The sequence below is a fragment of the Vicugna pacos genome, chromosome 2 (genome assembly GCF_048564905.1).
Source record: "Vicugna pacos chromosome 2, VicPac4, whole genome shotgun sequence".
Taxonomy (NCBI): Eukaryota; Metazoa; Chordata; class Mammalia; order Artiodactyla; family Camelidae; genus Vicugna; species Vicugna pacos.
In genome coordinates this window covers 35628990-35917347 of record NC_132988.1, presented here as the reverse complement: position 1 = coordinate 35917347, position 288358 = coordinate 35628990, and the positions used below count along the sequence as shown (strand labels likewise).

Below are 288358 nucleotides of genomic sequence, written 5' to 3'. Positions count from 1 at the left end.
AAGCAGAAAAACATATTAAGACTACTTTGGTGAGCTGAGAGTGTAAAAGTAACTCTTTATGGAGTGATACAGAAAGGAATTTTCTTTTTACAGACTATATGGGAAGTGGAGAGGATCAGGTTGCATATTAGGAGAAAATTTCTGAATGTGTAGCTTCCACATTTTATTAGCATTACTTCACCTGCCACACGTGGCAATAAACAATCTTTGAATATATAGATAATATGGATGTAGCATAATTTACTTGGTCATTCCTCTATTGGTAGGCACTAAGGTTTTTTTTTTTCTCTTGTTTTTGTGTTATTGTTTCTATTGATAAACACTAGTACACATCCTTTTAAATATTTTATTAAGTATATTTAAAGAATGTCTTTAGGTAATTTTTTTTCTTTGAAAACTCCTTTGTTGCTACTGGAGATAGAAAGGAACATTTCATAATGATAAAACGGCCAATCACAAAGACAAAAATCCTAAATTTGCTTGTATGTAACAGCGTAGTCTTAGCACATGAGCAAAAGCTGGCTGATGTAAAAGAGGAAGTAGACAAACACAGAACTGTAGTGGAAGATTTTAATATACCTCTCTCGTAACTGATAATCTAAACATGAGACCATGGATGTGAATTAAGGAAGAAATTTTGGTGCAAGATTAGTGAGTGATACGAAAAAATGTTCCACCTGTTTGTGCAGCTTATCTGTGCTTTCTGGATGTGCTCTAAACCGGTCTTGGGTTTACTCCTTCCATTTTATTATGAATTGTTTCTGGGAATGCCCAACCTGTGACTTGGGGGATGTGACAGTGCTCAGCTCGCGATAGACAGTTTTGGCCACGTGGTCACTGGATAGTATGGCACTCGGTCTCTCCTAGGACCCAGTAGCATGCCTGGAGCTACATTTTGATGGTAAATAAATAGTTCTTTGCTGCAGATGACGTGGGCTTGCTCCAGCAACTCTTTAATTGCAATTTGCCAACAGCTTCACATGACATCTTTATCTCACATAGATACTTCTAGTACTGGGGGATTTTATGGGGCCTACGATCTAGGTGATAGACTCTCTCATACTGCAACCTAGACTATTGTATCTTCTAGGTTGTATGATCCAAGTGACCAATCTGCTTGTCTGTAGCGTAGACAGGCTGCGGAGCCCCTTCTTGTCCTGGGGCCTCACTCAAACAGCTTACCATTTTGCCGGTAAGTGGGTCAAAACAGTATTCACTAGAAGAGACTATCATGCTTCCCAGACCCGAAGAGGTTCACCAAGTATCGTAGCTCTTCGTTAGTGGCAGGAGGCTCAAGGTACAAAAACCCATAAAGTACTTTGTAAGCTACGTCCCCAAATTTCCAGAACTTAAAAATCCCTAAAACCTTCCCCAATGTAGCAGCCTCTAAGTCATTTTAAGTTTTCTCTCTTATTTCTCATCCTCTGGAGCACATGTGATTACGGAAGCAGAGTCCTTGACATTTTGTGTTTTTTTTGCTTATCAGATCTAAGTAACATAGTGTGATAAATATAGTGGACCAATATGTTCTGCTGTGAACTCTCCAGATTGTTTATGTTCCTTTGGACTACATGGTGAAGTAACAGGCAAATTAACATAATCTTGGTTAAAACAGTGGAAAGTATCCTGCTGTCTTTCTCATGTGAATGTAAACTGTTGCTGATTCTCCTTTCAAGCGGTCACTGAAAACAATGCATTTGCTTGCCGCATAGTGTATGTGATGTACCGGAGGCTATGACAATCTGCTCTAGCAAAGGTACCACATCCCGCGCAGCAGCAGCACTTGGAGATGACCTAAGTCTGTGCCAGCCCACTGTCATTCATTATGATCCATCTCGATTCTGCAGGGGTCTGACTGGTGAATTAAATGGGAATATATATGATGGGTATCTATGCTGCGTCATTTAAATCTTTGAGAGTGGCACTGATCTTTGATGTTCACCCTGGGAAGCAATATTGTTATTTGATTTATTCTCTTGGCTACTAGGGTGGAGTGGAGGGGTCTCAAAAGCTTCCATAGGCTTTTCTTACTATGATGGATCTTATGCTACAAGTCAAGGAACCAATATAAGGACCCGGCATTTCTGTATTGCAAAATGAAATTCCCTTGGGTATTTTTTTAATTGAAGTATAATTTTCATACAATGAATTCATCCTTTTAAAGTATACAATTCAGTAAACTTTGGCAAATGTATAAAGTCAAGTAACTATGACCAGAATCAAGAAATGAAACATTTCTATCATCAAAAAAAGTCTCTCATGCCTCTTGTATTCAATTGCCTAAACTTAGCTAGTCCCTAGCAACCACTTGCTTATTTTCTATCCCTTTGGTTTTCTCTTTTCTGGCATTTCTTATAAATGGAATCATAGGGTATATGTTCTTTTTGGCGTGGCTTCTTTCACCCAGCATATTTTGAAATTGATTCTTGTTGTTGCATGTATTAATAGTTCATTTCTTTTTCTTGCTGAGTTATAGTCAATTGGACAGCTTTACTACAGTTTGTTTACTCATTCGCTAGTTGATAAACATTTGGGTTGTTTCCGGTTTTTGGTTATTTTGAGTTAAGCTGTTGTGAACATTTATTTATGCGGAAGTCTTTTTTTGATGGAATTCATTTTATCATTTCTTCCTTTTAAGTTCCCTCCTTTCAGTGTCCCTCTTTACCTTGCATAATCCTGGGTATAAACAGTTTCTTCTATGGGGAAACCAGATGGAGTAAAATGAGTGACAGCCTAGGGCAGAGGGAAAAAGGGGGAACGAGCAGATCCGTGGGTGGAGGATGAAGGGGTTTAAGAGACTCAGGACTGTGAAGTCAGGGAAAAGAGAAAGAAAGGCCATAACCAGGGCTCCTTTGGCAAATCCAAGGTGAGCTCTTGGTGGACTTCATAAACCGTGCACACCATCATCAGGACTTGGCGTCCAAACTGGACTCAGAGTTCCTTTTGCTCATGGTAGGAGTTTCTCAGTAATGGATTAGACCAGATTTATCTTCCAAAGTTTTATAACAGAGCAAAAGAATTGTATATTTCTAAAGAACAAAAGAAAGTGTATTTTAACTATTTTGTTTCTGAAACAGCATTAATGCAATGGAAACCAAAAAAAAAAAAAAAAAAAGAAAAGAGCTTTCACAGGCTGTCTAAAAATTTTACAATACATTTTAAAACTATTATCTAATATATAAATGTTTTAGATTGAGTTCTGCAATGTTTAAGAATTTTTTTAAACTTTAATAATTTAATGGTCAGTAATAGTGTTGATTTATCCGTTTTTTTTATTGTCAGATTTGGAGCATGTGTACATAAAATTGAAAAAGAATCATATGGATATTTGCTGATTAAATGAGGATAATCAAAATCAGTGAATCCGATTCGTTTTTAATGGTTTAATGATGTAATGATAATCATCATTTTGCTGCAGGGTAGTTCGGCACAACAAGAGGACGACATATGTAAATAACCCGTGATGAGTCCAATTTGACACAAACCAAGTCATCAGTTTTCCTCTCTTGACTTTGTTAATTTCTGGTTGTCATAATGACATTTTTTCCTAATACCACAGACTGTTTCATTTTTTTAAATCCATGCTTACATGAACACACATATAAAATTAAACGTCTGTATCTTGAGATCCCAATGGCCTGAGTTCTCTGGTTCCCAAGCCTGAAAGCTTTACAGGTGAAATTCCCTGAGAACTCTTGTGCTTCTCTTCCTTTCGAGTACCTGGCTGGAAGAACAAGGGCTGGAAAACTGGAGGCAGAAGAAACACTTTGGCCATGAGGCTGTGACAACCGGACTTCGGGAGTCGTAGATATTGAAGGGGAAGCAACAGGGCACCATGAGGGTGGCCGCTGGACCCATGACACTTGGGAGGAACAGGAAAAGACTGAAGGGAGGGGTTCAGTTTGAGGGAGAATTAGATATGAACATGGGTGGGAAACTCTTATTTTTCCAACCCAGCTTTCTTGGGGGTCAGTCTTAAGCACAGTAAAATTTCACAGGCTTGGCATTGATTCTCTCTCCCATCCATTAACTACACCTAAATGCCCTTTCACATGACAAAACATCTTTCATCCCTCTCATGAAAAATTTGTAAAAAGTTTAAAAATAGTAATATTTGATATAGTTAGATTGGCCTTAATTTATTATGGTCAACTTATAAATGAGGAGCTCAGAAACATTCTTCTTTTGAGTAGAGAAACCAGTTATAAAATAGGCACAAGTGAAAAGTTGGACTGGGTTGAGGGCGAGTCTCATGAAGGAAAAGGGGACAGAAAGAGGGGGCCAGGGGCATGAAGAGCTGCAATAATGCTCCAGAACTTGGGGAGCTGTGGAGTACCAGGTGCTTTACTGCTCTTGTCTCATGTTGCTCCAGCCACAATTCCGTGATGTAGAGGAGGTAACATCCTAGTTTTGAAAGAGAGGCTTCAGAAGGTTAAGGGACATGCCAGTCATCACAGCAATGGCAACTTGGTAGGACTCTAAGAAGCTGAGACCCCAGCACCTGCCTCTAAATCTCACCCATCTGTTATTTCACTGCTTCTCTATCTACTTCAACTTTATGATAATTAGCTAGACCTCATTAGCAAAAGACTGCATCACCAAGCTTCAATGGTGCACTAAAAATTACATTATAGTGTTCCACTATTAAACTTATGAAAGAAAAAAGATATCATTGCTATTCTTCTCATCCAATTTAGCAATAAGTAAAAAGACACAACGTTGACTGCGTGAGGGGAAACTGCTAGGCAAGGACATTTATTTCTGTACAAGATTTTATTTTGAATCCACTTTTATAATCTACAAGGATGGTATACTAATTTTCCAAAATTGTGTTTCATGTATAATGTCATATTTTTATGAAAAATGACAAAATTTCCTTCTTTTCATCACTCGAAGAATAAAGAACAAATCTTTGACCTTTGCTCAAATACTTTTCTCTTCAGATAAAGCTATGAATGGCATCCATTATAAAGAAATTGTTATAATTAATGCCCATTGCCTAAAGCAGAATTCTCAGAAAGTTCAGAATTGAAGAGCGCAAGATGGCGTTTGAGATGGTTTTTCTCCTCGGGTTGTTCACACAACTTGACTTCAATGTTGCCATCACTGAACGCTTCTCCTTTGGTCTCCTCAACTGAGTTCTCTTTCCGGGGAAACTTTGCTTTCTTTTGCATCATAGTGATTCCTGAATTTCCATGCCTTCGCACTGGAGAGAAGGTTTCCTTCACTAAGCAATAGCAAGCTGCAGATAAAAAATTCTTTTTGAAGTTTTCATTCATAAAGGCGTAAACAATAGGATTACAGATGGAATTGGAAAACCCAATTATCTGCACTATCGCAAAAATCATCTTGATGGTGACATCGTCATACTCCTTTTCAAAATTGCCTGTAATAAAATGCAATATTTTAGAACGCATATTTGTTTTAATGACCATAAAATAATGTTTCTGTTTATCTTCTATCTTTACCAAACATGCACACTTTTACAAGTGGTTATAAGTGTGAAAAATTCTCCAGACCATTTTGGAGTGAGCCATCTGATGTCTGAAGAAAAACACCTTTGTGATGAGTCTTCACTCTTAGACAGTCTAGGATTACATGCACAGCCCAGTGCCCAGCACATATTAGAGGATTTATTGCATTTCAACTTGATTTCAAGCTTCATGTCATCTGGAAGCAGCAGTTACCCTTCAAATATCCACTGGGTTATAGAAACACAATCACCTGAGAACCATGTTAAGTCTCAGATTATCGGAGAGAATACATTAAGGGTCTAGCTGAAATCCTGGGTTTTATTAAATTCATGTGGTTCAAGTGAGGGTTCTAAATAGAGAGCACTTACAGGATGTCACACCTCTCCCAAATGGCTTAGGGAAAACAGAAAGCCTAGCGTGAGAGAAGAATTTCTTTAATTTCTTTGTGTTTTTGTAAAATAGCTTTGCTTTATTTTTTGTAATTATTAAAGCTTTGGTCATATGCATCCGTAATTCCCTACTGCATAACGATCTGGGAATCTTGAAGACACGAACGAAACCTATTCAATGTCTGATATTTGATTACCCAAGTGAATGGCAACAAATATTAATGATTCACTGCCTGTTCTAACAGGAAACAAACTAGAATTTCCATCAAATGAGAATGACAAGCACTCACTGTATTCAATCATCATGTGAACCACATGGAAAGGTGCCCAGCACACAGCAAAGAGAGCCACCACGGTCACCATCATAACAACAGCTCGCTTCTTCTTCCTGGACCCACAAGGATACACTGTGTTGGTTAACTTCTCCTTGGCAGATGGGTCAAGTTGAAAGCAAAGCTATTAAATACAGTTTGAGACTTCTCAATGATAATTTTTCAAATATTAATGAAGCTCACAATAGGTTCATTGTGAGTGGTCTCTCATCTTCTCCCATTGCTGTTACTTTCATTCCTGTATTTTTCATATTATGAACATCCGTAAGATATATGCTTATTACAAGTCTAGGACTATGCTAGATGCTTGGCATGGACCATGTCATTAGTCTTCCCAACAAGCCATTTGACAGACGCAGAAACTGGGGCACAGAGAAGGTCAAGTGACTCACAAAGTCAGATGGCTAGAAGAGGATTTAAACTAGAAAGCCTAGTTTGTATTTAAACTTCAGCAGTCTAACTTCATATGTTAGAAAAATATGGGAAGCCCTCAGGATAGAATTAAAATGAAATCCTCCAGTATATAGTTAATTCCTATGATTAACCAGGGATCCAAACTAGTTTTCTCCATTAGTCCTGTAATAGAGATTAATGTCTGCAAGAGACCCATTTCCAAGTTTATAGTCATACTTGTTATTTATTATCTCTACATGGTAGTCCATGGTAGTTCCGAGGAAGAGAGAGCACTAAATCAGCAAGAAGTCCCAAGTGCTGAAGAGTCCAGCACCCTGCACATTGAGAGAGGAGCGCTTTATGTAAACTGGGCACTAGAGGTCGCCGCACACCTGAAGAAATGGTGAATTTCATCAAACCACTAGAACTCCTTGCAAGATTTTGTTTCTTTTTAATAGCCATTCAGTGTAGATGATAAAATAAACCAGAAAGCCCACAGATATCATAGAAGTAAATTTTAGGTTTTTTAAATTGCGTTTAAAAATTTCTATTAATCAATATGATCAGAAAATAAAGCCTTAGATTTATATATATATATACACATACATATATATAATAATAATAATTTAAAATAAATAACATACTCTCTCATTTCCAAAGGAGTTTCCTACATATCATCTCATGTTTTTTAGTACCATCCTTGGGTGGGAGGAAGTAAGGATGGATATTATTTTGCTTCCTGGTCTACATGAGAAAGCAGGGGACATGGGAGGAAGTAAGTAAGCAGATTTATCGACATCACATAGCTGGTGAGTGGAAGAGAAAGGAGAGCTCCACAGCAATTCCTACCATGTTGTATTGACAAAGAGGTGAAAATACGGCAATTTTTAAAATTCCAAATAAGTTTTTATTTGCAACAGTGGCTTCCCTTTTGATTTAGGAACTGGTGACCTTGCTCTTTCTTCCTGCCATACATAAAATCTCAAAAGTTCAAAGTCAGCCCAAGTGCTAAGCATGAATTACAAGTGATGCTTCCACTGCATTACTCAGAAATTCTGACATTGCAAGCAACTGTCCCTTCCAGCACAACTAATTAAAAATATTTTAAACAGAGGTGAACATTTCATTAAACGGACCTGGCTATTTTTGACATTTCTTTTCCATGAATAGTTCGGAGCACTGAGCCATCCCCTACTCTTTTCTTTATCCAAAGTTCATAACCGATCTTACTGTACAGGATGAGCATCACCATAAGAGGCAGGAGGAAGAGGATGACAAGGATGAAGGTGGTGTAGATTTTCTGGTGCACAGGGCTGGCCCACTCTTCCAAGCAGCAGACGTGTTCTTTTTCATATAAGAAGTCATACTTAATCTTCAAAATAAGTGTAATTCAGTTAGAAGAGCCAGAGTTTGCAGCAAAAGAACCCAAAGCAGCCAAGTGGTATTACAATGCAGCATTTTTCAGACCCTCACATATTTACCATGTGTACATATTTCAGACGAGATAATATTTTGATTTTCTTTTGTTGTGAAGTATGGTTTTTCCACATCACTGCTTAAATTCTTAAGTTTCATATTTTCCATTTTAAATGGAATGGAGGTCCATAGCCTCTTGTTCTTTTTTGTTTTTTTTATCTTTCTCAGCTTTTTACAGGATGGTTGGTAGTCATAAGTTTTCAACTGCATGAAAAAACACTACAATGACCAAAGTATGTACGTATGAAAAAAAAATTTTGTACTGCGTGCCAGTTACATTAATGTACAATGTTACATTAATTGTACTAATGTACAATAATGTTACATTATTTTGCTCCCTCAACTGTTGAAGAGACAAATTTTGACAAGACATCAGACTTCTTCCAACTGAGTAAGTACTGATGGTTTGTATTTGGTTACTGCTATTTCAGATTGCAACAATCATACTACTTTCAAAGATTTTAGAGAGGCAGCTGGTAGCTTTTAGATTTGGAGATGAATAAGAAATTGGGATTCAAACTATCACCATTCTATAAATATTCAGATCCAATCACAAGCCTCTGAGACATATATTTTACAGAAAGGCAATTTCTATTTACTAATACTATTTCTTACAGACTGATCTGATGAGTTTTTAAAATTATTGATAACAATATGAATAGTAATAAAAATGTGAATAAGAGACAAACTAAACACTTACAGTATATTCAAAAGTTTATCTCGATAATAGGAATTAAAGTTAGAGAATTTATCAAAACTGTTATCATCTGAGTCACTTTGCAGCTTTCCTGCTGAAGAATACTTAAAAACCTTCAGACATATTTCTGCCTCCATTCCCAGCAAATTTTATCACTAACCTTCACAGAAGATTGAGGGAATGAGGGAATGAGGGAAAAGAAGATTTCTGGTACATTCACCAAAAGTGTGAAAATTCAAGTTCAGTCCAGGTGTTATTTTTCAAATACAACTAGGAATGAAAAAACTTATTGAATAATAATTTTATGATCCAGACTCCCTGGAAAGAGGATGTGAAGGTGAAACTCATTCTGACTCCATGTAGGCAGAGCCCATAAGGGCCAACAAAGATGTGGGCACGGTTCTGACACGTCCTCCAGCACAAGCTAGACTGACAGTCTCCAAGCAGGTATACAATGGGGACAAGCAAAGAACCTTCTGAGGGCACACTCAGATTGGTTCATGGGAATCAATTTCAGATCTTCTATTTCCAAACATACACTTCTTGAAAATTCCACTGCCTAAAAGGATGCCTGAGGTTGAAGTGTCATGCTGGGTCTACATTTTCAGTTCCTCTTTCATAATCACTTTTTGTTCAATTTTCACACCTTATGTCTCTCATCTCATTATGGGGCACCAAGGAAAGAGAAGGTTCAAACTACTGAGGTCAGTGAAACCACTGATCGAGGTGCCATTAATCCATGAAGAGGCTTTATGCTTTTCCCTGTATTAAATGTATTTCTATTCAGGGTAAAGGTTGGCATTAGAACAAAGGTGTTTTGACAGGTAATGAGATGTTGTGAATTCGCATTTTCCATACAGTGAAGGGGTAGAAGTGATGACGGCTTTAACTTAGCCACCTCATTGCTTCCATCCCCTGAAAGTCATCGAATGCTTCCCTCCTGAGAGAGAGCCCAGCAAGAGCGAAGCATAGAGAACATCGGTGGAAATGGTGGAGTCGGTGGCGCTTCACGCTGTGCGTGCTCGCACCCCCAATCATAGAATTTAGGAGCGAGAAGGTAGCAGTGGGAATGCATATTAATACACTTATTTAATCCGTGAAATGAAATCATACTTTTTCTGGACAGGAAGAAAATCTGATTTGGCTGATCTGTCTGCCAGAGAGGGCTGGCTTTGCCAATTAGATTATATGCATTTTCTATAAACTGAATGAGTTAAATAAAATATATTCAGGGCAGATGATAAAATAATTTTATTTAAAAAATGGACAAGTCTCCTTGTGTTCTATGGGCCAGAAATGGACCCCACAAGGGGAATTGCGTGGGGTCACTTATGAAAGGGCTCCATTGGTATGGATTTCCTGCTAAGGGTAAAGGCAGCCTCAGAAAGGGGCAGGCCACGGGCCGTTGTGTGTGGCAGCTGAAAGGTCTTTGTGAGCAGCCGGCTAGAGAAGGGAGTAGCAGTCAGAAGCTTCAGTGGTGTTACTGTGAGAAACCCTAGAAGGAAAGACTGAATCATGGGGAACAGTCATGTGCAGAGGGCATCACTACCAGAGGACGGCTGCCCTTTCTCTCCCCCTCCTCTCCTCCCCAGCTCCCAGGGAGCCAGAGGCAGCCAACTGAATGGGGGGAGAAAGAGAACTCAAGGTTAAGGAAACCGAAGAAGAGAATCATATCCCTTCTCCATATTTTAGGATTCTAGCCGAAAAATGGCTCACACTGGGGGAAGAAAGATGTTTTAAATTGATTGAGAATGTGGACTCTCATGATTGATTGTGCCACTGGATTGCACATTTTGATAAAAGAATTAATGCTGTTCCATGACTCGTCTTGTCACTGTTCTTGTGGCCAAAAGTGACCAGAAGAATTTTATTATCTGACTGACTGGAAGAGGCATAGGGCCCACTCAAAGTTTCATCCAGGGCACTTCAGCAGAGGACTGGGAAGTCGTCAGATTGCGTTCTTACAGGTGGCAAGAGACAGACCTCTGCTCTTACCTGTGGAGCCCAGCTTATTCAGTGTATGAGTTGCACTAAACTCAAATCAAGCTGCTTTCTAAACATACCCTTGCCTGAGAGCTTGTCTGATATCCTTGCTGGTGGGCACCGAGCGCCCAGGAAAGCTTCACATTTGCCTACGTCAATTTAAAAAGGTACAAAAGACATGTAGTTTTAAAAATCACCTTAGAGGGTAAGACTACTGTCTGTGCTGGACCTCCCATGCACGAGGCGCTTAACTGTGCTTCAGTGGAGACAGTGGGTCACCAAAACCAACACAGTGCTTCCTTCACTGCGAATCACCGCTGGAGGCTGATGAAGGGGAGAGTGGGATGGGATGATACGCTTACATGTTTCACTTCAAATTTCAATTTGTCAATGACTAGCAGGCAGGTGAGAAAGGGCTCATGAAGGCAAATCAACTAAGTAGATAGTTGGTTACGAAATTATGTGACTTCAAAGAAAACTCTACGGCAACCATCGAACTTTTAAAACATAACAAGGCACTGAAGAACACTAGGAAAGGCATGTTCAGCTAGCGGGGAAAGGTAGAAAGTGGCCCTGGAACATTCCATTTTAAGCATTAATGTCTTAGCAACATAAGCTCAAGGAAGAGCTAGGTAAAGCAGAAAAAAAAATCTTAAAGCAAGTTATTTATTCCACTTGAAAAACCTCCAGTGAAATAATTGAGATCATAGAAACTGGCTGCAATGCTCTTGCAGGAGAGAGAATAGCTATAATTAAGCTGAGGGGAGAGCATTTCAAGAGTATGATTACCAGTCCCAGTCCCGAATCTACCTCAAGTCGCTGCACGTGCCACATGGGCGAACCCACGATGACTGCCACCAGCCAGACCACACCTGTAAAAACGTTAAAAATAGTCAGACTGCAACTCAGCAAAGCAAAGTACACATGTGCTCAGTTCTCTAACCATAAAGACCCCTTATATTCATCACTCACTCCACCCTGGAGCTCTGCAGTGGTCTCCTTACATGTTCTCACTTCCACTCTTTCACCACCCTTAAAAGTGCTGCTGGAATAGTCTTCCTGAAGTCGGTTTTAAATGTGTAAAACATGCCTAAAGGATAAAACCCAAATCCCTTAAAATGGTCCCCGAGGTTCTCTGCAGTCCCACATGCCTCCCTGTCTCCGCTGACATTTCTGTTCCCATTCTTCACACCTGAGTCCTGCACTGAGGAATTTACAGAGCTGGCTTCAGGTCCCACTTCCCAGAATGCATTGTGCTGCTCCATGTCTCGATGCTGTCACTCTGGACTGGCACCCTACTCCCCTCTCTATCTGGGGACTCATTTTCTAGGACTTGACTTACAAGTCACCTTCTCTTGGAAACCTTTGACGGCTACCACCATTTCCAGATAGAACTAACCACTAATTCCCTGTTGTCTCTATGTGCCCCGCAGAGCGGCACCCTTGTTGCCCTACTGCTTTCTAACAACTTCCTTTGAGCAAGGGCAATGCTGTTTACTTACTTACTTATTTAATTTCTCCAAATAAACTCCCAAGGGAAATTCCTGGCCCTCAGTAGGTGCTGCTCAAGTATCTACTGTTTGTTGAATGGAAGAATAACTTAAACATGATATAAGCACCTTCTATAATTTCTTCTTAAAATTGAAAGTACATTTATCATCAGTATAATTATATGAACATCATATTCTTATTTACAAAACAAACACTTGTAACATCAGAAACCAGGGCACTTTTTCCAAATGATTTGTCCTCCATAAGAGTTAGTTGAGGGAACTGCTTTAATGATATGTCCTCAACAAAGAACAAAAGAATCTCATTGGACTAGGACAAGGCCAGAACCAAGAGCTCCAACGTTGATTTTTGTCTCCATGTAATTTTTTTTTTTTTGTCTCTTGGTTGATTTCCAGTTCCATACTGTTGTGGTCAGAAAAGATGCTTGAAGTAATTTCTATCTCTGAAATTTATTGAGGCTTGTTTTGTGCCCTAGTATGTGGTTTAGCCGGTGCACACACCAGCAGGTGCACATCTCAGGGTGCGTAGTGCAGTGCTGTGGCAGTTCTCTGTGCTGGTCCCTCGCTTCCCTGCCTGGTAGCACACCAGCTCTGCACACTCCTCTTGAACAAACTCCAGGCCACTCCAGCTCCCTATCTGCCCTGCAGACCTCTCAGGGGGTGAAGGAGGTTCCCAGGACAAGGGAACTTTTCCTCTTTCACAGCTTGCTTCCGGGGCACAGGTCTCATCCCTACTCCTTTTTTCCCCTCTCCTTTCACTCTACTTGGTTATGTGGGATCTTTCTTGCCAGTTTGGTTGGATAGGATACCTCCTGCCAGCTTTTAGTTGGCATTCTGTGAGAACTGCTCCACATGTAGGTGTATTTTTGTGGGGGGAGGTGAGCTCCACGTTCTTCTACTCCACCATCTTGATCTCCTCCCCAACACTGATTTAAAACAAAAATTTCCCAGCTCAAGCTCTGCTTGTTCATTCTATACTGAGTGAAATCCTTAAGAAAACACTGTATTGCCTTGAGTTTCAAGGAACTGAGGCCCACTTAATCCATAATTGATGTTTGTTATAAAGAAACATAAGAACTGACACCACCTATAGAAGGTCATTATGAATCAATGATTCAAGATAGTTGTAAGGCTTACAAATCAATGTCTCTGTCCCTGCCCCTCTCTCTCTCCTCATTGCTACACACATCTATTCTTTTCTAGTCCAGTCATTATTTTATTATGTTACCTTATGTTCAATCATTTTTCCAATATTTAGTAGAAGTTCTGGAGAAATTGAGTCTAGCTGGCTTGGCTCATTGCCAATGTTCTTGAATCCACTTTCCGCTCAGGGACAGAAGGGCTAGGGTTCTATGAACATATGAACATAACTGGTAGAATCTGTGAGCACATCTGGGCAAGAGTGTCTAGCATATCTCTGCTGGCTGGGGCCTGGGAGCCAGCAAGTCTCAGCTAGAAGGAGGTACTGGGCATGATAGACACTGGTTCCCAGTGTAACAGGGAGAGGGAGCTGTCGCACGACACCGTAGGAAAGCCTCTAAGGGAGATGACGCTGCTTGATTTAAAAGCCTTTCTGTCTCCTACGACATTTTTGAGGAGGCACTCCTTTAGCTGCCTGTTACCAACTTTGCTTTCGGTTGCTGAAATTCCCTCTCCTTCTCTTTCCTTTTTGAATAACTCCCCTCCTCCATGTATTCCTTCTCTAACTCTCTTTTCCACACCCACATGCTGTTTTCAGATGTTCTGATGGTGGAAGGATGTCAATTATTAAAAGCCAAGAAGTCTTTGAATTCTTTGTAGGAAGGATGTGACATAAATTTGAAAACAATTGAAGCCAGTGATTTTTTTCCGTATTGGTTTAGCTATTTAAAATGAGTTCGGTGTTGCAAAGCCTTCAGGAGTTCTTTCTGTAATTCTACCGCCCCATGCTAGCTAAATTTTTACAGTAGAAACAACTGTTTAATCACTTCTCTCAAGTGAGATATTAGTAAAAAATTGCTCTCTTTGATTATTGCATTAGTTGCTCCTAAACTTCTGGTTATTAAGCTGTAATACATTCAAATCACGGAGAAGCACTTTAGGGTTTCAAATGGCTTGACTACAATCATCAGAGAAATTCCTCAGTTTTCCTGTGCTAGGCTTTAGGACATTGCTTTAGGTTTACATTCATCAGGAGGCACGTGCTCATCATGACTTGCTGACTCGGGAATGGTTACAGCAAGCTGAGGCTTCAGGAATGCCTGAAGCAAAATAAGGGCAGGGACGGAATTTGTCATTGTCAGGCACCTCCAGCACTCAGCGCCCAGCGTTCGCATGAGCCCTGCGGCCGTCTACTGTTGCGCGCACACCACCGGGGCCACCTCTAGGCAGCACCCCTGTTCTCCATTTTCCTAAAGACAACTTTCCTGGCCTCTGTCAAAATCTACCTGCCTCCGCAAGGGCGCCTTGGCTCAGAGGCTCTAACCTCAGGATGACAGAGCACTAACCTAATGGATGTTAATACGGCAGTGCCACCGATCGATTATCTTAGATCAGGTGAGAGTATAGCTTAAGTGGTTATAACGTAACTCAAAAAGTAAATCTGAGCAGAGAGATTTTCAGTGCTGGGGTAGGCCTGAAGGTGGGGGGGGGTGGCAGAAAATGTGAACTGAAACCCTGAAATTACACTCCAATGTCTACAAGATAGATGAGCGCTTACTCCACTGGTTTATGAATCACTTTGACGAAATTCTCTTTGTTCTGTAGTGAAGAATGGCATTAACTACTGCCACCGGCATGCCCTCACCTAGCATTGTGAAAGCCCTTCGGTTGGTGTATTGCCACTTCATTTTAAAAGGATGTACAAGTCCCTGGTGTCTTTCCACAGCAATGCAGGTCATTGTGAGTATTTCTGTCACAATAGCAGTGGACTGGACAAACGGCACCATCTTGCAAATGAAGGCACCTGCAGCAAGGAAACAGGACAAGTTATATGGCAAAAAGAATGAAAAGCTTTACCTGTGTCTTTGTAATTATCACAGTTAATTAATTCTGAGCCTCTGTTCAAAAGTATTACGACTATAATTACATTATAGATACAAAATAATTGAGAAAGGTTGCATTGACTAGTATTTTCTTTCCCTAAGTGGATTCCAAGTTTCTAAATTATGTGCAAATATGTATAACAGGACAATGAGAGGACAAGTAAGTATCTGGCCATTGATAATAGGCAGAAAAAAAACCAATGTTACCCTTGCTTGAGAAAAAACAAAGTCTTGGGGTCTAAACCACAGAGTAGTCTTTGATTCTTTCTTCCCTTTTGGTTTCTTGTCAAATCATAACAAAGGAATAATTGCCACCAAAGACACACAGATTTCTTCTTTTATCTTTTATTCTCCTTGACTTCCTGTCCAGATAAGACCATTACCCTCTTAAATGATTTCACTTTCTCTAATGAAAGGTACCAAACTGGAGGCCCCTGGGCCAGATTTGGCCTGCAACCATGCTTTGTTTGATTGACATAATTTAAAAAAAATTCAAATGCATTGCCCATATTTTAAAATGTTTCTGCTCTCTGTCTGGTCCCTTTACCATTAGTATATGTGAGCCTGGGTCTGACATCTCTGCTCTTGAACCCATTCTTCTCAACATTGCCAAATTAATTATTCTGAACTAGAAGAAAATACTATGCACAGAGAATATAAAAAGTTGGCAGAGACCGAAGTCCAAGCTCTCACTCAAAGCAGTAATCCTCTTTTCACCTCTTCTCCCAAATGTTCTGCCCAGCTTTGCTTAAATACCCACCGAGGAGGCTTCCTTGCTGGTACAATCCCTCCTCAGCCCTCACATGGCTTTTCCCTCTGCTTACAATATCCTTTCCCAGGAGAACATCCTCACACTCTTCACTGAAGTCTATGCTCATTTGTCACCTTCTCAATGCGGCTGCCCGACCAGAGCAATCCTAGTGTAACTGCAGCCTGTCCCATTCCCGTCCCACCGTCTCTCATTCCTCACCTCTCTTATTCTACTCTCTTTTCATGACTCTTTCACATCCCAACATGCCATAAAATTTACTGATTTGTTTGTTTCATTGTTTATTGAAAGTTTCCCTACCCCTACTAGAATGTAAACACTCCAAGAGCATGGATTTTTGTCTGTTTTCTCATTGATGTCTTCCAAGAGTTTAGAATGGAACACAGAAGGCTCTCAGCCGACATTCATTGAATATAACAGGATGAGTGACTAGGAGGCTCTTAACCCTGTAAGGGTGACTCCATTCAACTTTGGAGAGGATCTCATTGGAAAAAAGTACTTTTCAATAATTCTACCCACATCTAATTTTTCTTTCTGAGAGTTTTATAACTAACCGTCTTTTCCAAATAGTCCCTCTTTATATATTTAAAAGAAGCTTTCATGTCACTCTTATCTTTTCTAGTTGCTCCAGCTATTCCTCATTTGATACGCTTTTCAGATCTTTCAACCCCCCGGACACTTTCCACTAGACTTTCTACAGTTTGTGACTGTGTGGTCCAGAGGGGAATCCACCGTGCTCAGGATGTGGTCTGGCTAAGGCAGAAACTGTAAGGCATCCTGCCACCCCAAACCCAAATGCTCTCTTCTGTCAGTGTAACTGAAATTTACATTAGTTTTTTATGCTAGAATTTTCAAGTGGTTGGTTTCTGTTGAACTTGAAATCAACCTGAAATAAATTGGGTTCATTTAACAGAAAATGTCTATTAACTGAAGATTTCCTTACTTCCCATCCTGCGACTTAGGTGGGGGGAAATCACTTAGATATTGCTCGAGATACTTCCATTCTAGTCCTTCTTGGAAGCTCCAAACAGCAACCTGAGAGCCCATCCCACACACTCCCAACCTCTGTTTCACTTCCTCAAATTCTAACCCTCTTCAAAGTTAAGGCTTTCCTTTCCAGCGAGGTAGTTTTGATACTAAGTGCAGGAATTTACTTTCAGTACTAAAATACTTCACTGCTTGAACACTGGTCATTCTGTGAATGAATTGCTTACCTCGAATCTTATTCTGGATGTGATACTTGAATAAATGAATATGTGAATAAATTATTCATCTGGATATTTCTCCTATTCCTGTTTTTAAAAAAAATGCTTAGAATTTCTTTGATTCTTTCAGCCAAATTGTTTATAAAAATCCAAAAGTTGGACAGGCCAAAGTTAAAGGAACACCAGAAGAAACTTCCCATGAAATGGACATGGATTCATCATCAACATATTTTAGGTGTAACTACCCAAACAAAAGTTATTGCTGCAGTGCTCACTGTAGTGTTATTGTAGAGCTCTCCATCCTAAATCTATTCATCTTGTCCATCACAGTAGCGTGGAGGGCTGGTCACCTGATTCCCTGCTATCAGAATACACTCTGGCCTTGATGCACTAATCTATTAGTTAGCCACTCTGAACTTCAATTTCAGTATTTGCAAAAAGGGATTAATAATACCCACCTGTCGTAAGACCAATGTGGGTACTTCAGAAAATGACATACGCATCCAGTACAGGCTATGTCCTTTAATAAATGGTAGCCTGATTAAATGAATTGAGGTGAATTCACTACACTTGGAGCTGATAGATTTTTTTTGTGACTAAACTGCCCATTAAAGGACGTCCAGTTCCAGAACCTTATTTCCCAGATAAAGATACTGCAACTCAAAGGAGTTCAGTGATATGCTTGTGTCCACACAGCTGCTGAGTGACAGAATGAGGGCCTGAACCAAGTCGTCTGACTCCAGTCCCCACTATGTCACCCTACTTTATTCATGCACATGGCAGTTTTCTTGTCTACATGCTCGTAAATCAACTGTTTAATAATCCACTTGAGAATTTTGCACCAAGTGTAGTTCTATAACCTGTCATCTTACCCTTTTTATGAATCTAGACAGCATTTGCCCAACTCATTACTTCTGACATTTCTTCAATGAACTTTCTAAGAAATTACTGACAGTGTTTTCTTGATCACATCTTCCAGTTTCTTCAGTGCTGTGGCAAGTAATTTATCTAGGCTGAAGCTTTGAGTTCTTTTAGAAACAAATACATGCTCTTTTGCTATCTAATCACTTATATTGGATCTTTATTTTCATCCTAAAAATCTTTGCTTTGCCCTTTTTCATTTGAAGATTGCTTTCCAAGGTCTAAAATACTGAAGCAAATTAGGCTTTGAAGAGCTTTGTTTTTTCTCTACCCGTCATTAAATTTCTATCACTGATCTTCCCCGTCTTTTTCAGCTCCTTATTCTGGTAATCTCTCTGACTCCTTAGTCAGCTTGCTCAACAGTTTAGCCTTCCCAAGATGAACGGAAGAGGTCTCAGTTATTTTGCAAGAATGTGTCCTTTGTGATATTTCTTCTCATAAATGGCAATTTCAAGCTGGGATAATCCTAAAATTCCCCATATAGCGCACTGTTTTCTTGGGATGTCCTTCCCTTTTTTCCTTCTGGGATTATCTGATTTTAATGTAACAGTTGCGTTCCTGAGAGCCTGCCTGGAATGACTATTTCTTATATTTCAATTGTCCAACATCTATCTTCATTTCCTAAGAGTGACACAGTTTCCTCTGGCACATGAACTCTCCGCTGTGCAGGCAGGTTAGGTACGAGGCCCTATTAAGGAAGACAAGACAGAAACAAGATGGATATTCACCAAGACTCTATCAGCTCCAAAGGTGTCAAAGTTAGCTCAATTCTTTTAATCTGTTGAAAGAGTGCAATGAAGAGGGAAGGGAGGTGTGAGGTGGTGCAGTCCCGTGTTCACCAGATCGTCAGCATTAACAGACAACTGCTTAGTGACTGCTGCTGACCTCTAAGCACCCTTGGTCCCTGCCTACTGCAGGCCCATTCCACCAGCTTCACACTGGTCCCGGGAGCTTCCAGCATCCTTCCAGGACATCCCCTTCTATTAAGCTACTCAGCTATCTATTGTTGCTTGTAACCATGTACATTTATTTGAACACTTCTCTTTTACTACTTTTTCTCTGAAAGGCATGTTTCCTAAAATGTAGGATACTCTCTGGCCAACTTTACTTCTGTGTCTATTGTAAGTTCTGAGAAAACACAGTCCAAATCCTATACTACAGTTTGCCTCCCTATTGTTACTGCTTCCATTTCTGCTATGTCGTCCCCTTGCATAGAAAATTACAATAATTCTCCTTTGCCTACTAGATTAAGAACAAATGCTTTGGTTAAGTATTTATTGCCTTATATTTCCAACCTTAACTTATTTATACAACTTTATTTTCCAGTACAGAGTATCTTTGCGCTAGACATGAATGGTGTCCACCCCCCTATCTACCCACACCTGTCCTCACCTCCCACCATACTCAGTGCAAGTCTCAATGATTTACATAGAAATGAGACCTCATTATTTCTAAAAGTGATGCTTAGAAATTTAAATAATTTAGCCAGTATTTTTTTCCACCCTAGCATAATAGTGACTTTAAAAAGGATCCATCAACAGGTGCCTGGATAAAGAAGTTGTGGTGTATTTATACAATGGAATACTACTCAGCTATAAAAAAGAATAAAATAATGCCATTTGCAGCAACATAGATGGACCTGAAGATCATCATTCTAAATGAAGTAAGCCAGAAAGATAAAGGAAAATTACCATATATCATATCATATGGTATCATATTACCATATGATATCATATGTGGAATCTAAAAGAAATAAAAAAGAGGATAAACAAATAGACTCACAAACATAGTAAACAGTCTTATGGCCACCAGGGGAAAGGGGGTGGGAAGAGATACATTTGGGAGTTTGGGATTTGCAAATGTTAGCCACTATATGTAAAAATAGATTTTAAAAAATAAATTTCTTCTATATAGCACAGGGAACTATATTCAATATATTTAATGAAAACAAATATATGTATGTATATGCATGACTGAGACATTGTGCTGTACACCAGAAATTGATACATTGTAACTGATAATACTTCAATTAAAAAATAAATAGTAAAACATTTTTAAAAGGATCCAAGTGGAAAGGACAGAGTGAAAAGAACAGAGTATTCATACTTAGAAAAGAATAAAAACATTCTTTTATTAATTTAGAAAATGATATAATGAGTTATAATTGCATGAAATTATCTAATGATATTCAAGCATTCTATGAAGAATTTGTTCCATGGCTGGCAATAAACAATGTACTAGCTAGACATTTGCAGTTTTAAAGGAAAATTTACTTTTATACAACCACTATTTGAAACAATGGTCTAACATACTATAAAATAATCTGGCATATAATCATCTTTATTTCCTATACCAAAAAAAACAAGCCACATTCAAACAATTGATGTGTCCTGCCCCAACATGGCCTGTAGGTCTCTAGTTTTTTCCCAGCATGTTTCTTTAGCATCTGCTAATGAGCAAGTTAACCAAATCCTGAAGCCTACCTCATTTCCCTCAGCCACAACCTACAGTAAGAGAGTGGGAAACAAATTAAATATAGTCAAAGTCAGAATTGTTATATAAACTGTGGCTGAGAGCCACAAATGAACAGAACCATGAATTCCCCCACAGGGAGGTCTTCCCAGAGATGATCCAGGCTGGAGGTTTCCATCAGTGTTCCATGGAGCCCCGTGTTCCTGTAGGGATGCTCTAGGAACCACCAAGAAGGGAGAAGGGGCTCTAAGCTCCACCCCTGCTTCAACTGCAGCAGCTCCACTGTGTCTAGTTTAATTTAATGGGGGTCCAGAATGTGAGTCATCTGCAATTACAAAGGTGAAGTTATAAAACCCAAAGTAGAGTGAAATATCCAGCCAATTGGAGCCATACAGACTGAAGAGGAGAACCATAGTTCCTAAATATTTTTAAACAGATATGTGGCCCATCTCTCCTAGAAGTTCAGCCCTCCTGATGATTACAGCGGACCCTCGAACAACATAAGGGTTAGGGGCACCGTCAAAAATCAGAGTATAGCTTGACATTCGGCCTTCCATATCTGAGGTTCCACGTCTAAGGATTCAATGAACCCTGGGTTGCGTTGAACTGTATGTAGTATTTACTACTGGAAAAACTTGCATATCAGTGGACCCTTGCCGTCCAAATCTGTGTTGTTCAAGAGTCAAATGTAGTCTTACTTAGCATAAGAACTTTACACAGCACTCTAGAATTATCCAGTGACTTATGAACTTTCTGATAATGCTGCATTTGTGTAACAGAAAAGAGAGAAGAACTTCGCCCAGGGAAAGGAAACTCTGGCTGTAGACAAAAGGGAAGGCTACGAGAAGGCAGAAGGAGCCTTAACTCCTGCAGAGTGGAGGGACAGGGACAAGAGTCCTACAGTTGTCAGGTGCCAAGAGGAAGACTCAGGAAAGAGATTGCACTAGGAAGCTGACAGCAGAGGAGGTGAGCCATTTTTTCTCATAATTCTTGTTAGGCAGGAGACAGAAGCTGCCCAGCTCGCTCTGAGGAGGAGGTAGTCCATTTGGGCTGCTCTAACAACATACCACAGATGGGGTGATATCAACCATAGCGATTTATTTCTCACAGTTCTAGAAGTTGGAAGCCCGAGGTCAGAGTACCAGCCTGGTTGGGTGAGGACCTTCTTCTGGGGCGCAGACTTCTTATTGTATCCTCACTTGGAAGAAAAAGCAAGAGAGCTCCATTCATGAGAGCTCCACCCTTCCTGACCTAAGTACCTCCCAAAGGCCCCATCTTTTAATACCGTCACATTGGGCATCAGGATTTCAACCAATAAGTTTGGGGGGTGGGCATAAACACTTAGACCACAGCAAGGCACTTACCCCAAGTGGAACTGAAGAGAAACTAGATGAAATACACACTGCTGGCCCTGTCGAGAGTGCAGGGAAGGGAGTGGGAGCTGCATCTAGCCAGAAGGAGAGATGCTATGATGGGTAACTTTGTATCAACTTGTATGTACCAATTTATGGGCTATGGCCAGTGGAATTTTTGTGTCTAAGTTCATGAGAGATATTGGTCTGCAATTTTCTTTTTGTTGTACTGTCTTTGTCTAATTTATGTCAGAGCAATAAAGCCTCATAAAGTGATTTAGGAAGTGTTCCTTCCTCTTCTACTTTCTGGAAGAGTTTGTGTAAAAGTAGCATAAATTCTTTAAATGTTTGGCAGAATTCTCCAGTTAAACTATCTGGGTTTTTCGGGAGCTTTTTAGTTACAAATTAAATTTCTTTGTATCTTCCTTTAAAAAATCTTTTTAAGCAAAGAATTATGAGGAAATGGTTCAAAAGTAGAAGGGCTGCAATAAAAAGAACGGGTGTCTGCCCACCCCCGCCCACCTGCTGTCCTGCTTCCCAACCCCTGCTTGGTTTTAATTCTTCTGGCAGGTACTTCACATCTCTAAACAAATTGCTTCATATAGCCTTTTCTTGATTTACTGATTTTAGATGATGTATTTTGACTGTCTTCTAGGATATGGGTTTTTAGTTCACTTTTATCACCTCCCACCTCCGCTTCTCTCCCAGCTCTTAATTTTTTTTTGTTTTGTAGTTATAATGCTTTCTTCAATAACTTCTTTGAAATGGTTTTAGGAGATGTTTCCTAAATTCTTACATGTGGTTTCTTCTAGCTTTGACTCATAAAGTAATGTACTTAACTCCCTATTCATTGGTATATCAGCTTCCAACAGTTTATTTTGTCCCCAACTTTGCAAGATGATAATACCCCCCACTTTCTCAACTCACCTTCTTCTCTCCTCTTCCTTCCAATTTCTATCAACTATACCTCTACTTCATCAAAACTGATAGTTTTCATTCTGTTTCATAGCCATGTTAAGACTTTTTGCCTTTGGCCTACATTTTAATTATAAAAGATTAAAGCTATACACAGCTTTTTCATTATTATGGCTATTTAAATATTATAACTACAAAGCCAATATGTTCTAAGTACATTTCTTTCTCCGATTCTATAGTCATGATCCTTGTGAATTTACTTACTGCTCTAAAGCATGTCATATTTTAATGTGTTTTATATCTGGGCCATGACTTTTTTTGTAGAGTATGTTTACTTATTTAATTGTTCCTGGAGTTTTAGGCTGCATTTCTGTTTTCTAGTTTGAAAAAGAAACGTGTACCTTCTCCAGCACAGTGTAGCAGTTTAGAGCGTGAGCTCTGGAATTGGACTGCCTGGGTTTGGAACCTGGGTTAGTGACTAGTTAACTGTGTGACCTAAAGAAAATTATCTTACTTTGCTGTGTCTGGGGTTTTCTTATCTACAAACAATGACGAAATGGCACTTGTCTCATAGGACTCTTAGAGGATTAAGTGAAATAATAAATACAACGTGTTTCGGACAGTGCCTGGCACTATGTGAAAGAGAGTTCATGAGTATTGGCTGCGTTTATTGCTGTCATCATCATCATAATTATCTTCACTATTACACCTCAACTTTTCACATAACATACTCACTACTTGGAGTTCATTCTAGTCATTGTTTTTTTAAGACTTTCTTCTAGAAGACTACTGACTTCCAATTTTGATGACTGCAGTAATTTATGCATGAATGTATGTATTTATGTATGTGTGTATGTATGTATTTTAAGATTGTGCTATAGCTGTCTTGAAATTCATTTGGGATGGATTTCTTCTCCACTGTTCCTTTTATGTCATGGTTTGTTATGTCTTGTATTTCATTCTTATTTTGTATGAATCTTTTTCAAGTAACTTCTTCAAAATAATGAGTTTAAAGTAAGCTTTTTACGTTTTTTGCTTTCTAAAAGTGGCTATAATTTGATTTTAAATTCAATATTATCTTTCTTTTGAATCTTGAAGATCTTACTTTATTGACTTTCAGCATCCACTTTTGGTGCTAATGTATCTATTACTGTCAGATTGATTTTTGCTCCATTATGAGTATCCTGGTTTACCATTTGAGAGCTTTTATTGATCTCTTTGTAATTGGACTTCTGAAATGCTAGGGAGATATGTGTTGAAGCATGTGTCATTTTTCACTCTTTTCTCTTGCATGTGCTTTTTGAATTTGGAAACTTCTGTTTCTTTTATCTCTGTGTTTTCCTTCATTCATTTTTTAATGGAATTCTTACTAATTAGATATTGGAATTCCTGCATGTATCCCTCCATGTTTATATCTTTTGTTTATACATATTTTTTGCTTTATAAATTCTCTTTGTCTATTTGGTCCTCATTATAGAGATTTTCTTGTCTTATCTTCCAGCTCTTATAATTTATATATAAATTCAGCAATCATATTTTCACTTTTAAGAGCTTTACTTTGTTCTCAAAATGTTTCTTTCCAGAGAAGCTCTTGATTTATGAAGTCAGTACCCTCTTAAATCAAGATATCTCCTACTTACCATCAGTAACCCCACTCATGAAAATGAGACATTCTGTACGAAAATGTGCACAGGTAGCTATTTCACCATTATGTAAAATGCCAAATTAAACTCCCAACAGATTTCCTTAACTGTAACTAAAACATAGTAAAAATCACCATTTAGTATGTAAAATGCTTAAAATACTGCTCCTGATTGCAGAAACAGTTAGAATGGTTGCTATCAAATCGTTTGTGTGCATGATGCCCTGTATGCAGCATTGTCATGGTGCATCATGAATATTTTTTTCCAACAAGACATAGCAACCAGCACACAGAAATTAATAAATACATCAGAAAAATTCAGATAAATTTGCAACAAAAACAGGGCAGTTACCTTGGATGACCTGTTACCCCTGAAGAAATGAAGAGACTGGAAACTTGAAGAAAGCTGAAAGGAGAGGAGGGTTGAAGGGTAATTGTTGTCATTGGTTGTGGAAAGTGACGTCATGGGTAAGTTGGGTTGCAAAGGTGCAATTTCAGGCAAACTATAAAACTCAGAAACTGTCAGGTCTGTTTTTTGATTTTTCTAAAATCACTTTTGTGCTTGGGTAAGGACTCCTGAATGAATCTTCAAAGGAATTAGTTGATATTTTTAGGATGAAAAACTGCTGAATAAAGCTTTATTTACTTTCTTCTAGTTTACCAGTCACTCTTTCCATGGTGCTGTAAGAAATATCTGGCAGTAATATTTCCACCAAGTTCAAAGATAATGATTATCATTGTATTTGCAGAGCCCACAAGTCATTTTCAGCAACCAATGTCCATTGGTTTAATTGAATGCTTTCCAGGCTATAACTGTGATTAACTTTTTCAGACTGATATTCTGAACAACTTCAGTACTTTTTAATTTCTCATCATGACATTTAAAGAATTCTCCAACATCTTTTTCATTGCCCTCTTCACAAAACTGGTCTTCTTTTCAAGAGTAGCAACTGCAAAGAACAGCTCAATCGCAGAGAATGTGTACAACGATGTGGTGCTTCTCTTTTTTTATTAAAGTATAGTCAATTTACAATGTTGTGTTAATTTCTGGTGTACAGCATAGTGGTTCAGTTTTTATATAAATAAATATATATATATACACATGATATATGATGCTTCTCTTGATGTAAAATGTTTTATTAAGTTTGGGGACATAAATTTTTCTCACGTAAAATCAGGTAAAAACAGTGTTGTGTTGAATACATTTATTATAGACGTTTAAGACAAGAAAGAACAGGAATTCCATGATGAGAACATCAAATGTGGAGACATTCTTCAGAATATGTCTGTACATATGAAAAGACTACATAGAATTTTTCTAAATTAATCTATAAATCACCCATTTCTTCTAGTTCCATTATCTGTGTGTTTTTCTTATTCTCTTTATTATTCTGCAAATTTCTTCAACTGCCTGACAGTTCTTGATTGTCTTTACATATTTAAGAATGTGGCAACATGAAAGACTTCTGGCTTTGCATGCATGGGCTGAAATTGTCCCCAGAAAGATTTTGATTTAGGATAAGTGGGCCTTCACTAGGGGCCTTACAAATTGCAAAAACCTTGAGATTTTTCCTCGTGGAGTTACACTGATGCTAATTCTGTAGTTCTGCTCAGAGTGCTTCCTTCAATTACTTTATAAAAAGAACTTCTAGGTGTGTATTTGTGCCAGAAAACAAGTTTGCCAAAGTGAAATTATGTCTTCTTCTGGTATTTTTCTTTTTATTTGTGTTATTCTAATAGCTACAAATACTACCTTAGAAGTGTAGCTGAATTGGTTTTTGACTTTCTAAATGGCGCTAATGGCAATAGTTAGACTTTAAAACAACGGAATAAAATCAGCCCAGGTTAAACATTAGGATAATAAAGTAGAAAGCAGAAACAATGTGGTTTCATTATGTTAAAGGCATTAAAATAACTGACTGTCAGATAATAAAGAGAGATTTTTCTTTCTTTCTTTCTTTTTTTTTTGTATACAAGGAAAGAAATGGAGAAGGTCAGGTTAGGTATTAGGAAAAAATTCTTGAATGTAAAGTTATCAGGCAACAAAATGCATTATAAAATGAATTTCCCAAAAATACTTAATAAAATTAAAAAAAAAAATCCTGTAATTTAAGTACTCAGTTGCTCACTAAACATAAAATAACCTCAGGTTAGTATAAATTAGTGCCAAAAATAGCAGGATGGCTAAATAAATTATGATATGTCAACATAATGGAAATTATTAAAACATTAAGTCATCTTTCAATGGATGTTTTAAAATGAAACCAGAAACCAATTGAAATCAAGCACTAAACAAATGATATATACACATATACCCATATACACACATACACTTAAACACTAAGGGGTTTCTATTTTGCTAAAGTATATATTTAAGGGAAAACCAAAATGTAACACACTAAATTCTCATCATAATTTTATCTGGATTCGGAATAGATAATTTTTATTTTCCTCATATATTTATTTGTACCATGTATTAATTATGATCTTTCAGACTCCAAGTAAAAGAAAATTCAGCACAACTGGCTGAAACAGTAAGAGAAATGAATTATTTCACATAAAAGTGATTCCAGCAGTGGGACAACAGGGAGATAAATTCCACAGCTGAATGATTTCTTCATGGATTGGTGTTTTCTCCACTGGGTTAATTCACCCTCCTCTGTGTGGTTTTGCTTTTGTTCTTAGGATGGTCCCCTTGAGTAAATAAGATGACTGCAGTATCTCTAAGCACTGCATCTCAAACAACGTTCAAAAGCCAAAAAAGAAAAGGAAATATGTATACTCTTCTCAGACCATTTATAAAAGTAAGGAAATGCTCAGACCGCATGGCCAAAGTGGCCTGCATGCCCATTTTAAAACTCATCATTGACAAGGAGAATGAAATTTAAAATATTGACCTAAGTTAATAAAATTCAACTCCTAGAACTGAGAAGGGTCCTAAATGTCCCAAAGAACATGTCTACCCAGTACCTTAACATATCAGGTTTCTGTTAGGAAGAAACAGCATCCAACAAGACCTAAATATATAGTTATTCTTTATGCAAAAGGTGATTGTATTAGTTCCCCCATTGCTGCTGTAACAAATTAACGCAACCTCATGGCTTAAAAGAACACATATTTATATCTTACAGTTCTGGAAGTCAGGTGTTTAAAATGGGTCTGCAGGGGTGCATGCCTTCTGAAGGCTTTTGGAAAGAATCTGTCTCCTTGCCTTTTCCACGTTCTACAGACTGCCTACATTCCTTGGCTCAAGACCCTGCATCACTCTGACCTCTGACACAGTTGTCACATATCCTTCTCTGACTCTGATTCTTGACTCCTTTTTGCAAGTACCCTTGTGATTAACTGGGTCCAGCCAGATAATACAGGGTAATCTCCTTATCTCCAGATCCTTAACTTATTCACATCAGCAAAATTCCTTTTGCCACGTGAAGTAACGTAGTCATAGATTGTAAGGATTAGGATGTGGCCATCTTTGAAGGACCACTGTTCTGTCTTATTAACTGAGAATTAACATGACTTAACAAATGCCAGTGACTTATCATAAAAATGTCAATTATCTCCAAAATAACATATAAAAGGAATACGGTACCAATCAAAATTCCAGGGGGACAAACACTCCCAGGTGTTCTTCATGGAAGGAGGGCAGGCATCAAACAATAACCCACAAGTAAACATAATTACAAAGCAGAATTCCAAGAAATTTTGTTTAAATTCAGACAAGGATAAAGGAGGCCAAGTATTTTAAAGACAAAAGTAAAATGTTGGATTAAAGTTGACTGAGAAAATGCCAATATGCATTAACGCAATGGTGGTGAGTAATCCCCAGAATGCTGACTATTGCTTATCATCGGTGTTATAAGGGATATAAGCAGTGGTGTGCTGGTAAATGTTAACAACCAGCTCTCCAGGTTAAAAAGAAAAAGGTTTCTGATTTGTTAATTATTTTTTAATTTCCCTAGTTTAAATGCCCTCACTATGGCCAATTCCAAACTACCAAAATGGTCTCAATGAGTGTGAAGCTCGGAATAGATATACACAGTTGACTCTCATGAGCTGGTACAGACTAGCTCCATCATACCATGAGATGCCTAATTATGTTGAAAAAAAAATAACTACAATGAATGTCAGTTGATACATGTTTTATGGCTTCTTTTTGGGTTTTGTTTTCTCTCTGTTGTCTCTGTATCTCTGAATCACTGTTCCTGAACAGACGACTTGTAAAAGGAAGTTTCTGTGTGATAGGTGACTTCTTGTGATAGCTAATTTTCTGTGTCAGCTTGATGGATCATGCTGTGCCTAGATGTCTGGTTAAACATTATTTCTGGGTATGTCTATGAAGGTGCTTCCAGAGGAGATTAGAATGTGAATTGGTGAACTCAGTAAAGCAGATGGCCCTTCCCAGTGTGGCTGGGTATCACCTAATCTGTTGAGAGGCTGAATAGAACAAAAAAGTAGAGAAAGTTTGAATCTGTTCTCTGCGTGACTACCAAGAAATTGGTCTTCTCCTGCCCTGGAGGTCCCTGGTTCTCAGGCCTTCAGACTCAGACTGAAATCTCCAACGTTGGTTCTCTGGCTCCCAGGTCCTTGAACGACCACCACCAGCTGCAGACAACAGACTGTGGGACTTCTCAGCCAATAGGTTTATCGTTCATCTCTTCCCCTGCTCTGCCCTCACTAACACATGTAGTTCTGTGACATCATGCAAGTCTGTCCCTGCTCTTGCCTGCTCTCTCTCTCTCCTTCTGTCCCTGTCGATGCTTTCTACCCACCGGAAGTGTCCTCGGTCACGACTGAGCCACATTGATGCTGATGTTCAAAGGTAAAGGCTAACTTCCACTCTAGTGACATTTTTTGCTCATTCACCGTGTGCTCAGTACTGTTCTAATAATTATTATTCCATAAATGCATAAAATCTGCAAGGCAGCAACAACATAATGTATGTATGGCTATGACCTACATCTGTGGAAAGAAATGAGATATAAAGCATCTTGCCCAAGGTTGTTCCAATTTCCAATAAATGCTGGAGAAAGCATTCTGGCTTCAGAACCTATGCTCTCAGCCATGGGGAAAAGCAGCCCCCAAACCACAGGTTTCCCATTATTAGTGTGGAGAACAGGCCTTACAAAAGAAATCTATTTAGGGGAGTCAATGGTTTGGAAGTATCTATCCTATTTCTTTTAAATGACTTCACTACTTGCCAAATTAGTACAACTTAATTCTCTACCTGCCTATATAGTTAGACTCTGAAGACAGCTGATGTTCATTCTTTTCCTTCTTTTCTACTCCTCATCTCTACATCTTCCCCATCTCTCTGCTTACTTCCCATTTTGTTCTTCTAAACATTTTCAAATCTTGTTGGGATATTTTTTCAAAAATTTCTTTGAGGAGTGGGACTCCCTTGTTATAATTTAGTAACCTCTGCACTTAACACAGTCCAAAAATATATTATCCATAAAGAGGATGCCAAACCTTTTTTATCCACTCAGCCACTACTTACATCTTTCTGTAGACTCTCATCTAAACAGTTTGCCTTTGTCACAGTCTCATCCACACTCACACATTTCAAGATGGATAAAAATGTACTACTTTATTAGCAATTAACCACAGGTAAGTCAGTTTTCCAATTATCTGTGATCTTTAGAAATTGCATCATCAGTTCCTGCAGTTTAGTAATCCAATTCTGAGACTTGCCTGAAACAAAGTATTGGCACTGTGTATTGCAATAGACTGTAATCATGGCACTGCTGAGTTCTGATGGGTTTAATTTGCTTATGGTCAATTGTACTTGCTCTAACTTGACTCCCTTTACAGTAGGGGTTTTGACCATGACCCACAATAGGAAATATCTTTACATTATATATACACATACACACACATACCTAAAAGATATTTCTTACTGCATGTGTGTGTATGCACAGCCAAAAGTTTTACTGTGTAAATGTGCTTTGAAATTCTCTATTCTACTACATTTCAATTTTTTAAAACTGACTATCCTGACTCACCAAAGGACTTATGACTCTTTAATAGGTTGCAACTCCTAGTTTGAAATTTGCTGCCTCAGAATAGTGGTGCCTCTGCTTCAGATTAAAGTTCAACCCCCCTAACACAGCCCTAGAATGCTCTTCATGATTTCTCTTCCTTTTCTCCCCAACTTCATCTCTCACCACTTCCTCTTTGAATGCTAAACTCCAGGCACACAGTATGACTCACATTTTCCAGGAAAACTGCTGTCTTTCCTCAAAATCTTTACACAATATATATTGTGTACTGTTTACCCTTGTGTCTCAAGTTCAGCATAGTGACTAGGCATTCAGCAAATACTAGTTGAATGAGTAAATGAATGGATAAATCAACAAATGCAAAAAAATCGATCAAAGCCTATCAAATAATGAATACACTTGAATAATAACATCCCTAGATATCACTCTGAAAATCCAGGCATAAGCTAGAGAAAGGAGAAAAAGCATCCAATCACAAAGAGATTTATTAAGGAAAATTGCAATTTCTGAAAACCAGAGTAAAACAGTTTCATGGAAGTTTATTTACACTGAGGAAATTTTTACCCAAAATCAGCTGGATTTTGGTCATCAAGAAATCAGGCAGACAAGTTAAATTGATTGTGTATTAAATTCCACACCCTCCTTGGTATAATGATGGCTGGGAAAAACAAGCTGTAATGGCAGAAGTCCTGGTTACTGTAGTAACTGTCTCTATGGCACAATAGAAAATCAAACAGAAATATGTAGCCTGTCTATTTGCTAATGAAAAGTGTTCAGTGGTGGCTTATTACCACTGGTCAAAATAATCTATCCCCAAATGGAACCCAGCAATCGTGTATTATAGACAGTGGGTCTCAAACTTTCTTGTGAATTTGGACCTCATGGGGAAGTTTGTTAAAATGCAGATTCCAATTCAGTCGGTCTGGAATGGGACTGAGGCTGCCTGTCTAACCAGGTTCCAGGTGAGGCTGACGCTACTGGTCCACGGCCCAGACTCGGTGTAGCAGGAAAAGTGCACAATATGCTGAAGACTGTCTACTTTGCTCCTGGGAAGCATTATTTCCTAACTCGAACATTTTTGTTACCAGTGTAACTGGGCCACAGGTGGGTTCCGTGACCACCTGATCTGATGACTTTCTTGTGCTGGAGGAACCATTTTAGACAAGCAGAAGCGGCCCCTTCCTTTTTCCCTTTCAAATTAGAAGGAACCAGGACTGGTTGTCCCAGAATAAGATATCCTCTGGCTATCAGCGAAGTGGCCAAATTTACTCTCCTCTTTCCACCAGGAACTTCGGTCGTCTGTGATACTAGAACGTGTGGAAAAGGTGTGTAAAAGCCACACAGAACCCAAACAGCTCAGCATACTATTTTGGCTTGTATGTCTCTCACTTAATAACATTTTTCAGTTAGATTTCCTTCAGGTTTTTAATGGAAGAGAATCAAATTCCGTTTGCATACAGTCAGCCTCTCGTCAGTAACATCTGTAAGTCAAGAGTTTCTGACAATAATAGAAGAATGCAGGCGTCTTTGCCCCAGTCCTCTCCCTTTGAAGAAAAATTGTTATATATCTTTTTCCAGGAAGAGAAAAGAAGGGGGACAAATGTATAGAGTTGCTTTCAATAATGAGAAAGTCTTTCTTTGTCATGTTTACTACAAGAAAGACCATTTACAATGAAGTCTGTCAAGGATAAAAACCAAATCCAATTTAGATAACGAACCAAGGTTCATACTTATCTGACATGAAATTTCCACATTTTTATTGAAATAACTTTGCAAATGATCACAGAAAACAGTTATTCCAAAAACCAGAAAATTGCACAGATAAATTTAAAAGAAGAAAATTATTCAATTAACCTCTCTGGAGTCCGTGCAAGCCTAATGTATTTTGCAGCCTCTGGGATTTCCTAATCAGGAAACCCAAAAGGAACCCAAAATCCTGCTTTGTATGCCAATCCTGCCAGCCTAAGGCACAGCCCTCTCTCCCTGTCTGCTGAGGGAGATACATGTGTGGGTCACATGACCCCACCCTTCCCCTTAGTCCTTTGCTGACTGGACCACATCGTGCCCAAAGTTGAAGCCAGTCGGATTCTTCCTCTTTTATCTAAGACTTAGGAAATAAAATAAGAATACAGTGTGAATGAAGCCAGAGGGTATAGAGAAAAGACATGAGTCAGAGTGGGGGCCATAATGGTTATTAGAAAATAGAAAACCTAAAGACAAACAAATATAACAGGATGCAAATTATTAGTATATGAGTTTTCCTAGCTTCTTTCTCCCCTCCACCATCACTCCTTAACTAAGGGAAATGTTTCCTGGATATGTCCCTCTAGGGGCCATTTTATTAACCAGACTGTGTGGAATAAGTTGGGGGCAGTAGATATTAGGATGAGATATTTGTGTGAATAAGTCTGAGATGTAAAGAGAGGGAAAGAGAGAGGAAAGGGGAGCGGGGAGGAAAAGACGAGGAGAGAGAGAAGAACAGGAATAGGGAGAACAGAGAAAAAGAAGATAAGAAAAAAGGGTGCCATGGGTGAAGGAAGGAATTAGACAGAAGAATGTCCACAAGATCACAGGAGCATATGTTCATGATCAAGAGGGACTCTTCTGGGGAGGGATGGGGAGTGCAGAACAAAGGAGCTGAGGGATCCACAGGTCCTGCATTACAGGAGGAGCCATGAGTCAGTGGGACGGCTTTCTAGGAATATTAGCATAGCGACACTGTATCTCCAGTCTGGGGTGTCCTGAAAAGATGCATGAGCAAGGTGAGAAGAGTTTTGTGGGGCATCACTAAGAAAAGACCTGAGTGGAACAGAGAAGGGAGTTTTGAGAAATAATCTTGTGAGAAGTGAGTTGAAACCTTTTCAAATACTTGGAGGCATATAAGTAAAAATTAAAAATTATTTTATGTTAATGTTGGCCACTGGACTACATTTCTTTGAATTTGATACTGTACCTAGCCTGGGCCACTTGGAGCATGAGGGTTTATTTGGGCTACTGAGAGTAAAGCAGAAGGCAGACGATAGCAGAGAGTAAAAAAATCAGATATGTCAAAAAGATTAAACACCAAGGTAGTAAAAAGCAATCAGATTTAAACAGCAGGCCTTTCCACTGCTGGAGAAGAGCAGAGTCACATTCATGGCCGAGCCCTGGAGATTCATGAATTCTTCATGCTGAGTTCCACATGGCTGCTACTTTGAGGCCCACATCAGTTTCCATGAGACCTACATACCTGTCACTGTCCTTAAATTCAAAAGTGATTCCCTTCTCTTTATTACTGCAAAATAGCCTTGCCACAACTCCAATTATTTGCAGTATATCGAATCTTTGCTCTTTGCAACCAAAAAGCAAAAATATTATATACAAAAGATAAATGCAATCTCATTCTTCTCCACATCACAAAAAATAAACACAACTGATTCCTTAAAAGCCTCAGATATCAGTACAATGACAGATAAGATGATATGTATTAATTTATTCAAAAAATATTTAGAAAGACCCTTCTATGTGCTCTTAAGAATGTTTTATTGCTGGGCAACAAACCAGCACCAGATAAACAAGGGAGAAGAAGTCTTTAATCTTATGGAGCTTACATTCTAGTGAAGGACATCAAATATAGGCAAATAAATTCTGTCTTCAAAGTCATAAAATTCAGATGTGTTATTTCCTCAACACTGAAAATTTAATTTGAATAATGTGCTGGCTGTTCTACCAACTATTTTATCATCTTGCAAACACAATGTGAAGATCTGTGTTTTAAACCGAATGGTTCTACTTATAAGTCACGTAAAATTCTCACAGGGTCTACACCTTACCCAGAGTGTTGCTTTAGTTCATTAAGTCCTCACTTACTTTGCTTTAAGCACGAGATCAGTTTTAATTTCTAAGCCTCCATCATTCTGCTCTCAAAAAAAAAGTAAAACTGTTGTTTTAAAATACATTAATGCTGTTTCTCCCTCAGAGTCCACTAAAGAAATCACTGTTCAGATCAGGTTCACAGTGATACTTAGACTAGATCTGGATCTAATAAAATTCCTCCTCCTGAAAATAAATCACTTCTTGTTTGTAGATATTGCAGTAAAGGAAAAAAATTTTAAAGTCAAGCATGCGTTTTCATCTGCAGAACAGCTTGACAGCTACTTCTGTGCCTGAGTCAGTGTAGGCTTCCGTGAATACGAGTGTGTAGTAGGGTCCACGTATTAGTGGACTGGTAGGCAGAGCTACTGAGAGGCAGTTTGCAGGACATTTCTGAGGAACAGATCACGGCAACTTTGTCATTTCAGAAATTTGCTCTCCAGGTTTAAACCAGGTCTGAGGGTCAAACTAAGTAGTCAAACACTGGAGACCAATGGGGCAGAAGAAGGTGATGGGGCTTAATGCACCGCAGAAAAAGAAAGTGTGCCTCTTTCCAGTGTAGCCACTATGTTAAAACCCCAGTGCTGAAGCAGGTGCCTCCAGATGCCGACACCATCAATTCCTATTTATACGGGCTTGGGCAATTTACTTAATGTGATGGATGAGAGACTGTAACAACAACAGCAAAAAAAGGCTACAAATTTCTTCTATTACTGCCTGCAACCCCCAGCCTTTGCAATGTGACTTTGCCACTTCTCTCACCAAGTGGAGGAACCTCTATTTCCCCATTCTTTGAATCTGGGTCCGTGATGTGACTTGCTTTATCATAGAAGTGACATTAATACAACTTCCAATCCTGGGTCTCCAGGGCTTTGAAGCTTCTGCTTTCATTCTCTTGAAATGTGGTGCCTCCGTGTAAAGGAAATCACGTGGCACAGAGATAACCCGTCTCTGCTAAGGTCCTCTAGAACAGTGAGCTTCCATCAAACCACCAGATGAATGTAGTCTCATGAGTGACCACAGATGAGACTAGCAAAAGAACTGCCCAGGTGAGCCCAGCCAAAATTGCTAACCTGCTGATCATGAGCAAGTCAAACAGTGGTCTCTTTAATCTACCAGGTTTTGAGTAGTTTGTTATCAGAATAGATAACTGATACACTAAATCCATCTCTTGGTGCCTCCATTTTCTTCTCTGTAAAATGGGGATAATAATACTGTCCCAGAGAGAGCTCTATATTGAGAGTTTGGTATTCATTTCAATAGTATAATTCCCACTTCTCCACAGTACGGAGTGAGGCTCTAGCACCAGAATTGCCCAGATCCCAGCAAATTTCTGCCAGCAGCATGGGAAAGTCAAAGGACAGCAGTCATGAAACTGAGGTCATTGATTCACAGTGGCCATCACTCTGGTGGTCCAATTAAAGTGCTCTGATGCACATTGTCACACCATGAGCTGGACAGCAAGCAAGTTATGCCCATAAGGTAATTGGCGGCGCATGTTCATAATCAAGGGAGGTTCAGTTTGGGAAGGATGGGGACTGTGGTACAAAGAAGCTGAGGGAACTGAAGGTCCTGCATTACAAGAGGGAGGCACGAGGCAGTGGGACAGCTTTGTATTAACGCTGGCATGGCCACACCGTGCCTGCAGTCCAGACTGGCCTGGAAAGACATAAGAGCTTTGCAAGGAATTACAAAATCTACAATAGCCCTGGCAAATTTTTTACCACTTAATTCTCCTCGAGGGATGTATTATTGCTTCTGAAATAAAAGAAATCAAGCACTCTTTTCATTTTCTGAATGCAAATGATTAGTTTGGATTTTCACAGTTTGCGAATAAAATAAGTATTTTCATCATAATTATTCAAGATTTTTGTAACAAAAATAAACTATCAACGGACATGATTACCTGAGATTGTTTTGTATAAATGAGTATCATATGTATGTGAGATATTACTAATGTACATACAGTCTTTTTTTAACTCAATCACCCTTATTGGCCACACATCTATTCTACACACAAATGTACCTAACATTTAAAAAAAATCTCTTGAGGCAACATTGGTTTATAACATTGTAAGTTTCATGTGTACAATATTATATTTCAATTTCTGTGTACCCTACAGTGTGCTCACCCCTAAAAGCTTAGTTTCCATCCATCACCATAGAGTTGACTCCCTTGACCCATTTTGCCCTCCCTGCTTCTCCTTGGTAACCACTACTCTGTCCTCTGTATCTATGTGTTTGTTTTGGTTTAGTTTGATTTGTTGATTAATACTTCACAGCTGTGAATAACAATCTGTTTCTTTCTGTTGGGTCCCCTCTAAGTGCTAGGTCTTTTCCACATGGGGTCATTCATTCTCACAGCAGCCCTGTAAGGTGGGCATAGGTTTTCCCAAGCTTACAGATGAGGGAATTAGAGCAAAGAGAAATTAAATAATTGTCCCAACACCAAACACAGTGTTTACCAACCTGTAATGTCTGTAGGTATCTCAATTTCACAAGAAGGTTTTTTTTTTGAATAATGTTAATGTTTCTTCATCCGTATATTGAAAGGGGCTTTCAAGTTTTACAGGTGAAAATAGGTAAATATTAGCTGCTTCATACTGAAATCCAATGGGATATCATCAGAACTGGATATGCATGAATATTTTTGTTAAAATATAGTACTAAAATATAGTAAAATATGTAAAACTTCATCTTTCTTGTAGTTTCTGGGGCTGCACTGACCACTTCTTTGCTTCGTCTTCTAATGGGGGCAGATAGAGTGCAAGGAAATGTAGCCTACAATCTATTTAATACAGTAAACGGTAGAACAGAGTTAGAACCAAGACTGTCTGACTTTAAAGTACATGTTCATTTTCACTGTACCAAACAATCTGACTCTTCTATTTCTCCCAGGATATGAGAACATGTTATAAGGAGACTTAATAATCTGCAATCTTTCTGGGATAAAAGGTGATGTATTTCTCAGAAACACAGCCACAGGGAGAACAAATTTAGTTTTGCATAGATAGATACAAGCAATAAACACTTACTTGAGTACTTCAACATCAATCATTAGACATCCATACTTTTAAGATAGGAAAAGAAGCAAGAAGTTCAGCTTCTGCTAAATCCTTTTTAGAGACAGACTCAGAAGGAACTGCCAAGATGGAGTTCCCAGAGCCGGGTCACTGCCCTTTCAATAATTCCTTAGCAGAAGGAGAAGCCATAGCGCCAGCACCAGGAGAAAGCACCTGCATGGTGGCTCAAGGAACTGAAAAGAAGCATGTAATGGCGGTGGGAGCGGCTCAGGGAGATGCCTGCATCCATTCCAGACCAGGAGAGGTCACCAGGGGAGGCTCTTCAAAACTCTGGTTGAGCTTGGTCCTGAAAAACCTAGCCCAGAGCTTATGCTCTGTGGGAGGACATCAAAGAAATCAAAGATGGAAGACGTATGTTTGGGGAGCTTATAGTTCCCATCAGTCAGACTCAGTCCAGTAGCCACAGGCAGGCAACTCTATTAAGCCCGATCGTCTAACTTGCATGCCTTCCTACCTTCAGGAGAACTTCCTGTCGAGTGTCAAGCATTCCCAAACAGCAGTGTGGTGGCTAAGAGGGCACAAGTACTCCTACTGCACAGATTCTGTCAGTAAGGAGACAAGGTAAAAACACAACCAGTAAAACAAGATTAACACGGTGTCAGCTCCCTGGGTCCCTCAGCCCAAAGAAGACACCAAACCTGAATGGCCAGGTGGCCGATGGCATGAGCAATGGGTGCTCTGCAGGGGAGGACCACCACCTCTACCCTAAAGTACAAGCAATTTTACAGACTTACACAAAGGCCTGTAGCTGGGCCCGAAGTGGGGGCACAGTGGGAAGTCCAGTGTTCAAGTAAAATCAAACTAGGAGGATGGATGAGAAGTGGTCAGTCCCCCAGGAGACAGGGACAGAGACTTGCCTCACCATGGCTACCCACCAGGCTTTTCTCCCCCTGCTCCAGGTGTCACCAGGCATTCTGCCAAGACTCAGGTCAGACGGTGGTTAAGCCTTGCCTACCTGCCCTATAGGAAGATGTGCAAGGTTGCCAGGGTGCCGTGGTGGAGCTGTTCCCCTCATCTCCCCATAGCAACTCTACTCAATCCGAGTCATTGAAGTGGGGGTGGCCCAGGCCCTCCCTCTCTGTATTTCCCCACCAGCATGGGTACATGACTGATACTTGAGCAGAGGATTTCATAGCTTGGGCCACAGTGATGGATTCTACGGGTAAGAGAATGATGTTAAGCTGTCTGGAATCCTCCAGAGCATTTTGCAGCTACCAGGAAAGATCCTCTCTCACCTTCTGATATAAGGAGGAAATTTTTCTTTAATTTTTTTGGAAAATTTTTATTGTAAAATGTATATAACATAAAATTTGTAATTTTAAACATTTTAAATATACAATTCACTGGCATTAATTACCTCACAATGTTGTGCAACCATCGCTACTGTTTTCCAAAACATTTTCATCACCCCAAACAGAAGTCTGTACCTATTAAGCAATAACTCTTTATTTCTCTTCCTCTTCAGCCCCCGAATAATGTGTAATCTGCTTTCTAGCTCTATGAATTTGTCTCTTTTAGATAGGCAAACATGAATGGAATCATAAAAGTTATTCTTTTTGTGTCCGGTTTATTTCATTTAGCAGAATGCTTATTATCAGAACTTGGCTGAGCAGTATTTTATTATGTATATATAGCACACTTTGTCTATTCATTCAACTGTGATGGACGTTTGAGTTGAGACAGAGAGTTTTAAAGAAAATGTAAGCTTATAGCTCCAGGGACCATCTTTCACATACCTGACAAAAGACAGCCCAAGAATGAAACCACAATAAAGAAGGAAGTGAAGCTAGGTACAAAGGGAGACTGGCAAAGCCCTGGAGCCATTGTTGGAGGACCTGGATCCAGCTGTGCTTGAAGCTATCTCTAATTCTGAGCTTCACAGTTCCTTGAGACAGAATATTCCTCCATTTCCTTTAGTTAAAGTTGGGCTATTCTACTCACAAGATTCCTAATAAACCAACCACTGATCAAAGAATATGCTGAGCTATGCTACAGAAAAGCAAATTTAAAAAGATTCCTTTTATTTTCCTACATGCACAATGAAATTTTTCAAACTGTCTCATTGTTAAATCCTTTAACTGTAAAATCCTGTGCCTAAACAGAGAAAATCTTTTATATAAATCCCATTGCTGTTACTGCCCAGCTCTGATGTCCCAAGAGAATTTAGTAATTGTCTTGACCCCTGGCATCTTTTCTTCTCAAAGCATGTACATAATTGATTCTAGGGAGGATCACCCCCAGGCTAGCCCCAGGGCACAATTTTTTTTAAAATTTTACTTCCAAAGTGTTGTTGCTGTTGGGCCTCCCTTTCATTCCTTTCTTTTATTTTTTTTAACTTCTCTACTTTAATGAGACTATTATTTTCCCCCAGCTTTCATCATGACTGTTAAAAGATTTTTTAAAAGCCCCGTAATATTGTTGATTTCACATCAGTCTCATCAAATTAAAATTCCCCCTAGGATTCTGAAGTTTCTGAAATGTTATAGAAAAGTGATGTTTTTAACCATGAATCAGATAATAAAACAGACCAGAAGAAGTTCCAGTCTAATCTGCATGCTCTGAAGTCGTCCAAAGAACTGAGATCATTTCACCAAAAAATAAAATTTCAATAACTTCTTTTAATAGCCTATTTCACAATTTATCATCTTAAAATCTCTAAAAACACACCTAAATTAGTCATGCTGAGTGCAGTGAGTGTTCTTTCTTCCCCTCCTATCCTCCCTCTGGTAAGTTGGTCCTTCCTTCAGGGAAAATTCTTTTTCATGCAAAACCTGATCTATTAAAAAGAGAGAAAGGCGTAGTTCTGAGGAAGCTTGGGAGCTTTGCTTAATCCTGTCACACTCACACCAGTCACTATGACTCGGGGTAAAACAGACTGAAAACCTTGTTGTGGGCTGTGCTAGTTTAGAATTAAAGTTCTAGTTTCCAGGTGAGAGAATCATTCTTCCAGTCCTTCTTTGCCTATCTTAGATCCCAACATGTTCATCATTTTTGACTTCTTTCCAAATCCATTTTGAAAGACTCCGAAAAGGTTAAGGGCTTCAGTAAAGATGTAATTGGCTGCACACAATGAAAGAACTGCTTCAGAGTTCCATGTTGGACTCCATTTTATGCAACCTACTTCTGCATTTTCCAATCATTCCAACTCCAGTTGCTATTTAAAAAAAAATATAATAGCTATATTGTGCTGGTACATGTGACAGGCATTGTGCCATTTAAGTACTTTACATACATTATTTCTTTTAATCTTCAGCATTTGAACTACATCAGCGGTTCCCAACCTGGGCTACAAATTATAACCTTTTCTTTTGGGGAACTTTTGAAAATCTGATACCCAGGTATCACTCAGATCAATTAAATCAAAATCTCTAGGGGTAAGGAATCCGGCATCATTTAAAAAACTCCCTATGTGATCCTCTGGGAAGCTGAGAACCACTGGTCTAGGAGGAATTCTCATATGAGCTGATGAGGAAATTAATTTTTACATTTGACCACCCAAGCTAGTAGTCATCAAATGTGTACTTCTCCCACGGACGCTGCCATTACTTAGGGTATTTTTGGAACTCTTTTTTCTGGAAGAGCTTTTACTCAATTTGCCGGCCACCATTAGAAAGTTCTTTTCACTGCCCACAGCAGGATTGCAGGGGGAGCCACGGAGCTCCGCGCACAGCTGGGAAGTCAGTTCTTTCCTCTGGCTGGAACTACACCCACAGCAGGAAGACAGGGGCATAGAGCCCTGCGGGCTCCTAGCAAAGCCATCACTCCACTCCTCCCACAGACATTCCCCATCTCTCCTTATTAATGCTAAGAACCATAAAAGATTAGAATTAGCACTGATTTTCCACTTCCTTCTGGGAGGTCTTCAGAATTAATCCCCCCAAGCCTCAACTTCACATTTCCCTGTCACCACAAGTTCCACTCTCTTAGACCATCCCTTGGCCTTGATCCCCATACAAGCTCATCCCAAGCTGACACAAACTCCCCTCCAACACTTCCACCATGCTTGGACCACTGTGCACTCGGGAACACTGATATCAACAAAATCCTCTGCATTCTCTGTCTTCTCTTTGAATGCTTCCTTCCCCCTCTTGCTCTATGTGAAACTAGCTATTCCACAAGGGTACAGCTTTCTCAACACCTAAAATATCCAGGACACAACGGCAGATACCTAAGAAATGCTGCGTACAAGAATGACTGGTGGTACTATTAATGACAGTTTAGACCTGGGCAGAGGGACAAAATAGGGTGAGAGAGTACTGGAGCTGGTAAGATATCCATGTGTAAATGCCTAGTCTTCAGATCAGGTGAGAGACTATGGTTTACAATAATGATTAGATACTTATTTCAGAATCATCAGCAAAGAAACGAGAGTCCTGACTATAGCCTCAATGCAAAAATGAATATTGAAAGAAAAGACGTATACTAGGCTTTGGCGACACATTCTTAAAAATTAAGGGTAAATGTGAGACCCATTAAAAAGCAGAGCATAAAGAAAGAGACAGAGACATAAAGATAACAAAGATGGAAAAGAGAAGTTTGTGGAAACCTAGAGAAGAGATAAAGAAGAGGTGGTATATTTATACAATGGAATACTACTCAGCCATAAAAACCAACAACATAATGCCATTTGCAGCAACATGGATGTTCCTGGAGAATGTCATTCTAAGTGAAGTAAGTCAGAAAGAGAAAGAAAAATACCATATGAGATCACTCATATGAGGAATCTAAAACAAACAAACGAACTAACAAACAAAGCATAAGTACAAAACAGAAACAGACTCATAGATATAGAATACAAACTTGTGGTTGCCAAGGGAGTGGAGGATGGGAAGGGAAAGACTGGGATTTCAAAATTGTAGAATAAATAAACAAGATTATACTGTATAGCACAGGGAGGGATGTACGGGATCTTGTGGTAGCTCACAGAGAGAAGGGTGTAATGGTGAATGGATGTATGTTCATGTATAGCTGGGGGATTGTGCTTTACACTGGAATTTGACACAAATTGTCAAATGTGATTATAAATCAATAAAAAATGTTAAAAAAAAAAGAAGTTTATGGAAACATAGAGAAGAGAGCAAAGTGTTCTGGACCACTACTCAGAAGTAAAATGTATTACCCTGAATTCAGCTGGAAAAAATAGAACACGTTCAGTCAGTGTATTTGGAGGAAAATGCAAGTATTGTGAAGAAAGAAAGAAAAGGAGACGAAAGAAAGAGACAAAATGAAGAACAGGCTACAGATAAGGAGAGGTAAATTCCACGGCCCCAGACACACAATGGGCAAGTTCCCTGCTAGAGTCCAACCAAGTAGATCAGAGAGTAGAACAGAGACGGAACTTCCAAGGCCTGACTCTTACATGCTATGGCAATACAACTCCATCCTCATATTAGTGATAAAAGAAAAGTCAGAAGCAAATGCTATATATCATTCTTGGGGGAAGCGAATCCCTACTCCTGCTCGCTCTATCCTGGAAGAAGTTTGCAGGGTACTGTGGGAATGAGCCAGTTGGTAGGTCGAAGATAGCCAATATTAGGGTGGTAATGCAGGGTATATGAAGGAGATTGCACATCAGCTTGCCTCAATGATGGGCAACATTTAGATGCTGAGGATCATTTGTATCTCCTTGCGAGTTGCATGTAATTCACGTAAATAAACTAAATATTTATGGATACACTTTGTCTCCCCTGTTGTTCATGGTGCCATCACTATACAAAGAGGAACTCGATGGCTTAGTATGCTGGGTAACAACTATGTGGGGTTTTTTTAAAGGCCTAACTTGTAGCTGCCAATTTCCATGGTGTAAATACTCTTGCCACGAGCAATTTCAAGCCGACAACATAATGTCTCCAAACAGGGAACTGGGCAGAGATGTGCACAATGCACTCTGTAAGTCAGCACACACTAACTTCAGAGAGTCAGATGCAACTAGGCTGGACTGGGGCTGGAACAATTCACTTTAAAAAGCCCTTCAGCCATAAAAAAGAATGAAATATTGGCATTTGCAGCAACATGGATGGACCTAGAGATTATCATACTAAATGAAGTAAGTCATACAGAGAATGAAAAATATTACATGGTATCATTTATATGTGGAATCTAGAAAAAATAATACAAATGAATTTATATACAAAACAGCAAGAGACTCACAGACATAGGAAACAAACTTATGGTTACCAAAGGGGAACGGGATGAGGGAGGGGTAAATTATGAGTATCGAATTAACAGATAGACATCACCAAATAAAAAAAAAAGATAAATAACAGGGATATACAGGGAACACAGGGAACTATATTCAATATCTTATAATAACCTATAATGGAAAATAATCTGAAAAAATATAAATATGTATAACTGAATCACTATGCTGTACACCTGAAATGAATACAATACTGTAAATCCACTGTACTTCAAAAAAACTAAAAAGCCCCTCAGGAGATTCTCCATACAACCAAGTCTGAAAAGTGGTGCTTCTCAGATTTTCATGTGCATGTGAGTCACCTAGAGACCTTATCAAAATGTAGACTCTGACGCAGAAGTCACCTTCTGTCCCTAACAAGAGAAATGAGTGGACTAAAAGAAGATAGAAATCGTCATTTCCAGCTCTACCATTGTCAGAAACACTTTGTAGAGAAGTCACAAACTGGAAGCCCATGATTTGTGGCCAAACCCACAGAGAGGTTTTCTGTCACCCAACTGTATTTTATTTTAAAAATCTGAATTAAATGCCAACATTACAAAAATCAGGATTCCCAGCCTCTCTGGGGAAAAAAACCATAATTAAAGCAACAGCAATGACAACAAAAGAAGATGTGCTAACTCTGGGCACACACCTGGCCTGGCCTGCAGAGATCCCGCCCCCGGGAGGCACCCAGTCGCCCTTCTGCCACTGTCACCTCCTGGTAGTCTTCACTGCTTTGTTTATATTTCTGACCTTACTCCTGAAGGAATTTCAGGGGTGTTCATATCTTAGGTTTTACAGAACTTTTAATACACCTTTTTCTCTCCAGTTGCACTAGTGTCTCATTTCCCCCCACATTCCCCACGTGTAAACTATATATTCTTGAAATGCCTTCCTTACGCAGTGTCCTTGGACTCTATTACCTTCTTTCTTTCCTTCACACTTTATTATTTTTTGGGGGGGAGAAGAGGAGGTAATTAGTTTGATTTATTTTTATTATTTATTATTATTGTTATTATTATTTTAATTATTTTTAAAATTACTATACCCTCCCCCCTTCCTCCACACTTTAGGTTGACCCCCCATTCCTGGAAGGCACTCCATCCTTTGCTGGAACCAGTCTGAATTCATCAAGATCCCCACTTCAGTGAAGCCTTCTTGACTCTTCCACACTCCATAGCAGAGTCCTCTTCTATTGAATCTTAGTTTTGCTCATGGTGGGGTATTTTCTATTTTCTGAGGCCCACAAAGCCAGAAATGGGCTTTTTTTTTTTTTTCATTTTTGTATTCCCAAGGTAGAATGCTTTGCCATATAGGAGATCCTCCAAAGTTTCATATAATAATTGCTCAACACTTAGATTGTAGTCCCTTGAACTCTCTTTTGTTCATTTATCAAGGGAGTTTTGCAATTATTACTCTCTCCTGCAAAGTACAAGTTAATTCTCTTTGCACCACTATCTCTAGTACCCTTGCAAGTTCTCTCCTCTCCTCTGAACTTCAGCTTTGGTGTTGCTTATTCAATTTACAAGAATCTTTATTCTATAAATCTGGTTCGAGATGAACATAGGCTGTCTCCAGTTAAACACTCCTTAAAAGAATTAACACCTTACATTTTCATGGAATGATCAGTTTTTTCAAAGCACTTTTTCTAAAACACTTTATCCTCACACTAACCCTGAAATATACATAAACAATGTATTACCATTTGTCAGCATTTAGAAGTTAAAGTGAGATGTCTACCATTTATTAGGAAAACAGAAAGTTTGAGAAAAATCATGGCAGTGCCCACCAGAGTTCTCAGGAGGGAAGGTCCACCGTGCAGTCTTCCCCAGGCGTTGTTCTCCGATTATAAGTGCTAAAAATTTGCCTCATTCCATTTCCAAGCTTCCAGAATCCTTAATATTTGATTGAAAAACTAAGTCTTGACATGTGGAATTAACCTATATTAATGTCAAAGTAATAATCCAGGTCTTTTGATTCCCAGTATAAAACCCCACTTTGCTGAACTATGTTCATCTTTACAAATGGCATCATAATCAGCCAGCAATACAAACATGCTTCAGAAATCTGCCTTCACAAGCATTTAGAAATTAACTCTGTGGAGTTAGCTGCACTTGGCAACTTCAGAATGTCCAAGTAGAATGATTTCATCAGAGTGCATAAAAAGTTTGTACGTCAACTTATGACTCTGCATTATGTGTCACTTTCAAGCCAATGCTATGTACTCTGATGTTTAGTGCATTTGGGAAATTATTTACATCATAGACGAGATGGGAATCAAAGATTTTAGCATCCTGATCTACTAACAATAAACTTAGTGCAAATTAATGAAAAAAAGCAACACCAGAGAGATAAATTGAAGATCTCAAATTGGTAATGATAGGGTGAAAGAAACACTTGCTGTGAGAATAAAAGTAATTAGCCAAGGGGTGGAAACAGCAGAGCTTGAAGACAAATAATAGTTCATTTCTCTCACATTCCCTCTATATTTCCAGCCACTTTCTAAGAATTTTGATGTGGCCATAAGAATACACCAATCCATAAAAGCACAGGTATAACCAATGCTCCCTCCTCAAGGTACATCTTAAGCACTGGTGCAAATACACTCAATGACTGCTTATGGATTACAAAGACACACTCTAGTTGTGTCTCTTTGGAAGGACTGGATCATTTGGTGAAGTGCAGTGCCAGTTTTTCCCCACACACTGCTCCCAACAATGACTCGGAATGGTTCTCTGCCATTTCTGCTCCCCTTCTAAGGAAGGAAGAGAAATTAATTTCTCCTCCTTTATCAGTCGAGACACATATTTTGTGTTCCTTCTCCCTGTGTGACTCTGTTAATGTATTTTTTAAAAAAAGGACAGTCCAAGATTTTTATTCTGCAAATGCATTATATTTGTTTTAAAGTTTAATATGTGTGTGTATACATATATATATATAAAACTTCAAAATGGGAGAATGTTGGAGCTTTAGTTATTTGAAATATTTTATCTCACTGTTATTTTAAAAAATAGGGGGGAAATCCTGGTAATTATGGAAAGGGGAGCTGAAATAACTGAAGAGTGGTGCGACTTCCCATCTTGTTGCCCTGAACCTCTCCTAAGCATCTCCCTTACTTCCATCTCTAAGCGATAAGGAGAAAAAAGCTGGAACAGAATCAAAGGCAGCAAAAAACTTATCTCCAAAAGTGCGCAGTTGAGAAAGTTCTAAGAAAGGGCACTGGATTCATTTGGCACCAAGAAAAATACAAGAAAATCAAAAGAGTAGGGTGTATGTTGGGGAGTGAGGGGACCTGGAAGGTTGGGGACTTAGGGGAGAAGGAGAGGGCGTGGACTCACCTCCCAGCCAGTTGTCGGAGATGTTCTGGAGTATAGTGACCGGGATGCAGAAGAAGGTGATGAGCAGGTCGCTCAGAGCCAAGGAGCAGATGAAGATGTTGGTGACGGTGCGCATGGCCTTGCTGCGGGTCACCACGTAGACCACTAGCGCATTGCCGAAGAGCGCCAGGGCGAAGATGAGCACGCCGGTGAGCACGAAGGCCAGCTTGGCGCGCCCAGGCAGCTCGGGGGTGTAGACAAGCGGCCGCAGCCCGTACAGCGCGATGAACTGCTCCCGCGTCAGATTGTGGTCCCGTAGCAGCCGGGAGAACTGCTCCGGGGTGATGTTGAGCGACTGCATGCCGCGCGCGCCCTGAGCGCCATCCACTGTCCGGGGCGAAGACTCGGCGCCGCGAGGCGCAGGCTGCCGGGGGACAGGCCGGGCCAGCCTCCGCTCCGGACTCGGGCTCGAGGGGGGTGGGGCTCCCGCTTGCACCTCGGATGTTCGGGAGAAGGAAAGCAGCGCAGGACTCTAATCCACAATCAAGTGGCTGGAAGCCAAAGCGTGGGAGGCTATCCCATTGACCAAAACTGTTCAGGTTCAAAGTTCTCTCGCTCTTCTCTGCGGCCCTCTGAGTGCCGGAGCACCGCAGCCCCGCGCGACGGTCCCCCCGCCTCTGGCTCCCCGGACTTCTGGTGCGAGGACGGCGCACCGGCTCCGGAGCGGCAGAGGGTGGGGCTGGAGCTCGGCAGCGCTCCACTCACTCCCCGCTTCAGTGGCGTGGCCGCCGCCTCCGCATCCTCACGGCGAGGGAACCTCCTCCCGGGCTTCCCATTTTCTGCGCCCCCCCCCCTTTCTCGTGCCCTAAGTCATGCTTACGTGTAACATTGAGTATTGGAGTTTTCCATAGTCACGGTTTCTCTTCCTATGAAATAATGCGGGCCGCAGCTAGCCATGGCAAAACAGGACTTTTTTTTTTCTTGTATTCAAAAAGTAATTACACCACACAGGAAATTGCCCATATAGTACAGAGAGGTCCCATGTATCCTTCACCTGGTTTCTCCCATTGATTACACCTTACTTAACTATAGCACAATATAAAATCACGAGTTGACAGTGGTACAATGAGTGTGTGTAGGTCTGTGTCGTTTTATCCCAAGTGTAGATTGCTCTAACCAGCACCAAAATAAGAGAGAAAACTCTTCTATCACCACGAAGATCTTCCTCGGACTACTGCTTCACAATCACATCCAGCCCCTCCGCCCACCACCTCTAACCCCTGCCAATCATTAATGTATTCTCCAACTCTATGCTTTTGACAGGTCGTATAAACAGAAACATACAGTATATGACCTTTTGATACTGATTTTTTCCCCCCACTCAGCATAACGCCCTTGAGATCCATCCAAATTGTTAGGTGTATCAGTAGTTCTTTCGTATTGCTGAGGACGTACCACAGTTTAACCAGTCACCCACAGTAAGATATTTTGGTTGTTTCCAGTTTGGGGTTATTACAAATAAAGCAGCTACGAAGAAGAACAATGTACAGATTTCAGTGTGGATATGTTTTCATTTCTCTGGGAAATGCCAAGAGATTTGGTTGTTGAGTATATGGTTTGTATATTTAGGCTCTTAAGAAATTGCCAAACTACTTTTCAAAGTGGCTGTACCGTTTTACATTTCCACCGGCAATATATGAGAGATTCAGTTTCTCCACTCCTTGCCAGCACTTGGTATCGTCATTGTGTTTTATTTTAGCTGTTCTACTAAGTGTGTAGTGATATCTCATTGAATCTAAACTTGCATTTCCCTAAAAGCGAATGATGTTGAATATCTTCTGTGCTGTTTGCCATCCCAGTCTCTTCTTGGGTGAAATGTCTTCTTATATGTTTAACCCGTTTTTTAAATGAATTGTCTGGTTTATTTGCTGTTGAGTTTAAGGGTACTTTTTATATCCTTGATGTCAGCCCTTTGTCAATAGTGGTTTGCAAATATCTTCTATTTCCATTTAATGCAATTATTGATATGTTAGGATTCAATTCAGCCATTTTATTTATTTATTTATTTATTTTGTTCCATTATTACTTTCTCTATGCATATGGGTTACATAACTTTTTTTTTTTTTAGCATTTCATTTAGGTTTATCTATGGCGTTTTTGAGTGTATCTCTTTACATAACTATTTTCTATGATTACTGTATGTAGTACATTAAATACACGTAACTCATCACAGTTTGCTGGTGTCAATATTACCAGACTGGGTCAAGTGTAGAAACCTTACCTCCTTTTATGTTCCTTTAACCATCCCAAATATAATTGTCTTAGATATTGCCTCTACATACATTTAAAACCACATTAGTTAGTGTTCCAATTTTAGCTTTAACTGTCATAAATAATTTAGGACACTCAAAAGGAGAAGGAAAATCTATTGTATTTATTCATATTATTACTCTTTCTATTGTTATTTCTTCCTCCTTGATTTTCCAAGATTCTTCTTCCTATCACTTTCTTTATGTTTAGAGGGCATCCTTAACTATTCTTTTAGAATAGGTCTGCTGGCAATAAATTTTCTTTGTTTTTTCTTTATCTGAGAATACTTTGACTTCTCATTCATTCCTGAAGGATATTACTACTGGACATAGAGTTCTGGAATGTCAGGGGTTTTTTGTTGTTGTGTTTTTTGTTTGTTTTGTTTTGTTTTTTCAGCACTTGAAATAGACTTTGCCACTTGCTCTTTTATGCATGGTTTCCAGTGAAATCACTATCATTTAAATTATTTTTCTCTATAGATAAGGTGTAATTTCTCTCTTGCTGTTTTCCAGATTTTTTCATTGTCTTAGTTTTCAGAAGTTCTGTTATGATGTGTCTTGGTGTCGATTTCTTAGGGCTTATTCTATTTGGGGTTTGCTGAGCTTCTTGAACCTGTAAGTTTATGTCTTTCGCCATAAATGGGGGGAATTTTTAGCCACTATTTCTTCATATTCTTTTTCAACCCTGCCCTCTTTCTCCTCTCCTTCTGAGATTTGGATGGCATGAAGGTTAAATCTTTTGTTAAAGTCCCACAAGTCTGAGACTCTATTTGGGTTTTTTTGGGGGGGGGGTAGTATGGAGTGATGAATCTATTTTCTCTGTTGTTCAGATTGGATTATTTCTATATTTCTATCTTAAAATTCACTGATTCTTTTCTCTGCCCCATCCATTCTGCTGTTGATCCCATCCATTGAGTTTTGTATTTTTGTTATTGTATTTTTCAATTCCAAAATTTCTATCTGGTTCTTCTTTATGTCTTCTATTTCTTTGCAAAGATTTTTTTTTTGCTTGTTTACAATGTGTTCATAACTGCTTATTGAAGCACTTTTATGATAACTGCTTTAAAATTATTCTCAGACAATTCTAACATCTCTGCCATCTCAGTGTTTATGTCAATTGATTGTCTTTTTTCATTTAAGTTGACATGTTGCTGGTTATTGATATAGTGAGTGATTTTCTAATAAAACTGGAAATTTGGGATTTTATGAGAATTTGACTTTTTTGTTGACCTCTGATGACAGCTCTTCAGCAGGGGAGTAGAGGATTCCACTGCATTACTGCCAGGTAGGGATAAAAGTCCAGAAATAGAAAAAATTAGCAATTTGCTTTTGGGTACTCACCTGCCCATTTTGTAATAAAACTTTTGTTTTTTAAATTCAAGGTGACTTCTCTAGACACTAAGAAGAAAGTAATGAAATTTCATGGAAAATTATTCTCATTATACTCATCCCTCACCACTACCACCACCACTTCCTTCCAGTCTTCTACATTCAAATAATAATGTAAGTATTATAATGTACACCTACTCCTGTGGACTGACTTGTGCCCCTCACTCCCACAATGTGACCATATTTGAAGATAGGGTCTTTAGGAGGTAATTAAGGTTAAGTGAGGTCATAGTGTTGGGACTCTAATCCAACAGAACTGGTGACCTATTTATAAGAAGAGGGAAAAAAAGAGATCTCTCCATGTGCATGCACCAAGGGAAGGCCACGTAAGCACACAGTGAGTAGGTGATTAGATAAGCCAGGTAAGAATATCCTGGCTTCCAGAAAAGCCAGGAAGAGAGCTCTTGTCAGAAACCAAATCAGCTAAAACTTTGATCTTGGACTTCTAGCCTCCAGAACTGTGAGAAAATGAATCTGTGTCGTGTAAGCCACACACTCTACAATATTTTGTTGTGGCAGCCTGAACAGACTAGGATACCTACGTTTTTCTAACTTTGCCTCAATTCTTTCCTTCATTTTATATGCATCTTGTAGCCATTGTTCTCTATCATTAACTTTCAAGATAACATGAAAACTGAGAAATAAAAAACTCAGAATACAAATATTCAGAAATCTACCTGCTAACCCACACCCGGTGTTGGAAATGCAGGGGTTCTCTAAATCTAACTCCGGCGTCTACCCACATATTACTGCAAACATCCAGGAATGCCGTTGTTGTAATTTTCAAAAACAATGTTGTGCTATTATATTAAAAACATCTAGCATTCCAAAAAAAGCAACGATAAGTGAAGGGTAGCATTATAACTACTGAGAGAAGCCTAAAAAAAGAAGCTGCCCTAATGGTTACAGCACACCTAAACCTCCTTGTAGAATTGACGGCCCACATCTGTAAGCCTGATTCTCTGGGCTGTGGGGTGTAGATCTGGATCACAGGGAGGAATGCTTAAATGGTGCGGGAGACACAGAGATGGAAGACCCACCCTGCCTCTCCCTGGGCCTTAGTATGGGGGTCAAGGAAGGCTAGCAGCACAGATGAAATCTCTGGATTTCTTGAGGCTGGAGTGAGTCTGGTGTCACCATATTCAATTCCCTGTGCTGTGTGGACACGTGTTACTGTGGACAGCAGTGGTGCTGACATGGGTGCCGCAGCCCCAGGGCTATTCCGCACTCTTCACACAGGTGAAAGAGTATTAGAGAATGAGGGAGGTGTGAGAAGGGAAGATTAGCTCCCTCAGTGGCTCCCTGGGATATATTGGAAAGCCCTGTGAAGCCAGAACAGTAGAATTTTATTTGAAATATTACATGATTAATGTTAGGATTTAATTGGAGCTAAATATGAAAAAAAGATGAAATTCACTTTTAAAGTTTGAAACTCTCTCTTTGCTCTTCTTCCCCCGATGATATTGTATAACTTCTCACTTCTACCACTTCTTCATGCCTCTTCAACCCTTGCTCCCCCATCTTCCCAACCCACTCCACCTCACCAGTCTACACCCAATCCCCATCCAACTGAAAATATCCCTACTAAGATAACCCAAGTCCGATCTCACAGGGCACTCTCAGCATTCCTGACCTTCTCCTCCATCTCAACCCCACAAACCCTCAGTAGTCCAGTTCTTCAGATCTCTTTTTATTGCTAGAAAACTGAAAAAGTAAATGACCAGGCACTGTGCTCATCATTGAGTGTGGCAAAGAAACAGACTGAGCCCTTGCCCTTAAAGCATAACTCCTGATGAGCAGAGAACTGGGGCCTGTACACAAAAACATAAAACACAGCTCAGCCTTTGGACGGCTCGTGATCTTGTTCAGGGGTCAGCAAACTACAGCCTGGGCCAAAGATGGTCCACTACTTATTTTTGTACCACCCATGAGCAAAGAATGGTTTTACATTTTCAGATGGTTGAAAAACAATCATAAGGAAAATATATTTCATGATACACGGACTTTGTGTGAAATTCAATTTTCGGTGACTATAAAAATAAAGAAGTTTGGCAAGCAACCATACTCCTTTGTTTACATATGGTCTGTGGCTGTTTTCCTGCTACAATGGCAGAGTTGCATGTTCACAATGGAGACTTCTCAAAGAAGAAAGTACTGTCTGATCCTTTGCAGAAAACGCTTGCCAACCTCTCATCTTGTCGGAGGGGCAGGATGACACAAACATTTCTAGCCCAGAGCAAGGTGGCAAGTGCCACATCCACACACAGAAAAGATATGTTCCGAAAATTCTACCAACGACAGATCCACAAATGCTCCACAGGGAAAGAAGAGTGTGACCCAGGCCTAGAAGGAAGGGTAGAGAGGAAAGAAAGGTCACTTCCTTCATACTGAGGAAACAGCCTCCCCAGGCACTGAGGCAGGAATGAGGATGCTAGACACAGGGCATGCTGGGAGATATAAGGCAGGGAAAGTAGGATTGTCTTCTGATACTTGTTGCCAACATGAATGACTAGAAGGCAGTAGTGAAAGAGGGTCCCTTTTCCAAAAGATGCAAGCTGACCGAGAGAAGGAGAAGCACTGAAAAGCTCTCTAATCTTGAGAATAGGAACATGGGAGAAATCTTTTTAGCTAAATGTAAAAGAAGAGGAGGTACTTTTATGGAAATGTTCTAGAATTCATTTTAGTCAGAGTGTGTAATAGTCAAGTCTTTCTTAGAAAAGATTACAAAATTGTCAGAGATGGGGGATTAACTAGACACAATCTGAAGATACTAGTGATCTAAGAGCCTAGTACTTGGGGAAGGTTTTCTTCACTTTGATGAGAATTTTGTCACTCAGAAGGGAGAAGTTTCTGGTAGAATTGGTATTCTGTTCTTAATTCCAGCCAACGTGTAGAGCGTTAATGGTGAGCTGGGAATGACAGAAAGCTTAAGAAGATTGTCACTGTGAACTCTCAGTGTGAGGTGAGGTGGAACATGCTAGGTGCAGTTAGGTGGTGATTCTAAGCTTCAAGAAACCAAGTTGATGATGTTTAAAAAGGTTCACATGATCTCTTGGACTGAGTTTCTAAAACAGAAACTGGCCAAAGAGGGCTGAGAAGCTCTAAAATTTAAATTCTTACAACACAGTAGCAGAGTATCACAATGAGGAAAAAAAAAAAAAAAAGAAGCAGTCACAGAATATCATAGGATGCATAAAACCAATATTCTGAACTCTCCTGCAGAGCAGAGATTCATTTGACTGTGAGGGATGATATATATGTATATAAATGTACAGATATAAAAACTTCTAAGAATGGGCCTAGAATAAACTAATTTTTGTGAAAAGTGTTTACAGTAAAAAAGAAAAAGAAAGTTGCTCAACATCACTAATCATTAGGCAAATACAAATCAAAATCACAGTGAAATACCATTCATTCCCATTAGGATGTCTACTATTAAAAAAACAAAAACAGAAGATAACAAGTGTTGGTGAGAATGTAAATTAATTGGAACCATTGGGCACTGTTGGTAGGAATGTAAAATTGTACAACCACTATTAAAAAAAGTATGATGATTCCTCAAAAATTAAAAATAGAATGACCATATAACCCAGCAATTCTACTTCTGGGTAAATGTCCAAAGAATTGAAAGCAAGGTCTTGAAGAGCTATTTGTACACCCGTGTTTAGAGCAGCATTATTCACAAAAACAAAAAGGTGGAAACAGCTCAAGTGTCCATTGATGGATAGGTGGATAAACAAAATTGGTATAGACATACCATGGGATATTATTCAGCCTTAAAAAGGAAGGAAATTCTGATGCATGCTACAACAAGGATGAACCTTGAGGACATTCTGCTAAGTGAAATAAGCCAGTCACAAAAAAGACATGCTATATGGTTCACTTATCTGAAGTACCTAGAGTAGTCAATTTCATAGAGCTAGAATGTAGAATGGCTGTTGCCAGGAGTTAGGGGTACAGAGGATGGAGAGCTGCCATTTAACAGGTATAAAGTTTCAGTTTTGCAAGATGTAAAGAATTCTGAAGATTGGTTGCACAACAATGTGAATGTACTATCACTACTGAAATGTACACTTCAAAATGGTTAAAATAGTAAATTTTATGTTATGTATATTTGATCACAGTTTTTAAAAAAGGAAACAATTGCATACATAATATCATTAGAACTATGCTTTATCTGCATTATTTTATTTTATTTTTGCAATAACCATATGAGGCAGGGTTATTATTCTCACTTTATAAATGAAAAAGGAGGGCATAGAGAATATTCTGAAACTTGTTCCAGGTGACACAGCTGCAAACTGGTTGTTAGTTTCTCAAAATTCCAGGTGGTCAGACACTTAAACCTGTGCTCTCCTTATTACAGAGCAAAAAGCTGTAAACTTATTAGGAAAAAACAAAAAGAAGGAGAGGCAGAGGATGGAGCCATGAGGTTGGTAATGAAGAAAGCCAGGCAGGTATCTATACCAGCAAACCTAGATTATAGGAAGCTACAGCCAACTAATCACGATATTTATCTACCAGCTTTCTGACAAGAAGGGAGTTAGGACCAAAAGGAAACTATTCAAAAAAGAAAGGAAGCATAGTGGTATGCCTGGAGAGATCAAGCTTTTTCTGGCTCTGAACTCTGGGAGGAATACACCACATAAATCTTTATATAAGAAACACTGAAGTACATAATGAATGAGGTCTTCAGTAGCGATGGACATTCTGCATGGAACCATTCATAATAGTAAATGATGCAAGCTAATGACGTAATTCAAGTCGTAGTTCTATAAAATGATTTTTGTGGAAAACCAGAATAATAAAATGCAGGTATGCTGCTTTCTGGTGATTTGGCTTGATAGGAGAAAGCTCAGGGAATGTATTGCTATTCATGTCTCATAAATGACCAGCCTTGAATATAAATTGTAGTAGTCAGGCTTTGGACAGGAGCTGTATAGGAAATGGCTCTAAATTGAGATAAATGAGATAATCTCTGCTGTTGATTGAAAAGAGATCCATGTGCTCTGGACACAGCATATTCACCAGTTAGTGGATTTGTTATGAAAGTTAAGGGGCTGAGCTGTGTTGTCCTAGTGTTCAAGTGGGCCCCCTCCCCCGATTCTACACGGAGGTCAGCAACAGACTATGTAGCTGGAATGCATAAGGAGATCTAACTTAATAAACGTGGCTGAAGAACTGCCACTGAAAATTCTTAGGAAATCAGAAGACGAAGCAAAACTGTGTAGATGAGACATAGGTAAATTCTCCATTTCCCCAAGAAGACAAATGGGGATTTAAAACCATAAATTTCAGGCCAGCTCCAGTAAAATTCTAGAGTAACTTAATCCAAGGAGGGGGATTATCAACACTGGTTTTTTTTATTAAGAATAAGTTTTGTCAAAGTACCATTTTTTTTTTAAGTGTTGCTAGACTAACAGCAGAACATGTGATCAGGAAATACCTTGTTCATCCATGAATCTGTCACTCATTACCTGCAGGGCCCAGGTGGCTTTTTTATCCCGTCTAAGCCTCAGTTTCCTTGATTAAAATCTGGGGATTATAATTCCTACTTAAGGGTCCTATTGTGAACAGTAAGCAAAATAATTTATGTCAGTTGTTTAGCACGTTGCGTAACAAAAAGTGATTTATAAACATTAGTTATTGTGACTTTTTTCTGTCAAAATAAAAAAGCAAGCGTAGGTTTAAAACAATGTTAAGACTCCAAACCCTCAGGAAATGTTTTCATTTTCATGAAAATTCTTTCTTTGTCCCTATATGTAGTCACTGAAGTGTAACTTCATTTCAGTCTCCTAAGATTCATTCTTTCAAACACAAATGTCATTTAAGGATTCGACCAATAAAAGAGCACGAGTGATATTGTAGCTGAATGTTAGGGAGGTTTTAAGGTCCTTCTAGGGAACTTTTACATTTAAGTTGTAACCTCCCAAATGTTTAGCTAACATGTCCGCAAGTTAAGCTTTAATAAAACTAAGATTTCACACAATACATTGCTGAAGGAATAAATGAATAATAATATGATTCAATTTAATACATGCAATAATATGTGTGCATAGTAAATGATGAGGTGATAAAAGGTTAACGGTGGTTATTTCTGAGTTGAATAAGTACAGATTTTTTTTAGTTTGTTTTGATTATAAGTATTTTCTATTTTTCCTATTATATATATAAATGGGGAATTTTTTACATTTATGCTATTTTATTTTATTTATTTTTTATTGAAGTATAGTCACCTTACAATGTGTTAATTTCTGGTATACAGCATAGTGATTCAGTTATACATATTTATTCCTTTTCATATTTTTTTTCATTATAGGCTGTTACAAGGTATTGAATATAGTTTCCTGTGCTATACAGTAGGACCTTGCTGCTTATCTATTTTATATATATAGTACTTAGTATCTGCAAATCCCAAACTCCCAATTTATCCCTCCACTGCCCCCTTCCCCCCATTACTACTGTAAGTTTGTTTTCTATGTCTGTGAGTGGAAATATTTTGAATTTTCAAAAGTAGAATGATCAGGAATGTCAAAATCTAAAATTTTTATAATTGGATATGGACATGCTTAGAATGTATTTGTTTAAATTCTCTAGCCAATTGCAATAGAAATCATAGTCTTAAGCCTTAAGAAAAAATTATAAATGTATTTCAGAATATCCATTTATTTATTCATCAAACACACATTATTCCCAAGATATGCCACATGCTATGTTATATATTAGTAATAGAATAATATTAGATACAGTGTAATTCTGAGTGGCAGAGCCTCTTGGCCTTTCTAGAAAAGAACAGAATCCTAAATTTTCCTAAGTCAGAAGTTCTTAGTCTTGGAGGAACATTAGATTCCTCTGGGGAGCCCTTAACAATGCCAATGCCCTGGCCCCACCTGCAGACACTCTAGTTTAATTAGAGGTGATTCAGGTGCCTCTAATATGCAACCACAGCCTGAAGATAGGGTATTGAAACTGACAGATTAGGGATATGAGGATGGATGAAGGGAAGGGGGACCCCCAGGAGGAGGCTGGGCAATGATGGCAGAAGCAGATGAGGGATGCCTAGTGCACGGGAAAGAATGACGCCCAGTGATACCTAAGAAATGACTGTGTACCTGCTTACAGGTGTGCCCTATGTGAATGTGGCTTTTAAATGTTTTACTCAAAAGGACCTGGCCCCTTTAACAAAGGAGAACTCTGTGCCAGCCATTCTGAAACAGGTGGGGAAAACTGCTGGAAGTTTGTGACCTAGTCCCATAAAAACAAAATTCCATGTGCATACAAGTAATCTATCACCAATTCCAGCTTCAGTGGAGAGAAGCCTGCCAAACCTCAGTTCAAATGGGACTCGGAGGTGGGTCAGGCTAGAAAAGGCCAGTAAGTAGAAACACACCAAAACCCCAGGAGCAGAGAAGGTCACTGTTGGGCAAGTCTCAGCAATCCATAGTGAAGCAAAAGACATCCAGGAAGATTGGCGAACGGATTCTAAGACGCCTTGCGATAGGTCTAGGGCCACGAGAGTAGGCTGTGGGTATCGCGAGATCTGGCAGGAGGCGGGCAGTCCAGGCTGGGGCTGATATTACGGGCTTAACCTACAGACCCCAGAGGGACAAAGGGGCCAGTATCTCAGGTTGGGGCCTGCATCAGAGGCTGAAACCTGAAGGTCAGTGTGGAAAACAGAAAAACAGAGATAGTTCTTTGCTACAGCGATGAATGTGATCACCAAAGTAAGGCAACAGCCTATTTGAGTCGGGACCCCCAGCCATCTTGGTTGGCAGCAGCCGCAGTTAAATGGCCACAGCTGCAGGCCCTCCAGGGCCCTGTATCAGCGAGCCCTGAGGCAGAGTGGAAATAGCTCCGAGGAGGACGGAGCAGGCAGAGGTTCCTCCTTCCTGGGCCCTTGGTGGGGGACAGCCCCTCTCTGCCCAGCGCTACACACCAGAGGAAGGTAAGTTCCTCTCCCTGGATCTTGCTGGTCCCTGAGCAGTTTGTTTCTGTGCTGAACGTGGGTGTTAGAAATACTAAAAGACGGTAAATGCGGAATGTTGGGAGGGCAGTTAGCGGGGTAAGAAGGCTTGCAAGACAGGAGAGAGCTACCAGGGAGCATCTTACATGGGGCTGCAAGTGAGAGGAAAAGAGGTGTGTTTGTTGGTTTGTTTTGGGGGGAGAATCACTTATTTATTGAAGAGAATGAGAAATTGTCAATGTCAACAGATGGTTTTAAGCTGAAGTCCCTGGTACACGGTATATGGTTTCATTTCAGTTAAATAAACGTTGGAGAAAGGTTTGTCTGAGAGTAGAACAATAAAAAATAGAATTAGATCAAGCAGTTACTAACAAAAGCTGACCTTTATTTAAGAAGTTTTCTATTATCAATGTATTTCTTTACATAAGCACTTAAAATTGCGCCTCCGATTGCCTACAGCCACCACTGCTACAACTACTCTATTTAAAAACAAACATTTCATATGCAGAATGATGGTTATGAGCCTAACTGTTAGAACAAAAATCAAGATTTTGCCACTTGGAACGTGAGTGACTTTGAACAACTCGCTTATTTCTGTCCCTTATTTCCATCAGCTGTAACATAGAAAAAAAACAGAATCGTAGTGAAGATTAAGTGAGGTTATATTGATGTTTACAGCAGTGCCTGGTACTAGCAGGTTCAGCATAACTAGAATTTGCTATTATAAGTCTAATTAGATATTTCTAAAATCTCCCTGTAAATCAGTAGTTTCCAAGTTCAGCTCCATGTTGGGATCTCCTGGGGAACTTTAAGATGTCTGACACCTGGATCCCATTCCCTGCGCTACTAATGAACTAATTTGGAAACAGCCTGGGCATCAGATAATATAAAAGCTCCCTAGGTGATTCTAATGAATAATCAAGTTTGAGAATCACTAATATAAATAATGACTCCCTTGCTTTAAAATAGTAAAGTTACATGTAATTAAATAGGTCATTTTTATAGTAGATAAGTTTAGTCTATCTACTAATGACAGCTAACCAAACTGCATCTATAAAACCAAAGAAAGAACGAGCTTTGCGACCAAGATTTGGGAGGTGCTTGAGTACATAATGCTTGCTTTATGGATTCTCATACTATGAGAAAGACCATAAAAACCATGCAAACCAATAAATAATTGCCAAATTGATGGAGCAAGGGATCATTTTAGCTGATGCTTTAAGGGAGCCACAAGGGGGAAAGGTCCTCCCTCCTGAGGATGGTGTGTGTACTCATGCAAAGACTGTACTCAGACTCCTATTATTCATGTGAATTTGTTGATGATGAGGGTAACACGATTTCTGATATTCCTATGAATATGTAGCCCACATGCTACTGGTTTAAATAGAGATTCTCCTCCAAGAGCCACTTCTACAAAAATAGTTTTCCAGGAAATGCCAGAGTGTCAGAGAATGGGAAATCAGTTTTTAATCTCAGAGTCTGGGTAACAAGTAGTTCTTTGGCCAAAGGGAGATTAAAGTGTTTGTATCACCCGTGAGCACAGCAGAATCCAATGACTGTAGAGAGATCACAGCCGAAAAATTGTTGCAGACACGAAAGGGTTCAGGTAAGAGGGTTTGGGAGCTGCAGAATTCCTGAGGTTGGTAAGCAAGGCAGGCAGCCAGAATTTTGTGCAGTGTTCTGGAAGGAAGCAACATATTTTCAGAGAAATTGATTGCACGCTGCTTAAAGACCAAATTTGGAACAAGAAATAAAGGCTGAGAAGTTTTCTGGTTTGTGTCAGGAACTCTGAAGGTACTGATGTAAGGGAAGAGTCCTTTGGCCACATTGGTCAAAGGCAATGGTTAGTTTTTGAATGAGGTGATAGCAGTCACCCACACCTCCCGTACAACCTCCTTGTATATCCTGTATATCAGTCAATGTGTTTAATTTCTATCACAGAAGAAATTTACAGTCAGCCTCATTAAGTCCATGCGAGAGGCAATACCGTATAGCATAGTCCAGCATGGCTGATGCAGATGTCCTAGGTTTGAATCCTGGCTCTGCCATTTACCCACTGGGGGAGCATGGGCATTTTCTTCATCTGTAAAATAGAGATCATAAAAGTTACTTTCTCTCAAAAGCTGTTGTGAAGCTTAAAGGAATTTGTATTTGTAAGCCACCTGGAAGAGTGCCTTCACACTGCTATAGAAATACGTCTGACATGAGAAAATCTTCTTTAAGCCTCAAATTAAAAATTCCCTTCTGAATTTGTTATTTGTAGGCATGTTCCTGGGTCAAGTGTCTACCTGATAATTAAAGTCCCAACTCTGGCATTCAGAAATGGGGAAAATACAATAAGCCATGCTTCTTTTAGAAATATGTTTTGCTAGGATTATCTCTACCTGAATGAGGACTGTGTTTTAATAGCTACTTAAAGGATATCTGGATGACAGTCAGGATGCAATTTGAGCGTATTATTTGTCTCTTACTCTTATATCAGGAAAATAGGCTGTGAATAAACTTCCTTGGATTTCTAGAACAGCACATGACATTCATTCATTCATCTTCAAAACTGTGCAGTGTTTGTTTTGGCTGGTTGGTGGGTTTGCTAATTTGCTTGTCTGGTTTTTATGTTTATTGTTCAGCTTTTTTACAATCTGACGAAGGGACATGAAATTGCAGAAGCCTATGCCTTTCGGATTTTCTGGGGTTGGCAATGCTCAGAGCAGAGACAGTTCTTTCAATCATGGGTCTTGGCCAGTGTCTGCTACTGGGAAAAAATGGACACACAGTCCTAAGGGGCCAGTATTTCTATATCATATAGAAGCTGGAATTCACCTGAATCTGTAGCTTGGACTCAAAGGAGTTACCCAGTAACATCCTACTCCCAAAGTGCTCTGGTTAACTGGTGATAAGCTTTATCTTTGATGGGTCAATGACTTTCTCAGCATATTTAGTGGCAAAATACTTTTGCTACCATGTCTTAAAAAATGGCTGAGAATCATCATGGTAGAAGGATGGCTGTAACCAGCTTCTCTGGCTACCCCTGCCTGGAAAAGTAGGAAAGGAACATATGACAGCACCATGCCTTCTGGGTGGCATAAACATTGATACCCTCCCACTTGGGATTTTAATGTGTACAATACAAATGTCATTAAAAATCTGAGTCAACACATCCCAGGATTTCCAGGGACCTTTCCAGAAGAGCATTTGGCGTAGAGCCCCACTACTCCAAACTGCACCCCCACCCCTTTGCTTTTCTCTTTCCAGCTAGACTTGCAGGGTAGGTTTGTGTGAAAACACTTGGAAATTGAAGACTATATCAAATAAAACATCTCCAACTTTTATTTAAAAAAATCACGAGAGTGGAGTGTTGAGTTTGAGCTGTGAATAGATGTGTTGGGGAGCCTTCAAGGTCTCAATGCTGATCAGCCTACTGAGTTTATCCCAAAGTGGACTGAAAAGTTTATGGAATCTGGTCAGTTGGAGGCTGTGCTACGTGGATTGCCTAACCCAGCCCATTACATTTTATTTTTTAGACACAAAATTTCCCTCTTAGGTTATTATCCATCATTTGTTTTCTTGCCTGTGGTGACAGTTAACTGGGGGAAATCCAACAGAAACACGCAACACATTCTTGTTTTGTATTATGCTCTGAGCTCTGCTTCTGAGTCCCAAGCAAACCTTCATCAACCTAAATTGACACATTCCCATTCTTCCTTAGAGGATGGTAAGTTCATTACTAAAATAAGACTGTGGAAAATTTTTGCAGTAGAGCCCGTTTTTATCCTAATTTTATATTTTACTTTTACAAAGCATTTAGTATTATCAAGTGTTAAGTATTTAAAAGTACACTGCAAAATTGTATGGAGTTATTAGTGTCTTGACTTTATGCATCTACATATATTTAAAATACACATCCATTACTTGGAAGTCTTGAAACATGTGTCTTGATTCTCAAAGGGTGTTTTGAAACACAGTCATCAAATGCTGCTCTCATCTTCAGAGTTCACTGATAATTTCTAGCTTCTGTGTGTCTACCACGGGATCCTAGGTACTACTTGATCGTGTTTGGATTGTTTTCACTTACATTGTTATTTTTATCTTCGTGTCGACACTGTAAGGAGGCAGTTTCGGAGGCTATGCCGCTACCTGTTCATGCATAGCTGTTAAGGCTGTAAAGTCCCATTTTCTGGGTTCAAATCTTAGTTGTCATTTACTTGCTATGAAATTTGAGCATATTGTTTTTGACTGTCTCTCTCTTCATCACAAAATGGAGATGTAACAGTATTTACCTCATAGGCTTTTGAATTATTTCATATAAAGTCTTTTTACAGGGCCTGACACATGATAAACAATCAACAAATGTTAGCTATTATTTAAAATTACGGAAACTAAGATCCAGACAGTGACTTACTAGTCTTGTCATGAATTAGTGAAGATTGGTCTTGATACAAAGTGTAAAGTGCCTCTCCCAGTTTCAGCCATCATTATTTGAGTTCCCAAAGTACAAATGCTGGTTTCTTTCTATATTTATGGATGTACTTGGTTTTGTATTTGTGGGGTTTTTTAAAATTGAAGTATAGCTGATGTATATTAGTTGAAGTATGAGTTACAGGTATACAATATAGTGATTCACAATTTTTAAAGGTTATACTTCATTAATAGTTACTATAAAATATTAGATATACTTCCCGTGTTGTACAATTTATCTTTGTGGCTTATGTTATATATAATAGTTTTTATCTCTTGATCCCCTACCCTTCTATTACCCCACCCCCTTCCAGCTCCCCCTGATAACCACTAGTTTATTCTCTACATCTGTGCTTCTGCTCTTTTTTGTTATATTCTCTAGTTTGTTGTATTTTTTAGATTCCACATAAAAGTGATATCATATAGTATTTGTCTTTCTGTCTGATTTATTTCATATAGCATGATACCACATCGCCTTTATCTATTCATCTGTTGATGGACACTTAGGTTTGCTCTATATTTTGGCAATTGTAAATAATGTTGCTGTGAACACTGGGGTGTATGTATCTTTTCAAATTAATGTTTACATTTTTTTTTCAGATATATACGCAGGAATAGAATTGCTGCGTCACATGGTAGTTCTATTTTCAATTTTTTGAGAAACCTCTATGCTGTTTCCCACAGGGGTACACCAATTTACTTTCCCACCAACAGTGTTCCCTTGTTCCTTTTTCTCCACATCCTCGCCAACATTTATTTATGTTCATTTTGATAATAGCCATTCTGACAGATGTGAGGCAATATCTCACTGTGATTTTGACTTGCATTTCCCTGATGATAAATGATGTTTTTTTAAACATTTTTTATTGATTTATAATCATTTTACAATGTTGTGTCAAATTCCAGTGTTCAGCACAATTTTTCAGTCATTCATGGACATATACACACTCATTGTCACATTTTTTTCTCTGAGTTATCATAACATTTTGTGTATATTTCCCTGTGCTATACAGTGTAATCTTGTTTATCTATTCTACAATTTTGAAATCCCGGTCTATCCCTTCCCACCCTCCACCCCCCTGGTAACCACAAGTCTGTATTCTCTGTCTGTGAGTCTATTTCTGTCCTGTATTTATGCTTTGTTTTTGTTTGTTTGTTTGGTTTTTGTTTTTGTTTTTTAGATTCCACATATGAGCAATCTCATATGGTATTTTTCTTTCTCTTTCTGGCTTACTTCACTTAGAATGACATTCTCCAGGAGCATCCATGTTGCTGCAGATGGCATTATGTTGTTGGTTTTTATGGCTGAGTAGTATTCCATTGTATAAATACACCACTTCTTCTTTATCCAGTCACCTGTTGATGGACATTTAGGCTGTTTCCATGTTTTGGCTATTGTAAATAGTGCTGCTATGGACATTGGGGTTCAGGTGTCATCCTGAAGTAGATTTCCTTCTGGATACAAGCCCAGGAGTGGGGTTCCTGGGTCATATAGTAAGTCTATTCCTAGTCTTTTGAGGAATCTCCACACTGTTTTCCATAGTGGCTGCACCAAACTGCATTCCCACCAGCAGTGTAGGAGGGTTCCCCTTTCTCCACAGCCTCTCCAGCATTTGTCATTTGTGGATTTTTGAAAGACGGCCATTCTGACTGGTGTGAGGTGGTACCTCATTGTAGTTTTGATTTGCATTTCTCTGATAATTAGTGATATTGAGCATTTTTTCATGTGCTTTTTGATCATTTGTATGTCTTCCTTAGAGAATTGCTTGTTTAGGTCTTCTGCCCATTTTTGGATTGGGTTGTTTATTTTTTTCTTATTCAGTTATATGAGCTGCTTATATATTCTGGAGATCAAGCCTTTGTCGGTTTCACTTGCAAAAATTTTCTCTTGTTTTACTTATGGTTTCCTTTGCTGTGCAGAAGCTTGTAAGTTTCATTAGGTCCCATTTGTTTATTCTTGCTTTTATTTCTTCCAGGAGAAAATTTTTGAAATGTATGTCAGATAATGTTTTGCCTATGTTTTCCCCTAGGAGGTTTATTGTATCTTGTCTTATGTTTAAGTCTTTAATCCACTTTGAGTTGATTTTTGTATATGGTGTAAGGGAGTGTTCTAGCTTCATTGTTTTACATGCTGCTGTCCAGTTTTCCCAACACCATTTGCTGAAGAGACTGTCTTTATTCCATTGTATACTCTTGCCTCCTTTGTCGAAGATGAGTTGACCAAAAGTTTGTGGGTTCATTTCTGGGCTCTCTATTCTGTTCCATTGGTATATATGTCTGTTTTGGTACCAATACCATGCTGTCTTGATGACTGTAGCTCTATAGTATTTTTCTGAAGTCTGGGAGAGTTATTCCTCAAGCCTCTTTCTTTCTCTTCAGTAATGCTTTGGCAATTCTAGGTCTTTGATGGTTCCATATAAATTTTATTATGATTTGTTCTAGTTCTGTGAAATATGTCCTGGGTAATTGGATAGGGATTGCATGAAATCTGTAGATTGCCTTGGGCAGTGTGATCATTTTAACAATATTGATTCTTCCAATCCAAGAGCATGGAATATCTTTCCATTTTTTAAAGTCTTCTTTAATTTCCTTCATCAATGGTTTATAGTTTCCTGTGTATAATTCTTTCACCTCCTTGGTTAGATTTATTCCCAGATATTTTATTACTTTGGGTGCTATTTTAAAGGGGATTGTTTCTTTACTTTCTTTTTCTGTTGATTCCTCATTAGTGTAAAGAAATGCAACTGATTTTTGAACGTTAATTTTGTAACCTGCTACCTTGCTGAATTCTTCAATCAGCTCTAGTAGCTTTTGTGTGGACCTTTTAGGGTTTTCTATATATAGTAACATGTCATCAGCATATAGTGAGACTTTTACCTCTTCTTTTCCAATTTGGATCCCTTTTATTTCTTGCTCTTGCCTGACTGCTGTGGCTAGGACTTCCAGGACTATGTTGAATAGGAGTGGTGATAGTGGGCATCCTTGTCTTCTCCCAGATTTTAGTGGGAGATAAATGATGTTGAGCATCTTTTTTTGGTCCTTGTTGGCCATCAGTTTATCTTCTTTATTAAAATGTCTGCTTATGTCTTCTGAGCATTTTTGATTGGGTTTTTTTTTTGATGAGTTGTATGAAATATTTATATAATTTGAATATTTACCCCTTATTGATCTTATCATTTGCAAATATTTTCTCCCATTCAGTAGATTTTCTTTTAATTTTATTGATGGTTTCCTTTGCTATGTAAAAGCTTTTTAGTTTAATTGAGTCTCATTTGTTCATTTTTGCTTTTATTCCTTTGCTTTAGGGGATTGATCCAAAAGAAATATTGCTATGATTTATGTCAAAGAGTGTTCTGCCTGTGCTCTCCTCTAGGAGTTTTATGGTTTCTGGTTTTACATATAGGTCTTTAATACATTTTGAGTTTATTTTTGTGTGATATTGGAGAATGTTCTAATTTCATTGATTTACAAGTAGCTGTCCAGATTTCCCCACACCACTTGTTGTAAAGACTGCCTTTTCTCCTTGGTATATTCTTACCTTTTTTCTCATAGATTAATTGACCATAAGTGGATGGGCTTATTTCTGGGCTTTCTATCCTGTTCCACTGATCTATGTGTCTGCTTTTGTGCCAGTACCATACTATTGTGATTACTGTGGCTTTGTAGTATAGTCTGAAGTCATGGAGCGTGATTCCTCCAGCTACGCTTTTCTTTCTCAAGATTGTTTTGGCTATGCAGGGTCTTTTGTGTTTCCATATGGATTAGAATTTTTTTTGTTCCTGTTCTGTGGACAATTCCATTGGTAATTTGAAAAGGATTACATTGAATCTGTGTATTTTTTTTTTGTTCCAATTCTGTGAAACATGGCATCAGTAGCTTGATAGGGATTGCGTTGAATCTGTAGATTGCCTTGGGTATTATGGTCATTTTAACATTATTAATTCTTACCTCCTCTTAACTTTGGCTTTTATTTGTTCCTTTTTCTCTAGTTCCTTTAGATATAAAGTTACATTGTTGATTTAAGATTTTTCTTGTTTCCTGAGGTAAGCTTATATTGCTACAAACTTTCCTCTTTTTTTAAAAAAATTCTTTATTGAATTATAGTCATTTTACAAGGTTGTGTCAAATTCCAACGTACAGCACAATTTTTCAGTTATACATGAACATACATATATTCATTGTCACATTTTTTTTTGCTGTGATCTACCGCAAGATGTTGTATATATTTCCCTGTGCTATACAGTATAATCTTGTTTATCTATTCTGCATATGCCTGTCAGTACCTACAAATTTTGAAATTCCAGTCTGTCTCTTCCCACCCCCCGCCCCCTTGGCAACCACAAGTTTGTATTCTGTGTCTATGAGTCTATTTCTGTTTTGTATTTATGGTCTTTTTTTTTTTTAAGATTCCACATATAAGCGATCTCATATGGTATTTTTATTTCTCTTTCTGGCTTACTTCACTTAGAATGACATTCTCCAGGAGCATCCATGTTGCTGCAAATGGCGTTATGTTCTCATTTTTATGGCTGAATAGTATTCCATTGTATAAATACACCACTTCTCCTTTATCCAGTCATTTGTCGATGAACATTTAGGCTGTTTCCATGTCTTGGCTATTGTAAATAGTGCTGCTATGAACATTGGGGTGCAGGTGTCTTTTTGAAGTAGGGTTCCTTCTGGATATATGCCCAGGAGTGGGATTACTGGGTTATATGGTAAGTCTATTCCTAGTCTTTTGAGGAATCTCCTTACTGTTTTCCACAGTAGAAGCATCAAACTGCATTCCCACCAGCAGTGTAGGAGGGTTCCCTTTTCTCCACAGCCTCTCTAGCATTTGTCATTTGTGAATTTTTGAAAGATGGCCATTCTGACTAGTGTGAGGTGATAGATACCTCACTGTAGTTTTGATTTGCATTTCTCTGATAATTAGTGATATTGAGCACTTTTTCATGTGCCTGTTGATCATTTGTATGTCTTCCTTGGAGGATTGCTTGTTTAGGTCTTTTGCCCATTTTTGGATTGGGTTGTTTATTTTTTTCTTAAGTCGTATGAGCTGCTTATATATTCTGGAGATCAAGCCTTTGTCGGTTTCATTTGCAAAAATTTTCTCCCATTCCATAGGTTGTCTTTGTTTTACTTTTGGTTCTCTTTGTTGTGCAGAAGCTTACAAGTATCATTAGGTCCCATTTGTTTATTCTTGCTTTTATTTCTATTGCTTGGGTAGACTGCTGTAGGAGAACATTTTTGAGAAGTATGTCAGATAATGTTTTGCCTACATTTTCTTCTAGGAGGTTTATTGTATCTTGTTTTATGTTTAAGTCTTTGATCCATTTTGAGTTGATTTTTGTGTATGATGTAAGGGAGTGTTCTAGCCTCATTGCTTTACATTCTGCTGTCCAGTTTTCCCAGCACCATTTGCTGAAGAGACTGTCTATTCCATTGTCAAACTTCCCTCTTAGAAATTATTTTGCTGTGTCCTGTAGGTCTTGGATCATTGTGTTTTCATTTTCATTTGTCTATAGGTATTTTTTAATTTCCTTTTTGATTTCTTCAGTGATCCATTGGTTGGTTAGTAGCATATTGTTTAGCCTCCACATGTTTGTGTTTTATGCAGTTTTATTCTTGTAGTAGATTTCTATTCTCATAGCATTGTGGTGAAAAAAGATGATTGATAAGATTTCAATTTTCTTAAATTTACCAAGGCTTATTTTATGGCCTAGCATGTAATCTGTCCTGGAGAACGTTCCATGTGCACTTGAAAAGAATACATATTTTGCTGCTCTCGGACAGAGGGCTCTCTATATGAATCAATTAAGTCCATTTGACCTGCTATGTCATTTAAGGCTAGTGTTTCCTTATTGATTTTCTGTCTGGATCATCTGTCCAATGGTGTAATACCATTATTGTGTTATTGTCAATTTCTCCATTTATGCCTGTCAAGATTTGCTTTATGTATTTAGGTGCTCTTATGTTGGGTGCATATGCATTTACATTGTAATTCTTCTTGGATTGATCCCTTGATCATTATATAGTGTCTTTCTTTATATCCTGTTACAGTCTTTATTTTAACATCTGTTTTATCTGATATAAGTACTGCTACCCTGGCTTTCTTTTGATTTCCATTTTCATGAAATTCCTTTTTCCGTCTCCTCATTTTCAGTCTGTGTGTGACTTTAGATCTGAAGTGAGTCTCTTGTAGGTAGTATGTATCTGGGCCTTGTTTTTGTATCCACTCACTCACTCTATGTCTTTTGATTGGAGCATTTAGACTATTTACATTTAAGGTAATTACTAATAGATTCTTATTGCCATTTGTTTATTGTTTTGGGGTTGTTTTTGTAGATTTTTTTCCTTCTTTTGATCTCTTCTCTTTTGATTTGATGACTATCTTTGGTGTTATGTTTAGATTTATTTTTCTTCTTGTTATATGTATCCATTGTAGATTTTTGATTTGTGGTAACTATGAGGTTTTTATATAGCTGTATATATATATATATACACATACATACATATATATAATTGATTTAAGTTTCTGATCTCTTTATTTCAAATGCATTTTTACGAACCTTGCATTTGTACTTTCCTCACCTCAAAAATGACTGTTTTTGATACCATGTTTAATATCTAATTGTTCTGTATATCCCTTACTTGCTTTTTGTAGCTACAGATGGTTCTACTACTTTTGTCTTATAATCTTCCAACTAACTGTGTGTGTGGATGATTTACTACCTTTGTTGTATATTTGCCCTTACTGATGACCTTTTTCATTTTATAATTTTAATGCTTGTCTATAAAGCTTTTGATCTCTCTATCAAATGTGAATGAAAGCCTTGCTGGGTAGAAATTCTTGGCTGTAGGTTTTCCCCTTCATTACTTTAAATGTATCATGCCCCTCCCTTCTGGCCTTCAGAGTTTCTGCTGAAAACTTAGTTGATCGCCTTATGGAAGTTTCCTTGTATGTTATTAGTTGCTTTTCCCTTACTGCTTTTAATATTCTCTTTGTCTTTAATTTTTGCCATTTTAATTACAGTGTCTCTTTGTGTGGTCTTCTTTGGGTTCATTCTGTTTGGGACTCTAGTTCCTGGCCCTGAGTGACTGTTTCCGTTTGCAGGTTAGGGAAATTTCCAGCTGTTGGGTTTTCAAATATGTCCTCAGCCCCTTTCTCTCTTCTCCTGGGACCCCTGTACTATGAATATTAGTGTGCTTGATGTTGTTTCAGAATTCTCTCAAGGTATCCTGATTTCTTTTCATTCTTTCTTCTTTTTTCTGTTACTCATCAGTGATTTTCATAATCTGTCTGCCAGCTCATTGATCCATTCCCATGGATCATTTTGTCTACTGTTGATTCCTTCTAGTGTATTTTTCATTTGTTATTCTTTATCTCTGTTTGGTAGTTGTTCTATATTTTCTAACTCTTTGTTGAAAATTTCTAACTTCTCATTCTGTGCACCCATTCTTCTCCTGGGTTCTTGGATCATCTTTACCATCACTACCCTGAACTCTTTTTTTGGGTAGATTGCCTGTCTCCACTTAGTTCTTCTTCTGGGGTTTTATCTTGTTCCTCCTTCTGGAACATGTTCTTCTGTCACCTCATTTTGCCTAAATTGCTACTTATTTTTATGTATTTGGTAGGTTAGTTACACTTTTTGGCCTTGGAGAAATGGCCTTTTGCAGCACACTCCCCTCTGGTCGCCCAAGCTATGTGCTCTAGGGATTTCACCAATGAGGACTGCGTGGCTCTTTCTGTTGTGGTGGCTACGTGGGCATTCTGGTAGGCTTGGTTGGCTCCTAGTCTGGTTGGTTGCCAGGCTTTGCCTTGTGTGGAGGCTACTGGCTGCCGGCTGGGTCACAAGGCAGCTGGCTGCAGAACTTCAGGGGCCCCAGGTCTAGTGCTGTCTCAGAGTCAGGATCCAGAAGACTTCACAGCTGTTTCCCACCCATTAGTGGATGAAGCTATGTCCTGAAGTACTGGCAGGCAGAGCTGTGTCTTGGCATCTAGCTGCAGATCCCAGGAGTCCTAGAGGTAGCATCAGATTGCTACTGGGAGAGGGGGAGTGCTCATTCCTGACATAGTTGAATATGGGGTCCAGGCTGTCCTGAAGCTTTTGTTGGACAGCTAGTGGGGAGGACTGTGACCCAGTTGGTCTCAGGGCAGGGCCTGGCTGCTGGTGGGCAGGCTGGGTCTGCAGGCTGCAGCATTGTGGTTTTCTTGTGTCTGGTGTCTGCCCTCAGTGGGTAAGGCTGATTCAGAGGCTAGAGCTGGCTTCCTAGGAGGTGGTGTTAGGGCCTGGGGGATTGAGGCTAGTGCCTTCCAATGGGTGGGTAGAGCTGTGTCTTGGGCCCTCTTGTAGGTAGGGCTGTGTCCATAGTAGCTGAGGACTTAGGGGGTCTTAAGGCAGTCTGTCTGCTGATGAATGGGGCTATGTGCCCACTTAGTTAGTTGTTTGGCCTGAGGTATCTCAGCACTGGCACCTACAATTTTTTGGTCCAGGGCAGGGCTGGGTCCTGGGACTAGTAAGTTGGAGGATTCCAGAATGACACCCACCAACACCTGTGTCCATGTGGCTGAAGGAGCTCCCATGAATGGCTGTCACCAGTGTTTGTGTGCCCAGGGTGAGCTTCAGTTGCCTTCTGCTTCTCTGGGAGACTCTCCAAGAGCAGCAAATAGGTCTGACCTAGGTTCCTATCAAATTACTGCTTTTGCCATCTGTCTCAGAGCATGTGAGATTTTTTGTGCACCCTTATAAGAGTGAAGTCTCTATTTTCCCCAGTCCTCTGAGACTCCCAAAATTAGGCCCTGTTGTCCTTCAAAGAAATGTTCTAGGGGCTTGTCTTCTTGGTGCAGGATCCCTGGGCTGGGGAGCCCAAAGTGGGGGGTCCCATTTATCACTTCTTTGGGAGAACCCGTGCAATGTAATAATTCTCCAGTTTGTGGGTCACCCACCCAGGAGGATGGGACTTGACTATATTGCAAGTCTACCTCTCCTACCCATCTCATTGTGGTTCCTTCTTTATGTCTTTAGTTGTATAAAATCTTTTCTGGTAGATTCTTTTTCATCATCTTTTTCATTGATGATTGTTCTGCAAATCATTGTGATTTTGGTGTGCTCATGAGAGGAAATGAGCTCAGGGTCTTTCTGTTCTGTCATTTTGACTGATCTCTCCTATATACTTGTTTTTAAAGTTGATTTTTGTACTCACAAAACACAAAGTTAATTTACAGATTTTTAAACACTTTTCTCAGAGTTATGTCTGCAACATATTGTTTAAATTTTAAATTACTGCTTTAAAATTTGTATTCTAAATCTAATTGCTTTATATAAAACTTGACAATTACTACTCTGATGTGGTAATTAAGAAGCAAAGAAAAGCTTTCACTTTGAGCAGTATACTTTTAAATAAAGTTTGAATAATTTTATTACAAACTTATAATCCAATTAAATAAAGAATAAAGAACTCTACCATTCTTCAAGCTTGCCAAATAAGCAAATAGGTCATCCAGCAGACTGAATCAGTTATCTGTCTTAGTGGAGAAAATGGAGTTGAGTGGGTTTAGTTAAGCAGACAAGTCAGAGTCCCCTCATGGTTTTGCCCTCACCAAGATATGTCATTGAATTGTTCTGCGTTCAGGCCAGGAGATCTCCAAGATGATCACAAATTATCAGTAGAAAAATTCAACTTTCTTAATACCTAGTTTGGACAGTCAAGGCATGACGAAGTTGTGTGTGTACACATTCATGCGCATACACATACAACAAAATCACCACACTTTTGACCTCCTTTTTAGTAGAAAGGAGTAACCAGGTGAACAGAGGAAAATGAAAGTATTTAAATTTCTATTATAGTAAAATGTATTCCTGCTATTCCTGTTATTTTCCTAATTTTGTATATTTTCTCAGTGTCTAGTACTTAATCCTTTGCCTTAGAGACCTCCACCCACTAAGAATGCTAATGAGGTCCCTTTGTGGCTGACAGTCTTAAGAACTCTGTAAACACTCTGCTTCCTCTTTCAACTTTCCCTTCTTTCATCTTCTATTTTGAGGTACCCACCTAAACCCTAGTCTTTCATAGTTATCTCAACTACCTGTCTGTTGTCCTGAGGTTCAGAACCACCTGGGCTCATTTTACTAACCAGCACTGGATTCTTGGAGTGGAAAAGGAAGGATCAGATCCTGTGACCTGAACAGGATATGTTCACCAACCTCCTCCTTACCCCTTAACGATCTCTCTGTAGGCAAGGGAAACATCAGATGTATTAAGTTAAACTTATTTGTACTCAGCTGCTGTCTAAACTGGTTTATGGTTGAAATTTATTATCAACAAATAGTACACTTCTAATTTGGGAAGATAATTTTAAGTGACTTTATAAACATGAGAACAATAAAGAGTACATAGAAATTAGAGTGTTTTCAAGTATTTCCAGTGTTTTCTACATTTCTAAGCAGCCTCAGGGAGCCTACTTCTCTTGGCCTTGAAGGGTACCTGAGAGAATCAAAGTCTTTAGAGTTTACTTGCAAATAAACAGTAAAACTTCTGAACCCAGCAAGAATTCCACTTTAGGGTAAGAGGCAGACTTGTGAGACTTTGGTCCAGCAAAGCAGGAACATCTAGTGTCACCTGTTTTCATGTCTTGATCCTGCCAACTTCTTTATAGTTTCATCAGCAGACAGATGCTTTCCTTTCAATTGGATTATAGGGAGCACCTGTGTGAGTTCTTAGGCGCAACATTTCCTGTTTCCTTTTATGGTCTGTCTGGGCTTTAAGTTCCTTTAGTAGAAAATTTCCATAGTCTTATTTTCAAGATGGGAAAAATGATCTCTCAGAACCAGCTAGTCTCCCTGGCAATGAACACTACTAACACAATATATACAGCAATTTGCATGGTCTGGTGAATAAGGTATGGTTTTCCTCTATCAGAACAACCCGATTTCTTTGGTAGGAAACAAAACTTCAGGTCATAAAATTTGCTTCTACCTTGAAAAGTTGTAGCCACTAGATCAGTATGGCAGAAAAAGAAGATCCTGAACTTAACTCCTCCCACAGACACACTGAAACTACAGCTACATAGAGAACAGCTCTCTCTGAGAATAACCTGAAGTCTAGGAGAGCAGATTTTGTTCAACTAAGCATATAAAGGAAAGATTACATCAAGATGGGTAGGAGGGGCAGAGATGTGGTCTAGTCAGAAACCACATTCCAGTGCAACAGCCCACAAGTGGGAGACATGTCACAACAATGGAGAGCCACTTGAGGAGCAAGGAGTCTGAGTCCCATATCAGGATCCCCAATTTGAGGTACCTTCATGGGAAAGTGAGCCTCCATGATGTCTGGTTTTGGAAACCAGTGGGGCTTACATTTGGGAGAGTGGAAGGGCTGTGGGAAACCAAGACTTTGCTCTTAAAATCCTTGTGCACATACTTGCTCTGAGTCTCAGTGCAGAGGCAGAAGCTTGAAAACCGCTAGGTCATGGAGAAAATTCTCTTATTTTAGGGTATGTACTGGAGGGGCAGAGATCTGGTGGAACTTTTTCTGGGGATGGAAGTGGTGGGCACTATTTTTTTATTCTTACTCTTTCAACTAACTGGCCTGGTGCTAGTGGTCCCTGTTTCTGTTACTCTCCATCAGTTTAGCTAATACCATGCATCCTGCCCCAGCATTTTCCTGAAGGCCAGACCTGCTCAATACATGGGCTCTGCTGGGCCCTCCAAAGCAGCTTCAGCCCCACCCACTGGGAAGACTGCCAGAACCAGTACCCCTCCAAAGTAGCTCCCACTGCAGAGAGCCAGTTAATGCATGCAAAACCACCCACAGCAGTCATGGCCAGGCCGCACAGACAGCTGGACTGAGGGTAAGCCCCACCTACCAGGGTGTCTGTAACAATCACCGTTGACTGTGATGGAAAAAACCTAGAAAGCACCCTACACGTCTATCAATAAAGAAATCAAAATACAGGGATACTCTGCAAGCTATTAAAAATAATAAGATAGACTCCTTCGTGTTGAGAACAATGTCAGTGATATAAAGCTATCAAACTCAAATATATGGTATCATGCCAGTTAATGGGGGTAACAAAAGAACAGAGTAGGAGAAGTAGGAAATTCTGGTAGACACCAAATAACTGACAGTGATAAGTCTCAAAGCCTTGGTGTAGACAAAGAGTGTAGGGAATTTTCACTTCCTTTATATTTTTTAATCGAAATATATTTGACACTATGTAAATTTAGGGTGTACAATGTGTTAAGACAATTATATATTGTAATATGATTTTCATTGTGATAATCACCTCTTTCATAATCATTTCTTTTTAATAGTTAGAATAATTAAGTTTTAGTCTCTTACCAAGTTTGCTTATTATAAAATATTGTCTATATTTATGATGCTGTGTATTAGATCTCTAGGACTCATTAACTACTTGTTGCAGGTTTGTACCCTTAAACATCTGTTCTCCCATACCCTGCCCCTGGTAACCACCATTTTACTCTGTTTTTATGACTTTGGCTTTTTTTCTTTTTTACATTTTTTAAATTGAGTAATAGTCATTTTACAATGTTGTGTCAAATTCTAGTGTAGAGCACAATTTTTCAGCTATACATGAACATATATATATATTCATTGTCACATTTTTTTTTGCTATGAGCTACCACAAGATCTTGTATATATTTTCCTGTGCTATACGGTATAATCTTGTTTATCTAGTCTGCATTTTAAAATACCAGTCTGTCCCTTCCCACCCCCCGCCCCCTTGGCAACCACAAGTTTGTTTTCTATGTCTTTGAGTCTGTTTCTGTTTTGTATTTATGTCTGTTTTTTTTTAGATTCCGCATATGAATGATCTCATATGGTATTTTTCTTTCTCTTTCTGGCTTACTTCACCTAGAATGACATTCTCCAGGAGCATCCATGTTGCTGCAAATGGTGTTATGTTGTCAGTTTTTATGGCTGAGTAGTATTCCATTGCATAAATATATCACTTCTTTATCCAGTCATCCGTTGATGGACATTTAGACTGTCTCCATGTCTTGGCTGTTGTAAACAGTGCTGCTATGAACATTGGGGTGCAGGTGTCATTTTGAAGTAGGGTTCCTTCTGGATATAAGCCCAGGAGTGGGATTCCTGGGTCATATGGTAAGTCTATTCCTAGTCTTTTGAGGAATCTCCACACTGTTTTCCACAGTGGCTGCACCAAACTGCATTCCCACCAGCAGTGAGGGAGGGTTCCCTTTTCTCCACAGCCTCTCTAGCATTTGTCATTTGTGGATTTTTGAAAGATGGCCATACTGACTAGTGTGAGGTGATAGATACCTCATTGTAGTTTTGATTTGCATTTCTCTGATAATTAGTGATACTGAGCATTTTTTCATGTGCCTGTTGATCATTTGTATGTCTTCCTTGGAGAGTTGCTTGTTTAGGTCTTTTGCCCATTTTTGGATTGGGTTATTTGGTTGTTTCTTATTAAGTCATATGAGCTACTTATATATTCTGGAGATCAAGCCTTTGTCGGTTTCATTTGCAAAAATTTTCTCCCGTTCCATAGATTGTCTTTTTGTTTTACTTATGGTTTCCTCTGCTGTGCAGAAGCTTGTAAGTTTCATTAGGTCCCATTTGTTTATTCTTGCTTTTATTTCTATTGCTTGAGTAGACTGCTCTAGGAGAACATTTTTGAGATGTATGTCAGATAATGTTTTGCCTATATTTTCTTCTAGGAGGTTTATTGTATCTTGTTTTATGTTTAAGTCTTTGATCCATTTTGAGTTGATTTTTGTGTATGGTGTAAGGGAGTGTTCTAGCTTCATTGCTTTACATACTGCTGTCCAGTTTTCCCAACACCATTTGCGAAAGAGACTGTCTTTATTCCATTGTATATTCTTGCCTCCTTTGTCAAAGGTTAGTTGACTAAAAGTTTCTGGGTTCATTTCTGGTCTCTCTATTCTGTTCCATTGGTCTATATGTCTGTTTTGGTACCAATACCATGCTGTCTTGATGACTGTAGCTCTATAGTATTGTCTGAAGTCTGGGAGAGTTATTCCTCAAGCCTCTTTCTTTCTTTTCAGTAATGCTTTGGCAATTCTAGGTCTTTGATGGTTCCATATAAATTTTATTATGATTTGTTCTAGTTCTGTGAAATATGTCCTGGGTAATTGGATAGGGATTGCATGAAATCTGTAGATTGCCTTGGGCAGTGTGATCATTTTAACAATATTGATTCTTCCAATCCAAGAGCATGGAATATCTTTCCATTTTTTAAAGTCTTCTTTAATTTCCTTCATCAATGGTTTATAGTTTCCTGTGTATAATTCTTTCACCTCCTTGGTTAGATTTATTCCTAGGTATTTTATTACTTTGGGTGCTATTTTAAAGGGTATTGTTTCTTTACTTTCTTTTTCTGTTGATTCCTCATTAGTGTAAAGAAATGCAACTGATTTTTGAACGTTAATTTTGTAACCTGCTACCTTGCTGAATTCTTCAATCAGCTCTAGTAGTCTTTGTGTGGACCTTTTAGGGTTTTCTACATATAGTAACATGTCGTCAGCATATAGTGAGACTTTTACCTCTTCTTTTCCAATTTGGATCCCTTTTATTTCTCTCTCTTGCCTGATTGCTGTGGCTAGTACGTCCAAGACTATGATGAATAAGAGTGGTGATAGTGGGCATCCTTGTCTCGTCCCAGATTTTAGTGGGAAGCTTTTGAGTTTTTCACCATTGAGTACTATGCTGGCAGTAGGTTTGTCATATATAGCTTTTATTATGTTGAAATATGTTCCCTCTATACCCACTTTGGCAAGAGTTTTTATCATAAATGGGTGTTGAATTTTATCAAATGCTCTTTCTGCATCTACTGAGATGATCATGTGGTTTTTGTCCTTTCTCTTGTTGATGTGATGTAGTACATTGATTGATTTGCGTATGTTGAACCGCCCTTGTGTCCCTGGGATGAACCCCACTTGGTCATAATGTATCATTTTTTTTATGTGTTATTGGATTCTATTTGCTAAAATTTTGGTGAGGATTTTGGCATCTATGTTCATCAGTGATACTGGTGTCTAATTCTCTTTTTTAGTAGTGTCTTTGCCTGGTTTTGGTATCAGGGTGATGGTGGCTTCATAGAATGAGTTTGGGAGTATTCCCTCCTTTTCAATCGTCTGGAAGAGTTTGAGAAGGACTGGTATGAGTTCTTCTTTGTAAGTTTGGTAGAATTCCCCGGTGAAGCCGTCCGGTCCTGGGCTTTTATTTGTAGGGAGGTTTTTAATTGCTATTTCTACTTCATTTCTAGTGATCGGTTTGTTCAAGTGGTCAGTTTCTTCTTGATTCAGTCTTGGTGGACAGTATGTTTCCAGAAACTTGTCCATCTCCTCTAGGTTATCCAGTTTGGTTCCATATAGTTTTTCATAATATTCTCGTATGATATTCTGTATTTCTATTTTATTTGTTGTAATTTCTCCATTTTCCTTTCTTATTTTGCTAATTTGTGTTCTCTCTTTTTTCTTCTTTGTGAGTTTTGCCAGAGGTTTGTCGATTTTATTTTTTCAAAAACCAGCTTTTGGTTTGGTTGATTTTTTTCTATGGTCTTGTTAATCTCTATTGTATTTATTTCCTCCCTGATCTTTATAATTTCCTTCCTTCTGCTGCCTTTTGGGGCGTTTTGTTCTTTTTCTAATTCATTCAGGTGGTGGGTTAACTTGTTTATTTGAGATTGTTCTTCTTTTTTGAGGAAGGCCTGTATCGCTATAAACTTCCCTCTTAGCGCTGCCTTTGCTGTGTCCCATAGATTTTGAGTGGTTGTGCTTTCATTGTCATTTGTCTCAAGGTATTTTTTAATTTCAGCTTTGATTTCCTCATTAACCCATTGTTTTTTTAATAACATATTGTTTAATCTCCATGCTTCCCTTTTGTTTTCCTTTGTTTCTCTGTTGTTGATTTCTAGTTTCACGGCATTGTGGTCAGTAAAGATGCTTGAGATAACTTCTATCTTCTTAAAATTGTTGAGGTTTCTTTTGTGCCCAAGTGCATGATCAATCCTGGAAAATGTTGCATGTGCACTGAAAAGAATGTATGTCCTATTTTTTGGGGGTGTAATGCTCTGAAAATATCCAAATCTAATTTTTCTATTGTATTTATAATTTCTCTGTTGCCTTTTCTGTCTGGAAGATCTGTCTAGTGATGTTAATGCAGTGTTAAAATCTCCAACTATGATTGTATTCCCATCAAAATCCCCCTTTATCTCTGTTAGTAATTGTTCTATGTACTTAGGTGCTCATATATTGGGTGGATATGTATTAACGAGTGTGATATCCTCATCTTGAATCACTCCTTTAATCATTATAAAATGTCCCTCTTTATCTTTCTGTATGGCCTTTGTTTTAAAGTCTATTTTGTCTGAAATCAGTACTGCAACACCCGCTTTTTTGGCTTTTCCATTTGCATGGAATATCCTTTTCCATCCTTTCACTCTCAATCTATTTGTGTTCTTCTCCCTAAAGTGGGTCTCTTGTATGCAGCATATTGAAGGTTCTTGCTTTATTATCCAGTCTGCCACTCTGTCTTTTGACTGGAGCATTTAGTCCATTAACATTTACAGTAATTAATAATAGGTGTGTGTTTATTGCCATTTTGAACTTCTCTTTGCAGTTGATTTGGTATTTCCTCTTTGTTCCTTTCTTGTTCCTTTTGTGGTTTGGTAATTTTCCTTTGTATTATCATGGATTTTATTTAATTTTTGTGACTCCCTTGTAAGTTTTTGGCTTGTGGTTACCCTTTTTCATAAATCTATTAGCCCATTACTATAACTGTTTTTATTAAACTGATAGTAACATGATCTCAAACCCATTCTACCAAGAAAAAAAAATTTAAAAAGAAAAAAAGATATATTCTATATTTCCCTGCCTCCCTCTCCCACTCTCAGTGATTTGTGTGTCTTCTTTTATAATTTCGTGTTTATTTTATTTGTAATTCATGAGTTATCACCTTTCCAGTTGTGAGTTTCTCATTTCTGTAGCATCCTGCTGCTTTTCTATTTAGAATAGATCTTTCAGTACTTTTTTAGCATGGGTTTAGTGTTGCTAAACTCCTGCAGCTTTTTCTTGTCTGTGAAATTCCTTATCTCTCCTTCTATCCTAAAGGATAGCCTTGCTGGATAAAGTATCCTAGGCTGCATCTTTTTTTCATTCAGGACTTTGAATATCTTGCCACTCCCTTCTGGCCTGTAGTGTTTGTGTAGAGAAATCAGCTGAGAGCCTTATGGGGGTTCCCTTGTAACTTACTCTTTGCTTTTCTTTTGCTGCCTTTAGAATCATTTCTTTATCCTTGACTCTGGCCATCTTGATTATGATATGTCTTGGTGTGGGTCTATTTGGGTTCTTCCTGTTTGGGACCCTGATATCTGATTCCTTCTTTAAGTTTGGGAAGTTTTCAGTCATGATTTCTTCAAAAACCTTTTCAATCCCCTTTGATCCTTCTTCCCCTTCTGGGACCCCTATTATGCGAAGATTGGCAAGCTTTATATTATCCCATAGGTCTCTTATGCTATTTTCATTATTTTGTATTTGTTTCTCTTGTAGTTCTTCTGATTGGGTGCTTTCTATTGTCCTGTCTTTTAGGTCACTAATTCATTCCTCTGCATTATCTAGTCTACTTTGCACAGCTTTTAGAACATTCCTCATCTCAGTCAGTGAGTTTACCCATTCTACTTGGCTCTTCTTTATAGCTTCAATTTCATTTTTGACATATTTTATATCTCTAAACACTATCTCTTTTAACTCCTTCAGCAATTTGATCACTCCTTTCTTGAAATCCCTCTGTGCCTGTTTAACTTAGTTCTGTCAGTCAAGGGCTGCTCTGTACAGATCCAAGCCTCGGAGGCTCCCCCTCTGTCCTGCTGGCCTCTTGGTTGGAGGGAGGAGACCCACCGAAGGAGTGCTAGTCCTCCTTTGCCACTCCCTCCCCGCAGGACCCATCCCGCTGTGCTTTGCCTTTTCTTCTTTCCTTTTTCCTTCTCTCCTACCAGATTTTTGGCATCTCTATCTTTTGAAGAGGATGATGTTCTGTCAGAGTTCCGCAGGTGCTCTGGTTGTCTGAGTGGGTCTGTGGATGTGAGTCTTGGTGCATTTGTGGGGGAGGGTGAGCTACCAGCATCCTTCTACTCCGCCATCTTGGCCTCTCAGTCACATAATCGATTGTTATAACTTCTTGATGTATTGATCTCTTTGTCATTATATAATGACATTTTTGGTCTCTTCTTACTACTTTTGGCTTTAAGTCCTTCATCTGAAATAAGTATGTCTATCCCTGTAACCATTTTTAATTTCCACTTATCTGAAGTGTTGTTTTTCATCCCTTCACTTTGAGCCTATGTGTATCTTTAGAATTGACTTCTGTAGGCATCATGTAGTTTGGTCTTTCTTTAGTCAGCCATTCTGTGCCTTTTGATTGGTGAATCAACCCAATTACATTTAGAGTGATTATTGACATATGAGTACTTACTACTGCCATCTTATTGTGTTCTTGTATTTGTCTATGTGTCTTGTATTTCCACTGTTTTTTTTCACCTCTGTTTCTGCCTACCTTGTAAATTGATGTTTTTCTATGATGGTATCCTCAGTTTCCTTTTTTCAATGTTTCATGAATCTGTTCTAGATTTTTGCTTTGTGATTCCTGTGAGGCTTACATAAAATATCTCATAGATAAAATAGTCAATTTTATGCTGACAGCTACATCTTTATTTGCTTGTAAAACTCCACCATTTAACTCTTCCCCTTTTATATTTTGATATCACAATTTATCTTTTATTTTGTGTATTTGTTAACAAATTATAGTAGCTATATTTATTTTATTCTCTTTTCCTTTAACCTTTATATTGTAATTAAGCAGCTAGTACAGCATTCTAAAATAGTTACAGTTTTTTAATTCTGTCTGTTTTTCACTTTTACTGAAGTGTTGTGTACTTTTGTATGTTTTCATGGTACTGATTAGTGTCTTTATTTCAGCATGAAAAACTCCTTTCAGCATTTCTTGTAAGTCAGGTGTAGTGGCAGTAAATTCTCTCAGCTTTTGTCTGTCTGGGAAAGCCTTATTGCTTTTTCATATCAGAAGGATAACTTTGCTGGGTAGAGTATTTGGGGCCGGAAAGTTTTACGTTTCAACACTTTGACTGTATCATTTAACTCCCTTATGCTGGCCTGTAGAGTTTCTGCTGAAAATTTGCTGATAGCCTAATAGATATTCCTCTGTACTTTGCTTTCCCAGGTGAGAGAAATTTTTAGATATTATGTATTCAAATATGTTCCCTGCCCCTTTCTCTCTTCTGCTTCTGGGACCCCTTTAACGTGAATGTTTGTATGCTTAATGTCTCAGAGCTTCTCTTAAATTGTTCTTATTTCTTTTTATTCTTTTCTTTTTTTCTGTTCAGCTTCAGCGATTTCCACCTCTCTGTCTTCTGGCTCACTGACCCACTCCTCTGTATTATCTAATCTACTGTTGATATCTTTCAGTATATTTTCATTTTAGTTATTGCATTTTCCATCTCAATTTGGTTCTTTATATTTTCTAGCTCTTTAAAAAATGTAACTTTTCACTCTGTTTTTCCAGTCTTCTCCCAAGTTCTTTGAACATCTTTATGATCATTACCTTGAACTCTTTATTGGGTAGATTGCCTGTCTCCACTTCACTTAGTTCACCTGGAGTTTTATCTTGTTTCTTCATTTGGAGTATATTTCTCTGTTGCCTCATTTTGACTAATTTGCTGTTCTTATTTCTGTATATCTGGTAGGTTGATTATATTTCCCTGGCTTAGAGCAGTGGCCCTTTGTAGGAGACATCTTAGGCGTCCTAGCAACACACAACCCTCTGGTTACCAGAGCTAGTAACTCTAGGTGCTAGGTGCTCTAGTGCTGTCCCCTATTTGGGTTGCATGGGTCCTTCTCTTACAGTGGGCTGACTACTGTGGGCAGTCTGGTAGGTGTGACTGGCCCCTGGTTGTCAGGACCTGCCTGGTGGGGAGGCTGCTGGCCACTGGTGGTGGGGCCAGGTCATGAGGCTGCTTGCTACAGAGCTCTGAGGGTTCTGGGGCTAGTGCTGGCCTACTGATGTGCAGAGGTGGTTTCTTGGGTGGGTAGTTGTGGGGCCAGAGGTCTTGGATCTAGAATCAGTCTGTATGTGCATGGGGCTGGTTCCTGACACTGTGTCTGACACTGCTGGCTGTGGGGCCTGTGGTGTCCCAAAGCTGGTATTGGCTTGCTGGTAAGTGGGGCTGGATCTCAGGGTAGCTGGCTGAGGGATCCAAGGTGTCTGTTGGAGCTAGTGTCCGTCTGCTAGTGGGCAGGTTCAGGGCCCAGAGGGGTGGTCCTGGGGCTAGTGCCTGCCCATTGTTGAGTGAGTGAGGGTCCTGGAGCTAATGTCAGCCCACTGGTGAGTGGAGTTGGATCCTGGGTTCTCTGGCTGCAGAGCCCTGGGGGGTCTCAAAGCTGGGGTCAGCCTTCTGGTAGCAGGGCCAAGGTCTAGAGGGTCCAGGAGCTAGTGTAGACTCACTGGTGTGCAGGGCTGGGTCCTGGACCCTCTGGTGGACAGGGCAATGCCCCAGGGTGATGTGGGCTCAGGGTGGTCTTAGTAGCAGGCCTACTCATAGATAGAGTTGTGTCTCCACCTGGTAGTTGCTTTGCCCAAAGTGTCCCAGTACTGATGCCTACAGTTTGGTGAGTGAGGCCAGATCCCAGTGCTAATAAGCTAGAGGGGAGGATTTCAAAATAACACCAGTGTCTGTGTGGTAGAATGAACTCCCTAAAGTGGCTGCTATTACTATATGTGTCCCCAGGGTGAACTCCAGTTACCTTCTGCCTCTTCAGAAGGCTCTCCCAGACCAGGTGTGTCTGATCCAGGTTCCTTTTAAATTACTGCTTCTGTCCTGGGTCCCAGATCTTATGAGATATTGTGTGTACCCTTTAGTAAGAGTAGAGGCTCTGTTTCCCACAGCACTCTGGGTTTCCTGAATGTGAGTCCAACTGGTCTTCAAAACCAAACCTTCTTGGGGGCTTATTTTTCCAGTGCAGGATCCTGGGCTGTGGAGCCCAGCGTGGGCTCAGATGTCTTCCTCCTTCGGGAGAACCTCTGCAGTTGTGATTATCCCCCCTTTTGTGGGTCACCCATCTGGGGGTATGGGTCTTGACTATACTACGTCTTTGCCCCTCTACCATCTCATTATGGTTCCTTCTTTATATCTTTAGATGTAGGAAATCCTTTCTTCTAGTCTTCCAGTTTTCCTCATAAATAGTTTCTCTGTATATAGCTGTAATTTAGATGTGCCCATGGGAGGAGATGAGCTCAGAGTCCCTACACCACCATCTTGGTCACTCCAAATTCCACCTTGAGATGCTTATGTCCTGACTCCATAAGCTGCCTCAGGCCCAAAAGTTTTACAGCCTTCTTGCTATGCATGGTGCACATCTTTCCTCAAGATTATATTTCAGATTTAGACAGCATGTTTCAACAGCACTGATTCCTGCAGAAGTTTCTATTCATTATCCAGCACAAAGCCCCTCATAGGTTTGAGAAATACCTAATTTCCTGACTTAAATCCTGTATTTACTTAGCTTTACATCTTATGGTTGAAGGACACTTCCTAAGCTTATCTGTGTTATCGGATTCTGTGCTTCTTTAGCAGTGTTTTGGTTATAGCTCAGCTTCTTACTATAGATCTGCCTGCACCTCAGTGGTACTTTGAAGCACTTCTGGAAGCTTTGTGCTCTGATACTCACGCCCAAGAGTCCTTTTTGAGACCAGGATGCACACAGACTGTGTTCCAGTTTAGCCTTATGGTAGCCAGTTCCCTTGCTGTGGAATACAAAGATCTTGGCAATCATCCTTCCAGGACAGTGGGGTCTTGGGTGCCCATTCTCTCACCCTAATTCTATAAATATTCATATTAATGTTTTAAGGACTAAGATATGTAGAATTTTAATTTTTAATTTTGTTTTAGAAATTTTCAACTTGGGATGTGCTTGCTTTTGACCCAAAAGTTGTTTGCATTTTATTTTTATTAGTTAATAATCTTACTGCATTTTGTGATCAAAACCTGTTTGTATCATTTCTGGTTTTTGGAGCTGTAGTATTTTACTATTGCTGCTATCACAAAGTGCTATCATTTTAGCATCTTAAGACAAGACGAATTTATTTTTTCACAGTTCTGTAGGTCAGAAGTCCAGATGGACTTCAAAGCTTTCTCTTCTTCGGGTCTCACAAGGCTGAAATTAAGGTGCTAACTAGCTCTGACTTTTATCAAGAGACTTCGGAAGAGAATCTGCTTCCAGGTTTATTCTGGTTGTAGGCAGAATTCAATTCCATGTGGTTATAGGACTGAGGCCCCTGTTTCCTTGCTGGCTGTAGGAAAAAGACCAGTCTTTGCTCCTAGAGGCTACCCATGTTCCTTAGGCTTTTCATGCAGCTCCTTCCAGCAGTAGCAGGTCATGTTGCTCTCTTGCTTTGAATCTCTCTGACTTCTCTTTCTGCCACATTTCTGACTCCAGCTGGAGAAAGTTCTCTACTTTTAAGGGCTCGTGTGGTTATATTGGGTCCACTTAATAATCCAAGATAGTTTCCCTATGTTAATGTTTATAACCTTAATCACCTCTGCAGATTCCCTTTGCCATGTAATGTAACATGTTTATAGATTCTAGGGAATCAGGCATGGACATCTTTTTGGGAATGGAGGGGCCCGCTATCTACCACAGAAACTTCTCAAGGTTTTTGTTTGTGACCTAAGTGGTACGTGTGCAGTAGAGAAGAAAGCTATATTCTCTATTATTTTTCAGACTTTTACATATAATCATAAGACCTCCTTTATTCATGGTGGTGATCAGAGCTCTTATATCTTTACTTATTGTCTACTTGACCTATCTTGGACTAAGAGTAGTGTTATAATATCTAATTTTTAGGGTATTTCTATTTCTTCATATAGTTCTTGCTTTATGTAGATTGCTTCTGTGTTATATGTGCATAGGTATAGTTATTAAATAACTTAATGTTTTCATTGTAAATCAGAGGCTTCAGGGTTGAAATGAAACCCTTTGTCTCTGTTATTTGTCTCAGTTTTACCCACTTAGATCTGAAGGCTGTAAACCTTGCTTTATTTTTCTTGGCATTTGTCTGATACATTTTCTATCCCTTTACTTTTACTTTTAGCCTTTCTGAATCACTTCAGATTCACATTTTTAACTGTCTCCTATATATGACATAGAGTTGGATTTTATTTGAAGCCAATCTTATTTTTATTTTAATAGGTATATTAAATCCATTTGCATTTATTAATATGACTTATTTATTAATATGACCAATATTTTTATCTACATTTTTCCAGTTATTTCAGGTTATATTTACTATGTGTCTTTTATTAAATGCTGTCTTGTTTATATGAACTTTTTGGTATTTAGGAGGGTATGTATTTTTTCTAGTGATGCTCTTTATCCTAATACTTTTATTTAATTCCCTAGTCCCTCATCTTTTTTTTCTTATACTGAGACATTTAGTCTTTTTTTCCCATTAAAATATTAAAAATTTGATTTTTTATTTACTTATTTATATTGAGTTATAGTCAGTTTACAATGTTGTATCAATTTCCAGTGTAGAGCACAATTTTTCAGTTATACATGAACATATGTATATTCATTGTCCGTTGTCACATTTTTTTCGCTGTGAGCTACTGCAAGATCTTGTATATATTTCCCTGTGCTATACCATATAATCTTGTTTATCTATTCTATATGTGCCTGTCAGTATCTACAAATTTCAAACTCCCAGTCTATCTTAAAGAACATTTTTTAAAGATAATAAATGTAACTTGTATCTATTTATAGGACGATTCATGAGCTAATTACATCTTCTTTTCCTTCTTCCACTTTTCAGTTGTCAAAGCATATATTTATATGCTTTTCTCCTACCTTTGTTTTAGTCTTAATTGTTCACTGTTTTTTATGGAAGTCTCCTTGATCAGCTCTTAAATTTGTCTTCTAATTGATTCCCTAGGAAGGAAATGTGGATAAAATACATCCTTGAATTACTACATGTTTAAAGCTTTTTTTCCTGAATAACCTTGATATAGACTTTGTTTTTCAACAGCAACACTCTAAGCGAAAAATAGTCTTACACCAAACTGATTTCTTTCCTTTCTAAGTAACTTGTTCTATTTGCCTGGGGGCACTAAGTATTCTCCCCTCTTCCACCATTATCTTTAAACTCCAACAGTTTTATTAGAATGTGAGTTAGAATTGAACATCTGTGATCTAATCAATAGTATCAGGTATTTAGTGGAAACATGGGCCCTTCCAACAAGTAGATTTAAGGATATAGGTGTGTGTTAGGGAAGTTTTCATTAAGTATAGTTTTAAATATTCTCTTTAATTGTATTTTCCCCTACATAAGGCCTCAAATTACATATAAAACAGATCTTTCTCTGTATTTTATTTCTATTACTTTCTTCTACCTTTTCACAATTCTCCGCTTCTGTAAACTAATTTATTTTTAATTCCATTTTTATTGGGATATAATTGACATACAGGGCTGTGTAAGTTTAAGGTGTACAGCATAATGGTTTGACTTACATATATTGTGCAAAAATTGCCACAACAAGTTACATCTAATATCTAACATAGATACAAAAAAAAATAATTTCTGTGTAATGAGAACTTTTAGCAACTTTCTATTAGCAACTTTCAAATACACCATACAGCAGTGTTAACTGCAGTCATCATGTTGTATATTACATCTGAGCACTTATTTATCTTATAACTGGAAGTTTGTAACACCTTAGTCAAATTCCCCTACCCCTTACCCCCACCTCTGGTAACCACAAATCTGTAATTCTTTTTTTTTCAGTTTGGTTTTTGTTGCTGTTCTTTTAGATTATACATATAAATTTGGTCATATAGTATTTGTCTTTGACTTATTTCACTTAGAATAATGCCCTCAGGTCCACCCATGTTGTTCCCCAATGGTAGGATTTCCTCATTTTATGGCTGAATGGTACTCAATACATACACCCACACACACACATTTTTATCCTTTCATCTATCCATGGACAATTTAGATTGTTTTCATGTCTCAGTTATTGTGAATAATTCTGTAATAAACATAGGGATATGGATATCTCTTCAACATAGTGATTTTGTTTTCTTCAGATATATACCCAGAAGTGCAAGTGCTGGATCATATGGTAGTTCTAGTTTTAATTTTTTGTTAAAAAATTGTTTTCCATAGTGGTTGCACCAATTTATGTTTCCTCCAACAGTGCAAAAGGGTTCCCTTTTCTCTAACTTCTTTCTTCATTTGTTATCTCTTGTCTTTTTGAGGATGGCCATTCTGACAGGTGTGAGGTAATATCTAATTGTGGTTTTAATTTGCATTCCCCTGATGATTAGTAGTGTTAAGCACCTTTTCATGATACTGGCCGTCTGAATATCTTCTTTGGAAAATGCCTATTCAAGTCCTTTGCTCATTTTTAAAAGGGATTACTTGTTTTTCTACTATTGAGCTTTATTTATTCTTTTTTTTTACATTTTTTATTGATTCATAATCATTTTACAGTGTTGTGTCAAATTCCAGTGTTCAGCACAATTTTTCAGTCATTCATGGACATATACACACTCATTGTCACATTTTTTCTCTGTGATTTATCATAACATTTTGTGTATATTTCCCTGTGCTATACAGTGTAATCTTGTTTATCTATTCTACAATTTTGAAATCCCAGTCTATCCCTTCCCACCCTCTACCCCCCCCCCGGTAACCACAAGTCTGTATTCTCTGTCCATGAGTCTATTTCTGTCCTGTATTTATGCTTTGTTTTTGTTTGTTTTTGTTTTTTAGATTCCACATATGAGCGATCTCATATGGTATTTTTCTTTCTCTTTCTGGCTTACTTCACTTAGAATGACATTCTCTAGGATCATCCATGTTGCTGCAAATGGCATTATGTTGTCGGTTTTTATGGCTGAGTAGTATTCCGTTGTATAAATATACCACTTCTTCTTTATCCAGTCACCTGTTGATGGACATTTAGGCTGTTTCCATGTTTTGGCTATTGTAAATAGTGCTGCTATGAACATTGGGGTGCAGGTGTCATCCTGAAGTAGATTTCCTTCTGGGTACAAGCCCAGGAGTGGGATTCCTGGGTCATATGGTAAGTCTATTCCTAGTCTTTTGAGGAATCTCCACACTGTTTTCCATAGTGGCTGCACCAAACTGCATTCCCACCAGCAGTGTAGGAGGGTTCCCCTTTCTCCACAGCCTCTCCAACATTTGTCATTTTTGGATTTTTGAATGACGGCCATTCTGACTGGTGTGAGGTGATACCTCATTGTAGTTTTGATTTGCATTTCTCTGATAATTAGTGATACTGAACATTTTTCCATGTGCTTTTTGATCATTTGTATGTCTTCCTTGGAGAGTTGCTTGTTTAGGTCTTCTGCCCATTTTTGGATTGGGTTGTTTATTTTTTCCTTATTGAGTCATATGAGCTGCTTATATATTTTGGAGATCAAGCCTTTGTCGGTTTCACTTGCAAAAATTTTCTCCCATTCCATAGGTTTTCTTCTTGTTTTATTTCTGGTTTCCTTTGCTCTGCAGAAGCTTGTAAGTTTCATTAGGTCCCATTTGTTTATTCTTGCTTTTATTTCTTCTAGGAGAAAATTTTTGAAATGTATGTCAGATAATGTTTTGCCTATGTTTTCCTCTAGGAGGTTTATTGTATCTTGTCTTATGTTTAAGTCTTTAATCCATTTTGAGTTGATTTTTGTATATGGTGTAAGGGTGTGTTCTAGCTTCATTGTTTTACATGCTGCTGTCCAGTTTTCCCAACACCATTTGCTGAAGAGACTGTCTTTATTCCATTGTATATTCTTGCCTCCTTTGTCGAAGATGAGTTGACCAAAAGTTTGTGGGTTCATTTCTGGGCTCTCTATTCTGTTCCGTTGGTCTATATGTCTGTTTTGGTACCAATACCATGCTGTCTTGATGACTGTAGCTCTATAGTATTGTCTGAAGTCTGGGAGAGTTATTCCTCCAGCCTCTTTCTTTCTCTTCAGTAATGCTTTAGCAATTCTAGGTCTTTGATGGTTCCATATAAATTTTATTATGATTTGTTCTAGTTCTGTGAAATATGTCCTGGGTAATTGGATAGGGATTGCATTAAATCTGTAGATTGCCTTGGGCAGTGTGACCATTTTAACAATATTGATTCTTCCAATCCAGGAGCATGGAATATCTTTCCATTTTTTAAAGTCTTCTTTAATTTCCTTCATCAGTGGTTTATAGTTTCCTGTGTATAATTCTTTCACCTCCTTGGTTAGATTTATTCCCAGATATTTTATTACTTTGGGTGCTATTTTAAAGGGGATTGTTTCTTTACTTTCTTTTTCTGTTGATTTATCGTTAGTGTAAAGAAAGGCAACTGATTTTTGAACATTAATTTTGTAACCTGCTACCTTGCTGAATTCTTCAATCAGCTCTAGTAGCTTTTTTGTGGACCTTTTAGGGTTTTCTATATATAGTAACATGTCGTCAGCATATAGTGACACTTTTACCTCTTCTTTTCCAATTTGGATCCCTTTTATTTCTCTCTCTTGCCTGATTGCTGTGGCTAGGACTTCCAGGACTATATTGAATAGGAGTGGTGATAGTGGGCATCCTTGTCTTGTCCCAGATTTTAGTGGGAAGCTTTTGAGTTTTTCACCGTTGAGAACTATGCTGGCTATCGGTTTGTCATATATAGCTTTTATTATGTTGAGATATGTTCCCTGTATACCCACTTTGGCAAGAGTTTTTATCATAAATGGGTGTTGAATTTTATCAAATGCTTCTTCTGCATCGATTGAGATGATCATGTGGTTTTTGTCCTTTTTCTTGTTGATGTGATGTATTACACTGATTGATTTGCGTATGTTGAACCAGCCTTGTGTCCCTGGGATGAACCCCACTTGGTCATGATGTATAATCTTTTTTATGTGTTGTTGGATTCTATTTGCTAAAATTTTGGTGAGGATTTTGGCATCTATGTTCATCAGTGATACTGGTGTCTAATTCTCTTTTTTAGTAGTGTCTTTGCCTGGTTTTGGTATCAGGGTGATGGTGGCTTCATAGAATGAGTTTGGGAGTATTCCCTCCTTTTCAATCGTCTGGAAGAGTTTGAGAAGGACTGGTATGAGTTCTTTGTATGTTTGGTAGAATTCCCCGGTGAAGCCGTCCGGTCCTGGACTTTTATTTGTAGGGAGGTTTTTAATTGCTATTTCTATTTCCTTTCTAGTGATCGGATTGTTCAAGTGTTCAGTTTCTTCTTGATTCAGTTTTGGTGGACAGTATGTTAACAGAAAATTGTCCATCTCCTCTAGGTTATCCAGTTTGGTTCCATATAGTTTTTCATAATATTCTCGTATGATATTCTGTATTTCTATTTTGCTTGTTGTAATTTCTCCATTTTCCATCTTATTTTGCTAATTTGTGCTCTCTCTTTTTTCTTCTTTGTGAGTTTGGCCAGAGGTTTGTCGATTTTATTTACTTTTTCAAAAACCAGCTTTTGGTTTGGTTGATTTTTTTCTATGGTCTTGTTAATCTCTATTGTATTTAATTCCTCTCTGATCTTTATTATTTCCTTCCTTCTGCTGCTTTTTGGGGCTTTTTGTTCTTCTTTTTCTAATTGATTCAGGTGGTGGGTTAACTTGTTTATTTGAATTTGTTCTTCTTTTTTGAGGAAGGCCTGTATCGCTATAAACTTCCCTCTTAGCACTGCCTTTGCTGTGTCCCATAGGTTTTGAGTGGTTGTGTTTTCATTATCATTTGTCTCAAGGTATTTTTTAATTTCAGCTTTGATTTCCTCATTGATCCATTGTTTTTTCAATAACATATTGTTTAATCTCCATGCTTTTTTTTTTTCTCCTTTGTTTCTCTGTTATTGATTTCCAGTTTCATGGCATTGTGGTCAGTAAAGATGCTTGAGATAATTTCTATCTTCTTAAATTTGTTGAAGTTTCTTTTGTGTCCAAGTACATGATCGATCCTGGAAAATATTCCATGTGCACTTGAAAAGAATGTATATTCTATTTTTTGGGGGTGTAAAGCTCTGAAAATATCCACCAAATCTAGTTTTTCTATTGTAGTATTTAATTTCTCTGTTGCCTTGTTTATTTTCTGTCTGGAAGATCTGTCTAGTGATGTTAATGCAGTGTTAAAATCTCCAACTGTGATTGTATTCCCATCAATATCCCCCTTTATCTCTGTTAGTAATTCTTGTATGTACTTAGGTGCTCCTATATTGGGTGCATATATATTAACGAGTGTAATATCTTCATCTTGTATCACTTCTTTAATCATTATAAAATGTCCTTCTTTATCTTTCTTTATGTCCTTTGTTTTAAAGTCTATTTTGTCTGAAATCAGTACTGCAACACCCGCTTTTTTGGCTTTTCCATTTGCATGGAATATCCTTTTCCATCCTTTCACTCTCAATCTATATGTGTCTTTCTCCCTAAAGTGGGTCTCTTGTATGCAGCATATTGAAGGTTCTTGCTTTATTATCCACTCTGCCACTCTATGTCTTTTGACTGGAGCATTTAGTCCATTAACATTTACAGTAATTAATGATAGATGTGTGTTTATTGCCATTTTGAACTTCTCTTTGCAGTTGAATTGGTATATCCTCTTTGTTCCTTTCTTCTTCCTTTTGTGGTTTGGTCATTTTCCTTTGTATTATCATGGATTTTATTTAATTTTTGTGACTCCCTTGTAAATTTTTGACTTGTGGTTACCCTTTTTTGTAAATCTATTAACCTATGCCCGTTTTTAATAAACTGATAATAACATGATCTCAAACCCATCCTACTGTTAAAAAATTTTTAAAAAAGAAAAAAAAATTCTGTATTTCCCTGCCTCCCTCTCCCACTCTCAGTGATTTGTATGTCTTCTTTTATAATTTCGTGTTTTCTTTATTTGTAATTCATGAGTTATCACCCTTCCAGTTGTACGTTTCTCATTTCTGTAGCATCCTGCTGCTTTTCTATTTAGAATAGCCCTTTCAATATTTCTTTTAGCATGGGTTTAGTGTTGCTAAACTCCTGCAGCTTTTTTTTTGTCTGTGAAACTCTTTATTTCTCCTTCTATCCTAAAGGATAGCCTTGCTGGATAAAGTATCCTAGGCTGCATCTTTTTTTCATTCAGGGCTTTGAATATATCTTGCCACTCCCTTCTGGCCTGTAGTGTTTGTGTAGAGAAATCAGCTGAGAGCCTTATGGGGGTTCCCTTGTAGTTCACTCTTTGCTTTTCTCTTGCTGCCTTAAGAATCATTTCTTTATCCTTGACTCTGGCCATCTTGATTATGATATGTCTTGGTGTGGGTCTATTTGGGTTCTTCCTGTTTGGGACCCTCTGAGCTTCCTGTACTTGTATATCTGATTCCTTCTTTAAGTTTGGGAAGTTTTCAGTCATGATTTCTTCAAAAACCTTTTCAATCCCCTTTGATCCTTCTTCCCCTTCTGGGACCCCTATTATGCGAAGATTGGGACGCTTTATATTATCCCATAGGTCCCTTATGCTATTATCATTATTTTTTATTTGCTTATCTTGTAGTTCTTCTGAATGGGTGTTTTCTGTTGCCCTGTCTTCTAGATCACTAATTCGTTCCCCTGCATTAACTAGTCGGCTTTGCACAGCTGTTAGATCATTCCTCATCTCTGTCAGTGAGTTTTTCCATTTTGCTTGGCTCTTCTTTATAGCTTCAATTTCATTTTTGACATATTTTATTTCTCTAAGCATTATCTCTTTTAATTCCTTCAGCAATTTGATCACTCCTTTTTTGAAATCTTGATCTAGTAGGCTATCGATGTCTATTTCATTGAGCTTTCTTTCAGGGGATTCCTCTTGTTCTTTTAATTGGGAAAGGTTTCTCTGCTTCATCTTGCTCATACCTCTCTGGCACTGTGGTTTATGGAGTATCAGTTGTCTATTTTGGATCTTAAGGATTTTATCTATCTAATGCCTGTTTAGGAATAGAACTTAGGAAAAAAAAAGAAAAAAAGAAAAAAATAAGAGAGAGAGAGAAAGATTTTTAAAAGAAGGGAGAAAGAGGGTTTGAAAACAATGTATAATGAATAATAGAAGAGCGGGTTGAAGCAGAGTATTAATCGGGTGGAGACGTCCTTTTAAAACCCTTAAAAAAAAAAGGGGGGGTGGGGAGATGAATATATGTGTTTGAAGCCTGTGTCTAATCAATAACAGGACATCAAAACCCAAGAGAAATAGAAATGAATTAAGAAGTAAAAATTAAGAGAGTAATTGAAAATAGAACAGGTAAAAACAGATTAAAAAAAAAACAAAACAAAAACATAAAACAAAAAAACAAACAAAAAAAAAAAGGGGGTTGTCGGTGTTCTCCTGGAGTGTGTGTGCTTTTAATGTGATGTCCTGTCTTCGTCCTGTTTTGGAAGCTCAGCTTGTTTTCATAGGCCCTCGGTTGGCGCCCTCTTCTGTGCTGCTCCCAGCACCTGTCGGCAAGCAGATCGCGCCTCCTCCTAACACGGGGTCAGATGCAGCTCTCCTCTGCTGCGGGCGGGCGGGTCACTGCCCCTCCGGATGCCGCAGTCAGATGTTGCAGACTGGCCAGGCAGGAGGGCGGGTCGTGCCCCCTCCCAGCACCTCGGTCAGGGGTTATGTTCCTGCCCGACAGGCGGGGGGCCGCTCTCCCCCTGTCTGCGCTGCGGGTAGCTCCGCTGCTCTGTGCGGCTGCGCGCTCTGCGCCGGCGCTCCGCCCAGTTCGGCGCTCCGCCCTGCTCGCGCTCTGCCCTGCTCGCGCTCCGCCCTGGTCGCGCTCCGCTGGTGGGCTCAGGGAAGACCGAGGGGCAGCCTCGTCCCTGCTCCGAGCCAAGACCCAGCTGCTTGTTTGTCTTTGTGGAGCAAGTTCTCTGGGGGACCAGAATGGAAGGATCCTATCTGCCCAGGGCTGTAGGCCCGTCTCAGTCTGGCCCTTGAGGCTGCTAAGCCCTTCGGTGAGGACGCAGGTTTCGCCTCTTCCCCCCGCCTGGGTGCTAAGCGCCGGAGAATATGGCGGCTCTGCCTGGGCCCCGCCCCTCTTCCCCTGAAAAGTTTCCGCGTGTTTTCAGAGATGGGGGTATGCACCCTTCCCCCGAGAGCACATCAACCTTGCTGTTTTATGGAGGGCCCAGGTTGTTCTGTCCTGTACACCCACAGCCCTGGCGCCCAGCCCCTTGCAGTCCCCCGGAGCTACCTCCGTGCAGTCGCCCCCGTCGTCCGCCTGGCTTGTGCAGCCTGGCCATGCCCGCTGCTGCCGGCCCGCGTTGCAGGCTGGGTGTCGGGGGGACGCTCTGTGCCCGTTTAACTTACTTCTGTCAGACAGGGGCTGCTCTGTACAGATCCGAGCCTTGGAGGCTCCCCCTCCGTCCCACCGGCCTCTCAATTGGAGAGGGGAGACTCAGCGAGCAAGCGCCAGTCCTCCTTTGCCGCTCCCTCCCCGCGGGACCCGTCCCGCGCTGCTTTGCCTTTTGTTCTTTCTTTTTTCCTTTTCTCCTACCAGATTTTTGGCGTCTTTATCTTTTGAAGAGGGCGATGTTCTGTCGGAGTTCCGCAGGTGCTCTGGTTGGCTGAGTGGGTCTGTAGATGTGGGTCTTGGTGTATTTGTGGGAGACGGTGACTTACAAGTGTCCTTCTACTCCCCCATCTTGCCCAGAAGTCAAGCTTTATTTATTCTTTATGTATCTTGAATATTAACCCCTTATATATATGATTTGTCAATATTCTTCCCCTTTCTGTAGGTTTCCTTTTAATTTTCTGAATTTTTTCTTTTGCTGTATAGAATCTTTTTAGTTTGATACAGTTCTATTTGTTTTTTGTTTGTTTTCTTGCTTGTACTTCAGGTATCCTATCCAAGAAAATCACTGTCAAGACCCATATCAAGGGACTTTTTCTGTATGTTTTTCTCCAAGAGTTTTATGGCTTCCAGTCTAACATTTAAGGCTTTAATTTATTTTGAGTTATTTTTTGTTAGTGGTGTGGGTTTCAATCTTTCACATATGAATATTTAATTTTCACAACACCATTTATTGAAGAGACTTTTCTCTACTGAGTATTCTTGGTTTCCTTGTGAAGTATTAGTTAACAGTATAAGCTGGGGTTCATTTCTCAGCTTTCAATTCTGTTCCGTTGATCGGCGTCCATTTTTATGCCAGTACAATACAGTTTTGATTAGCTTTGTAATATGGTTTGAATTCAGCAAATGTATGTCTCCAGCTTTGTTCTTCATTCTCAGAATGGCTTTGGCTATTCAGTCTTTTGTGGTTACATACAAACTTTAGGATTGTTCTACTTCTGTAAAAACAAAAACAATGCTGTTAGAATCTTAATAAGGATTGAATCAAATCTATAGATGGCTTTGTGTAGTATGGAAATTTAAACAATATTAGTTCTTTCAATTTACAAACATGAGATATCTTTCCATTTACTTGAGCCTTCAATTTCTTATATCAAATTCTTGTCGCTTTTAGTGTACAGATCTTTCATCTCTTGTTTAATTTATTCCTAAGTATTTTATTGTTTTTATTCTATTGTAAATGTGATCATTTATTTCTTTTTCAGATATTTATCAATGGTGTATAGGAACAATACTGATTTTTGCATGTTACTTTTGTATCCTGCAACTTTACTGAATTTGTTATTAGATCAAACAGGTTTTTTGGTGGAGTCTTCAGCATTTTCCATATATAAAATCATGTCATCTCCAATTCGGACAATTTTACTTCTTCCTTATCAATTTGGATGCCTTTTATTTCTTTTTTACTTTCTTTCTTTTGTTTTTTGTTTGTTTTTGCCTGGCTGCTCTTTCCAGGACTCCCAATTCTGTTGAATAAAAGTGATGAGAGACATCCATGTCTTGTTAATGATCTTAAATAAATTTAAGCTTTTCACTGTTGAGTATTTTGTTAGCTGTGGACTTGTCATATATGGCTTTTATTATTTTGGAGGTTTGTTCCCTCTATACTCATTTTATTGAGAGATTCTATCATAAATGAATGTTTAATTTTGCCAAATGCTTTTCTCTAAATCTATTGAGATGATCATATGGTTTTTACTCTTGATTTGTTAGTATGGTGTATCAAATTGATTTGTACATATTAAACTGAACTTGAATACCTGGAATAAATTCCACTTTATCATAGTGTATAATCCTTTTAATGGGCTGCTAAATTTGGTTTGCTAATATTTTATTGAGGATTTTTATATCTATGCTTATCAGGGAGATTGGTCTGTAATTTTCTTGTAGTTTCCTTGTCTGGTATTGGCATCAGGGTATTTCTGGCTTCATAAAATGTATTTTTGAAAGTGATCCCTCCTCTTCTATTTTTTGGAAGATTTTTTTAAAAATTGGCATTAATTGTCTTTAATGTTTGGTAGAATTCACCAGTGAAGCTATCTGGTCCTGGAATTTTGTTTCTGATCCCTGATTTGATATCCTTACTTGAAATTGATCTGTTCAGATCTTCTATTTCCTCATGATTTAATCTAGGTAGGTTGGATATTTCTAAGAATTTATCTGTTTCTTCTGGGTTGTCCAGTTTGTTGGCATATAATTGCTTGTAGTAATCTCTTATGATTCTTTGTATTTCTGTGGTATCACTTGTCATATCTTCTCCTTTATTTATAATTTTGTTGATTTGGGTCTTTTTTTGTTGGTTAGTCTAGTTAAAAGTTTGTCAGTTATGTATATCTTTTCAAAGAAGCAAGACAAGTTTGTTAATTCTATTTCTTTTTCTATTCTGTAAGTTATTTATTTCTGCTATAACCTTTATTATTTCTTTCCTTCTGATAGCTTATACATAGTGTGTTCTTTTTCTAGTTACTTGAGGTTTAAGGATGTTGTTTGAGATCCTTCAGTTTTCTTGTGTATGTACTTATAGCTATAAACTTCCTTCTTAGAACTAGTTTTGCAGCATCCAGTAAGTTTTGGTATGTTGTGTTTGCAAGTTTCCTTGTCTCAAGATACTTGATTTGGCCTTTAATTTCTTTCTTTATCCATTAGTTGTTCAGGAGACTGCTGTTTAATTTCCTTGTATTCATAAGTTTTCCAATTTTCCTTCTGTTCTTTTTTCCATTTCTGTGGTTTGTTTTTAATTGAAGTATAGTTGATTTATGATATTGTATTAGTTTCAGATGTACAGCATAGAGATATAGTTAATTTTTCTGATTATATTCCATTATAGTTTATTACAAAATAACATAATTCCCTGTGCTATACAGGAAATCCTTGTTGCTTATCTATTTTGTATATAGTAGTTTGTATTTGTTAATCCCATAGTCCTAATTTACCTCTCCTCCCTTCTTTCTCCCCTTTGGTAACTGAGTTTGTTTTCTATGTCTGTGTATGTTTCTATGGCTATTTATGTTTTGTATATAGATTTATTTGTATTAGTTTTTAGATTCCACATATAAATGATATCATATAATATTTGTCTTTCTCTGTCTGACTTACTTCACTTAGTATGATAATCTCTAGTTCCATCCATGTTGCTGCAAATGGCAATATTTCATTCTTTTTAATAGCTACGTAGTATTCCATTGTATATATATACACCACAACTTTTTATCCATTCATTTGTTGATGGGCTCTTGGGTTGATTCCATGTCTTGGCTATTATAAATAGTGCTGCTATGTTATGTCCATGAATGACTGAAAAATTGTGCTGAACACTGGAATTTGACACAACACCGTAAAATGATTATGAATCAATAAAAAATGTAAAAAAAATAGTGCTGCTATGAGTATTGAGGTGCATATAGCTTTTCAAATTAGAGTTTTAATTTTTTCCTGATGTACATATCCAGGAGTGGGATTATTGGATCATATGGTAGCTCTATTTTTATTTTTTAAGAAACCTCCAAACTGCTTTCTACAGTGGCTGCACCAAATTACATTTCCACCAACAGTGTACAAGGGTTCCCTTTTTACGATACCCACTCCAGTGTTCAATATATGTAGTCTTTTTGATGATAGCCATTCTGATCAGTGTAAGGTGATACCTCATTGTGGTTTCAATTTGCATTTCTCTAATACTTAGCAATGTTGAGTATCTTTCTCATGTGCTTGTTGGCCATCTGCATGTCTTATTTTGCAAAAGTCTATTTAGATCCTCTGCTCATTTTTTACTTGGGTTGTTTGTTTTTTTCAACATTGAGTTGTATGAGCTGTTTGTGTATTTCAAATACTAACCTCTTGTTGGTTGCATCATTTATAAATATTTTCTCCCATTCCATAGGTTTTTTTTTTTCATTTTGTTTGTAGTTGCCATTGCTGTGCAAAAGCTTGTAAATTTGATTGGTCCCATTTGTTTATTTTTGCTTTTGTTTATTGTGCCTAGGGAGACTGATCTAGGAAAACATTGCTACAATTTATGCCAGAGAATATTTTTCCTATGCTCTCTTCTAGGAGTTTTATGGTGTCATGTCTTAATATTTAGGTCTTTAAACCATTTTGAGTTTACTTTTGTATATGATGTGAGGGAGTGTTCTCATTTCATTGAATTACATACAGCTGTCCAGCTTTCCCTATACTACTTGTTAAAGAGACTGTCTTTTCTCCATTGTATATTCTTGCCAATGTTGTCATGGTTTACTTCACTGTAGGTGCATGGGTTTATTTCTGGACCCTCTATTCTGGTTTTTTTTTTTTCATTGGAGATACTGGGGATTGAATCCAGGACCTCTTGCATGCTAAGCATGTGCTCTACCACTGAACTATACCCCTTCCCTTCTATTCTATTGTTTAGATATATATGTCTGTTTTGTGCAACATACTACACTGTTTTGATTACTGTAGTTTTGTAGTATGGTCTGAACTCTGAAAGAATTGTACTTCCAGCTTTGTTCTTTTTCCTCAGAATTGCTTTCCAATTTGGAGCCTTTTGTTGGTCCATATCAATTTTAAGATTATTCTAATTCTGTGCAAAATTTCATGGGTATTGTGATAGGTATTGCATTAAATCTGTGGATTGCTTTGGGTAGTATGATCATTTTAATTGTATTAGCTCTTACAATCCAAGAGCACAAGATATGTTTCCATTTATTTGAATCATCTTCAATTTATTATCATTTTATAGTTTTCAGCATATAGGTCTTTCACCTCCAAGGATGTTTATTCCTAGGCATTTTATTTTTTGATTCAATTTTAAATGGGATTTTTATTTTTTACTTTCTGATATTTCATTATTAGTGTAAAGAAATGCAAAAAAGATCTGTATATTAATGTATCCTACTACCTTGCTAAATTCATTTATTTGTTCTAATAGGTTTGTGTAGAGACTTTAGGGTTCACTATATAGAATATCATGTCTTGTGCATACAGTGACAGTTTTACCTCTTCTCTTCCAATTTGGATACGTTTTATTTCTTTTTCTTGTCTGACTGCTGTGGCTAAGACTTCCAAAACTATGTTGAGTAGAAGTGACTTGCCTTGTTCCTGAATTTAGTCAGAAGGCTTTCAGGTTTTCATTGTTGAGTCTGATGTTAGCTGCAGGTTTGTTGTAAATTGACTTTATTATGTTGAGATATGGTCCCTATATTCCCCCTTTGGTAAGAGTTTTTATACATGGATGTTGAATTTTGTCAAATGCTTTTTTTTGCATCTATTAAAATAATTTGGTTTTATCTTTCCTTTTGTTAATGTGGTGTATCACATATATTGGTTTGCACACATTGCCTCATCCTAGTAACCATGGAATGAGTCCAACATGATTATGCTATATGATTCTTTTTATGTACCATTGGATTCAGTCTAGTAGTGTGTTAAGGATTTTGAGATCTATATTCATCAAAGATATTGGCATCTAATTTTCTGTTTCTCTAGTGTCTCATTTTGGTATTAGGGTGATGGTGACCTCATAGACTAGATCTAAGAATGTTTCATCATCTTCATTTTTCTGGAAAAGTTTGAGAAGGACAGGTATAAGTTCTTTTTTGTATATTTGTTGGATTCCCCAGTGAAGCCATTCAGTCCTGGACTTTGTTTGCAGGTAGTTTTATTACAGATTCTATTTTACTTATAGTGATTGGTCTGTTCAAATCATCTGTTTCTTCTAGACTCAGTATTGGCAGACTCTGTTTCTAAAAACATGTCCATTTCTTCTGGTTGTCCAGTGTGTTGGCATCTAACTATTCACAGTATTTTCTTATGAATTGCTTGTATTTCTGTGGTATCAGTTGTTATTTATCCTCTTTTATTTCTTATTTTGTTTATTTGGGCCCTCTTTATTTTATTCTTGGTGAGCCTGGCTAGAGGATTGTCAGTTTTGTTTATCTTTTCAAAAAAAAAACAAAAACCAGCTCTTGGTCTTACTCATTTTTCTCTAGAGGTTTTTTTTTTTTTTGATCATTATTTCCTCTCTGAATTTTAATATTTCCATCCTTCTGCTGACTTTGGGATTTGCTTATTCTTCTTTGTCTAATTTTTTAGATGATAGTTTAGGTTGTTTATTTGAGATTTTTCTTGTTCTTGAAGAAGGTCTGTATCACTATGAACTTCCCTCTTAGAACAGCTTTTGCTGTATCTCATAGAATTTTGTAAGGTTGTGTCTTCATTGCCATTTATCTCAAGGTATTTTCTGATTTCTTCTTTGATTTTATCATTGACCAATGGTTTTTTAGTAACATGTTGTTTAGTCTCCATGTGTTTATTCTGCTCCTGTTTTTTCATTTTGTGGTTGATTTCTAATTTCATACTGTTGTGGTCAGAAAAGATGCTTGAAATAATTTCTATCCTTTAGAATTTGTTGTGGCTTGTTTTGTGACATAGTATGTGGTCTATCCTAGAGAATGTTCCATACACCCTTGAAAAGTATATGCATTGTGAGTTTTTTTATTGTTTGTCTTTGATGTAGTATCCTGTAGCTATCAATTAAGTCCATTTAGTCTGTTGTATCATTTAATACCACTGACGCCTTATTGATTTTCTTTCTGGATGATCTGTCCATTGATGTCAGAGGGGTGTTAAAGTCTTCTACTATTATTGTATTATTTTCCATTTTTCCTTTTATGGCTGCTAGTACTTGTTTTGTATATTTAGGTGCTCCTATATTGAGTGTGTATATGTTAACAAGTATAATATTCTCTTCTTACATTTATCCCTTTATTTATTGTATTATTATTATCCATTCTTTGTCTTCCTTTATGGACTTTCTTTTAAAATCTGTTTTGTCTGATAGGAGTACTGCTACCCCTGGTTTCCGGTCATTTCCATTTTCATGAAATAGCTTTTTCCAACCCCTCACTTTCAGTCTGAGTGTCTTTTTCCCTAAAGTGAGAGTCTCTTGTATGCAGCTTATTGAAGTTCTTGTTTTTTTATCCAAACATTCATTTTATCTTTTGATCAGAGCATTTAGTCCATTGATATTTAAAATAATTTTTGATTCACATGTGTTTATTGCCATTTTATTACTTGTTTTCTAATTTTTTGGTACTTCTTTTTCATTTCTTTTTGATTTTCCTTTTGTGGTTTAATGATTTTCCTTTGCAGTATGCTTGAGCTCTCTCTCTCTCTCTCTTTTTTTTTTTTTTGGTTTGTTTTTGGTTTTTGTGAACTATTGCATATTTTTAGTTTGTAGATACCATGGAGTTCAAGTATGTTGACCCATATCTGTATCGACTTGCTTTAAATTGATAGTCATTCAAATTCAAACATTCTAAAATATCTAAACTTTTTTACTCCCCTTCTCTACATTTTGTGATTTTGGTATTCTACTTTACATCTTCATGCTTATCCTTTTACTGTTGTTGTACTTATAATCACTTTTACAAAATTTTTTATTGTTTTTTAATCTACATCCTGGCTTAAGTTACCATCGATCCTTTTATATAGTTGCCTTTCCTATTGTGATTTTCCCCTTTCCTAAGCTTCTTGCTTCTTTACTATGTAGAGAAGATGCTTTACTATTTCCTTTTGAATAGGTCTAGTGTTGCTGAGTTCTTTTAGTTTTTGTTTGTCTGAGAAATTCTTTATTTTTCCTCTATTCTAAATGATAATCTTCCTGGGTAGAATATCCTCAGTTGCAGGTTCTTCCCCTTCAGGACTTTGAATATTACTATGCCATTCCCTTCTGGCCTGTAAAGTTTCTGCAGAGAATCAGCTGATAGCCTTATGGAGGTTCCTTTTTAACTCTTTGTTCTTCTCTTGCCACCTGTAGAATCTTGTCTTTATCTTTCATTTTTGCCATTTTAATTATGATATGTCTTGGTGTGGGTCTGTTTGGGTTCATCTTGTTTGGGACCCTCTGTGCTTTCTGTACATGGCTATCTGCTTCCTTCTTAAATTTGGGAAGTTTCAGCCATAATTTCTTCAAATACATTTTTAAAATCTCTCTCTCTTCTCCTTCTGGAACCCTCATTATGCATAATTTGGCATGTTTTATATTATCCTATATGTCCCATGTTGCTTTCATTTTCAATTTGTCTTTCTGTCTGCTGTTCTGATTGGGTGATTTCCATTGTTCTATCTCCAAATCAATTACTCATTCTTCTGTGTCATTTAACCTACTATTCATTGCTTCTAGATTAATTTTTATTTCAGCAATTGAATTGTCATTTTATTTGACTGGTTCATCTGTATGGGTTCTAGTTCACCATTACAGTGATCTGCATTTCTATTGATAATCTTTCTTTATTCAGTTAGAATTTTTATTACCACCTTTTGAACTTGCAGTCTAATAGACTGGTGAGCTCTGTTTTATTATTTGTTCTTTCAGGGGATTTGTTCTTTCAGGGAATTTCTTTTAATTGGTAATATTTCTTCTGCATTTTTATTTTACATAACTTTCTCTGCCTCTATGAATTTAGGAGAAACTGTTATCTACTGTGGTCTTGAAGGGGTGTTTTTATGTGGGAGCATCTGTGTGTAGCTTGTATGTGTCCAAAGTCTTTGGTGCAAGGCTGTTTTAGGTATGGACTCTGGGCACACATTTCCTCAGTATGTGCTGGACATTATACCTTGATAGGGTATGGTTGATGCAGGGGCATTTAGAGTCTATGTAGGTTGTAATGCAGGGCTTTCTCTGTTCCATGACTGTCACTGCCTTGTCAAAGATGGGGTCTGCTCCCCAATTTTTGGAACAGAAGCTCTGAGGGTCAAGTTCTTTCAGTCATCATTGTCCTTGAGTGTGTGCTCTTTCCCAAATGAGTTGACTGCTAAAACAGATGAGGATTGTGTGGTTACAGAGGACCTATGCTCCACCTATATAGGTGTCTGCAGTTCCACTCAGAGGCAACCCAAGATTGTATCCCTTTTTCTGTTGCGTTTGTCCCAGATCTAGTGCAAATCTGTGCTGCGGAGTTGGCCAGGGCTGAGAGTCAGGGAGTTGTGCCACAGGAAATTAGGTGGCTGTACGGCAACCTGAAATTTAGGCTACCTCTCTAGTAGGCTTATCCCAGGACTCGTCTGCCCAAATCTAGTGCTAAGTTGCAGTGTGGAGTGGGTTGAGCTGGGCTGCTCTCACTGGGAGATGGACTGCTGCATACTTTTTAGCATGCTTTCAGTGGCCACAGTCACGCTACCTGGACCATGCCCCAGGCCCTCCAGGCTATCTCTCTGTAGCTAGATAGAGTCCTGTCTGCCCAAAATTCAGTGCATAGTCCTGTCCTGCTTTTGTTGCAGAACCTCATGCACATCCTGACAATGGCCACATTCTCCCCACCTGGATCACACCCCAGGCACGCCAGTATGTCTCTATGCAGCTAGAATAAGTCTCTTTCCAGATCAGAACATCTTCTCAGGTGTTCCTGCATTAGGTTTGAGGAGTGCAGTGAGGCAGCAGCTGCCAGTGTAAAGTTCCCTCTGCCTTTATTGTTGGCAAGCCAACATAAGCATGCTCCTTGAAAGTGGAGTCTATGTTTCTCCGCCCTTCTGTCTGTCCCAGCGGATTTCCAGCAAGCAAGGGGGATTGTCTACTCCACACAGAACCCCAGGACTGGGATGCCCAGATTGTTGCTTGACTTGGTCTTTCTCCAGGGTAATGTCCAGCTGTGTAGACCTTCTCTTCCGTATAGATTCCTCGTAGAGGCTGAGGTCCCAATCCGATGCCTTTTATTTCCATCCTACCCATTGAGATCTTTTTTGCAACTTCAGTTGTATGAGTTCTTCTGCAGGTTTCCAGTTTCCCATGATAATTGTTCCACATGTAGATGTATTTTTGATGTGTATTTTGATGGTGGGAGGTGAGCTCCATGTCTTCTACTCCACCATCTTGCTTTCCCTCCTTCTCTTGTTATTGATTTCATGACATTATGGTCAGAGAACATATCTGGTATGATTTCAGTCTTCTTGAATTTGCCAAGACTTGTTTGTGGCCTAACATATGGTCTATTCTAGAAAATGTTCCATGTGCTTAAAAAGAATGTATATTCTGTTGCTGGACAGAATTTTCTGTATGTGTTTATTAGGTTCATTTGTCTGTAGTTGTTCAAATCTGATGTTTCCTAACTGATTCTCTTTCTGGAAAATTTAGCCATTGTTGAGAATGGGGATATTAAAGTCCCCAACTATTATTGTATTGCTGTTTATTTGTTTTATATATTTGGTTGCTCTCATGTTGGGTGAATATTTATGATTGTTACATATTTTTGATGGACCCCTTTATTATTATTTAATGACTTTGTCTCTTACGATTTTTAGTTTAGGGTCTATTTTGTCTGATATGATTATAGCTACTCTTGCTTTTTGTTTATCTTCTTCCATTCCTGTAATTTCAGTCTTTGTGTGCCTTTAAAGCTAAAGTGAGTCTTTTGTAGATAATCATTGGATCTTGGTTTTTTGTTTTGTTTTTAGCCATTCAGCCATTCTGTGTCTTTTTATTGGAGAATTTATCCATTTATGTTTAAAATAATTATTGACAGGTAAGGGTGTATTATTGTCATTTTGTTCATTGTTTACCTTTTTTTTCTTTTTGGAGATCCATTATTTCTTCTTATCTTGAGGCTTATGTAAAATATTTTAAAATTATAATAGCCTATTTTAGACAAAGTTAACAACTTAACTTTGATAGCATTACTAACCTTTACACTTCTCCCCTTACATTTTAGGTTGTTGATATTATTGTTTACATATATTTTATATGGTGTACCTAATAACAGATTATTTTAGTTATCGTACTTTTCAATAATTTTTTAACTTTTTAACTAGAGTTGTAAGTGAAATACATTATCATTACCATATTAGAGAATCTAACTTTGACTGTATCTTTACAATTACTGGTAAATTTTACACTACTTTTATATGTGTTTACAAAGTGAATTAGCATCCTTTTATTTCCATTCAAAGAACTCCCTTTAGGATGTCTTTTAAGTCAGGACTAGTAGTGCTGAACTCCTTTAGTTTTTTTGTTTGTTTGTGTAAGCCTTGATCATTTATGAAGAATAACTTTGCTGGGCATAGTGTTCTTAGTTGACTTTTTTCTCAATATTTTGAATATATTATCACATACCTTTATTATAGTTTAAGTTTTTAATTCTTGTTTTCCTTCCCATCCTCTGTCTTTTGCCCTTTTTTGGGGCATATCTATTCTTCCTTGGGTACTGGTAATTCAGTGTCCATTCTTGAGATTTTTTTGTCTTTCACTTCAGTGTTTGTCCCTAGTTTGGTTGAATCCATTCATATCTTCCTCTGGTTTTCCATTTCTGTTTTCAGACTTTGAACTTAAAATTTATGCCATTCTCTAATATCAGCGGTTATGTGTTCAATGATATTAAATTTATTTTGCAAAATTTTGTTAGACTTTTTGTGCCTCATGTTTCCTTTTAGGTTATCATGCACCAAAATGTCTCGATAATAATTTTCTGCTATATAATTATCAGAATTTTAGTAGGTGTTGAATGTCTTGTTTTTTCTGTTTGTATTTATTTGTGTTGTATTTTCCTGAAACAGCAATAATAGCAGGAGGGGAGTTTGGGTGACTAACTCAATTCCTTACTTCATGAATGTTCTCTAATTTTGCTACAGTGAGTACAATCTTTTTAATAAATATTTTTTGTTGTTGCTGTTGCTATTTTGTATTTTTCCTTGTTTGTACATCCTTGATTGTATATTATTTTAGTAGGATATTTTATCTTTACCTCACCTTCTTTTTTTTTTTCCTCAATACCAAACATTCATGGCTACCTCTGTCTTCCAGGGAAGGAACAGTACCCTCCTGTAATGGTTATCTATGGCTGCATAATAAATCATTTCAAAACTTGATATTTAAAAATAATATTGGCTTAAGATTTTGTGGGTTATCTGGGAAGGGAAGAACTCAACTGGGACAGCTTGTCTGGGCTTCATGTGTTGTCCCCTGGGTTCACTTATGCAAGTGCAGTTTGGGCTGGAGGACCCAAGATGCCTTTGGTGACTTCTGCTAAGATGACTAATATCTGTATCTGAACACTGTATAAATTTTAAAATTTCACATCCTTTTTACACATAAGAATTTAACCTAAATACAAGATTTTAAGAATTTCCCAGTTTCAAATAGGAAGTAATTGTTCTTATTCCAAAGATGAAAATACAGTGCACATAGAAATTAAGTGGTGCTAAGTCAGTGGAGAAAGAATATCTTCCTTATTAATGTCCCCCAGGTAACAATTAAACATCTACTCAGTGGGTTAAAGATAACTCATTCTTTTTTCCTTGCCTAGGTATAGATTTGGAGTATGTGTTGCCTTGGGAACAAAAGGGAATTTGGTTAGCCTGTCTGGAAAGTAGGGTATTATCTAGTCAGGTGGCTACAACATCCTTAATTGTTGACAAAGATTTATAGTGTTTCATTAGGATTAAAATCTCTCATTATTCAAAGTGGTTTGTGAGTCAGCAGTGTTAACATCATTTGGGAGCTTGTTAGAAATACAGAATCTCAAGTCCTATAGGATCATAATCTTCATTTTAATAAGAATAATATGCATAGTGGATTCCTATGCATATTAAAATTAGGGAGTCACTGGTATAATCTGTTTTTGAAAGAGCTGAACCTATGGTTAACCCCATAAGAAAGGTGTCTGTTCAGACATGATTGCATTTAATCATAACTTATAAAACATTTTTTTTCAAAATAATGAAGTCTATAAATTGAGTATCATTAAAGACACTGTTAAAATATGCAGAAATGAAGATAGCCTTTGCCTCTAAGAATGCTATAGAATAGAACAAGAGAAAAAATACAAACATATAATCTCAGTACAAGGCACTTAGGGATACTTTCTGTACAAGAGCTACAGATTATAAAGGGAGGGCAGCTCTGAGAGAGATCAAGGAAGACTGCATGTAGGAGTTAGCATTTGAACTGGTTTTACCAAAGATAAACAGAAGTAAAGCAAAGTAAATTATGGTGAACAAATTCTTAATAGGAAAATGTAAGCTATTTATCTAAAACACAGGGTACATATAAAGGAACATAAACAAAAGCTAGAAAGGTAAAATAAGACCAGATACATTATAGGTTCCCTCCCAGTTTAGTATTCCCTTCTCATGATAACAACCAGTATCCCAATGTGTAGGGTATGTAAGCAGTTTGTGGTAAAGGAAATGGATTTTAAAACTAGACCAACTTGGATTGAAATCTTAGTCTTGCCTCTTATTAGATACAGGTCCTTGGCTAAGTTACTTCAACACTTAGCCTCATTGAGCATTGGTTGTATTAATTCATGCATGTAAAATATCTAGCACAATGTCTGGTACACAATTACTCCATAGCATAATTTTCTCCATGTGGGTTTTGACATCTTGTCAGCTAGGTCACATGCCAAATGGAGCAGTAAAATTTTCAGATGTACCTTGGCCTTCAATTTCTGTGCTCTAGAGTTCTAGAAATCCCAAGTAGAAATGGAAGAAAAGTAAAGAAAGTATTTCTATCTCTCCGACAAAAGACAGTACAATTCCCTAACCGGAAGTAATGTAAAATGCTTCATGCCTTAGGTGTGGAATCATTTGATGTTAGAGGTTCTAACTATGATAAAATATTAAGCCCCAAAGCTGATTTCATTTTTTCATCTGTAAAATGAGAATAAAGCCTATTTCTCAATGTTGATAGAAGGATAAGATTACATATATGTTTTTATATTATTCAACACAGGGCCTAGTATGTAGTAAACATTCAATGAATGATAACTATGATCATGATGATGGTGATTACTTTACATCAATAAACTGGATAAGTAGCATTTATCCTAATTCTACTTGACAACGCCCCTTGTCCAGCTGTATAACAAAGCATAGTGGAACCTATAAGATTTAACAATGCTTAAACTTTTCTGTCTATTTGAGCCCTGCAATGCCTTCAGCAGGGTGACCTTGGGAAGTTTCTTAAAATGTTTTTCTGTCTCACCACTGACATCATCTTTGACAAGATCGTAAACAATCTCTACCTCAGTAAATCCAGTGGTAGAGTCTTGGTCCTCATCTTACTGAACCTTTTGGCAGCATTTTTCAAAGTTGATTGCTCTCTCCTTGACACTTCCTGTAGCTTCAGTGACACCACTCTTCCTGATCTCCTCGTCCATATCCATATAACTTACGGCTCTTTCTACCACACTTTTGTGATTGCTTCTTTTTTTTCTTGACCTCTCCATGTGGAGTACTCCAGGGATAGGCACCAGCTCCTTTCTCTCCTTTATCTACACTAGTTCCTGCTGATTGATTTCAGAGTCATGGCTTTCAAAGTAATAATATACAGACAAGTACCAAATGTACATCTCTAACCCTGGCCTTTTCCTAAGCTATAGACTCATATTCTGTATCCAATTTATCAGCCTGTTTCCTAGGGCTGCTGTACCAAATTACCACAAATTTAGTGGCATAAAATAACAGAAATCAATTTTCTCACAGGTCTGGAAGCCAGATGTCTGAAATCGAGTTGTTTGCAGGGCTGCCCTCTGCCTCCATCTTCATTGCCTTCTCCCCTTTTTTCCTGTGTCTGTGTCTTCTCCCCTTCTGGCTCTTATAAGGATACTTGTCATTAAATTTAGGGTATACCCCAGTAATCGAGAAGTAGCTCATCTAGAGATCCTTGACTTAATTACATCTTCCAATATCCTTTTTCCAAATAAGGTCATAGTCACAGGTTCCAGGGGTTAGGATGTAGACATACCCTTTTTAGGGGCCACCATTCAACCTACTACATAACTTCTCTGTGGGCTCTACTTTAAAATGTCTCCCAAATCCAACAATCTCCCACGATCTTCACAGCTTTCAGGCCAGTTGAAGCCACCATCATCTCATGTCTAGACTCTGCACACCTACTTAACTGGTCTCCCTGCCTCTTATTTTCCATAGTCTGTTCTTTCTGCACAGCAGTCAAAGTGGTCTTTTAAAATGTAAGTGGAATCACATCGCTTCCCTCTTCAAATTTCTCTAACATTTCCCATCATACTAAAAACAAAATTCAAAATCCTCATCAAAGGCCTCCAAGGCCTTGCAGGGTCTGGCCCCTGACCACTATTCCAAACTCATCTACCGCCAGCCTCCCTGATCACTCTGCTTCAGTCACAGTGATTTCTTGCTCTTCCTTGATGACACCAAGTATTATCAGGAATCAGGGACATATTTCCTCCCAGATCTCTACCAGGTTCCCTTTCTTACTTCTTTCAAGTTGCTGTTCAAATAGCATGTCTTTATTTTATTTTATTTTATTTTTACATTATATTCCCAGGACTTAGAGCTGGAAGTTTGTACCTTTTGATCAACTTCACCCATTTCACCCCTCCCCCTGCCCCCGCCTCTGCCACCACCAATCTGTTCTCTGTATCTATGAGTTCAATGTTTATTTTTAAGATTCCACATATTAGTGAAATCATATGGTATTTATCATTTTCTGACTTATTTCACTTAGCATAATGCCCTCAAGTTCCATCCATGTTGGCACAAATGACAGAATTTCCTTCTTTATGGTTGAATAATATTCCAGTGTGTTTGTGTACATATTTGCATGCACATTTGCACATGTGTTTGCCACATTGTCTTTATCCATTCACTCGTCGATGGACAGCTAGTTTTCATGTTTTGGTTGTTATGAGTAATGCTGCAATGTACATGGGGCTGCAGATATCTTTTCAAAACAGTGATTTTGTTTTCTTTGAATAAATACCCAGAAGTAGAATTCCTGGATCATATGGTAGTTCAAATTTTAATTTTTTGAGGAAACTCCATACTGTTTTCCATAGAGGCTATATGATTTTACGTTTCCACCAATAGCACACAGGTGTTCCCTTTTCTTCATATCTTCACAACACTTGTTATTTCTTGTTGTTTTGTTGATAGCTGTACTCACAGGTATGAGATGATAATCTCATTGTGGTTTTGGTTTGCATTTCCCTTATAATTAGTGATGTTGAGCCCTTTTCATGTACCTGCTGGGCATCTGTATGTTGTCTTTGGAAAAATGCCTATTCCCATCTTCTGCCCATTTTAAAATCAGATTGTTTGAGTGTTTTGCTATTGAGGTATATGGGTTCTTAGTATCTTTTGGATATTAGCCCCTTATCAGATACATGGTTTGTAAATATTTTCTCCCATTCCATAGGTTGCCTTTTTATTTCATCAATGGTTTTCTTTGCTATGTAGAAGCTTTTTGGTTTGATATAGTCCTGCTTGTTTATTTTTATTTTGTTGCCTTTGTCTTTGGTGTCTAATCCATGAGATCATTGCCAAGTCCAATGTCAAGGACAGCATGTCTTAAAGAGGATCTCTCAGGACTCTCCTTCTAAATAGACTTGCCTGGGCACTCTTTATCACCTTGTTATCCTTTACTTTTCTCTTTAACACTAGTCACTACCTGATGTCATATGTGCCCTTTTACTGCTCCTTGTATGTCTGTATGTCTACTTCTCAAGAGCTGGGGCTTCATCTTGTACACCTGTTTCTACAGTACCTACAGCAGTCTCTGAAAGATCATAGAAATTTCAAAATTATTTGTTGAATGAATGAATGAGAGAATATTCCTCATAAAAGACCAAAGAGGCAAGAGATTTTGGAGTGGTGATGGAGGTATATTAATCTAGGATGTACTTTATTTTATTCATCTATTAATTTAATCTTCAACTTGCAAAACAGATAAATAGGTAGTTTTCCCCTTATTTTTCCTTTTCCTTTTTGGAAATTAGATGATGGATCTTAGACATTTAGTGTTGATCTGAATAATGAGAGTGAAATGAAAACTTGAAGTAACTGTCTAATTCAGAATACAGGACATTTGTCACTTCAACTATCTGAATGTTCAAAAATGTTTTAAGAAAGCTTAAAATATTTCAATAGCAGCTTGAGTTGCTTTATAAATACTTGAAAAAGAGCATGTATTAATTTTTTTTAAATTGAGGTATAGCCAGTTTACAATGTGTCAATTTCTGGTGTACAGCACAATGCATCTGTCATACATGAATATACATATATATTCACTTTCATATTCTTTCTCACCATAAGCTATTACAAGATATTGAATATAATTCCCTGTGCTATACAGTATAAATTTGTTTATCTATTTTATATATATTAGTCAGTATCTACAAATCTTGATCTCCCAGTTTATCCCTTCCCACCCACTTCCCCCCTGGTAACCTTGTGTGTTTTCTATGTCTGTGAGTCTGTTTCTGTTTTGTAAAGAAGTTCATTTGTCTTTTTTTTTTAGATTCCACATATAAGTGATATCATGGTATTTGTCTCTCTTTCTGGCTTACTTCACTTAGAATGACATTCTCCAGGGCCATCCATGTTGCTGCAAATGGCATTATTTTATCATTTTTATGGCTGAATAGTATTCCATTGTATAAATATACCACAGCTTCTTTATCCAGTCACCTGTCGATGGGACATTTAGGTTGCTTCCATGTCTTGGCTACTGTAAACAGTGCTGCTATGAACATTGCGGTGCATGTATCTTTTGGAATTAAGGGTCCCTCTGGATATATGCCCAGGAGTGGGGTTGCTGGATTATATGGTAAGTCTATTTTTAGTCTTTTGAGGAATCTCCATACTGTTTTCCACAATGGCTGCACCAAACTGCAGTCCCACCAACAGTGTAGGAGGGTTCCTTTTTCTCCACACCTTCTCCAGCATTTATTATTTGTGAACTTTTCGATGATGGCCATTCTGACTGGTGTGAGGTGATACCTCATTGTAGTTTTGATTTGCATTTCTCTGACAGTTAGTGATATTGAGCATTTTTTCATGTGCCTATTGGCCTTTCATATGTCTTCATTGAAGAATTGCTTATTTAGGTCTTCTGCCTATTTTTGCATTGGGTTGTTTGGTTTTTTTTTTTTCTTTATTAAGTTGTATGAGCTGTTTATATATTCTGGAAATTAAGCCATGCCAGTCTCATCTTTTGCAAATATTTTCTCCTATTCTGTAGATTGTCATTTTGTTTCAGTTATGGTTTCCTTTGCTATGCAAAATCTTGTAAGTTTAATTAGGGCCCATTTGTTTATTTTTGCTTTTATTTCTATTGCCTGGGTATACTAGAAAATGTGTTAATTAGCATGCTCTTTTATCTCTTGTCGATCTCTCTGTCTCTGTCTCTCTTTCTCTTGTCTTTTACCAGTTTGCTTTCACCCAGGATGTATTGAAAAATTTATTTTTTTCCATTTCCACTAAAAGCTGCAATTCTGAGGTTACATAATGAGTCACTTAGGGACAGTCAACACAAGGATGCAGGCAAACAGATTCAGTCTGGACACAAAACCTGACATTTAACAACATCTTTTTTAATTTGCCGTATTCATGACAATTAGTCTGTAACAGGGCCACCAGTGTTTTGAATGCAGGTGATTTTAAGTTCTCTGTATCCTTGCAGTGATATTTTGGTGGTAGGTCTCTATTAGATAGGTAAAAAGGGGTCCTGAGCCAAGAAGAGGCTAGCAAGTCTGGGGATGTGCACCCCTACCTCCCACTGCCCATGGAGCAGCAAGTCTCAGGAGAAAGGGTACAGCTCTGTAAACTCAGTTCCATCTGTAGATGTGTTTTTCTGGTGAAAAGTAATTTAAAAATTTTATAAGAAGTTTTTACATAATTCTCAAAGATAAGATCCAGATTTCAAAGATATCATGCACTTATTATGGGCCTTAAAATACCGAGACCCTGGGATGCACCTTTACTCTCCTCTGTGGGAAGGAGTGTTTCCATGGAGACATCTGAGCAGCACTGGAAGAAAGCACTGTGTTCCAGAAGTTTTGGTCTAGAGTATAATTTGTTCCTGAAGCAAATTTCCATTTTGAGTGGTTATCCCATTTGAGTTAGAGTTTATAGTAAGTTATAAAATACCTACCTGGTAACGGCAACTGAAACAAAACTAAAATCAGAAGAAGTAACCTTGATCAAGAGATGTTTTAGACATCTTAGAACTTGTAAGTACATCCAGAGGGTTGAAACAGTGCTTTTTTTTTTTTTTTGCACACTTTGGTGAAAACAAAGTTTTTATAGTTCATTCTTGTGCATTTTTTTTCTATAAAAAGTGTAGAGTTTTTTTTGTGTAACATAATTTAAGTCAATAAACTTTTTAAGAATTTAACACATGTTCTGATTCTTTCCATTGCCCATCAACCCTTAGTTCCTCCAATGTCTGAGTCATATAATCTTCAAGGCAGCCCTTTCAATGATTTTTGGTCAATCAACAGTTGTCAGTCAGCCCATAATTCTTTTAGTTGGGCTTTGATTTCCAGTGGAACATGAGCACACTTCAGAAAACAGCTCACCTGTAATCTTTGGGATCCAATTTTCTCAAGCAATTTACTTCAGGACTATTACGTATTTGGCGTCAGGGAAGATTGATCTGCCTGGTTCTGAATTTCAGACACCGTTTTTTGTAAAGTCCAGAACTTTTCAAGATAAAAGCCTAAAAAAAGAAGCCATGTTTGTCTCATGTGAACATTAAAGTCAGAGTACTAAATCAATGTAACTGATCATTTCTCATCTTATGCTTTTAAATTACCAGTTCCATAGTCCCAGAAGCTATCTTTATGTTCAATACCCATCACTTGAGTCTGTTTTAGGTATCCTGTTCCGTCTTGTCTGTATCAAAACTCATACTGAACAATGAGTTCTGGGTTGCAAAAGAGGATTTATTTTTGCACCTGTCTACAAGTCTTTGTCCACAAATAAAACAAAAACTGTGCATTGTTTAAAGATGTGATAAAATTTTTAAAAGTCAAAGTAAGAACATCTTTAAAGCAGCCTTTGATTCCTCGGTTTAGTTTATTTTTATAATAAAAACAGCAATAATTATATATTCTCTTTCTGTCTGATCTGCGATGTTTAGAATGTGTCCCATAAAAGTAAGAAGTGTTAAGGTTAATAATTTAAACACAGAATGTTTGTTTTCAGGATCTTTGCCTCTCAAAACAACAGCTTCTGTCTAACGAGCAGCTCATCACTATCTGGGATCTATTCTTCTTTTTATTTTATATTTTGTGGTTTGTCCAGCATAAATTTACTAACCTAAGACACAGGCCTGAGAGGAGTGAAGTGGGAAAAGTAGATTCTTGCCAGCCCCTTGGGCTCTCAAGGGTAGAGCAATAATAAGATCCTCCTCTTTCAGTATTTAAGATCAGATATCCCCGAAAGGAGCACATGTTAACATTTATTTTAATACCTTAGTGACTGAATAATAGGTAGCAGGAACTGGTCAGCAGTAGGCTAAGAATAGGTCAGGGGTCTAGAGACTGAAACCCACATGTGTGTGACTTTTAGCTATTCAGGGGGCCATGACGGAAAATGGCCAACCTATAAATTCAAGAAGCATTTGGCCATGTTAACTTACTCCACTATATTTCAAAGGATAGTGGTTTTGTGGATCTAATAAATCAAGACGTAGTTTTAAATCCAACAAATTCTATTGAACTTTTTCCATGTGCCAGGCCATGGGCTTGTACTTTCAAATACATTAGCTCATTTAATTCTTAGAATAAATGTCTGAACATGGATTAAGGTAATGGGGGCTAAATAGTAAAGTAGAATGGGTTAAAACTATAAGACAAGCATGCGAATGTCTGTGTAGATAGGGAATGAACAATTTCAGTTTGGGTGCCAAAAGCATAACAGTGAAATTAAGATCATATGCAGTGGGGTGGGTATAGCTCAGCCACAGAGCACATGCTTAGCATGCACAAGGTCTGGGTTCAACCCCCAGTACCTCCATTAATAAATACATAAACAAACCTAGTTGCCTCCCACCTCCAAAATTTTATTTTAAAAATAAAAAGATCATATGCAACCTCTTCCATTGGCTATGTAGGTGAGAGGCCCTGACCCACCTAATTCTAACTCATTGTCTGTATGGTCATTAAACCAGGCAATCCTGTTGGACTCAACACATCATAACCCTACACATAGATTTTCCTCTAGTTCCTCTATGTAATCAGTTGGGGTTTGTCAAACTATAGGATTCACAAGAATTTCCATATAGGTTTTCACATACAAAACCACATTTACAGGCATGCATCAGTTTACTGTGCTTCACTTTATTATACTTTGCAGATATTTTGTTACAAATTGAAGGTTTGTGGTAACTTTGCATTGAACAAGTCTATTGGCACCACTTTTCCAACAAAATTATTTTTTATGAAGGTGTGTACCTTGTTTAGACATAATGCTATCACACACTTAATAGATTACAGTATCGTGTAAACATAACTTTTATATACACTTGGAAACCAAAAAATTCATGGGACTCACTTTACTGCTATATCCCCTTTATTGCAGTGGTCTAGAAAGAACTCACAACATCTCTGAGGTGGGCCTGTACTGACTCTGGTGTTGTGTCCCTCCAAGGTACAACCATGAGATCGTGGGTGAGAAGGAAGGAATGCACACAAACTGAGCTAGGCACCACAGAGGCGGTTCCTAATACCACACTCCTCTGACATTTGTTATTTCCTTGTCAACCGGCTGTCAGAACGTGTATTAACTTGCCCAGGTCACATCACTAGTGACACAGCAGGAATTTGAACCAAGTCTAAATTCAAACAAAAGCCCCAACTCTTTATGATTTCCACTTTTCCTAGGAGATAGATATTGGCCTGGGAAACATGGCTTCAATAAAAGGAAGAAAAAGGGATCTGCTTGGGGATGAGAGGTAATCGTAGGTGCTGCATAGAAACAAGATGTGTCAAGTTAAACTTCACCACCTCACAATTTTGTCTTAGGTGGGCTTTACTATTAAAGATCATGTCATGTGACACCTTTGGAACAGGCTTTGTTCTGGATACATTTTCTATGTATAAAATAACTAACAGCCAAAGAGATGTATGGAATCACCTCATCCACTAGATCCCTCAAGAAAACACAGTGAGCTATTATAATAATCATGCATTTTTGTCTTTGTTTCTCAATAGGTCAAATCAGAGTTTTGGTATTTGTGTGTGTGTGTTTGTTAATCACAGTAATAATGATAGTGGCATTAGATAGATATTAGCAGTTTAAGATGGAAAAACACCCATACCAGTAGAAAGCTTTTAAAATATTAAACTTTGATTTTGAATTTCCATACTGTAGAGTTAAGAGAAATTTTTAAAGAGAGTTGTAAAATCATGACTCTTAGAGATATAAAATGATCACATCAAAGATTTCATTTAACTCATCAACTAACAAGGGAATGAGACCAGTGTCGCAGCTTGTTCAAGGGGAAGTCAAGGAACCATTAATTTATGTGACAGAGAGAATGTTGAAATGAATTTATGAATGGGCTCAAAAGTGGCTCTCTTCACCAGAAAGAATTACAGGAATTATCGTATTACTTTTAGCTATTTACAATTTAGAGAGCTGTAAACCAGTTCAAAGGCAATGAAAGGTGCAGGGCCCTTTACAGAATTAGATAATTTCTAGGAGTCTCCAGCATTCCACCAAAAGGATATCCAGTAGTCTCTTCAGTTTATTACCAAGTCTTCTTAAATTTTTCCCTGGAAAAGATATCTCACAATGGCTATAAAATTTATTTTGTAAAATAAAAATATTTAAAAGAAGAGCAATTATTAAAAGTATGTCCTATGTATGCCTAATCATGTTTTTGTGTTGCACAATTTCTACTAGCAGCTGAAAAATATACTAAATAATTATAAAATGTCCATGAAGAGTGCTTGTGTAATGCCTATTCAGAAATCAATTTTTAAATTTGTAGGACACCCTGGGCAGGTGGGAGACTCAGGTTCCAAGTCCACACCTGTGACTTAAATTGACTGGAAAGACACTTTAATAGATATGTGAGCAAATAGACATGGTGATATTTCCCAAAGAATGATTGAGGAATATCTACCTTTTAGGGTGGAAGATGTGATTTACAGGTACGTGGACATGCATGACCTCAAAACATTGATTCACAAAGTGATTCAGTTGTACAAAAGCTTTAGAAATGAAATGGCATTAGATTTTCTGATAGGAAAAAGGACCAACTTACAGGGCTGACATTGAGGACAAATAGGATTAATTGGCTGGGTATGGGGGCCAAATGACAGGCAGAGTGTGTATGTGGAGGGGGATGGTGTGCATGTGCATGAGAGAGAAAGGGGGATTGTGCACGACAGAGAGCTTGCTGCTGCGAACTTGTGGCCTGATTAGCCATGATAGAAAAAAGTTCCTTTCCCTTAGAGTTGAATTCCCCTGGAAATATACCCACAAAAACTGCCCGTCAGTCAGAACAACTAAGGACATGCAAGAGACAGGAGCATTGCAGTATTATATTTATAGGCTTATAGAAGTTTCAAAAATTGGAACACACAGCGATTTCAAAACAGCACAGTGGTTATATTTTATCATTTGGCTTTTTTGTTTAACAACATCTTTCTTTTGTGTACTTTATGCCTTTCAGTAATTCTACTCAAATCTGTAGATTTCTGTAGCAGTTTGTACTCAATCTGTATAAAATGACACACTTTTGTATTATTCTTCATGAATAATTTTCAAAACAACTGGTATTGGATTTATTGTCCCCCCCCCCCAAAATGTGGCGCCTGCTACACGGTCCCTCTGCTTTTGAGTTGTTTCTAAGAGTGACAAGTATAGTAGACAAATCTTAGTTCCATTTATCTAAAGTAATAAGTGAGAGACAATGGGATTCTCCCACAATACTGGTTTTAATATAGAAGAGATTTAAGAATAAATCTGTGGATAAGTGAAGTGTAGACTGCATAGGTATTTAAATTTTCAAAAGTTTGATACATTTCTCTTATTAAGGTCTTTTTTAAAAAAATCAGCATTGGTATGTTTTAATCATAAATTCTTGTCTAAGAAACAGAAAACAAAAGGAATAAGTTAGTATTTTTCTAAATGTTGTGAATGTTAATAGCAGAGTCTACAGCTTCTATCTGGGGTCATTTCAGTCAAGCATTTGTATAAATGGACTAGAAGAAGAAAAATACAATAAACTCATGATGTCTGTAGGCTCTTAGATAACACTAAGTGAGGGAAAGTAAAGAACTAATAAATGCAAATAGGTAGACCATGAAGCCAAGTGAACCTTCGTGAGAGGAGGCATATGGATGTCAAGTAATTAACAAGTACCTTTTTGGTTGAGGCATTATTCTGAATGGTAAAAATAAGGATCAGTAGAAGATATGCCGTCTTAATTACCTGTAAATTCCACAGTGACTGTGACAGTACCAGCTTGACTTTATCTTAGTAAGTGGTAACTATAATAGTGTTCTTTTGACGTTGAATGTTACAGTCTTTGTGGTAGTGCAGGAGTTTATACTGTGGTTTCTATGATCCTCTCTGAAAAAAGATACTGAAGACAAGATGGCTATTACTATAGAACAAAAGTAAAGAGTAAATCATTAGATTCATACTAGAGACTGGAAGGGATGTTTAAAAAATAAAGCTTTCAATTGAAATATACAGTAGCCCAAGTAAGCTCCAAGTTGTATAATGTTAGCCTGAAGGAAATAAAAATACAAAGGAAGAAAGCGCTATAAGAGGTAAAATGATTGAAGAGTATGAAGGAAAATACACCTGACTGCCAGCCCCTGTGTAACTATGAGTTGTTTCTATCATGTTGAAAGCAAAGTATATGGTAGTGATAATCTCTTTATTGATTAGAATTCAGTAAAAACAAGAGGCTAGTATATCTTTAACTGTGCATGCTTGCCCAGTACCAAAGGAATCTGAGTGACCTGCCTTTGTAGATGGCTATTGAGCAGTGAGAATATCGAGAAATGTGGTTTCCCAAAGGCACAGACAGCCCTGACCCTAGATGGCTAAGTGAGCAGTGGAGCGTGAGTCTCTTGGAGCCTGTCTTTCCTCAGTCTTCTCTTGTTAGAACAAACCTCTTTCTATTTCTCTTCTCCAAAAGAAGGGTTCAACAAGGCTGGCTTTCCTCTGATTTCTATGGTGTAGGTCTGTGGTTGGGTCTTGCTATATAATCACTAGAAACACTAGAAGGTAAAAAAAAGTACAAACAAAAACAACAAACCTTCATGCCCTCATTTTGTTCGTTCTGATAACAGTCGTAGAAAAAGGATTTTTCTTATGTCCATGGTGTGGCCTATGTTAAGTCTGCTGCTAATTTCTTTCCTGTTGCCTTTCATGACACTACAGTATTTTTTCTCCTTTCTCTTCTCTGATTATTCCATTTCGTTTTGGTGAAGTTCTTTGCTTTTATCATGAGTCATAAAATGTTTTCCCTCTGGATTTTCCCTGGATAATTTTGTCAGTTGGAATTCACTGCAGAAAACAGAGTTTTCTCTAGTTAGCATAAGCAGGAAGAAATTTACTACAGGGTATTCAATTATCTACAGAATCATTGTGAAAGTCTGAGAAACAGACTCATGGTTGGGCTTTCAGAAACATCAAGGACAAAAGGAAACTCTCCTTTACAACCAGGACGCCATTTGTCGAATTGTGAAGGTGCCACTGCTCCATCTGCCGACTTCAGAACCGAGCCCCGCTACCATAGTCAGGGGACTAAAATACACACGACACATGATCAGAAATCTGCCCCAATGTGAGATACCACTTCCAGATGCTTCTTACAATAGAAACAGTATACGTAGCAGCAGAATTGTCATCACTTTACTTTGGCTTTCTAAATCTGAGAAAAGGACATCCTTGGTAGAACTTAAATCCTATCCAGAATTCTAAATGAAAGGGAGTATGGAAAAAAAATGTAGTTTTGGCCTTCTAGCCTCTGTAGTAAGGATGGTGTATTAGACTAGAATAAGTTGGATCTATACTCATTTGGCTACTCAGCACCCACACACATTCTTCTAGCCACACTTAAACACTAACAGCAATTCAATACCAAGAAAACAGATAACTGAAAAATGGGCAGAGGACCCAAATAGACATTTCTAAAAAGAAGACATAAAAATTTTGCCAACAGGTATAGGAAAAATGCTCATGTCACTAGTTATCAAGGAAATACAAATCAAACCCCCCAATGAGGTATCACCTCTTGATGGAATGGCTGCTACCAAAAGACAAAAGTTAAAAAATATTGACAAGGATGAAGAGAAAAGGGAACCCCTGAGCACTGTTGGCAGGAATGTAAATTGGCCAGCCATTATGGAAAACATTTAAAAATTAAAAATGCTACCATGTAATCCAGCAGTATATATACCCCTTCTGAGTATATATCCAAAAGAAATGAAATCAGTATCTTGAAGAGTTATCTTCATTTTTATGTTCCTTGTAGAATTATTCACAATATCCAAGATATGGAATCAATCTAAGTGTCCCTTGATAAATCAATGGATAAAGAAAATGTAGAGAGAGAAGGGGATCAAGGTGGTGGAGTAGGATGACGTGGAGCTCACCACCCCCGACAAACACATCAGAAATATATCTACATGTGAACAGTTCTCAGGAAAACTAACTAGAAACTGACAGAAGAACTTCTATACAACCAAAGCTGCAAGAAAGTTCTCCATGTAACCAAACAGGATGAGAAAAAAAGCATCAGATTGGGACCTGCATCCCTGGGAGGGATCTGTAAGGAGGAGGAAAGTCTGCACGGGTAGACCCTTACCCTGGGGAGTGAACAGGTCAAGGCCCAATCTGGGCATCCTAGACCTAGGTTCTGTGTGGAAGAGACAAGTCCCCTTGTCTGCTGGAAAATCCTCTGAGACAGAATGGCTGAAAGTCTAGACTCTACTTGGTGAGGAGGGCATGTGTGCTGGCTTGCTGACAATCAGGACAGAGAGAGCATTGCATTAGTGGCTGCTGTATCACCATACTTCACAATCCAAAGGGGCAAACACCCTAGCCCTGCTCACTCCACACCACCACCTGGCATGAGATCTGGGCAGAGACTCCGTTTAGATGCACATAGAGAGAACAGGGTACCTTGGGTGTGATCCAGGCAGAGCTACAGAGACCACTGTCAGTGAGCACACAGGGTAGCGGGTGTAGCTAAGGCAGACATTTTCAGTGTGCATGTGCAGCAGCACCACAGGATTGTGTAACAGCTAAGCTAAGCACTGAATTTTAAGAAGGCAGGCCCTGGGAGAGGATGCATCTAGCTACACAGAGGTAGCCCAGAGGGCCTGGGGGTATAGTCCAGGTAGGGCAGCAATAATTATTATCAGCACACTTAGGAGTATACAGTGGTAACTTTCCCACCCAGAGCACCCTGAATAAGATTACTCCACATTGCAGCTTAGCACTGGACCTGGGGGAGACAGTTCCTGAGAAAATCTGTCATGGGGCAGCCCAGATCTCAGATGGCAGCACAGCCACCTCAATTCCTGCAGCCACAGTGCCCCAACCCCAGCCTCAGCCTACTCCACACCACAAACCTGTAGTATATCTGCAATTGACACAACAGAGGTGATGTTACGTTGGGCTGCTTCTGAGCAGAAGCTTGAATGCCTACACAGGAGGCACACAAGTCCTCTGTGATGGCACAGGCCTCACTTTGCTTAAGCAGTTACATCCTTTGGGGCAGAGCACACATTCAGGGGCAACAGAGAGGCCAATTAAACCCGAACCTCAGAGCTTCTACACCAACTGGGGAGTAAGCCCTGCCCTTGACCAGGTGGTGACAGCATCAAGGCAGAGAGGAAGCCCTGTCTCACACTGTGCAAAACTCTAGATATTCTAACACTAACCACACTCCTATCAAGGGGATAACAGCCAGTACATCCTGAGAAAAGACATTATGGCTGGTATCCAGCCCTTGTACCAAAGACACTGGACACACAGAGTTTACACACAGAGGCTCCCACATAAAAACACCCCTTTAACACTACAGTAGATAATTATTTCTCCTAAATTCACAGAGATAGAGAAAGTTAAGTCAATTAAATGGCAGACAGACTACTCCCAATTGTAAAAGAACAAGAGAAGTCCCCTGAAGGGACAAATGAAACAGAGCTCATCAGTCTATTAGACCCCAAGTACAGAAAGAAAGTAATAAAAATGCTGCCTGAATTAAGAAAGATTATCAACAGAAATGCAGATCACTGTAACAATGAACTACAAACTATAAAGATGAAAAATCAACAGGCAATTCAATTGATATTGAGCATTTTTTTTCACGTGCCTATTGGCCATTTGTATGTCTTCATTAGAGAATTGCTTGTTTAAGTCCTCTGCCCATTTTTGGATTGGGTTGTTTGGTTTTTTCTTATTAAGTTGTATGAGATGTTTATATATTCTGGAAATTAAGCCTTTGTCATTTGCAAACATCTTCTCCCATTCTGAAGGTTATCTTTTTGCTTATGGTTTCCTTTGCTGTGCAAAAGCTGAAAAGTTTAATGAGGTCCCATTTGTTTATTTTTGCTCTTGTTTCTATTGCCTAGGTAGACTGCCCTAGGAGAATATTGCTAAGATTTATGTCAGAGAATATTTTGCCTATGTGTCTTGTCTTATATTTAACTCTATAAGCCATTTTGAGTTTATTTTTTTGTATGGAGTGAGTGAGTGTTCTAACTTCATTGATTTGCATGATGCTATCCAGTTTTCCCAATGCTACTTGCTGAAGAGACTGTCTTTTCTCCATTGTATGTTCTTGCCTCCTTTATCAAAGATTAATTGACCATAGGTCTGTGGATTTATTTCTGGACTCTATTCTGTACCATTGATCTGTACGTCTGTTTTTATGCCAATACCATGCTGTTTTGATTACTGTAGCTCTGTTGTATTGTTTGAAGTCTGGGAGGGTTATTCCTCCAGTTTCATTCTTTTTCTTCAATATTGCTTTGGCAATTCTGGGTCTTTTGTGATTCCATGTAAATTTTAGGATTGTTTGTTCTAGTTCTTTAAGGAAAAAAGAAAGAAAAGAAAAAAGAAAAAAAAGTCTTGGGTAATTTGATAGGGATCTCATTAAATCTGTAAATTGCCTTGAGCAGTATGGCCATTTTGACAATATTGATTCTTCCAATCCAAGAGCATGGGATATCTTTTCATTTCTTTAAGTCAGCTTTAGTTTCCTTGATCAATGTTTTATAGTTCTCCATGTATAAGTCTTTCACCTCTTTGGTCATATTTATTCCTAAGTATTTTATTGTTTTGGATGCAATTTTAAAAGGGATTGTTTCTGTACTTTCTTTTTGTGCTAATTTATTGTTCATGTAAAGAAATGAAACAGATTTTTGTATGTTAATCTTGTATCCTGCTACTTCGCCGAATTCTTTTATCAGCTCCAGTAGTTTTTGTGTGCAGCTTTTAGGGTTTTCTATATATAGTATCATGTCATCTGCATATAGTGACAATTTTACCTCTTCTCTTCCAGTTTGGATCCCTTTTATTTCTTTTTCTTGCCTGATTGCTGTGGCTAGGACTGCCAAGACTATGTTGAATAGAAGTGGAAAGAGTGGGCACCTTTGTCTTGTTCTAGATTTTAGTGGGAAGGCTTTCAGTTTTTCTCTGTTGAGTACTACGCTGACTGTAGGTTTGTCACTAATACCTTTTATTATGTTGAGGTATGTTCCCTTTATATCCACTTTGGAAAAAGTTTCTTCTCTATAGCTCAGGGAACTATGTTCAGTATCTTGTAATAACCTTTAATGAAAAAAACAATGAAACAAATATGTGTATGTATATGCATGATGGGACATTGTGGTGTACACCAGAAACTGACACATTGTAATTGACCATACTTAAGTGTGAAAAAAAAGAAAAAGAGTAATTAGGAAATCAACAAGTCTTATGTATGGAAATCATACATAACACTGGTATAAGTTTTAACAAGAACAAATTCAGAATTTAAAGTTTTCTTTTAGATTTCTTTATTTTCTAGACTTTGAGATCTAGAGAATAAATATCAGTCAGCCATTTACTAATTGCCTAATAATATACCAGACATTGTCCAAATATTTTTGTGTTCTTTCATAAATCTTTATAAAAGTTCAAAAAAAGTATTAGAAGAAATTATGGCTAAAAAATCCCCAAACCTTATGGTTACCAAGGGGGAGTGGAGGCAGGAGGGATACATTACGAGTACAGGAGTAAGAGATACAAATCTGGACTATACATAAAATAGATGAGAAACAAGGATTTACTGTAGAACACTGGGAATTATATTCAATATCCTGTAATAACCTAAAATGGAATATAATCTGAAAAAAATTAAATTACTTCGTTCTACACCTGAAACTAACATAAATCAACTACAAAAAAGAAATTGTATTTATGTGCATATATATATATGTGTATATATATGTACAATGCAATATCATCCAACCTTAAAAAACCAAATCCCATCAATTCCTGCCATTTACAATGATATTGATGAATCTGTAGGACATTTTGCTAAGTCAAACAAACCTGGCATAGAGAGACAAATACTGCATGATCTCAGTTATATGTGGAATCTACAGAAGTCAAACTCATAAAAGGAAAAAGAATGTTGGTTGCCACAGTTTGAGGGATAAGAGAAATCTGAAAATGATGGTCAAGGAGTACAAACTTTTAGTTGCTCAAGATAAATAAGTTCTGGAGACCTAATCTATATCGTGGTGACTAGAGTTAATGATACTATATTATATACTTGACACTTATTAAGAGAATATACCTTAAATGTCCTCACCACAAAAGGAAGGTAACTATGTGAGGTAATGAATGTTAATTAACTTGATTGTAGTAATCAGTTCACACTGTGTGTGTGTGTATGTGTATAAACATCACATTGTATACCATAAATATATACAATTTTTATTTGGTGCTTATTCCTCAATAAAGCTGAAAAAGCTAAACAACACTAGCAATATCAATATGCTCCCGCTGAACACGATGGAACTGTGATTCATCAGATGAAGACAAGCTCATCTTCCCTCTCAAAGGGGGGACTCAAATTCACATGAGTCACTGTTTCCACCCTGGATGAACACTCAATTCTTGTTTTTAGTTCAGTCACAGTACTACATAGATAGCCTGGACCTATGGACAAAATTGTAAAGTTGGCAGTCACCACCCACCATGTGTTATTGTCTGGGAAGGAAAGGAGAAACAAGATAGAGCAAAAGCATATACAGAACATATGCTCTATAAATACTTTATTATGATTAATTATATATTACATTAGTATATGTATTTTTTTTCTTTTTACAACTGTTCATGAGGTTGTAGTAAATATTTGTAACTTTCTCCGCTCCCATAGTCACTCACGGCAATGATGTTGGGAACAGCACATTCAGGTCAGTACCACCAAGGCCAGAACCCCCCCACCCTCTGTCAGACTGCTTGCGAGCAGCAAGGGCAAGTATAGCCTCCACCTCACTTTCATCTTCCATATCTTGCTGAGATGCACCTGCCTTGTGAAACTACGTCCCAAATTATGGCAACTTCCAAGGAGAAAATGGAATTTCTAACTTTCAGGCTTCGGCAGAGCACGGCAGAGTTTGGAATGGATTTGGCCGGGCAGTCCCCCATGTCCGTGACAGGACTCTTACTAGTTCACGTGTCCTTTAAGGGATCTCACCCACTCACAGGACTTCAGATGTAGTTCACAAACACTTGAGACCTGATCGTTCAGACCTGAAGTTTTCTTTTTGGATTTTAGAAACCTAAAGCCCTTGCATACACTGTGTAATATTGACACTGACAGCAGGATTTGAGCAGCACCCCAAATCTGAATACATTAACATTTCTATAGCAACAGGTATAAATAATCATCCTACTGGGGTAAATAAGGAGTTTTTAAAGTTTAAACCAATTTTTTCAGGCTTTGCTTCCAAATGCATTTGCATGAAACATCAAAACAAAACACTTTCAAAGCTTTTGAGATTTGGAATTGTGGTTTGGTGCCGATTACTGGGGCTGATTCCCAATCTGTACTTCCAGTCCTGAGCTCTGTATTCTTATATACATCCTTCACATACATAAAACTACAGTGTTTTTCAAACTAACTCAAAACCCACGCTTCCTCATGTGTTCTCTGACTCAATGAAAGGCATCACTCTACCCATTTGTTGAAGCCGGAAACCTGTATGTCACCCAGGAAAATCCCTCTCCCTCATCTACAAACAGAATTCAAGTCCTGTCAGTCTTATTGTGAAAATCTCTCGCCAGTATACTCACTGCTTCCTGACTCCTCTTTCAGTTCAGACCACCAGCAAGTTTTACCTGGATTCTTTGAAACAGTTTTCTACTTTCTAGCCTCCCACCCACACGCAGTATCCGTTCTCCTGACAGTGACACGGCAACCCTGTCATTTCCCTACTTAGAACACTTCCCCTCTCTCTCCTAGAGACTGTTTTCCTTCAGGAAAGAGTCCACTGTCTGAAAACTGTTTACAAGATCCCTGTTTGCTGACCATTCTACCCTCACAACCTATACTCCAGGCACATGTCACTCCTTTTAGAAATTTGAGTTCGTCTTGCTTTCCATCACATCGGATCTCTTTCTCCCAGAACAAGCCTTTTGATTTTGTCAAGCTAACTCCTACTCAGCTGTCAGGTCCCCACTTAGATGTCACTCCCACTGAGCAGACGTCCCTGACTCCCACAGCCCGGTTATATGCCTGTCTGGGTTTTTTAAGTAATGTACACGTCCCTTTCCTTCCCAGTTGCTAAGCTATATTCATATTGATCTGTACCCACCTTCACCCCCACCTCGGGTTGTACTTTATGGGAGAGCAATGACCATATCTTCCCTATATGACCAAGGTACAGAAAATATTTGGATATGAGTTAAAAGAATAAATGATTCTCTCTCCTTTCTCATTCTTTTCTACCCAACTCGAAACTCCTTTGTCTTTTAAAGAAAAGAAAAAAGTAATGTGTCCAAGATTCTTGAATTTAATCTCAAGAAAAGCAGAAATAGAATGTTACAACAAAACATGAGACAGACAAATCAGTTGCCAAAGCAGTCGTTTCCTCCTCCGAGACACATGAGCACATAGATGAAGGCCGACGTAAAAGCTGTCAAGAGAGGAACACAGGAAAAAACAAAAAACAAAACTGAGTGAAGCAATGGCAGAAAACACGTTCTGAATCTAAAAATAGCAAGTGGTATAGGAAGACAGAGGAAAGGAGGCTGCAGGGAGAAATACCGCTTTTTAAATATCACTTGTTACACCAGGGTCTTTGAGCAAACAGAAGGAGCCAGGGGCTCAGAGGAGGTGCTTAGAGGCAGAGAAACAGCAGGAAGGCAGCAGCCTGGCCACAAGCAACTCCTTTTCGAGTCTGTCTGAAGAACTAGGAAGAAAAATATTTACACTTGGGTGGTAAAAAAAAAAAAAAAATAGAGAAAATGTCCGAAAGCATCTATATGTTTCATATCTTTTGGAGCTGGAATTTAAGAGAAAAAAAGTTTTTAAAGAAATTACTCACCCTATTTGAAAAAAATCTGCAAGTTAATATCATAGCAAAGCACATCCTGATCCCACAGATGGTCTTCCTTCCACACCTCTTCCGATGATGAACAGAGGCACTGAGAGAGGCACTGGATGGTAACTTCGGCAAGTGGAAACAGTGTTCTTATTTCAGAGGGATATTGGATAATTTTTGTCTTGGATTTCCCTTATTTTAAAAGTTTTCAATAAGATAATCTTTAACCAAAAAAAGGAGGTTTACTGTTTTCTACTTAACAGATTTTGTTTAATTCTGATAGTCATGGGTAAAAGTTAAGATTAGTTTAATAATAAACTGAATTAAAATTAAAAATGGAGATCTATTGGAAAGACATTTTATTACTGCCACTTAGAAATCAATCATCATGATCTTAAATTAACAGGCAGCTACTTACCTCTGCGTAGAAAGGTGGTACCAGCTGAGCCTGGCAGACAGCACCCGCTGCCATAACTATCCACATTAGTAGATGATATCCATGCAGGCAAGACCTGTCCTATTTCCTGGGATGGAGAGACTGGGCAATGGAGAAAACTGATCATTTCTGTTCTTCAACCCATAGGACAAGAGAGATCTTTCAAAGAGAGAGAACAGAAGCAAACAGACTTTCTAAGGAAATTTATCAAATTTGGGATAACCAAGGGCTGCTTTGGAGACTAAAAAACCAAGTGTAATACGGACTTGAGTGTGGGACGCGAGCTCTTCCCTCTTCTGCTCTGAGAGGAGCTCCTTGGTGGAGGAGCACAACTCAGACCCTCCTCCCCCCACCGGAGAAAGACCAGGAGGGGGCACAGAGTTGGCCTCAGGGCTGCGATGGAGGCCTAAGCAGCAGATAGGGACTAATGAACTGAGAAAATTCAAAATTCTGTACTGTTAATGTGGCCTCATTTATACACCTTGTTTGAGGAAGCCTGGGGACATTCTGGCTGTGTAAAGATAAAGTACTAAAAATAATCTCAGATCCCAAGAACTTGACATTTCTCCCTGAGAGGAATATTTAAAGAGTTTATGATTTCCTTCAGTAAACAATAAAATACTGCCAGTTTTCCTTACAAGTTAAGGGAAATTTGGATTTTATTTCAAATCAGAAATAGGTAGAACTTTAACAGAAAGAAAAAGAACAATAAAAAAAGCTATTTGGGTAAAAGAAGCATTACAGAGAATAATTCACCATCGTAACAAATGATGGTAGATGCAGTAATTGCCCAAATAATTGATTCTTATTAGATCTGTGGAATATGAATTTCAGTGTGAAGATACCTTGTTCCTTCTAGTTTAATCATCATCAGTCCTAAATTAGAGAGTCTCTGAATTTCGGAAACTAGCACTAATTCCCATTTACTGTAAAAGTAAAGCTCTGATGTCCAAATTTAACCACCTGCAGACATAAGTCATTTGCAGACATAAGTCAGAGATACCCAGGCATAGAAGTCAGAGCATTGGTTATCATTTGAATGCTGCCTGTGTGGCTTTGGGCAGGGTAATTAGCTTTTGTGTGTTTATTCATCTGTAAAATACCACAATTAGATTAGAACATGTCTAAAATTCCTCCACCTTTTAAAGTCTAAAGGCACAGACTCTACAGTGAGCACAAAATACTCAGTGAGGTGACACGTTGTGCAATCTACATAACAACTTTGCTGGGAAGTCAAACAGCAGGAAAAAAAAAAACCTTCAAATATAAGGGAACTTCTGAACTGTAATAAAATGCAGCCACATGCCCCCGTGAAATTTACTGTCTGCTTTTTGCATACATGAGATGGCTCACCAGATCCCTTGTGACATTTTCTCAGCCCGAGGAAGGGGAACTTTTCATTTGCTGCCTTTGCTGACCCATGAAGAAAACTCACTCCACAAACTCATCTCTTTAGAATCTGTCCTTTATATTACTAAAACTGTGTAGCTTCCAAGAAGGCTGTGCTGTACGTATTAAAGCTTCATAGATCAGATCAACTAATGGAGGTTCTGGATGGTTCCATGAGAGGGTGCTGATCCTACCAAAAGTCCTGTTCTTTTATGAATGTTCTGCTAAGAAATGTCCCTTTCTAAATTAATGTTAGATACATTAAAAGGATCCCCACAAAAACAAATAAGGGCTATTATTAAAACTGTGCCAAATTTTTCTTTATAAAACAGACATTCCTCTCTCATAGGCACATAAAGAAAAAGGACTGTGGAGAATAAGTGTTCAGACATCGTACATTAGTATTAAAATGGCATTTGTGAGGAATCAGCTCTGAAATACTTGTCTTGAATAACCTAGCAGAAGAAGCACTGACAGTAATTACTTCATCCTGACATGATTTGGGGAAGTTTTTCTGACAATTCTTGACCAGATAACTAGAATCCTTCCTAGGAAAACCACTAAGTGTTCTGCCTAGAGTCTGAGCTAGAGCTGCCCAGGACTTAGGTAAGTCGCATGACATAGATTTTCTGAAGAGAATTTAAAAGAGTAAGATTCTATTTCTTCAGAAGTAAAAATCAGGTAATAAAAAACCCTTTTAAAAAAAGCATCTTAAGAGGGGATATTTAGCAAATTTCCTGTAAAAATATTTCATATGTCACTTACAAACTCTATGTTCTGCTAACTTTAATTACATTAAGGTTTTCCTTCAAGGTCACATTTTCTGTTTTCCCTTAGACAGGGGCATGGCTGAATCCCAGACATTAAAATTCGAAGGATGCACACAAAGATATTGCTTTGGTCTAGTTAAGGAAACTTTACTATGTTATATAGCTTCTGGTCTTAAGGAGCCCATAATTAAAAGGGCTGTTTTTTTCTTCCACAATAATATAAAACTTTCCATTTTTCTATTATTTGTCTCATGCCTTTCTCCTTTACCAGGTTCTACGTGCAAAATCTCACACCATTTGAATAACTTGCAGCCGTCACTTTAACCTTAGTTTCCTTAACTGTGAAATGGGGATTATAGTAGTATCAAGTCCATAAGGTTTGTTGTGAGGATTAAATAGGATAATTACAACAAATTGTTTAGCATTACTTGACTTCACATGAGGATGTTACTATGAGAAAACAAACCAAAAAGTTCCACATTCACATCCCAGAAAATAAATAGAAATATCCCCAAAACTGAAGGGACAAGGAAGGACACTGATACTGATATTTGTCAAATATATGTCAGGCAAGTTATACACATATCTCCCTTAGTCCTTACATCTTATGAGGTAAATTAATTTTTTCCAGCTTTATTAAGACATAATTGACATACAACATTAAGTTTAAGGTATATCACATGATGATTTGATATACTTATATATCATGAAATGGTTACCACAATAAGGTGAGTTAACACTCCATCACCTCACTTATTGTGTGTATGTGTGTGTGTGTTTGTGTGGTGAGAACATTTAATATCTACTCTTAGCAATTTTCAAGTATTTAATACATTACTGTTAACTAGAGTCATCATGCTGTACGTTAGATCCATGGAATTCATTTATTTACAACTGGAAGTTAGTACCCTTTAAACAACATCTCCCAATTTCTTCCACCCCTGGCAATCACCATTCTATTCTCTGTTTCTATGAATTTGACTTTTTAAAAATTCCACATATAAGTGAGACCATATAACATTTATCTTTCTCTGTCTAACTTATTTCACTTTAGTATTTGTATGTATGTATGTGTGTGTGTATGTATATATATAGTCCTTGAGGTCCATCCATGTTGTCAAAAGGGCAGGATTTCCTTCTTTTTTATAGTTGAAAAATATACCAGTTTTTATGTGTGATAGATTTTTATTCATCTGTCATTGGACATGTAGATTTTTTCCATATCTTAACTATTGTAAATAATGCTGCAGTGAACATTGGGGGTGTAGATATGTCCTCAATGTGTTGTTTTCCCTTCTTTTATGTATTTACCCAGAAGTGGGATTGCTCAATTACATGGTGGTTCTATTTCTAACATTTTGAGGAACCTCCATACTGTTTTCCGTAGTAGTTGTACCAATTTATGTTTCCACCAATTATGCACTAGGGTTTCCTTTTCTCGGCATCCCCACTGCTACTTTTTATCTTTTGTGTTTTTGTTAATAGCTATCCTAACAGGAGTGAGGTGCTGTCTCAGTCTGGGTTTGATTTACATTTCCCTGATGATTAGTGATGTTGAGAATCTTCTCATGTGCCTGTTGGGCATTTGTATGTGTTCTTTGGAAAAATGTCTTTTAGGTCCTCTGCCTATTATTTAATTTGATTGTTTTTTCCCTATTGAGTTTCCTATGTATTTTGGTTATTAACCCCTTATCTGATCTATGGTTTGCAAATATTTTCTTCCAGAACGTTGGTTGCTTCTTCATTCTGTTGATTGTTTCTTTTGCTGTGAAAAAGATTTTAGTTTGATTTAGTCCCATAAACAACACCAAACTAATGTAGTATTTTGTTTATTTTGCCTTTGTTGATTGTGCTTTTGGTGTCATAGCCAAAATGTTGCCAAGACCAAAGTCAAGGAGATTTTCCACTATGTTTTCTTCTAGGAGTTTTAAGATTTCAAGTCATACATTTAAGTCTTTAATCCATTTCGAGTTTATTTTTGTAAGTGATGTGAGATGGGGGTCAGTTTTCATTCTTTTACATATGAATATCCAGTTTTCTCAACACCACTTATTGGAAACTGTATCTTTTTGCCATTGAGTATTTTTGACTCCTTTGTCAAAAATTAGTTGGCCATACATGCATGGATCTATTTCTAGGCTCCCTATTGTTTTCCATGGGCCTGTATGTTTGTTTTTATGCCAGTGACATACTTTTTGATTACTAAAGTTTGTAGAGTAGTTTGAAATCAGGAAGCATGATAACTGTAGTTTTTATCTTCTTTTTCAATAGTACTTTGGCTATTCAGGGTCTTCTGTGGTTTCATATGAGCTTTAGGATTGTTATTTTTATTTCTATAAAAAATGAAATTGGAATTTTGATGGGGATTCCATTGAATCTGTAGATGGCTTTTGGTAGTATGTATGTTTTAACAATATTCTTTTGATCCATGACCATAGGTTATCTTTGCATTTATTTGTGTCTTCTTCGATTTCTTTCATCAATATCTTACAGTTTTCAGTGTAGATATCTTTCACTCCTTGGTTAAATTTACTCCTAAGTATTTTATTGTTTTTCCCCCAGCTTTACTGAGACATAATTAACACATACCATTGTGTAACTTTACATGTTTATTTGATACATTCATATGTTGCAAAGTGATTACCACCACAGTAGTAGCTGCCACTTCCATCCCATCATGTAGATACCATTTATTTTCTGTGGTGAAAACATTCAAGATTTAATCTCTTAGCAACATTCTGGTATATGACACAGTATTATTAACTATAATCACCATACTGTACATTGGCTTCCCAAATTTGTTAGTCTTATAAATGGAAGATTGTATCCCTTGACCAATATCTCCCCAATTCCACCACCTCCTATCCTCTGGTAACCACCACTCTACTCTGTTTCTGTGAGTTTGTCTTTTTTAGATTCTACATACAAGTGATGTCATACAGTACTTGTCATTTTCTAATTTACTTCATTAACATAATGCCCCCGAGGTCCATCCAAGTTGTTGCAAATGGAAAGATTTCCTTCTTATTCATGGCTGAATAATATTTGTTTGTGTGTGTGCGTGTGTGTGTCTGTGTGTGTGTGTATCACGTCTTTATCCATTCATCTTTTGAAGGACACTTAGGTTGTTTCCATGAGTTTGCTATTGTGATTAACACTGCAATGAACGTGAGAGTGCAGATATTACTACAAGATACTGATTTCAGTTTCTTTGGATATATATGCAATAGTTGATTGCTGGATCATATGGTATCTCTATTTTTAATTTTTTTTAGGACATCCCTACTGTTTTCCATAGTGGTTGCACCAATTTAGATTCCTACAAACAGTGCATTAGGGTTCCCTTTTCTGTATCCCCTTGACTAATGTCAAGGAGGTTACTCCATTTTCTTCTAGGACTTTTACTGTTTCAGAACTTAAATTTAAGTCTTTAATTCATTTTGAGTTTACTTTTCTGAGTGGTTGTCAGTTTCAAGATGGGGGTCAATTTCATTCTTCATGTGGCTGTCCAGTTTTCCCAACACCATTTATTAAAGAGACATTTCTCTGTTGAGTATCCCTGGCTCCCTTGTCCAATATTAGTTGACTGAGTATGTGGGGGGTTATTTATGGGCTCTCAGTTCTGTTCCTTTCATCTATGTGTTTATTTTTATGCCAGTATCATACTGTTTTGACTACAGTAGCTTTGTAGTTCAGTTTGAAATCAGGAAGTGTGAAGCCTTCAGCTGTGTTTTCATCTTAGGATTTCTTTGGCTACTGAGGCCTTTTATGGCTCCATACAAATTTTAGAATTGTTTTTTCTATTTCTGTGAAAAACGCCATTGGAATTGCATTGAATCTAGAGATGGCTTCAGGTAGTGCGGACATTTTAACAATATTAATTCCTCCAATCCGTGAACGCAAGATAACTTTCCATTTGTTTGTGTTTCCAATTTCTTCCATCAAAGTCTTGTAGTTTTTAATTCAAAGATCTTTCACCTTGGTTAGATTTATTCCTAAGTATTTTACTGTTTTTGATGTTATTGTGATTGAGATTATTTTCTTTCTTTTTCACTTATTTTATTGTTGGTTGAATATACTATTGTTAGTATGTTTAAGTGTTTTTCTATATATTGACTTTATATCTTGCAACTCCACTGAATTTTTAAATTAGACCTAGCAGTGTTTTGTGGAGTCTTTGGGATTTTCTATGTTTAAGATCGTATCATCTAAAAAAATTATTTTACTTCTTCCTTTACTGTTTGAAGCCTTTTATTTTTATTTTTTTCCCTGGTTAGGATTTCCAATACTTTGTTGAATAGGAGTGGTGAGAGTGGGCACCCTTTTATTGTTCCTGATATTAGAGCAGAAGATTTTAACATTTCACCATTGAGTATGATGGTAGGCTATGAGTTTGTCATATATAGCTTTTATTTTGTTGAGGTATATTCTTCCTACCCATTTTGAGTGATTATATCATGAAAGGATTTTTGTACTTTGTGAAATGCTTTTCTGTATCTGTTGAGATGACCAAATAATTTTTATCCTTCATTTTGTTAATGTGGTTTATAAAATTGCTTTTGTGGATGTTAAACCATCCTTGTATCCTACGAATAAAATCCACTTGATTAGAGTGAATGATTCTTTTAATGTGCTGTTAAATTTGGTTTGTTAAGATTTTATTGAGAATTTTTGCACCTATACAGTTGACCCTTGAACCCATGTAGGCGTTAGGGGCACTAATCCCCTGTAAAGTTGAAAATCTCTGTATAACTTTATGGTAGGTCCTCTGTATCTACAATTCCATATCTGTGGTTTCAACTAATCAAAGATTGTGTAGTTCTGTAGTACATATTTATTTTGAAAAAAGCCTACATGTAAGTGGACCCACACAGTTCAAATCCATATTGTTCAAAGTTCAGCTGTATTCATCAGGTATATTGGTCTATAACTTTATTTTCATGTAATATTCTCCGTCTGGCTTTGGTCCAGGTAATGCTGTCCTCATAAAATGAGTTTGGGAGTATTCCTTTCTCTTCAGTTTTTTGGAGGAGTAGATGAAGGATTGGCATTAATTTTTTAAATGTTTGGTAGAATTCACCAGTGAAACAATCTGGTCCTGGGTTTTTCTGTTTGGGGAGGTTTTTTTAAATAACTGATTCAACCTCCTTACCTGATATTGGTCTGTTCAGATTTTCTGTTTCTATGATTCAGTTTTGGTAAGTTGTATATATCTAGAAGTTTATCCATTTTTTCTAGGTTATTCAGTTTATTGGTGTATAATTGTTAATAGTAGTCTGTCATGATTCTTTGTATTTCTGTGGTATTGAATTCTCTTTTCTAATTCTAATTTTATTTATTTGAGATCTCTGTTTTACTTAGTCAGGCTAGCTAACATTTGTCAATTTTGTTTACCTTCTAAAAAAACAACTTAGTTTCATTGATCTTTTCAGTTGTTCTTCTGGTCTCTATTTTATTTATTTCTGCTTTGATCTTTTTTATTTCCTTCCATCTACTAACTTTGGACTTAGTTTGTTCTGTTTCTAGTTCTTTGAGATATAAAGTGATGTTGTTTATTTGAGATCTTTCTTATTTCTTAAAGTAGGCATTTATTACTATAAGCTTCCTTGCAGAACTGCTTTACAGCATCCCATAGCTTTTGATATGTGATTCTATTTCCCTTTATTTTAAAATATTTCTTGATTTCCCTTTTGATTTCTTCTTTGACCCATTGGTTATTTAGTAGCATATTGTTTAATCTCCACATATTTATGAATTTTCTAGCTTTCCTCCTGTTATTGATGTCTAATTTCATACCACTGTTATCAGACAAGATATTTGGCATGATTTTAATCTTCTTAAATATGCCAAGACTTGTTTTGTCACCTATCACGTGACTTATCCAGCAAAATGTTCTGAGTGTGCTGAAGAATGTGTATTCTGCTGCTACTGGATTAAATGTTCTGTATGTATCTGTTAGGTATTTAGTCTAAAGTATAGTTCAGGTCCTACTTGCTGATTGTCTGGATGATCCATCTGTTGTTGAAAGTGGGATACTGAAGTCCGTTACTATTATTGTCGTTTATTTCTCCTTCAGAGCTGTTAATATTTGCTTAATATATTAAGCATTCTAATATTGGGGCATGTATACTTATGAGTGCCATGTCTTGATGAATTGACAGCCTTATCATTATATAATGACTGTCTTTGTCTCTTGTTAATATTTTTGGCTTAAATTTTTTTGGCTTAAAATTTCTGCTGTTAGTATAGCTACCCCTGCTCACTTTTGGTTTCTACACACATGGAATATTCTTTTGCTATTCCTTCACTTTTTATAATTATTGAAGTACAATTGATTTATATTAGTTTCATGTGTAGAATATAATGATTCAATATTTTTACAAATTGTGCTCCGTTTGAAGTTATTATTAAAATATTGGCTATATTCTCTGTGCCATAAAATATATTTTTGTAGCATATTTATTTTATACACAGTTTGTTCCTCTTAATTTCCTACCCCCATCTTGTCCCTCCCCCTTCCCCATCCCTGCTGCTAACCACTAGTTTATTCTCTATATTGTGAATCAATTTCTGCTTTGTTGTGCTTATTCATCTGTTTTATTTTTTAGATTCCACATATAAGGGATAGCATACAGTATTTGTCTTTCTCTGTCTGACTTATTTCACTAGCATAATACCCTCCAGTTCCATCTATGTTGTTGCAAATGACAAAATTTCATTCTTTTTAAGGGTTGAGCTATATATATAAATTTTTTTTTATCCATTCATCTGTTGTTGGACACTTACCTTGCTTTCATATCTTGACTGTTGAAAATATAATGCTGCTATGAACATTGAGGTGCATGTATCTGTTCAAATTAGTGTTTTCATTTTCTTTGGGTATATACCCAGGAGTGGAATTGCTGGATCTATGGTAGTTCCATTTTTAGGTTTTTTTGAAGTATTTCTATACTGTTTTCCATAGTAGCTGCACTAGTTTACATTCCCGCAAACAGTATGCTAGGGTTCCCTTTTCTCTGCATCCTCACCAACATTTGTTATTTGTGGACTTTTTTGATGATAGGCATTCTCACATGTTTGAGGTGATATCTCTTTGTGGTTTTGATTTGCATTTCTTTGATGATTAGTAACATCGAGCATTTTTTCATGTGCCTGTTGGCCATCTATAGGTCTTTTTTAGAAAAACGTCTATCCAGGTCTTCTGCCCATTTTTTCATTGGATAGTATGTTTTTTTGATATTGAGTTATCTGAGCAATAGTGATCCACAATTTTTAAAGGTTATACTCTATTTAGTTATAAAAATTAGCTATATTCCCTGTGTTGTACGGTATAGTCTTATAGCTCATTTTATATATAATTTGTACCTCTTAATCCCCAACCCCTATTTTGCCCCTCCCCTTCCCTCTCCCAACTAGTTTGTTCTCTATATCTGTGAATCAGCTTCTTTTTTGTTATATTCACTAGTTTCTTGTATTTTTAAAGTTCCACATATAAGTGATATCGTATAGTATGAGCTGTTTATATAATTTGGATATTAACCCCTTATGAGTCATATCATTTGCAAATATTTTCTCTTATTCAGTAGCTTTCCTTTGCTGTGCAAAAGCTTTTAAGTTTAATTAGGTTTCATTTGTTTATTTTTCTTTTATTTCCTTTGCATTAGGAGACAGATCAAAAATATTGCTACAATTTATATAAAACAGTATTATGTCTATGGTTGCCACATGCATGAAATATCTTTTGCCATCTCTTTACTCGAATCTGTCTGTGTCCTTAGAGCTGAGATAAGTCTCTTGTAGGCATTATATAGTTTGGTCTTGTTTTTTATCCATCTAGTCACTCTGTGCCTTTTCATTGTAGAATTCAATTCATTAACATATAAAGTAACTTCTGGTATGAAAAAACTAATTAGTGCCACTATTAATTGTCTTCTGGATATTTTATAGTTCCATTTTTTCTCCCTTTTTTACTGCCTTTCTTTTTAAACTGATGGTTTTCTGCAGTGATTTGATTCCTTTCTCTTTATTTTTTGGTGTATCTATTTATTGTAAATTTTTGCTTTGTGGTTCTCAGATTTACATAAAATATCTTATAGGTATAATAGGCTTTTAAATTCATAACAACTTAACTTTTATCACATACAAAAAATTCTGTTTTTTACCCCCTTGTATTTTTGATGTTACCATTTATACTTTTAAAATACTGTATTCATTAACAAATTTCTAAATTCCTTTCTCCCTCATTTCTCCTTTTGGGACTCCAGTAACGCATACATTATTTTGATTGAATCTGTGACTCCCATAGCTTTCTTCATTTTTTAAATGATTATTTTCTTTTTTCTTTTCTAATTGTATAATTTCAGTCGATGTGTCTTTTAGCTCACTGATTCTCTTTGGTTTGTTCAAGTCTGCTGTTGAAACTCTCTATTGATTTCTTCAATTCAGTCATTGTATTATTCAGCTCCAAAATTTGTTTTTTTTTTTTTCATGTTTTCTACATCTTTGTTGAGCTTCTCATTTTGTTCTTGTATTACTTTTCTTATATTGTTAAATTGCTTATCTGTGTTTTCTTCTAGCTCTCTGAGCATCTGTAGAGCAATTACTTTGAATCATTTGTTGGGAAATTCCTGAATCTCCATTTCTTTGGGATCAGTTGCTGGGGGTTTATTGTCTTTCCTGGTGGAGACATGTTTCCCTGATTCTTTGTTATCCTGTACCCTAGCATAGGTATCTGCACATCTAAAGAAGCAATTACCTCTTTCAGACTTAATTAACTAATTTCAACAAGGGAAGCCTTTCACCAGTGGATAGGGGCACACTAGCTATGTGTGCTATGACCCTGAGTCTAGTGGTGCACAGCACCAAGTGTAGGGGATGGGATGGCACTTGGTCTGAGGGTGGTTTGATGTCTGTTCAGCTCAGGCCACTGAAGTCCACAGTATTGACATCTGTGTGATCCCTGGTGAGCACTGTGAGGGGACTGTGGTAGCTGCAAGGGCTGTTGGGAATCCTCAGCAACACCTCCAGGATTACTACCTAGGTACCAGGGCAGGCAGCAGAACAGCAGCTGTGGGGACCAGCTGCAAGTTCTTATGTAGTGGCAGAGATCACTTATAGACACATTTGTAGTGATGGAAGACAGGGCAGGTAGCAAGGGCTGGAGCCAACTCTCCTATGTGCACTCATGCTGCAGTAGAGGCCAATTTGGGGCATCAGACCAGTGGCATGGGGGTGCACAGTTTGAGGGTCTAGCCCCAAGTGTGGACATTCTGGTGGGGGTAAGGGAAGGAGGGGGTCTAGGCTGGTTTCTTGCACTCATGCTGCTGAAACAGGCTGAGCTGGCTGCCACATAGCTCCCAGGGTATGGTGGGGGAGTGGGAGGGACTTGGCTGTCTGACATTTTAAAATTGCACAGTCATAGAGAGCTTGGATGGCCGTCTGTGTGGGCCGGGACTCTGGTGGGGGTGAGTAGGGAGAAGGGTTGGGTGGGGTGAAAGCAGAGAGGAACTTAGGTAAGGCTGGTGTTAGCAAATGTAAATACCTGTGGACAAGCTGGTAAGAACTTTGTAGCTGTCTGGTGACTTTTGCCATTTCAAAAGCTGCTAGTTTGTCTGCAGGGCAGTTCTCTGTGAACCATAGTCTCTCCTGCTATGTGTTTGCTAATAATAGCCTCTGCTTTTTCTTGTTCCTGACCAGCTCTCTTTGTTGATTTGGGTGGGATGAAACCAAAGCTGAACTTTTATGCAGTGCTGAGAGAGAAGCTAGTCACTCACCCTACTCTTCCTTTCCTGATGAGAGGAACTCTTTATAGTTGGAAGTTCCTTCTTGATGCTGAATAATGGCAGCTTAGGGGATAGGGTGATACAGGCAAAATGAAGTTGTGTTTCTTCTCTTCCTGTACGATTACTCTGGTTTTTTTGGAGTTTTTTGTTTCTTTGTTTTGTTTTGTTGTTCCATGGTGTTGCTAAAACTTCCTAAGTGAAATCTCTGAGAGCTGTTTTTGTTTCTGGATAGCTGTCTAATTATTGATCTTTGTGGGGATAATGGGAAGCTGGGATCTCCTACATTGCTATTTTTTACCAGAATGAATCGGTACTTTATTATTTTTGATGCTACTGTAAATGGGATTTTTTTCTTTATTTCTCATTCAGTTATTTTGTCGTTAGTGTATAGAAAAGCAACAGATTTTTTTTGTATGTTGATTTTGTATCTTGCAACTTTACTGACTTCATTTATTATAAAAGTCTTTTGGTGAAGTCTTTAGAGTTTTTCTATATATAACATAATGTCACTTGCAAACAGATACAATTTTACTTACTCCTTTCTGATTTGGATGCTTTTCATTTCTTTTCTTGCTTAATTGCTTTGGCTAGGACTTCTGATACTATGTTTAATACAAGTGGTGAGAGTGGGCATTCCTGTCTTGTTCCTGATCTTACAGGAGAAGCTTTCAGCTTCTCACTGTTTAGTATGATGGTAGCAGTTGTCCTGTCTAAATGGCCTTTACTCAGTTACAAAGCCCTTTTAGTATCTACTTTTGTCCATGGGTGTATGCTAAATTGTTGTTGAGGAGCAACACATGCAAAGGACATATTATTTGGCCATTTGATTACATAATTCCTTTTGATGAGGTAAAATTATTAATACCCTTTTAGGTAAGAAAGGGGGGAGCCTCTAAAGATCTTGATGCTAGGACACTCCCAGATAAATTAAATCAGAATATCTTGGGATGACAATATTGTTTCTACAGCTGTCCGGAAGATCTGAATGTGTATCTATGGGTGAGAAAAATTACACCAGCTCCTGACTACCAAAAGTGCAGTCTGAGGACCAGTGCCTTTGGCATTACTTGCGAGCTTGTTAGAAATGTTCAGTCTTGCCCTACCCCAGCCCCAGATGCACTGCATTAGTCTGTGTTTTAACATGATTCCCCAGTGATTCACCTGCCCATTCAAGTTTGAGACGCACAGCTCTAGCAATATGTTTTCAACAGTACTTCTCAGCAATTTCTCTTAGCACAAGTAATCTCACCAAAAACCGAATCTTCTAGTTATCATTTTTTTCAGCATTTATCTGGCCAGCAACTCCCAAAAGTACTTGCTGTCCTACCTCTGGCACCTTCTCAGAGTGAAACAGCCTGGTTCCCTTTATTGCTCACCACTTCCTCTGGAGGGCACTGCCACACAGCTCTTTGGAGGACCTTGTTCAAAGACCTGTTGGATCTAACAAAACACGTAATACTATGTTTCTAAGCAAAAAAAAGCAAAGATTTTGGTATTTAGTTGTTAAGGGTAGAGGTTTATCAGCATTCCTTGGCTCAGGGAGAACTCACATACTCCTTAGAAGGGCATCTAAGAGTTGCTAGGTGTAGCCCAACACTCCATCAGGCAGTCACTGAAGTCAGGTAACTAGGGAGAGGACCTGGCAAGACTTTACAATTTCTTTTCTCGGAGAAACTCTTAAGGAATAGAAATAAATAGATGAAAAATGTCCTAGAAATAGACCCAGACATCTTTGTATCAGTCTGCAAAGGCTCAAGTACAGTGCAGTAACAACCAACTCCAAGACCTCTATTTTCTGCATAGAGAGCTTACTTGCTATTAACAAGTTTTGGTAATGGGGCTCTTCTCACCATAGTTAGTCAGGTTGCCAGGCTGACCTAAACTCCATCTCAAAATGTGCTTCACGAATTCCTGAAACAGGAAAAAGGAAATTGCATTTTCTCACACTGAAATGAAATGTTTTTGTCTGGAAGTAATGTATGTTACTTTCATTCTCATTTCTCTGTCTTTGCCAGCTTACTGAACTAATTTAGAAGAATGAGAGGGAATGAAACCTTACTGTCTTATGTCCCTTGAAGGAGAGGAGCATCAGATATGAATGGACATATTTTTTAGTCTCCCATTTTCTGTTTCTTTTGAAACCTTTCTTACATCTGAAAAGAAATTTTGATTTTTATACTGACACCATAATAAGGCAAGAATAATAGTTTAATCCCACATCCCTTTGTCTTCCTTATTCCCTAAGTCTCATCATGTTACTTTTTATTCTTTTTCCTGGTCTTGGATATTTATTTCACAAATAAATTTTATCAGGTAAAATATATTATATTCAAATATATAAAACAAATTATATACAAATATAATATGTTTTTTATTATATTCTCCCAGATCTGAATCATTTCTTATTTAAATAATTGATCAAGAACCATTTTGAATGAAAGTGTTGATGTGGCTAAGCTGCCAATTTTTTATAGGCCTTAGAATATTTTTATTATGTTCTGACACTTGAATGACAGGCTAGATATACAATTCTAAGTTCAAATTCCTTTTCCTTTAATTCTTTGAAAGGACATTGTCTTCTTGCTTCCAGTGTTGTTAGAAATCTGATGGAAATTTGACACTTGTTCCTTTGTATGTAATCTGTTTTTTCTCTATCAAGTTTTAGAATTTGTCTTTGATTTTCTTAAATTTTACTGTCATTTGTCTAAATGTGACTTTCCCTTTATCATCTTCTTTGTCACTCTATGATCTCTTCAATCTGAGGATCTTCATCTTTTTATTTTAATTCTAAGAACATGTTTCTCCATTAGTTTTTCGAATATTACCTCCTCTCAATTTTTATTTCTCCCTTTTTCTGAACTTCTCACTATCCAGATATTAGTACTCACTCATTAAAATAAAAATTCTTTATCTTTATCCTCTCTTTCAGGGATATTTTCTCTTAGCTGATCTTCCAATTTGTTAATTTGTTCCTCAGTCATATCCATTCTATCTAGCCCATCTATTGTGTCTTTTACTTCAAATATTACATTTTATGCATATCTGTGCTTAATTCTTTTCTGTTTTTTTGTTTTTGTTTTATATGAGTGATATATACCCTCATCTCTTCTAGTAGGTTTTTTAGTCTAATTTTAAATTCTTGACCCATCTGTTTTAATATGTCTGCTTCTGATAGAATTTGAAATTTAGTATGTTATTTTTCTTTTGAAATAGTCGTGCATCTCAAAACTCTTCTTATTTTTGCCTATAAGTTCATTTCCCCCTGGAGAATGGGCACCTTCATCAGGCAATGCATATTGGGAAGCCAAATGTCAGTCCTTTTCAGTGAGCTCAAAATGTGCTTGTTTGGGAATGGGGCAGACTGAATAAGCTCTACGGCAGAGAGCCGATTATGGTTCAATTCACAAAACAGTTCCTCAGTTCAAAACTTTAGCCTTTGCAGAGGAGACTAATTAGATCATATATTCTCAGCTTTGGAAGTTTGAAAAGAGGTAAATACACCAATTTGATTAGCCTGCAGTTGTATTTCTTGGCTATTCTCAAGCATAGGGTTTCCGTAATGTCCTGATTTTACTCCCAGGAGCTCTAGGACCAGAGTGTGATTTGCTGCAAGTATGGAGGAAGGTACTACTGGTCCAACAGTAAAGCAGAGGGAAAGCAAGACCAGCACTTCAACAGTTCTGTTCTGTGCTTCTACCAGCCCCGCCTGACCGCTTTTCACACCACTTTCCACAGCCTCTCCGTGACTAGTTCAGACAACACACTGGTCACCTCAAGGGCTTCCCAGTTTTCTGTTTCCTAGCGTTTTCCTGCATAGGAAATTTCCATCAGTCCTAGGGATGGGAGTGAAACAGTAATCCTACTAATTCACCATCTTGGTTAGAATCTGACATTAAAATATATTTACATAACTGTTTTAGTTTTGACATATATTATCTTTCTATACAGAGTCCTAACTCCATATTTCTTCTTCTTAATAATAATCTGGGACAATACCAATGTAAAAATGAGTACTAAGACCATAGCAATGTTTAGATTAAATAAGCACTTGAAATTATTAATACCAAATAACCACTATCTACATAATAATTATATTTTTCCATCAACCAGATTTGAGTCTCAATGAGCCTACATAAAAAATAACACATCAAAGGAGTCCCAGCAGAAAAGAGAAGGATCGTATAGAATAAGTAGATTCCATGCTAAATGAAATAGCACTTCTGTGGGAAACAAATAAGAACTTAAAATTTAAAAGTGCATTTTAAAGAATTGTGCACTTACAGTTTGAGCAGTGGAAAAATAATCATAGATTTGAATTATAACCTAAAGAATAAAATAAATATTAATGAGGTATATTTATATAAAAATAACTGAATAAGTAAAACAGAGGAGAAGGCACAGATATTCTTTACAGATTTCTATTAATACATGTGGAAGAAATGAAGGTGATGAAAAGTCACTATTAGAACACCACAGAAAATACTGCTGCAAGCAAGATCCACTGATGGATGCTAAAATTAGTGGGAGTAAATTACGGAGATACTGTATACCTACATAATTTCAAAATATATACTGCAAAGGAAAAAGTGATAACTTCATATTAGAGAAAACTGATAGAAACCACCATAACCAAGTGATGAACATTAACATCATTAGTAAATAATAAGACATGTTGACAACATGAACCTCCTCATATAACACAGAAGAGTATGTCACCTCTGGTATTTTTCCCAAGAATGCATAATATCAATTTAATCAGAAGAATATATCAAACAAATAAATCCAGATAGACATTCTACATAATAAAATTGTCTAGATCATAAAAGACAAGGAAAGATTTAACTGTCACAGATTGAAGGAAACTAAGAAGACACAACAACTAAATGTAATGTGGTATCCTGGATAAAACCTTGAATTTTTTTAAAAAGGGATATTAGGGGAAAAATTATGAAGTCCAAATAAAGTTTACAACTCAACTACTAGTGTCATATCAGTTGTTTCATGGTTGCCCACAGAGGACACAAATTACCTCCTCTCATGCAAAATTGGTTCAGATGCTGAGATCTGTAAGGATGCCACTCACACTACAAGGGTATGAAAAATTTAATCACTCACAGAGTGAGGCTTTCTAGGCAAAGCAGGGGAAGGTACTCAAGTTGGCCTAAAACGGCTTGAGCAAAGTCAGGGACAAATGGCTTTGAGTTTTGTGGTGGTCAGGATAGGACTAGGGTGAGGATTCCCTCCCAGGGCCAGGGCTTGTGTGTGGTTCAAACTTCCTGTTGTCACCAAAGGAGGGAATACACAGACTTTCTAATCAGTTCACCCAGACATGGAGCAAGAGGGAAAAGGGAACAGTGGACCTGGAAGTTTTCAGTGTCAGCATCAAAAATGGAGTCAGACATTTTATTTTTATACCAGTATTCATTTCTTAGTGACATAATTGAACTATTATTATATAAGATACTTACATTAAGAACAGCTTGGTAAAGAATAAACAGAAACTTTCTTTACTATTTTTGTAATTCTTCTGTAAAATTATCTCAAAATGGAAAAAAAAATTAAGCTAGTTTACTTAGAGGAACTTCTATTTCTTCCAATATAGACCAGGTAGTTTTTAAAACATCTTCCACTATAAGTCCTGCACACTTAAGAATTTCTAAGTTGAATAAAGCAAACACCAAGAGAGAAATGGAAAGCCCCAGGAACAGAAAAAATTAAAAGTTACAAGCTACTCCTCAGCATATACTAACCATCATATATTAGTTTTCCAATGCTGCTATAATAAATTACTATAAACGTGGCAGCTTAAAACAATGTAATGTATTACCTTACAGTTATATAGATCAGAGGTCTGACATGGTCTCACTGAGCTCAAATCAAAATGTTAGTAGGACTGTGACCCTTTCCGGAGACTCTAAGAAGGGAATCTGTTTTCTTGTTTTTTTTCAGCCTCTAGAAGCCACTTACCTTCCTTGGCTCATAGGCCCCCTTCCTCCATCTTCAAAGCCAGCAACTCTTTGACCCTCTTTCCATCATGGCATTTCTCTGACTCTCCACTCTCCTACCTGCCTCTTCTACTTTTAAGGAGGTTAAATTAAGCTCATCCAGATAATCCAAGATAATTTCCCTGTTTTAAGGTGAGCTGAATAGCCACTCTAATTCTACATGCAAATTTAATTTTAATTTGGCATGTGTTCTCACATAGTTACAGGTACCAAGGATTAGGATGTGAACATTTTGGGGGACCATTATTCTGTTTACCATGCTTTGTTACCAGGCATGAGTTTTATTGGCTGTGAGGGAAAAATAAAGTCTTTGGCCGACACAAGGCAGGGAGTTAAGATTGATTGCTTTCATAAATCCAGGATCTTGAAGTACACATACAGGTCTTGAAGTAGTAAAAGTGTGAGCTAAAACAATGTCTGCTCCTTGGCATATGGATTTTTTTTCTATTAACTTTATATTGTGGCATATATTGAGACTAAGTCATTTTTGCCATCCAGAAGGTCTTAACAACACATTGCTCTCTTAAGGCTGCATCCTTGAAAATGATCTCCATTGTAGAAACATTGTTCCAAGCACAGGGAAAGGGATATGGAGCCTCTGATTACTGGGTTCAGCTTGAAGGTCAACTAGAGGTCATGTTCTCTTGATTACCTCTCCCAACACTCATCCGAGACTTCAGTTATTAGAATTAATGGTCATGAACAAAAAGTAATAAAAATGTTTAAATGTATAAAGAAGTAAAGGAGATACTCAAAAGCTGATCAAGGAAATAAATCAACAAAAATGAAGATCTTTGAAAAAAGTCAAACCCCTAGGAGTTAAAAAAAAAAAGTTAAAATTATAATCTCAGTGAGTAAAGAGAAGATTACGCACAGCTAAAGAATTATGAAACTGGAAACAAAATTATTAGGCAGCTCAGAGAAGAAATGGCCTAGAAAATATTAAAGAATTTAGGAGACATTTAATTTATAGTAAGTTCTAACATCTTTATAATTGGAGTGTGATATTAATTGGGGTGTCAGAAGGATACATTAGAGAATGTGGAAAAGACAATATTTGAAGAGATTATACCTAAGAATTATAGAAATAAAAATATAAAGATATGAATTCATGGGATATGGAAGAAAAACAGACCATTAAAAAGATAAATGAAAGAAAATCCAAACCTAGACAAATCATTGAAACTGAACATTAAGATAAAGAAAAAATCATAAAGGTAACTGAAGGGCAAAAGAAATATTATCTGCAAAGAATAATATAAATATTAGCTAACACTGATTTTTTTTTGGATATAATTGACATAACATTCTACTAGTTCCAGGTATACAACCCACTGATTGCATATTTGTATAAATTGTAAAATAATCACCACAGTAAGTCTAGTTAACATCCATCAATAGATGTAGTGCTTTTTCTTATAATTAGAACTTTTTAAGATCTATTCTCTCACCAACTTTCAAACATACAATAGAATATTATTAACTATAGAGTATTATTAGCTGTAGTTACCATTCTATATATTACATTCTTGCAACATATTTATAATTAAAAGTTTTTACCTTTGCTGCTTCGCCCATTTCGCCCACCTCCCACCCCCACTACTGGCAACCAACAATCTGTTCTCTGTATTCATAAGCTTGGATTTGTTTTGTGTTGATTTAGATTCCATGTATATAAATGAGATCATGCAGTATCTGTCTTTCTCTGTTTGTCTTGCTACACTTGGCATAATACCCTCAAGGTTCATCCATGTGGCCACAAATTCATGATTTCCTTTTTTATGGCTAAATAATATACCATTGTAGATGTGTTTACTATATATATTATACACGCACCCCATTTACCTATCTATTCATCCAACAGTGGACATTCAATTTGCTTCCGTATCTTGGTAAATAATACTTAAAGAACATGGGGATGCATGTATCTTTTTTGAGTTAGTGTTTTTATTTTCTTCAGATACATAACCTGAAATGGAATTGCTGAATTATATGGCAGTTTTATTTTAATTTTTTGAGAAACCTTCATACTATTTTCCGTAGCGGCTGCACCGATTTACATTCCTGCCAATGGAGCACAAACATTCACTTTTCACCACATCTTTGCCAAAAATTCATATTTCTTGTCTTTTTGATGATAGCCATTCTAACAGGTGTGAGATAATATTTTATTATGGTTTTGATTCACATTTCCCTGATGACTAGTTATGCTGAGTATCTTTTCATGTACCTTTTGATTATCTGTATGTCATCTTTGGAAAACTGTCTATTTAGACCCTTTGTCAACTTTTCAGTCAGATTGTTTTGGGGCTTTTTGCTGTTGAGTTCTATGAGTTCTTTATACTTTTTGGATATTTGCCCCTTATCAGACTTATGATTTGCAAATATTTTCTCCCATTTAGTAGATTGCCTCTTCATTTTGTTGACAGTTTCCTCTGCTGTGCAGAGGTTTTTTAGTTTGATAAAGCGCCACTTGTTTATTTTGCTTTTGTTGCCTTTGCTTTTGGTGTGAAATCCAAAAAAAAAAAAAATACTAATACTAATGCCAAGATGCTTACTACTTATGTTTCCTTCTAGGAGTTTTATGGTTTCAGATCTTACATTCGTTAATCCATTTGAGTTAGTTTTGTGTGTATTATAAGACAGCAGTACATTTCATTCTTTTTTTATGTGGCTGTCCAATTTTCCCAACACTATTTATTGAAGAGGTTGTCCTTTCCCCATTGTATATTCTTAGGGTCCTTTATCATGAACTAATTGACTGTAATTTAATATATATGCTTATTTACGGGTTCTCTATTCTGTTCCATTGAACTACATGTCTGTTTTTATGCCAATACAATACACTTTGATTACTATAGCTTTGTAATGTAGTTTGAAATCAGGCAGCATGATGCATTCAGCCTTGTTCTTCTTTCTCAAGATTGCTTTGGCTATTCATGGTCTTTTGTGGTTTCACACAAATTTTAGAATATTTCTGTTCTATTAAAAATGCCATTGGAATTTTGGTAGGGATTGCATTGAATCTGAAGATTCCTTCTGTAATATGGGTGTATAACAATACTGATTCTTCCAGTCCATGAGGACAAAATATATTTCCATTTATTTGTGTCTTCTTCAATTTATTTCATAAATGTCACATATTTTCAGAGTATGTATCTTTCACCTCCTTGTTTAAATTTATTTCTGTGTATTTTGATGCAATTATAAATGGATTGTTTTATTAATTTCTCATTCTAATATTTTGTTATAACACATAGAAATGCAACAGAATTTTGTTTATTAACTTGTATCCTGCAACTTTACTGAATTAATTCATTAGTTCTAACCATTTTTTTTGGTGGAATCTTTAGACTTTTCTGTAAATAATACTTCATCTGCAAATAGTGACAGTTTTACTACTTCCCTTCTGATTTAGATGCCTTTATTTCTCTTTCTTGCCTAACTGCTCTAGTTAGGACTTCCAATGCAGTGTTGAGTAAAAGTGGTGAGAATGAGTATCCTTGCCTTGTGCCTGATCTTAGAAGAGGCTTACATAAAACAACTTATAACAGTCTGTTTTAAGTTGATGATAACTTAAATTTAAATGCATTCTAAATTTACATTCTTAGTCCTCCCCTCCACGTTTTTTTGATGTCACAATATAAATCTTATTTTGTGTCCCTTACAATTATTATAGTTACTTTTATTACTATTGTTTATTAACCTTAATACAAGTTTTATAAGTGATTAACTCACCACCTTTACAACAGATTGTTTTGAATTTTACTATATATTTATCATCACCAGTCAGATTTATGCTTTCATATATTTTCCTGTTACTAATCAGCACCCTTTCATTTTAGCTTAAAGAAGTCCCTTTAACCATTCTTGTACAGTTAGTTTAGTGATGATGAACTCCTTTAGTTTTGCTTGTCTGGAAAAGTCTTTATCACTACTTCAATTCTGAAGGACAGTTTTGCTGGTTAGGATATTCTTTATTTTTTATTGAAGTATAATTGATTTAAAATATTGTGTTAGATTCCATTGTACAGCAATTTGATTCAGTTATATATATATATTCAGATTATTTTCAATTATAGGTTATTACAAGATATTGCATATAGTTCCCTATGCTATATAGTAAATCCTTGTTGCTTATTTATTTTATGTATAGTATTTTACATAGTAGTAGTAGCTCCTAATTCACCCCTCTCCCCCTACCTTTCCCCTTTGGTAACTATAAGTTTGTTTTCCATGTCTGTGAGTCTGTTTCTGCTTTGTATACAGATTCATTTGTATTAATTTTTAGATTCCACATATAGGTGATACCATATAATATATGTCTTCCTCTGTCTGACTTCACCAAATATAACATTCTCTAGGTTCATCCATGTTGCTGCAAATGGTAATATTTAATTCTTTTTATGGCTGAGTAATATTCCATTATACACCCCCACACACACATTGTCATAAGTCAGTTATCTGTTGATGGGCAGTTAGGTTGTTTCTATATCTTGGCTATTGTAAATAGTGCTGTATGAACACTGGAGCATATTTATCTTTTCAAATTAGACTTACCATCTTTTCTGGATATATACCCAGAGGTAGGACTGCTGGCTCATATGTTAGCTTATTTTTAGTTTTGAAAGGAACCTCCATACTGTTTACCACAGTGACTGTATTTATTTACATTCCCACCAACAGTGTAGGAGGGTTTCCTTTTCTCCACACCCTCTCCAGCATTTATCATTTGTAGACTTTTTGATGATAGCCATTCCAACCAGGGTGAGGGGATATCTCATTATGGTTTTAATTTGCATTTCTCTAATGATTAGTGATGTTGAGCATCTTGTCATGGCTTGTTGGCCATCTGTGTGTCTTCTTTTTCTAATTTATTTTATTTTTTAGTTGAAGTATATTCAGTTTACAATGTTTTGTTAATTTCTGATGTACAGCATAATGTTTTAGTCATACATTTAGATACATATATTCCTTTTTCATATTCTTTTAAATTATAGGTTACTATCAGATATTGAATATAGTGCTATACAATATAAACTTGTTATCTATTTTATATATAGTAGTTAGTATCTGCAAATCTTAAACTCCCAGTTTATTCTTTCCCACCCCCTTTCCTCCTGGTAACCATAAGTTTGCTTTCTATGTTTGTGAATCTGTTTTTTTTTTTCCTTTTTCTTTCCTTCTTTTTCTTTTCTTCTTTCTTTTCTGTGTGTCTTTGGAGGAATGTCTGTGTAGGTCTGCCTGTTTTTTGATTGGATAGTTTGTTTTTTCAAAATTGAGTTGTACAAGGCATTTGTATATTTTAGATATTAACCCCTTGTTGGTTGCATCATTTGCAAATATTTTTTTCCCATTTCATAGGTTGTCTCTTCTTTTTACTGATGGTTTTCTTTGCTGTGGCAAAAGCTTTCAGTTTGATTAGGTCCCATTTGTTTATTTTTGCTTTTATTTATTTTTCCTTGGAATACTGATCCCAAGGCAAATTGCATTGGTACAGATATGTCAGAGAATGTTTTGCCTATGCTCTCTTCTAGGACTTCTATGGTGTCATATCTTCCATTTAGGTTTTTAAACCATTTTGAGTTTATTTTTGTATGTGGTATGAGGGAGTGTTCTAATTTCATTGATTTATATGCAACTGTCCAGCTTTCCCAATACCACTTGTTGAAGAGACTGTCTTTTCTCCACTGTGTATTCTTGCCTCCTCTGTCATAGATTAATTGACCATAGGTGCATGGGTTTATTTCTGGGCTCTCTATTCTATCGTGTTTTTCATGGTTAAACATGTAGATCCAGGAAGCCCAGAGAGGTACAAATAAAATGAGTTCAGAGAAACCCACACCAAGATGGGTAAAGTCTTATTTCTTAACCCATGATGGGTACAGAAGTGTTTGAAATATGCTTTATATATTTTCATATGTATTAAATATTTTAAATAATTGTTTTTAAACGTACAGAGTCCATTTAAACTTAAAAAATATTTGTGAGTCCCCCTCAAATGATCTTTGATCACTCATAGTTGAGGTATTTCTCAACTAAGAAATTTAGTTGATGAATTAAAGAATATACAATTTTTGATTCCTGAATTTGTTCCCTGAAAGACTAGGTTTGCAAAACTATCTTCAAGCACATGACAAAAATATGAAGAGATGAAAATAGGTCAGGGATGGAGAAGACATTGAAATACTGAGCTAAAACAATGGGTAAACAATAATAGAAATTATAGAGTAGAAAAAGAAATAGAATCAAAATTTAAATAAGCAATATAGGAAAAATTTAGCTGAGGAAAAGACTTCAAAATACTGAAAAATCTTACTGTGTTCCAGTCAGTTGAGGAGGAAATAAATACCTCTAGGCACATCCTACTTATCATACCTTTATGAAAGTAAAGTTCTTAAGGATCAAGAAACAAATCCTATGAGCTTTCTGGAAAAAAATGAACATATTACCTACAAAGGAAAAATAAAAGTAGTGGGCATATAAATATATAAAGTTTATAATTTTACTATTAAAGTGTTACATGTTCTCATATAATTATGTTTTTATTGAAGTATAGTTGATTTACAGTATTGTGTTAGATTCCATTGTACAGCAAATTGATTCAGTTATGTAAATGTATATTTCAGATTATTTTCCATTATAGGTTATTGTAAAATATTGAATATAGTTCTCTCTGCTATACTGTAAATATTTGTTGCTTATCTATTTTATATAGAGTAGTGTGTATCTGTTAATCCCATACTCCTCCTTTTCCCCTTTTCCTAACCATAAGTTTGTTTTCTATGTCTGAGTCTGTTTCTGTTTTGTAGATAAATTCACTTGTATTATTTTTTAGATTCCACATATTAGTGATATCATACATTTGTCTTTCTCTTCACTTAGTATGATATTCTCTAGGTTCATCCATGTTGCTGCAAATGGCAATATTTCATTCTTTTTTATGTCTGAGTAATATATATATATGGATATATATTTTATACATACATACACATATCCCACATCTTTATCCATTCATCTTTTGATGGATGCTTAGGCTGCTTCCATATCTTAGCAACTGTAAATAGTGCTGCTATAAACATTGGGGTGCATGCATTTTTTTCAAATTATGTTTTATCAAAGACTCTTTAAACTTCTTATTATTTTATGTATGTTATTTATATATATGTGTGTATGTTTATGATATAATTATTTTTAGTATCACGAAGTGTCCTTTTGTAGCTTCTTTAATATTTTGAATTTTAAATTACACCTTGTCTAAAATTAATATTCTCATTCCTGCTTTTCTTTTCTTTGATCACAAATAAGTCACTAAAAATTTTAATGTAGATATAGAGCTTGAAATTAACAAGGTGTTTATATGTTGTTGTCATTACTGTAGGTCACCAAATGTTTACACTTATTCCTTCTGACCATGTGGTAGGTTGCTCCTGCTGGATTCCTTGTGGTTGGGTGAAGCCACATGAGGCTCCTTATCTCATCCTCTGCCTTTAGAATGTACATTCTCCCCCACGGTTCCTCCACTGCGAGCTGTTTCAAAGATATAGCCTTGGAAAAGGAATGTGTTGTTGAAACCATCTGGACAGTATACATTACTGAGCCTTATTATTTTAAGACCTTCATATAAACTCAAGATTTGGTGGGCAGCTGCCCAAGATAAGCCTCATATGTAAATTTGCTTGCTTCTTGCCAAAGCGTTGTGACAGAATGTGTCATAACTTCTACTTTGGCTTAAAAGTAATTGACAAGAGAACTTCCAGAGTTCTCATTTTCCTCTTATGCAGTGACTGAGAACATTTCAAGGTAATGGCCACTTCATCAGTGTAAGTCCTGGAGACAAAATACACAGAGCAAAGTCTCTGGTTAATAATGGACAGGTAGCAAAAGTAATCTTAGATTTTTACATGGAAAAATTAAATTCCTGAAAACAGAGAAGTATGAAAAAGAAGGGTGAGGTGAGACCTGAATTGTCAGTTATCTGACCATTATCTAAAACCCCTAAACCCAAATAATGATTTTTGGTATTAATGAAGAAACCAAATAATACCTTCAAAAATACATGGAAACTCAATATTTCTTGTAGTTTATAGTGCAAATAGTGGGAAACCATTACCTAATTTACTAAGTCATGGTGGCATAATTATCTATACAAAAGAAGATAAAAGTGCATACAAATATTACACAATATGTAAAAAACACCTTTCAAATAGAGAAAGAATTTGAGTATAAAAATAAAACAAAAAACACTTGTAATGAAGTCCAGAAGACTAAAAGTACAATTCAGGGACAGGAAAGATCATCTGCTACCAGAAACACATAAAATAAAAGGATACACAGACACGTTTATGTATAGAAGTAGAAGTGAAAGTCTCAGTACCTTGAAAAAATGCAGTAAACAAGATAATATAAATAATAATAAAATAATAATATGTAGTAGTCTATAGTTCGTATCTACATTATACAATATGTTTATTACAAATTGACAAATAAAAAACCCAAATAATAAGAGAAAAAAGTAGGCAAATGATACAGAAGAGTAAATCCAAATGGCCAATTGTATGTGCACATATACACACCCACATATATGTGTATGAAAAATGGTGTCAGGAAAACTCAAAATAAAATAACAGGGAGCTATCATTTTTACCCATCAGACTGATAAAAATTTGAACAAAATAAAGCTGCTAGTAGGGATTTGGAAGAAAGATACTGTTTTAACTGCTGAATAAACTGAGTTGTGATACCCTTTTTGAAAAGCCACTTAGTGACATCTATTACATTTAGACGACATATAGGTTTTGATCTAACAGCCCCATTCCTGGCAATCTACCTTATGGTAATCAAGCAACCAGTAGAAAAAGACATGTATTTATACAAGGATATTTATTGTGGCATTGTTCATAGTAACAAAAATAGGAAACAAAGTGAATGCTCATAAGTGGTTGAGTAATTTACCCCATACACACACTATTGAATGTGATATAGTGATTAAATATGTAGAACTCATAGAACTGTATGAATTCAGAAGATTCTCCATGAGTAAGAAAAGCAACATGTAAGAAATATGTAAGATACAATATGATCTCATTTTTTAAAAATGACAAGAATAATCACTACATCCATTTATGCAGAGGAAAAATATGAGAAAATTGGGTTCTTAATGTGGACTAATGGGATGGGAGGGCCTCATAATGGAGGAGAGGAGAAAGGAAGCAATAAGTTGAGACAGAAGCCAAACAGAACAAGTAGGGGACAGTATAAAAATCTGTGTTCAGCATGATCATACATATGCTTAGTGTAAAATTCTATGTAATCTTTTTTTCTCTTGTTTTTCTTAAATGGTTGATTTCTAATTTCATACCATTGTGATCAGAAAAGATACTTGAAATAATGTCTTACCTCTTAAATTTGTTGATGCTTATTTTGTGTCCTAGTATGTGGCCTATCCTAGAGAATGTTCCATGCATGGTTGAAAAGAATGTGTATTCTGGGAGTTTTTTTGGGTATAGTGTCCTGTAGATAGCAATTAAGTCCAATTGTTCTATGGTGTCATTTAGGATCTGTGTTGACTTACTGATTTTCTGTCTGGAAGACCTCTTCATGGATGTCTGTGGGGTGTTAAAGTGTCCTACTATTATTGTATTTCTGTCAGTTTCTCAATTTATGTCTTTTAGTATTTGTTTTATGTATTGAGGTGCTCCTAAATTGGGCACATGTGTGTTAATTAGTGTAATATTCTCTTCTTGTATACCTTTATCATTATATAGTGTCCTTCTTTGCCTTTCTTTATGGACTTTGTTTTAAAGTCTATTTTGTCTAATAGGAGTATTGCTACCTGCACTTTCTTATAATTTCTATTTGCATGAAATATATTTTTCCATCCCTTCAATCTATTTGTATCTTTCACCCTCAAGTGAATCTCTTGTAAGCAACGTATTGTGCATTCTTGTTTTATTATCCAGTCTGCCACTCCATATCTTGATCAGAGCATTTAGACCATTAACATTTAAATTATTGATAAATATGTGTTTATTGCCATTTTAAATCTTGTTTTCTAGTTGATTTTGTAGTTATTCTTTCTTTTTGTTTTTCCTTTTGTGGCTTGATGGTTTTATTTTGTATTATGCTTGTGTTCCTTTCTTTTTAGTTTTTGTGAATCTATTATGGGTTTTTTTATTTGTGATGACCCTGGTTTTCAAGTATGTCAAACCAAAACTATACCTACTTTCTTTAGACAAGTTCAAACATATTCTAAAGATCTACATTTTCTTACTCCCCTCCCCCACATCTTGTGATTTTGATGTGCTGTTTTACATCTTCATGTGTCTCCTTTTGCTGTTGATTGTAGTTAAAATTGCTTTCAGAAATTTTTTTATTTTTTTTTAATCTATGTACTGGCTTATTTAAATGATCTTCAATCCTTTTATATATTTGCCTTTCGTATTGTAATTTTCCCTTTCCTATAGATTTTTGCTTCTTTTCTACTTAGAGAAGACCTTTCAATATTTATTTTAGTTCAGGTTTAGTATTGCTGTATTAGTTTTTGTTTCTCTGAAAAATTCTTTCTCCTTTTCTGAATGATACTCGCTGAGTAGAGTATCTTAGGTTACAGGTTTTTCCCTTTCAGGACTTTGACTATATCATGCCACTCCCCTCCGGCCTGCAACTCTTCTGTAGGAAAATTAGCTGATAGCCCTATGAGGGTCTCCTTACAACTGACTCTCTGTTTTTGTCTTGCTGCCTTGAGAATCCTCTTTATTTTTCACCTTTGCCATTTTAATTATGAAATGTGTTGGTGTGTATCTGTTTGGATTTATCTTATTTGGGACCCTCTGTGCATCCTGCACCTGGATATCTATTTCTTTCTTTAGGTTTGGGAAGTTTTCAGCCATAATTTCTTCAAATGCATTTTTGGTCTCCCTTTCTTTTTCTTCTCCTAGAAACCCTATTTTATATAGGTTGGCATATTATCCCATAAACCTCATATGTTGTTTTTATTTTATTTTCATTTGTTTTTCTGTCTGTTGTTCTTTTGGGGTGACTTCTATTATTCTGTATTCCAGATCACTTATTCTTTCTTCTGCATTATTTTATCTTCTATTCATTGCCTTTAGCTTGGTTTTTACCTTGACAATTGAGTTGTCTACTTTTGATTGGTTCCTTTTATAGTTTCTAGTTCTTTGTTATAGTGATCTGCATTTCTATTAATAGTCTTTCGTAATATCTTTAGCATTTTTATTACTTCCTTTTTGAACTTGGGATCTGCTAGACTGGAGAGGTCGATTTCATTGTTTGTTCTTGTAGGGATTTCTCTTATTCTTTTAATTGGGAGTAGTTCCTCTGCTTTTTAATTTTACTTAAATTTCTCTGACTCTGTGAATTTAGAAGAAACAGTTATCTATTGTGGTCTTGAAGGGCTGTTTTTACTGGGGCCAGTGTATACTGGGTGAGTCTAGCATTTTTGTTTTTGATATGGATGCCTGCTATGTCTTTCCTCAGAGTGTGCTGGCCATTGTCCCTTTGATAGGGGGTTGTAAAATTCTAAATATATGTGTGCATGTTTAAAGATATTAAAAATTCAATAAAATGAATAGAATATTAATGAAGGAGAATTTCTCAATGCTGTATTTAAAGAATAAAGTGCATTTACTCCACAGTTTCTTCTAGCACTTTCATAGACAATTATAAGACTTATAAACCATCCTTCCAAACATATTTTGTGTAGTGTTGTTTAAATCCCTCTTCTCCAAGGGATTTAATGAACAAGCTGTAGAACCTTAGGCAAATTATCTTAAGTTAAGATACCTCATTTAAATAGAGCTGAAACACAGTATCTGACAAAAACATGATACAAAGTAATAGAAAATACTTCCAGAACTCACCTTTCTCAGTGCCTGGTTGAGTTCCAAAATAGTGTTTTCATAATTCTACATTAACCAGTGGAAAATTTCAATGATGACTTTTTATTTCCCCAGCCACCTTTTTCCTACTCAGAGACCTCAAATTAGCTAGCAATGAGCAATAAAATATATTTATATCAAGCCCCTAGAGCAATCAAACTTTTAGAACTTTATTTTAAAAGTTACTAGTAATATTAAAAAGTGTTAAAGTTTCCAAATTTTAATTCAAGTTAGTACTGCTTTTTTTGTTCTGACAAAAAATGACAAAAATAACTCATCTAATGAAACATTTTGTAGAGGTGTTCTAAACATTTATAATAGTCTTATAGAGCCATAATAAAAGGAATGTTCTTTTTGTTCAGAACGGCACTAACATTTTCTTCAAAGCATGATATTAACTCCCTCTTCTACCTACTAACTATTCCTCACTTCATTCTTAATTGTTCCTGTACTTTATTATTGGATGTAAAGAAAGATAGCTTTCTTATAGCTATTCTTGGTGTTTACACTATTAGTGTTGCTTTAGTTTATTATTATTAATCATCAACAGCTATTATGAAAACCCCTCAACCCCAGTCTGTTTTCCTGAGAAAAAAACATACAATCTGTGCAGTCCTTTGCTATACTTGTGTTACCATTCTGGAGTCTAACATGGACTATTTTCAGTGAAATAATAACTTCATGCATTAGTGTCTCTTCTTCTCATTTTATGCCAACAAATAAAATAGTTACATAAAAGAGACATTTTTATGAGTATAGGCTTCACCAACTAAACAGTTCTCAGTTTATTAAAATTCTGTGTCAAGGGGTTAAAATAAAAATAAGAGAAAAAAAGATAGTCATGGAATAAACAGTTTCTTGCTATCCAGAGACTGAAATAAAAATATAACAAAAATCTAAGCAGATAAATAAGTATCAAATACAGTTTAATGTACTAACTCTAATTTCTTTAGACTTTCAGAAGTGCAAATTTTATTTATTGAGCTACTAATTTAATTATCTTAAGTCTAACTCCATTTAGTCTTTTCTTCTCTGCTGAACCTTGTTTTCTACTTTCTAGAAGATGGTTTTAGACCCTGAACATTACAATGCCCTCAATTACTGGTGGATTTTACACTCCACTAGTAACACTGGTGGATAACACTGATAAATGAATGATCCATGTTTTTTAAAAGTTTCTGGTTGTCCAAGGAATAGAAAAGAGTACATCTACTGTTAAGGGTTGAATTGTGTCTCCCCAAAAGATATATTGGAAGTCTGAACTTCCAGTACCTGTGAATGTAAACTTATTTAGAAATAGGGTCTTTGCAGATGTAATCAAGTTAAGATGAGGTAACACTGAATTGGAATGAGACCTAATCCAATTACTAGGGTCTTTTTAAGAAAAGAAAATTTGGACACAGAGATACACAGGGAAGAACACCATGTGATGATGAAGACAGAGGCTGGAATTATGCATCCACAAGCCAAGAAACACCAAGAATAGTTGGCAACTAGAAGAAGCAAGGAAAGTATCCTCCCCTGGAGCCTTCAGAGAGAGCATGGCCCAGATCAGTCTCCAGAACTGTGAAATAATATATTTCTGTTGTTTTAAGCCATCCAGTTTATGGACTTTTTATGGCATTGATAGGAAACTAATACATCTGCCAACTTACCCATTGTTTCAAGCAGCACTTATAAGAACTGATGCAGGCAGGGCTTCCAACTGACCACAAACATATAGATACACCGTAAAATTTTTTGAAGGAAAAATCAATATATAGCCAACTTCCCATGGAAAAAAAGACAGATCTCAGTGGCAAGAAAGAAATAGGTAACTTGGGCAAGAAATAAACCTTGACAGATACTTGAACCTAGGAATTGAGGAAGGGGTCAGGATTTAATGCCTGAGATAAATTTGAAAAAACAATGATCTAAAACATTTACATATGAAACATATAATCATTAAAAATTTTAAATGCAGTGAGTAAGTGGTTTAAACAGTAGATTAGACTCAACTGGAAAAAGAATTTGGATCTGGAAAATAGATCTAAAGTAATGTCACAATGTAGCACAGAGTATGGAATATAAAGCATTTAAAAAATTCTCAACAAATACTTTTCTTCATCTATTCTAACATCAAATATTTATTTACTTATATACATATATATTATATATGCTATATATACATGCACATGCATAAATACTTAAATGTATATATGTATTGTGTATATATACATTTTGTATGTAGTACATATATGCATGTAGTATGTGTGTGCATGTGCATATAGACAACACATATGTATGTGTATGTGCATATATATATACATATATATATATATGTCTTCGTTGACAGTTTGGGCATAGAATTCCAGGTTGATGCATATTTCCTTTCAGCACTGTAAAGATATTATTCTACTGTTTTTTGACATCTATTATTGTTAGCAAATTGAACAACACTAATTGTCATTCTTCTGTTAATAATCTGGCTTTTGTAGGAAATCTGGTTTTTCTCTGGGGTACTGTTAGAATTTTTATTACATCAGAGTTTTGTCTTACCGCTGCACTACATTCAGATATAAATTGGTTATTATTTATCTTATTTGTACTTTAGGATATATCTTTTAATCAAAAGTTTCACACCTTTCTTCAATTCTAACACTTTCTCTCTTGTCCCTTTGGCAAGTTCCTAAAATGGGAATATTGATCTGCTTGATGTTTTCCCAAGATTCCCTTAAGCTACACTCACTCTTCTTTATTCTTCTTTCTTTTTGATACTGTGATTGGTTCAATTCCATTGCCTTTCAGGTTCACTGATCTTTTCTTCTGCTTTATCTAATTTGCGATTTAACCCCTCTATTGTATTTTTGAGTTCAATTATTTTATTCTTCAGCTCTTGTGTTTTCTGTTTTGTACTTTCTTATATTTTCTGTCTATTTGTTGAAATTCTCACTTTGTTCATCCACTGTTTTTTTCTGATCTTGTTGAGTATTTTTGTGACCATTATTCTGAACTCCTTATTAGGTAAATGACTTATCTCAATTTCATCAGAGTATTTTTCTAAGGTTTTATCTTGTTTCTTTGCTTGAAATGCATTTCTCTGTTTCTTCATTTTTCTTGACTCCCTGTGTTGGTTCCTATGCACTGGATAAAATAGCATCCTCTTTCAGTCTTGAAGGAGTGGCCTTGTGTAGGAAATTAACCTTATTATTCAACCTTGCCCTACCTCTTGTTTGTCAAACCTTTCTGACTATCCAAGCAGGCTACTTTATTCTTAGTGGTGCCCAGCAACTGAGGATGTGCCAAGACCTGTCAGTGTTTCATGCAGAGGATCTTACTCAGCATCCATATTCAGGCTGATTGGAAGTTGGTTCCTCAAGGTGCAGCTTTTATAGTATGCCATTGTACCTTTCTCAGGTGAAGATTTGGAGATGGGCATTTCTGTCTGCTCCCTCAGCACTGAGTTCTGGGGTGACAGCCAGTTTAGAACTGTTTCTTTGTTCTACTTCTTGACTGAACCCATGAACACAAGCTCTTCTGGCCACAAGAGCCAGGCTATCAAGGTAGATGTTCTTTGGGCATCAGCCACAAGAACCAGGGCACCAGAAAGTGTGCAGAAGCTCCTTTCTGGTAGATACTGAATAGCTGGGGCAAGGCAGAGGAAGAGCACAAAGATGGCACCCACCAGCCTCCCCAGTCTATGGAGAGGACTGCAATCAGCCCCTAGATATGTGTTTAACTAGCAGCCTGCCTCTCAGGCCACAGCTATGAAGATAAGATAATCTTCTTTCCTGAAAATACTAGATGTTCCTGTCTACTGCCTCTGTGTGATGCCCTAGGGGTAACTGGTTAAGAACTCTTCCTCTGTTACAGTTCTTTGGGACTCAGGAACATAAGTTCTGCTGGCCACTAGAGCCAGGTTATTAAGGATCCACTCAGTGGCAGCTGCAAAGACTGGAGCACCAAAAGTATGCACAAACTCCTTCTAGGAGATACCAGCAAACTGGAGCAGTGTAGAGGGGGCATGCAGAGACTTTGCCTGCCAGCCTCCATAGTCTTAGAGGCCAACTAAAATACTCTCCACTTCGTTCATGAAAGCTCCAACCTCATGACCTAATCACCTCCTAAAGGCCCCACCTCTTCATATCATTATACTGGGGATTAGGGTTTCAACATTTGAATTTGGATAAGGAGGACAAATACATTCAGCCTGATGTACCACCTTTCCCCAGCAGGACTTCAGAACTATTCTGGGACTGGTTATTGCTCTGTGCCGCTCATTCCCTTGCTTTCCAAATGGGCGTGTTCACTGTCGTTATCTTCTTCCTATTCCACCACTGTACATGGGGATTATAGTGTGGTCTTTGAGGGGTTTTTTGTTTTTGTTTTTTATTTAGTTCATGGTTCTTTCATCAAAAAGAGCCACATCCAGACTTAATTTGTGGACTTCGATCATGATGCTATGATTGAATAAGACTTTGTGTTGTCTTCCTTGGGCAGGGAATTAAATATATTTTACCCGTGAAAGTAAGGAAAATGAGCATTTGTGACGAAAAGCATGCATTGAAGTAGATAGTATTACTGATTTCAAATATTTACACTCTTTACCCTTACGGGTGAAATGTTGTCTTGCCCCCATGACTCACTGTGACCAACAGAATGGGATGAGAGGCTCTATATGCAATTGTATGGTTAAACTTAGAATTTATGGCTCTTCCTCTCTGCTGTAAGAACTGGATATTCCACACAGGAACTTCAGCCTGGATGCAAGGAGAAAACACATGAAGGAGACCCTATAGTCTCCCCATAGCTTAGCTTGTATATATTACATGTACGAGGAGCGTGAGATAAGTGTTTGGAGTTTGAGCCACTAAGATTTTAGAGCTGTTGTTAATCCAGCATAACCTAGCAGAGTTGCCTAAAACAATTGATTCTGAAATCGATTTGGCAATATATAGTAAATTTGAAGATATGCATATCTTATGATCTATCAGTTCCACTTGTAATTATATATCCTAGAGAAACTCACCTACACAGGCACAAAGAGATACAGCCAAGATTGTTATTGAAATATTGTTTGTGAGAGCTAAAAAATTGTAAGGGATCTAAATATCCTTCAATAAGGAAACAGATACATACATTGTAGTATATTTATACATGGGATACTATATAAGAGTTAAAATAAATTGAATAATTAAATTAACACAAATTTTGAAAACAATGTATAAAGAAGTTGCTGATGTATCAGTATGATACCACTTACAGTAAAGATTTACAGTGAAGTTTTAACACAAGTTTGATAGATAGATAGATGATAGATAGATAGATAGATAGATAGATATAAAGTGAATGGCGAAGGTATATCAACCTGAGGATAGTAGCTGCCTTTGGAGAAGGGAAGAGAAAGACAATCAGGAAAAGATTCAAAGAGAACTTCAACTACATCCATTTTTTCCCTTCAAAAATCTGAAATCTCAATTGGCAAATAGTTAAAAAATAGATCTTAGGTATCTATTAATTTTCTGAACATTTCTGTGTATTTCATTAGAAAAGTGTTTGTTTAATCTGATTCCCATTTTATAATCATGCTATTTTAAAATCTTGCTTACCAAAACGATAATTTAGCTGTTTGTATATATCTTCTGCCTTCACTATACTATTAACATCAAAAACAAGGCCTGTCTGTTATATTGGGCATTGAGGCAACATGAGTAACAAAAATATGCTCTCTAAACTCAGGGCATCCTTAGCTAGATTCTTGGTTCTAACAGAGCACAAATATCTAAATTTTCAGTGCTCTGGTTATCATTCTCCAACTTTGCAATTAGGATAAGAGAAAATACTTGCCATATCAAAAGTAGAAAATAAAAATGATTAGGTAATTATAATAATATCTAACTTATATTGAATGCTGCTTTTATGTGGGACACTATTTCCAGTATTTAACATGTATTATTAAATGCCTTTATACATAATATTTATTCTTAAACCAAGAAGCAAAGAAAACCATCTGACCACAGTGACTTTACACAATACTGTTGTATTATTTCTTGGAACACCCTAAATAGCCCTAAAACAATAAAGAAAGGAATAGACCTTCTCCCCTCAAAATGCTCTGTTACAAAAATAACCCAACTTATGTACATCCTTAACACCTAGGAACTTAGAAGACATCAATCAAAAGATGTTCTCAGGATAATACATTATCTGCTGTTTCTCCTAAGCCAATTTACAGGGCCCATGTGTATTAGGGTTTCAATAAATATAAACGAACTAATTAATTACACTGATAGAGACTAAAGGTGAAATTAATATCTGCTGACCATATGTAATTGAGAAGAATGCATATAAGACTAGACTTCCTTGGACTAACAAAATGAACCTTAGGCTCATCATTTTCTCTTTCTTTAATTTTAAATCTTATATCACATGGCAGTGACAAAGGTCCAGCAAATAGTTGTCATTCCAGCACACACAAAAATTTAAGATGTTTCCTTTAACTTATTTGAGCTATTTTATATCCTACTTTTACTGCTTGTCTTCGTAGTAGAGTCTGTCTAGCTCTATCATATTTTTCAACAGGATGCTGAAGTTTAAAATACTGTATTAGCCTATGTAACACTTTCAGTAAAAAATTATGTTTGGAAGAAAAAATGTCATCATACCTGCCAAGGCTTGGAAGTTTAACTACCTTGTATTAGTAAAGCTGACAGCCTTTCAAATACCTGTCCTTTCTGAAGTGATAAAGAAGTCACCCTAACCATTAAACAAGCTAGCCTTTAAAACACTATATACCCCTGTAAACTTTAAAATCTTTTAAAGCCTTATGGTGATTTTTTTATACCTCTCTAGTCTGGGCTAAAGCCCTATGTGAATAATTTTGAAGTCTTAGGCACCCTTGTTTTGCTTACAGAAAAAAAAATGGATTTCCTATAGTTGAATTTTATTAGCATTTAAAATAAAAGGAAATTTACCATCTATTAGAATATTCAATCAGTTTTGTGGTATTTTCACACATAGTCACTTGAAGATTTTGTTTAGGTATATTTCAGGCAAACCAATAGTTCCTACCTAAGAAAGTTAAAAAGCTTCCTGCATTAAATTGTTTAATTAAGAGGGGTTCATTCTTTTTCCCAAAGTAAATAAATACCTCAGTATTTCTAATACCAGCAGAAAAATGAAATATAACGATATATAATCTAAATTATTTCAGAAACTTAAAGTGGAAATAAAATGAAAACTTGTTATTAGTAAGTAAAGAACTCGTCAGTCTAATTTGGACCCCGCCCCCCCAAAAAAGAAAAAAAAAACTGGTAACAGCCTATGTCAATTTTACCAAAGGCTCAACTTCAGTTCCTTACAGTCACTAATAAAAGGAACAGACTTGTACCTTCTAACAAACCCCTATACTATATAGCTTAGAATTTGTATTTAAACAGATACAGGTAAATTGAAGAACAGGGGATGTGCAAAACAGACAAGTGATAAAAAAAATCAAAAAGTTTGATTAAAAAGATATCTAAGGGAATATGAGGCTTTAGGTCATGAGAAGGAGCTGAAAGATGGATTAAGACAGAAAAACACTTGTTCTATCTTAAAACTTGGGAGGAAGAGTGGAAGGAGACTCTAATAATGGTTGTACTCTTTCCTTAGAAATTATCCTTGTTTGGAGAACTTCAGATTTTTCAGAATAGAACTCAGAGAAGATGAGTGAAGGGAAAAACTTTCAGCTCAGTTAACCAAAAAGAACAATTCATCAGATAATTTGAGAAAATTAATTATGCTAGTCGGCTGATTCATTTCTCTAAATCCAGCAGTTAACAGGCAGCAGAAAAAGATTATAATCTAGGACTACCTACTCCAAATAGCAATATGTTTTTTAATATCTGAGATTCTCTGTAACTGTCTTCTGATACGAATTTTATTCTAAAGTAACCCATTTCCTCTTAATAAGGAGAAAGTAATTGTAAAAATGTGTACCCTAAATTAATTTTTTTTCTTCATTTTAATTAAGCAAATCAATGGCCTTTTAGTAGAAAAATATGGGATGTGGAGGAGGGGGAAGTCACTAAGAGATTCATGGATATTATGAGATGACTTAGTTCTTTAACTCTGCTTCAAATCCATGTAGAAATACATAAGGCATAAATATTAAAGAAATTGATTCATTCAAAGCTTATAAGAATGTCAAATATATATATTTTCTGAAAGATCTTTCCAAAATAATGTATTAAAATACCATCTGAAATTGGTGCCTCTAGATTCTGAGTAGGTATTTCCGTACAAATTTTACCTTTTTTCTACATAGGTAACATGCACAAATGGTTAAACATGTTATTTGTTTCATAGGCAAAGCATGTTATTGTTTCTCTCCCTTTGAAAATATGTTAGGGTTCAGAAAAATAAATATATTTTGACTCAGGTATACCATGAATCATAGGTCTACAATCTGGTCAATATGATCCAGCACATTAAATATTCTGATTTATTTGACTTCCTTAAAAAACAAACAAACAAAAAACATGACGAAGGGAAAGCTAAGCCCCTCTCTGCCAATGTGGAAACCCCAGGAATAGGGAGCAGGGAACAGCTAGTCTTCAGTGCTGTATTGCTGGATAAGTGTCTCTTAACACAGGAGAAGTTCTCCAAGAGTTGAGGTTCATTCATAAAATCAGGCTGCTGTGAATGGTTCCACATCCACTTTGTTCTGATGATGACTTGAGTTACAACTCTTTACATCCTGCCCTCCCACGTGGGGACCGATGTCAGCAAACACCTTCCAGGAGGAACCACTTAAAATTCATAACCCACATCCCTTCCAAGAGAAAGAGTATTCTGCATGACAGTGACCCTCCATGGCTTAAGCATTAAAAAGGAATTATTCTAGGTACACACACATACTTCATTAGAAGAAAAACAAGGGTAAAATTAGCCTCATGAGTAATTCATGGATCCAAAATCTAGAAAACCATTTAGAATCAAGGAACCTACTCCAACAGCTCTAGCAGAGAAAACATTTTAAAGAAGCTTGGAAACAACTACAGTGTACCAGATGCTACTCAGTACAAAGAGAAATTCTAAGTTCCCCTTCTATGGAAGCATGCATATAATTCAGGACAAAATCAGTTAGAAGAAGGTCTTCCATCAAGCTGCATATCATACCACACTCAGGTGAGCACATCAACTGAGAAAATGTTGAGCTATATGACCTTCTTTGAACACTTGCTGGATGCAGTTCTTCAACCAGCAAATAAAGCTATTATGCAGTCCATGTTTTTCCTTTTGTCCACAAGAATGATTATTCAAAGAAGATTTTATAAAATGCATTGTTCAAGATGATATATACTACCTATCAAAATTAAAATGAATAAATATTATTTAAATTAATATTAATTTTGCTATTGATGGAATTATGAAAATTAAAGGCATATACAAACATATCAGTAGTTATATTACATGTGAACAAAATAAAATTCCAAGATAAAATTTGTCAAACTGGATTTTAAAAAATTATATGCTGCTAACACAGATATATATGCTGCTCACACCTAAAGTTGAAAGTAAGAGAATGGAAAACATACCATATAAACATTAACAAAGACAGATGCTATACTATGATCAGACTCTACAGTAGAGTTTAATGTAAGAAGGATTAATAGGCATAAAGAGGAAAACTTAATAAAATTTAAATGGTCATTTCAACAGGAAAATATTACAGTCTTAAATTTGTATGCACCATGTAAAATGGTTCAAAAAGAAGAAATAAAACTATTGTTATTACAGATGGTATGAATGTGTATATAGAAAATCAAACAATCTACATATCAACTATTACATTAAATAAATGAATTTAATAAGATCACTGGATATACTGTCAATTTATAAGAACCAATGTGTGTATATGCAACAAATACCAATTTTTTAAAAGTACCATTTATAACACCATCGAAGCACAACCAAGACCTGGGGGATAAACTAACAAAAGTTGTGCATGACTTCTACGTAGAAAACTGTGACCTATTATGGATAAATTTAAGGAAAACCTAAATGAGATATATAACATGTTTTATAGACTTAATGTTTGTGTCTCCCCAAAATTCATACCTTGAAACTTAGTTCCCAGTGTCATGGTATTTGGAAGTGGGCCCTTTGGGATGTGATTAGGTTATGAGGTCAGAGCCCTCATGAATAGGATTAGTGTTCTTATAGAAGAGACCCCCCCCAAGAGCTCATTTGCCTCTTCCACTATGTAAGAAAATATAAGATAGCCTTTTATGAACCAGGAAGTGGGCTTTCACTGGACACTGACTCTGCCAGTGCCTTTTTTTGGACTTCTAACCCCCCAGAACTGTGAGAAATAAAATTCTGTTATTTGTGTGTCAACATATTTATGTATTAGAAGATGTATTATTTAAATCTGTCAATTCTCCATAAATTATCTACGGCTTCATAAAAATCTCAATTTGTGTGACGTGAAAATCATCAAACTAAAATTTATGTGAAAATCCAAGGACACAGAATAATGAAGATCTTAAATATCAAAGCTGGGGAGCTTACACTATTAGATATTCAGGTCTTATTATAATTCCACAGTAATTAAAATACTATGATTTTTAATTTTTCCAGTTTTATTGAGATATAATTGGCATTAAGGCTCTGTATAAGTTTAAAATGTACACCATGATGTTTTAACTTACGTATGTTATGAAGTGATTACCACAGTGAGTTTGGTTAACAACCCTCATCTCATATAGATACAAAAAACAGGAAATGAAAAAAAAGTTTCTTCCTTATGACGAGATCTCTTAGGATATAGTCTCTTGACAACTTTCAAATATACCATACAGTAGTGTTAACTATAATCCATCTTGTACATTATATCCCTAGCACCTGTTTGTCTTATAACTGGAAGTTTGTGCATTTTGAATACCTTCATCCAGTTCCCCCTCCCACCCATACCTGCATATGGTAGCCACAAATCTGAACTCTTCTTCTGAGTTAATTTTTGGGGTTCCACATATATGTGAGATCATACTGAATTTGTCTTTGACTTATTTCACTTAGCATGATGCCCTCAAGGTCACAAATGGCAGAACTTCCTTCTTTCATGGCTGAGTAAAATTCCATTATAAACACAACACACACACACACACACACACACACACACACACACACACACCCCCCACATTCAGTTTACCCATTCAATTATCATTGGACATTTAGGCCATTTTTAAATCTTAATGCTGTTATGAACATGGGGCTGCAGATATCTCTTCAATATAGTGTTTTCATTTCCTTTGGATATATGCCCAGAAGTACAATTTCTGGATCATATGGTAGTTCTAGTTTTAATTTTTTGATGAGTCTCCATACTGTTTTTCATAGTGGCTGTACCAATTTACATTTCCACTAACATTGTGTGAGGGTTCCATTTCCTCCACACCTTTTCCAACACTTGTTATTTCATCTATACATCTTCTTTGGAAAAATGTCTATTCAACTCCTCTGCCCATTTTTTAATCAAGTTGTTTTAATCAAGTTGTTGGTTTTTTGTTGTATGCTTTATATATTTTTGATATCAACTCCTTGTCAGATATATGATTTACAAATATCTTCCTCCATTCAGTAGGTTGTCTTTTAATTTTGTTGCTGGTTTCCTTTGCTCTGCAGAAGCTTTATATTTTGATGTAATCCTTTTTATTTTTTCTTTTCTTTCCCTTGCCTGAGGAGACATATCCCAAAAAGATATTGCTAAGTTTGATGTCAAAGAGTGTACTATCTTTATTCTTCTGAGAGTTTTATGGTCTATCCATTCTGAGTTGGTTTTTGTGTGTAGTATCAGATGTGGTCTAGTTTCTCTCTCTCTCTCTTTCTGTCTCTCTTTGTCTTTCCTTCTTGTGTTTCCTTCTTTCCCTCCTTTCCCTCTTCCTTCCCCTCTTTTTCTTTCTTTCTCTTTCTTTGTCTCTCTCTGTCTTTCCTTCTTGTCTTCCTTCCTTTCTTCCTTCCTTCCTTTCTTTCTTTCCTTATCTTTCCTTCTTTCCTTCCTTTCCTTCTTCCTTCTTCTTTCTTTCTCTCCCTCTTCCTTCCTTCCTTCCTTCCTTTCTTTTTCTTTCTTCCTTCCTTTCTTTCTTTCTTTCTTTCTTTCTTTCTTTCTTTCTTTCTTTCTTTCTTTCTTTCTCTTTCTTTCTTCCTTTCTTTCTTTCTTTTTCTTTCTTTTCTCTTTCTTTCTTTCTTTTTCTTTCTTTTCTTTCTCTTTCTTTCTTTCTCTCTCTCTCTCCCCCTCTCTCTCCCTCCCTCTCTCTTCCTTTCCTTTTTCCTTTCCTTTCCTCTCCTTTCCTTCCCTTTCCTCCCCTTTTTCCTTTCCTTTCCTCTCCTTTCCTTTCCTTTCCTATCCAGTTTTCCCAACACCATTGAAGAGACTATGCTTTCCCTATGGTGTGCTCTTGGCTCCTTTGTCATAAATTAATTGTTCATATATGCATGGATTTAGTTCTGGGCTCTATTCTGTTCCATTGATCTATGCATCGATTGTTTATTATTTTTTTTTACAAATATAATGCTGTTTTGATGACTGTAGCTTTGTAACATAGTTTGAAATCACAGAGTGTGATACCTCCAGCTTTGTTCTTCTTTCCCAGGATTGCTTTAGTCAATCAAGGTCTTCTATGGCTTCTTACAAATTTTAGGATTCTTTGTTCTATTTCTGTGAAAAATATCATTGGGATTTTGATAGGAATTACATTGAACCTGTAGATTTCTTTGAGTAGTATCAACTACTGTTAATAATATTAGTTCTTTCCATTGATGAGCATGGAATATATTTTCTTCTAGTATGTTGTCTTCAATTTCTTTCAACAATATCTTACAGTTTTTAGTGTACAAGACTTTCTCCTCCTAAGTATTTTATTCTTTTTTATGTGATTGTAAATAGCATTGTTTTCTTAATTTCTCTTTCTGAGAGTTTAAGTGTATAGAAATACAACAGATTTTTGCCTATTAATTTTGTATCCTGTTAGTATACTGAATTTATTAATTCTAATAGTTTTTTGGTGGCATCTTTAGGGTTTCGTATATATAATATTATGTCATCTGCAAAGTGACAGTTTTACTTCTTCCTTTCAGATTTGGATGCCTTTTATTTATTTTGCTTGCCTGATTGCTCTGTCTAGGACTTCCAATATGCTGAATCAAAGTGGCAAGAGTAGGCATCCTTCCTATATGACTGAAGCATTGTGCTGTACACCAGAAATTGACACAACATTGTAAACTGACTATACTTCAATAAAAATGTATTTTTAAAAAAGAAGAGGCATCCCTGACTTGTTCCTGATCTTAGAGGAAAAGCTTTCAACTTTTCACCTTTGAGTATGATATTAGCTGTTAGCTATATGGTCTTTATTATATTAAGGTACATTCCCTTTATAACCACTTACTGAGCATTTTTATGAAAAAAATGAATGTTAAATTTTGTCAGATGATTTTTCTTCATCTGAGATGATCATAAGATTTTTATCCTTCATTTCTTATGTGGTTTATTACATTGATTGATTTTTGGATGTTGAACTATCCTTGCATGCTTGCTAAATCCCACTTGATTATGATGTATTATCCTTTTAATGTATTGTTGAATTCAGTTTGCTAAAAATTTGTTAAGGATTTATACATCTATTTTCATAGAGGATATTGGTCTATAATTTCTTTTTTTGTATTTTTATTGTCTGGCTTTTGTATCAAGGTAATGCTGGCTTTGTAAAATGAGTTTGAAAATGTTCCCTCCTCTTCTGTTTTTTCGAGGACTTCGATAAGGATTGGTATTAATTTTTCATATGTTGGTAGAATTCACTAGTAAAGCATTCTAGTCCTGGACATCTGTTTTCAGAGTTTTTTGATGATTCATTCAGTCTTCTTACTGGTAATTAGCCTTCATGTTTCAGTTAATATGTTGTATGTCTCTAGGAATTTATCGATTTCTCTCAGGTTGTTTAATTTATAGGCGTATAATTGTTCATAAGTCTCTTATGAACCTTTGTAGTTCTGTGGTAAATATTGTAATGTCTCCTCTTTCATTTATGACTTTGAGTCCTTTTCTTGATGTGTCTAGTTAAAGTTTTGTCAATTTTATTTAACTTTTTAGAAAAACAGCTCTTAGTTTCATTTGTCTTTTATATTGTCTTTTTAGTCTGTATCTTATTTTCACTCTGATCTTTGTTATTTCTTTCCTTCTACTAACTATGGGCTTCATTAGTTTTTGTGTTCTTGTTCTTGAGGTGTAAAGTTGGATTGCTTATTTGAGATCTTTTTTTCTTGCGGGTTTTATCACTATGAACTCTCCTCTTAAAACTACTTTTGCTGCAATCTGTTCATTTTGGTATGTTGTATTTTCATTTTCATTTGTTTCAAGATATGTTTTATTTCTCTTTTGACTTCTTCTTTGGCCCACTTATTGTTCAGTAGCATGTTGTTTAATCTCCAAATACTTGAGAATTTTCCCTTTTTCTCTTATAACTGATTTCTAGTTTCCTGCCATTTTGATCTGAAAAGATGCTTGACATGATTTCAGTTTTCTTAAATTTCTTAAGACTTGTTTTGTGGCTTAAATATGATCTATCCTGGAGAATATTCCATGTGCACTTGAGAAGAATATTCTGTTGCTTCTTAATGTGATGTCTGTATGTATCTGTTAAATTCTTATGATATGATGTGTTATTTAAAGCCACTGTTTTCTTATTAATTTTCTGTCTGATCTACTCACTGATAAAAGTAGTGAATTAAAGCCCCTACTCGTATTGTATTGAGCACTCTTTGCGATTTTGACTCAGGCAATCTGAGCCCCAAGTTCCCTGGCTGAATAGGGCCACTGGCTTTGGTCTGTGGATGATCAGTTGCCTGCCAGGAATGCTGCTTGAGCATTGCTGAGTTACATAGCTTCCAGATGTTGTGGCCAGGCTTTCTGTTTGCACAGGGCCAGAAGTTATACTCAAAAGTGGGTAGGGCTATTTATTAGCTCCCCTACCTGGGAAGAAAGAGGGAGTCACCTCCAAGTCTGTCAAGGCTTTTTGTGGTTTTGACTCAGATAATCTGAACCCCAAGTTCTCTTACTGAATGGAGCCACTGGCTTTGCTCTGTGGACAATCAGCTTTCCCTGCTGTACTGTCTGCTCAAGTGTTACTTGGATATGCAGCTTTTAGGTGTCCTGTGCAGGTAGGGCCAGGTGCTATAGGAACAGGCTATGACCCTACCTGGGAAAGAGAAGTTGCTCCAGGGCCAGGAAGGCTTTTTGTTTGAGGCCCTGAATCAGGCACACCTATGCCCCACTGAGTTCCCTGGTCAGACTGCACCACTGTTTTGGCTCTGGTTGGGACTACTTCTTGGATGCTGCAGGTAGAAATTTAGTCTGCCAAGATTCAGTGCTGGTTGCTGCAAGACTCTCTCCCTGTCTCTGTCACAATCAGATTCCCATTGTTCAAGCCCCACAGATTCCCCACTGATCTCTGTGAAGCAAGACTGGAATAACAACTCCCAAAAAGGAACCCGCAATGCTGGGGAAGCTGAATGTCCACCCTGGACTCCATTTTCCCACTGGAGGAACCATAGGCCCATAGAGACTTCTCAGCATGGTGTTGGAGCAGCCTGGGGAAGGGGCAATGTGTTTAGCATGTAGCCATTCCTCTGACCCTTCTAATGCAATGTCTTGGTCTCTGTGGTACAGAAGAGTGCTTCATTCTCACCCTCATGTTCTAGGATTTTCTCAGTGGTGTCTTGTCCATGAATATTTGTTAATTGTTCTTCTTGTGAGGGGTGCAAAACAGGGAACAACCTATGTGGCAATCTTGGTGACATTAATCTTAAAATATTGTGATTTTTGAAGCAAATGTAGATAAATTGAACAAGGAACAGAATAGTCTAGGATTATATCCACGCTTATAAGGCCAACTGACTTATGATATAAATGCTATTGTAATGCAGTGGGGATAGATTTTTTAAAAATAAGTAATGCTTCATCAGTTGGATATTGAATCTTACCCTCACCTCATACTAATCACAAAAATAAATTTTAGACAGATTTTATAAATATGAAATGTAAAACAAAGCCTCTAGAAGAAAGCATAAAAGGATGTCTTCATGAGTCTTGGTATGCAAAGATACATTAAACAAGACACAGAGAGCACCAATAATAAGAAAGTATTGGATTTTACTGAAATTAAGAAATTCTGTTCATTCAAAGACACTATTCACAGAATGAAAAGAAAAATTACAGGATGGCAGAGAATGTATAAGTAATTTCTACAAATCAGTGAGTAAAAGTAAACAACCATTTTTTTAAAAATGGGCAAAAGACTTTACAAAATAGTATGTTAAAATGACTAATAAGCAAATGAAAATGGTCAAAATCATTAGGTATCAGAAAAATGTATTAAAACCACTATGAGATAACACTCTAAACCCACCACAATTAAAACAAATCAGAAATAAAAGGACTGACAGCCTGAAGTTTTGGTAAGAATATATAGTATTTGGATGTCTTACACCGCTGGAGGGAGTGCTACTATTTTGGACAACTGGCATTATCTTCTGAGGCTGAAAATACACACTGGGTCCAGCAGTTTCTTTTCTCTGTATATACCTAACAGAAATAATTGTATGTCTTCAGCAAAAGATATGAACAGAAATGTTCATAGCACTTTAATCTTAACAGTCCTAAATTAGAAACGACCCAAATACCCATGAATAGTAGAATAGCTGAAGATGCTGTGGCATATGCATACACTGGAGTGTGACACAGCAGTGAGAAAGAACAAGCTGCACACAATAACACAGGTTAATCTCACAGTATCATGTTAAGCAAACATAAACTGGACACCAAAAATTATATGTTGCACAATTCTGTGTATATGAAGTTCAAAAGCAAGCCAAGCAAAATTTGCTTATTGGAATTAGTATTTACTTCGAGGGTTACTTACTAGTGAAGTCAAAAGGAAGCTTTCTGAGTTAATGTTCTCCATCTTGGTCTGAGTAGTTAGTATCTTCATTTGTAAAAATTCTCTAGGTTGCATCCTAAAGATTTATTTTATTGTATGTATGGTATAACTCAACTTAAATGTTTTCAAAAGGAAAAAATCTAAAGGCAAATGGAATATTGTCAGTATAGGTAAAATTCCCTTCTTTATAGATTTTCATATTGTGCCTCAAAAAACAGAAGTTATTTATGATAACAAAAACAGATTCCATCTTTTATCATATATGTCTATGGAAAAGAAGTTTTAAACTCATTTGTAAGTAAACATAATATATCAACTTAAATATTAATATTAAAGATCTCACTTTCCATAAACTTTACTGCATATTTATTTTTACATCATATTTTTACTGCAGTTACAATAGACTATATATGGTCAATTCTAGGTCAATATAAAGATGGTATAGCATTAGAGTTTATAGAATGGACTGATTGTCTGACTTTTTTCTTATTTTACATATCATATTTTTTATGTAGCTTTCCTGCTGCTAGGATTTTAGTATTTTTAGTCATTAAGTGCAAACCCTCCTGAGTCAGACTGCCTATATTATTTCTCCATCCACCACTTAACAAATATAACCTTAGAGAAATTATGTAACATCTCTATTGTTCAGTTTCCTTATGAATAAAACAAAGAGGAAGATAATACTTTCCTCATTAAATTTATATATGTAAAGTGGATAAAACAGTACACAGAACATATAAGTACTCAGTAAGTGTTAGCTTTTTTTTTTTTTTTTTTTGCCTTGGGTTTCTGATTTTACACCTGCATCAAGGACCACTTAAAATGCTTTGACTGAGGCTTTGCACTTTATCATGCAAAACTTCATTTTATTGTGAATCAAAGTTTTAATCTGAAAGATAACTCGGATGTTTGAAATATTTTCAGCCAACTGCAGTAACTGTTTACATTTCACAGTCATTCACATTTCCTCTCTTCCCATAGACTCAGGCTAACTCCCAGAAGTGGTTTGCCATTCTAATAAATACATGACGTTTATTTTCTAAAACACATGAGGTTTTGTCAGTAGCAACATCTAAGTTTTTAACTAAAATTAGTAACTCCCAAACTACCGCTTCCTTATGGTTTTCATTTTAAAGGACACTAAGATGTTGAATAAAATGGAATCTTGAGGGGTTTTTTATTCACACATTTAAGGATGTATATTGAGCCCCTCCTGTATGTCAGGGAATATACTCATCACCAAGGACATAGCAATAAACCAGCAGACAGACTTTAGGAAATTTTGATTGGTGGGAGGCATACAGATAGAAATCAACAATTGAAGCATTAAAAAAAAAAAAAAAAGCTCTGAGAAGAGAAGTGGAGGGGTTATGAGAGAATCTACAGAGCAAATTTCTCTTGGAAGCCAGTCTGACCTACCCTTAGACTCAGACAAGAGGGGCCACTACTCTTGGTCCTGTGCCTTAAATGGCTGCAGGTATCGATAGACACACACACAAATTTCCTCAAGAACACGTGGGCCCTCTGCCACTCAGGAATCACATTAGGGTCAGCACAATGCAACCTAAACATTGACTTTCATGACTTTCCCTTGGCCAGGCTCCGGGAAAATACTATTTCATTTCTCTTGCATCACACCCTCAACCAAAAGGCAACTATGTCCAAAGACTGTGAATGCTTACGAATTGCGCTGCGTGTGCTGTGGGAGACTGACATTGCTTCTAAGGGCAAAACGGTTTTGAACAGCTCAAAAGTTCTTAGGTAGAAGAGACTAGACAGCAATTACTTTGCCAAAATCTTCCTTTCTGAGCAAATGAAAACAATAAATTCTCCCATAATGAAGTATGAAGTACTGTCAAGTGAATATTGTCTTCCTTCTTTTTTGTAAGCCAATCCATGGTTTTGGAGGCACCTACTAAATTAGCATAGTATTCACAATATGTGTACATAGGGACTGAAGACCATGCGGCATTAAATTATTTTATTCCAGTTTGCATCTGTGCAAATCTACACTTAATGTGGGATAAAACAAGAATATCATTAGGCTTTTATATATAAATAGTTACAGAATGCTAGAGTGGAATAATTTTTTATAAAAAGTAAAAATATTGAAATGTAATCAAATAACAGTTACATTAAAATTTAAGCTTTATTTTATAATTTTAAAATACTGATATTAATATTTGCATTTTATCTTATAAATAATTTTGACTATTTTAGAATATAAATAACTTGAAAAAATAAAAAGAATTACAATTAAAATTTTTTTCACTCCTTTTCATTGAGATGTTTCATTTTGCACACTTTGAATTGTTTTTGTCTTTTTTTATTGAAAGATTCTTTAAATTCTATAGTGCTTTACAACTTTCAAAAGTTTCACACACATGATTTCATATAATTACATAATAACTCTTTTTTTAAATCTCCTTCCCCTATATCACCTCCCCCCCGCCTTAACTCTTTCCACTGGTAACCACTAGTTTGTTCTGAGTCTGCTTCTTTTGTGTCTTATTCACTAGTTTTATTTTTCAGATTTCACATATAATTGATATCACACAGTGTTTGTCTTTCTCTGAGCATAATTTCTCTTAGCATATTACCCTCCAAGTTCATCCATGTTGCTGCAAATGACAAAATTTCCATTTATTTGTATGGCTGAGTAGTATTCCATTGTATTTATGTACCATATCTTCTTTATCCATTCATCTGTTGATGGACACATAGATTGCTTTCATACCTTGGCAACTGTAAATATGCTATGAACATTGGATGCATGTATCTTTTCAAATTAGTGTTTTCATTTTTTTCAGATATATACTCAGGAGTGAAATTGTTGGGTCATATGGTAGTTCAATTTTTAGGTTTTTGAGAAAGCTTCATACTGTTTTCCACAGTGGCTTCACCAAATTACATTCCCACCAGAAGTGTAGGAGGGCTCCGCAACATTGCCAACATTTGTTATTTGTGTTCTTTTTGATGATAGCCCTTCTGACAAGTATGTGGTGATACTGTGTTGTGGTTTTGATTTGCATTTCCCTTATGATTAGCGATATTGAGCATCTTTTCATGTGCTTGTTGGCCATCTGCATTCTTCTTTGGAAAACTGTCTATTCAGATTTTTAGCCCATTTTTTAATCAGGTTTTTTTTTTTTGATGTTGAGTCATAGGAGCTCTTTATATGTATGGAATATTAACCCCTTATTGATTGTATCATCTGCAAATATCTTCTCCCATTCAGTAGGTTGTGTTATCATTTTGTTGATGGTTTTCTTTGCTGTGCAAAAGCTTTTAAGTTTAATTAGAGCCCATTTGTTTATTTTTGCTTTTGAATTCTTTGTTTTAGGAGACAGAGCCAAAAATATATTGCTGTGATAAATGTCAAAGAGTGTTCTGCATGGTTTCTCTAGGAAGTTTATAGTGTCAGCTCTTACATTTAGGTCTTTATTTTGAGTTTATTTTTGCATATGATGTTACAGAATGTTCTAATTTCATTCTTTTACAAATAGCTGTCCAGTTTTCCTAGCACCACTTATTGAAGAGACTATCTTTTCTCCTTTGAATATTCTTGCCTACTTTGTTTTACATTAATGGACCATAAGTACATGGGTTTATTTATAGTCTTTCTATCCTGTTCCATTGATCTGTGTGTCTGTTTTTCTGCCAGTACCTAAATTTACCTTACACAGTGCCTTAAACAGTGCCTATTTCCTTAATTTCTCTTTCTGATAGTTTGTTGTTAGTGTATAGAAGTGTTTTGATTACTGTAGCTTTTTAATATATTCTGAAGTCAGGGGACATGATTCCTCCAGCTCTGTTCTTTTTTCTCAAGATGATTTTGGCTATTCAGGGTCTTTTCTGTTCCATACAAATTCTAAAATTATTGGTTCTGATTCTCTTGAAAAATGCCCTTGGTATTTTGAGAGGGATTATATTGAATCTGTAGATTGCCTTGGGTAGTATAATCATTTTAACAATATTAATTCTTCCAGTCCATGAACATGGTATATCTTCCCATCTGTTTGTGTTGTCTTCAATTTATTTCATCAATGTCTTATAGTTTTAAGAATACAAGTCTTTTATAGCCTTATGTAAGTTTATTCCTAGGTATTTTATTCTTTTTGATGTGATTATAAATGGGATTGTTTCCTTAATTTCTCTTTCTGATAGTTTGTTGTTAGTGTATAGAAATGCAACAGATTTCTGGTTATTAATTTTGTATCCTGCAATTTTACTAAATTGATTGGTGAGCTCTAGTAGTTCTTTGGTGTCTTTAGAATTTTCTATGTATGTAGTATCAACTACAGTTACACTTGTATTTCTTTCTTCCTTTCTGATTTGGATTCTTTTTATTTCTTTTTCTTGTCTGATTGCTGTGGCTAGGACTTGCAAAACTATGTTGAATAAAATTGTGTGAGTGGGCATTCTCTTCTTATTCCTGATTTTAGAGGAAACGCTTTCAGTTTTTCATCACTGAGTATAATGTTAGCTGTGGGCTTAATATATATGGCCTTTATTATGTTGAGGTACATTCCTATGCTCACTTTCTGGAGAGTGTTCTTTATCATATCTTTATCAAATAGATGTTGAATTTCATCAGAAGCTTTTTTTTCACCTATTGAGATGATCACATGGTTTTTATTCTTCAATATGTTAATATGCTATATCATATTGATTTGCAGATATTGAAAAATCCTTGTATTGCTTGATCATGGTGAATGATCCTTTTAATATATTGTTGGTTTGCTAGTATTTTGCTGAGGATTTTTACACTTATGTTCATCCGTGATATTGGCCTGTAATTTCCCATTTTTGTGGTATCTTTTCTGGATGGTAGCCTCATTGAATGAGTTCAGAAGTGTTCCTTCCTCTGCAATTGAATAGTTTCAGAAGGATAGATGTTAACTGTTATCTAATGTTTGGTAGAATTCACCTGTGAAGCCATCTGGTCCTGGACTTTTATATGTTGGGAATTTTATTCAATTTCAGTACTGATAATTGGCCTGTTCATATTGCTTATTTCTTCCTGGTTCAGTCTTGGGAGGTTGTACCTTTCTAAGAATTTATCCATTTCTTCTAGGTTGTCCATTTTATTGGCATATAGTTGTTTGTAGTAGTCTCTTACGATACATCTGATATCACAGAAATACAATAGAACTTTTCTTTTTTCATTTCTGATTTTATTGATTTGGGCCTTCTCCCTTTTTGCTTGATGAGTCTGGCTAAAGGTTTATCAATTTTGTTTATCTTTTCAAAGAATCAGTTCATAGTTTCATTGATCTTTTGTATTGTTTTTAAAGTCTCTGTTTCATTTATTTCTGCTCTGATCTTTATGATTTCTTTCCTTCTACTAATTTTGGGTTTTGTTTGTTCTTTGTCTCTGTTTGCTTTAGGTGTAAGTTTAGGTTGTTTATTTGAGATTTTTCTTGTTTCTTGAGGTAAGCTTGTATCATTATAAACACCCCTCTTAGAACTGCCCCTGTTGTGCCCCATAGGTTTTGGATTGTCATGGTTTCATTTTCATTCATTCTTGAGTATTTTTTTTATTTCTTCTCTGATTTCTTTAGTGATCCATTGTTTGTTTAGGAGCATATTGTTTATAGTCTTCACATTTTCATGCTTTTTGCAATTTTTTTCTTGAAGTTGATTTCTAGTCTCATAGTAGTGTGATTGGGAAAAGGTGGTTGATATGATTTCAATTGTCTTAAATTTACAGAGGCTTGCTTTGTGGCCAGCATGTGATTTACCCTGGAGAATGTTCCATGTGCACTTGAAAGAACATGTATTCATCTGCTTTTAGATGGAAGGGTCTGTATGTATCTATTAAGTTCAAATGTGTAATTTAAAGCCTGTGTTTCCTTACTGATTTTTTGTCTGGGTAATCTGTCCATTTATGTAAGTGGGGTGTTAAAGTTTCCTATTACTGTGTTTCTGTCGAATTCCCCTTTTATGTTCATTAGTATTTGCTTTATATATATTATATATATAAAGCATACATATATATGTATATATACATATACATACACACACACATGCTCCTATATTTAGTGCATATATGTTACAAGTGTTATATCTTCTTCTTGGATTGATTCCTTGATCATTATGTAGTGGCCTTCTTTCTTTCTTGTAACAGTCTTTATTTTAAAGTCTATTTTTTCTGAGTATTACCATTCCGGCTTTCTTTTAAACTTCCATTACTTTTTCCCATGCCCACATTTTCAGTCTGTGTCTCTAGATCTGAGATGGGGTTTCTTGTAGGCAGCATATATATGGGTCTTATTTCTGTATCCATTCATCTACTCTGTGTCTTTTGGTTGGAGCATTTATTCCATTTACATTTAAATTAATTACTGATATGTATGTTCTTACTGTCATTTTGGTAGTTGTTTTGGAATTGTACTTATAGGTCTTTTTTTCCTTCTTTTGTGATTTGATGACTATCTTTTGTGTTATGTTTGGATTCCCTTTTCTTCTATATGTGTATATCTGTTTTAGATTTTTGGTTGTGGTTAATATGAGGTTTTTGTATAGCAGTCCATATATAAATGTGATTATTTTAAGTTGCTGATCTCCTAATTTCAAATGCATTTTTAAAAACCTGCATTTGTACTATCCTCACCTCATGATTACTGTTTTTGATATCATATTTTACATCTTTTTGTATGTGTATCCCTTATCTCCTTGTTGTGGATATAGATGATTTAACTACTTTTGTCTTTTAACCTCCCTGATAGTTTTCTGTGTTGATCATTTTCTACCTTTACCCTATGTTTGCCTTTACTGATGAGCTTTTTCATTTCTAGTTGTGGCCTTTTCTTTTTTCACCTAGAAAAGTTTCTTTAACATTTGTTATAAAGCAGTTTTTATGGTGCTGAACTCCTTTAGCTTTTGCTTATCTGTAAAGCTTCTGATCTCTCCATCAGATCTGAACAAGAGTCTTGCTGGTAGAGTATTCTTGGTTGTAGGTTTTCCCTTTCATCACTTTGAATATATTGTGCTACTCCTTTCTAGCCTGCAGAGTTTCTGTAGAAAAATCATCTGATAACCTTATGGGAGTTCCCTTGTATGTTATTTGTTTCTTTTTCTTCACTGCTTTTTAATATTCTCTCTTTATATTTAATTTTTGTCATTTTAATTACTATGTGTCTTGCTGTATTCCTCTTTGGGTTTTCGTGTATGGGACTCTGTGCTTCTTGGACTTGGGTGATTATTTCCTTTTGCAAGTTAGGGAATTTTTCAGCTGTTAGGTTTTCAAATATGTTCTCAGCCCCTTTCTCTGTCTTCTTCTGGAACCCCTAATTCACAAAATCACTAATGTGAATATTGTGCTTGTTGTCTCAGAGGTCTCTTAAACTATCTTCATTTCTTTTCATTCTTTTATCTTTTTTCTGCTCAGAATCAGTGACTTACACACTCTGTCTTCCAGCTTGCTGATCCATTCTGCTGTATCATTTAGTCTACTGTTGATTCCTTCTAGTGTATCTTTCATTTCACTTATTATATTCTTTATCTCTGGTTTGTTCTTTATATTTTCTAACTCTTTGTTGAAAAGTTCTAACTTCTTGTTTTGTGTTGGATATTCTTCTCATGAATTCTTTCACCATGTTTACAATCATTACTTTGAATTCTTCATTGGGTAGATTGCCTATCTCCAGTTCACTTAGTTCTTCAGGGGTTTTATCACATTTCTTTACCTGGAACATGTTCCTCTTCTGCCTCATTTTGTCTAAGTTGCTATTGGTATTTTTATGTATGTAGTAGTCAGTCATATTTGTCGACCTTGCAGACTTCTGTAGGAAAAGTCTTATGTGTCCCTGCAGCACCCTCCTCTCATCATCCAAGCTATATACTCTAAGGATTCCCCTAAAGAGGGCTGCATGGGTTCTTCTCTTGTGGCAAGCTGACTATGTGGGCAGGCTGGAAAGCTTGGTTGGCCCTTAGCCCAGTTGGTTGCCAGGCCATGCTTTGTGGAGATGCTTCTGGCTGATGGTTAGTGGGGTCTGGTCATGAGGCTATTGACTGCAGAATCTCAAGAAGCCCTGGGGCTAGTGCTGGCTCTCTGGTGGGCAGAATCAGGATCCAGAAGATCCTGGGGCTGTTGTCTTCTCACTGGTGAATGAAGCAGGTCCTGAGTTTAGTTCTGGACTACTGTCTTGGATAGCCAGGTCCTGGAATCTGGCTGCAGAGCCCAGGGATTTCAGAACTAATTTCCTATTGTTGGTTGTGGGGGTGGGATCCTGACACATTTGGATATGGGATCTGGGTTGACCCAAAGCTTGTGTTGGCTTGCTAGTAGGAAGAGCTGGGGCCCGGCTGGTCCCAGGGTAGGGTCTGCCCTGCTATAGGCAGGCTGGGTTCACATGCTGTGGTTTTGCAGTTTTCTTGCTTCTGGTGTTCCCCCCTGTTGGGTGAGGCTGGTTTAGAGGCTAGTGCTGTCTTCCTGAAGGGCAGAGCCACTGCCTGCCCAGTGGTGGGCGGACCTGGGTCTTGACCCTCTGGTAGGCAGTGCCATGTGTAGAAGTGTTTCTAGAGGAGGCTGTGAGCTCAAGAAGTCTTTAGGCAGTCTGTCTGCAGTTGGGTGGGGCTGTGTTACCACCCAGCACTGGTGCCTACAGACTGTTGGGTAGGGCCAAGTCTTGGTACTAACGAGCCAAGATGGTAGCCACCAGTTGCAGTGTTCACATGGTTGAGCAGGCTCCCAAATATGGCTGCCACCAGTGTCTGTGTCCCCAGGATGAGTTGCAGCTACCCGACCCCACCTCTCCAGGAGACTCTCCAAGACCAGCAGATAAGTCTGGCCTAGACTCCTTTCAGATTACTTCCTTTTCCCTGGGTCCCAGTGTATATGAGATTTTTTTGTGTGCCCTTTTAAGAGTGAAATCTCTATTCCCCAGTCTATTGGGACTCCCAAAATTAAGTCCCACTGGCCTTCAAAGCCAAATGCTCTGGGACTTCTCTTCCCTATTCAGGACCTTCGGGCTGTGGAGCTTAATGTGGGGCTCAAAACTCTCACTCCTGTGGGGTAACCTCTGCATCATAATTATTTTCCAGTCTGTGGATCACCCACCTGAGGGTAAGGGACTTGATTATGTCATGAATCTGCCCCTCCTACTTGTCTCCTTGTGGTTCCTTCTTTATATCTTTAGTTGTAGAAGGTCTTTTCTTATAAGCTCCAGTCTTTCTCCAGATGGTTGTTATTTTGGTGTGCTTGTGAAAGGTGAGCTCAGGGTCTTTCTACTCCACCATCTTTTCCCCTGGTCTGAATATAATTTTTTTTAATCTTTTAGCTCAAGAGTCAGCAATCTATGGCCCTTGAGATATACCCAACCACCACCTGTCTTTATTAAATAAATATTTATAGGAACACAGCCACATGCACTTGTTTAAGTAGTATCTATGGATGCTTTCACTCTACAGTGGCAAGACTGATTAGTTGCAGCAAGGACCATGTGGCCCACAAAGTTTATAATATTTACTCTCTGCTTCTCTATAGAAAATGTTTGCCTGCACCTATTCTAGATTACTTAGTATGAATACAAGTCAGTCTTCCACATCTAAAATCTTCATAATAATTTTATGTCATTTCTGCATTTCATTTTGTATGACCTTCTCAAACCTGTCTTTATAATAAACCTCAACTTCATGTTACCTTTAATTTGAGATACATTTTAATAATTTTTTTTCTGTTTTTCTTTCCTTGATTTTGAGAAGCTCATCCTTCATTTTCTTCTGGTGTTTTATAAAATCTTCATTTTGTACCCTTATAATTATAATTATTCCTTGAACTATTATTTACTATGAATTCACGCTTTCCGTAATTTCATTGAGAAATTGAGTCCAAAAGTACTAAAAGTACTAAAGTAGTATGTGAACACTTCTGCTTTTTTGGGTTATTATTTGTGTAATATGTATGTGTGTATATTCTTTATCTGCATTTCATTTATGTTCTCCCCACCCAAGAGGATTTTTCAGTGTCCATGCATAAGTCTCATTTTTGTGTGTATGCTTCACTGATACTTGGGAGTAATTGGCTGGGTGCTAAAAATTCTATACAGGCAGCAAGAGAATTGGGTAGCTGGCAGCCACAGCACAAGTCTACTGTCTTTAGCTCCCTTTCATCAAAACATGTGCTCTAAAGACAAGTGTTTTCACAGTTTGTAGTTTAAAATTACCTGAAGTGTATAGCAAAGCCTTGAGTTCCTAGGGTTTCTATGTTACTTTCTATTACTCTCTGTCTCCTTTACTTCAACATTCTCTACCTAGCAAGCTGCATCATAAATAATAGAAAAGACATATATCAAAGTTCTACTTCAGAAACATATCCTCCACTGTTACCCATCACTAGAATTTCTGCTTTCTCCATACAGTGTACTAAGTGATACTTCTAAATTTAAACATGTCCTCCTAAAACCCCTAGGATTAAGAGAATGTGATCTTCAATAAATAAGCCAGAAGAAATTCAAAGGCAAAATATAAATATTGTTTTTTAAAATAAGACAATTGCTATTAAGACATTCCTGGTGATATTAAATTTGAAGGGTGAAGAAAGACTGGTATGGCCATCCAGACAAAACAGGAATTCAAGTGCAGGTCAGGTGGGAATTGCCTCAGTTTTCTCCATAGCAGAGGATGGCAGTGCAATAGTGACAGAGTTTTAAGGAACTCTGTACTTTAACCCAGCCAAGTTGCCCTTCCAACTTGCCATTGGCATTCTTAAGCAATCAAGAATTGTAGACAAAATCCAGCCAAACAAGAGATAAGTAGAGATCAGAAATCAAGAAATTACAGTAAAGGATGGATGGTAAACATCTGATTGACTCATATATAGAATTAAAATTACTCAAAGGAGACAATTGCAGAGACAACAGAATGTAAATGTTACAAACTTTGATAGTGTAAACATAGTAATGTAATACAAATCAGATAGAACTTAGAAGTATAAATGTACTAATTTCTTCAACTTTTATAAGATCAACAAATATAAACTAAAGTTGAATAATATAGTTTAAAAAAGTAATTAATCAAGGCTCTAAGTTTTCTGTTAACCATTTTTCCTTAATAAGAAAAATATCTTAGTTTCTGACATAAGTGATTATGGTTACTATCCAAAGTTTATCAGTTCCTTGAGATTTATTTTTTCTATTAAATGCAAGTAAATTAAAATGTAATACTTTCTAGGGGAAATAACTTATGAATTATGCATTTTTTCTTGAATTAACTACTGTGTGTATGTGTTCATATAAGTCCCCTCTTGGGTGTGTACAATGATGGTCAGTGAGTTTTACAATGGGTATATTAAGTTGGTTAGGTTTGGAATTTATTATTTTACTTTTATCTTCATACTTTTCTGTATTGCCTGTTTCTAACCTCCTTTTTTCTGTAGTTTGTTTGTAAAATCATTTTTATAAAATAATAGTCATGATTGTAAAGAGGAGGAAGAGCAGCAGCAGAGAAGAAATGGAATGATATACATTGAACACACGTATAAGTAGGTTAAAGTATTATTTATTGTAGCACTATTAAAAGTTTTCAAAAATGCAGAAAATTTTTAACCTCAAAATTAAATGTTTAAAGTAAGTTATTTCTTTAAAATCCTGCAGTTAATTTCACTATAATTTCAAATGTTAATGTCTAACATGTAAACAACTTAACATACCTCTCTTACTACCTCTATTCCTCACTCCCATTTATTTCTCTATCAGTTGACCCTCTGGCCTCCCTTGCATAGAAAATTTTCTCACCCACGTGCTTGTAACTTATTAAATCCAGGGAATACCTTTAGTTTATTATCTTAATTCATTTACTTCTTGACAGGATTTTATACTTCTGCTAAAGCTTATTTCTAATATTCATGTCTTCATATAAGCCTATGAGTTTGCCCTTATTTATCAATTTAGCAACTCTAAGAAAGATTATTAAGAAAATATAATGACAAATGAATCTCTAATATACATTTCTGAGTAAGAGACTTAGTCAGAAAATGTTTGCTTGTTTGTTTCTAAAAGCCCCAAATATCTATTTAATAATTATTCCTAGAATTATAACATGATGTACATTAAATTAATATGCAGCATTCTTTTTCTTTGCCCTTTTATAAACTTAGAAGAAATATGACCCATTTCCTATCATTTTCCATATCTATTTACATGAATTCTAAAGGGTTTTACCCTAGAGCAGTGAGATTATATTTAGCAGAATCATCAATCCAATATTCAAGTCCCTACTAAGACTGAGGAAAACTAGAAGAGTGTTTAGAAAAGTTTCAAATTCATTCCACACATTTGAGAGATCTGTATGCCAACTAGAGGGTATTATGTGTACATTAAGCTATACAAAATCCATCTTATTTTTGCTGGCTGTAATTTCCTTCTTATACATGTTTTCTGCCTTTGTGAATTTGAAGTTTTTTGGTTTTCAAAAAAAGGTAATATCTCATTCAAGCAATAATCATCTGTTTCACTGAGCAATGGGAAAAACTACTTCATATTTCAGAGCTGTTTGAAATTATATTGAGTTTCTATGTTATTAACAGACCTAATTAATGTGAATTAGGCTTGGAGACAGAAAACCTGGATTTCTGTTCTGCCCTGAAAAGTATAGCAAGGTGATGCTGGACATTTCTTAACAGTGCCTCATCTACAGAATTAATTCCTTCACTTGGTCAGTGTGTCAGTGCTTAGTGCAGCAATGAGAAATCCCAGGAGGTATTTTAAGCAGAAAGAGATTTAATAATGGAAATTAGGTGCTTACAAAAATTGAGGCTGCCACTAGAATGTTTGAGTTAAAAAGCGCATCAGTAAGCTGCGATTCAGTGATACAGAAGAAGCGGGAAACCATGACTGCTCCAAGAGCAGCTGTCTCTTAACAACCACAAAGCTGCTATATGAGCATTCTAATACTACAGCAGAAAAATCCCGCATCCCATTACTGTGCTTGCCAGTAGAGAACAGACAAATAAAAAGCAGCAAGAAGATGGCATCTGCCTCCCAAATCACACTTAAGTGCATTTTAAAGAGTGTAAGTGTGGGTTCTAGCTTTCCAACTCCTGTAGTAAATGAAGCCACACTAGAAGCTCATGAAAATAGATGCTGAGTTATCAGTGAATATTTTCAAGAGTCAGGTAAGTTGCTGAGGAGCCCTCACTCCAATTGTTTGTTTAGAGAAAGCTGAGGAGTCAAGTAGGGCCTCAAAGCATCTTGAGAACAAAAAATAAACACAACTTAGCAACCTCAGCCTGTTCAGGGAGCAACCTCAGAAAACAACATATTTGAGAAGTCAGTAGTGGTGACAAATACCAGTGCTTTTATGCCCACCAAACATTTATTCTTGGCTCCTCCTCATCTCCAAAGGCACCTAATTTTGGCTGTAACTTAAAGAAATTCCCATGGTAGTGTTATGCAAATGTATCTTCAGCAAGTTATTTTTTGTTAGCAATAACAACATGCAAAATAGGCTTTAACTCTGGTTCTCTGTCTTGCTTTCGCTCTTTCTTTACTCCATCGTCCCTAACTTGCCTCACCTGGTCAGCTCTACTGCTCATTACAATGTTTACTTCAATGAGAGTGTTAGGACTACTGTTATGTAGGAGACCATCTGTGAACATTGGCACTAAGGAAATAATACGAGGGTAATTTGGGAAGAAATAATAAGAAGCCCTTAAGAAAGCCAGCCCCCTTAATCTTCTCTGGGATCATGATGTATCATTAACTTGCCTTTGCACACAATGCAGCTCAATAAACCCAAGTTTCTTATTAAACCCACAGTGCTAAACCTGTAGAACACATCTGTAGAGTAAGCAGCAACAGCTGGTGCTTCCTTGCATCAGCTATCCTACCTTATAGTGAGCACAACTTTCCATATTGTGTGGCTTTTTATAAATACTTAATTCTTATCTCTTTGTATTCATTGAGCCTATGTGTAGATGGCATACTTCTCCATGTTGTTTTGGCAGATTTTACATATGCTTTTGAAGTGCATGGACCCTTCAAAATGGAGAGTCTATTTTTGAAATAGTTATTGCATTTCCTTATAAATTAATGTTATCTAGGGTCACAATTAGAGTTTACTTTGGGGAGCTATGAAATAGCTATGACGGTTGTCATTTTTTTCAATACTGAACTACAAACTTCATTTTAAATTTTCTGAAGATTAAGTGGGGCTGTTTTGATACTGGAATTGTATTTTTTTTTCTTTTAACTATTTCCATTTCACTGGAGTGAATTATTTTATAAGCAATAATATAGCATAAGCTTTTAAAAATATTTGTATTGAAGTATAGTCAGCTTAGAGTGTGTCAATTTCTGCTTCAGCCATACATGAACATACATATATTTGTTATCATATTCTTTTTTCACCATAAGTTATTATAAGATATTCAGTATAGTTTTCTATGCTATGGAGTATAAACTTATTGTTTATCTATTTTATAAATAGTAGTTAGTATCTGCAAATCTCAAACTTCCAATTTATCCTTCTGACCTCCTCCCCACCAGGTAACTAAGTTTGTTTTCTATGTCTGTGAGTCTGTTTCTGTATTGTAGATAGGGTTGTCTTTTTTTTATATTCCACATGTAAGTGATATATGATATTTTTCTTTCTCTTTCTAGCTTATTTCACTTAGAGTGATATTCTCCAGGTCCATCCATGTTGCTGCAAATGGCATTATTTTATTATTTTTATGGCTGAGTAGTATTCCATTGTGTCAACATACCACAGCTTCTTCAGCCAAGCATCTGTTGCTGGGCATTTAGGTTGTTTCTATGTCATGACTATTGTAAATAGTGCTACTATGAACATTGGGGTGCTTGTATCCTTTCAAATTAAGGTTCCTCTTCAAATTAAGGTTCCTCTGGATATATGCCCAGGAGCAGGATTGCTGGATCATATGCTAAGTCTATTTTTTAGTCTTTTGAGGAGTCTTCGAACTGCATTCCATAATGGCTTCACCAAACTACATTCCCACCAACAGTGTGGGAGGGTTCCCTTTTCTCCACAGCCTCTCCAGCATTTGTCATTTGTGGACTTTTGAATGATGGCCATTCAGACTAGTGTGAGGTGATAGTTTACTGTCATTTTTATTTTCATTTCTCTGATAATTAGTGATATTGAGCATTTTTTCATGTGCCTATTTGCCATTTGTATGCCTTCATTGAAGAATTGGTTGTTTAGGTCTTCTGCCCATTTTTGGATTGCGTTGCTGGGCTTTTTTCTTACTAAGTTGTATGTGCTGTTTATATATTCTGGAAATTAAGCCCTTGTCAGTCTCATCTTTTGCAAATATTTTCTCCCATTCCATAGGTTGTCGTTTTGTTTTGCTTATGGTTTCCCATGCTGTGCAAAAGCTGATAAGTTTAATTAGGTCCCATTTGTTTATTTTTGCTTTTATTTCTGTTGCTTGGGTAGATTGCCCAAGGAGAACATTGCTGAGGTTTATGTCAGATAATGTTTTGCCTATTTTCTTCTAAGAGGTTTATAGTGTCTTGTCTTATGTTTAAGTCTTTGATCCATTTTGAGTTTATTTTTGTGTATGGTGTGAGAGTGTTCTAACTTCATTGATTTACATGCAGCTGTCCAGTTTTCCCACAACCATTTGCTGAAGAGACTGTCTTTACTCCATTGTATGTTCTTGCCTCCTTTGTCAAATATTAATTGACCAAAAATCTGTGGGTTTATTTCTGGGCTCTCTATTCTGTTCCATTGATACATATGTCTGTTTTTGTACCAGTACCATAGTGCTTTGATTACTGTAGCTCTGTAGTATTGTCTGATATCTGGGAGGATTATTCATCCAGCTTTGTTCTCTTTCTTCAGTATTGCTTTGGAAATTCTGGATCTTTTGTGATTCCATATAAATTTTAGGATTATTTGTTCTAATTCTGTGAAAAATGTCCTGGATAATTTGATAGGGATCGCATTAAATCTGTAGATTGCTTTGGGTAGTATGGCCATTTTAACAATATTAATTCTTCCAATCTAAGAACATGGATATCTTTCCATTTCTTTAAGTCATCTTTAATTTCCCTAGTCAATGTCTTGTAGTTCTCCTTAGTCAGATTTATTCCTAAATGTTTTACTTTTTTTGGATGCAATTTTAAAAGGGATTGTTTTACTTTCCTTTTCTGATATTTCATTGTTAGTGTAAAGAAATACCACTGATTTCTGTATGTTAATCTTGTATCCTGCTTCCTTGCCAAATTCTTTTATTAACTCCAGTAGTTTTTATGTGGAGCCTTTAGGGTTTTCTATATATAGTATCATGTCATCTGCATATAATGACAGTTTTACCTCTTCTCTTCCAATTTGGATCCCTTTTATTTGTTTTCCTTGTCTAATTGCTATAGATATGACTTCCAATACTATATTGAATAGAAGTTATGAAAGTGAACATCCTTGTCTTGTTCCAGATTTTTAGTGGGAAGGCTTTCAACTTTCCACCATTGTGTAGTATGGTGATTGTAAGTTTGTCATAAATAGCTTTTATTATGTTGAGATATGTTCCCTCTATACCTGCTTTGGTTGGAGTTTTTTATCATAAATGGGTGTTGAATTTTATCTGCATCTATTGAGATGATCATGTAATTTTTGTCCTTTCTCTTGTTGATGTGGTGTATCATGTTGATTGATTTGCATATGTTGAACCATCCTTGTGTCCCTGTGATGAAACCAACTTGATCATGATATATGATCTCTTATGTGTTGTTGAATTCTGTTTGCTAATATTTTGTTGAGGATTTTTGCTTCTATGTTTATCAATGATATTGGCCTATAGCTTTCTTTTTTGGTAATGTCTTTGTCTGGCTTTAGTATCAGAGTGATGGTGGCTTCATAGAATGAGTGTGGGAGTGTTCCCTCCTCTTCAATCTTTTGGAAGAGTTTGAGAAAAATTGATATTAGCTCTTGTTTGTATGAGTGATAGAATTCGCCAGTGAAGCATCTGGTCCTGGACTTTGTTTGCAGGGAAGATTTTTGTTTGTTTGTCTTGCTGATTCTATTTCACTTCTAGTGATTGGTCTCTTCAGATGATGTATTTCTTCTTGATTCAGTTTTGGTGGACTGTATGTTTCTAGAAACTTATCCATTTCTTATAAGTTTTCCCATTTATTACCATATAGTTGTTCATAGTATTCTCATGATTTTTTGTATTTCTGTGGTGTTGGTTGTAATCTCTCCATTTTCATTTATTTTGTTGATTTGTGTCATCTCTCTTTTCTTCTTTGTGAACCTGGCCAGAGGTTTATAGATTTTGTTTACTCCTTAAAAAAACCAGCTCTTGGTTTGATTTTTTTCTATTGTTTTAATCTCTATTTTATTTATTTCCTCCTGCCCTTTACTATTTCTTTCCTTTTGCTGACTTTAGGTTTTGTTTGTTCTTTTTTAAAGTTTTAGGTGGTAGGTTAGGTTGTTTATTCAAGATTGTTCTTTTTTGAGGAAGGCCTATATTGCTATGAACTTCCCTCTAAGGACTGCTTTTGCTATATCCCATAGATTTTGTGTGGTTGTATCTTTTAATTGGATTTCATCATTGACTTTTTTTAGTAGCATGTTGTTTAGTCTCCATGCTGTCATTTTCTTCTCATTTGTTTTTCTGTGGTTATCTAGTTGCATGCCATTGTGGTCAGAGAACATGCTTGGAATAATTTCTGTCATCTTAAATTTGTTGAGGCTTCTTTTGTGTCTGAGTATGTAGTCTATCTTAGAGAATGTTCCATGAGTACTTGAAAATAATGTATATTCTGATTTTGGGGGATGTAATGTCCTAAAAATATCAACCAAGTCCAACTGTTCTGTTGTGTCATTTAGCATCTCCATTGCCTTATTGATTTTATGTCTGGAAGACCTGTCTAATGTTAGTGGGGTGTTAAAATCTCTTACTATTAATGTATTCCTATCAATTTCTCCCTTTATGTCTGTTAGTATTTATTATATTTAGGTGTTCCTATATTGGGTGCATATATGTTAATGAGTATGATATCTTCATCTTGTATTGCTCCTTTGAGCATTATATAGTATCCTTCTTTATCTCTTTATGGCCTTTGTTTTGTCTGATACGAATATTGCTCCTGCTTTCTTGTCATTTCCATTTGCATGAAGTATCTTTTTCCATTCTCTCACTTTCAATCTGTATGTGTTCTTCACTCTAATGTGGGTTTCTTGTAGGCAGCATATTGTAAACCCTTGAGTTATCCAATATGCCACTGTGTCTTTTAATTGGAGCATTTAGTCCATTGACATTTATAGTAATTATTGGTAGATGTGTGTTTATTGCCGTTTTGAACTTTGTTTTCCAGTTGATTTGGTATTTCTCCTTTGTTTCTGTTTTTCTTTTTATAGCTTGATAATTTTCTTTTGTATTATCTTGGTTCCTTTTTGGTTTTTGTGACTCTGTTGTATGCTTTTGGTTTGTGGTTACCCTGTTTTTCAAGTATGTTAACCCCTTACTATATCTATTTGCTTTAGATTGATAGTCATGTAGGTTCAAACACATCCTAAAAAGAATGAAGGAAAAAAAGGAAAAAAATCTGTATTTTCTTGCTCCCCTCTCCCACCTTTTATGATTTTGATATTTATTTTTATTTATTTATTTTTATATCCGCATGTTTATTCTCTTGCAATTCATTGTACTTATCACATTTCCAGTTATGGTCTTCTCATTTCTATAGCTTCCTGTTTCTTTTCTATTTAGAGTAGACCTTTCAAGTATAGGTATAGTATTTTTTAATTCTTTCAGTTTTTGCTTGTCTGTGAAATTCTTTCTCCTCTACTCTAAAGGATAGTCTTGCTGGATAGAGTATCATAGGTTTCAGCTTTTTCTCATTCAAGACTTTGAATACATCTTGCCACTCTCTTCTGGACAACATTGTTCATACAGAGAACTCCGCTGAAAGCCTTATGGGTGTTCCCTTGTAACTAACTCTGTTTTTCTCTTGCTGACTTTGGAAACCTTTCTTTAACTTTGGCCATCTTAATTATAATATGTCTTAGTTTAGGCCTGTGTTCATCTTGCTTGGGACCCTCTGTGCATTCTATACTTAGATTATCTGTTGCCTTCTTTAGGTTTGGAAAGTTTTCAGTCATGATTTCTTCAAATAACTTTTCAATCCCCTTTTCTCTTCTCCTTCTAGGACCCCTATTATGAATAGGTTGGCATGCTTTATATTATCACATAGGTCCCTTATATTGCTTTCATTGGTTTTTATTTGCTTTTCTGTCTGCTGTTCTGATTGGGTGACCTCTGTTCTCCTGCCTGCTAAGTCACATATTTGTTCCTCTGTATTATCTAATCTGCTTTTGACTGTCTTTAGCTCAGCTCTTAGCTCAGCTCTTAGCTCAGCAATTGAGTTTTCTGTTTTTAATTGGCTCTTTATAGTTTCAATTTCCTTTTTAAAGTATTCTCTATCTCTTGATAGTCTCTTTTAGTTCCTTAAGTGCATTGAGCATTCCCTTTTTTTGAAGTCATTACCTAGTAGACTGTCGAGGTCTATTTCATTGATCATTGTTTCAGGGGATTTCTCTTGTTCTTTTAATTGGGAGTGGTTCCTCGACTTCTTCATTTTATTTATATTTCTCTGGCTCTATGGATTTAGGAGTATCAGTTATTTACTGTTGTCTTAAAGGACTGTTTTATTTTTTGTTGGTTTTTATTTAAAGTCAGAGTGTTCCCTTGTAGACTATGTGCATCTAAGTGTTGTTGAGCTGGGCCTCCTTTTTTGTTCTGAGTTGTCACAGCCTTAACAGGGGCCTGGTCTACTTCCCTGTTGCTGGAATAGAGCCTTCTAGACCCATTTCTGACCTGTGGTGTGTAGTAGGCAGGGTTGGAGAGCTTCTGCTGGGAAGAAGAGTAGGTAGGAGATGTCCACTGTGCACTATGTGGTGTTGTCTGTTGCTTGTTATTCTGGCTTACAGAGTACTCTTTGTTGACACTGCCTTTGTCCCCACCTTAGCTGCGGAAATGTCGGCCACCTGTTCTGGTGTCCCACAGGCTCTGAGCCCCAGGAACCACCACAGAACCACCAGTGTCAGGCACTAGGACCCACTGTAGCAAGCATGCCATTGTACACCTGAATCTGTGGTGTACCACAGGGTCAGAACAGACCCCAGCCCCATCTCCACATATGGTCCAGTATTCTGGCCTGTTGTCAATACCCATACTTACCCCTGCCTGTAAGTCAGAACCTCCTTTCACTGCCTATTTGTCCCAGAGGTACGGGCCCACAAAGGGCCCAGAGAGAGCAAATCCACCCTCTCTGCCTGAGGTTGTAAACAAATTTCAGTCAGGCCTATGAAGTTACAGGGCCACTGGGTATGGATTCAACTTTCAGCCCCGCCTCTGTGCAGCAGTGATGGCTATGAACAAGCAGCACTTCTTGAGAGAACACATCAGCAATAGAGCCAAGTGGACAAAGTGGGTATGGTACAGCTGCGTTGCACCCTTCCCCCTCGCACCAACAGTGGTGCTTTTTTATGGGGGTCCCAGATTGTTCTGTTCTGCACACACCCCCAGCTAGAGCTCACACTGCTTTCCAGTCCCCTGAGGCTGCCAGCTGGCATCTAGGGCTGAGGAGTGCAGGGACCCTCTGTGTCAGTTTCCTTTACTTCTGTCTGCCAAGTGGTTGCCATTTTCTCCTCAGAGCCTTGGAAGCTCCACTTCTGTCCCCACTGACCTCCCAGCTGGAGAGGGAGGTGTCCCAGCGTGAGGATGCCTTTCTTCCTATGCTGCCCCCTCCCTGCAGGACTAGTCCTGCACCAATGTTTTTCTTCTTTCTTTTCTTACCAGATTTTGTGGGAATCCTCCTGTATTTCAAAATGAGAGACACTGCCAGAGTTCAGTAGGTGTTCTGTGCAATTTAATGAGTTTGTAGATATTAATTCTTGGTGTATTTATGGGAGAGGGTGATCTGTGAGTCTCTCTACTCTGCCATCTTGGCTTCTCAGCATTAACTTTCTAAAGAGATTCAGTAGAACTTATCTGGTGTTCCAGAATCCCACATTCATGTAGTCTGAAGCCATATATGTTTGTCTATGGAAGGAAAGGAAAGTTATTCAAATCAAGTCTGCCAAAATACAGTTACTGCAGTATTCCAAGTATTGTTATCCATATTTTTGAAATAACAGCTTGATTGAGATATAATTCACATACCATAAAATTTACCCTTTTAAACTATATAATTCAGTTTCTTTTAGTATATAGTTGTACAACCATCATGACTGTCTCATTTGGAATATTTTAATCACTCTGAAAATAAGCCCCCTTCCCATTAGCAGTCACTTCATATTTCTCCCTCCTCCTTACCTAAAAACTATCAACCTACTTTCTCTATGGATTTGCCTATTCTGGACTTACCATTTAAATGGAATAATGCAACATGTTGCCCTGTGACTGACTTCTTTCATTTAGCAAGAGGTTTTCAAGGCTTATCATGTTGTAGCATATATCAGTAGGTAATTCCTTTTTATTTCTGAATAATATCCCATCATATGGATATACCACATTTTGTTTATCCAATCACCACTGGGGTGTGGGCCACTTGTTTCCACCCAGCCACCTCCACAGCAACTTCACTACAGCACAGACAACACTCATTTCATGTCTGTGTCATGAATCTCATGCTTTCCATTCTATTTCCCTGTTCCTGCTGGAAAAGGATGCTCTTGGCTTCCATGCAAACACCAGCAATGTTGAAGGGAGATTAATTCCTACTTGACAGACTTTTACCCATGGGACATGGGAGCTAGAGACTAAATTTTCTTCCCTTCCTCCCCTTGGACAAACTTTCCTGACATGAAGTGTTAGTAAATAGCATATAAATATATAGTCCTTTAGAAGATGGTCCCTTGAGATCAAGCATTTAATTTCATTTGCTATCAAGCAGTGGCCAGCTCAGTAATACACCTTGTGGTTGTTCTCCCTCTTTTCTGCTCTGTTTCCTTTTTCCCCACTCTAGTTTCCTTCACATTGCTTTCCCTAATGTTGATGAGAATGTGAAGCAACTGAAACTTTTATCCATCCTTGTTGGGACGTAAAATAATACAACCATTCTCTGATTGCCTGCCCTTTCCCCCTCCTTTTTGCCCTGTGCCTACCTTTATAAAGCCTTATGTGAGTACACCCTGTGGAGTCTCATGAGTCTTTTCAAGTATCTGATACTGTGCAGTTACAGTGGTGGAACCAGAATTTGAATGCAGGTAAGATAGGTCCAGTGTCTATGCTCTTAACCCTACACTGCGCTGTGTGGTGTAGCCCAGACAGCAGATGAAACCAAAAAATATGGAGGGATGAAATGACAATGTTTTGGGAAAAAGAAAATAAAGATAATGAGGAAGAGACAATAATGAAAGAAATAAAAGTTGAGAATTTTCCAGAATTGAAAAATACCATTTTTCACATTTTAAAATTACACCAAGTTATGAGTATATCAGTTGTCAATTTATTTCCTCTGAGCTCCAAATCCACCTTTTAATATATGTTTTATAATAATGGATGAAATTCCTTTAAATATTTCTTTACAGTACATACCATGTTATACTTTCTCAATGAAGGGCACTGCAGGGACATTACAGGAGTAAACGTCCATCCTGTTGCACCTTCAGTCAATGCTACAGGTATAAGAACATACTTCAGCAAGACACATAACCAGAATACATAATCCCTTGCCGACCTTGCAACCCTAGCCCAGTCTGATGGTAACCTTTCTGTGGCCCTGTTAATGTGGACACCATGTAGTCCTGGCCTCCTGCCAGCACTAGCACCCCTCCCACCCCTTCTGTACCTCCGTGAATCTAGCCTCTGGAAACACCAGTTAATTTCTCTGCCATCCAATGGGCTGCAACTATAAGCTTGAAACCCAGCTTCACAGGCCAGAGCTGCTCTTTCAAGTTGTTCCTCCTTTGGAGGCTCTCCTTCAGCCCTCGGATGTCTATGTACTTTTCTTAGATCTAAAGTTGCTCCTCTTATAATTTAGTAATTCTTTACATTAAACTTCTGTTTAATTCACTGTGTGTGTCTCTATGTCCTGATAGAAAACAGGAGATACAGGAGTTGAGATAGTGGATAGATAGCAAAATTTTAAAAAAATTGTTCTCTATTAGGGAAGAACATAAGTGGAGCAGTAGCAATGAGAGTATCTGAGGTCAAGAGATGACTTTTTAATGACAGATAGTACAGCAAGTTTATAACTGAGTGGAAATATTTAGTGGAGAAAGAGAATCTTAAGTGAAGGAATTGTAAGTCCAGGAGAGAAGTCCATAATAAGATAAAGGGGCGGGGGGTTAAATTCCAAGCAGAAATGGAAGGAGGAATAGTTATTTTCATTTTCAAAAGAGAAAAAACATAAATTAAGATTTGTGGAGATATTCAGATTTAGTGAACATTGGAGGTCCCATCTGAGTACTTCTATTTTCCTCAAAGAAATAGCAAGAAGAGTGAGCAACTAAGACAGACAGAGTAGAGCTTATTTATTCATATGAGAATAAAGGAGAAGGTATGGAATATTAATCTCAGAAAATACAAAGGCAAACGAACTAGGGAAGTATAGTAAGACTGACCAGTGGTGTTAAATAGTCTCTTAGGTTTATCAAAAAGGACTTCTATGATTTTCTCAAAGAACTTCCAGCTGCTTAGGCACAGAGAAGGCAGAATACTCAGGTTTAGCTAGGATTGAATTTTTCCTAGGTAAGTATGATAGAGGAAGAAGAGAATTAAAAATTTGTATAAGAGGAATTTCATTGCTGGACCATAGAATTTTAACCTGTGTGAGGAAGGGAGTGAAGACATGATGTTTTCATTCATAAAAAGAGTAAGTTGAAAGGGCAATGGATTGGAGGCCTTGATGAAGTTGAATACTAAGTCATGGTATTGTAGTGGAGTCCTAGGATAAGAGAAGAGGTAACAGTCAGAGAGGAGATACAGTTAAAGGTGATGATGAAGTCTGAGGTGGGACCATGAAATTTGTTGGCTAGAGGAGGTAACTGGAGGCAAGGAGGCCAAGGAACTCTAGAGGCCAGTGTTGGATGAGTCATCCAGAAAATGTTGGTTGGTATCCCATGATTAATGTTTGGTGTAGAGGTGGAGAAAAAGATAATGAGCCAAGTTTTATAAAGCCTTTGGTAGATATGAGGGGTGGAAAGAAGGTAGACACATAACAGAAAATAGAAAAGAAAATTGGAAACATAGTCTTTAGAGTATACAAACTTTAAAGGAGATGAGTTTTTGAGAAAAAGAGGGATTAGTGGCATGGAAAGTTTATGGAAAATATCCCATCTCAGAGGAATATGGATTGGGTATATAGAAAAAATCTTTAGAGTGGGAGGGTAGAACTATGAGGGGGTATGAGGGGACTTTTGGGGGTGATGGATATGCTCATTATCTTATGTAATAGTTTCATGAATATACACATATATAAACTTAAAAATTAGATACTTTAAAAATGTACAATTTGTCATATATTAAATATACCTCGATAAAGATATGAAAACAACTACACTTACAAGGATCACAGGGGAAGTTGGGCCCTCGGGCAACAGCAAGGATTTGCTGGCAAACAGGAAATAAACAGTCAGAGAAATAGTTGAGAAAATAAGGAAGTTTGTATAGCACAGATTGTTTAAATTCCACTGAACTTGATGGAAGGATTGGAGAGGGCACATGGAAAGGAGTGGCTCACATCAGAGGCTACGTAAGGCAAAATGAGACAAAAGCCAGGTAATGACATGTGACCCGAAAGCCGTGGATATGTATAATAACCCTGATAAGAGGACTGTGAGACCAGACGAGGTTAGTCTTAACGGCCTCATAGAGAAATCACGATTACTAAAGGGTTTCAAATACTAAATCCTATTCATTGCTTGTTTAAAAAGTTTGAACTCCTCAGCTCTTTTTGCCAAAAATCTCAGTTTAGGTGTAGACTTTTTCTTCATGTTGTTGTTATTTTGGAGCATTGTGTGTGTCAGTGTGCATTTATGTGGGTGTGTGTTTCACATCTGAGGCAGTAATTCAATATTCTATGTATTGATTTTTTTGCTACATTTTGTACTTAAAAAGAAAAATACACAGTGACTTTGGAGTTTACAGACCATTAATTCCAGGTAGTTTTCAAAGTTATACTAAAGGAACAATGAAGCAAAGAAACTTCAATCAATAATTATTCCCACTCTCTCTGATTATGACACTTGGTATCACTGATGGGTGAAGAGCAACAATAACTTATAGAAAGATTCATACTGTATAGAAATGCTTAAGATATTATGTGCTTTAGTTTAATTGCTAGAGAAATCTAAGAGATCAATGTGTACCAAGAAGACATTTGAGGTTCTTTGACAGAACACCCCAAAATTTCCCACCTTTCTTTAATCCTCAATAAGGTAGAGTAGAAATAAAAAATGCAATTCCTTTTTCACCCATGACACACAATACTAACATATCTTAAACACCTGAACATGTCACCTGAAATCATGAAACCAGAGAAAACATGGTAAACTCCTAAACATTGGTGTTGATGATGATTTTTTGACATTGACACCAAAAACAAAGGCAACAAAAGCAAAAAAAAGTGAGACTACATCAAACTCAAAAGCTTCTGCACAGCAAAAGAATCTATCAACAAAATTAAGACAATGTACTGAATGGGAGAACATATTTATCTGATAAAGGGTTAATATCCAAAGTATATATAGAACTGTTCAACAGAAAAAAATTTCAGCTAAGAAATGGACAGAGAAACTGAATGACAACAGGTGCATAAAAAATGTTCAACATCACTAACACAGAGATACACATTAAAATGACAGTGAGATATCAACTCAACCTATTAGAATCGCTATTATCAAAAAGACAAGAAATAACAAGAGTTGGCAAGGATGTGAAGATAAGGGATACCTTGTTATTGTGTGATTGTAAGCTGGTGCAGCCACTATGGGAAACATTATGGAAGTTCCTCAAAATATTAAAAATAGAACTACCATATCATCCAGTAATTCCACTTTTGGGTGTTTACCCTAAGCAAACAAAATCACTATATCCGAAAGCTATCTGCAACCCCCACATTTATTGCAGCATTATTTACAATAGCCAAGATAAGGAAGCAACCTACGTGCTCACTAATGGATGGATGGATGAAGATACAATATAGTAGTATTCATCCATTTAAGACAGCATGGTGAACCTTGAGGGCATTGTGCTAAGTGAAATAAGTCAGAAAGAGAAAGACAAATACCATATGATCTCACTTACACATGGAATTTTTTTCAAAAAAAAAAATCTCAGTTGGTATTGGTAGTTGCCACAGGTAGGAAGTTGATGGGGTGGGGAGTGAGATGGTAGACTGCCAGTCATAAGATGAGTAAGACACAGACGAATGCCTTGTGATAATGTAGGCAGAGCCAAGGAACATCAAGGACTGCAGAAGCTAGAAGAAGCAAAGAAGGATCTTCCTACCCTAGAGCCTTCAAACAGAGCATGGCCCTGCTTGATTTCAGACCTCTGGCCTCCAGAACTGTGAAAGAATACACTTCTGTTTGTAAAGTCACCCAGTTTGTGGTAATTTATTATGGCAGCCCTAGGAAACTGATACATGCCCTAACTCCTAGTGGGTGACCTTCTGTGAATCAAATCAGAGCCTAAGGTTTTTGTGAAGGTCTCCCTGTCTAGGCCTCTTCCTCCCCAGCACTACATGACCACTGAAATATTTGCCCAGGGCTTTAGCCTCCCAGTTACTGCTTTCTGCTTCAGTTTTCCTGGGGTCTTGCCCTTCACTTGCACAATTTAGGAGTTAGAGAATTCCTTGAGAGGAGATTGCCCAGATATTTTGAAGGTCTCTTCCCTGTGGTTCTATCCTCTTTGGGATTTTGTTCCTGAAGTCCTAGGCACTTCAACAGCACCAAACTACATCTTCTTCCCTTCTCATCCAGTGGGAACTGAAGATTTTTTCCTTAGGACTCTTTTCTCTCACACTGAATAATTTACGTGCTCTCAGATATCTCAGGTAAAATCTTTAGAGTTCTGTGTAAAATTATAGATTCAAAATTATTTTTCCTCAGTACTTTGAAGGCATTAATCTGTTATTGTATTGTTTCCTCAGTTGCTGATATGAAATTTTATACAAAAAAAAATCTGCTGTTCTCTCCACCTCAGAAACATTCAAAATCTTGTTTTTCTTCATATTTTGTGATTTATGCAGGTATGCCTAGAAGTAGCACTGTTCTTATTCATCCTGCTCAACCTTTGGTGAGCCTTTTCAGTAGGAAATTTTCAACTAATTTTTAATTTATATGAATTTTCTTCTATTATTTCTCTTACTAGTTCTTCTAAACAAATTTGTATAATTGGCTTTAAATATTTAAACTCATGGATTGACCATCTATATCTCTCCAGTTTTCTCATATTTTACACCTTTGAGTCTTTTGCTCCATATTACAGGAGACTTCTTTAAATTTTGTTCCAAACTCTACTATATCTACCTATGATATCTACATCTAATATATTTTACTTTTATTACTTATTTTTGTAATTTCTAAAAATACATTCTTATTCCCTTATTGATCTTTACTTATAGTAGGCTATTAGTTTATTTCTCAAATATCCCTGAAGCAAAATTCTGGAAGGATAAATAAAACACAAGTAATGGTAATTGACTCTGGGGAGGGGAACTACTGTATAATTTGAATTTTCACCATGCATATATATTACTGAATTTTTAAAATTTAGCCAATAAATATATCTCTAAAAATACTACTTTACTTATTTTGTCCCTTGATTTTTCTCTTTTGGTACTGGCATTAGATATTTGATTGTTCATCTTGGTGTCTCTCTTTTGGACTGCTTAATTTTTCTCCAACATTTGATACTTACTGGTGGTCTATTCATAGGCATAAATGAGAACTATGCTAATTAGATAGGTAAGTAGTGTGGGTTTCTCTGCTATTGTTTGAACTTGTTTTCCCCCAAAGTACTATTCCTTGAATGGGGGTATGACTCTGCCTCTAAGCACATGGGTAGAAGATACTGATTGAAAGTCTTCCCTTTATGATGGGTAGGCAAGAACTGAGAACATGAAGACACTTACTGTGATAGATTATTTACCAAAATTACTTCAATAATTTCTCTTCCTGTAGCCACACCCTTTGTAACAAGACACTGCAATTTTCCTCACCAAGAGATAGCAATCTCCTCACCTCTTGAATCTGGGCAGAACTTGTAATTTGCTTTGACCAATAAAGTACAACAGATTTAGTGATGTGCCAGTTCCAATCTAGCCCTCAAAAAGCATTGCAAATTTTGCTCACTCTCTTAGAAGCCTACCCGCTACCATGCGAACATCTGGGATAGCCTGACTGAGAATGAGAGACCAAAAGGAACCAAGATGAGCCATCCTAAGCTAGGATTCTTGTTCATTCACTCCTTAGTTGACCCAGCAACTGTCAATGTAAGAATAAGCCCGGCCAAGATCTGAAGAACCATCCAGCTGAGCCTATCTCAGATTGTCAACCCACATAATCATAAGCTAAACAGTTTACCTCTTTAAGCCACAAAATTTTGGGATAGTGTGTTATGCAACTGTATCTGACTGATACACTCTTCTCACCCACCCCTAAATGCCAAAATAAAAAGAATGTTATTATTTTGGGGTGCAAATATATATGCCAAGAGCTCTACAACCCATCAGAGCTTTCAGTTTCTTTAGAAATTAGCTTCCCTCCCATGCTACCAGTCACTTTGTACACTCCAGGAAAAAGCAGGGGTGGACTTTGTCAATTTACCACCCTATTTTTTTTAGCTCCAGCCCCTCACTCACCCTTTCTTACTCTTGCTTCTTCTATCTACTGACTCCAATTTAGTAACCTTTACTAGAACTCCATTGGGAAGACTGGTTCCTATATCCACTGCAGCCATGGCTCTGCAAAGTCACAGAGGAAAGCCCCCTCCAATTTAGTAACCTTTACTAGAACTCATGTATAGAGAAGATGGTAAAAATATTTATGTACAGTTAAAGAATAATGATAAAAATTAAATCCTATTAATCTATTATCTGAGTGAAGAAATAGACAGTTCCTAATACCTAAGAAGCGTCCTGTGTGCTCCTTATGTTTATACTCCTCTGTCCCCAGAAAATAACCACTGACATGATTTTATCTTAATCATTATTATGTTTACTTATAGTTTTACTAGCAGTGTAAGAATCTCCAAGCAATGTGTTGTTTAGTTTTTTGTTTGTTTTTATAAGTAGAAAGCATAAACCCAGCTGTGTAAGGAAAGGGCAATATTGCCACCATCAGGTAAAAGCTCCTGGGAGATATATAACCTGAACAGTCTCTAGGTTATAATCAAATTTCAACTTCAGTGAAATTTTACATATTTGGATGTTATTAAGAGAATAGATCCTAAAAGTTCTTATCATAAGAAAAAAAATCTGTAGAAATGGTGATGGATGTTATTTTATTTAAACCTATGGTCGTAATCATTTCACAATATATACAAACATCAAATTGTTATGTTGTACCCCTGAAACTAATATAATGTATGTCAATTATACTTTATTATTTTTTCATCTCTACTGAAAGTTTAAGAGAACTTTCTGAGGAATGCAATAATGGGCAAGATATGAGTGAGTCCTGGGAATCACCAGGTTTCTGTAGTTGGTTATTTGGTAGAACTATAATGTGAACTTGAGATTAGATAATTCATAATGTGAACAGACATGGCATAAGGATGGTCAAAAAGAATAAACTGCTCTACATTTCTCCTTCCAGGCTCACCATGCCTATGACCAGTGCCCAGGAGAAGTTCAGTTCAGAACACTTCTGTTGGGTGAAATGAATGTCAAACTAATCCAGGCAGTAAGATACGAGGAGAAAGTAGAAATGACATCAGCACTGGTCAGGACATGCCTAGTTCAGATTAAAAATGGGATCGTGATCATCTGACCTTTTGTCTTCAATTTAAAAACATAATATGATAGAAGTGGGGATGTTAATGACAACAGCCTTCAATAAATTAATCTCCAGGTCAGACCTCTCTCACAAACTTCTGACTCATACTGTTCTTGACATTTCCACTTAGATTTCTTTTTTTTCTTTCTCTTTTCTTTTAATTGAAGTATAGTCAGTTTACAATATTGTGTCAATTTCTGGTGTATAGCATAATAGTTCAGTCAAATACACACACATATTTTCTTTTCCAGTATAGGTTACTACAAGATACTGAATATAGTTCCCTGTGCTATACAGTATAAACTTGTTTTTTATCTATTTTATATGTAGTAGTTAGATCTGCAAATCTCAAACTCCCAATTTATCCTTTCCCATCCCTTACCCTTCTGGTAACTATAAGTTTGTTTCTATGTCTGAGTCTGTTTCTGTTTTGTGAATAAGTTCATTTGTCTTTTTTTTTCCAGATTCCATGTACAAGTGATATCATATGGTATTTTTCATTCTCTTTCTGGCTTACTTAGAATAACAATCTCTAGGTCCATCCATGTTGCTGTAAATGGCATTATTTTATTATTTTTAATGGCTGAGTAGTATTCCATTGTATAAATATACCACAGCTTCTTTATCTAGTCCTCTGTCAATGGACATTTAGGTTGTTTCCATGTCTTGGCGATTGCAAATAGTGCTCCTGTGAACACTGGAGTGTATGCATCTTTTTGAATTAAAGTTCCCTCTTCCACTTAGATTCCTAATGGATATATGAAACTCAAATGTCCAAGGTAAATTTCTAACCTCATTTCTCCATCCCCTAAAATCTTCTCCAAATGCAGCCTTCTTCATTTCAGTTGATAGTAAACCCATCTTTCCAGGTGCTCCCACCAAAACTTTGAGCATATCCTTAATTCCTTTCTTTCATGTATCACATCCAACTCATCAGGAAATCCTCTTGAATGCTTCAAAAATACCAGAATTCAGCAATTCAAAAATATCAAAATTCAACTAATTTTACTACCTCCATTGCCACCATCCTGGTCCATGACACGGTCTTACCTGGATTATGACAACAGCTTCCCAACTGGTCTTAGTTTTACCATTGGTCTCTATTGCTTATTTTTCAACTCTCTCTGTTGGAGCAAGGTGATCCAACAGATTACATGTTTATTCCTTTATTCACCAACTACATACTGAGCTGCTACTATATATCAGAGCCTGGATATTCACTGATGTATGCCAGGTGTCTAAAGCAGACATATTTATGTGCCTTTCATGGCCTCTATGTTTTATTGTGGGAGAGAAGAAACCAGACATTAAACAGAAAGCAATTATATAATGTGTGGTCATTTTCAAGTTTAAGTCAGATAATGTAATTTTTCTGCCCAGAAGCTTTCAAAGGCTTCTCATTTTACATAGGGTAAAGGCCTTTACAGTGGCTCACAGAGTCTCCTCATTTGCTTCTCTGACATCCTCAAAATACTTATTTTATGCTAGACACAGTGGTATTTTTGCAGTTACTTGAATATACCAGGATTCTTAATGTAATTCCATCATAAGCACTGCTCTAGCTATTTCATCAGCCAATATTATTTACCCCAAATAACTATTTGGCCAAATCCTCAGCTCCTTCATACCATTACTCAAATTTTGCCTCCTTAAGGATGCCAGCCTAGACTACCCTACTTAATATTAAACTATACACTACCTTCTACCACTGACATTTTATCCCTTTACACAGCCTTGCCATCCCAAAGCAACTGAATATGCATTCTTTTCACGTACACATGGAATGTTCTCCAAGACAGGTCACATGCTAGGTCACAGAACAAGTTTCAGTAAATATAAGAATGAAATAATATCAAACATTTTTTCCAAACACAACACTATGAAACTAGAGATCAAGTACAAGAAAATCTACCAAAAAACATAGACACATGGAGATGGAGTAAAAAGTATGGTACTAAACAACCAATGGGTCACTAAGGAAATCAGAGAGGAAATCAAGAAATACTGTAGACAAATGAAAACAAAACACAACAATCCAAAATTTATGGGACACAGCTTCTGCACAGCAAAGGAAATCATAAGCAAAATAAAGAGACAACCTATGAAATGGGAGAAAATATTTGCAAAAGATGAGACTGACAAGGGCTTAATTTCCAGAATATATAAACAGCTCATACAACTTAAGAAAAAATCAAGCAAACCAATCCAAAAATGGGCAGAAGACCTAAACAAGCAATTCTCGAATGAAGAAACACAAATGGCCAACAGGCACATGAAAAAATGCTCAATATCGCTAATTATCAGAGAAATGAAAATCAAAACTACAGTGAGGTATCACCTCACACTAGTAAGAATGGCCATCATTCAAAAGTCCACAAATGACAAATGCTGGAGAGGCTGTGGAGAAAAGGGAACCCTCCTACACTATTGGTGGGAATGTAGTGTGGTGCAACCATTATGGAAAACAGTATGGAGATTCCTCAAAAGAATGAAAATAGACTTACCATATGATCCAGCAATCCCTCTCCTGAGCATATATCCAGAGGGAACCTTAATTCAGAAAAACACCTGCACCCCAATGTTCATAGCAGCACTATTTACAATAGCCAAGACTTGGAAACAACCTAAATGTCTATCAACAGATGACTGGATATAGAAGCTGTGGTATGTTTACATGATGGAATACTACTCAGCCATAAAAAATAATAAAATAATGCCATTTGCAGCAACATAGATGGACCTGGAGAATGTCATTCTAAGTGAAGTAAGCCAGAAAGAAAGACAAATACCATATGATATCACTTATATTTGGAATCTAAAAAAAAAAAGACAAATGAACTTATTTACAAAACAGAAACAGACTCACACACGTAGAAAACAAACTTATGGTTATCAGGGGGAAAGGGAGTGGGAAGGGATAAACTGGGGGTTCGAGATTTGCAGATACTTATATACATATAAAATAGATAAATAAGTTTATGCTGTATAGCACAGGGAACTACATTCAATATCTTGTAGTAGCTTATGGTAAAAAAAAGAATACGAAAATGAATATATGTATGTTCATGTATGGCTGGGGCATTGTGCTATACACCAGAAATTGACACAACACTGTAAACTGACTATACCTCAATAAAAAAAATAAAAATAAAATTTTAAAAAAGAGTCATTGAGCATAAAAATGATAGTATATAAAATATTCAGCACAGTGGCACATAGACCAGCTAGTATAATTTAGGTAATACATTACTAGTTCAATAAGGAACAGGAACAGTGTGTCCTTTTTAAACATGAAGATAAGGCATTTAAAAAGTAAAAAAAAAATTTTTTTAAATAAAATAAATTTTAAGTAATACCTAAGCACAATGTTCTATTTTTCACTGAAATTTCCCCAACTGTATGGTAAAGGGACTATCTTATCTAAAACATTTGGCAATGATATAGAGATGTTTGGGAGGAGTATTTGGCATCTTACAGAAGATATTGATATATATGATATTTATACCTATTAACTGAATTTATTTCACCCAGAGTAAATAGTTACTGTAACCGATGCTCCCTAGGACAATCTATCAGACTGTAAAGAAGCATTTTTTTCTCACTAATCATGACCGAAGTAGATGAAAAGTACTTACGTAGTGTCTGGTTTATAGCAAGCTCTGTCTAAGAGATTTACAAAAAATGATTTTAGTTCACACTGACATCATTCCTTTGTAATAGAGAAGGGAGGACTTCAAACAATCCTATGTAAATCACAAGGTTCAGAGAGGCTAAATGAATATGTTTGAAAAATAATGGACAGAACCAGATCTCCACCTTTATTCCATTTATTAGACTGTTCTGTCTCCACTGAGTGCATAAAAAATGATTTCAATTTTAGAGTGCAAAGATGCAATTGTAACCTAACACTAATTAATTCACTAGATAAGTAGTTTTTGAAGTCTCACTATGAATCAAGCAAAGCTTAAGAAGCTTGAGACATAAGGGTCAACAACTTAGGTCCCTGCTCTTGTAGAGCTTAACATTTTTTAGTGAAGAACAGAAATATCCAAGTATATTCATGCATTCAACAGATTAATTTCAGCATTGAAAAGAGCTATGAAGAAACTAAAACATGGTGCTGTAAAAGAGAATGGCTGGCAAAGAACCAATGTCAGCAAATTGACAGAGGAAGAAGACATGGACCTTCCTTTCTCCCACAAACACACCAATTTAGCAACAGTTCATGGGCAGATTTCCTTTGTGAGGAATTCAGGAGAAATCGTAAGATTCCTGCATACTTGGCAAACATGAAACCAGACTGAAGTCAGTAGGGAAATTCAGGAAACCCTCTATCCAGAATTGTTGCCCCTAGTGCAATGCCATATGCTCAGGATGAGATCCTCTAGGTCCCAGCTTCTGCTAGAGGAGGAAAATCATTGGTTTATGCATCCAGCACTTCAATTTTACTGAGGGAGCTCCCCCTCAGGGCTGGATTCTCTCTCGCAGAAACCAAAACAGACAGTCAAGGAAAATAAAGAATCAGGCAAAGATGTTCCAGATGAACAAGATAAATCTCCAGAAACTGATCCTAATGAAGCAGAGTTATATGATTTACCTGAAAGAGAATTCAGAATTGCTGTTTTAATTGCTAACCCAGGTCAAGAGAACAATACATGAACAAGTGAAAAATTTCCACAATGAAGTAGGGAACATTAAATAGTACCAAATAGAAATCATGGAGCTAAAGATTACAATAACCAAAGTGAAAAATTCACTAGAAATGTTCATCATCAGACTATGTCAAGCAGAAGAAAGAATCCATGAACTCAGAGATTGGTAATTGGAAATCTTCAAAGGGACAAAAAAAAAGAAAGAAAAACAATAAAGCATAAGAGACTTATGTGACATCATCATGCATACCAATATAAACACTGTGGGATTCCCAGAAAGAGAGAAAAAATTAGACAGCTTATTCAAAGTAATAATGGCTGTAAACTCCCTAAATCTGGGGAAGGAAATAGATATCCAGACAAGAATCCCAAAAGACAGAAATAAGACACCAAAGAAACCCACACTGAGAGACATTATAATCAAGTTGTCAAAAGCCAAACAAAGAGACAACTTTGAAAGCAGTAAGAGAAAAGAGACTTGTCACATATAAGGGAATCCCCTCCCCATAAAACCATCACTGAATTTTTTAGCAGAAACTTTGCAGGGCCAGAAGAGAGTGGAATGATATATTCAAAGTGCTAAAAGAAAAAAGTGCTACCCAAGAATGCTATAACCAGCAAAACTATCCTTAAAAAATGAAAGAGATAAAGACTTTCCCAGACAAATAAAAGCTGAAGGGGTTCATCACTACTAGATCTATTTTATAAGAAATGTTAGAGAGAATTTTTTAAGATGAAATGAAGAAACACTAAACACATATTATGGCATAAGAAAGTATGAAACTCATTGGTAAAGGTAAAATATATAGATAAATACAAAATACTATATTACTGTAATGGTAGTGGTAAATCACTTAACTCTAGTATATAAGTTAGAAGACAAAAGTATTAAAAATAACTACAAAAATGTTAAAAGATTTACATATGAAAAGATGTAAATTGTGATAATAGTAAAGTGGGAGGGAGGAGTTAAAATATAGTTTTTTAATGTAATTAAACTTGTTATCAGCTTAAAATAGAATGTTATAACTGAAATATTTTGTGCAAGCCCCAAGATACCTGTGGCAGTTACACAAACCAAAAGAGAATCAAAGCATCATACATAAAAATCATCAATCATAAAGGAAGACAGCAAAAGAGAAAAAGATAGGAAAAATGCTATGAAATTAACAAAAAAATTAACAAAATGGCAACAGTAAATCCTTTCTAGCAATAATTACTTTAAATGTAAATGGATTAAAATCCTCAACCAAAAGGCAGAGAGTGGCTGATTGGATTTTTTTTAAAGACCCAGCTATATGTCATTAACAAGAAACTCACTTTAGATTTAAGGACACATATAGGATGAAAGTGAAGTGATAGGAAAAAAGATATTCTAAGCAAATAGTAACAGAAAGACAGTAATTGTGGCTCTACTTATGTCAGACAAAATGAGTCTGAACTTAAGCTCAGACTGTCAAAAATTGCCACAAGAAGCAAAGACATTCTATAATGATAACAGGGCCAATTCTAGGAAGCTGTAATGATTAAAATACATATGCAACCAACATCTGAGCATTTAAATATATAAAGCAAACACTGACAGAACTGAAGGGAGGAATAGACAGCATTAAGAGTAAGAGATTTCAATATCCCACTTTCAGTAATAGATAAAACATCCAGACAGAAGATCAACAAAGAAACAAGACCTGAACAACACTATCGACTACTCGACTCAACAGACATACATGGAACATTACACCCAACAGTAGCAGAATATACATTCTTCTCAAGTGTATATAGATCTTTCAGTAGAATAGATAAGATGTGTTTTGGATCCAACTTATTAACAAATTTAAGAAGATTGAAATCATATCAAGTAACTCTTTTGACTGCAGTGGATAAAACTAGAAATCAATAACTTTCCTTTCCAGAAGGAAAACTGGAAAATTCACAAATACGTGGAAATTAAATGACACTATTTTAAATAAACATGAAGTCAGAGAAGAAATCAACAAGAAAATTAGAAAATACCTCAAGACAAACTAAAAGGAAAACCCAATATACCAAAATTTTTGTGACACAGCAAATTACATGCCAACAAACCAGATAACCAAAAGAAACCCAGACAAATTACTAGAAACATAACCTTCCTACACTAAATTATGAAGAAACAGAAAATCTAAACAGACCTATTACTAACATAGAGATTGGATCAGTAATCACCAAATTCCAAACAAGGAAAAACCAGAACCAGGTGATTTCACTGTTAATTTTGACCAAACATTTAAAGATGAATTAATACCAATCATTTTCAAGCTCTTCTTAAAAACTGAAGAGGACAGAACACTTCCAAAACCATTTTATGAGGCCCACATTATGCTGATAACAAAGTCAGACAAAGAAACCACCAGAGAAGAAAAATACATCCCAATATCCTTGATGAACATAGATGTAAAAATCCTTAACAAAATACTAACAAATTGAGTCCAACAGTACATTAAAAGGATCATATACCAAGACCAGGTGGAATTATCCCTGGGATACAAGGATGGTTCAACACATGAAAATCAATTAATGTGATATATCATATTGACAGAATAAAGGACTAAAATCACACAATCATCTCAATAGATGGGGAAAAAAAGCATTTGACAAAGTTCAACATCCTTTAAAAACTCTCAGAAAACTAGAAATAGAAGGTAAGTACCTCAACAAAATAAAAGACATATATGAAAATCCGATAGGTAACATCATATCTAACAGGGGAAACTGAGAGCTTTTCCTCTAAGATTAGAAACAAGGCAACTATGCCTACTCTCACAACTTCTACTCAGCATAGTACTCAAAGTCCTAACCATAACAAGTAGGTTAGGAAAAGCAATAAAAAGCACCCAAATCAAAAAGAAAGAAGTAAAATTGTCTCTGCAGATGAAATCATCTTGTACGTAGAAAACCCTAAAGACTACACACACACACACACACAACCTCTTAGAATTAACAAATGAATTCAGTAAATTTGCAGGACACAAAATCAATGTACAAAAACTGGTTACTTTTCTACATAATAGCAATAAAGGGCTATCTGAAAAAGAAATTTTAGTGAAGCAAGATGAGTAACCTCTAGAGATCTGCTACACAGCACTGTACCTATAGCCAAAATAATGTATTATACATTTAAAACTTTGCTAAGAGGATAGATCTCATGTTAAGTATTCTTTTAACAATAAAAAAATTTTAAACTGAGACTGGCTAGAGAAAATAATTGTTAGATACACTTAAGAAGGTCACAGAAAGGCCTCTTTGCAGAGCTGTTTGACCTGTGTGAGATCTGAATAAGAAAAGTCAGCCAAGCAAATGCCTGAGCACAGAGATTCAAGACAAAGACCCAAAGATTAAAAAAACAACAACAACAACAACATGTTTAAAGATTAAAAGAAAAACAAACAGAAAAAAAGATATTTTCACTTAATAGCAGCTAAATTATTCAGGAGCACTGTGCTCAAGGAGAGTGATAGGAGATAAAGTCAGAGTGATAAGTGGGAGCTGAATTGTGAGCACCTCCTGGATTATCTTCAAACTTTAGATCTTGTTCTAACAATGAAAAGCTATTAAAGTATTTTCACAGGAGGATCTGATAATCTGCTTTGCACTTTAAAACATGACTCTGGCTGTTATATGAGAGAGAGAGAAAGAGAGAGAGAGTGTGTGTGTTTGTGTGTGTGTGTGTGTATGGAAGAGGGTAGCTAGTAAGAACAAAGCAGAGGGAGCTGATAAGAGCTACTGCAGCAGACCATGTATTACTGTCATCAACAGGCTGAGTGCAGTATGTCAGAAGTAGTACAGCTGACTCTTGAACAAAGTAGGGGTTAGGGGTGCCAACCCTCCATACAGTCAAAATTTGCATATAATTTATAATTAACCCTCCTTATACATGGTTCCTCTACATTCATGGTTCTGCAGCTGCTGATTCAATCAACAGCTGGTCATGTAGTTCTATAGTATTTACTACTGAAAAAATTTGTGTGTAAGTGGATCCACACAGTTCAAACCAGTGTTGTTGTTCAAGAGTCAACTGTAGTTATATTCAAGATATGTTTTTGAATTAGGACTCAGGATATGTAGACAGGTTATGTGATAAATTAGCTGCTACAAGTTTCTTCCATCCCAACCTACATGACCCTTTGTAAGGTGAATTTCTTCTCCTCACATCCAGAGATGGAATCTATCCACCTTCTTGAACCTAGGCTGCTTTGTGACTTGCTTTGACCAGTAAGGCGAGGAAGAAGTGTGCAAATCTTAAAGCTAGGCCTTAAGAGATACTGAAGCTTCAGGTTTTACTCTCTTTAAATGTTCTCATGAGACCATTTTAGAAGAAAGCCTATTTAGTTTATTATTATATGAAGAGTCATGTGGAAGAGAGCCAAACACTCCGACAGCCAGCATCAACTGCCAGACATGTACTGAATAAAGTCTTAGTCCTCGCAGTCCAGCCAGCTTGTCAGTGAACCACGTAAGTGAGCAGAGATAAAACTAGCAGAACTTCCCAACTAACCCATAAAATTGTGAGAAATAATAAACTGCTGTTTTTTTAATGCCACTCTGGTGAAGTTTATTACATAGCAGTATGTAGCTGAAACATGGTATCTGGAGTGTGAAGATCATAGAGGAATTATGGATAGGTCCTACATTCTCAGCTTCAACGATTAGTTAAAAAATAATTTAACTGACTGAACTGGGGAATACTCAGGAAAGAAGGGTTTAGAGCTGGAAAATTACAAGTTCTGTTCTGGCTGTTTTGAATTTGGAAATGTCTGTTCGCCATGCATTTGGAGTTAAGTGGAGGAGTCAATAATTTTGAAAGCCATCAACATATAAATAGCATTAAAAGCCACAGGAATAAAAGACCCACTTAAGAGAAGAGTGTGGATGGTGAGGAATAGAACTAGGACTCTGGGATGGTCTAACTTCTAAAGGTTGAGCTGAAAAGGAAGAACTGAAAAGAGTAACAAAAAAGACAGAGAAGAATCACCTAGTGAGGAAGGAGAAAATCCAGAAAGAAAATGGTTCCATAGAAGCAAAGAGAGTGTTTTAAGATGAGCATGATCAAACGCTGCGAGGAGGCAGCTGAGTTCCTGCTGGACGTATCTACACGGCAGTGCTTAGAAACTACAAGCACCTTCAGTGGAATGGAGGCTGCCCTACAGACCACTCTTGTTGGAGACACTGCCTTGCAGGGGAACACAGAAATGCCTCCGGAGCTTGAGGAAGCCAGGGCGCCAATAAGTCAAGGAAGTCTGGTTTGTTTGTTTTGTTTATTGCCTTACTTTTAAACCCTCCTAACCTCAAGTAATGTCATAGAATCATAAAGCCAGAAAGTATCACGCATTCCCTCTCAATTTACATATTAGGAAACTAAAGAGACACAGAGAAGGCAATTACTCTATCTGTAATCACACAATGAGCTATAAGCTGAACATTGACTACACAGAACACTTTTTTTTTAATTTGAATATGGACTAGATACTAGATGATATCATGAAACTACTGTTAGTAATTTAAATGTACTAATTGTACAGTAGTTATCTAGGAGAAATTCTTATTTTTTTAAGAAAATGTATTAAGAAAATAACTTTATACCCCCTTTACCCATTTCTCCCACCCTTCACCTTCTACCTCTGGCAACTACCAATCTGCTCTCTGCATCTGTGACTACCTTGTCTTTTGTTTTCTATTTCACTTATAAGAGAGATCATACAGTATTTGTCTTTCTCTGACTTAACTTAGTGAAGTGCCCTCAAGATCTATCTATAATGTTGGAAATTGTAAGATTTCATTCATTTTTATGGCTGAATAATATTCCATTGTGTCTGTGTGTATTTACTGACTGATGGTGGATACATAGGTTGCTTCCATATCTTGGCTATTGTAAATAATGCTGCAGTGAACATGGGGGTGTATTTATCTTTTTGAGTTAGTGTTTTCATTTCTTTAGATAAATTCCCCAAAGTGGAATTGCTGGTTCATAAGGTAGTTCTATTTTTAATTTTTTAAGGAAACTCCATACTGCTTTCTATAGTGGCTACACCAAGTTGCACATTCCCACCAGTAGTGCACAAGGGTTCCCTTTTTCTCCATATCCTTGCTATAACTTTTTACTTTTTGTATTTTTTATGATAGCCATTCTAACAAATGTGAGATAACATCTCATTGTGGTTTGGATTTGCATTTGCCTGATGATTAATGATGTTGAGCACCTTTTCATATACCTGTTGGGCAGCTGTATGTCTTCTTTGCAAAAACGCCTTTTCAGATCTTCTGCCCATTTTTAATCAGATTGTTGATATTTTTTTGCTAATGGGTTGTATGAGTTCTGTATGTAGTTTAGATACTAGCGCCTTATCAGATACATGACTTGCAAATACATGCGTACCTTGAAGAAATTGTAGGTGTGGTTAAAGGACACAGCAATAAAGCAAATATCAGAATGAAGAGTCACACAATTGTTGGTTACACAGTGCATATGAGAGTTATGTTTACACTATAACCCATTAAGTATGCAATGGCACTGTCTTAAAGAACAATGTATGTAGCCTAATTTTAAAATACTTTTTGCTAAAAAATGCCAACCATAATCTGATAAGGTTGCCACTAAGCTTCAATTTGTTTAAAAAAAAAAAAACAAACCAGTATCTTCAATGCACAATAAAGCACAGCACAATAGCACAATAAAATGAAATGTGTCTGATTTTCTTCCATTCAGTAGGTTGCCTTTTCATTTTTTGGATTATTTCCTCTGTTGTGCAGAAATTTTTTAGTGTGATACAGTCCAACTTACCTATTTTTACTTCTGTTGCTTTTTCTTTAATGTTAGATGCAAAAAATAATCACCAATACCTACATCAAGAAGCTTACTATGTTTTTTTCCTGGGATTTTTATGGTTTCATGTCTTATATTCACATCTTTAATCCATTTTTAGTTAATTATTGTGTGTGATGTAAGAATGTGGTCAAGTTTTATTCTTTTACATGTGGTTCTCTAGTTTCCCCACCACCACTTACTAAAGAAACTTTCCTTTCCTCATTGCATATTCTTGACTCTTTTGTCATTAACTGATTAACCATATATGCATGTGTTTGTTTCTGGGCTCTTTATTCTGTTCTGTTGATCTGTGTGTCTGTTTTTATGCCAATTTCATACTGTTTTAATTACTCTAGCTTTGTAATATAAAGTCAGGGAGTGGTGTGCCTCCAGCTTTGTTCTTTCTTGAGATTGCTTTGGCTGTATGGGATTTTTTGAAAGTCCATACAAATTTAGGATTCTGTTTCTTTGAAAAAAGCCACTGGAATTTTGATAAGGATTATACTAAATCTATAGATTGACTTGAGTAGTATAGACATTTTAACAATAATGTCTTTTTTCAATCCATGATCACAGAATATTTTTCAATTTATTCATGTCTTCTTTGATTTATTTCATTAACGTCTTATATTTTTCAATATATAGGTCTTTCATCTTCTTGGTTAAATGTAGTCCCATGTGTTTTATTCTTTTTTGATGCAATTGTAAATGGGACTGTTTTCTTAATTTCTCTTTCTGTATCCATTTAGTAAATTCATGTATTAGTTCTAAATGTTTTTTGATGAAGTATTTAGAGTTTTATGTATATATATATATACACACTATCATCATATTATTGAAAATAGTGACAATTTTACTTCTTCTTTCAATATAGATGAATTTTTTTTCTTGTCTAATTGCTCTGGCTATGACTTCTGATACTATGTTTAATACAAGTAGTGAGAGTTGGTATCCTTGTCTTGTTCCTTATTTTAGAAGACTTTCAGCTTTTCACCAATGAGTATATTTTTAGCTGTAGGCTTGTCATATATGGCCTTTATTAGTTGAGGTATAGTCTCTCTATACCCACATTGTTGAGAGTCTATCATAAAATGAGTATTAAATTATATCAGAAGCTTTTTTTTGCATCTATTGAGATGATCATATGATTTTTATCCTTAATTTTGTTTCAGTGGTGTATCACAGTGACTGACTGGTGGATGTTGAACCATCCTTACATCCCTGGAATAAATCCTATTTGATTATGGTTTATGATTCTTTTAATGTATTGTTGAATTCAGTTTGCTAATACTCTGTTGAGGATTTTTGCATCTATGTTCATCAGAGACATTGGCCTGCAATTTTCTTTTCTTATGGTGTCATGACTGGTTTTGGTATCAGAGAAATGCTGGTTTTGTAAAATGAGTTTGGAAGAGTTCCCTCATCTTCAAAAAAAAAAAAAAAGAAGAGTTTGAGATGGATTGGTATTAATTCTTCTTTGAATGTTTGGCAGAATTCCCAGTGAAGCCATCTGGTCCTGAACTTCTGTTTGTTAGGAAGGTTTTGATTACTGATTTACTCTCCTTACCTGTAATTGGGCTGTTCAGATTTTCTGTTTTATCGTAGGTTGTATGTTTCTAGAAATGTATCCATTTCTTCTAGGTTGGCAAATTTGTTGGAATATAATTGTTCATAGTAGTCTCTTGATTCTTTGCTTTCTGTAGTATCAGGTGTAACATCTCCACTCTCATTTTTATTTTACAAGAATTCTCACTCTTTTTTTTTTTTGGTAAGTCTAGCTAATGGCTTGTCAATTTTATTATCTTTTCAAAGAAATAGCTTCTAATTTCATTGATCTTCTCTATTGTCTTTTTAGTCTTTTATTTCTGCTCTAATTTTTGTTATTTCCTGACTAGATTTATAATTTTCTGATTAGATTTTATGACTAACAATTGTTCATTAAAGAATGATTGATTCTGCAATGGAATCTTTCCTGAGAAATATCAATTTCAGTTAATTATCTACAGTCAATAGATTATACACTTAAAGAAGCACAATGCTACCCAGTCACCACCTAACAGAGTCCTGCAAATGCGTCTTTAATCCTGCCTATGGTGTATGCCCCTTTCCACTAAAAGTACAGTTGACCCTTGAACAACACAGGGGTTGGGATGCCAATACCCCATGCAATCAAAAATCTGAGAATAACTTTACAGTTGGTCCTCCATGTCAGTTCTACATCTTCAATTCAACCAACTGCCAATTTTGTAGTACTATACTATGTATTTATTTTTTAAACTCTGTATATAAGTAGACCCACACATTTCAAATCTGTGTTGTTCAAGGGTCAATTGTATTTTACCTATCAAAACCCTGTTAGAAGAAATAGCTAGCTCTCTCTGGGGAGACAATTTCTAAAGAGACTTGGAATCCAAAATACCAATTAGACACTTCTACTTTCCTTCTAAATCTCTGATTGTTGTTAATCTCTGGTGGGAGGATAATGTAAGAATTTTAAACTCTTGTCTGCAGACAAACCCTAAACATATTTAGTCAAAATAAAAGATTTGTTGTAAAAGAACAATGTTTCATTCTCTTCTTTATCCATAACCTCGACAAAACAATGTGCTACGTATCACTGTAAGACATACATAACCTAAATATCCAAATAAATGAGATAATAAATACTCTTATAGCACCCTGTGCTGACAATGTCTTCAGAAAATGGCTCCACCTTTGGTAATATGTGGTAATATGTGGGGCTGTCATTTGAAAGAGCCCTGGAAGTAGCCCTGATATGCCTCTGAGGTTTCTGTACTCCAGGGTACTTTGTTTTCATTCCATCACATCTCCACAACAGCTAGGTCAAACACAGCCAATATCTTTCAGAGATAAATGACTAGGAATGTTCAGATATGCCTGACACAAAGAGTAGACAAGTCAAAATCTTCCAAGTGTTCATTACAAACCTGGGGTACAAGGCTATAATAAAGGAGCCAACCTCTAATCTTGTCACAATTCATTAATTCAGAAAGCATCTACTAAGAATCTGCTCTGTAATAGATGCTGAGGTATAACAAGTTTGTAAAGCAGGAAACCATCAGAATAAGCCCTCACAGATTCTGTGCTGTCTGTCCCCAGGGAACACTCCTCCAGTGCTTGCACCTAGGGTCCTGTGTGTTTTCACTTCCAATGCTGATGTTCACCACAACACATAGCTTCTGTTCAGCACACCCTCAGCCACCTAAACATTTGTCTCCATACAGGCTATTTTTTAAAGTAAACTTTTAATTTTAGATATGCAACCTTTTACTTTTTCATTTTATCTCATCTACCGTAGAACAAAGAAAATCTTACTCAGGTTATTTTAAATGTCAGTTCTTTTTTTCAGGAGTCAACATGGTGTAGAAAGACCATGGACTTCAGAGACTAATAACAAACTGGAGTGTGTAATGCCAGCTCTTCCTTTCTGACTGACTTAAAGCAAGTAACTTAACGTCTCAGAGCCTCAATGTCCTCTTCTAATTAATAGAGTAATAATATCTGTCTCATGGGATTTGTGTGATTAAATTAAATAATACATGTAAAGAATCCTGCACATCACAAGTGTTCAATTAAGATTAGTTTCATTCTAATCTGTTTTCAGACGCGGCATTCTCACAGTTTTGCCAGGTAAACACCAGCTACAGCAATTATTATATAGCTTAACTTAGCTACCTTAGAAATAACTTCCAAAGCTTTCTTTTTGTATGCTGGGAGAGTTGCTTCCTTTTATATTTTCTCAGTGGATCTCTTGGTAGCTGTGGACTAGAGAGAGTTCTTGAGTATACTGGGTTTGCCCTGCAGCCCTTTTTTTTTCTCCCCTAGAGAAACTCAGACAAAGACTGGGATGGTAATTTTGAAATCTTTGATCATCTACCATGTGCCAGAAGTCTCTAATGTCTGTGGCCCATGTCTTTGCCCCTTGGTTTGTGCCTCAAAGTAGGGAGGAGAGTGAAGTACTTTGATAAAAGCCTTTCAAATGTACGTTAAAGTTTCTGATCTTTATATAAATCCCTGTGTAGGAGAGTAGCCAGATCAAAGCCTCATCAATAAAGACAGTTTAATTTTTAGTATCCCAGATGAAGCAGGCAGTCCAGAAAGAGGTGGCATTAGTTCCACTGAGGGCTGTCATAAGTTCAATTTAAGGCTCTTGTTTTGAGGAGGGGACATGGTGCAGTTGCAATCACAAGAGCATTTAGCTATACATATACTTCAATAAAAAAGAAAAAAAGACAATAAAATATACATAGTGAAAAAAGAGCATTTAGCAACAGATTAAATGCCCTGACCAAGGAGCACCGATTGGTAAGGCTATTTCTTGATTCAAGAAGTCATTTATTTGTTGACCTTACCCTTCAGATGATATAGTGTGGAAGAAAAAGTAGCAGAAATCCCTTCTCCTTGCTTATTTTTATTTTTAATGGTGGTAACACATTTGCTTTAACGTGTGAAATATAAGATCTTGTCATGCGGGTCATGACAAGAGTTAAAATGCAGAAGTAGATAAATATATCGTGTGTCCCCTGCTCACAGAATGTGGTTTGTTTCATCAAGCACTTACTGTGACTCAGGATTGTACAATCAAGAAAGGGCCTGGAGATGGTGATGGAGCCCTCAAAGTGGAGATAGGATACCCAATTCTGAAGGAGACATGGTAAGACAGGCCAGGAGAGGAGTGTGCACTCAGTCCCAAAGTTGGAAAGGCTCTTCCATGGAGTAATTACGGTTTTCAGTCTTTCCAACTAGGAAGAGGAGATTCTCCATTTGCTCCCTTCTCCTTAATGGACCCACAGAAGGGAGATTAAAGTGGCCTTTGCTAAGCTCTGGCTCTTGTGACAAAACCCTGTGTCTTCCTTCTAGGTTTCCCTCTTTTTGTCTGTATTTATCTTTTTCTTTTTTACATGATGCTTCTATTTGATACAAGACAAACTGAAATCATACACAAATACTAATTCATCATTCTGAACAATTTTCCAGTAGAGAATTCTTTCAAAATCAAAAAGTAGTCCCACACTCCTAGGAAAAGACTGGTTGTTCTATAGCCATGTTAATAACCAGCTAAGCTAGTTCACCTGTCTAATCAATTAACAACTTGCTTCAGTGAACATGCCCCTGAAAGCCAACCAACCAGTGACACCCTTGCACTTTGAAAACCAACCAGTCAGCAGCCAACTTACTCTAGGAAACATGCTTCTAGGTGAGTTCAACATACTGTCAACACAATACAATCTCTTATGGAAGCAACACAACCGTGTCTGTTGGGCTGAGATGAACCCACTCCTACCCCTGAAACCAATACATACTAAACAAACTCTTCCCCAAACCCTATATAAAACCAGTAATTTGCTTTGCTTAATGAACTTTTCCTGTTTGTCTAGTTCTTCTTTAAGTAAGTACGAAATTCAGTTTTGGTTTTCATTTCAAGTTTTGAGTAGTGGCCTCACCTGCTAATAATCTTCATTTGAATATTCACAGTGATGCTTCTGTTATGACATCTAGAGCCTTGGAAAGAGTGTTATATTTGATTCTGGAATTTACTATTCTGTTAATTTGCTGTATGATATTAGATGAATCTCTTTCTCCTATAAGCACCTGTTTCTTCTTCTGTAAAATAAGGGGGTCAACTAGATGACCCTTATATTACTTTAACCTAAATATTGCATGATTCTGTTTCTTGTATAGCCCAATATGACTTGATTATTTTTCTCTATTCCTACATGTTTATAAAGGCTGATTTTCAAAACTTTAACATCAATGTATATTAACAATTGACATCTCAAAGCAGCAGTAATTAAACATATCGAGTGCTTATGTGTCAAACATTGTTCTTATCAAATATTTAGTATCTCTTAATTCATTTGATTACCATAAAAACTCCATCAAGGAACTATTATTATCATTCCTACTATATATGTGAAGAAGTGAAGGCACAGACAGGTTAAGAAGCTTGCCCCAAAAGCACTCAGGTAAAAAAAGTAACTGGTGAAACCAAGATTCAAGCCAGGCTGTCTTGATTCAGAGCCAGATTTTGGTTAAAACAAACTAAAGTACAGAAATAGAGAATGGTGCTTAACTATAGCCCATAACAATATAGACTTTTATTTGAGAATTTTTTTCTGTTGAGCATTTTTATCTGTTGTTCCCAGCTCTCTTCCTGAAAAATCAATCTAGTTATGTCCATTACTATTATACATTCATGAGGTTTACTATTTTGTGTAATCTATTTTCAACTTTTAAATATTTGAATATTTTAATATATGCATACTTAATTCAAGACTCATTCTGTGGGGGTGTGTGCATATATATATCTAAAATGCCAGATTGTGAGATACATTCCAACTTTAAGGATGTTAAAATGTATTTTAAGTCCATATATATATTATATATATATATATATATATATAACTATACATATGTATAATTACATGGCCTCTAAATCTAAGTGCAAAAAAAGAACTAACTAAAGAAGACATTAGTATCTCTAAATTCCTTTCTCCAAACCCTCAAGCAATAATTTAACATGTAATGCAATTTCATTTTACTTTTGAGTTTTTCTATGCTATAGAAGCGTAAAGTGTATTTACTTTGCTTTTAATAAATGGCACTGGTAACACAGAGAAAAACGTCAGCTCTGTCCAATAAAATTTCAAATCATGTCCAGAATACTCTTCTCCTAGCCTGCACCATTTTTCAATCAAAAGGGATTTTTGAAAATAGAACCATAAGTTTAATAAGATCAGAACATTCTGCCCCACTCCTACCCTAGACTTACTTATGTATTTTGCTTGCTGCCTCCACTATTTCAGAAATATCTTTTAGCGAACTTACTAACAAATTTCTTTAAATAAATTATGTAACAGGGCAGTGCTATTCATAGAAAAATTATTGTTCATTCATCTATAGAAGGGGAAATTAAACACTCTGGTTCAATAACTGAGATTTTGTTTATCTCTTTGTAACTACTCTCAATTGCCTGTATGTATTCTTTTAAATTCCAAACAAGGCTACTACCTAGTACTGTCCCAGCCGGTTCTTTCTCTGTGGCTTTAAAAAGGCCAACTGAATTTAATATTACCCTAAGCAAACAATGAGCAAAGGTAAATACATAATATGCATTCCAAGACCAAATAGAAATTATAGTCTAGTGGACTTTGTGAAACTTAACAGGACATGCCTGTGCAAAATGTATATCAAATGATTTCTTTGTCTTAATTGCATATTTTAAAACACTGAGGCTTGCACACAAAGACCAGGTTTGTACCTAACAGAACACCTCTGGGTTTCTGAGTGAAACTCAGTCCAAATGAAGTAGCATACTTCATTGAATCTAAAATGCCACGGATTGTGAGATACATTCCAACTTTAAGGATGTTAAAATACATTTTAAGTCCATATTAAATTGGATAAAATATGGTATTTAAGATTTTTTTTTAAATGTGGATCTTTCAGAGGGCTAGGACAAGTGCCAAACTTATAAGATATTTTTATCAGGTGGAACACTATAGAGTCAACTTCTTGATCTATTAGGAAATTATTCCATGGCTCTCTATACTTAGAAGAGCTGTACTTTTGGGGGGCCACACTGCTTACTGCTATTATTTTATGGACATCATGAATTAAATAGCTCACATGTCTCTCTTTAAAAAATAAATAAATAAAAGGCAAGAACCAAGAACCGTGCAGGTGCCCCTGCCTGTTGAACCTTTATTAGTAAATGGGTTCATGCGTTTGGAACTAACTCACTTATGGCCTCCTCTTCCTTTCAGCCTGAACCCCAATTCATTCCTTATTTTTTCCTTTATGTCTTTGGTAAGTCTTCTTAACTCTTGTTTTGTTACAACATGAGATACAAACACATACATACACACATATGCATAATGAGTTGTAAATTGTGTGAAGAAGCCTCCAGGTCAGAACATCAGAAAAGAATGGAATAAATACAGACGCCATTATGAAAACAGAAACAGATGTTCTCCTTCGTTTCTTACTCTGTCACTTTCTACCTGATTGCTCGCCCCCAACCCCACAACCCAGCACACACATTTTAAAAGAGTAGCAAAATCCAATTAGAAAATTCTATTCTTTAAGATGATAAGAGATGTTGTAGCAGAATTAACATCATTTCCTCTGGTAACTAGAGAATTAAAAGCAGTTTAAATTGCTTAAAATGCTTCACACAGGAGAAACAATTCCTTAAAACACTAAGATTCTCTGAACATAAGAAAGTTTCTTATCACACAACTTACAGAGCTGTAGAAATTATTTATTTATAAAGACTCACAAGCTAATCTTTATAGTAAATTTTTTGTTTCATGTTGATCTCAAAAAACTGGGGAATCAAATAGTATAACGTATAACCAACAATTATCATATCTATAATATAGTAGGTAGTTTACGTATATAATTTAATCTTCACATCACACATATAAAATTGTTACTATTTCTCATATAAGGAAACAGAAGTCTTGAGAGATTAAGTGAAATGGCCAAGATCACATAGTGAGTGATTCAACAAAATTTCAAGCCCATACTGTTGGACCCAAAATCTACATTCTTTGTTCTTCAGCACATGGATAGTCAATACAATAATGGTATTATGGCTTCCAGGAGGCATCTCTACTTTATCCTAGTTTTCTTAGGAAATATACATTAATGCATAAACTACTAGTTGGCTGGCAGATCTTAGGAGATTCTGTTGATGACATGGTACCCTTACCACTAAGAAAGCTCTGGGGCCAAATTCTCAAGCACAACTCAGAAAGGCAAAAGTTCTCAATGATTGTATGAACTGAATTTTGGGAGTTGCCTTCCAGCAATACCCACATGGATTAATGGCAGGAAGGCACAGAAGAAGGGGGAAAGGGAGGGGAAATTATCAGGAGAGACTGGATACCTTAGATTTTAACACACCTTTGGCTTCTGTCCTAAGTGACCCCACATATGATCATGCAGGGCAAAGAAAGAGAAATTTAATTCTTCTTAAAACTTTTTAATATGAAATATCTTACATATACACAAAAGAATAAAAATAATATAGTAAATTACTCATGTTTCTACCTCACAGGTAAAGAAACAGAATGTGACAAAGAGTTTGAGTCCCATTTTACCCTTTACAAAGGCATCACCCTCCATTTGTCCTCAAAAATGACTCTCCTGAATTTTGTGCTTACCTTCAGTTTCATCAAATAAATAAGCCTTAATAATACATAGTTTACTTTTACATGCTTTTGAATTTTGCATAAAATTTTGTATGAAATTCTGTATAAATTTTGTACAGACTCTTGCAGTGGGCAACTTCTGACATGGTCCCAATGGTCCCCACCTATTGATAATTCACATCCTTGTGAAATCCCTTCCCCATGAAAGTGGATTGAACCTAATGACTTACTTCTAAAGAACACAATACAGCAATAGTGATGGGATGTCACTTCCTTGATAAGGTTATGAAAGACTGACTTCCAACTGGCTAATTCCTCTCCTGCTGGCATTTTCTGTTGCCTTCTTGCTTGCTCTACTAAAGCAAGCTGCCACATTATTAGATGCTCTGTAGAGAGAATCACTTGAGAGCAAAAGCTTAGTGGAGTGTAAAGGTTCTGGATCCTTGAGCCACCAGAATCCAACTCAGTGTCTCCATTCCAATCACTATGTTTCCTCTCTTTCTGTATCAATGTTCTAACTCTTACATAAAGAGTCCTGACAAGCCAGTGATTCAGCAGCACTCGAGATCAGATTCATGTCTGGTTTTTTTGTGTGGATTTTTTTTTTTTTTGGATATACCAGTCCTAGAGCTACAAAAGATAAGTTTTTAAGTCAGTCATCGTACCCTGGTCCTCTAACTATCGCATCAGCAAAGAATTTAAAACTCTTATCCTATCTTCCTATCTTAAGTGCTGTCAGAAGTATCCAGCCCATCTCATAGTTTCGTATTCTTTATTCCTTTTAAAATACAACCGACAGCCAGTTGGTTTGCCAAAGTCTTGCATTCCAGGTGGCCACACATAAGAATTAAAGTAAATGTCTGGCATTGTCAGTCATTTTTTCTGGTATCCTATTTCCAAGGTCATCACTGCTTGCAAGCCCAGTCAGGCCAGCTAAGCAACCCAGCCATGCTGGCACCCTGATCTCAGACTTCCAGCCTCCAGAACTGTGAGAAATAAATATCCGTTGTTTATAAGCCACCTAGTCTACTTTGTTATAACAGCCCACAACTTACTAAGAAAGAACAAAATTCTCATTTCTTGAGAATAACATTATCCCATATATTAGTGCTTCTCAACTAGTAAGAATCAGTTTCTTTCTGACCTGTATCAGACGGATATCCTTATAAAATACAACAGAAATAAATCTCCAGGGGAAGAAAAATAAAGGCATACAAAATACAAATCAAATGTCTTGTTAGATTCAGCAAATATATAATTACTCTATCAAATTACTACAAAATTTTCTAACCTCTTAGACTCAATTTCTTATCTCATTGTACACCAGTAACAAACAGCTCAGGAACTGGCACTGGCTCATGGAACATACATTGAATAATACATAGAAAAAAATTTAAATCTATGGCAAATTCTTAGAATTAATAGGAGGGTTTAGCAACATAGCAAACTTTAAAATCAGTATACAAAATTAATTACATTCATATATACTGTCAACAAAAAGTAACATTATCTACAAATAATATGATAGTTATTAGAGAAAATTTGGAATATTTATTGAAATATATTAAAGGAAAACTAAATAAAGCCAAATTTATTGATAGAAATAAAGTGTTTTATTTTAGTGTTAATCTTTTGCCAATTGATTTATAAATTCAAATGGAAAACTGCTCTTTCATTCCAGATGTTGATAATTTGGGCTTTCCCTTTCTCTCCTGCCTCCTTCCCTCCCTTCCTTCTTCTTTCTCCCTTCATCAATCAGTCTACTAGGGGTTTTTCAATTTTGCTGAACTTTTAAAGGAACTAGATTTTGGCTTTTTAAGTTTTTACTGTTGCCTGTTTTCTACTTCAGTGATTTCTGCATTTATTATTACTTCTTTCATTTTCACTTCCTCTGGTTTTACTTTGTTTTTCTTTTCTTGGCTTCTTAAGGTAGAAGCTTAGATCATTGGATTTTAGGTCTTTTTTCATTTCTAACATAAGCATTTAGCAGTATAAACTTTCTTCTATGCACTGCTATAGCCATATCCTGTAAGTTTTGATATTTTGTATTTTACTATCTATATTCTTACATTAGTCAAAGTATTTTCCAACTTTCTTTGATTGCTTCTTTGATTCATAGATTATTTAAAAGTGTATTATTTAACTTCCAAATACTGGGTGGTGTTTCCCAAGGTATTTTAATGTTATTGATAATATATGAGTTCAGAATGGTCAGAAAACATTCTGTGTACAATTTCAATTCTTTTAAATTGAGTTTATTGCCTAGAATATAGTCTTTCTTGAATAATGTACCATGTGCACTTGAAAAAAATGTTCATTTTACAATTGACGACTGCAGTGTTTTATAAATGTTATTAAGGTCAAGGTGGCTGATTGTGTGGTTCAGATCCACTGTCTTCACTGACTTTTTCCCTCTGCAGAGTGGAGCGTTTGGTGAACATGCATGTGGTACACAAATGTTCTTTCACACTGAGCCTACTCTGAAAGGTTCATCCACATCATACTCCCCCCCAAATCCCTTTGTTGTTAGTCTTCCAACTATATTCTACCAAAGCACAATTCACAGCTCCTGAAATGGTGTGGACTCATGCTTCTGCACAGCACTCCCTCTAGGCATAACAAATTATCAGATGCACTCCTTGAAGTTCAGCCCAGTGGGAGAGAGGATTTTGCTTTCTCTAGTATTTTTCAGAGCTACTCCTAACTGGGGCTGTAACATGGCAACAGCTCACTTTTGGATAGTAGGTGGAACCGTATAAAATCTATGCTCAGGTGGTTCCTCTTCAGCCAACTGATCATATGGAACTCCACATGAGGCTATAGGGATAGGCTGAGGATGAGACAGAAATATGGAAGTTGGCGCCCTGAGAGTGTGAACAACATGACCATGTGCCTAACTTACTTTGAGGAAGATATCACAGCTTGCTCTGGACTCCTAGATCCCATCTTGATGGATCTACTTGACGAGAGAGCACTTGCAGGTGCACCAAATCCAAGGCTTCATGAATAAAATCATTCTTATTTTGTGATGGGCAGTTTAGTTCTCATGGTTATTTGAATATTTGTGATAGGAGGTTCTGGCTTCTCAAAAAGAAAATCATTCTTTGACTAATAATCCCCAAACCCTAGTCTTCTCTTAGTGCACGCCCAGACCCAGGAAAGCACTGTGAGATGCCACAGACACGCCAAGACCATGGGATCCACTACATCATCGAGATCAAACAGCAGCAAGGTCTCCTATAGCAACACAACCTGAAGAGCCTTCTCTTGTTCTAGGTGCCATTTGAATTGGACACCTCAGTGGTCATGACATAGCTAGTTTAGTAGCACACACAAACGTGTTAGACATTGCTTAAAATATCCATAGAGAACCAAAAAGCTTTGGACTTCTTTCACAGTGATAGGAGACTCAAGATGCAGTAATTTCTCTGTTACTTTGAGGAAGATACCACAGCTTGCTCTGGACTACTAGATTCTAGAACATTTCCTGATCTGGAAGGCTGCTAAATTTTCATGAACCTATTCCCATTCTAGCAAGTGTCTTATTGAGACATAGAATAATCTTACTACTTCCCAGTCATCACGTTCAATCAGCACGATGTCATCAAGATGTTAGATGAGCATTATGTTCTTTGGGATACTGAGAGAACAAGGCTCTTGCCGACCACATAGTGACTGAGAGTTGAGAACTGACATAAGCCCTGAAGAAGACTGAAGATATGCTGCTGCCCTTGCCAAGAAAAAGTAAAATACCTCTGGTGTTCTCTAGTTATTAAAATAGAGAAAAAAGAGAAAAATGATTCTGCCAGGTTAATAGTTGCCTGTAAGTGTTAAGAGTCATGTTAATTTGTTCTGGTAAGAGATTTCAACTGAAATAGCAGACACCATTGTAGTCACCCCATGATTAAGTTTATAATAATCTACTATATTTTTCCAGGATCCAAATTTACTCTGAACGCAAAATGTTTTAATCACCTGACCCACTCAAGTTCTCATGACCAATGGACCACAGTCGTATTCTGGGTCCCCAGTAAGCCCCCAAAAGTTGTAGCTATTTTTCTTTCCCCAGGGTGTAGTTATATCAAACAGTGTCTTCAGGTCTTTTGGGGAAATGGTAGGAGAAATATTTACATTATATTCTTCGGGTATTATCACAGGATCTTTTTATCCCACTTCTCCTTTATTAAAGGAGCCCTGAATAGATTAATCACTCAGTGAAAGGCCATGACTTTTAAATACTGGTGACTCAAGCAGACTTCTGTTCAACCAAGTGAGTCTAGTGCTTTTAGAATACATCATCACATGTACCCTCTGAGTTTCTGCCTGCATACATTGGTAAAATGTGTGTGTGTGTGTGTGTGTGTGTGTGTGTGTATGTGTGTATGTGTAAATACTTTTGATTCTAAAAGTTCTACTCATAGAATATACTCTGTACTTGCCCCCTGAGGCATACTAGACTTAAACTCCAGTTACAGGTCAGCTGGCAATGACAGGTGGCATGGCTGGGCTATGACATGGAAATGAATCTCATTGTGAGGCAGCTGCCTCAGGTGATGTCCTTAAAGTTCTTCAGGAAATAGAATAATTTAGCCAACAAGAGAGGATGATTTGCCTGTGCTCACAAGGGAGACTTGGTGCAGTTGGGCTGGGAAGTTTGAAGCACTCAAGCACATCTGAATTTCCAAAATACCCATCTTCCAATTCTTAGGCTCCCACATTTTCCCAATTGATGCCTTAACTTTCCCTTAAAAGAACTGATGAATTATGAATTCAACCTACACATTAATTCAACAAGCCCCAAGATTAGATTCTGTAACTGATTTATGGATATGTTGACTTTATCTAAAAGATGCCTTCAATGCAACAGTGGAGACTCTCTAGCACTTGAGATCATGTCTTGAATTTAAAACCTTAGTCTCATCATTTTTCAAGCTCTCTAGTACTGTTAGAAATATATAGCCAACCTATAGTCCTTGTACTCCTTCTTCTTGTCATAGTGGTTCATCTTAGAAACCATTTAGTCCAACAAAGTTAACTTTTTTCAGTACACACTTCATTCCAGGTGTTCAAGTACATGTTTTGCCACTGTACACTATAGTTTTTGGTGTTATATCCTCTAGTGCTAGTGGTATCTTTACTGCCTTCAAACACAACCAGATCAGAAAACCAGCCCTATATTCACATTTGAGAGTCTGTGGCCTGTGCCATTCTTGGTATTGATTTTTACGTTGTGAGGGTTCCAACAGAAAGAGTTAAGTTTATGCTGAAATTGAGTAAGCACGAAAGAATTGATTACTGGCTAATAAATGCCTTATATAATCATTGAGCTAGCAGAAAAAAACAGACTGTAGGCTCAGCTTCCAGGAATGGAACGTGATAACACAGACCTGAACTAACACAGCAGGAAACCACTTCGCAAGTACAGCGGCAGGTTTTCCCCCCAGCGGCCAGCTCCAGAACCAGGCCGCCCCTGCACCACAAGGATCCCACATGCCGAGGTGAAAAGCTGCCCCGTCCAGAAGAACTGTGTGACCTCTGCTAAGAGCCACTGGAAAACAGACCTCTCCACCGTCTTCAGTTCTGAATTGAAGTCTCCTGTGAGACTTCAGAAACCCATTCCAGAACTCCGACTGCAAGGACATCTGGGAAATAGCAATTGTTTGCTTTCCAAGTTTTGCTAAATAAGAAGGCACCGAAAAGGAAGATGAGCAAAAGTTAAACAAACCAATCCATACTATCTGCCCCCATACTTTAAAGATGATTCCTGCCAACCTCTCTTCCTTGCTGAGAAAGCATGGTAAGTACATATGTAGTGGGAACTGTGGGGGCGGGGAGAAGGATATGACCAACTTACAAAGTCTTAGAAAGTGCAACTTAGAAAGATGTGCAAATGAAGCAAAGAAGTTCCCAAATACAGATTTGGAAACTCTGGTTCCAAATCTCAGGGCACAAGTTCAATAAACTAGTCTGGACTACCTGGAGACTGGAGACCTCTATCACCCAAGCAAAGATCGCTGGCACAGATGAAAATGAACAGGGAGTAAAGCGTGCTTTGTCAATTTTCCCTGCTGACAGCAATGAAGCCTGAGATCTTACATATGCAATGGTATCACAAGGTGGAAAGTCTACTCTCAAACCAAGAACTAGCAGATGGGAACAAAGACTAAAAGAGAGAGAGAGAGTAATTGATACGTTCATAACCCCACCTATTCCAGGCCTTCTCAGGCCAAGGTAAGAGGTCAGGCAGGGAGTTGAGGAAGAGAGGAGAAACCCCTTCCTATTTGCTCCGTATTCTTCCAGACTGCAGGACAAGAAGAGAGTAGCAGCTTTATACCCACACAGGACTTTCTGCCCCTTTGACGTCTCAGCCTTAGGAAGTGTGGCCCCATCAGAGATCCTGAACTTGAGTAACTACTCTCCTCTTTGTGGAATGAAACTTATTTCCTTCCCCTGCTTCTGACTTTTTTGTAGAAATGGCAAGAGCAGGGGGTGGAAAAGATCCTTGAGTTCCATCAAGTGACGAATGTATCCTTTCAAGAATGAAGCACTAATCTCAAACTCCCAATTTATCCCCCATCCCTTTCCCCTTTGGTAACCATAAGTTTGTTTCCTGTGTCTGTGTATCACAGGGAACTACATTCAATATCTTAATAACCTATAATGAGAAAGAATATGAAAAAGAATATATATGCATATATATATGTAACTGAATCACATTGCTATATACCAGAAACTAACACGACATTAAAAATCAACTATAATTAATATTTTTTTTAAAGAATGAAGCACTAATACAATCTTTGGGTACAAATGAATGCATATGGGGATGTTTTAAGGCTCAGCCTTAAAAATAGCCTTTAAAGATTGTGCACTAAAGATGTCACAGTCAATACCAATTCTTGCGGGATAGGGAGGAAAACTAACATTCATTGAGAACTGACATATGAAGTGACAGGCACAGCACTAGGAAGTAAATAACCCTGTTGGGCTCGGGGTTGTTATGCCCCATGTTAGAGAGAGAAATAGAGGCTCAGGAAATTTGCTTTCCTGCCCACTAGACAGACAGTAGCAGAGCCAGGATTCAACCAAACCATGTCTCCAATACCCATGTTCTTTCCACTGTAGTACAGATACCTTTTCAAAGCTGAGGTCCTAGAAATAGGACAGAATATGTGAAAATGCCCAAGGGGAAGTAGTGATCTAGTCCATCCAAAAGGGAGAGTCAAAAACAACCACAGCCGGAAACAAATCAGAATGTTGCTCTCCCAAGCCCAGCAATCTTACTTGCAGAAAGAAATGGCAAGAATTGCAGAAAAGAAGTTTCATTGTCACATGGTCCCGTCCAGAAGTCACTGATTTGAAACCTGCGTGCCAGACAGGAAAAGTAATTTAAAAAAACATAAAATCAGTTATTGGGGGAAAATACATTTAATTTCAAAAGAAATGAACTTAATATAGAACCATGCGTGGATGCCCTTTCACCTGGGTCACCTGCATCCCCCATAGTCACCCTCAGGGGCATGCTGTCCAGAAAGCTGCTTTTGTCAGAAACCCAACTTTATATTATGAGGACAAGCTATGTTTCACATTCTAAAACTCGCATATCTGAAAACCTTTAGAAGCAGACCAGCCTGCCAGTACTTCTGATAGTCACGGGGCACTCGACAGAAACGTGTTGTACATTCCAGCAGACACAGAAGCTCCCGGCCCCTTTTCTCTTCAAAGCTATACCTTTATCAAAGCTGTTGTTAACTTCCTCTAATTACATTATAGGGGAAGCTTCAAGCATCTATTATTATCCTGTAATGGCTGTCTTTAGCTTTAGATGATCTCTCTTTTACTGAGAACACTAAGCCTCAGGCCCAGAGCAAACTGCAGCCAATCACAGAAGCAGCCAGTCAGAGACAAAAAGGGCTGAAGGGCACCCGTGGGACAGGAGGAAGGGAGTAAACAAAGCTACAGATCCACAAATTAAAAGGCTTTCTCTAAATAAAGGAACTCAGAGAAAGAAGAGAGGAAAACTAAATAACTCAGGGTCGAAGAGAAATCCTGCAGGTTTTCTAACCCTTGGGCTTATCCAGCACATTTCCCCTGCTTCCCCAGAGCACAGTTTGAAAACCTTAGATCTAGGTGAACTCTCAAGGACCCCTCCTCATGCGTGATTTCAAGAGCAGAGAACATCCTTTGTATGTCAAATTTAGGAAGTTTTGTTACAGATTGAATATTCATGATCATGGTCTTTTTAGAAAAGTGTGCAGATCAAATCTCCTGTGAAGTGTGTTGCACTACTGTATGTCCTATAGAAAGTTTTTATGCAGGTCTCTTGCCTTATCATTCCCACAGGGGTGGTTCCTCCAAGGACCCCAACACAGAAGATTCTTATCCGAGGGAATGTAACAAAGGCCCAGGATTTTTTTTTTAAACAAAGCACTCTTCACAAGCCACATAAGCCAAAGTCAGATTCTCCACAGTTCTAGGGCTGTTGGTGACTCCACATTTTAAAACTGCATTTGGTTCCACAGAGGATTCCTGATAAATATGTGTTATCCCTAGAAACCAATTACTGTTATCAAAATTTGCACCCAGGCAAAAGATCAGATGGGAAAGCTAGAAGGAACCCTATAGACATCATGCATTTCCCCTTGACAAATAGATTCAAAACTTTCATCATCAATTGAGTAACCTCAGGACAATCTACAAATATTCCCAGACCAAGAGTTCCAGGCCCTGATATTGATATAAATTCATACTTGATAACTCCACCTGGACGTCCACCAGTACCTCAAATTCAACATGACCAAAACGGACCCATCGTCTTCTTACCAAAACCCCTTCTTTCTTTGCCTCTGTCACAGATGGTAACCTCACCATCTACTTCATTTTCTAATCTAGATAATTCAGCAAATTACTCCTTCCTTGTTAAGTCTAATCAGCTCAGCCTTCAAAGTCTCCCTCACTTCTGTGCTCCTCCTTGTCTGCATCCTCAGCCCTCAGCCCCTCACTATTGCAACAGCCATGAAACCAAGTGAGCTCCCAAAACTTCCTTCTGCCTCCTGCCACCCACGCTTATAGCAGCACAAAGACATCTTTTGGAAACACAGATCTGATCACACCCCTTCCCTGCACTGAAACCTTGGCCAATTCCCATTTTCTTCAGGATGAAGACCAGGCTGGGCAAGCCCGTAAGAGCCCTAAACAAGCTGGTGTCAACCTGAATTTCCAGTCTCCTTCCCCAGAGCTCTGACACTACATGCCTTGTGCGTCACACAGTTTGTTCCCCTTATGTGCCTCCGTTTTAGCATGCACCATGATGTCTGTCTAAAGTGATCTCGCTCTTTACGGAGCAGATACCTACCTGTCTTTCAAAACCTGGCTCCTGCATCACTTTCCCTGAAAAAGCTTCCCTCCTCCCCCAGGCTACTAGCTGCTCCTTTTCTGTGCCACCATCATGCCCTCTACCTGCCTCTTGTGGGTTGATCTGTGTCCCCCCAAAATATATAGTCAAGTCCTAACTCCCATAACCTTGACCTTATAGGGAACTAGGGTCTTTGCAGATGTAATGGAGTGGAGATGAGGTCATACTGGATTAAGGGGAACTGTCATCCAATGGTTAGTGTCCTTATAAGAAAAAGGAAATTTAGACACACACAGGGATGAATGCTGTGTGAAACAGAGATATAGATTGAAATGATGCATCTCCAAGCCAAGGAACCCCAAAGACTGCTGGCAAGAACCAGAAGCTAGGAGAGGCATGAAAGAGTTTCTCCCTCAGACCCTCCAGAAGGAACTAAGCCAGCTGACTCCTTGATTTTGGACTTCTGGCCTCCAGAACCGAAAAAGAATCCATTTCTGTTGTTTCAAGCCACCAGTTTGTGGTACTTTGTGAAGGAAGCCAAGGAAATAAATGCCTGCCTAACCTTAGCTCTCTTTACCCTGAATCAGAGCTCTATGCTTTATACCAGTCTCTCCCTCTAGACCCCAAAGTCCTGCACAGAAGGTATGTAACTTGTCTGTGTACCTTACCCCTGTTTCCATCCCTTCCCCTTCCAGTTCACAGTGCACAGTTCCTGGCAACTGGAAGGCATCAAAAAACACGGAATCAAGGAAAAGAAAGGAAAGTTAGGAGAGACACTGAGAAAAAGCATTGTCATCATGGTAAGTGCACTGAAGAAAATGACATAACTTATCATTCCATCAAATGCTTTCCATTGTCATCACTAACATTTTTCTCTAGGAAATAGTTGATTTTAATGCCTATCCAAATGGAGGGCCAGCCTGTCGAGATGGTTAATGAAAACTGATGCTAATGTCTGGGGTCCAACCTGCAGGCATGATTTCTTTCGTCTTCATAGTATTTGACCCACCAAATTCTTTAAAACCTTTCATTAGTTGATAACCTTCAAAATCATACATTAAATCCAAAGTTGGGGTTTCTCTAGCAAAATATTATTGTCAAATAATGGGCCCTCATTCCCATGTGTCCACAGCTGCCAGCCTTCAAGCAGTGGTGTCCCCTCAGGTGACAGGCACCCTCTCCTCTTCACCACAGATCTCAACATACTGTCACTTCTTTTTCTAGATTATTTTACTTATTTATGTTATCTACCAAGGGTCTCCAACCCACAAACTCCCATAGGAATGAAAATGATTAATACGTTCCCAATATTTTTAAAGAAGTTATATTCTCAAATATTATTCATATTTTCCAATACTACTTATACAGAAAATGCAAGCATGAGTGTGCACATTAACATAAATCCCCCCCGTTGTTATCCAGTCAATTCAGACTGAGATTCTCATTAATGAAACTTTCATATCATCATTTAAAACCCAGAGGATGTGACCCTTCAGCCTTCCTCTCTTAATCTTCAGAGCAGCTGCCCGTCACTTTGAGGCAGAGGAAGGGGCACAGATAGATAGTAACTTTGCTATTTTTGTAGCCTAAATGGCTGCAAACTTGGGTTCACAATAAAAGACCTTGTATTTATTTTATCATTTTGAAAGTAAGTTCAGTAAGAAAAATGGGCAACCCTAAAATGCCCATCACAGCATTAGCTCACAGACACCACAGAAAAAGTCTCAGCTAAAATTTACTTGCACTTTACTTGATTCTTCCTTCTTTCATCATTTCATTATCCTCTGGAGAAATTAGAAACAGGACTAAAGGCTCGGGTCAAAAATTAAGGGAAAGAGAAATCTTCAGATAGAAAAGAAAAAACACACACCTCTAGTTTTAGTTTCTGAAAGGTACAATATTTTTTTCAGGAACTGAACAGCATTGGTTTTGTCAATTTAAGATTTTCTGTGTTGAAACATTACCCTCCCGCAAATGTGCATTATCAATGAACAGTTTCCTCTTCACTTGTCCTTTTTTAATGAGCTTCTGTGGAAGAAAAGGTCCCCTGAAAAATCATCCTGGGACTAATCTGATCCTGAGGGGACAACCTTGGGAATCAGGATCTCAAAATCCCTTCCTAACACGTGTGGCTTCTCTAAAGAGTGCTCTCTGAGTTATCGGAAATGACTATCACTGGGGTGTTAGCCATGGAATCTCAGCTTATTTGCACTGAATTATTGATATTACTTTGTGGCCATCTTTGACATTTCCATTTCTTCAGAGAAAAATAGAGTAATTGGGAAATGGGTGAATCACAAGAAGGAGCAAATAGAGGTTTTCAAAGTTTGCTTCTCAAATGTTTTGACAAAGGATCATTTACATGTGCCATTCTTGATCTGAGTCCTAAGTCCTTCCTAATTTATCCAGTTCTAATCTTTTGTAAGTACTATTTTCATTGGTGTGCTGATGCACTAAATGAAGGCAAGGGAGTGACTGCTTTATAAGACTTTCAAAGATTATTCTCCCATTAGATGTGACATTGCACTAAAAACAGTCTCTGTTTATCAAGTTCCCAAAACTGAAATACTTAATGTAGGTTAAATCTACGATTCCCAGTCAAGGGAATGGGAATAAAGAAAAAAGAAGCCAACAGAAAAACAAAGAAAAGAAAAGCCCAACCCAAATTACTGAAAAGCTTCCTAAGAATAATTGAATCTCAAGACATGGAGCAGTTACATGAAAGGAGCCCAGTTAGAGCATGCGCACAGAGGCCCGGGTGCCAGAGCCGGAAAGCAGGCCACAGGTGGGGTGTGTGCAGTGCTGCATGCTTCTGGTTTTCTTCAGTTTGTATAAACAATAAAGGATTTTAGGCTATCTATATGACCATTCCTCTCAGAGACTGAGGAAGAGGTAGGTGGAGGATGGATAGAGTAATTTCCCACTCTCAGAGAACTTACTCCATAGGTCAGTTCAAATCAGGTCCCCTTTGGAATCAGTCCGAACAGAACTCGGTCATGGTCTGAAAGTGAGCAAGAGGAGTATCATGGGGCATGGGTCCAGGGGTGTCAGGGTTGAAAGATGTAGTCTGTGATCTAAGACAGAGTGAGGAGTATTTGGCAAGAACAGGCAGGCTGAGGGGAGCACATGTCAGACACATGGCCAAGATTTGTCAGTAAAAGCCTGCTAGTCACCAGAGGGAACAGGTAGGGGAAGCAGAGAAGCAGAGACGAAAACACACACGGACACACACACACACACACTCCCACACCCACACCCACAAAGGGCAGAGGCCAGAGGCCGGGTGAGCTGAAAGCAGGAATGCTCCAAAAATAGCACTTCCGTCTAAGAAACCGTAAGACTTCCTTGACAATTTGTAGGATCTGCCATTCTGAGGAGCTACTGACCTTGAATGAGAATTTTCAGAGTCCTTGTAAAAAAGATGTATATGCTTAAGGAATTCAACATTAGGGAAAATTCTGTATAAATTCCTTGATTCATCCATCAATACTAATTAATGCCAGCACCAAACTACTTGATTATTACAGCCTTATAGGACATCTTATTATTAATAGTGTCCTCATTATTCTTCTATTTCTTGAATTTCTTGGATATTTTCATTCATCTTGTCAAAGATATTTAAACTAAATGAAGGCTGGAGGGAGACTCCGTTATAAGCCTTTTAGAAATCATTCTCCCATTAGAAACAGGAGTCTGGGTCAACTTTCCCCCACAAATTTTTTGGGGGGATTTTACTTAGAATAGCATTTAACTTACCAACTAACCTGGGAGGAACCGACACATTCAAATAGTCTTTAATTTAAATTTTATTTCATGTCTTTCACTGAAGTGTTGCTGGTTTTTTCTGTAATTCTTACTAAAGTTGTTTCTCGGTGTTTAATTAATATTGCTTTTCTGAATAGAATCAATTTTTTTCATTTTACTTTCTAATTGGTGTTTAGCAAGTTTAAGTGAAAACAATTGATTCTTTTTCATTTATTTTTTCTTAACTTTTGACCCCCTTCACCCATTTCTCCCACCTTCCAGCCTATACCTCTGTCAACCACCAATCTGTTTTCTGTATCTATGACCTTCTTTGGGTTTTGTTTTGTTTTGTTTTTTAAGATTCAGAAATCATTCATTCAGTATTTGTCTTTCTGTATCTGACTTATTTCACTAAGTATAATGCCCTCAAGGTCCATTGATGTTGTCCCAAATGGCAAGATTTCATTCTTGTTTGTGGATAAATAATATTCCATCATATACATATAATATATATATTATATATATCCCCCAATCTTCTTTGTCCATTCATCCATCGATATGCACTTATATTGTTTTCCTATCTTGACTACTGTAAATAATGTTGCAATGACCATGGGAGTGAATATATCTTTCTGAGTTAGTGTTTTTGTTTTCTTTGGATAAATATCCAGAAGTGAAAGTGCTCAATTATATGGTAGTTCTATTTTTTAATTTTTTGCAGAAACCCCATACTGTTTTTCATAGTGGCTGTACCAGTTTTAAACCCCACCAACAGTGCACAAAGAAGAAGTCCCTTTTTTCCACATCCGTGCCAAAATTGTTTATTTCTAGGCTTTTTGATAATAGCCATTCTAACAAGTGAGAGATGGTATCTCACTGTGGTTTTGATTTGCATTTCCCTGATAATTAATAATGTTGAATGTCTTTTTATATACTTGTCTTCTTTGGGAAAAAAAATGTCTAGTTAGATCTTCTACCCATTTTTAAATTGGATTGTTGGAGGAGCTTTTTGTTTGTTTTTGGTGTTGGAAAAACTAGACAGCCACATTCAAAAGAAAGAAAATAGACCACTATATTACACAAAAAATTAACTTAAAATGAATTGAAGACTTGAATGTAAGACCTGAAACCTAAAAACTCCTAGAACATAGGTGGTAACACCATTTGTTTGCTACTGAGTTGTATAAGTTCTTTAGACATTTTGAATAATAGCGCCGTATCAGATAAATGATTTGCAAATATTTTCTTCCATTCAGTAGGTTGTCTTCTCATTTTGTTGATGGTTCCCTTTTTGTGTGCCAAACCTTGTTATAATAATGTGGTCCTACTTATTTACTTTTGTTTTATGTTGTATTGTGTTTTTATGTGTTTTGCACATTGTAAGGTTTCTAAATCTTGAATGCGGGGGGCCACTCATGACCTGAGGACTGCCGAGCACAGAGGTTGGGCCTAAACTCCCACAGTGCAGGGCGTCAGGCTCTGAGGTTGATCTCTCAAGGACAATCTCTGTCCCGCCACCCCTTTGAGGAATGTGCCAGATGCATTAAGGCCTGAAGGAACATCCTGAGCTATCAAGTCACTAAGGACCTTTGGAAGGAGAGATACAATCGGCATGCAAGTTAGTGATCTTAGCCTGAAGAACAATCACCTGAGATAATAGTACACGAGTCACCATGTTAGCTTAGAGGAACAATGCCTTAGTTTATCATCTTGGTTCCAGGAACTCTTAATCTTAGTTTTACGGGAACTGTAAACAATAATGATGTCTGTAACAATATACAAGTTAATGATTTTAGTACACGTTGTTAATGTGCCTTAAAACAATACCTTTGCCTACATGCAGGAATGTATGAGCTAATGGGTTAAAATCATATAAATTAACTTCAAGAAATAAACTCGTCGTCCACTCTTGACCTAGCGTCTTGCGGGCTAGAGTGAGACCCTCTCAACCCCACCTTTTAGTCTTGTCTTTCTTTCTCAGTCCTGCAGCACAGGTTTTCTGGACCTGATCGATTGTCGGCAGGCTCCGACACTTGAAAATAAAGGTGCTCTGTAATAGTCACACAAAAAGCTGAATGCAGAAAGTAAATGACTATTTTTAAAGTTGGTGATGAGTTCCAGCTTAAAAATGCATATAAACACATACATATATATATTACATATACAAAGTGCAGTTTTTATTTTAAATTGAAGAAATAAAGAATAAAGCAAATAGGGAGTCCTGGAAAATATACTGACAACATGTGGAAAAATCCCAGATATACAAGTATAAAGTACATCTAAATCATTTTCTATCTCCTCTAAGCTGTGTTATCTTCTCTCCCACACTCCAAATTTTCTTTTCTATTTAGTTTTTGAAATTGAAAAATCTTCAAACTAAAAGCTTGCAATTAATTCACTTACATTTAAGTCATCAAAATATGTTTCATGAAAACTTTTTGATACCTAGAACTTTTTTAATCATAAATGTTTTAAGAACTTCCTCACCTCATTTCCTTTCCCTAGAGAAAGAATGACAAACTTCAAAAGGTTCAGACTTCATTTGAAGTAAAAAAAAAAAAAAAAATCAAAGTTCAGAAGTTGCCTCACTTTGGGGAAAGGTTATTCTTCATTCCTCAGTGGAATGGCCAGAATGTTTGAACATGCACCTGTGGAGAGTTTTTTAAGACTTTTCACACAGGGCAGGACACCTTTTCTGTCTTGAAAGGTGGTCTGTGATCTCCTGAAGGGGCTCAGACTTACTGTCTCTGCTTTGCACTGGTGGTCTGTGGCTCTCTCCACTACGTCAGCCCTGGTGACTCCAACGAGGAGCAGGGAGGGAGGGAGGCTGCATCCTGTGGAGTCCCTGCAAGATCCCAAAGAAGTCCCTGCAGACCCCCTGCTTTTAGTCTCCGCCAGAGCAGGACACATGGGACTATGAGGGAGGCACACGAAATACTTTACCAGAGGACCCTGCCCCTCAGAGAAGCAAAATCACAGGGCTAGGGTGAAAGGAGGGTTACAGTTTTACTTAACTTAGTATTTCCTTTACGGCAGGCAAAGACTCAGAGAGGGGATCCCAGGTGGCTGTTCTCTCCCTTTCCAACCCCCGTCTCTTCCCCTCCTCCCTTTAATTTCCTTTCCCTTCCACACAGCCCATTTTTTCAAGTCCTTTGGCCAATCCTCTATCTGGGAAGACCCTCAACTCACCGGAGAAAGAAGTTCTGCTCTCATCCTTTACCTCAGACCCTCCCTGAACCTTGAAACATTATCCTGTTAGGCGTTTGGATGCCATGCAGTTTCTCCTTTTTTTCACTGATGACCTGTTTCCTTAGCTGAAAGTGAAATGGTTTTTCAACCAGCAAAGAGAACTTCATTTGGTTTCCTCACTAGCAAGTTCATCTGCCATCACGAGGAGAATAATTTGGAGAATCATTTGGACTATGTTTGGAGACGAGGTCTTCACAGAAGTAATCAAGTTAACATGAGGTCATAAAGGTGCCCCTAATCCAATTTGACCAGTGTCTTTATGTTTTTTTATATATTTTTTTAAATTGAAGTATAGTCGATTTACAAAGTTATGTTTCTGGTGAATATCATAATGATTCAGCTTATGTGTGTGTGTATATACACACACACACACACATACACACATATAGGTACATAATACAGTTCTCTGTGCTATACAATAGAACCTTGTTGGTTATCTATTTTATATATATAATAGTTGGTATCTGCAAATCTCGAACTTCCAATTTATCCCTTCCTACCTCCTTCCCTCTCCTTCCAACCATAAGTTTGTTTTCTACATCTGTAAGTCTGTTTCTGTTTTATAAATAAGTTCATTTGTCTTTTTTTAGATTCCACATGTAAGTGGTATCATGTGGTATTTTTCTTTCTCTTTCTGGCTTACTTCACTTAGAATGACATTCTGTAGGCCCATCCATGTTGCTGCAAATGGCATTATTTTATCATTTTTATGGCTGAGTAGTATTCCATTCTATAAATATACCACTTCTTTATCCAGTCATCTGTTGATGGACGTTTAGGTTGTTTCCATGTCTTGGCTATTGTAAACAGTGCTGCTCTGAACATTGGGGTGCTTGTGTCTTTTCGAATTAGAGTTCCCTCCAGATAATATGCCCAGGAGGGGATTGCTGGATCATATGGTAAGCCTATTTTTAGTTTTTTAAGGAATCTTCAAACTGTTTTCCATAATGGCAGCACCAAACTACATTTCCACCAGCAGTGTAGGAGGGTTCCCTTTTCTCCACACCCTGGTGTCTTTATAAAAGGGAACATTTAGACACAGAGACATGTGCACAGGGAGAATGTCATGTGAAGATACCAGGGAGCTATATCTACAAGACAAGGAGTAACAAAGATTGTCAACAAACCACCAGAAGGTGAGAGAGAGGCACAGAACAGGGTTCCTCACCACCCTCAGAAGGAACCAACCTTGGCAATACCTTGATTTCAGACCTTAAGCCTCAGAACCGTGAGACAATAAGGTTCCGTTGCTTAAGCCACCCAGCTTGTGGTTCTCTGTTACAGTAGCCCTCGCACAGCACTCCAGCCAAGGAGAGCGGTCATTCTTTCCCAGAGGCAGCACAGTCGACCTCTGTCTGATCTGTTAGTTAGCCTGTTCCTGCCCGTGAGCCTTTAAAGCCTCCGTGGGCCTGGCTTAAGAGAGTTGGGCCTGCACACCATCTGCAAAGAGTTGCTGTGCTGTCTGAGAAGGGAGGGGCCAGCTCTGAGTTTTCCCTCCAAGCTCCTTTCATACCATCAGCACCTGGACTCAGTGTGCCAACCCGCTCAGGTCCCCCACCCCCAGGAGCGGGGCACACCGTCTCTCCACTCCAGACCCACCCTTGCCCTTGTATTCCACCTCCCAGCAAGCAGTATTCTCTAAACTCGGGCAAAGTCTCCCTTTTGTGTTCTTGGCCAGGAGATTGTGTCTGCGTCTGAGATTCCTCTCCCACAGTGGGGTTTAGGCTTCGGGGAAGAGCAGTTGTGGAAGATTATGTTTGACTCCAGCTTTCCTCCCCGGCATAGCCCTCCTCCAACTCTGAACACAGAGCCAGCTAGCACTAGAACACAGAAAATCAAAAGACTAATGGAGAAAATGGATGAAACCTTAAAATAGGACCTCACCATTCAAAAAAATTACAGTAAGCTGTGATGAACGCTGCGATTAGAAATACAGCCACGGGAGGGTAAAATGGGGACATAACACATGCCAGGCTAGGGGTCGGAAGGCCCCCCAAAGGACCACCTTCAGCCAAGATGACTGGCCCTGTTATACACAAGCCACAGAGGCAGTAAGTAAGAAATGGCATCTTGTGAGGATGGCCAGAGACTGATCCCACGGCAGCCACCACTGCCATTTCGATAACTTTTCCATTAGATTCCCACCAGGACACAAAGATGTTCCCTCCAGCCCCTGGAGCATGACATTCAGTTTGTGTGCTCTCAAGTTTCCTTATGGTAGCTGTGTTGATGAGTAGTGGATATCGTGTGGTAACAACAGTGCAGAGAGAAAACCTACTTTTTTCCTGTCTGTTCTCCTCTCCCTTCCAAATGATATCCATTTATTTGCTCTTCCTCCACCTGCCCTCCCAGCCTGCCTTCTTTAACTTCTCTCCCCAGTCTCTCACCATTCATTTATCTTGCCTGGATCTCAGCTGTACACTTCAGTCTTTTTCATCCCCTCAGCCATCTCTACCCAGCTTGGTGATGAAATAATCTCAGGAGGAAAAGAGACCTGCCTCCCACACACAATGTTCCAAAGCATTGTAGGTCCTAAAGGGAAATTTGAAGTGTTGGAGCCATCTGGAACTGTCAAAGGTACATAAAATTAGCTACAAAAACTGTGAAACATAAGGAGGGTTCTGTCTGCTCTAGGATTGTGTAAACATCTCAATATTTTTTAAAATGCATAATGAAACAAAAACTGTGTATGCTGTCTCTGGGAGAGACCTACCGTTGCCATGTCCAAAGACCCGCTCCTTCTTCCCCGAGTCTTTTTATTTACACTAGACTGTGTCCATCCTCATAAAACAGTGGTTCCCCATGTGGGTTGCTCAAGGACTCCCAGTCCCCAGCCAAGAAGCACGGAACCTAAATTTTTGTATTTAAGCATCTCTCACAATTTTGAGTATTGTTCAGGTTAATGAACCACTGCTAAAAATCCATTCTGGAAAACACCAATTCATCACACTATTTTTTCTGTCATGAACAAATCCATAATTTCTAGCACTTTTCTAGTCACTCTACACCCATGACCATCATTCAAGTTACAGATGGGCATTCCAAGAGTCAAACAGGCAGTGAGTGCTCTAATTTCTCCAGTGCTCTCTCTGACCAGCTGCTGATATTCTTCTGTGGACCTGGGCCAGTGCAGGCCTGCCACACGGCTTAGTTTCCCCAGAGCTGCTGCTAGGACTTTTGCCCTGAGCCACCTTTCAGGATCAAAGGACACACACCTTCTTCACTCCAGTCTTAAGTCAGATTCATAGGGTGGCCCAGGGCGAAATGTAGCAGCAGTCATCTGTCCTGTGAGGGGGCAATCATCCTGTACCCAACATCAATGTAGATGACTTACCAGTAGCTGAACCGTAAGGATATCCAGAGGCCAGTTTATGGCTTCATAAGCTATTAACAAACAGACATCCCACTGATATTTGGAGCAATTAAAGCAAGTGTACTCATGGCTTCAGAGTATTGAAAGCAACCTCCATACTGCATATGGCCTTGACCTGGAAACTAAGATACACACTGAAACACTGCAGTGGGGACAGAATGTTCTTGATTGTTCCAACCAACTGGTTGAAGTGCTGTTGCATTAATCCAAAGAGTCTTGGATTCTTTAACTAGCTTTGCCAGGGAAGCAAAATCACCTGCTGCGGCAAGGCGTTACTTCAGTGAGGGAGATGAAGAGATCACAGAGGCATTTTAGTCTGAGTGTTCTGTTTTTACTAAAAGAACCAGATTTCCCCTCATAGACCACTTTACAAAGTTACATGCAAAAGACTGAAGACAAAGCACGCTATATTTACTTATAGCTGAAATCTCTTTCTTTACCTCTAAAATCAACACTGACATTTTCACCACTTCAAAGAATATGGTGAATGAAAGCTTTTAATAATTTCAGTTTCTGTGGCAATAAAAAAAATTGTCCTCTCAGAAAGAAATTTCTTTTCAGAAATCATAGGCTGAATACTCATAAATCTTTTATGCTTAAAATTAGCAAAAGTCACCTTGTAATAGAAAGGTCTCTTCAATGCCCTGATAGAAAATTACAGCTCTCAACACACCAGTATTTCTCGTTTCCTTCCGATCTGTGCATAGCTGACAAAACTAAGTTTTACTAATACCAACATTCCCAAGAAGAAGCCATTTATCAGTGCAACATTCAAAATCATGATAGCGTTTAGCCATTCCCTTCCTGTCCACCTTACCCTTTGCCCCTAGGGATCTGGCTACCTTCTCTGGCTTGAGAGTCCCTTTGACATGAAAATGGTGACAATGGTCAAAGTAAGCCTTCTCAGACTAATCTTAAATCCCTGGCCTGTTGCTGGAACTTCCTAGTTATTTTTCTAGGGAAGGCACCTATGGGCAGGCAGGGACATCTGGGGTGATCATAGAACTCCCATCCCCACCCCTAATTCCTGGCCAAGCTGCTGTCTCACAGTATTCTTGACAACAGGGATGAGAGGGGACATACGCAGAAATTGAGGATGCTCCCTCTGACTCTGGAACCTCTTAGTTCCTCTAATTTTTACAGGAATCTATGGATTGAGTTTTTAACCCATCTCACGTACCTTTACTTGTCTGAGACTCCTTTTAAAGAACTTCCAAATATCTCACACCAAGCCAACCTGGTTCTCTGCCATCCCCCCACTCCTCTCACCTCACTTATCTTCTCCGCTCTCTTCTCTCCTCCCCTGTCTTCCTCAGTATGAAAGCAAATTCCTCTCCTTGCTTCAGGCAGAGCAGTTATCCATCTTCTTTTCTTTCCTTGGCACACACATCTGTGCTTTTAGGTCTCACTTCTATCTACAAGCAGCTTATCAAGATATTTTCCCAAATATAGACAGTTTCTTCTCTAAAATTAACTGCTACTGAGGTGACAAAATGTTAATCTCCATTTGTAATTGGATCAGATTCTTGAACATAGAATGTTCATGGCACACTGCAGGGTGGGGTGGAGAGAGGTATTCCCTTCCAGTTACCAGTGATTGAACTGTCTTGCCCTGGCAGAGATACTGTCACTCTACAAATAAGGAAGCAGGGGAGGGGAGGGAGTGTCAGGTAGGTATGTATTTGCCCACAAATTTGGAGCTTTAAGAAACAGAGTAGCGCTGCAAGCACCAGTACCAAACCAGGGAACCTTTGGTGGCTTGAGCCAGGAGGGTGACAGTATCATGGAAAAGAATAGATAGATTTAAGAATAATTTGGGGATCCAATTGATAGAATTTTGGATTGGCTTAAATGTGAGAAATGAAAAAGAAGGGAGACTCAAATGAGATGGAGACTTTAAAATGTCCAAATGAATTTTCATAATGAGGTGGTTGATGATCCTATATGAGTTTCCTAACTTCCTAATGAAATTAATCTTGTTTTCTTGTACCTTATTTGATCATCTATCACAATGCAACCAAATATCTTTAGATATCTATCTCTCTCCTACTAAACCAGAAGTTATCTGTGAGTAGGGAATAGGTCATCTTAATATTATTCATATTTTTATTTTAGGCTTAACAGGGTGCCTGACACTAGTAGAGGCTCAAGAGATATTAAATGATGACTCTGAACCTCTCTTGTTTTCTTAATGTGTCTCTCAATCCCTTATTTCCAACTATTTATATGACAACTCTGGCAGGCCTTCCAGGCATCTTCTCAAATTCAAACTAGGGCTCATATTATTCATCCCATGATAAGTTGGTTAATACTATGCTTGTCTGCACACAGCAGGGAAAAAGCCCAAAACATTTTTTAAATGTTAATTCTCTATCATATAAAAGAAGCCCAGAGCTGGCATAGTGATTTTACAGTGACATCAGGAAACCAGGCTCCTATTTTTCTGTTCTGCCATCCTTAGCATTTAACTTCCATTCTTAAAGTCATCATGGCCCAAGATGTCTGAGTACCTTCCAGATTAGCAACAGAAGGAGAAAGGAGAGAACAAAAGAAATACTTCTCAGCTGAGTCAGCTCCCTTTAAAGTGGCCTTTCCTGAAGTACCATAGGATTTTTTCCATTTACAACTTTTTGGCCTAAACTTAATCAGTGATCCACTCCAAACTACAAAGGAGGATAAGATATAAATTCTGACAAAAAGTGCCCAGCTAAATCTTGGAGTTGTGTTATTAGACACAAAGGATACAATGGACATTCTTGTGTCTCTGGATTTCTTATCTAGCATTTCTATTTTGTTTGTGCCATCTGCTTTTTAATTCTTGGACTCCATTTGACCTTTATTTGCACTTTAGAAAAATAACTCTAATAGCTGGATGGAAAATGAATTGGAAATGGAGCAGACTGTAGGCATGGAGACCAGTAAGTTATACAAGGCTATTGCAGAAATGCAAGAGAGAGAAAATAAAGCCCTAAACCAAGGCAGTGACAGCAGGTCTAAAGAGGAGAGGATGTGGAAGAACATAAAAAGAACATTTACCGGACTGCTGAGAACCTAAATTTTTAAATCAAATGGAAGAAGGAATATATGATGCCCAGTAGGAATAGCCCTACCAACATAAAACACCATGGCACTGGCAGAAAGCCAATTACTTAAAAGGATTTTTCAGGAATAAGTAAGCAGAGAAACTTGTGAAAACATCTTGGAATTTATTAAGGAGCTTTGAAAAATACTTGGGAGTAGTCTGTTTACTTGCACCAAATTTGCACTATTAACAGAGCTAATCATTCTGAATGGGTTGTTAGATCTGAATTCAGTATGTATGAGATGGTATGTACATATTAGTATATCATAATATATGTGAGTAAAACATTGTGATTCATAAATATGTATCCAATGATGCTTTTTACCACACCTCCCTCTAAAGGTTCTGCATGAATAAAACATTTATTTTTGGTTTTTTTAATCTGATGCAAACAAATATAAAAAGAGGTAGGATAGGTAGAAAGTCTGGGTGGAGAAGAAATACAAGATCCTCTGCCTTTCTTCATAGTCAACTTCTCAGCTATAGAGTTGGTCCACTTTCTGGAGAGATGTAGAAGAGTAAAGAATGCTTTGTAACGTGAAATTTTTATTCTGTGAAACAGAAGGTCCTTTAAATTAAGAATATCAATTTCATCTATCATCTCATCTAAAGAGGGGAAATATCCTCTTATTTACACATATTAAGGTAGAACAGACCTGAAGGCAAGGCAAAATATTCCCAGTACAGGCCTCCAATTTGACTCCTAGCATCAGAGCCCAGTCAGTTTCTAACTAAAGGTTCAGCTGTGCCATGGTTCCCAAGTTCACTCATTCATTCACTTACTGGTCCAACAAATATCCTTTGTAAGTTCTAAGGATATCATAGAGATTGAAATAGACATTTCCCCCAGCACAAATTTAATGTACATTTCCAGCCTCTCCTTCAGTTAGGTGGGGCCATGAGATCAAGTTCTAACCTATGGAATGTCCTCCATAACCTCTTTCATAATCTTTCATGCTCTTTTTTCTTTTTCTGTCCATCAACTACATAGAGAACACTCTAAGGACCTAGGGTTGGGAGTATGGAGAAAGCAACAGGATGGAAGGAGCTGCTGTTGCAAATAACAGTGTGGAACAAAGCCAGTGTTCCCTGCCCTACTCTGTCACCAAACCACATTAGACTATGAACTTCAGAAGAAATAAACACTCACTGTGTTTAAATGCCACTGACATTGACATTTTAGAGATGTTTGCTAAGGTACCCTTCTACACAGACCTTGAAACAGCAGATACTTGGCATATTCACAGAGCAGCCAAGTCAGTGCAACTGTAACTCAGTTAGAAAAGGAGGAAGTGGTAAGAGATGATGTCAGACTTGTCCTGAGAACCAGGCAGGTAAGCCTCTTTTGGAGCCACAGTAAAGCCCTTCAACAGGGCAAGCTGAGCAGAACCCTCTAAATTGTGGGTGCTTAGATTGTCCTGTTGAAGGGCAACACAGCAGTTTTCTCTTTGGATAGTAGTGCAGGACCATAAAAATAAGCATGCAAGCTGAAACTATGCCAAGTGATCTTAATAATCATGGGGGTTGGTGACCAAGATGTCAGAGCAGGAGACAGAGCTCACCTCCTCTCATGAACACACCAAAATCACAACTAACTACAGAACCACCATTGATGAAAAAGACTGGCACCTATGAGGAAAGATCTTCTACAACCAAAGACAGAAAGAAGGAACCTCAACAAGATAGGCAGGAGGGGCAGACTCATGACATAATCAAATCTCATACCCCTAGGGTGAGTGACCCACAAACTGAAGAATAATTATATTACAGAGGTTCTCCTACAAGAATGAGAGTTCTGAGCCCCATGTAAGTCTCCCCAACTCAGGGGTCTGGCACCAAGGAGGAGTCCCCAGAGTTTTTGGCTTTGAAGGCCAGGATGGCTTAATTGCAGGAGCTCCACAGGACTAGGGGAAATAAAGACTTCACTCTTTAAAAAAACACACACACAAAATCTTACCTGCACTGGGACCAAGGGAAAAATCAGAAATTTCTTAGGAGCCAGGGTCAGACCTACCTGCTGGTCTTGGAGGACATCCTAGGAAGCAGGGTATGATTGGACACCCCACCCTTCCAGGAACATAGACTTGGTGGCAAACATATCTGGGAGTATTCACCTTCATGAACTCTCTAATAGGCTGACTTAGGTCATTAGCACCAAGGTCTGGCCCCACCAAACAGCCTGTAGGTTCCTATGCTGGGACGCATCAGGCCAAACAACTGGGTGGGGACACATCCCACCCATCTGCCTCTAGAGATGCCTCTAGGCACCACCCTGCCCACCAGAGGGCCAAGACCCAGTTCTCCAGCCGTCAGACACTGTCCCCTCCCACCAAGAAGCCTGCAAAATTCTCTAGACCAGCTTCACCTTCCAGGGGGAATACTCCAGAAGCAAGAAAGTGACAATCTGATAGCCTGTAGAACTGAGTTGGCAAACACAGGCAAGAACCTACCTTGGGACCAGCTGACCCATGGCCCTTGAGTGATGAGAGGGGAGTCCACTGCTGGGACACATAGGGTGCCTCCTACAGAAGCTACCTCTCCAAGGTCAAGAAATGTAACTAACCCAGCATATACATAAAAATGCAAATAGAAATTCAGACAAAATGAGGTGATAGAGATATATGTTCCAGACAAAGAAACAAGATAACTTCCCAGAAGAACAAGAAACTGATGCAGAGATAGGCAATTTACCAGAGAAAGATTTCAGAGTGATAATCATAGAGATGATTAAAGAACTCAGGAGGAGAATGAATGCACAGAGTGAGAAGTTAGAATGTTTTTAACAAAGAGTTAAAAAATACAGAGAACAACTATACAGAGATGAAGAATACAATAACTGATAGGAAAAATACACTAGAAGGAATCAGTAGTAGATTACATAAGGCAGAAGAATGGATCAGTGAGCTGAAAGACAGTAGTGGAAATCACAACTGCATCAGAAAAAAGAAAAAAGAATGAAAAGAAATGATGACAGTTTAAGAGAACTGTGGAACAACATCCACCACACTAATATTCACATTATCGAGGTCCCCGGAGGAGAAGAGAAACAGCCTGAGAAAATATTTGAAGAGATAATAGCTGAAAACTCCCCTAACCTGCAAAAGGAAACAGTCACCCAAGTCCAAAAAGCATAGAGTCTCATACAGGTTTCCCTAAAAAGAACACACCAAGAGACACTATAATTAAAATGACAAAAATTAAAGATAAAGAATATTAAAAGCAACAAATAACATACAAGAGAACCATAAGATCATAAGCTGATTTTTCAGCTGAAACTCTACAGGCCAGAAGGGAGGGGCACAGTATCTTTAAAGTGATAAAAGGGAAATACCTACAACCAAGAATACCTTACCAGCAAGGCTCTCCTTCACACTGGATGGATAAATCAAAATCTTTATAGACAAGCAAAAGCTAAAAGAATTCAACACCACCACCCACCTTTACAACAAATGCTAAGGGAACTCCTCTAGGCAGAAAAGAAAAGGCCACAACTAGAAACAAGAATATTATGAAATGGAAAAACTCACCAGTAAAGGCAAACATACAGTAAAGGTAGGAAATCATCCACACACAAACTAGTAGGAAGGTTAAAAGACAAAAGTAGTAAACTCATCTACATCTACAATAAGCAGATAAGAGATACACAAAACAATTAGATGTAAAAATGATAACAGAAATCATAAGGTGAGGAGAGTACAAATGCAGAGTTTTGAAAATGCATCTGAAATTAAGAGATCAGAAACTTGAAGCAATTATATATATACATAATTATATAGATAGATAGATAGATAGATATAATCTATATATAATTATGTATATAGAGACAGAGAGACAGAGACAGAGACTGCTACACCAAAACCTCGTGGTAACCACAAACCAAAAATCTGTAATAGATATACACACAAAAAAAGAAAAGGAAATCTAAACACAACACTAAAGATGGTCACCAAATCACAAGGGAAGAGAAAAAAGAAAAAAGGGGAAAAACAAAGACCTATAAAAACAATTAGCAAAATGGCAATAAGAACATATATATCAATAATTACCTTAAATGTAAACAGACTAAATGCTCCAACCAAAAGACACAGACAGGCTGAACTGATACAAAAACAAGACCAGCATATTTGCTGCATAACAAGAGACTCACTTCAGACTGAGAGACACAGAAAGTGAAGAGATGTAAAATGGTATTCCACACAAATGGAAATCAAAAGAAAACCAGAGTAGCAATATTTATTAACAGACAAAGTAGACCTTAAATAAAGACTGTTACAAGAGACATTAAACAAGGACACTACATTATGATCAAGAGATCAGTCGAAGAAGAAGATATAACAATTTAAAATATATATGTACCCAAGATAGGAGCATCTCAATGTATAAAGCAAATGTTAACAGACATAAAGAGAAAAATTAACAGGAACACAATAATAGTGGAGGACTTCAACACCCCACTTACATCAATGGACGGATCATCCAGACAGAAAATCAGTAAGGAAACATAGGCCTTAAATGATGCATTGGACCAGATGGAATTCATTGATATTTATAGAGTAATCCATGCAAAAGCAGCAGAATACACATTCTTTTCAAGTGCACATGGAACATTCTCCAGGATAGATGACATGCTGGTCCACAAAGCAAGGCTCAGTAAATTTAAGAAAACCGAAATCATATCAAGCATCTTTTCTGATCACAGCACTGTAAGAATGGAAATTAACTTCAAGAAAAAAACCGCAAAAAACACAAACACACAGAGGCTAAATAATATGCTACTAAACAACCAACAGATCACTGAAGATATCAAAAAATACCTAGACACAAATCAAAACAAAAACATGATGATCCAAAACCTATGGGAAGCAGCAAAAGCAGTTCTAAGATGGAAGTTTATAGTGATACAAGCCTACCTCAGGAAACAAACATTACAAATAAACAAACTAAGCTTACACCTAAAGCAACTAGAGAAAGAAGAAAAAACAAAACCCAAAACTAGTATACAGAAAGAAATCATAAAGATCAGAGCAGAAATAAATGAAACAGAGACTGAGAAACAATAGAACAGATCAATGACACTAAAAGCTGTTTCTTTGAAAAGATAACCAAAACTGATCAACCTTTAGCCAGACTCATCAAGGAAAAAAGGGAGAGGGCTCAAATTAATAAAATCAGAAATAAAAAAGAATTTAGAACCAACATCACAGAAATACAAAGGATTCTAAGAGGCTGCTACAAGCAACTATATGCCATAAAATGGACAATGTAGAAGATATAGACAAATTCTTAGAAAGGTACAGCCTCCCAAGACTGAACCAGGAAGAAATAGAAAATATGAACAGACCAATTATCAGTAATGAGATGAAATTAAAGATTAAAAAACTTCCAACAAAAGTTTAGGACCAGATGGTTTCACAGGTTAATTCTACCAAACATGTACAGAAGAGTAAACACCTATCCTGCAACTATTCCCAAAAAAATGCAGGAAAGGGGACACTTCTGAAATCATTCTATGAGGTCACCATTACTCTGATACCAAAATGAGACAGAGATATCACACTCACACACACACACACACACACATAATTATAGGCCAGTATCACTGATCAACATGGATGCAAAAAATATCACTGATGAACATGGATGCAAAAATCCACAACAAAATACTAGAAAATCAACAACAACACATTAAAAAAGGATCATACACCATGATCAAGTGGAATTTATTCCAGGGATGCAAGAATTTTACAATAGCCACAAATCATTTCAACATTAACAAATTGAAGAATAAAAACCATATGATTATTGCAATCGATGCAGATAAAGCTTCTGATAAAATTTAACATACATTTATGAGAAAAACTCTCCAGAAAGTGGGCATGGAGGGAACATACCTCAATGTAATAAAGGCCACATATGACAAACCCACAGCTAACATTATGCTCAACATTGAAAAGCTAAAAGCATTTCCTCTAAGATTAGGAACAAGACAAAGATGCCCACTCTCACCACTTTTATTCAACATAGTTGTGGAGGTCTTACCACAGCAATCAGAAGAGAAAGAAATAAAAGGAATTCAAATTGGAAAAGAAGAAGTAAAACTGTCACTGTTTGCAGATAACATGATACTATACATAGAAAACCCTAAAGAGGCTATCAGAAAACTTTTAGAATTCATCAATGAATTCAGTAAAGTTGCAGGATACAAAATAAATACACAGAAATCTGTTACACTTCTATACACTAACAACAAAATATCAGAAGTAGTATTTAAGGAAACAATCCCATTTACAATTGTATCAAAAAAGAGTAAAGTACCTAGGAATAAGCCTACCTAAGGAGGCAAAAGACCTGTACTAGGAAAACTATAAGATGCTGATGAAAAGAAATGGAAGATGACACAGATGGAAAGATATACTATTCTTGAATTTGAGGAATCAATATTATTAAAACAACCATACAACCCAAAGAAATCTACAGATTCAGTACAATCCCTATCAAATTACCAATGGCACTTTTCACAGAGCTGCAACAAAAAAATTTACTGTTTGTATGGATACACCAAAAACCTCAAATAGCCAAAACAATTTTGAGAAAGAAGAGCAAAGCTAGAGGAACCAGGCTCCCTGACTTCAGACTATACTACAAAGCTACAGTAATCAAAACACTATGGTGCTGGCACTAAAACAGACACATAAATCATTGGAACAGGATAGAAAGTCCAGAAATAAACCCATGCACTTATGATCAATTAATCTAAAACAAAGAAGGCAAGAATATACAATGGAGAAAAGACAGTCTCTTCAATAAGGGGTGCTGGGAAAACTAGACAGCTACATGTAAAAGAAATTAGAACATTCTCTAACACCATACACAAAAATAAACACAAAATGGAGTAAAGACCTGTGTGTAAAACCAGAAGTCATAAAAATCGTAGGAGAAAACATAGGCAAAACTCTTTAATATAAACTGTAGGAATAGTTTTTGGATTCATCTCCTAGAGTAATGGAAATAAAAGCAAAAATAAACAAATGGGACCTAATTAAACTTAAAAGCTTTTGCACTGCAAAGGAAACTATAAATAAAACGAAAATACAACCAATGGAATGGGAGAAAATATTTGCCAATGATGCAACCAACAAGAGATTAATTTCCAAAATACACAAACAGCTCATACAGCTTAATATCAGAAAAACAAACAACCCAATCAAAAAATAAGCAGAAGACCTAAACAGACATTTTCTCCAGAGAAGATGTACAGATGACCAATAAGCACATGAAAAGATTCTCAACATCGCTAATCTTCAGGGAAATGCAAATCAAGACTACAATGATGTATCACCATACACCAGTCAGAATGGCCATCATTAAAAAGTCTACAAATAATAAATGCTGGAGAGGGTGTGGAGAAAAGGGAACTGTTGGTGGGAATGGAAATTTGTGCAGCCACTATGGAAAATAGTATGGATGTTCCTTAAAAAACTAAACATTGACTTACTATATGATCTAGCAATCCCACTCCTGGGCATATACCTGGGAAAGATGAAAATTCTAATTCAAAAAGATATATATGCACCTCAGTGTTCACAGCAGCACTATATATATGATAGCCAAGACATGGAAACAAGCTAAATGTTCATCAACATGTGACTGGATAAAGAAGATGTGGTATAAATTTGACAACATTGTAAAATGACTATAACTCAATAAAAAATGTTAAAATTTTTTTAAAAATTAAAAAAGAAGATGTGGTACAAACATGCCCCCAATAGAATATTACTCGGCCATTAAAAAAAGAATGAAATAATGCCACTTGCAGGAACATGAACAGACCTACAGATTATCATATTAAGTGAAGTAAGTCAGACAGAGAAAGACAAATATATGACATCACTTATATGTAGAATCCAAAAAAATGATACAAATGAACTTATTTATATACCAGAAATAGACTTATAGAAATAGAAAACAAACTATGGTAACCAAAGGGGAAAGAGGGGGGAGGGATAAATTAGGAGTTTGGGATTAACATATACATACCATTATATATAAAATAGATTAACAAGAACCTACTGTATAATACAGGGAAGTATATTCAATATCTTGTAATAACCTATAATGAAAAAGAATCTGAAAAAGAATATATATATATATGAGTCATTTTGCTGTACACCTAAAACACACTGTAATCAACTATACATCAATAAAAAAATTTTTTTAAAGATCAACTTTAAAATGATTACTCAGCAAAAAAAAAAAATCATGGGGAAAATTAGGATTGTTCCATGATCTTTAAAAATCTTTATCAAAACATTAAAAACTCTCCTACTGGTGGTTATAAATGTACCAGTAGTAAACTAATATTTATTTAGTACATTGTATTTTTAAATATTGGAAACGTTGGGGAGTTAATGTGTCAAAATTTATCAACAATAGATTTGAACAAAAAAATAGATTTGAACAGTGCTTGCCTTTTTCTGACATATGACCTGCTATATGGAGAAAGCATTATTTCTATGCAAATTTTCACATTCCTTTCTAAGTTTGGATCAACTTCCAGTATTTTATCTTTTGTGCTTTCAATGTCATGAAATGTCTCGAAGAGTTCCTTTAAAGTGAAGTGTTTGCCAGCATTAGTTCCTCTGGAACATCTTTATTCACAACCACTTTTCCCATTTATACTTTTTTTTTTAAATTGAATTATAGTCATTTTACAATGTTGTGTCAAATTCCGGTGTAGAGCACAATTTTTCAGTTATACATGAACATACATATATTCATTGTCGCATTTTTTTCGCTGTGAGCTACAACAAGATCTTGTATGTATTTCCCTGTGCTATACAGTATAATCTTGTTTATCTGTTCTACATATGCCTGTCAGTATCTACAAATTTCAAACTCCCAGTATACTGTTAAGTTCACCTTTACTCATTTCTTCTAGCTGAATATCTGATCTCTTGAACAATGAAGTGTCAGCATTTCCAGGGTCAGCCATTTCTTCTATAATTCCTTTGATGTCCAATTTGAATTACACTTCCAGCATTACCGTTACTTCTTTCTTTCATGAGATTTCATCTTCACTGGCCAATTTCCACTTTAGAGTATCCATTTTTGTAAAATGCCACATGGATTTATTTTTGGAAGGCAACACATTTTGCTGTCTGTGTGTGAACCAAATAACAGACGCACCAATCACCTATAGACTTCCAAAGAAGTGACATGATTATTTAATGATCATGATGCACATTTTTTACTTATAAAGTGATTTGTGAACTGAAGAGATGGTAGCCAAGTGTGTACTTTTACTATTACTGTGGTAACTGAAATCCGTGCCTATTAGAACCGTGAGGGTGAGGACTGCCTTACTGCTTTGCAAAATTACAAAGAACACAGGTGGTAGTTTAAGGAAACATTTAAGCTCAAAGGAGGATCTTTTTAAAGTGGGGAAAATTGCAGCTTGTTTGTATAATGGTAGGAATGCTCCTGAAGAGACGAGTAAGTGGGCGATAGAGAAGGAGGGGATATTTACAGGAGTTAACAACTTGTGTGGGCAAAAGGGGGTGGAACCCAGCATATAAGTGGAAGGTTGGTTTTAGGCAGAAGTACAGTTTATCCATTTTAAATGCAAAGTAGAATATATGGGAATGGGGGTTGTAGGTGGTGGTTCTCTCACAAATGCTACTATTTTCTCGGCAGAATAAAAAGCCAGCTCTTTTAATGAGAATAAAACAGAACAGCTGCATATAAATCAATAAAGTTAGAACACTCCCTCTCACCATACACAAAAATAAACTCAAGATGGCTTAAAGATTTCAACATAAGACGAGACACTATAAACCTCCTAGAAGAAAACATAGGCAAAACATTATCTGACATAAATCTCAGCAATGTTCTCGTAGGGCAATCTACCCAAGCAATACAAATGAAAGTAAAAATAAGCAAATGGAACCTAATTAAACTTATAAGCTTCTTCATAGCAAAGGAAACCATAAGCAAAACAAAAAGACAACCCACAGAGTAGAAGAAAATATTTGCAAAAGATGAGACTGATAAGGGCTTAATATCCAGAATATATAAACAGCTCATACAATTTAATAACAAAAAATAAACCAACCAATCAAAAAATGGGCAGAAGACCTAATAAGCAACTCTCCAATGAATACATAAATGGCCAACAGAAAAAATGCTCAATATCACTAATTATCAGAGAAATGAAAATCAAAACTACAATGAGGTATCACCTCACACCAGTCAAAATGGCCATCATTCAAGTTCCACAAACTATAAATGCTGGAGAGGGTGTGGAGACAAAGGAACTTTCCTACATTGCTGGTGGGAATGTAGTTTGGTGTAGCCATTATGGAAAACAGTATGGAGATTCCTCAAAAAAACTAAAAATAGACTTACCATATGATCCAGCAATCCCACTCCTGGACATATATCCAGAGGGAACTCTAATTCGAAAAGATACATGCACCCCAGTATTCATAGCAGCACTGTTTACAATAGCTAAGACATGGAAACAACCTAAATGTTCATTGACAGGTGACTGGATAAAGAAGTTGTGGTATATATAAACAACAGAATCCTACTCAGCCACTTGCTGAGTAGTAATATAATAATGCCATTTGCAGCAACATGGATGGACCTGGAGATTGTTATTCTAAGGGAAGCAAGCCAGAAAGAGAAAGAAAAATACCATATGATATTACCTATATGTGGAATCTAAAAAAAGACAAATTACGTATGAAAGAGAAACAGACTCAGATGTAGAAAACAAGCTTATAGTTGGAGAGGGAGGGATGAAGGTAGGAAGGGATAAATTGGGAGTTCGAGATTTGCAGATACTAACTACTATATATACAACAGATAAATAACAAGTTTATACTGTATAGCACAGGGAACTATATTCAATATCTTATAGTAACCTATAATGAAAAAGAATATGAAAATTAATATATGTATGTATATATATATGACTGAACTATTATGCTGTACACTAGGAAATGACACAACACTGTAAACTGACTATACTTCAATAAAAAAAGAAGGAATAGGAAATAGTAAAGCCTTGAGGAAAGAAGAAACTGTGCAACTATATGCCTTGGAGAGGGAGAGTGAATTGGTAATGGAAATAAAGATTTCTAAACCCTCTTAGAGTCACTCAAGATCAGGACCAAAAAGAGACCTGCCAGGCTCCTCTGTTATTCCCATTAAGTACATAATAGTCCAGGAAATGGAAAGCAAACCCAAGAAAGTTAAGTTACAGTTATAAAAATAAATAGAAAAATACATTATTGATTTCCTCTGTTCCAGTTATTTAACGTCAAACTGAACTGAAAATAAATATTTCTTAGAGAATTTTGAAGCAAGGTACCCACAAATCAAATAATTTCTTTGTTCTTTCACCTAAATTTATATGGTTTTGTGACTTTATTTTCCATACTGTGACTTCCATATAAATCCAAAAATTTATAGCAATTGAGTAGAATTTGAGTTGAAGATGAAATGCAGTAAAATAAATGAACTAGACGAAAATTCAGAAGTCAGACTAGTCCAATGCATAGACCACATGGTAAAAAGTCAGTAAAACAGCTGTATCTCTCATTCAGGTGACAGTCACCACAGAACAATTTAAAATGCAGTGAACTGGAGAGGCTATGGAGAAAAGGGAACCCTCCTACACTGCTGGTGGGAATGTAGTTTGGTGCAGCCACTGTGGAAAACAGTATGGAGATTCCTCAAAAGACTAGGAATAGACTTACCAGATGACCCAGGAATCCTGCTCCTGAGCATACATCCAGAAGGGACCCTACTTCAAAATGACACCTGCACCCCAATGTTCATAGCAGCACTGTTTACAATAGCCAAGACATGGAAACAGCCTAAATGTCCATCAACAGATGACTGGATAAAGAAGAAGTGGTATATTTATACAATGGAATACTACTCAGCCATAAAAACTGACAACATAACGCCATTTGCAGCAACATGGGTGTTACTGGAGAATGTCATTCTAAGTGAAGAAGGCAGAAAGAGAAAGAAAAATACCATATGAGATCGCTCATATGCGGAATCTAAAAAAAAAATACAAAACAGAAACAGACTCATAGACATAGAATACAAACTTGTGGTTGCCAAGGGGACAGAAGGTGGGAAGGGACAGACTGGGATTTCAAAATGTAGAATAGATAAACAAGATTGTACAGTGTAGCACAGGGAAATATATACAGGATTTTGTGGTAGATCACAGCAAAAGAGAATGTGACAATGAATGTATGTACGTTCATGTATAACTGAAAAATTATGCTCTACACTGGAATTTGACACAACATTGTAAAATGACTGTAACTCAATAAAAAAAGTATATATATATATTTTTAAAAAATAAAAAATTAAAATAAATAAATAAAATGCAGTAAGACTTTGATGTCCTCCTAACAAAGGTACTTTATACCTTTCTGAGAGCAAAGTAGGGTTTAACAAAAAGAATCAACCTAATCTAAGAAGTTGAGCTGCAAATAGTTCATCTCTATAAAACAAAACACCCACTCTTCAGAATTCTACCCATCTCCTTTATACAACTTCAAACTTATTTTTAGCAGCTCCAAGTGAAGCCCAAGGGAATGGCTGCCCCACAATTTTTCAACACTCCAGGCTCTTCCTTACCTCGTGAGTTTCCACACATGCTGCTCCCTCTGATGACAACACTTCACCCCATTACTTCTTTTAGTTGGCTCCTTTGCAACTTTTGGATCTCACCATAAATGTTATTCCCTCAAAGACCTTTCCTTCATTCCCCAACTAATTTAAGTTTCCCTCCCTCATCTGGCAGATACAAACTACTATGTACAGAATAGATAAACAATGTCCTACTTTATAGCATAGTGAACCATATTCAATGGCTTGCAGTAACCTGTAATGAGAAAGAATATGAAAAAGAATATATATATTTATATGTATAACTAAATCACTATGCTGTACACTAGAAACTAATACAACATTGTAAACCAACTGTATTTCAATTTTTTTAAGTTTAAAAAAGTTTCTCTGTCTTCTCAAAACATCTTATACTTTTACTTCATAGAACATAATGTGATTTGTAATCAAACATTTATTTGCTTAACATCTGTGGCTCCTACTGGTGTATAAACTACATGAAGGCAGGACTAAGTATGACTTATGTTCACCGTGGCATGGACCATTGCTAGCTCAGTGCTTGGAACATGGTAGTCAAGAATAATTATTTGCAGAAAAAGTGCAGTATTCACCAATAAGTATGGTGCGTTTCACAGAAGACCAGAATGAGAGGCAGAGTATTGTTTTCATGAGTCTGAAGGCTTTGAAGAACAAAATTAAGGAGGGAAAGAATGGAAGCAATTCAACTACTTCTTGAGTGCAAAAAGTTAGCACAGGGTCCTAACAAGTGGCTAGAAGACACGGCTGGGAGTCAAATGACTTCAGATTCATGACTCATGGCCCTGTCTCTTAATAGCCATTGTGACTTTGAGAAAGGAACAACCTCCCTTGACCTCAAATCTTTTATCTGAAAAATGAGAGAGGGGCACCAGGTGATATCTAAAGAGAAGGCATCCCTCTTCTTGTTTTTCAGATGCAGATTGCCACAGTATAGTTAAGCAGTCCTTATGCTTTGAGAGTCATAGAAATCTGATTTACACAAAATAATTTTTTTTTAATCTCTAGAGTTTTACTTGATTATTCAGAGCCCCTTGCTTTACTTTAGATAGCTAAGTTACCCACCTGGCTGCATCTTAAGATGACTGAATTGAATTTCCCATTTTATCCTTCTATTTTATGTCATAATGAAGTTCTCATATGGAAACAAAGACAGTTGTATCAGTACAAATGCAAATGTAATCTGTTTTATTATGTGGCATTATTAAAGTGAGACTATGTACATACAGGTTTGCTTCCCAGCAAATCAAAAAAGGGATTCAATTTTTAAAATATGTTTCATTTTTTCCAATCAAGATTTCAGAATGCACATTTCTGAGGTATGCTTAAGCAGTATTTGTGCTTGAGTTTTTCCTGTGTTTTGATTACCAGCTTAGCTACAGAAAGTTGCATTGGCTAGGGCTCTTAGAATTGGTCATGAAGAGAGCAATACACTACCATTTCACTTCATTTTTTACATACCACCATCAATAACCAAATGAAATCTGAAAGGATCTAACTTTCATCAGTTCTTTAAGAAAGAACACGTCATCTTGTAAAAAAAAAAAAATGTAAATTTGGAGGCAGAACGCCTGGTTGGATTCCTGGTTGGAAACCTGGCTTTGTCATCAGCTGACTATACCACGTTAGGCTAGTCCATTAGCTCTTCTGAGTCCAGTTATCTCAACCTTAAATGAAGAACATGGGAGTAGATAAACTCTTAAATCTACTCTAATTCCAAAGATGTGGCAACATCTCTGTGGGCCCAGAAAACACGCTTCTGGTATCTGAGGGCTCTTCTGATACACACAGATGCTGGGTTCTACTGCAGTCCTACTGAGTCAGAACTGCCTGGGGAAGAGGACCAGAGCATCTGGATCCTATAAAAGCTAAACAGGTATTTCTGATGTGCATCCCTGGCTAGGAACTGCACTAGGAAAGCAGGGGCCAGAAGAATGTTGTGAAGCCCCATAGACAGAGGTTGGGCGGTAGTTCAGAACTGAGAAGGAATCTTCCAAGAGGGCCTGCCTCTTCCAGGGGAGCCCCTAAGGCGAAGGGAAGGTCAAAAGGCAGTGAAAGACAGAACCCAAGACCACAACAGAGGCAGAATCAAGTTAAAAAGCAAAAAAGAAAATTTGACAGGTGGAAAATATCACAAGATTCAAATATAAGATATCTGCCCACACTGTAGGCTCTCCCAGGGCAGGACCATCAGGAGCCATAGTACTTCTGAATACCTGCTGGCTGGAAGCAAGAACAAAATGGTGATTTTTTTAGCTATGTTTCCTATGATCTATATATTACACTAAAAATTTATCTTAAGGGAAGACTCTTTGTTTTGAGTGGAAGAGAAATTAGCTAATAAACTCTGGCTAGAGAGGTAAGCCATCTATAGTCTCTCTTCTTTGTCCTTGACATAATTTTGGATTTAGTGAGGGAATCCAAATGCAGATACTCCAGGCTAAAACATTAAAACACATATACTTCATTTTTATTGAGTTTCACTTTATTATGCTTTGCAGATTTTTTTTTTTACAAATTGAAGTTTTGTAGCCACCATGCATTGAGAAGTCTACTGCTGCCATTTTTTCAACAGCATTTACTCGCTTTGTGGCTCTGTGTCACATTTTGGTAATTCTTGCAATATTTCAAACTTTTTCATTATTATTATATTGTTATGGTGATCTGTAATTAATGATCTTTAATGTTATTATTGTAATTGCTTTGGGGTGCAATGAACCATACCCATATAAGACTGTGAACTTAATTGTTGAGATGACAACAAAGGATTTAGAATATGACAAACTAGTTGATAAAGTAGAGGAAGATTTGAGAGCACTGACTCCAGTTTTGAAAGAAATTCTACTGTGGGTAAAATGCTATGAAATGTTACATACTACAGAGAAACTGTTTGTGAGAGAGTCAATTCATGTGGCAGACTTTGTTGTTGTCTTACTTTAAGAAATTGCTGCAGCCACCCCAATCTTCACAACTACTGCCCTGATCAGTCAGCAGCCATCAACACTAAGGCAAGACCCTTTACCAAAAAAAGTATGACTGGCTGAAGGCTCAGATGATTTTTTAGCCATAAAGTATTTTTAATTAAGGCCTTTACGTTGTCTTTTAGATTTAATGCTATTGCACACTTAATAGACTACAGTTTAGTGTAAACATGACTTTACATGCCCTACGACTCCAAACAAGTCATGTGACCTGCTTTATTATGAGATTTGCTTATCGAAGTAGTCTTGAGTGGAACCCACAATATCTCCAAGGTGATAATGTAATGTAAAAGCTGCCCCATGGGGAGAATCCAGCACCACTGCAATTAATTTAAGGGATTTCTGATCTTCTCTAACAAGCCTGGAGATGTGGTTTAGAGCAGACATGACAGTGAGGCAAGAGGGAAGACGAGAGCCCCAAGGGTAGTCCAGGCTCAGGGAGAGAAGCCGTCAGTGTGGGTCCCAGAGCAACACCTGACACTGAGCTGAAAACTTCCTGTCCTGGATTGTACTTCCTTCCTTTTGGACATCCTTACAGAATTCTGAATTTTGAAACCCAGAGTCACTTGTGCTTCTGAGAATGGAGATGGCCCCCCAAGTTGCCCCCTGGAGCATAGTTGCTGTAAAGAGAAGGCAAGAGGTGAGCAAACTGCTGTTGAAGGTAAGAAGTGATGATCAAGCAAATGTCGACGTTCCCCTAGAGCTGTCAGAAAGCACTTGGTTTGCTACAGCGACATGGGATGCAGGCTAAGTTATGTTATTTGGACGTTGAAGCAAAGGCCAACCCTGAGAAGACAGGAAAAAAACTTAGTAATATTTAGGACTACCTTGGTGTTTTCTGTGCTTTGGCACCTATGGATCTTCAAAACACAGGAAGGCTTAGAGTCAAGAACAGTCATGGAGGTAGATTTAAGTTTGAATCCCAACTCTGCCAGGTGACCTTGAACAAGTTACTTAGCATCTAGAAGCCTCTGTTTCTTCCTGTTTAAAGTGGACATAATGAGAATTGAGGGAAAGGATGTGTGTAAAATACCCGGCATGCAGGACACACTCAAGAAGTATTTTGGCTTGGGTTTTAATTTTACCTGAATTTCAGTGAGAAAAGAATGTTAGATGCTTTTTCTGAAGTATTATAAGCCCCTTCAGCGGAGTGCCTAAATTCCTGGTGAAAAAGTCAGGGGTGGGGGAAATGGGAGTGGAGGAGGTAGTCAGCAGTAAACTACCTTCAGCGTGGTCTAAACTACCTCTCCTTGTTTCTGACAAAGCACTGTGAAACGGCTGGCACTGCCAGGATGCGACGACCTCCTCCATTCTCCCTTCTGCTTCCAGACAGGATAGCATTTACACCACCCCAGAGGGCCTGTGTTTATTCTTAGAGCACACGGTGGGAAGGATTCCATTCGTTTCTTCAGGCACCCTTTCCTAAGCACGGGAGCCGTCCTTTTCAGAAAGTGCTGTCTTACTTTTAAGTTAATGTCTATGTTTACATAAAGAAAAAAGACCTGTGTGATCATAAGAGTGAGCTTCTGAAAATTTTAAAAGTGGTATTGCAGCAAGTATCCTGAACACACCTAGATTTTGCCTTGCTAACCGCCTCTCATTTTATTCAAAACTCCTTCAAGGCAAGTGATAGAAAGCCAACTCAAATGACTGTGAAAAAAAAAAAAGGAAAATGTTGGCTTATATAATGGAGAACTCAGGAGTTGGTCTACATTCAGGCACAATAAGAGCAGACAGTCAAAACAACGTCCTTGAAGATCTGTCTCTGTCTCTATCTTTTGTTCTGCTTCCCTCCGTGTTAACATCAGTCTCTCTGGAATGTGCCCTCCTCACAGCTCCTGATCTCAGAAAGACAGGGCCACTTCTCTCTTCTCAACGTTCTCTTCAGACCCAATGACAAATACCCCTTACTCCAGTCCTTTCTACATAATTCCCTACTGAGGGAGGGAGGTATAGCCAACAATATCCAATAAGAAGCAAAATGCCTACCCCCTCCCCCTGCAATCAATCAAGATGAAGCTCTCTACGAAAACCTGAGAGCTGGAGGACACAGCTTCATCCTAGAGGCCGTAGTTCTCTGCTTTCTCTTCCTCCAGTTGAAGATGGTGGATTCTGAGCCACAAACCCTGGCTTATTGACCCAATCATTTCCAGACACAGAAGAAGCGGGGGAGGAGAAAACTTGGGCCAACCTCATGTAAGGAAGGGACTGTGAACAGCAACCCTTTCAATTACAAAGTGTCCCAGGGAGCAATCCCATCAGCTCCCCCATTCACCTGTTAGGGAGCAGGTGAGCAGGACTGAGCAAGCTGGAGAGGAGAACCTGGCAGAATGCTCCCCTAAAGCTTTATGCACCTCTCCCAGGGCTCAGCATGGTTTTGACATCACAAGTAAGATATCCAAGTTGGAACTGTTTGAGGCTACAGTGTAAGAAAAGGAGAAAAACAGAATTGTGAACCATCCAAGCTGGAAGGGCTCCCTTACCAAAGGTTCCCACCAAGCGAAGCCTGTCTGTCCCAGGGCTACATCCTGCCACAGTTCACTTCCCACTTCATTATAACCCAGCCTGCAAAAGAAATAATTTGTCCTGTAAAGTCAGCACTCTGTGATCACTGCCTGCAGCCACAGCTTGCCATCGAATCTTGTTTTGGTTTTGTTCATTAACTTCAGGAATGGCATTTCCATTTCCATAAGTAAACTGGCAGATCTGCATTTTCTCACTATTTGGAATCTAGACTAAGACTATTCCAAGTGTATCTATGAGATGCACGTTTCTTAATACACTTTTGGTTTCTCCCTCCCTCTTTTTTTTTTTTCTTTAATTTTCAAACTCTAATTTCGGTGACTAAGAGTACCCACGTGGTCCACTTCAGTCTGACCTCCCATCTCAGTGCTGCTCAGCGACCACCCCAGGGGAGGGTCCCTGCCAAAGGTCATTGTGCTGGTGCTTGTCATCTCTCTCTGAAGTCACACCTGGTCCTCTTCCCCTTGGCTTTTCAGAGTAGCTAGATGCCATTCGTCCAGTATGAACGCTGTCAACTTCTCTTTCCTGTCTCCAGATGTGATTAACATTCTCCCTGTGTCCTCTCTGCGTTCTGCCTCAGAAGGGCCCCTCTGTTTCCAGGCTGACGGCTCCTCGCATGTTCCTGATCTCATCCTCTCCACGTGTGCTCTCACTCTCTCCTCTGCCTCCCCTCTGGCGGGTATCCTTCAGCCTAGAAATGGGCTCAAGTCTCTCCAGTGAAAAAGCCAAACAATTCAATAAGTACAATATGAAACCTTGACTCAGATAGTACTTTTTCCTTCAGGCCATTATTTCCTCTCTTTCCCGTAAGGGCCAGGCTGCTTAATACAGTCGTCTTCCTTTTCTCTTGACCACATCTCACCTCTGGTTTGCTCCTCACTGTTGTAACCAGCTTCTACAAATCTATTGTCTTTTCATTCTAGGCCTCATCCCACCCTTCATCCCAGTTAATTTTCATGAGGACAAAGACCTTACGACCATTTTATCCCAGCACTTCCTATAGACAGAGCACAGATTTGATGCTCAATTTGTATCTGTTCACTTAATAATGACTACTGGATGCTGTTATCACTCCTTTGATTTCACCACTATCCTGGCTCCTCAGACATCATAAAGCTCTGGTTTCCATCTTCTTCCCTCTCTGTCCGGTCCTTCTCATTCTCCTTATCTGAGTCCTACCCACTGAATGTAGACATTCCCTGGGATTCTTTTCTTGGCTTTTTTTCTCATCCATTCTCTCTAATAACACAAACATCATTCCCAAGATTTCAAATCTCATGTACATTTGGATGACTCCCAAATTTAGCCTCTCTGAGCCTAAATTTTCCTTAATTACAATCATTATTTCCTACAGCGGATGTTCTGCAGAAGACTTTAGTTGAATCTGCCTACCCCTCAAGTCTTTATCTCCCCCTCCCAAGCCTACTGGTCCCCCTGCATTCCCTTCCTCCACTCCTGGTATTGCCATTTTCCCAGGCAGTGGGCTGGCCCCCTTCTTCCTCTCACATCTGTATAGATTATAAACCTGGTACTGTAATAGACACTGAAAATACAAACTTGGAAATTATTTGGGGCCTGCCTGCCTTCCCAGGATATTATAGTCTATTCAGGTAGACCAAAACTTGAACATGTAACTTCTGTGAGATGAAGATGACAATGATGGAGGCGTGACCCTGAGGTCATCAGAGCACATAGAAGCTCATTACCATCTAGTATGGTGGAGGTAGGAAAGGAGTCTTGAGGAGAACAGTCATTGGAAGTTTTTCTAAGGATATAAGTTCTGATTTGAGTCTTGAAGGAGGGGTACTAATTAGGTAGGTAAATGGCTGAGATGCAAAGAGGATAATTTATCACAGGGTGTGATGAACACTCCCATCAGAATAGGGGACATACACAGGAATCCTGCCTAAGAGGCCAGAATTTGAAATCAAATCTGCCATATGTCTTGCCCTGTCGTTCTCTAACGGAGAACCGTGACATCCCTCCGTCATCAGGCATGTTTATATCTATTATGCAAGGCTATCCACAGATGACCTGTAATAACAAGATCTAGCATACAGTAAGTACACACCATGTGCCTATCATGCCCTAAGTGCTTTTCTTCTTTAACTTAATTGTTTCTCAGGACAACCCTGTGAAGTAGGAATTATTAAACTGAGGCCCAGAGAGATTTAGTAACTTGCCTGCTAACAAATCTGTTAGCTAACAGCTGACAGACCGCAGAGCTATGATATGAGCCCAAGCCCTCTGACTAGCAGTCTGTACTTTTGCGCATTGTACTGTATTGCCTCCCTTTTGGTCTATAGCATTTTGTCTTCTCCTTCACCCTTGTAAGGTTTATGTAATTTCGGTATTTGTTCATCAGAAAAAGACCCAAGAGATACCCTTTGTGCCAAGATATCAAAAACGTCTGTCCCTAACTGAAAATTTAAGAGTTCACAAGAAGGTTCTCTATGCAACATATGCCAAGTGATCTAAATAAAGATCTAGATAAAAAATAACTACAAAATGTATGGAAAGATTGGCAGACTTGTCCTCATATCTTTCCTGATAATGATCTGACATTTGTCATGAGCTGTGGGTTGTTATGGTGATGAAAGAAGGTTGAATTGTGATGGAACCACAAAATGATAAAATGTGGAGAGGGCTTTTTTTCATATATATAACCATTCACCCAAATGTATCTACTTCAACAGTGTCAGCAAATGTCTTTACATCAGAAAATACTCTAAAATTCTCTAGACAAAAATCAACTGATTTTCTCTTCTCCAAAAGAACACCAGAGTTAATATAGAAGTTCAGAGTTAATATAAAAGTACAGTTGCAGAAACTGTTTTTTTAATTGAAGTATAGTCAGTTTACAATGTTATGTCAATTTCTGTTGCACATATACATAATAGTTCTATCATATATATATATATATATGTTTTCATATTCTTTTTCATTACAGGTTACTAAAGATATTGACTGAATCCTTCTCAAACTCTTCCAAAAGTTTGAGGAGGGAACACTCCCAAACTCATTCTATGAAGCCACAATCACCCTGATACCAAAGCCAGACAAAGACACTACCAAAAACGAAAACTATAGGCCAATATCGTTGATGACTATAGATGCAAAAATCCTCAACAAAATATTAGCAAACAGAATCCAACAACACATAAAAGAGATCATACACCATGATCAAGTTGGATTCATCCCAGGAACACAGGGATGATTCAACATATGCAAATCAATCAACGTGATTCATATCAACAAGAGAAATGACAAAAATCACATGAACATCTCAGTAGATGCCAAAAAAGCATCTGATAAAATTCAATACCCATTTATGATAAAAACTCTAACCAAAGTGGGTATAAAGGGAACATATCTCAACATAATAATAACTATTTATGACAAACCTACAGCCAGCATAATACTCAACAGTGAAAAGTTGAAAACCTTCCCACTAAAATTCAAAAACTATTTTTAAATTAGATTTTAATGGACTGTCAAGTACAAAACGTGTGGCATGAGACATGAAACAGAACCTATGCCTTTTAAGGTATACTGAGGAGCTTGTGCTTTAACCTACAAAACTGAGGCCGGTTAAGTTACTTCCTAAAGATCACATTAGTTAGGGACAGAGCAAGCCTACAATCTAAGTTGTGTCTACCATGACTCCTGTATCAGAGTCCAGAAGCTAAGAACTGGAAGTAATTTTAGAAATCATCACGTTCATCCCTCCTCATTGTCTCTTTTCTTAAAAAAAAAAAAAATATATATATATATGGAAGGTACTAAAGGTGAAATGGCTTACCCAAGTGACAAAAATGGGCTTCTCCGTCTCCTTTCTCCCATGCCAATGATTTGAGCACTTACCTACTCTAAGGTTCCAGTTTGGCAAAACTTGATCGTTTGAGAAATTACAGTTATTGTCATTGTCATCTTCTTCTCCTTTTTGTTTCCAGACATTCCTTATGCTGTTGCTTCAAAAACTAAAAAGGGTCCGGCGACATGGTGGTGAGTGGGGAAAGTGGGGAGGGGGGAATTAATGAGAGAGAACAGCCTGGTGAAGAAGAGTATTTACCACTGATAGTATTTAGAGTGGTCAGCATATGGTAATAATAGAAATAAGGCTGTATTTTGATTGGTTTTATTACTGTTCTTCAATTCAAGACAACACGGTATGTTATTGCCTATACCTGGGGTGGCAATTCAAACAGTGTCAGTGGTAGAACACGCTTCTCTGGGCTCTGCAAAGCATAAAAGGGCTGAAAGCAGCAACTAAGCCCGAGCAGTAAATTATACCAAATATAAAATGGTCTCCATTTCCCAATGAGGCAATCCTCCAAATAAAAGGCTTGATTACATAATCTTTTAAGGATGTAGATGAAATAGATAAACCACTCCATAAATGCAGTTTGTTCATTTTGTATACACATATTTAAAATTGCATATTATGTAAAAATCATATACAATGACAATTAACATGGCAATTTAAAAACATTGATTTTTGCCCCATCCTTAGATTGCATGAAACTATTCCAGCTCTTGGTATCACTGTCTCTAGAGAGAGAGAGAAAAAAACAACACATTTTTCAGAGCTTATCATCTTTCTTTCCTTCTAAATTATTTGGGATATCACATTTTTTGACTCTCTTTAGATGCCATCTCCAGAAATTTTACACAAAATTATTTATTCCGAAGCTTTTAGATAGTAGTTTTTGTTTTGTTTTTAATTGGAAATGTAGATCAGTATTTTTAATGGAAAATTTCACTGTATTGCTTTTTAAAGTGATCTTTGAAAGGCGTATTTTAAGCAATATCCAAACTTGAAGTTGTGAGGTGAGATCCCCCAGGAATAATTACTAATTTGTGAATGTCATCACCTCCTTTTCAACCCAATCTGTAAGTGACCTCACTTTATCTTTGAGCAGAGATGTTAAATAACTGTCTCAAGCAGGCATTCAGAAGAAAGCAGTGACGCCAGTTCCATGCAAAATGCTGACTCTCAGGGTCAGCGCAGCCCGATGTTCTTCGACTGCAGAGGACTGAGCGCGTCTGTGCCCTTGATCGTACAATGATGACCTTCCAAAATGAAATATAATCCCTTGAAGAGATGTTTCTGCAAAGGTGATGACCCCCAAACACCAATAAAACCAACCTACACAGTCACTGACTACCAACACAACACGGGCACCTACTGTCCGTCCACTCACACAACAGCCCTGTGGCTGTGCTCCAGGTGCCAGAATAACGAAGTCTGGGACCAGAGGATCTACAGAAGGTGGTTAGTCTTTTCTCAGACATTAGTTGTTCAAAGCTGTTTTACTGCCTTCAGAACCCCTGGCTGCACATTTAGAAAGGAGCAGGCAGCTCACATTTGGCCCTCTTTGAATTTGGTGGCCTTCATGGCGGTATCTTCACTGACAATTATCTGTCAGGGTTTTTAAGGTCCCCATTTCCTGGCCAGTTCTACCGACAGTTCAGCTGCACACACTTCTGTAATCCCAATAGTAACAGGGAAGGGAAGCATCAGTCTATGTTTTTGTTTGATTTTTTGACCTGAAAACATTTTGTTGCAAGGATCGGCCAGAACACAGACCTGGTTTACAGACCACTTCTCTCCTCAAAGTTTATATATCTATATCTATATCTATATCTTACTATCAAGGACAACCACAAACTACAGAGCCACTGCTTAGAGCAAATTTTACCATTTAAGAAAACCTTTGCTTCATGCAGCTTATCAAATAAATGAGGTTCAAGAACTATGTCTTGGATTATATTTTTCTTCCTTGAGAAAACATAAAATCTCCTGCTTTCACTTGAGGATTAACAGTAAGTTTGATGAGATTTCACTTGAGGATTAACAGTAAATTTGATGAGAGCCTCAAGATTTGGACTAATAAATGAAAAGAAAACAGATCCAAATATCTGTAGAATAAGACTGTGTTGTGAAAACTTTGTATGTTGATTAAATTACTTACTTTTAATTTTTAGGGTAAACAGAGTTTGAGAGTAAAAAGAGAGGGAGAGCAACATGAGAGAAGATAACCCTAACTCTTATCTCTAGCCCTCTATGGCACCATGGGCAAATCATTTAGATTTGTTAGATCTATTTGTTTAACTGTAAAATGAAATACTTAAATCCCAGGATCATGTAAATTTCTAGGCAAATGACATTTTTTAAGGTTATGTGAAAAAAGACATTTGAATTCAACTATCTGTCAAAAGGCATCTTCAGAGTATGTGAATTTTCTAAAAAGCAATGAGGAGGAGAAACAATTCAATTTTTTAACAATAGGTAAAAGACTTCAGAAGAAAAGGACATTCAAATAGCCAATAAGTATATGAAAAAATGCTCATCTTTGGTCATAATAAATGCCAAATGAAACTGCAATACAGGGGGGCAGAGGGTGGGAAGGGATAGACTGGGATTTCAAAACTGTAGAATAGATAAGATTATACTGTACAGCACAGGGAAATATACACAAAATGTTACGGTAGCTCACAGAGAAAAAAATGTGACAATGAGTGTGTATATGTCCATGAATGACTGAAAAATTGTGCTGAACACTGGAATTTGACACAACATTGTAAAATGATTATAAATCAATAAAAAATGTTAAAAAAAAAAGAAACTGCGATACGATAACACTACAAACCACTAGGATGATTTTTTTTTAATTATCAAATATTAGCAAAGATGTAGAGCATTTAAATCACTGCTAATGGGAATATAAAGTGGTACAGCCTCTTTGTAAAGTTGTCAATATCTGCTAAATCTGAACATATGCATGATCCAACAGTTTCACTCTTAGATATACGCTCAATGAAATGAGTGCATATACGCACCAAACAACATAAAATATTCATAGAAGCTTTATTCATAACAAGCAAAAACTGGCAACAACCTTAATGCCCATCAGTAGTAGAATGAATAAGTTAATTGTAGTATGTTATACAATGGCATATATACAGTTATGAAAAAGACCGAATTATTACTACATTCAGCAACGTGGATGAATCTCAGAGACACTGACAATGTACAAAAGAAGCCAGACACAAAAGAATACTTCATTTTATGCAGTTCAGAAACAACCAAAACTAACCATTGGTGATAGAAATCAGAATAGTGGTTATCTTTGGGAGTAGAAAACTGACTGGGAGGCTGGGGATGTTCTAAATTTTGATCTGGGTTGTAGTTGTATGGCTGTATTCATTTATAAAAATGCATCAAGCTTTACTATACCTATTGGTAATTAAAAAGTAGATTTGTAGAAAGTTGTCATTTTGCTATATCATATCATGTTAAAAAAAAGTTACCCCCTAAATTTTTATGCGTAGGAATATTTTTAATATGTTTTACATTTAAATCACATATTAAGATCCCATTTTCCTAAAATTATTTCTACTTATATAACTGTTGTTTTAGAAGAAATTCTTTTTTTTTGCAAGGGGGAGATAATTAGGTCTATTTGTTTCTAGAAGATGTACTGGGAATTGAACCCAGGACCTTGTGCACGCTAACCACGCTATAACTGTTGTTTTAGCTACCTATCTATATAAAATAAAGAGATGTCTAGACAATATTCACCAAATAAATAATTCACCAAATAGTAATGATTTTTTGCAGAGGGTGGAATTGAGAAGATATCTTACTTTTGTTATAGACTTTCCTATATTTTTTTAAGTTTTCAATAATGGAATATATCATTTCAACAAAAATCATAGAGCCATTATTCTTTAAGAAAGATGAATAAAGCTATGTTGATAATATACCTGGCCATTGGCCCTGGGAAGGATAATCAGTGGAGGTTGGGTAATTCAATATTAGCAACAAAACCCCTAGAAGCATCATTCTGAAATCCCTGCCTCCTTTTCGTCCCTTTCTATTCACCAGCTGCCCTGCTGTCAATGGCTGAGGATAGCACTGAGATGCTCAGCAGCTCATCTCAGAGCAGGATCAGCCCCAGAGTCCCTGGCTACCTTCTACATCCCCTGCCTGCTCTTCCCCTACTGCTGCCACTCTTACACTTCCCCTAGTCACCTCCCCAACAGCTGTGATTCCAACTGACTTGTCCAGGCCCTTTGACCATCCACGTTATTCTGGACAGGATGCCTCTCCCTACTAAGCAAGCCCTAATATAGATGTCCTTTCTCCACCCCAGGCCAACCCATGCAGATTGTGGGAAACCCAAGTACATGATATTATTCCCCACAACAGAGGGCTGTTGACCCCCAAGTGGTGGATATCGGTCAAAGTTGGGGCTATTACTTTTAATTATATGATTATCCTTCCTATCTGGGGGAAGGAATGTCCCTTTGCAGATATTTTTAGGAGACAAAGTCTCACCACCACCCCCTCCTCACCCCATCATCAAAGCCAGAAAGTCCTTGGCAGCTATGAGCAGAGCATGTAGCTTCAACTCTGCCAGTAGAAGCTTCCACAGAAGAATGCTGAGGGTGTTATGTAAAGTGCAGAACCATCCAGTTACTCACAGGAATGACTGCAGAGTTTAGTTTCCATTGATGGTGACAAGTGTTTTCCAGCAGCAGCACAAGTGGCATTCTACCAGATTTTTCTGAGATATGAATTTGGCCATGTTTTCAGATACCCAGACTTCCTTGGCTTGTGGCTATTTTCCAGGCATGATTCTTCTGTAAGCCACCAAATGTATGTTTCCAGTATATATTTTTTCTCTCAAAGAGATTTGGTTTCTGTTGTTTGCGACTAGAACCCTAATCTGCCTCCTACTACCTTTCTATTTTTCTCTCCAGGTGAAACCTGAAGAAAACTAGCATTACCTCTCCCTGAACCTACATCACCAAAAGAAGTTCCAGTCATTCCCATCTCCTCACATCACCCACCACCTCTCTGGGATAACTGAGTTCCATCTCTCCCAGACAGATTCCACCATACACTGGGTCTGTTTAGTTGACACTTACCCCTTAAGGTCCCTCACTTTCTTTATGAAATGAATTTAAAAAGAAAGTCAACCTATATTTTCTAGATCACCCTGGGGTTTTGTAAAAAGGTGACATTTATAAACATATTAGTATCTGGAAATAATTTTTTAATATCTTACTCCTATAGTCAACAGTTTTAGCAAGTTATTTCCATATCTTGACTACTGTATATTAGGCACATCTATACTTGACATACAAATTCAAAATCATGAAGTTAAAATCAACTGATATCACAATGTTCAAGGGCCACTGCCACTTTTGCATTAGCTTCTCACTCTTGAGCTGCTTTAAAATTGCTTTAGATACAGGACACGACCAAATGAAACCAGACCAGAGATTCAGAGGGATTATATTCCCTTGTCTGTGACTGACTTCTTGCTTTGTCAGAGGATGCAGTGTAGTCGATATCTGTCATATATTGACGCTGCATAACCTGTGCACAGTCTTGCATTGTATGGAAATCTCCCACCATAAAAGGCCCACCTCCCCGAAGTAAAAGCCAGCAAAGAGTTTTCCCAGATCCTTCGTAACCAGGACTCCGGTAGTGACTGAAGGTTCTGCCCATTAACTGCTCAGGGCAAGACTAACAGGAAGAGGGAGGAGCTGGGTGAAATACATTTATCCAAGGTAAAAGTGGTATGACAGACATCCTTCTGTTTTGAGACGAAACATCTAATAGCAGCATCAGAAGCCAGTCTCGGATGATATGAGCTGCCACACCTGAGCCCATCAGCAGCAGGGCGTGATTTGAGCAGTGCTGCTGGCTTTTCAGCCTCCAAATCTGCTAGAGACTTCTATGGTCACATAACTCCTGTTAATAAATTTATGTTCTGTTTAAACTAGTTAAAGCAGGCCCTTTTTGACCACTAAGAATCCTGAATAAGAAAATTGCTTATATAATGAATGACTTTTGTTTCCTGCTTGTAAAACAAAGAAACTTATCGTGATATGAAGTAGTCTTTGAAACCCTGGTGTGTGAAGTATAGCTATTACAAATAGTTCTTCCTACATAAACTGTCTCCAAAAAAAGTGTTATTCATTGTGGTAATAACCATCTCTCAGCCTACAAGAAGTTGTTATTAAAAAAAAATTTCATTGAATGCTGATCACATTCATCTTTAAAGTAGGGAACAGGTATCATTGTTTAGCCTGAAATGAACCAGACAAAAAAATTTTGTGTTCTGTGTGATATATTGTAACAGTAATTACTGTTTAATAAATCTTATTAGATAACTTTGGCACTGCATCAACTTTTTTTTTTACAATACCAAGCATCATATTTTTCTTTCCCTGTGTAAATTACATAGAATTAAATCTTATTTCTTGTTAGCCAGCTTTCTGAGTCTTTTACTACACTGCCAGAGGGCTAATAGCCACTTTGTTATCTTGCTTTTGGGTTTGTTGGCCTCTTAAGTTGTACAAATATTTAGAAGATTTATGTGGTATGTAACCACATATATAAAACTCATTATAAATTTGTGCAGAAGAAATGGAATAGAAAGAAAGCTCAGATTCCTCCACACAGCCCATATTTCTAAGCCAAGGCAAAGACTCAGTAATGATCATTTTTCTTTGACATTTTGATACAGTGTAAAAGGGACAGGTACAAGCATTACACCTACAAAAAACAATTCTATATGAATAACATATAATAATCTCATAATATACGTCTTTATTTATCTGTCTATTTAATTCCACTGCCACTCCTTTAATGTACCCTCCTGCCAATTTGGTCAGGGTTCACAGTCTCAGACAACAGAATTTTCCTTACCTGGCTAGAGAAGAAATAAATTTACTAAGTAATATGAATCGCTCACAGAACTGTTGGGAGATGTGTGAAACCAGACCATTGGGTGACTTCACTAACCACCACATAGAGTTTCTGTCTTTACCTCCACTCTACAGACTCGTGTTTCAATTAGCGGAGTGGTGTTAGGGCTTCCCAATAACAATAGTTTCAGCTCCAGAATTATGTCGCCTCTCCATTTTTCAGCCCCAGCAAAATGGATCTTCCTCACGGAACTCAGCTTCGTGTCAGTTTTCTTGTGAGGGCATCTGCACATGGTATAGGCCCTAATTCCTGTACAGTAGTCTGGCTGCATGGGAGCCTGGGAAACGTTGGTTTGGGTTTTCCAGCTCTTGTTACAAAAAGATATGACAGAAGGGAGTTAAAATAGAAACTGAATCAAGCCTAATCTGCAGTATATCGTATTGCCACTTTCCTACGTTTCCACTGAAGCCAGAATAATCTTTAAAATGAAACCCTAGTGTTACTCCACCACATAAAATCCTTCTGGAATCATAAAAACATTCAACGTGGTAACCCTGCAAAATGATTTATAGTCCTTTTAGGATCTGAGCCCTACTTAGGTCTCTACCTCCTCTCTTTTCCTCATCTATGGGCCTTTCCCTCAACATATCAAAGTCATTATGCGGTTTCAGGGCCCCTAGTCTTTGCAGATTCCGTTTCCTTTGCCTGGAACTCCTTTCTCTGCCTTCTTTCCCTAGCTAATTCCTAGTAGCCTTTCGAATTAGATTTCCTATTGCCACTTGTTCCCAAAGTTTCCCAGCCCACATAATCTGACTACACAATTCATTTTCTGTAATACCCCGTGCACATTGATTTATAGCACTCATTTCACAGAACCGTCACTACACTGATTTATTTTTTCAGACTTCCACATTAAACCATAACCAAGGCAAGGATTAAAATCTGTCACCTCCATAATCCCAGTACTTATCTCAATGCTTAACATATAATAAGATTTTTAAAATAAATGGAGAATGAATAAGTGAGTATAGTTGAATAACAGTATTACTGTGGGCACAGGGCTAAGGGAGCGAGTTTCCAAACGTGTGCTTACAATACAGCAGTCAAAGATGATCATGCTTTCATAAAAACAGATGGGAGATGTCGTAAAATCAGTGATGTTGTCTAATATCTTTCTTTTACAGAAGAGGAAATAGAGTTATTTTCTCACCATCACACAAATATAATCAAAGCAGGACACACAAGTGTTTCATTTCTAACTACTTCCTTGAATGACCCTGGACGACTGACACAGCCAAGCAGACGCAAGCCATTACAGAGGCTAAAGAATTTGGTTCCCCCTGATCCCACCCTCCACATGGACCCCCAGGACTCACCTCACAGGTCTGGAACAGCCAGCTGAGAGAAGCAGTGCTGAGATCCATCACAATAGCAAAGGAAGAATTCAGGTTTCTCTGGGCTTTGCAGCTATGGGATAAAAAAAAGCAGAAGGCACTTTGAAGCCACATCCTTTTGCCAGATGATCACAAAAGATAAAGCTGCAAAGATTCTCCTAGGCCACAAAATTCAACCTCTAGGGCAGAGGTGAACTCTGCTCCATGACTTTGCACCCTTGACCTACGGGAGGGGTGTTATCCCATCAACACAAATGAAACAATTCCAAATGCTTCAGCTCCTCCTGGCCTTCAGGAAAAGATCTGTGGTCTTGGTATTCTCTAGACACTTCACAAGATTCCTCCTCTTTACATACCTATTTTGGATGCATTTGCAATTTCAACTGAAAACTTTCAGAAGTTTCACGTTTCTTTCTATATCCCCTACCCTCATTATACTAGCTCTCTGGTCCTCTCTCTAAACCTTTGCTGCCTTTCTTTTTTGACAGACAAGTCCCTCTCAGTTCACAGGTCTAAGCTCCTCTTCTCATTACATTTAGACATATTTTCTTTGCTCTCAACAAAATAGCTACTATGTTACATATATATATAAAGTATGGCATATATTATGGGGATGCTGTCCCACATTTCTCATTTAAGGAAAAAAGGAAATAAAATGCAAAATAAGACTATGTTGAGCTCTATTCACTGTGTCAGGTTATCTACTCTGCACAACATCAGTTGTGCCCTTCAATTAATCAGTCAACACTCCACTTAATCTTCAAAGCCAGCTGAGGGAGGCTGGGCTTCTAGGTCAGCGGGAACAGCCTGTGAATTCGACACTCGTCAATCTGGGACATACTAGAAAACAACTTCTTTCGGGCTCACAGATAGAGAGAACAAACTAGTAGTAATTGGGGGGGTGTGGACGGGCAGAAATACAGGGGTGGGGAACTGGGAGGAACAAACTATTGGGTATAAGACAGGCTCAAGGACGTATTAAAAAAAAAAGTCAGGCAGGGACTTCAGAGTTTGATTCTATTAAGAATGAACTCATGTATTTTCAAGCAAACTATCCTCAGGGGGTTCTCCAGAGTCCTTTCTCAAAAGTGACATTAGAGTTCACAACCAACCTTTGTGAATTTTAAGAAAACCAAAATAAAGCTTCTAAAGGATCTAATGAGATAATGTATGAGAAAGGAAATATAAGGCATATGTCTTAGTATAACCCAATATTTTCATTATGCTAGAAAATGAACAGGTAATTTTTTTAAAAAACTAAATTATAGTTTTGTAATACATTTTATTATGTATTATGGCTTAAGAGAAATAATTGAGGAAAAAAAGCTGTCTATCATGGTAAAGACTGTGCTTCAATATTTCTTTTCCTGATAATTTTCAAGCTTCCAAATAGAAGGAAAAATAATTTTTAAATACTTTCATATATTGTACTTGATTTAATTTTGGTAAGATGTAACACTACACAGTCTTAGAGAAATTTTACAGACTATTTAGTATTGTCACCATCTGTCCAACTCAGTATTTTGATTCTTAATAAGATCACTTTTGAAATGTCACCAATAAATCTGAAAACTTTGATAAAATTGCCAATGCCTAGAAAAACATAATTTGCCAAAATTGACTTAAAAAGAAATAAAATATTTGAATACACATAGAACTATTAAAGAAACTGAATGGGTGATTTAAAATTTTTCCATAAAGAATATAACATGCCTGGAGGATTTTATCCTCTTGATCTGAACCTTATACCAAAAGCAAGGTAAGGACAACGGGAGAAATGAAAACTTACTGAACTCATGAACACAGGTATAGAAATACTAAATAATACATTAGAAAACCAAATCCAATCAATAGCCTATAAAATATGATCAAGCAGAGATTACCCTAGGTTTGCAATGGAAGCTTAATATTAGAAAATCTATTGGTGCTATTTACCACATTAGTAAAATTAAGGAGATAAGTCATATCATCTCTGTAGACACAAAACAGCATTTAATTAATTCAGTATTTTACTAGTGAAAAAACTCTTAGCATCTAGTAAGAGAAGAAAATTTCTTCAACTTGTTTAAGTCTGTCTAACAAAAACCTATGACAATATCCAGAAGGAACCTTAATTCAAAAAGATACATGCACCCCTATATTCATAGCAGCACTATTTACAGTAGCCAAGACATGGAAACAACCTAAATGTCCATCAACAGCTGACTGGATAAAGAAGTTGTGGTACATTTATATAATGGAATACTATTCAGCCATAAAAAATAATAAAATAATGCCATTTGCAGCAATGGCGATGAATCTGGAGATCGTCATTCTAAATGAAGTAAGCCAGAAAGAGAAACAAAAATACCACATGATATCACTTACATGTGGAATCTAAAAAAAAAAAAGACAAATGAACTTATTTACAAAACAGAAACAGACTCACAGACATAGAAAACAAACTTATGGTTACTGTGGGGAAAAGGGAGTGGGAAGGGATAAATTGGGAGCTTGAGATTTGCAAGTACTAATATATATAAAATAGATAAACAACAAGTTCATACTATATAGCACAGGGAACTATATTCAATATCTTGTAGTAACTTACAACAAAAAGAAAATGAAAATGAATATGTGTATGTATGACAGAAGCATTATGCTGTATACCAGAAATTGACACAAATTATAAACTGACTATACTTCAATAAATATATATGTATACAAAAAAAAATACCTATGACAAACTTCACATTCAGCAATGACGTGTTAGGGCTATTGCCTAAAATTCAGAAAGAAGTGTAAGAGGCACTCCATCACCTCTTCTGTTTAATATTACTATAGAGGTCCTAGCCAGCAACATATGAAAAAAAGAAAAAGAAAAAGGTATTAGAATTGGAGAGAGTAAGCTAAATTGCTTACAATTATTGTAAAGATATGGTTGTCTACATAGAAAATTCTGTAGAAATTAAATGGTTGTTAACCAAGGGGAAATGAAGAATGAGAATAGGATATGGAGATTAAAACTAATAAATAAATAATAAAGCAAGAGAAGAATGAAGTGTCACAGACTGAGGGATGTCATTAATTCCACCACCTGGGATTTTTAAATATACAGCTAACTTTTTGGAATGAATAAAAGTCCTTGGCAATGAAATCAATTTCAAAAATAAACCACATTTCTATATACCAATAACAATGACATAGGTCATGTAATTTACAAAGAAATACCACTTAGAATAGTAATGGACAAATGTATTTTGAAATGTATACAAAAAAGTATAAGAATATCATCAACTTTTACTGAAAGACGTTAAAGGAGGCCAACTAACTGGAAAAAGGTATCATGTTCATCAGCAAGAGATTCAGTATCGTAAGAATGTTAATTCTCACCAAATTGATATAAAAATTTAATAAAATTTTAATCAACATTGCACAAGGCTTTTTCATAGAACATAACAAACAGATAATAAAATGTATAGAGAGATACAAAATATCAGGACTAGATAAGACACTCAAGAGTAAGTCAAGGGTGGTAGCAATTTATTCTCTCAAATATCAAAATTTATTTCAAAATTATAGAAATTAAGACAGTGTAGGCTGGTGTTATGAATAGAGAAGAGACCAATCAACCAGAATAGAAAATCTAGAAACAAATCCACACATACATGGAAACTCAAGTTACGACAGAGTTGGCATTGCAAATCATTAGAAGAGGATGGATAGTCAATAAATACTATTTAGACAACTGACTACCCATGTGGAAAAAGATAAAATTGGATTCCCTACACATCAAACACAATGATCCATTCTAGATGGAATAATTTTTTAAAGTAAAACTTAAAGCTTTCAGAAGAAAACACAGGTGACTATTTTTATCTTAGTGAGAAAGTGTCTTAAAGACACAAAAATGCTTACCAAAACATAACAACATACCAAGACCGAATCAAGAAAAAACAAAAAGCCTGAACAGACCAATGACAGATGAGTTTGAAGGTAATCAAAAAGCTCAAAAGAAAGAGAGTGACTTGAAACTTTTAAAATCTCTGTGTTCCAAGTCAGAAAAAAAAGTTTTTATGAGGTTATCAGCACTTTTCCTTCATTACAGGGAAAGAGTGAGGAAAGTACCATACAGCAGTAATTTCAACTTTAAAAAGACAGGTCTGAGTGCCTGGACTTTCTTTTTCATTTTACAACATCCTCAAAGAAGTTCAATCACTTAGGATGCCTACTTCGCTCCTTTTAAGAGAAAGAGTAAGTTGAAAAAAATTTTACCTATTTGTTTCTTCTCTATAAGTAAAATTTTTCTTCAGTTTTAAAATGGATTAAATGTAACTTTCCTATGATACTGTAAATGGAATGATGAACTTGAAAGGGTTTCTATAGTCATAGTTAAATTGAATGTTTAGTTTTTTAATTGTTAAAACTTTCTATAAATAATGAAACAGCAATGGAATTTATCCCAGGTATGCAAGGATCTTTCAGTATCCACAAATCAATATGATACATCACATTAACAAACTGAAGAGTAAAAACCATCTGATCATCTCGATAGATGCAGATAAAGCTCTTGGTAAAATTCAACATACATTTATGAGAAAAACTCTCCAGAAAGCGGGCATAGAGTGAACATACCTCAACATAATAAAGGCCATATATGACAAACACGCAGCTAACATCATACTCAACAGTGAAAAACTAAAAGCATTTCCTCTAAGATGAGGGAAAGACAAGGACACTCACTCTCGCCACTTTTATTTAACATAGTTTTGGAAGTCCCAGCCACAACAATCAGAGAAGAAAAGGAAATAAAAGGAATTCAAATTGGAAAAGAAGTAAAACTATCACTGTTTACAGATAACATACCATACACAGAAAATTTTAAAGGTACCACCAGAAAACCAGTAAAGTTCATCAATGAATTCAGTAAAGTTGCAGGATACAAAAGTAATAACCAGAAATCTGTTGCAGTTCACACACTAACAATGAAATATCAGAAAGAGAAAGTAAGGAACAATCCCATTTACCATCACATCAAAAAGAATAAAATACCTAGGAATAAACCTACATAACAAGGTAAAAGACCTGTACTTGGAAAATTATAAACATTAATGAAAGAAATTGAAGACAACACAAACATATGGAACCATATACCATGTTCTTAGATTGGAAGAATCAATATTGTTAAAATAACCATACTACCAAAGGCAATCTAAGATTCAATGCAACCCCTATCAAATTACTAGTGGCATATTTCACAGAACTAGAACAAAAATTTTATAAATTTGTATGGAAACACAAAATACCTCAAATAGCCAAAACAATCTTGAGAAAGAAGAACAAAGCTGGAGGAATCATGCTCCCTGACTTCAGACTACACTACAAAGCCACACAGTAATCACAACAGTATGGTACCGGCACAAAAATAGACACATAGATCAATGGAACAGGATAGAAAGCCCAGAAATAAACATATGCACTTATGGTCAATTAATCCATGACAAAGGAGGCAAGAATATACAACGGAGAAAAGACAGTCTCTTCAATAAGTGGTGCTGGGAAAACTAAACAGCCACATGCAAAAGAATGAAATTAGAACATTATCTAACACCATAGCCAAAAACAAACTCAAAGTGGATTAAAGACCTAAATGTAAGACTAGATACTATAAAACTCCTAGAGGAAAACGTAGACAGAACACTCTTTAACATAAATCACAGCACTATTTTTTTTGGATTTGCTTCCTAGAGTAATGGAAGCAAAAGCAAAAATAAACAAATGGGACCTAATTAAACTTAAAAGCATTTGCACAGCCATAAACAAAGAAACCATAAACAAAACAAAAAGACAACCTATTGAAAAGGAGAAGACTTTTGCGAATGATGTTCCTGATAAGGGGTTAATATCTAAAACAGAAAGAACTCATGGAACTCAATAGCAAAAACACAATCCAATTAGAAAACAGAGGACCAGAACAGACATTATTCCAAAGAGGACATACAAACAGTAAAGAGGTACATGAAAAATGCTCAACATCATATCACTATTCACCAGGGAAATGCAAATCCAAACCACAATGAGATATCACCTCACATCTATCAGAATGGCTGTTATCACAAAGGCTGGAAATAACAAGTGGCAAGGATGTGGAGAAAAGGGAACCCTCGTGCACTGTTGGTGGGAAAGTAAGTTAGTGTAGCCAGAAAACGGTTTGGAGGTTCCTCAGAAAATTTAAAATGTAACTACCATATGATCCAGCAATTCCTCTCCTGGGTATTTATCCAAAGAAAGCAAGAACACTATTTAGAAACGATATATACACCCTAAAGTTCATAGCAACATTATTCACAATACTCAAGATATGGAAGCAGCCTAAGTGTCCATCAACAGATGAATGGATAAAAAAGATTGGAGAGAGAGAGAGAGATCTAAGAATAAAAAAAGAATAAATTTTTTCCATTTGTGACAACATGGATGGACCTAGAAAGTACTATACTTAGTGAAATAAGATAAAGAAAGACAAATACTACATGTTTTCACTTATATGTAGAATCTAAAAATTAAGACAAATAAATAAATATAATAAAACAAAAACAGAATCACAGATACAGAGAACAAACTGGTGGTTACCAGAAGAAAGAGGGGTAGAGGGAAGGGCAAAATAGGTGAAAGGGATTAAGAGGCACAAATTACAAGGATGTAATGTACAGCACAGGGAATATAATCAATATTTTTAAATATTGTAACTTTGTATGGAGTGTAATCTATAAAAATATCAAATTACTCTTTGTACACCTGAAACTAATATAAAATTGTAATTCAACGATACTTCAATTTAAAAAAATAACATAACAGGCAAAATAAGATTCAAACCTTTCCAATTAGAATAAAGCACTAGTTTACTGGGGGGGGGGGGTGCTCCCAACAAAGAAAAGCCTAGGACCAGATGCCTTTATAGATGAATTCTAAGAAACAGTTAATGAATTACTACAAATCCTTCTTAAACTCTTCAAAAAAATATAAGAAGAGGGAACAATTCCAAACTCATTCTGTGAGGCCAGCATCCAGACAAAACACTGCAAGATGAAAAAAAAAACTATAGGACAATATTCCTAACAAACACAGATGTAAAAATCCTCAATAAAATATTAGCAGGCAAACTACAAAAGCATATAAAAGAATCATACACCTTGGTTAAGTAAGATTTATCCTTGGGATGAATAAATGGTTTAACATATGCAAAATAATCAGTGAATATATCATATCCACAGAATAAAGGATAAAATCACATGATCATCTCAATAGATGCAGAAAAAGCATTTGATAAAATTCAACACTCTTTCACAATAAAAACTCTCCTCAAATTCGGTGTAGAAGAAACTTACCTTGACCCAATAAAAGCTGTTTACAGAAAGCCCACAGAGAACAGCATATTCAATAGTGAAAACCTGAATGCCTTTCCTCTAGATCCAAAACAAGGCAAGAAAACACTGTCACCACTTCTATTCAATATAGTACTAGAGCAACTATTCAGAGGAAGTAGGCAAGTAAAAGAAACAAAAGGCATTCAAATCAGAAAAGAGAAGTAAATTGTTTTGTTTGTAGGTAACATGATTTTTTATGCAGGAAATCCACCAAAAAAACTGTTAGAACTAGTAAGCAAACTCATTAAAGTTGCAGGATGCAAAATCAACATACCAAAAAATCACCTATGTTTCTATATATTAACGAAGACCTATTCCAAAAGGAAATTTTAAAAATAATCCAATCTACAATCAAATAAAAAAAATACTTAGGAATAAATTTAACCAATAAGGTGAAAGACTTGTACATTGAAAACTATAAAACATTAACAAAAGAAATTTTTAAAAGACACAGATAAATGAAAGGATATCCCATGACCATGGACTGGAAGAACTCATATTGTTAAAATATCGACGTTTCCCAAAGCAATATATAGATTGAAACCCAATGTTTTAAATAAATAGAAAAAGCAACCCTAAAATTCATTTGGAACCACCAAGAACTCCAAATAGTGAAAGCTTTTGAGCAAAAAATACAAAGCTGGAGATATCACAATCCTTGATTTCAAAACATATTACAAAGCTACAATAATCAAAGAAGTAGGACATTGGCATAAAGCTGATATATAGACAAATGGAACAAAAAAGCCTAGAAATAAACCCATGAATATACTGCCAACTGATCTTACATAAGGATGCCAAGAATATATGATAAGGTAATAACAGTCTCTTCAATAAATGGTACTTTGGAAACTGGATATCCACCCCCAAAAGAATGAAACTGGACCCTTATCTTCCACCATATATATAAAAATCAACTCAAAAGAAATCAAAGACTTAAACATAAAAAAATGAAACAATAAAATCCTTAGAAAAAAATCTAGACATCACACTGGGCCGTGATTTGTTGACTATAATATCAAAAGCACGAGCAACTAAACCAAAAACAGACAAGTGGGATTACATGAGACTAGAAAGCTTCTGTACAGCAAAGGAACTAATAACTAGCAAAACAAAAAGACAACCTACAGAATGGGACATTCTGGTTGTGTCTACGTTTTGGCAATTATGCA

General features: G+C 37.0%; 1 protein-coding gene, 1 long non-coding RNA gene and 1 pseudogene across 3 annotated transcripts; 1 reads left to right on the top strand and 2 right to left on the bottom strand.

The window, feature by feature from the left end:
- Positions 1-4882: 4882 nt before the first annotated feature.
- Positions 4883-47635, bottom strand: QRFPR (pyroglutamylated RFamide peptide receptor). The gene is made up of 6 exons (XM_006219025.4): positions 47011-47635; positions 15041-15199; positions 11555-11616; positions 7725-7960; positions 6154-6251; positions 4883-5386 (listed from the first exon to the last, which is right to left on the bottom strand). The coding sequence occupies exons 1-6, from the start codon at positions 47348-47350 to the stop codon at positions 4986-4988; spliced, it is 1296 nt and encodes a 431-aa protein (XP_006219087.2). The 5' UTR covers positions 47351-47635; the 3' UTR covers positions 4883-4985.
- A 10662-nt stretch (positions 47636-58297) lies between these two features.
- On the top strand, positions 58298-276574 carry LOC140685792 (uncharacterized). Of its 2 annotated transcripts, XR_012059239.1 has the most exons (4): positions 58298-58632; positions 236711-236815; positions 271614-271665; positions 276430-276574. It is a non-coding gene; the product is annotated as an uncharacterized lncRNA (long non-coding RNA). The 2 variants fall into 2 exon arrangements; XR_012059241.1 differs by lacking the exons at positions 271614-271665; positions 276430-276574 and adding an exon at positions 241144-241702.
- On the bottom strand, positions 115130-115249 carry LOC116276774 (small nucleolar RNA SNORA40; annotated as a pseudogene).
- Positions 276575-288358: the final 11784 nt, after the last annotated feature.

Excerpts from the sequence above, each read along its gene's own strand:
- QRFPR (XM_006219025.4), bottom strand. The coding sequence starts at position 47,350 with ATGCAGTCGCTCAACATCACCCCGGAGCAGTTCTCCCGGCTGCTACGG. Across the intron at positions 15,200-47,010 it reads CTCCGACAACTGGCTGGGAG|GTGCCTTCATTTGCAAGATG; the intron begins GTGAGTCCACGC and ends TCCTTGCTGCAG. Across the intron at positions 7,961-11,554 it reads GGCACGTGCAGCGACTTGAG|ATTAAGTATGACTTCTTATA; the intron begins GTAGATTCGGGA and ends CTTATTTTGAAG.